The following is a 287,878-nucleotide window of genomic DNA, read 5'->3' on the forward strand; positions in this document are numbered from 1 at the left end:
CACCAGAGGTAGCCTATGGAGACTTCACGAACGCCGTGAACAGTTGAAGACGCGGCGGCGGTGGCTGACAGACACCGTCGCTTGGCACACGTGCGCTTGTCACGAGTGTCGCCGGATACCGGCGAAAATTGGCAGCAGCCCGAGACGGTTGTGATGCAACCTATGCCTTATGTATCACGTGATTTTTTTTTTAAAATATAAATAGTATAAACATTTCAACATCGCGCGTGAAGCCATCCTTTGACAAGCCGCTGAGCTTGCGAGAGTTCCTGGATCCCAGGAGTGGCCGATAGTGTTAAGGGGAACGCATGGCGTGTTGACGCGGGGAATGATGATGGCTCGATTCGTAACCCACGACCCGAAACGCCGCAAAATCCCACGAAATATAAAAAAAAATACACAAACACACGCGCGCACAGACCGTAACACGCAATCCATCCTGTTTGTACAGTCGCGTGCTGTGCGAAATTCTGTGTTTATAATGCGCGTGTTTATGTGTCCCCACAACAGTCTGTTCAAGACTATCCGGGCAATCTTTGTCTGTGTTTACGTGTCGACTCAGCTTGAAATGAGTAACCTGGTGCGTTGTGTAAACATCGCCACTGGGGAGGCAAAGGCGGTCGAGAGTGGTGCTGGCCACCCAACCCCTTGTGTGCCGTGCCCAGACCTCATAGGTGCTCGCTAACAGCACTTGCCCCAACAGTCGGTTAAAGGCTGTATGGGGGACATTTGTCTTTGTGCGTACGTGTGCTCGCTGAAAGGATGTCACGGGACAGACCCAGGTGCGATGGGTTGACTGACTGAGAAGACTGACCGATGCACCACATGTCCCGTGACCTGCCAGGGAGCCTTCCGACACTTCAGATGGCCTCAAGGTGCACCTAGCCTGGCACAAGCGCCGTGGTGACGAGTCCCCGCATGTACGCGTGACAAAGGGATGATGCAGCGGTTTAGCACTGCACTGCGAACCCGGCAACCCGAGTGTTCCTACCCGACCAAATAGAAAGTGGCTAATACATAAACCGATCCTCTTATAGGTTGAGTACCTGGTGCGGTGTGTAACCATCAGGCGATGGAGAGACAAAGGCGATCCGGGCGTGGTGCTTGGCCAACTCCGTCTTGCGCCGTGCCGGCTCACCAACAGCACTTGCCCCGGCAAACTGTGCAGGCTACACGGGGGAACTTTGTATACTGTACTGTGTTTTATGAAAGTAATATGGGTGGGATTGGTATGCGTGTGGGGCGTGGTAGTGTAGTGGCGAGCGCACGCCGCTACGAACCCGGTCGACCCGAGTTCGATTCCCGCTCACGGGCCACCCACCGGTGACAATTATCTGAATCGCTCCTAGGCCCTCCCCTAGGTAGACTCAGCCTCAAATGAGTATTTGGTATTGTGTGTAAAAAATCATCGCCGCTGGGGAGACAAAGGCGGCCGGGCGTGGTGCTGGACACCCACCTGATCGAGTGCTGTGCCGGCCTTCATAGGTGCTCGATAAAAGCACTTGCCCTAACAGTCTGTTAAGGCTACGCAGGGGATCTTTGTCTTTGTTGGCTTCAGGCCGTTGCGACAGAGAAGGCTTCGTTTAATTATTTAAATTAATAAGACGTAAAGATTAATTAATGTCACTGTACTCTGAGCCCCAAAGTGTCTGAACCTTACCCCTTACAATGACATTTTTTTTTAAATACACGGTCAGCAAAATGTATTCAAATTATGCTATCGACGGCGCATCAGGGGACAACGTACAGATTGTGATCTGTCTCGAAGAGCATTGAGAGAACGTCCCGCGGAAGTGGCTACCACAGAACTACCTCTTGAGATGCATTCGCGTGACTTTGCCACCTTCCCTGTTACAGTGAAACTCAACATGAATGATGTACTGTATGTGCTACGAAGATGGACCATTGCTCGAAACGTTGCCCATTATATTGATATATGTTTTTAAGGCAATACTATTTTAAGCGTGCTTGTGGCCGAAACGTCGTGAGAATTATTTTATTATGTTTTATTTTTATTATTTTATTATTTCCCTTCTACGTGACTTTACCGAAAGAACCAAGAAGACTGTTACAGAGAGTTTGTCGAATGATAATGAAACATCTGTACTCTATTTTTGTTTGCTGGAATATAGCCAAATTGATGTTGAGAAGTGAAATTGTGTTTTTGTGTGCAGTCATTGTTGACCGGGGTCAGACCATCAACTCACTGCACTTTTGAGAGTCCTGGATAATCGTAGGCGGCTGAAACTTGGATTTAACCCCAGCAGCTGACCTGCCACCTCGCATAATATTAACACTACACCGAGGTATTGTTAGTCGTTTTGGTACATTTTTACACAACCTTCAGTTGATGTCTGATAACAAAAAAAAGTTCAGTTTTTTTTTTATCAAAGAAACTATCTTCTCTGAGTCTTGGGTGTTTTGCTTCATGTCGGAGGCGAAACTGTAATACCCCCGAGAAAATCCACCGTGCTTACGAGAGAGGATAACACTTAAATATCCACGCAGATGGTTCCAATTAACTTACCGTACTGGACTGCCATCTGGCAATCTGGCAATGCCTATCGAGGCTGACAGTTTCACAAAACGTCCTGCGCGATCCACCGATCATCGCCCACATTGACAGCGGGTATTGGTTCAGCCCTGCTATCACTTGCCCACGCCACTGCTGACTGCCGGCAGGGCCTCTGCTAGAGGGAGGCTTCATTGCGAGGCCCATGGGCCCCTGGCAGCCCCCGGTGGCCTTAAGTGTGGCCCCTGGCGTGCGGTCCCCCACAATACACAGCTGTGAAAATACCCCCATCATCATCATCGTGCTGTCAATTACCCAATGGTTTCTAATGTGTGGCGGCCCTCACACTGATGATGTCTCATCCGCGAAAGTGCCCCACCCCACTCCTCTGAAAATTAGTGAAGAACACTGCTCTAGAGGCAATTTGGCCTACTCTTCCACGCTCGCTGCCCAGACGTCTTGGGAGAGGTTGGGAGTTCCCACACTTTACCCCATCACACGTGACCTACAGATCGACTCACTTGCGGTGAGCCCCATGTACACTTCTGTGTGGGGCAGACGCGGGGAAAGGGACGGGGAGGGTGGGGCGGGAGGGGTTGGGAATTCAAGAATCTTGCTCGATCGTTTAAACTGCCACACCGGGACATCGAATCGAACCGGTTGACCTTTTGCTATTGGGGAGTCCAGTGTGCTTCGCCATTACAGCGGAGCCTCAGCATCCCATTATCCAACCCCCTTTACCGCAAGCTCGAGTAAATGGCCTTAAACACAAACAGCTGCGTGCCACAAAATCGAGAGTGGGGCAGCAGCATTCCCGCAGCGACACGCACAGGAGGGGGGAGGACGGAGTGTTGCACGGATGTTGACGAGGGGAATTTGTGCAAAATATCCTCCGACACCCCCTGTATAAAACAAATAATGGAATATTCCACCGCTAAATGACAACATATGCGTGGACTCGTTCAAGCGGTTATCCTATTCCCACGCATTATAAGACGCTCTGGGAAGAAAGTTTTAAAACGCACCCCAAAGCGTTGTGCCCTGTGCCAATAATGTTATACAAATCTGATCTCACACACACAACACCGACTTAGAACACGCACCCACATCGATTAAAATACAGGGGGAGGTGGGGTAGGCTGCGTCACCAGCCGTGGAAATAATATTTACATGGTTACAGAATTCACTGTTGATGGAGGCTCGGATGTATGTATGTTGAACTTGTTTCGCACCGTAGGAGACCCTAAAGGAAACCGCAGCTGTGATTTAGGCCAATCAGTTTCAAGGACAATGTGAAGACCGTCTTTATTTGTTATCATCAAAGCAAATTTTTTTGCATATTTGTATCACATCATGATATGGGACACGCGACATCTTCGCGGCATCTTATGCTGTGTGCCCTGAACAAGGGCTATTGCCTGAAACGTCACGTTTTATTTATTTTAATTTTATGGCTACAGTGTTGTTATTGACAAACGAGTCAAGTTGTTGTTAATTGCCGTTGCAGCAGCGGCATTTCCACCACCAAATAACTAGTTTCATTCAGTGCAGTATCTTCATTTGAATCCAGTAATTCAAGGTGGATGTGCCAAGAGCCCTAGGGCGGTCAGGCTGAGATCCTGGGTTCCGAGCCAGGCAGTCGCCTGTAATCAAACTTCACTAGGTGAGAGGCTAAGAGACCAACATGATGGAGCTTAGTCTCATTTCATGTTTTTTTTTCGAGCGGTTAAGTTGCAGCGAGTCGATGATCTCACCAAAATCGCTGCACACAACCCCCCCCCCCGCCACAGAATTTCGTTTTCTGCAATTCAAGTTGGCTACATTGCAGCTCTGTGAATAAACAAAATCGGGGTTAGATTATGACACAGCAGACAATTACTCAGTGTCAGAGCGGGTGGGAAAGTGTTTCTCCGGTCTGTGTGTGTGGACCAGAGATATACTTTAATCCGTTTAAGGAATGCATCTCACAGATAGCTCTGTGATATCCCGTTCTGCGGGCCGCTCTCTGACACGACGGGTGACATCCACTGCTGTGTAAGACATATAACACGGATGCGTTGTCTCGCTACGTTGCGCCAATAACACAATCGGAGGGGGGGGGAAGTGATATCTATATGAAACAATTGGTGAAAAAACTAAAGTAAGATTATAATGAATTAATAATAACATATTACTGTTCAAAATTCCTCAGTGCAAATGCGCCGCCTGTTGCCCTCTGACTCTTTGGCAGCCTCTTCCGCGTCCCCCTGCCAACTCTTCTGTGCGGCGGTTTTCTTCTGAACATTTTTTTCCTCGTGCGTGTCCGTCTTCAATTCTCCTCTCCCTCTTGAGCCGCAATTCTCTCGCTCGTCCCCCTCTGAATGAGGGCCGGCGAAAAGTGGCCAGCGATGCCCCGTCTCCTCTTTGAAGCTCTTTTGCATTTGGTTTTATTGTGCTTTTGGGGGCCTTAGCGAACGTTTATGTTGGCACTGCGTGGACTTTTTAGGGTGGTAGTAGCGTAGGGGTTAGACTTCCAAACAAACTTCTTCTTGGTTCTTTCGGTAAAGTCACGTAGAAGGGAAATAATAAAATAATAAAAATGAAATATAATAAAATACAATTCTCACGACGTTTCGGCCACAACGCAAGCAGCCGTCCTCAGGTGAAGAACAGGTCTGTCGGAAAGACAGCGTCTGACTTTACCGAAAGAACCAAGAAGATGAATCTCTGCAGTCACGAAAGCTTTAAATCGAAATAACAAACACACTTTTTTGTTTTATTTTTACCAGGTAAGGTCTACTGAGTTATTTAGATATTTTTCAGAAGCAACCTGGTTATCACAAATGATAGATAAACGAAGTGTCTTATCGAGTGTAAAGTTACGGCAGACAAATGCTCTAAACGCATCTTGCTAAATGTGGATGGGAAAACCAGAGGACCCGGATAATAATCCACACGGCGACGGAGAGAACATGACGATCTGCACCGGTGATGAGCCTCCTCCTTGGTCGACTCAGCCTCAAATGAGTACCTGGTGCAGTGTGTAAAAACGTCGAAATTAGGGGGGAAGACAAAGGCGGCCGGGCGTGGTGCTGGCCACCCACCCCCTCGTGTGCCACAGTGCCGGCCTTCATATGTGCTCGCCAACAGCACTTGCCCCAGCAGTCTTGTTCAGGCTATACGTGGGGGATCTTTGTATGACTTTCAATTTTTTTTTTTCATAACGAGGTTTGGCGGATGCCCTGGATGCAAGTGCTCTTGTAATCCGATGAGCGAGGTGCAATGGAATGTGCGCCACATCAAAACCGACTATTTACTATTTACATACACGGCGTAGAGGGAGTGCTCTGGCCAGTAACATCTGGCTCCTTGAAGGTCCCTGAAGGTAATACACCGATACAACAGCGTGCTCATTTTAACAAATGCGATGTGTGGCTACAGCCCTTTGTCAATTTCACTGCTGGATGAAGTCCTTCCCGACGCGCTGTGTCTGCAATGGGGATTTTTTGACCATACTTCACCACGCTGGTTAGTGCGAGTTATTGAAGTTGGGGGGGGGGGGAGTGGGGCAAGGCTGTTAACAGGTAACACTCGCCGCTGCCGTTAGCCGTGCTCAGCAATCGAACTCTGTTTGCCGGACTGAGCTCGTAGCAGTGAGAAATATTGAAGCTTCGCTAACCGTCGCGCGGCTGAGCATGGTCAAGTATCCTTCACGACTCCTGCACGGGCTTGCGTTGGGGAGGCCATAATCCAGCGGCCGATTGGCGAAACGGTTCTCTACATGTGTAACGACTCCAGGAGCCCACTGCCTTTTGATGGTTCTTTATTGAAGAGACGTTCACTTGACAGTGAAGACCCCGATTCCAGCAGCAGCCCCGAGCCTCTCCTCTCGAACCCTTTTATCCCCAGCGTGGCCATCCCTTGACCCTTGACCCACCTCTCGAACCCTCTCGCTGGCTCTCGATCCTTAATTCGCACCTGTCCCCCTTCTGTCACTTGGCTACAGCCCCTATTCTCGATCCTTCTCGTAGACCTTAGATCGTTCCCCTGTCTGTCCCTTAACACGTCATTACCCCCTGTGGCCCCCTAGTCTCTTCCCATGCTAATTCCCCTGTCATTACCCACTGTGACCGCTAGTCCCCTGTACTGTCTTTACACATGTACACCCACACGTACATGTGTTGTACGTGACGGGTTCACGTGCCGCGTGCAAGTCACAGGAGACCGCTACATTCACCACAATAAGGAGATACTTTAAGAAGAAGAAAACACAGTTGCGGGTGAGAAGAGAAAAGGAAGCCCTACTTGCTACACTGCATCTTTCACAGCCATCGTGCGTCCACGCCGCTGCTGGTTACATCGTATACTAAACTAAAGCAGTTACTAAACCGTTTCATTTTTATTTACCAGGTAAGGCCCACTGAGCTATATAGCTCTTTTTAGAAAGTGATCAGGCCACGATTGCAAGTTCAACGAAGTGGCTTACCGTCACGTGGAAATCTATAGCAGCCGAATACCCTCGACGCACGTCGATTCTAACCACGTGGAGGGAAAAAACGGAGGATTCGCAGCAAAATCCACGCAACCACGGGGAGAGAGAGACCCCACAAGTTCCAAAATATACAGCAGGCGTCAGGGTCGGGATTGAAACCACGACTGTCCGCATGCCAGGCGAGGTAGTTAACATCTCCCAGCCACCCGCAGCGTTTACAAAACGGCCACGGGATGGACGTCGGCCGGACGTGGGACGCGTGGCCAGCGAGCGTTCCCGGCACAAATATGCGTGTTTGCAGCGAGCGCGTTCTTTGGTGAATGCGAGGCACATAGCAGTCGGGGGGGGGGGGGGGGGGCTCACAAGGGGCTTAGTGTTGAGCTCAGATAGAGAGGGGGAGAGGGAGCCAGCCGAATTGGCCCCGGCCACCGCCAATTCTCAGATACAGAGCACGTCCCGTAGTGATGCTGGTGGTGGCAGGAGAGATGGGGACACCCGCTGTGAATGCCACATTCACAGGAAGGGGGGGGGGTGTAAGAGGGCGGGGGGGGGGGGTCGTGCCGACCAGTGCGTGCGTTGATCTTCTACTGCGTGCGGACAGCGTTCGGGGGGAGGGGGGGGGGGAGAAATGAGGGCCTTTGTTTCTGGCCACAGAGGCACGCGGCATTTACAAAAAGAATGCCTCTTTGTGGCTTATGTAACCGCAATTTTTTTGTTTGTGATTCTTGTGGACGATGTCGTGCGAGCGGCTTGAAGACAGCGGTAATGTCGCTGACCCGGGCATTTTTGTTGTTGTTGTTGTCGCGCGCATTGTGACGGTGATGGCGATAGTAGTAGTAGTAATAATACATTGTGATGTCGATCGTTACCGTCAATTAACGTGATTGTCGCGGGCTGGTGCGTGACCGTAATTGCGCCGACAGAGGGGTTGGTGGGTCACGTTGATGTCGCGAGGTTTTCCAAGCCCAGCGAGGCAGGCACACAGGTGGGAGTTCGTGGGTTCGCTGAACCCCATCTGTGCGGACACTTTTGAGTGCTCCTCGTATGCCTGGTGGACCTGTTTTTATCCCCCCCTCCAATGTGTAACTACGAAGCTAAAACATCAAAAACAAACCTCTCATGAGCCCTCCTCTCACGGGTGTGGTCGGCTTGTTGACCGGAACGTTGTCCGACGTTTCGCAGCACGCGTTGCTGCATTGGACCTTCTCACTTGGAGCACAAACTGTCGGAGCAGAGCGCCGATAGACGCCGCACAACCTGCACACGCGCCGGATAGCGACGCAGCACAAGCGCCAAACCCCCACGCTGCAGATTCTTGGGTTTTTTCGGTAAAGTCACGTAGGTAAAAAAATTGAAATTAATAAAAGTAAAATAGAATAAAAAATATTTACTCATTTACTTGATACAGCAAGCGTGCTGTGATTTTAATTTTTTTTTAACTTTTATTAATTTTTTACCTACGTGACTTTACCGAAAAAACCCAAGAATATGAATCCTTGCAGTTATGAAAGCTTCAAATCTAGACCCACGCTGCAGCCCTGTGCTATCGTAGTAGTCGTAGTAATCCACTCGATGCGACATGCTCTGGAGAGAGAGCACTGAGACTCAGTGAGTTGTTTCGGATAAACACATTCCTCCTGTGGACGGAGCTGGTAGGAACGTTGGGTTGCTCGGTCAATGGCCAGGGTCAACGGCAGCGTGGTGTATTCCGCAAATATGCCCGACTGTGAGGGCGGGCACAAGCCGGCGTGAGTAGGTTAAACGTTGAGTTCTATAAGGGCACCACGGGGTGACCAGCCCCTCCCCACCCAGCCCCACCCTCCCACTCCCCACCCAGCCCCTCCCCACCTTCCCCTCCCCACCCAGCCCCTCCCTCCCCACCCAGCCCCACCCTCCCACTCCCCACCCAGCCCCTCCCCACCTTCCCCTCCCCACCCAGCCCCTCCCTCCCCACCCAGCCCCACCCTCCCACTCCCCACCCAGCCCCTCCCCACCTTCCCCTCCCCACCCAGCCCCTCCCTCCCCACCCAGCCCCACCCTCCCACTCCCCACCCAGCCCCTCCCCACCTTCCCCTCCCCACCCAGCCCCTCCCTCCCCACCCAGCCCCTCCGTGCACGATGGACGGACGGACACAATAATCCCCTGTGGGCTGGTGGAACCAGTGGTTTCCTACCAGTAATACATGCCATCAATTATACTATCGTCATGGAATAGGGCAACAAATGGCAGGCGTCCAAAGAAATACATTTAATAGACAGGAGTAAGATAAACATCCAGTAAAAATCCAAAATTGTATCCTTAGCAAAAGACATTTAGAAATCGTCACTAAAAAGCACATTAGTCATCATGCCACTATCCGTGTTTTAAAATACAAAAAACACACACGTGAACTCTTGTTATCGGCACTTTCACAAAAAATACAACTTTTTACAAACTTTAAAAATATCTGCTGTACTTCGTGTTGATTCTGAGTGATATATCAAACATATAAATCAATCTATCGTATATAGAGTAGTTCACGGAAGAAAAAAAAGTATTTAAAAAATCGCCCGGTTAAAGTAGTGATGGCGATGTTGGTAGCTCATGGGTCGAAAAACATTGTCCCAGTAAAGATGCAAATAACCGTATCGCTTAAAAATAATCCGGTCACATCGGAAAAAATATATAAAAATGTTGTATCATCAAGAGCAAGGCCCGTCCATAGGGGTGGGTGGTGGGGGCTCGGGGAAAACAACCGTGTGGGCCTCCCCGACGCCTTAAAACTAACCCAGAAGCATTACATCTGACGCGGGGCCCCCCAAAGTGCGGGGCCCGGGGCGGTCGCCCAAGATTCGCCGTGTACCCTCGGGACGGCTCTGATATTCAGGACCAGTGGTGTCCAACATTCGTGTACCCCGCAGTTTTTTCGCTGTAAATTTAACGCGTAGGCTTTCGCGAGCAATGTTATCCATAATAAAGGTTTTTTTGGGGGGGTTAGATCACGTGAAAAATATAAAAGTGTCGTAAACCCACCTCCACCCGACACAGCCAATTAGTAGGGTATGTCACGTGAACAAAACGTGCCAATTAGTTACTGCTTCAGCACACCTGGTGTGTTGAAGCAGTAAGTAATTGGCACATTTTTTTGACGTGACAAAACGTACTAATTGGCTGCGTCGGGTGGAGGTGGGTTTACGACACATTGATATATTCACGCTGAGCCCTCAACAACATTTTCAGAATTAAAACGACTCTAAATCATCGTTTGTGTAAAACAGTTTCACGGACCACTTCCCACGACCTTACGAACCGTACAGCATCGGCCCGCGGAGCACAGGTATTTGAACCACTGATCCCAGACCGAATGATCTCTGCTTGTCCGCCTGGATGAACTCAATATTACACACCGATACCAATACCTATATCCATCCGCAGACACTGATACAATAAAAAGAAATCCGCCCAACGCATTCATGTCACGTTACAACGTGCGGTATAGTCAAACAATTCTTTTTAGCAACCATTCACAAATACGAGAACTACGGCCTAAAGGGTTAACCGCTCACGACACGGGGACGACATCGATGCCGGCTACAAACGAGACACGGAGAAAGAACCACGCCAGGGGGGCACGACGAAAGGGCGCGGCCGCTTCGCTCACATCGTCAATGACAAAACATCAGCGGTGTCGTTACGTGGAGTTCATGCGCGCGAGCGTCAGGCGAATTCTTTGTCGGCGGTGGAGGGGGTGGGGAGGACTGAATGACCCTGAAAATCCCATCTTCCTGGCAAATGCGACGGGGGCACTTAGGAAACTGTTGTTTGACGAGGGAGCGGGTCGCCTCTTCCGTCGGAAAAGGCCGTCGATTGTTTAGTTCCCGGGCGAATGCTCAAATGTTCGAGAGCTGTCCCGGCCTAAGTGGAATGTTTATCGACGGCCGTCGGATGGTACGGAGGATGAACCCCTGCCTGTCAAATCGACCGGCGCTCGTGGCTGGGTGTCACCGGCGGTGATTGAGGTTTCTTGTGTGTTTGTTTTTCAACTTGAGCTACAGAGAAGACACTCCTCGGATGGCGTTTTTTTATCGGGTCGTTACCGCGTTATTCGTTCAGCGTGATGCCCGACGCGCCGCGACCTGGGACCTTCTGCGGGAACTCAAGCGAAGCTCCCAGCGCGTGGAGCGAAGCGTCGGACTATCGTGCCGAACGACACGTGTGTGTATGGAGAAGCATGTTTGTAGTTGCGTGTGCGTGTGAGGAGCAGCATGTGAGTGAGTGGGGAGCGGTAGTGTAGCGATGAGCACGCTGTGCTACGAACCCGGCCTCCCGAGTTCGATTCCAGCTCGTGGCCAACACCGGTGACGGTTATCTGAACTCGTCGTGGGCCTCCCCTAGGTCGACTCAGCCTCAAATGAGTAACCTGGGCGTGGTGTCGGCCACCCACCCCCTCGTATGCCGCGCTGGCCTTCATATGTGCTACTCGCTAACAGCAGTTGTCCCTCCAGTCTGTTAAGGCTATACGGGGGATCTTTGTCTTTGTATCAAGAAATTATTTTTGTTTAGCGCTCGCCAGTTCACCGCAAAGGGGATCGTGCTCATGAAACGCTATTAGCAAAACACAACGATGATGATAATAATGGCGACAATAGTAATCACTCGCAGCGTCCTCGCAAAACAAGTGAACCGTCTGAATTGAATGTATGTTGAACTTCTTTTGCGCCGTACGTTGCCAACCGTGCTATGACCCCCCCCTCCCCACGGCGGTGATCAGAGCTGCAAGTGAGAAATCGGGCAGCCCCCCTACTGACTCGTTGCGTACCCCGTGTGTTGGCTGTTTTCGATGGAGACTGATACATGGGTACGGTACGTATGGCTATTCCTGTCACTTGTATGTATGTTGAACGTCTTTTAATTGTACTTGGAACAGTTCAGGGGTAATCTACCCCAGGCCAACGCGCACTGCAGGATATGTATTTACCCTTAATGTTGATTTACGTTGGTGCGGTATTTAACGATTTCTCCTGCAACTTGGGTTGTCTTTACTTCGACTTTTCATATCCCTCATTGCTGCACGTTGTGTCATTGCTCACGAGTTCTCACCTGGTGGTGTTGGTGATCCAGGTCACTCTTGCAAACGGGACTCATCCTGGTCTCTTTGAGTTCTTAAACGGTTAATAAAAACACACACACTTGGGGTGACTTGGTTGGAACACGGTGTTCTCTTATCATCCGTACTGAGCCTGCGCTTGTTGTTGTTTGTAGCCAGAGATTTGCGCCGTAGAAATCCAATACTACAGGGAGGCGGGCCTCTCCAACCTCAGTCACTCAACGTTCTCAGCAACTCAACGTCGCGTAAGCCACGCGCAGTCGTGACTGGGCAACTCTGCGCCACGTGAACAGACTTTGTGTTCTTATTTCATAACCGTGTATTTCTCGGCTTGTCAATGGGGAGGGGGGTAGGGGGGTAGTGAGGGGTGGTTTTAATTCGTCAGCACTGCTTCGTCAGGGGTTGTATCGTTCAAATGTGCCGTACCAGGGCCAGCGTCGTGGCTTTTTAGCGTCTCATCGTTTTGACATTCCACCTGCCCAACCCGTGCTGTGCGTGCCACATTTTGTAGAGCCACGTGTAAGCAAAAAAAAAAAGTAAATACCCCGATCCGCTTGCCACAAAATATTCCACGAACACCCACCGCCGAAACCAGCGCCTTCTTGACCTGCCGTGACGACCAAATTAGCAAATCGAAATCGAAAAGCTGCAAAGTGCACAAAGAAGCACGGAAGACGTGCACGCCGAGGATTGCGCCGAAGAGCACAGACAGCAAGTGGAGCGTGAGGATTAGCGGAGAACCGCAAGATCAGAGACAGCGAATTGGCCGTTGTTTAAAGTGGCCTTTGGCCAGAGCCACTGCGAGTGCCAGTGGACGACGGCTGATGACGGAATGGCAGCCAAAAGGAGGGAAACGCGCCCCCAAGAGAACCACTGCGACGGCGAGCAGTGGGAGTTTGTGAGTTGAGGTCCTACTCGGGGTTGGAGGGGGTGGCGGGGGTTGCGAGGTGGATCGTGACCGTCGCACGATCGCGAGTTGACGTTCAATGGCGTGAGGAAGGAAGCATCTGATCTCAGCAGTCGATAGACCACGTGTGGTTGGTGGTGGTGTGGACCTGGTGTGGTTGGTGGTGGTGTGGACCTGGTGTGGTTGGTGGTGGTGTGGACCTGGTGTGGTTGGTGGTGGTGTGGACCTGGCGTGGTTGGTGGTGGTGACCTGGTGTGGTTGGTGGTGGTGTGGACCTGGTGTGGTTGTTGGTGGTGACCTGGCGTGGTTGGTGGTGGGGTCCTGGCGTGGTTGGTGGTGGTGGGGACCTGGTGTAGTTGGTGGTGGAGGTGACCTGGTGTGGTTGGTGGTGGTGTGGACCTGGTGTGGTTGGTGGTGGTGACCTGGCGTGGTTGGTGGTGGTGTGGACCTGGCGTGGTTGGTGGTGGTGGTGACCTGGTGTGGTTGGTGGTGGTGTGGACCTGGCGTGGTTGGTGGTGGTGTGGACCTGGCGTGGTTGGTGGTGGTGGTGACCTGGTGTGGTTGGTGGTGGTGTGGACCTGGTGTGGTTGGTGGTGGAGGTGACCTGGTGTGGTTGGTGGTGGTGTGGACCTGGTGTGGTTGGTGGTGGTGACCTGGCGTGGTTGGTGGTGGTGTGGACCTGGCGTGGTTGGTGGTGGAGGTGACCTGGTGTGGTTGGTGGTGGTGTGGACCTGGTGTGGTTGGTGGTGGTGACCTGGCGTGTTTGGTGGTGGTGTGGACCTGGCGTGGTTGGTGGTGTTGACCTGGTGTGGTTGGTGGTGGTGGTGACCTGGCGTGGTTGGTGGTGGAGGTGACCTGGTGTGGTTGGTGGTGGTGTGGACCTGGTGTGGTTGGTGGTTGTGTGGACCTGGCGTGGTTGGTGGTGGAGGTGACCTGGCGTGGTTGGTGGTGGTGTGGACCTGGTGTGGTTGGTGGTGGTGGTGACCTGGCGTGGTTGGTGGTGGAGGTGACCTGGTGTGGTTGGTGGTGGTGTGGACCTGGCGTGGTTGGTGGTGGTGACCTGGTGTGGTTGGTGGTGGTGACCTGGTGTGGTTGGTGGAGGTGACGTGGTGTGGTTGGTGGTGGTGACCTGGTGTGATTGGTGGTGGTGTGGACCTGGCGTGGTTGGTGGTGGTGACCTGGTGTGGTTGGTGGTGGTGGTGACCTGGCGTGGTTGTTGGTGGTGACCTGGCGTGGTTGGTGGTGGGGTCCTTGCGTGGTTGGTGGTGGGGTCCTGGCGTGGTTGGTGGTGGTGACCTGGCATGGTTGGTGGTGGTGGGGACCTGGCGTGGTTGGTGGTGGTGACCTGGCGTGGTTGGTGGTGGTGACCTGGTGTGGTTGGTGGTGGTGACCTGGCGTGGTTGGTGGTGGGGACCTGGCGTGGTTGGTGGTGGTGACCTGGTTTGGTTGGTGGTGGGGACCTGGCGTGGTTGGTGGTGGGGACCTGGTTTGGTTGGTGGTGGGGACCTGGCGTGGTTGGTGGTGGTGACCTGCTGTGTGTTCCGGAGGCTGTGAGATATGGCATTCGTGTTTGGCAGCCGTTTTTCTTTTTCTTTCAAACTTGCGCACAAATGCACGGATATTTATAACAAACGAATAATTGGCGGCGATTGCAAGTCGGAGGCTGCACGCTCAGTTAATTTAAATGGAAATTCAAGGCTGGAACCGTTTAATAAGTGGCAGCCGTGCGTCCGTCTTGATGAAAGGTGTAGTAATTACTTCATGACACTGTCATTCGCACATCGCGATTCATTTGTAAGCTTGACTCTTATCGTGGCATTGTTGGATTATATAAATCCAGCACTCTGCTGAATATGAATCATACGGTAGTGGGAGTGTTTTATTTTTAAGTGTAATCATTTTTGTTAAAGTACTGTATTGGCTTTTGGGAAACGTGAAAATTAAAAATGTGTGGACGCGCGCTGGGTCGGTGGTTGCATGGCAGGGTCGCGAGAGGGTGGTGGCAACCAAGGGGGGCATGCTTTTATCCAGCAGTGGGTCGTCCGTGGCTGATGATTGTTCGATGATGATACCGACTAACCCCTCGCCAAAGCGACTCTGCGAATCCAAAGGTTCCGATTCGATTCAAGATTCGATTATTTTACGCTTTCATCGCGGTGAATGTTCCGCCGCTCGTGGCCGCGGGGTTCGAAGCGTTCCGGTTACACGAGAAATGAGAAATGTCGAATCTCGCTCCCGTGATTCGATGCGTCTACCGTGGGCTCGACATCCGTTGTAGCCTTACGTCCCATCGGCGACGAAGGGGATTTAGTAAGAACATCGACGCATCGATGCCATGGTTACAAATGCAATGCTGCAGTTCAGCCGCAACCGTCATGAGCTCTGAATCCGTGAACTGTTTCGCCTTATTGTGCGAGCCCTCATTGTTAAGAGCCCCCCATTCCCCCCATTCCCCCCCCCCCCGTTTCACACGATTGTAGGGATCGACACGTGGAGCATTGACGGGGATTATCCCCTCAGGTTCGGCCAGAGCGGCCAACTTTCCCGGAATATTTCGAGCGAGAACTCAGGGGCCGTCCATAAATGACGTCACGTGATTTTGGACTATTTTTGATCCCCCCCCCCCCCCTCGTCACACGGCGTCACAAAAAGTCAGACCCCCCCTCAAATATGACGTCACAGAGCTCTGCCCCCCCCCCCCCAAAAACCATAAAACATGCTTCAAATCGCTTTAAACTATTGTCATTGTCGTGCGTATTTAATGCACTCTGATGTTGTAGGAGTGTTGTTATAACAATTAGTGTTGTTATAACAATTCTATATTTATTTAAATTTGCGCATTTTGATGTGACGTCACATTTCTCAACCCCCCCCCCCCCTCGTCACACATCGTCACAAATGTCTGACCCCCCTCCCCCCCTAGGTGCGTGACGTCATTTATGGACGGCCCCTTAAGCCGCCCGCCCCTGATTGTACCCCCTCGTGTTTCTGCCTCGACCCGACCTCAGTGGGCATCTCGTCCACATGGGGACACTCGACACAGCCATTCAGAGACCTCGTCCCGGTACGTGCGGCACCGCCGTGGGAGGGATGTTGACTACCTCGCCCGGTATGCGGGAGGTTCGTGGGTTCGATCCCGATGATTACGCCTGCTGCTGTATATTTGGAGTTTGTGTTGTCTCTCGCCCCGTGGTCGCGTGGAATTTGCTCCGGGTCCTCCGTTTTTTTTCCCCTGCACGTTTAGAATCAACATCACGGGGGATTAGAGTATCTGGCTGCTATAAATGTCCACGTGAGGAGCCACTTTGTGGAGCGATCATTTGTGAGAGCCCTGGTCGCTTCTGAAAAAGAGCTACAAAGCTCAGTTGGGGCCTTACTTAGCAAAACAAAAAAACGAGTTCAGTTTAGTTGAGACTCAATCTGAAATGAGCATCTGTCTCAACATCATGGAGAGAGGAGCGTGCACGGGTAATACTGGCCACACCACCATACGCCTTCGTATGGCGTTTGCCGAGAGCACTCGTGCCTAGCAGTTGCGCAACGGCTAAAGTGATACCGTTTTTTTTTCCAACAAAACAAAACAATGCGGTCCGTTGCAACACGGCCTCTCTCTGCATCCGTCCCACACCCACGGCACTGTGATGTGAGAAAGATGCAGCGTAGTTAGTTAGTCTGCGTGCGCGTCGCGGTAAAGTCGAGTGGAGTGGGGGTAAAGTGTGGGCGAATCCCACCACTTCCAAGACGTCTGGCCAGCGTGGAAGAGTAGGCCAAAGACCACTCCTCGAGGTGCTCTCTGGAGCTCCATCTAGTGGAGGTCCCGTGCACCAGCGGTGGGTGTGAGGAATTGCACGGTCGCCCCTTGAGCTGTATGGCACACGAGCACACAAGGGGCAGATGGGACGTCTTGGCAGCGGTCAGTCTGTCGGGGACTGGAATGAGAGAACGTGCCCCCCCCACCCACCTCGCTACCCCCCTTTAAATGGGAGTCACTCGTCCTCGGGGCGGATGCAGCGACGCTCGGAGTTCATCGCTAAGTGGTCGTTAATGCCACCGTATCCTGCCATCACTTCCTTCCTCCGTGCCAGATGCCACAGCAGCTACGCCATCACAAACTGCACCTTCCTTTTTTCTCTCTCTCTGGCGACTTGTTTTCTCTGCCTGTGTCCTCTCTTTAGATTGTTCACACTTAAATTCTAACTTAGCAATCTTTGAAATACGTAATCAACCAGGCTATGCGTTAATTGTGTATTGACCGACCCTCTGTGTTGTATTACATTACATTTCGATATTTTACTAGGTTATTTAATTTTAGTGTGTCCTTCTCCTGATTTTCAGGCTTGCTTGCCGTGCCATCGCATTCACAGCACCACGTCTGTTGACCACTCATTGATATGCTAATTTTTTCTCTAACCCTCCTCCCTCTCGCTGCCTCCGCCCCCCCCCTCTGTCTATTTAAGGCCACCACACAGAGACGATCACCCCTCTCTGTTACCTGTGTTGCTCTCGCTATGTATCTTGGTGATATCTGTCTGCTAATATGTCTGTCTATAGTTTTCTGGTTAGATTTTATGTCGCTATTTCATTATACCTGATGATGATTGCTTGTGTTGCAATCGAAACGTCGTATTCTATTATTTAATTTAATTTATTATTTTATCTTTAGACGTGACTTAACCGAAAGAAACAAATAATAATGCACCTTCAAGGTCGACTCGAGCAACAACTACAACAATCTCCCGCTTTATGGAGTTTTACAATGAGTGGTGTGAGTATGTGACTGTGCGTGTGACCACCACTACCGCCACCACCCCCAATAATTTTTAGTGCCACCCCCTTCACACTACCCTCTCCAACCCCCCCCCACACACACACCTTCTTTACTCTGTCCTAGAATCGCTGGTGTCTAGGCGGTGTGTTACGTGATCCAATTGCGCAGGCACTGCAGACAGGCTCAGTGGGCGTAGGAGCGTGGTTGGCATGGGCCCTGGTGCAAGGAATGAAATGTGGTCGACCCCCGTCGCGTACAATACCCCCCCCCCAATCCCTCCTCCCCCTCACCCCACCGATCTTCACAGCCCACCAACAAGGGTGCAGTTGCACGGCCTGCACACCCGACGATCTCCTGGGGGCGACTCAAGCGGTGGAGAAGGTGGTGAGCTCGCGCTGCACGGTGCTGAACGTGAACAGCTCCATCTCCCCGGCGGGCCGCTCGTTCTCGTTCTCGTCGCTCGCCGCCGTCACCACGCACGGGGAGAGCGCCACGACCGCGCCGCCGCCGCCGCCGGGCGGAGCCGGCGACGAGGGCATCTCGGCGGAACCCTCGCCGCCCCCCGTCTCCGGGCAGGGGCAGCAGCAGCAGCAGCAGGCGCGGGCCGCCCTCGCCAGCTCGCGGCAAAGGCCGAGCAGCAGCACGGGGCCCAGGCACGACTTGGAGAAGAGCAGGTACTGGGCGACGGTGTGCAGGACGTCGAGCGCCGGCGACTCGCCGCCGCCGACGCCGGCGTATTCCCACACCATGCTGCACACGATCTCGGGCACCAGGCAGCAGGCGTAGGCGGTGGCCAGGGCAACGACGGCGCAGTTCATCTGCCGCTCGAGGCGCAGCTGCTGCCGGGTGCTGCCGCGCGTCAGAGACGTGGCGGGGCCCGCTTCGCCCGGCGGAGGTTTGTTGTGAGCGGCGGCGCTGCGCGTGGGGGGGGGAGGGAAGGAAGAATCGAGTCACGAGGAATGGTGATTTTTGTTTGCGCGCGGTTAGTTTGTTGTCCTTCCCCCGCACCTCCCGATTGGCACGGTTGGCCACGTATGGTGCGAAAGAAGGTCAGCGTGCGTACATGCATGTCACAAGAAGTGCGTCACGAACTAATTGTTTTTTTTTATTTGACAAGGTAAGACCCACTGAGCTATTTCGCTCTTTTTCAGAAGCAAACTGGCTATCACCAATGATAGCTCAGCGAATCACGTGGAAATTTACAGCTGGCAAATACTCTAGTCATCGCTACTGGGGAGGCAAAGACGGCCGGGCATGGTTCTGGCCACCCACCCTCTCGTGTGCCACTGCACCACCAACACCACCCACATGCATAGGCTCGTCGTACAAGCAACTCCCAACACAGAGGGCCCATCTCAGATAGAACAAAAAAAACCCCTCCTAGCCCTTAAACTCCTTAAGAGCTTACTCAATAAGCTGCAATCCTCGCCAGCCGGCGCCCGTGATATTTGACACAGTTTGTCTTGTCCTGCGTAGCTTTCTTTGGCAGCCGATGGGCTCTCTTGTGGTCCTTGTTCAGGAGGCTCTGTAGAATGTTTGCCATCCCTCGCTCGGCTCGCTAGCGGCGGAAGAGACAACGCAGCCTTGATTAATTTTCCACTGGCTCGCTCGATCACCGCTTCTAACCGAGATTCGTAACCAAGGACTTTTTTTTCTTATTCTCTCAATCGATATGTTGATGGAATTCTATCTACTTGGGCCGGCTCGGAGGCATACACATTATTTGGCGTAAGGCACTACCACTAGATGGCAATTCTAAGTCTGTGTACCCTATATTCCTATAATCCTATGCGTGCATAGGTGTATAATATAATAATTTTAATTTATAAAGCGCCCTTAAACAATCGTTATCAGGGCGCTGAGAACGATTGTATACAATTTGCATAGAAATTAGATCCGAGGACTCAACATCGTTGGATATCAAATCTCGACATCAATTTGCAATCTGTTGCAATCCCCAAAAATTCCATACGAAAGAAGAAGACCGTTGTTGTCATTGTCATGAGGACAGAGGTGACTTCATATGTGCCGTGGACAAAATCAATAATGCTCGGAAAAAAGCGTTCCTGACTGTGTCGACTGTAATTAAGTAACTGGTCATTACACATTTGTCATTTCTGCCCAGGTACTGGGCGCCGCGGTGGCTAGGAGATGTTAACTACCTCGCCTGGTATACAGGAGGTCGTGGGTTCCATCCCAACCCTGACGCGTGCTGCTGTATATTTGGAGTCTGCGTGTCTCTCTCTCCCTGTGGTCGTGTGGATTTTTCTCCCGGGTCCTCCGGTTTTTACCTCCACATTTAGAAACGTGCGTTTAGAGTATCTGCCTGCTTTACATTTCCACGTGATAAGCCACTTCGTTGAGCTATTATTTGTGGCCAGGTCGCTTCTGAAAAACGGCTGTATAGCTCAGGTGGCCTTACCTGGTAAAATTATAAACATATATCGATTAGTTTACTGTACTAATAGGGGTTTTCCCCTTTTTTTGGCGTCATCTGCACCTTTTGGCGTCATCTGGTCGAACACCATATGAGACTAGGCTCCAAAGAAAACTGTCTCTGGTGTGGACCAATCAGTTTCAAGGACAATGCATAAATTATCAGAGTATTGTTTTTTGTTTGCATTTGACTGCAAGTATTGTGGTTAATGTAAGCATGATTCCTTGCAAAAGGTGTCAGTTTTGTTGCCAGAAAAAAAAGGGGAAAAAACCTATTAGTATATTTTGGTACTGGCAAAGGAGGTCCCATGATGTAGTTTACTGTACATTAAAACCAGATAATTAATTGCAGCCGGGTCTGTTTGGGTCGGGGACCCGCAAATGATTTCCCCTGTCCGGCAGCACGCCAAGTCCAGTTCACCTCTCGCTATGGCTGTGGATTTACCAATTTGGTGCCGTCCAGTCCAGGGCTATTAGCGACCCACAATATCCTCTGCATATTCTACTCCGTGTTGTTAAACTGACCCAGAATGTATTCGATGATAGCTGAAGCCCTCCCTCCCTGTATGTTTTACTCATCCCTTGAGAGCTGCGTCGATTCCGTGGCAGTTGTGCTCAGACTGTCAAGAAACCCATGAATATTGAGCACTTTGTGGACCGTACAGCATTCTCGCATCTATGATGAAGGGCGCCTTGTCAAATGGAAATCGAGTATAATTGTGGTCTAGTCATTGAGATGTTATTCCGCTGACGGGTATAACACACGCAGCAACGAGACGGTACGTGCCGCTCTTTACTGTTAACGCAATGGATGAGTGCGTACATTTTATTTTGACCCGTGATTTACATTTGTTGGATTTTAACTATCTACTCTATTTCAAATCTAAATAATGTTTTACCATGTCATTCTATTTCGGAATGTAATCGCGACGGTAACCTTCGCGGTTCGATTAATTTTCGCCATACAGGGGCGCCATCACATCGGTTTGAATGGTCGATTATTCCTTTTTCTTTGGAACATTGTGGAATTGTAGCGGCCTCTCGTGGCTGGTGATGGGGGGACGGGGGGGGGGTCACGACAACCCAATGGCGTAGTTGCTACATTATCGACTCGGGGGGTGCGGCAATCGGAAATGTTTTCAACAACGCCGTTTTCAACAACGCCGTTGTTGAAAACATTTCTCACAGTGATTGTCAAGGTGGCCCCAACTCGAAGCTTTGGCCACCAGTAGGGGCGAAGGCACCCCCTGGCTGCCCCACGCCAGGTACGCTACTGCGTGAACCCATAGCATAATTTAATTAACAGATCAATAATACCATTGGAACCTCCTTTGCCAGTAGCAAAATATGATAATTGTTTTTTTACCCTTTTATCTGGCCACAAAACTGACACCTTTTTTATTTACAAGGAGTCATGTTTGCATTGACCACAATACCTGCGGTCGGAATGCAAACAAAAAAACACAACTCTGACAATGTATGCACTGTCCTTGAAATTGATTGGTCCTCACCCGAGACAGCTTTTCTTAGAGCCTAGTCTCACATGGTGTTGGACCAGATGACGCCAAAAGGCACACAACTCAAAGACAATGCACCATCAGAGTATGAGAGCTCGGGGTAAGCATTTACACCATTGGAACCTCCTTTTCCAGTAGCAAAATATGATAATTGTTTTTTTACCCTTTAATCTGGCAACAAAACTGACACTTTTTTTACAAGGAGTCATGTTTGCATTGACCACAATACTGGGGTGGGTGATGTTAATCACTGTATGATGATGATGGTGGTGCTCTAGAAGGGTAAAGGGTGGGCCCTGTAAGTCCTCCCTTCCCATGGAATGTCCTTGCTGCCTTGGCCAGGTCTCAATCCAAAGAGAGATTTGTTTTTTTTACATTCAAAGGGCCTTTACCTGAAATCAACTCAGGCACTTGTTGTACAGAGTGGGGTCCATTGCCCGGTATTGACCGAAACGCATGCAACCCAAAATATTTGATATTCCAGGGCAAACTCTGTTTTCGTTCACAATTTAGGTCTGTGAAGGTTTATATCCGGAGTGTTTGAATGGCACTGAGTCTAAGCATTTGCTAACTTTGAAAAAGTAAATGCGGATATTTGTGTGAACATTTCTTTTGATTGCCCTCGGCTACGAACAGTTGTTGCTGGATATTTCGAAGAACGGTACCTAGAGTTGCGCCCTGAGAACTATTGTTTAAGGGTGCTTTATACATTTAAATTATTATTACTACTACAGTAAACAAAGAAACACCCTTTTGCCAATCCACCGTTGGCTAAAGGCCTCCCAACTCCAACCATACTTCCCCACGCTGGTCAGTGCGGGTTGGCATAAGACATAGATGCGGACGCACAGTACAATGATGGTGGACATTTTTCTGAACTGCTCTCTGCTGTGCAGGACTAAATTATGGAAGACTTAATTTGTTCGTAAATTATTATCGCGAGTGTGATGCTAAAGCCGAGAGAAGGCATGGCTAAGCCTACTAACTGGGCAAGGGGGGGGGGTGTCGTTGCTAGTTACTACATATACACGTTGTGCTCGATTCATTGGGCTCTTTCCACGCTTCTTAATTTCATTTACTCCATAACAACAGATGGGCCGCTGTTGATTTCGAAAAGCTGTTGTTGGCGGTCGACCCCACGGGGGCAATCGGAGCGACGGAGTCCGAGAGCGCTGTCATCCAGACGGATTGAAAGCTTCCCAGCTGTTGATCCCAGGGTCGGGGGCTGAGGCGTCGTTAAAATTCCCTGCCCTTAAATAATCGGAGCACACGGAAGTGCCGCGGAGATCGAGCGGGAATTCAGAGCGATCACGGTCATGAAGGAATCGCGATTACCTGCCCGAACGAGCATTGCGGTGTTGGTGATCGCCGCCTGTCGATAATCGATTTTGAGTAAAATGGTTGCTGCCATTCCACATTCCTATGGCGAGGAAGAGTCTATCCATAGTACAGTCACTGTTGACCTTGTCACGATGTATTTTGTCCACATAACCATCTCGTCTTATTTTGTCGCCAATGAGAAACAACGGTGAGTCCATGAATTGTTGTTGTATAAACCTGTTCATATGATTATACGAATATAGGCAATGTACAGTACAATAATGGAGGGTTTTCACGCATATGTGAGCTTTGTGCTCTAAGTGGTAGTGCCTTACGCCAATAATTTCTACTCCGAGCTAGCCTTAGCAGCATCCCTGGAAAAATATCCTGCGATAAATTAAGCCCCGTCGTGTAAGACTGAAATCTGTGTTCTGTGATTGTGCTATGAAGTACTGTAGAGCCATTGCCCGAAACGTCGTCCATTGTTTATCATTTTCCTTTGAAGGTCACACATTGTTATTGATTAAACGGTTGAGTCGTTGTTGTCTTCGCGCGCTGTGTTAAATAGTGCTCGAGTGATGTGTTTACATTTTTCTTTGCGTCTGTTAGAGTCGAGTGCACATCCATTTCAATTGCAGCCCTGTTCCCGTTAACAAAATAATAAACACACCCAACATGTTAAAAAAGGAAGAATTTTCCAGAGTTTAGTTGAAATAAGGTTAAACAAAAATTAGACACTCTGCTTGTTTCATGGCGTACGGATATTTCTGAAAGAATGCGGATTTTCTTTTTACCGCGTAAAAAGGCTGAGCACCATATGGTGTTTAGTGGAAACATGGGTCAGAATGTGAGTGTGTTGGTGCATCTGCCAGTCATCTCAGTCGGTCAACCCATGGGCACCTGGGGTCTGTCCCCTTGAACTCCTGCCAGCAGGCTTTCGACACTTCACATGGCCTCAAAGTGCACCTAGCCTGGCACAGTCGCCGTGGCGACGTCACCGCCGCTTAGTGGCGAACGGCGGTTGTTTTGTTGTTGTTGTTGTGGGTGTGTTGTGGGTGATTTCCACTCACGACCGATATAACGGCGACGAATATTTGAACCGGTCATTGGTCTCCCCTAGGTCGACTCAGTCTTAAAATGAGTACCCAGCAATGGGAAGACAAAGGCGACAGGGCACCGTGCCCACCTTAAGTGCTCGCCAACAGCACTTGCCCCAACAGTCTGTTAAAGGCTCTATGGGGGATCACTGCCTTTGTGCGTTGATGTGGATTCTGCGTGTCTTATCAGTGCGTGCAATTGTATACGTGTGTGTATGCGCGTGCGTGCATGCATGCATACGTGTGTCTTGCTGGCCTTAAGTGCTCGCCAACAGCACAGATCCGAGTGATTGCGCGCGTGGACGATTGAGCTCGGTGTGAATTCAAAGAAGCACACGGCGCACGCTCGGCATCTCTCTACAGAACATCACAACGCCATCAGCTGCTTCCAATCTCAACCCCGTCCCGAGACCCCCCCCCCACCCTTCCTCCAACCCCCTCCCCCCCAACACAAAAGCGAGCCCCTGGGGGAGATGGGGGAGGGAAAGGGGTCCTAAAAAACCGGAGAACATCATCCCAACCGAGAGCACCCCCCCCTCACCACCGTAAACCCGCGTGTGCGTCAAGCAACGAAAACCCGAGTTCAATACCCGGCTCCCTTCATCCTGCGCGCGGTCAGGACGGAGCAGGTGACGGTGAAGGCGATGGGCAGGCAGAAGTAGCAGCCGAAGAACCACCACGGGCGCGCGGCGCGGTACGTGGCCGAGAGCATGTACAGGAAGTCCGGCAGCTCGTGTGGCACTCGCATCTCGCAGCGGTCGTACGGCAGCGAGGAGCCGGTGGGAGCACCTCCGGCCACCGCCACCCCCTGCTGCTGGGTGTTCTGGTGGTCCTGGTAGTGGTGGTGGTGGTTGTTGTTGTTGTTGCTGTTCACGCCGTCCCTGCCCGCCAGGCCGTGGATGAGCAGCTCGGGTGTGGAGAGCACGAGGGCGCCCAGCCACACCACGGCGAGTTTGCCTCCACGCGAGATGCAGCCCTCCGTCTGCTCGTAGTGCAGGCGCACGTTGGTGGCGGCGTGGAAGCGGTCGAGGCAGAGGGCGGCGAGCGTGAACGTGGTGATGCCCAGGCTGGCCACCTGTTTGCGTGGGTATATGGGGTAGGTATGGGTGAGGGTGGGTGGGTGGAGGACGCTACTGGTCATTTGGGGGCACCTCCGATTATTACGGTTGGCTACGTACGGTGCAAAAAATAGGTTCAACATACATGCATACAAGAACGGAGGCGCAGACGCTCACAACAACGAGCGGAGCGCCGGGCGGATAAAATTAAGTAGGGGCGGAGTGGTACAGATGGTGCATCAGCCAGTCATCTCAGTCGATCAATCATCTTTGCATCTGTCTGTCCCGTGACCTGCCAGCAGCGAGCCTTCAACACTCCACGTGATCGCCTCAAAGTGCACCCGGCCTGGCACAGAGGGCCGTGGCGACATCACCGTCTCTGAGTGGCGAATGGCGAATATTGGTTGGTATTGTGGGTGCGTGGGGTGCGTGGAGTGCGGTTTGAGAGGATTGGCATGGCAGCTTTACGCACGTGGGAAGTGTTTACCCATCATCAGGCGCGTGTAGCGTCCAGTAACGGGCGTTATTTGATATTTGAAAGGAGGTTGTTTAGTTGGTGTACTCGCAACGACAAATGCGTGGTGGGTGGTCACGAGGATTTAAGGACGGGGGAATCCAATCTTAATCATTTGCAGTTTGCAGCTCTTTAACAATCCACTGCCCCCTCCCCCCACGCCCTGTCGGTCATGGGGGGAGGTGGGGGGGGGGTTATTTCACCATACTTCACCGCGCTGGTCAGTACGGTGTTGGTGAAGGGGTTGTCCAGGACCCGGTTCAGATTTAATTCACCACTGATTGTTAGCCCTGGCCGGTCTGTGTGTATATGTGTGTATATATCGACCCGGCTTTGATTCTCGCTCATGGCCAACACCAGTGACGATTATCCTGGGCCTCCCCTAGGTCGATTCAGCCTGAAATGAGTACCTGGTATGGTGTGTAAACATCGCCACTAGGGAGACAAAGGCGGCCGGGCGTGGTGCTGGCCACCCACCCCTTCCGTGTGCCGTGCCGTCCTTAATAGGTGCTCGCTAACAGTTTGTGAAGGCTATACGGGGTATCTTTGTCTTCTGTGTATATATGGGCAAGTCCTGTTAGTCTGTAATGAATTCCGGCTGTACTGTGGGATCTTCCTATGTGGGGAGGGAGGAATGCAATTCAAAGGTAACGGAATCACACGATCAATTGCAGGCAAATTAGACGCGGCCTTTAATGCGTGGGCAGCCACCGCTGTGTAAGACCACCCTGAAACCTCAAAAACATCCCGAATGATGCTCACGTTGAATATTGTGACGATTTCGGTTCCGCGACCCACGTTGTGATTCCGTTACCGTTGTAATCCTTTGATTCCTATCATTAATATTACGCTTGTTTACCCAGGAAAGCCTCGCCGAGTCTCATGCCCACTTTCCAGGAGGGCCCTGCCAAGCTTTTCGCAGCCGTGGGGCGATGGTCGCCATGTAGATTCCAATCGCGTCATTTGGGGTGTCATTTATTTTTGCTTCTCTCCAAAATTGGGCAAATCCGAACCCACGATCATGTGTGTGCGTGTACTTGTATTGTGCACGCACACACATGACACAGACATCACGCCATATAGCCTTTAACAGACTGTTGGTGGACAAGTGCTGTTAGCGAACAGCAATGAAGGCTGACGTGGAACACGAGGGCGTGGGTGGCCAGCAACCACGCCCGGACACAAACAAACAACAACAACAACCGCCGTTCGCCACTAAGTGGCGGTGACGGCGCTCGTGCCAGGCTATGTGCACGTTAAGGCCACGTGAAGTGTCGAACGCCCGCCGGCAGGATGTCACGGGACTGACTCAGATGCCATGGGTTGACTGACTGAGATGACTGGCCGATGCACAATCTGTGCCGCCTACTTTGCCAGCATAACACACACACACACGTGCAAGTAGTCCTATCTGTATATTGTATACACGCATGTTTATTGCGGGGAAGCCTTCATCCAGCAGTAGATTAACAAAGAGATGAATCATGTTTATGAATACTAATAAAGGTGCGGGTCGTCCATCGGGAATTGCGGGGCTTACGGATCAATAATTGTAATCGCTTTAAGTATAGCCGGCAACCCTGGATCCGGTTTCGGCTCCCTTGGTCTCATCAGCAGCGCATAGCCCTGGTATCACAGGCGTGGGCTGCGGCGCCTACAGCATTGATGCACCTACAGACCTCGTGTGTCCATCTGCGCGCGTGCGCGTGTCTCAGTTCCGTCAATCACATCGCTTGCTTGAATAATTTAGGTCGTAACACAATCGAGTAAAGATCCATTGTGACCGGAATGATCAAGGGACCTGTGTGGTGTTGACGATGAGCTATGCACAAACCACGTTTGACCTATGCCAACAAAACCAAAATTTCGCTGAGCGTGCGTGCTTGCCTCCACATTGAGGCACTGCACGGGATATTACCCAGTACCTACCTAACGCTGCACTTTGCCCGAACCCGCCTGTGCAGGCTCTAGGGGGGATCTTCGCTTTTTTTTGTCTTTCCGCACGAACAGTATTTAAGCACAATACAGTTTATGTGCACGACGAATTCTGCCCCGGTGTGATCGGTTAGCGCACTCGAATCAGCACGTTTGGCTTCGCGCAGTGCGAAAGAAGTTCAACACAATTCATATAATTACAACCCAGAGGTCGTCGGTTCGATTCAATCTCCCGGTGCGGTATTTTAAACAATGGGGGAAGTCTATGCAATCTCTCCGCGTCTGTCCACGCTATATAAATACACATACACACATGAATGGGTCCACCACAGTACTGTCGCTCGGTAGGTCACGTGTGATTGGGGTGAAGCGTGGGCAACTCCCACCTCTTCCACGCGTGGAAGAGTCAATGAGTAGAGCAAAAACATGAATCCCCCTTCGACAGCAGTGATGTGAGCGACCACATTGCAAGGCCTGCACCTTTACCCCCCTTTTTGTTGTCGCGCGTGCATTCGTGCACACGCGTTCAGGTGATTCGCGAGCCTCACCTCGAGGTACGGCACCAGCTTGCACGTGAAGTCGCCCAGCACCCAGCGCTTGGACAGCTCGTGAACGGCCGTGAGTGGCAGGCACACGAAGATCACCAGGAAATCCCAGAAGGCCATGTTGGCCAGCAGCGAGTTGGAGACGTTCTTCATGTAGCGGTTGTTGCACACCACGCAGATGACGGTGAGGTTGCTGGCGAGGCCCACGGCGAAGAGGAACAGCGAGAACGCGAGGATCGCGTAGGCGCCGTACGTCTCGCTCGTCACCGGCTTGAATGGATTCCTCGCCCGCGGGATTCTCTCCACGCGTCCGCTTGCGCTCTTCGCCTTCGGGGTGATGACCTTTGGCGAGTGGTCACTCGCTTCTGTGATGTTATCCGACGACGATGATGATGATGAAGAGGACGACTGTCCGGGTGATGAGAGGTCAACCTCGGTGTCCACCTCCGTCCCGTTATCAGCGAGCGCCGGACGTGGCGAGTGCGGGATTGAGGTTGCGTCCGTCTGCTCCGCTTGGGCGTTCACGTCTTCCGCCGCCGTTGCGGCTGCTGCTGCTGCTGATGGTGGTGGTGGTGACGGTGGTGCTGGTGGTGGTGTTGGTGAGCGAGCATTCTCGGCGTTGACCGTCTTCCCCGCCGCCTGTCGTTTGCGTCGAACCTCGAAAGCCCTCGCCGGGACAAACGGAGGCACGGCCGACGGCAGATTCCTGAACGTGCCACCACCACCACCTCCACCTCCTCCTCTTCTTCTTCCTCCATCCTCGTCAAAGGTGCTCGCCTCTTCCCCCCGTGTCGCTTCTCTTCCTCTAACAACACCACCGTCGTCGTCGTTGCCACCACCACCACCACCATGACCAACAACAACAACATCATCTTCATCAACGTCGCTGCCATAAAGAGCGCGGGCTTCGAGCAGCGACTCTTTGTGTGCTGGAGGCGGCGCGTCGTCTCCCAGCGCCGTCGGGAAAGCGACGAGCGCTCCTGCAGCAACCCCCAGCACGGCCCAGATCATCATCATCGTCGTGGTCGTCGTCGTAATCATCATCGCCGCCGCGGTGCGACCCTGCAAGCGCCAGGGTAAGGCGACTCGGAGCCCGCTCCGATCATCGCAGGAGATGTTGATGTCAACACGCCGCTGCTGCTGCTGCCGCTGCTGCCGCTACAGGCAGATGCTGTGGAGCGGTTATTTATTTACCGCGCGTCGTCTGTTTCAACGAAATAAAATAAGGCGTGATGTTGTTTTGTGAATATGTTCTCTCTTTTTTTGTTGGTTTCGTGCAGTCCTCCCCGCCCGGTCGTTCCGTGCAACGTTGGCGACGTGAGCGCGCTCACGGGAGTGCGCGTCGGAGAATCGTTGAGTCCGCGTCCTTTTGAAGAAGAGAGGCGTGCGCTTGCCTGCTCGATACCCCCCCCCCTATCCTCCCCTAGCCCCCCCCTAGCCTCCCCACCTCCCCCTACCCCTCGTCCTCCTTCTCTCCGCGTCTCCTCCTTTGCCTAGACAATTACAAAGATCCCCCGTGTAGCCTTCACAGGCTGTTGGTGCAAGTGCTGTTAGCGAGCAGCACCTTTGGAGGCCCGGACGGTACACGAAGGGGGGGGGGTGGCCAGAATCACGCCCGACCGCCTTTGTCTCCCCAGTAGCGATGTTTACTACACACCGCACCGGGTACGCGTTTGAGGCTGAGTCGACCGAGGGGAGGAGACCCTGGACCGGTTCGGATAATCGTCACCGTTGTTGGCCGTGAGCGGGAATCGAACCCGGGTGGTCGGGTTTCGTGGCGCAGTGCTCTGGCCGCTACGCCACCGCTCCCCGACGCGCACACAATGGCGAACCCAGTCCACGCACAGATGTCTCTACGCTTACTCCCCCATCAGGGCTTGCGGGAGATTGTGGTGGCGGTGGTGGTGATCGTGATGGTGGGGGTTGATGGAGGGCGTCAGGGGAGGAGGAGGAGAGGGTGTAAGGGGTGGTGGTGGGGGGGTAATGGGGAGGAAGGGAGGAGGATGAGGAGGAGGAGGGATGAGTGTGCTGGGGTAGGGTTGGGAGCAGGAGGAGGTGGATTGAATATGGGGGAAATGTTGTTGGGGGAGGGGGGGTAAGCGCATGTTGTTGGAAGCAGCCAATGAACACGCGATGGTGAAATCACGGTCGCTTGAGCCGTGCATGGTAGGATCTGCGTTTGGTGGTGATGGTCCTGCGCTTGAAGAGAGCTGACAGCCGACGTATTGCTCCGCCCGGGAAAGAGTCTGCCTGTCCGTCCGTGTGTTCATCCGACACCACCACCACACGGTAGCAGATCCTCAGACACCGATGCTAAACTCACCACCACGACGCAGAAGCAGCAGCAGCTCACCAGCCCACATGTCCAACGTTCACGCCCGCGTCTCGTTCCTCGCACATGGAGGCGACATGGCCACACATAAGGGGCCGTCCATAAATGACGTCACGCACCTGGGGGGGGGGGGGGTGTCAGACATTTGTGACGATGTGTGACGAGGGGGGGGGGGTGAGAAATGTGACGTCACATCAAAATGCTCAACCTTAAATAAATATAGACAACACGTTCTACTTAATTAAATAGACTTTTTAATAAATGTTTTCTCCTACAACATCAGAGTGCAGCGCCACATTAAATACGCACTACAATGACAATAGTTTAAAGCTATTTGAAGCATGTTTTATTTGGGGGGGGGGGGGGCAGAGCTTTGTGACGTCATATTTGAGGGGGGGGGCAAAAAACGTCCAAAATAGCGTGACGTCATTTATGGACGGCCCCTTATAGTATTCTTGTAAAGGTAAATTGAGTTTTCAGGTCCAAACGGCGTACAACCGTTTCAACATGGGCAAACATGTTTTGTCTATTTGTTTGTGTTTCTCCCTTGTGATGGGAGTTTGTAGGAGGGACGTTGAGATTCACAAGGGCACGGGGTGACCAATGAGGTCTGACTTGGTCTGTAATAAGGTGCTGAAGTGCGTGCACATGTGAGAGGTGTAATATCGCATCGAGGCTAAGATGTCCCATGCAACGCCGTAAAACTAAAAACGCATCGAAAGTTAACGGACCCCACTCTGTGTGTGTGTGTTGACAGCATGTGGTGGTGCAAGCTCACTTAATAAACTGGATTTCCAGCTTGCAGTCCTTTTTATTTTTGATAAAGTTCTAGATTGGCAAAGGGCTGCACATTGTACATCATTATCATTGTTGTATTTAATAATGTCAATAATTGCCAAAGCTTGTATCAATACATTGTTGTACATCGTGTAAGTAATGGGTTTTGGTGACGTATATATAAGTTCACCACAGTGTTAAATAAGGAAGAAAATGCATGCACACGAATGGATTTTGCAACGGTAAGTACAGGTTTTTGATTGGCCTTAACACATACGCACATACATCATATTTTACACCTACGTGACTTTACCGAAAGAACCAAAGAGTATGGATTCCTGCAGTTACGAAAGCTTCAAATCAAGATTCAAATCAAGATTGGCCTTAACACGTTGCATTGTTGAATGACGTCACATGGTGCATGGCGTGTGACGTCATTGCCTTGGCAGAAAAGGCTTAAGCCATTATCGCCGTGGGCTTTATTTTTTATCGCCATATTTTGGGTAACCCTTGACTCAATGTGCCCGGTTTTCTGCAGGGCAGAAACGCCACAATAGCAACGCGGCTTTTCGATAAAATGTTGTTTACATCGGATCTTCCTTACGAGAGTTACCGTGGCCGTAGAGACACGCAGACGGACCGACAGAGTTCATGCATTCACGATTTCAACCGCAATGGGAACAGGCGTCAATTATACACTGGCCAACACACTTTTTCTGGCATAAGGTATTCCAACGGTTTTAAGGTAATTTTGGGGTGCTGATTCCAAATCTGGCATCACTTTTTGACTATCACATCAGGTTTTTGAGATATAAAATATTACATAAAATGATATTATAAACACACTATCCTAAAAATACAGCACCATATTTTAACACTAAAGCAGTCACTGACTCGCAACAACTTGCAATCATAAGTGACAGAGTTAATTTCGGGGAAAATCAATGAAAATGGGGTATGCTGATAGCATAAAAATGAGATGTGATAGAGCAAATCTGAGATCAGATTTGGAATCAGCACCCTGAAATTAGTCTAAAACAGCTGCAAAAGTCCAGGCCAGAAATTTGTTTTTGTTGATCAGTGTTATTGAATCGAAACACATTCTCACAATCGCGAACAATTTTAATTTCGCCAAGAGAGGCGAATTCTCACGCGCCATTTGCAGAGTATACACAGCAAGGCTGCATACCAAACATATACAGAAGGCAAATTCATCTGCACCTTCCAAAGGCAAAGATGCCCCGGATAGCCCTTGACAAACTTTTGGGGCAAGTACTGTTAACGAGCACCGACGAAGGCCGTTACGGCGCACGAGGGATGAGGTGTACAAGCCCCACGTCCGGCCGCCTTTGTCTCCCCAGTGCTGATGTTTACACACCACACCAGGTACTCCTTTGAGGCTGCGTCGACATAGATGAGGCCCAGGACCGGTTTTATATATTCGTCACCGATGTTAGCCGCGAGCGGGAATCGAACTCGGTTCGCCTGGGTTCACAGCGCAGCGCGCTAACCGCTGCACCGCCGCTCCCCGCTCACTCACGCAATCCACTTCACACATCCACCCACACACAAAAGGCATTCTTCGCAGTGGCGGTGTCGCTTCTGTTGCTTCCCCGCGCAGTCAAGCAGAGAGCCACGAACACGCACACACGGAGACTCGAATCGTGTGCCCTGAACAAGATGTTGCGTAATTGCTCTATAAATAAAGCCACCCTCCCTAAACGTTACCCGCGCACAAGGACAAATCGATATCTACGGTGCAGCGCGCATTCGACTGTCGTGGCGAGTGCCGTGAGCGAGATGTTCGAGGGCGGTTGATGCTGACATAACCACGCCCGCACGCCCGCCCGCCTTTGTCTGCCCGTTGCTGACGGCTCACAACACCGAAACAGACACTCATTGTCACATATTCTTAGGTTTTTTCGGTAAAGTCACGTAAAATTAAAATTGATAAACGTTAAATAAAAATTTAATAAAAATCACGACGTTTCGGAGGCAACACAAGCTTCCGTCTTCAGGTGGAACCGTCACAGCACGACTGCTGTATCAAGTGATACAGCTACCTACGTGACTTCACCGAAAACACCTAAGAATATGAATCCTTGCAGTCACGAAAGCTTCAAATCTAGAACTCATTGTCATGTCGGTAAAGCCCAAGGAGGATCCACAGCCCAAGACCGTCAACTTAAGGTTGAGTGGACCTAAGTGAAGACCATAACAGGGTCAGATGCCACTTGCAGTGCGTCACGAACTCGGCCTGTGTTTGGAGCGCCACGGTGGCGAGATGTTAACTACCTCTCCTGGTATGCAGGAGGTCGTGGGTTCCATCCAGACCCTGACGCCTGCTGAGACATTTTAAGTTTGCGTGTCTCTCTCCCCGTGGTCGCGTGGATTTTTCTCCGGGTCCTCCGGTTTTCCACTCCACATTGGGGAACATGCGTTTAGATGACTTGGCTGATAAGCCACTTCGTTGAGCTATTACTTGTGACCAGGTCGCTTCTAGAAAAGGGATATTATAGCTCAGTAGGTAGGCCTTACCTGCTATAATAAAAAATAGTTTCGTTTAGGATTCCTGGTCATGCGCGACAATTTGAATCTACACCTTTCCTGGGTCTTGACAAGGTGGAGCCGGCCTCAAATGCGTTCATGGGCCCACTGTCAAAATGTTTTGACATTTGTTATCTCGTAATTCACATTTGCTGCCCTCACGGAGCCGACAAGTGCGCACGGAAGCGCGGAGAGAGATGGGCGCTTGGAATTACACCGAGAGACGGCGAGTGGAACACGCGGATTAGAGGACGCACCGCAGGTCGGAGGCATTGAACGTGAAGACAAAATTAACGGGTTTAGGCAGCAAACGCCGCTAGAAGAGACGTTGGCCACACGCTGCACGCACCTGATGATTGCTATACACGTCCTTACGTGACGTTTAGCAATCATCAGGCTAGTGCAGCGCGCAACGAACTAATTTGTATTTGGCCTCTCATTTGGCCTCTCTGTGTGCTGTGAAGAATAGCCATTACCTAAAACCCCTAAATGTCACATAGTATACACTATGCTATTTGTTCTAAGGCAGGGGTTGTTCACGAACATATTTAGTTTTTTTGTTGTAAGTTTTATGGGAACGGTGAGGAATGGCAAACACGAACGTGTGAGTTGGGAAAACTCAGCAGTTCCGAGTTGTTCCGAGTCTGGAGTCATGGAACCATCGGCAGTCATCTATCACGCGAACTCCGATCATCCTCGCAGCACCAGACTTTGGTTCGCCATCGAACAAAGACGGCCACCGCATCGCCAGATTTCAGATGCGCTTCTGCGGCCGTCTGGAACGCTCTTCCTTCCGATATTAGGAAGCCACTGGAGCTGTGCACTTTTAAATCATCCAGTTTGAAAACTCGTTTCTTTAGAACTCTTGTTTGTGTGTTAGTTTGTTGTCCTTCCCCCGCACTTCTGGTTCGCACGGTTGGCTACGTGCGATGCGAAACATGTTCATTCCAACCTTTGGTGAAGGCTGAGTTAGCGCATTGTCCTATCCAGGCTGGTCTGGCAATTACGGCACTTTCTTCTTGTTAACAACAATATAAATGAGTGGCACTAATGAGAGAGAACGAGCACTCTTAATGAAGTTACGCCAAGCCTCTTTAATTATTCTCTATGATGCCATTCAATAGCAGAAGTGACCTGGGAACTCTTCCCGCACCACCCTTCCCCCACGGCTCACATCCTAACCAGACTCGAGGGGGCTGATGGGTGGCCGGTGAGTCGGTGCCTTGTGAAAGCGGCCCTGTCCCAGCAAATTGCGGTAATGATGATGCCGATGATGATAACCATGTTGGTGATTATGAACTTATAATGATGCTCCTGTGTTGGTGTTCGCGGTTGTGCTGCTGTTCAGCTCTCAGATGTGTTTGCGTGGTTGTTACCGCGTGTTTACTCGGCACAGTATCCCACGTTTTGGCTCCACGTGCTGGCCAGACAGACGATTGATTATGATGATGAATTTCTGACGGTGCATTGGAATATTATTACATATGATAAATTGTTATAATGAAAAATTATGACAAGCATGAGTGTTTATTTAATAATGATGATCATTCTTTATTTGATTGATAAATTATGATTGATGGATGATAATGATGACGCATTATTGATGATAACGATGACTAATGACAGTTTATTGGATGATGACGAATGGTAATTGAATGAGCTGAATGATTGGTGATTCAATGATGATGACGACGATGATGATGATACATCGTTGACAATTTGTATGCAGTAACGGAGACAATCATTGATGATCGATTAACGATATTGGACGGATGATGAATTATCGATCGATGAATGATCACGTATCATTGATGTTTGGTGACGAATACTTTATTTCTCCGTGATTACGACTAACAACCACGCCACCGCTCATTATAATCACAATTATACTGTGAGTCACACACACACGCACAGCACACTCGCGATGGAGTAGTCGCACGACAAAGCCACGTAAATTGCTTGCCTATTTAAAATTCCGTTGAGCACATAATACACATATATATAATCGCTTTATGAGCGAATCACTGAGCTATTTATGGCCGCGAGAAGGAGAGGGGCGTGATAACACGAAGTCATGAGCCGGTTTCAATGGCACAGCTGCCATGCCCACGACACAAACGGACAAAACCAATTCCTGCTGCTCTCTTGTAAGTCACGAGGCACTGCAGATTCCCGTGGGCTCACACGACTGAGCACTCTATGTGCTAACATCGCCTTGTGACAGACCACCGACGTAAAACGTGTCCTGCTGCTGCTGCTGCTGCTGCCGCCCCTGAGTAAAATAGCACGGCTGCAATGTTTACTCTTGGTGTAGGTCGGTCGCGATGTGTGCCCAACATGCACGCAGCATGCAGGCAGCATTGTGGTGATACCACGCGATAGCAAATATTCATTTCTCACTCGATTATTATTATTTTTATTCCGGAATACTGCTTACTGCCAGGCTGCCTTGGTGTAGGGATGATTGGCGTAAGGCACGATCACGAGAATTGACGGTACATTTATTCATGACAATCTCATATTATTGTTCCGTATACTATATTCGTAAAATTATGTAAGGACCGCAAAAGTAAACATTAGGATAGAAATAAGGCGAGATCGACGTGGCGTGCAATACTCATTCGCGGTGCAGCGTTACGGATTATTCCGACTGAATTTAAGCATTGCATGGCGCGCAAGGCATGCAATGTCTGAGATCACAATCGTGCCTTTTGCTGCCTATAAATCACCTTTTTTGCATGCACAGTACTGAATAATTAGCATTATGACGATCGCTTCTGCGAGAGTAATTCTCGATCTCCCAGACGCCGTTCAGTATGTCCTCAGAGGAGACGCTGTTCCCGCCTCATTACGCACAGAATGAGATTCGGAGCTGTAACCAACCAACTTCACCCTCACCCACACCTTTATACCCCGCTCAGCCTCTCCAAGGCAATTTGTTCCCCTCGTTAGAGCGCGTTCGCCAAATACCGTGGCTCGCCCATCAGCCGCGGAAGTTCATTTTACACCGACACCAAATTAAATCTGCACACCACTCTCTGTGTCTGACAGGCATGTGTGGGTGTGTATAGTGTGTGTGCGTTGTATACGATGTGTGGGGAGCGGTAGTGTAGCGGTTAGCGCGCTGCGCTACGAACCTGGCGACCCGGGTTCGATTCCCGCTCACGGCCAACACCAGTGACGATTATCTGAACCGGTCCTGGGCCTCGCCTAGGTCGACTCAGCCTTAAATTAGTACCTGGTGCGGTGTGTTAACCATCGCCACGGGAGAGACAAAGGCGGCCGGGCGTGGTGCTGTCCACCCAACCCCCTCGTGTGCCGTGCAGTCCTTTTTAATAGGCGCAACACACATGCGATATCTGATGGCTATGAATAATCCACATCGTATTGTTATCTGTGTCGCGTGGGGAGGTGTCGGGTTGCAGGTGCCTTCGCGACCCCGCCCCCCGGTGAGGCCCCGTGGTTTTCGCTTTGTGTCAGCGCCCACGGCGCCCTCGATTAAAAGCCGCGACGTGGCGACGACATCGTCAGCTCAGGGCGGCAAACCGCTCAGGCGGCGCTGCTGCCCCCAGTATTTGATTTCGTCTCGCACCGCGAGGCTGACGCGTGACGCGGATCCTCTTGCGCGCGCTCGCGGTCTCGAACGTTCGACGCGGTTGTAGGGGGGAGCTGCGTTTCGAGTGGCTTTTTGTTCTCTTACTCCAAATTGTAAATGTTTGTGGATTTACCCTCCAACACACCGGTGGGCTGAGGTAGTAAGTAATTGGCGCGTGTTGTTTACGTGACAAACCTGACTGGCTGGGTTACGACACATGTATACTTAACCCAAAAACCTTTATCATTCATTATTTTACACTGTTGTTGAAAGCAAATCCCATGGTGGTTGTCAAAAGGGGCCCCAACTCGTAGCTTTGGCCACCAGGGGGGAGGGGGGGGGGTCGAGGCAAAGGCGGCCAGAGGCTCGGGAATTGGTGCCATGAACACGAGGATCTTCACCAACAACAGAAGGACCACCACCATCCACCCCAACCACCACCACTGTCAACTCAACCACCATCCAAACGGTTGAGGCAAGGTGCTGTTCGCGAGCACCTATGAGGGCACCACGCCCGGCCGCCTTTGTCCCCCGAGTGGCGATGTTTACTGCACATTGCACCGGGTACTCATTTGAGGCTGAGCCGTGAGCGGGACCACCACCTTGACCGCCGCACGCGATCGATGGACAGCGATGGGCGTTAAAGCTACAGAACGTGCGGACGTGGCCGGGACAGACCCCGGCGGTTTGAGAAAATCTCTCCCGGTACCTCTCACCCATCACCCATCCACCCACCCATCCATCCACCCACCACCCATCCACCCACCCACCCATCCATCCACCCACCCATCCATCCACCCACCACCCATCCACCCATCACCCATCCACCCACCACCCATGCATCCATCCACCCACCCATCCATCCACCCACCACCCATCCACCCACCACCCATCCACCCACCACCCATCCACCCACCACCCATCCACCCACCCATCCACCCACCCATCCATCCACTCATCCACCCATGCATCCATCCACCCACCCATCCACCCATGCACCCATCCATCCACCCATCCATCCATCCACCCACCACCCATCCACCCACCACCCATCCACCCATCCATCCACCCATCCACCCATCCACCCATGCACCCACCACCCATGCACCCACCACCCATCCACCCATCCATCCACCCATCCACCACCCACCACACATCACCCACCCATCCATCCACCCATCCACCCATGCACCCATCCACCCACCACCCATCCACCCACCCATCCACACACCACCCATCCACCCACCACCCATCCACCCACCCACCACCCATCACCCACCCACCCATCCACCCACCACCCACCCATCCACCCACCACCCATCACCCACCCACCCATCCACCCATCCATCCACCCATGCACCCACCACCCATCCACCCATCAACCCATCCACCCACCCACCACCCATCACCCACCCACCCATCCACCCACCACCCACCCATCCACCCACCACCCATCACCCACCCACCCATCCACCCACCCACCACCCATCACCCACCCACCCATCCACCCACCACCCATCCACCCACCCATGCACCCACCACCCATCCACCCACCACCCATCCACCCACCCACCACCCATCACCCACCCACCCATCCACCCACCACCCACCCATCCACCCACCACCCACCCATCCACCCACCCATCCACCCATCCATCCACCCATTCACCCTCCACCCATCCACCCATCAACCCATCCACCCATGCACCCGGAGCTGCGTGATGGCAGTCGACGGGGCCAAGTTCGGACCGAGCGATGAGGCCCCTCCCCCCACCCCCCACCACTCCTGTCACGGCGTTGTCGAGCGCCTCGTCAATGAGTGCACCCGGCACTATTGATTGAACTTAATAACCGGGGTTAGCTTCATTTATCATACGGGACACTGTTCTATGAAGGAGCCATTCATTAGACGGAGCGTCCACGCGTGAGCTGTATGAGTGGAGGGTCGCGCGTATAATAATAAGGCGCCGTGGACGGGGTTAATTGTCCGCGGACACAAAAGACAAAGATCCCCCGCATAGCCTTAACAGACTGAAGGGCAAGTGCTGTTAGCGAGCAGCTATGAATGCCGGCACGGCACACGAGGAGGTGGGTGGTCAACACCACGCCCGGCCGCCTTTGTCTCCCTAGCGGCGATGTTTACACATCGTACCAGGAACTCATTTGAGGCTGAGTCGACCTAGGGGCGGCCCAGCACCGGTTCAGATAATCGTCACCGGTGTTGGACGTGAGCGGGAATCGAACTCGGGTGGCCGGGGGTTCGTAGCGCAGCGCAGCTACCCGCTACATTACAGCTCCCCGCGGACACACACACACGCACACACGCACGCATACACACACGCACACACACGCGGTGATGGATCCGCAAGAACTTCAGCTGCGGCCCCCATGCATAATGCATAGGCGAGACGCAGCAGCAGCAGCACGCAGCGGCAGCAGCGCTTTCGCCTGTGTTCATCGAAACAAGCGGGTAGCCGACAGTAAGTGAACCTCCACCCATGTACGTTTAAACAAGCTGGCATGACAGTCGCTTAAGTGAACCTCCACTGATGTACGTTTAAACAAGCTGGCAAGACAGTCGCTTAAGTGAACCTCCACTGATGTACGTTTGAACAAGCTGGCAAGACAGTCGCTTAAGTGAACCTCCACTGATGTACGTTAAAACAAGCTGGCAAGACAGTCGCTTAAGTGAACCTCCACTGATGTACGTTTAAACAAGCTGGCAAGACAGTCGCTTAATTGAACCTCCACTGATGTACGTTTAAACAAGCTGGCATGACAGTCGCTTAAGTGAACCTCCACTGATGTACGTTTGAACAAGCTGGCAAGACAGTCGCTTAAGTGAACCTCCACTGATGTACGTTTAAACAAGCTGGCAAGACAGTCGCTTAAGTGAACCTCCACTGATGTACGTTTGAACAAGATGGCAAGACAGTCGGTTAACTGAGCCTCCATCCACGTAGAACAATCGCGTTGCTACTCAGCATATTTTTAAGAATAAAGAAAACACTTTTCAGTTCATTGCCGGATAAAGGCTTCGCGACGCTGTCGGTCATAGGAGTTGTTTGACCATACTTCACCGCGCTGGTCAGCACTTTATTTTGAATGGGATGGTGACGGAGATGGCAGACAGGGTTGAGATATAACATGGGTGACATTAGACAATGACCTTTATACGTAGCAGAGACATTTACATTTGCCCGAAATGCCTCCGATATATAATATTTTCCTTTTAGGGCAATATTATTCGCGGTGTTGAGTTTTCCCCCTTGCGCCAGTGGACCACGACCAACCCAGCAGCTTTACCCTCCTTCAGAGAGTTCGTCGCATGGCAGTCAAACACATTTTTTTATGAGCTGGAATACGGCCAAAATTGAGAGTTTCAGACGTGCAATTGTGTGCCTTTTTTGTGCAGTCATTGGTGACCATCATCAACTCACCACACTTGGGAAACGTTTTTTTTGCGTGCGTATCTTATCATACATAGACGGACATCACCACAGGCAGACAAGACGGTAATTCGCACAAAACATGTGCGGAGAATTTTCAAGGACGTCGCCTGTCCTCTTCGTTGACAATTGAACCAGACGAGTAGATTCGCAGTCAGTGCAGCCTCCGAGACATTGGGCCACGGGTTGGACTCCCGATTAAGGCGTTACGATTCACTCACGAGCGGACGCCGACGCGAATTAAACAATTGATCGTGTCGCCCGAAGCCTGGATCAACCAAGAACGATTACTACCGCATGCGGATTATTGCCTCGCAGAATCGTGCTGAGCGATGGTGACGGCTTGCAAAGGTGTCCAGTAGTGGATAGATCATGGCTGCTGATGTATGTTGAACTTCTTTCGCACCGTACGTAGCTATCCGTGCTAATCGGAGGTGCGGAGAAAGGACAACACACAAAACACAAAAACAGTTCTAAAATATTCTAGATTTGAAGCTTTCGTGACTGCAAGGATTCATATTCTTAGGTTTTTTCGGTAAAGTCACGTAGGTAAAAATGTTTAAATTAATAAAAGTAAAATAAAAAATAAAATAAAAATCACGACGTTTCGGAGGCAACACAAGCTTTCGTCTTCAGGTGGAACCGTCACAGCACGACTGCTGCATCAAGTAAGTATTTTACTTTTATTAATTTTTTTTTTACCTACGTGACTTTACTGAAAAAACCTAAGAATATAGTTCTAAAATAAATGAGTTTTCACTCCGGATTTAACAGGCCTTCGTCCAGTAGTGGATAGACCATGACTGCTGCTGCCGCTGCTGGTGATGATTGGTGGCTGTGAGCAGCCACGGCTGTGAGATTTAATCAGAAGCGGGGGTGGGACAATGGAACGAGCGGCAGCTCTCCGGTCTCCCCAGCGCGTCGCCTTACCGAGTGAAATATGTGCTCGTGTGCAGGAGCTCGCAGAACCAACATTGCCCCGAGAGGGGAGGGAGGGAGGGGAGCGGCGGCGAAAGAGAGGTAATGGAGGACGGGAGGGAATTGACAGAGGGTAGTGCTAATGAAGGGAGGGAGGGTGGGGAGGTGATGGAGTAGGGAGGGTGGTGATGCAGGTCGTGAAGGGATGGAGGTGATGGGAGGAGGGAGGTGATACAGGAGGGAAGTGATACAGGAGGTAAGATGGCGAGGGAGGTGATTCATAGAGGGACGTGTTGGAGAGAGGGAGGTGATTGAGAGAGGCAGATTACGGAGGAAGGTGATGCAGGGAGGTGATGGAGGAAGGTGATGCAGGGAGGTGATGGAGGGAGGTGATGGAGCGAGGGGGGTTATTGGGAGGTGGGATAAATGAGATTGCAATGCTTTTGTTCGGTTTTTTCGTCATCCAGTCTGCATATCGCATTCATTTATTTCGCGTGCAAAACATCAGCTCCACTATTTGCCTATATTATTATAGGGATGACTATGATATAATTTTATATATGAATCATTTACGTGCCTTTTATAATCCGCTGTGCTTGAGGAATCCTGTGTGGGAGTAACGCATGTTCTTATGCGTATTTAGAGTCATGATATTGATCTGAGATAAATAAGCGGGCTTGGGTAGGACCAGAGGTGGGACAAAGTCATTGTTATGCAAGTCCAAGTCGAGTCGCAAGTCATCAAATTCATGACTCGAGTCTGACTCGAGTCCAAGTCACATGACTCGAGTCCACATCTCATAGGTGGGACAAAGTCATTGTTATGCAAGTCCAAGTCGAGTCGCAAGTCATCAAATTCATGACTCGAGTCTGACTCGAGTCCAAGTCACATGACTCGAGTCCACATCTCATAGGTGGGACAAAGTCATTGTTATGCAAGTCCAAGTCGAGTCGCAAGTCATCAAATTCATGACTCGAGTCTGACTCGAGTCCAAGTCACATGACTCGAGTCCACATCTCATAGGTGGGACAAAGTCATTGTTATGCAAGTCCAAGTCGAGTCGCAAGTCATCAAATTCATGACTCGAGTCTGACTCGAGTCCAAGTCACATGACTCGAGTCCACATCTCATAGGTGGGACAAAGTCATTGTTATGCAAGTCCAAGTCGAGTCGCAAGTCATCAAATTCATGACTCGAGTCTGACTCGAGTCCAAGTCACATGACTCGAGTCCACATCTCATAGGTAGGACAAAGTCATTGTTATGCAAGTCCAAGTCGAGTCGCAAGTCATCAAATTCATGACTCGAGTCTGACTCGAGTCCAAGTCACATGACTCGAGTCCACACCTCTGGGTAGGACGCTTCACTTGTAAGGGGTGATGACCGCTGGTCGAGACTAACAATGGAATGGCAGACAAAGGGGAAGGCGAAAAATGAAATCTGCCGTAAAGATGCAGAAACGGCATCACACGGCGTCTGCAAGTGGACAGATCATGGCAGCTGATTAGACGTTGCTGCACTTGCGTTGCGTACATTTAGCAGCACCCCGGTGAATGGCCTTGATTTGTTCATCGCTGCACAGTTGTCTTTTATTGTATTGTAAATGTTGGCACAATGTATTGGGGATCGCGGTGATTCTCGGCAAGTTGCCTTTGGGACCCGTGTCTCCGTCGACCGGGCAGGCGCGTGTGGTCTCAGCCTTGCGACCCATTCTTCTTCTCCACGCGGCGGCCGAGTGAACAAACGGCATCCGTCAGTTGTGGACTGCCCGGCTCTGCCACAAGAGGCCCTTTCTTCGACGCGACACTGAATACAATCGACTTTAATTTTCATCCAGCCGTGATGTACTGGATGTATGCTGAACTTCTTTCGCACCGTACATAGCGTCACAAAAAGTCAGACCCCCCCCTCAAATATGACGTCACAAAGCTCTGCCCCCCCTCGAAAAAAAATAAAACATGCCTCAAATCGCTTTAAACTATTGTCATTGTAGTGCGTATTTAATGTGGCGCTGCACTCTGATGTTGTAGGAGAAAACATGTATTCAAAAGTCTATTTAATTAAGTAGAACGTGTTGTCTATATTTATTTAAAGTTGCGCATTTTGATGTGACGTCACATTTCTCAAACCCCCCCCTCCCTCGTCACAAATGTCTGACCCCCACCCCTCCTAGGTGCGTGACGTCATTTATGGACGGCCACCAAGGTCCGGCATCCAACCCACGACCTCCTGCGTAGCCGGCGAAGGAGTTAACATCTCGCCACCGCGGTGACCCTAACACAGAAGACGTCAACCCCATTTGTCAATAAACGGTGTGCTATGAAGAAGGACCATTGCCCGAAACGTCGACGTATTGAATATCTCTCCTGTTATCGCGGCAGTGTCTTCGACGAATGTGTCCAGTGGTGCGTTATTGTTAACGTCACAGCAGCAGCAGCATCACCACACAATACATTTAATATATTGTGCATGAAAAAAATACAACAATGAAACAAAAACGAAGGTCCCATATTGAAAACAATGTTATAAATTTTGATTTAAAGCTTTCCTGACTGCAGGGATTCATATCCTTGGTTCTTTCGGTCAAGTCACGTAGAAGGGAAATAATAAAATAATAATTAAAAAAATGTATATTTTAAATATACATTTTTTATTGTTTTATATTTGAAATATATTTTTTTATTGTTTTATATTTTTATTATTGTATTATTTCCCTTCTACGTGACTTTACCGAAAGAACCAAGAATATAATGTTATAATGTCCACCAGAAACATTGACGGCCTTCCACCAATCCCCTCGTGGTGGACGCAGCTGCCTCTGAAACGGCTAACACGTTACGTAACCACCAACGGAACATCAACATAACATAACGCATAATTATCATTTCATTAACATAGAATTAACATATTATATCATTCCCGTTCATTAGCATCATATCAACATTACCATTACATCACCATAACGCTGCGAACATTACGCGATAATGTAATCACATGCGTTCCACGTCATCACAATAACATTGCGCGATGATGTAATCACACGCGTTCTACGTCATGACGTTAACATTGCGCGATGACATCACGCAAACTAAACGCACGACTCACGTTGCGAGCAGCGCAGTAACAATTGCAGTGACGTCACTACCAAGGTAATGACGTCAACGTTACAAATGTATTAAACGCTGTGCCCTGAATAGGAATAAAAATACAAGAGGCGACGTTTCGGGCAATGACCTTTATTCAGAGCATCAGTTAAACTGGGTGGGAGCCCGAGTATGCGTTTGTTAGTAACTGAGTGCGGTGTAAAAGCAGAACAATTTGGTATAAGAAAATATTTTATAAATCCCAATCATAAAAAAGAATTGTATATAAAAAATAACGTTTACAAAAAAAACCACTCCAATGGCTATCGGTAAATTTTGGCTGGCTGCCTTTAGAACCGATTGACCCAAGGTTCAAATCTGACCACGCTAATTTTTGTTTTCCAGGCTCGCGCGGTGATTTCATCAAGAGCCCTGTGGAGCCTCGTGACGTCATCATGGCTCAGTGGCTTAGCACGGGGCACGTTGAGGCTGCGGGTCATGCAGTCGCGGGTTCAAAGCCAACTTGGTTTTATTTTTTTTATTTTTTGTATATATTTTTTTTACCGTTAAAAACACAAATGAAACGGTTATTTTTAAAATACGAATTTTATTCATTCATAAAAAATACATATCAAGGTATCAATGTAACAGCTGTTGATTTAAACACCAGGATGGCCTTAGCACCCAGAAAGCCGTTGTGGTGCAGTGGTTCGCACGAATGTCTCCCGAGTTTTGTCTACCCGGTTCAAATCCCGGCAATATATTTTTGGGTGTATTTGCAATTGTTTTATGACGTCATTACACAACTGTAAACATACGCGATGACGTCATTGCGTAATCTAAACCCGCGCGATGACGTCATCGCGTTCACATTACACAGCCACCTGAGCGCAGTGCAATCACTACACCACACGGAGCACCATGCATTTGTGCGAGAACACGGTGGCTCACGGAAATGCAACGCAACCTCCGAGGCGAAAGGTGCAAGGTTCGAATCCTGGTTAAGAGGTGAGTGGTGAAATATTCGATGTGGCAAGTGTCTATAATGTGGAAAGTGTAATATGATTTGAAACGTATTAACACGTGGAGAGTGTAATATGATGTGAAACGTACTTAACACGTGGAGATGGGAGCTAAGCTGTGGAATGTGGTGACTTGGCCCAGGTGTGGATGATGGTAACCATGTGTGATGTCTCTGTACGAAGTGCAGGTGGAGATGAAGATCCAGCTTGAGTGAGACCTCGACCAGCAGTGAAGGGGACCCAAATAGGGAGTGACCTGGAAGAAATTTATTATTTTTCAGCATTTCGCTAATAGAACTTTTTGGCCACTAGGGGGCGCTGTTCTACCACTAGGGGGCGCTGTTCTACCACTAGGGGGCGCTGTTCTATGGGAATACCCATTGCAAATGTACATTTTCTGCAAATAAACGCGTTTAAACCGGTTTTTAGACGTATTTATGCTTTTATGCAAAATTACGGTGAAATCTACTTCTGAAAGTGAACAAAAATGGTAAAACAGTAACATTTACCCACAGGGGCAGGCGTCGGATTGCTGAAATTGTGCATAACCACTGCTGTTTTCACACCAATTGATTGTTTTACAACAAAATACCACCAAAACATTAGATTTATGAAAAACATAACCGTACAATATCTCCAAACCAACAACAATAACCAGTGGTGAAGTATGGTCAAATAACCCCCATGATTTTTACAGATTTGCAAGGCACTCATCCAGCAGTGGATTGACAAAAGGGACTGTGGACATATGTACAAACAGCAATCATTAAAAGGGTTAAAAAGGAGCAAGACGTGGCCAAACGATCCAGTTGTGTAAATATGAAGAAAATAAATTACATGTGACTGATAACATTTTCTCCGGGTGCTTCGGTCTCCAATCCACACGTATAAACACCCATCAAAAACTGCCTGAAAACCACTTCAAATATAAGTCCAATGCAAGACACTCCTGAAAAAAGAGTGACTTTTCTGGATAAATCAGTGAACTGCACTCCAAAGACCCTTCCCCTACTCCAGTCCAGGTTTAATCTCTTCCCTCTCTTCCTCTGCCTGTGACACGCTCTATAAATCACCATCCTTTCCCGCTTCAATTTGTTTCCTCCTATCCCTGTGCCCCTGCACAAGTAACACCACAACAAGCCCCGCCATCCCTGTGCCCCGAACAAGTAACACCACAACAAGCCCTGCCACCCCTCTGCCCCGAACAAGTAACGCCACAACAAGCCCTGCCCATGTGTTCCCTCGCTTCCGTGGCAATGATTCGCCACCACGTGTCTGTTCGCCGCCCAAATATCCACAACACGCACATTAAGCACAGGGCGATGTGCTGCGGATTTCACTGCGAACGTCGCCTTTAAAGGGCGCCTTTCAAAATCTAAATAATCATTATTTATATTGTTATCATCATCTGTCTGACTTGAGAGTCCCCGCCCGTGTCGCCTGACTGTGGAAATAAATCAACCCTGGCTTTGGTCATCCGAGTCCGTCCACTGCTCCCCTCGTCTGGTTATAAATAAGTAATAAGAAAAGGTATTCCATAGATGTGCTCTGGTCTGACGCTGTTGAGACGAGACAATCAAGAAGTCTGTCGCTGGTGTAAGCCAATCAGTTTACAAGACGATGCCATCTATGACAATCGGAGCGTGTTCTTTGGGTCTTTCGGTAAAGTCACGTAGATAGGTTCAACGAAACAACAAAGAGAACAAAAAACTACGACGTTTCGATCGCAACACCAGCGGTCGTCATCCTGATTATCATTATCCTGATGACGACCGCTTGTGTTGCGATCGAAACGTCGTAGTTTTTTGTTATTTCATTGAACCTATCTACGTGGCTTTACCGAAAGACCTAAAGAATATGAATTCCTGCAGTCACGAAAGTTTTAAGTCAAGATTTCAGAACACGTTTGTTTGCACGTTTTGCCTCGAGTACGTGCCATTAATGCAGACTTGCTGCCTCGCAAGAGGTCTCTATTTGATGTTTGAACATCTTAACACCTGTTTTATTGCAAGAAAAGGCTAAACCTATTCTTGGTAAATAAATGATTCACTCGCGACGTGAACCAACCACTCCCCCTCTGTGTGCGGGGATTTCATTAGCGAGGCTGCTGCCGAGGAGACCGCTCGCGTCCCTGGGACATCAGCAGAGACAAATCCCGACAATCAGGAAATAGGCACTGGTGATGTGACGCTACCAGGCAACGTGAATCATCACGTACACAGCCGGAGGAACGCCATACGACCGTATCAACCCATCTCATCAGATCTCATGAGCTAAGCAGGATTTTTGAGCCTGCTTATTGCTTGGATGGACGACCACCATGTAGGTGACAGGTGTTATAGGCTGCTTGGACTGTGATGGGCAGCGAAGGGCGGTTTGGCAAAATCATTATACGTCTATGCTCCCCGCCTTCGCCAACCCGAACGGATCAGCGTGGTGAAGCATGGTTACGTACGGTGCGAAAGAAGTTCAACACACATAGCGGGGAGGCCCTTATCCAGTACTGGATAAGAACCACAATGTATGTGGATGTACGTTTGTCTGATGGTGCTTTTGCACGTATACTTATTAAATCCAGATTTTTGTGCCATTGTATTCTAGTGCGATTGTATTACGTTTTACTATACATAGGCCTTTCTCATACGTAAACATATACCCAGTAACACCTCCACTTGCAGTTCACTGGGCGTAAACTGGCATCACGTATAGCTTGAAACTCAATGAGCTTTCCAGCGGATACATAGAGCGCATCTTTTGGGCTGTGAGTAAAAGGGGTTAAAGTCTTTCCGAGTCCACACCGAGTTGAACACCTCCTACCCGACTCTCCCACTCAATCACACCCCGGCCGCAAAGCCGCCACTCACCGTGAATCCCACACAAGACAGCCGCAGGGAGGCGGAAACTCACGCCGAGACGGCTCCGGGTGCTCGGTCTGCAGGCTCCAGGTGCAGGGTCTCTAGAGTCCAAGTATACGGCCCAGGATACAGGTGCAGGGTCCAGCCAGGCTCCAGGTTCAGGGTCAAGGTTCAGGGTCCTGGCTCCAGGTTCAGGCTCCAGGTTCAGGGTCCTGGCTCCAGGTTCAGGGTTCAGGGTCCTGGCTCCAGGTTCAGGGTTCAGGGTCCTGGCTCTAGGTCCAGGGTCAAGGTTCAGGGTCCTGGCTCTAGGTCCAGGGTCAAGGTTCATGGTCCTGGCTCCAGGTTCAGAGTCAAGATTCAGGGTCCTGGCTCCAGGTTCAGGGTCAAGATTCAGGGTCCTGGCTCCAGGTTCAGGGTCAAGGTTCAGGGTCCTGGCTCCAGGTTCAGGGTCCTGGCTCCAGGTTCAGGCCCTGACTCCAGGTTCAGGGTTCAGGGTCCTGGCTCCAGGTTCAGGGTCCTGGCTCCAGGCTCCAGATGCAGGGTCTCCAGGCGTTGTATGCACGAAGCTATGCCACCTTTGCTTCTCCTATACAGTTCCATGCCGTCCCACACCGTTTGTTTTTCAATCTCCCTTCTCAGCGGCTGCGCTTTGCAGCGATAATTCTACAATCCACCTGCTCGCGTCACCTTCACCTGCACACGTCACCGATCACACCACAGCCCGGAGTCGAACACGGAGGAGTGTGCGGACACTCTGCGGTCCCGAGGCACTTCCCACAATCGCCGTAAAATCTCACCCAGAGTTTGAGCGCGTAAGAGTCGGATCCGTCCCGCGCGATGACGCCGGGACCCGTATCGAGATGGCTCACCTGGCCGGTCTTGCGGGTTCCCCAATCTGTGCACGACTGGGCCACACGGCTGTGTGTCCTACACACAAAAACACACCTGTGGACACGCAGACGCGTGCGTGTGTGTGGTGTGTGTCGGTGTCGGTGTGCGACAAAACCGGCGACCCACGTTCGATGCCCACTCACGAGCAGTAACAGTGGCGGATATTTGAACCGATCCCGGGCCTCTCCTAGGTCGTTTCGGCCTTAAATGAGTACATGGTGCATTGTGTACAAATCACCACTGGCGAGACAAAGGCGGCCGGGCGTGGTGTCGGTCACCCAGCCCCTCCGCGTGACGTGCTCGCAAAACAGCACTTGCCCCATTAGTGTTTTAAGTTACATTTGGGGGGGGGGTGCATGTCTTTTTGCGTGCACGTGGGTATTGCTTGTATATCTGCACATGTGCCGGATGAATGGGTCGCAATCCGTCTGGCGTTTTGGCTTTAGTCGCCACCCTCTCCTCTGCCGGGACGGAGGCGAATTACTTGGCCGACGGATGATTGCGATCGTGGTCATTTTGACGTCGGGAGCGCCAGGCTGAAAGCGAACTCCGTGGAACGACGCCGCGAGCTTGATATTAATGACTGGGGGTTACATTTGTTGAAGATCGATTAAGATTCACCTGGGGGGGGGGGGGGGGGTGGTGCACGGGCCCATCAGAGCTCCTTCCCCCTACCCCCGACCCTGCACACCCGCCGCCCTCATTGCGGCTGAATCCCATGACCCCACGTGTATAATGTATCGACTTTATTTGTTACTAATTGAATTAAATTATATTTGAACTGATTCTATGTGTTGGATTTCGAAGAGAATCGTTTTAAAACGGCAACAAAATGTACTGAACTATTGATTGAAGAACTGTGCCGCATTATTTTAGACTTTTAATTACATATATATTGCATATTGTTTGAAGGCAACTTGGTATTGGTGGCGGTGAGCCGCCACCACCAATTCGTCGTGGGATTGTGCCAATCCACATTCCTATGACGGGGGCCAGTGTACCCATGCGATTCATCTCTGTTGAGGTCCCACAGAGCAGCGTTGTTCGTCTTTGCCAACCGCGGAGAGATGATAGGCTGAGTCGACCTCAGCCAGCAAATGAGCGGACGACTGAAAATTCTCGATCATCCACTGCTTGGCTCGCGAGCAAACCACATTTGTGCACGGTTCAACTAAGGACGCACGTGACCTGACCGCCTCTCCCCGAATCAGCCCCGCCTACTTTTCATAGCCACGCCCACACAACCACTAGCACCGAGCACACGTGGAGCGACCTTAAAATCCTGGCTATTTTCTAACGTCAGCCTCACCTACTCCCCCGTTAGGTCAGTGGTTCTTAACCTTTACTGCAGCCTTGCACCCCTTTGGTTCTCAATCGTAAAAATAAAATGTATAATGTGAATAAATGCATAGGTTTGAAGAATAAATGCATAAATTCTAGATTTGAAGCTTTCGTGACTGCAAGGAATCATCTTCTTAGGTTTTTTCGGTAAAGTCACGTAGAAAGTAAAATAAAATAAAAACAAAAATCACGACGTTTCGGAGGCAACACAAGTCTCCGTCATCAGGTGGGACCGTCACAGCCAGATTAGCTGTATAAATGCATAGGTTTGAAGAAAAACAAAGTAGTTATATTTACGTTGACGTGATTAATGTGTTTCGATGATTTACCTTCGAACAAAAATCTTGCCATGTCTCGTACTCCCAGGAAGGGCATCTCGCACCCCAGGTTAAGAACCACAGCTTCAGGCCCTGTCTATGGGTCGGGTCTATGCGCCCTTTGTCCGCGAACCATGATGGCCAGAACATTTTAAAACCGGGGACAAAATCTTGAACTTTAACAAAAAAAAAACTACTTCAGCGAAGACACTGGGCTACGGAGTGGGCAGCCTTTCTGAAACCGCTGGGGCTGTCCCGGCGGAACCGGGAAGTTTTGGTGGCAGCTTTGTCGGTGGCACGTGCGAGCTGATGGGCTGACATGAGCCAGTGTCTGTGGGAGTGGGAATGTGGGATGGGGAAGGGAGGCAGTGCGGAGCTATGCAAGCACTTGCGCCTCGGACACCGCGGGTCGAACAATGGGAGGGAATTATTCACAGAGATGCCCCCGCACAACGGCCCTTTGTGCAGAGTTGCCATGGCCACATCTTGACGAACCCAGAAAGGGCAGCAGCTTCATGTATGCGCCATCCCCTTACTTCCACATTACACAGCTATTAGCACCCATCCACCCGCCACCAGCAGCATCCACCCACCCATCACCACCAGCAGCACCCATCCACTCACCTGCAGCAGCACCCATCCACCAGCAGCAACAGTACCCATCCACTCACCACCACCAGAAGCACCCATCCACTCACCTGCAGCAGCAGCCATCCACCAGCAGCAGGAGCACCCATCCACTCACCACCACCAGAAGCACCCATCCATCCATCACCATCAGCAGTACCCATCCACTTACCACCACCAGCAGAAGCACCCATCCACCCATCATCACCACCATCAGCAGCACCCATCCACCCACTACCACAAGCACCCATAAACCCATCATCACCACCAGCAGCACCCATCCACTCACCAGCAGCACACATTCACGCACGAGCAGCAGCAGCCATCCATCCACCAGCAGTACAATCAGTAGCCGAACGTCAAGTACCAGAACTACCACCTGCACCACCAAAGTAAACCACTGTATAATACGTAGGCTTTCGCGACCAATATCATCCATAAGAGTTTTTTTGGGGGGTTAGATCGGGTAAATATAAACGTGTCGTTAAACCCACCACCACCCGACACAGCCAATTAGGAAGGTTTGTCACGGAAACAGAACGTGCCAATTCGTTACGAGTACAGCACACCGGTGTGTTGGAGAGCAAATCCACTACATTTACAATCTGGATATTTAGCCAGTAGGCTGTCCGCCTGATGATGCTAGTTGTAATTACTGATGTTAATTTGCGCTCCTTTCAACTTTTCAGCAGCGGAACTACACGAACTACTGGACATCTGTGAATAAAGAGCTTTAAAGTTAATCGGATTCTTACAGTATAAATACAGATTCAGATTTTCTTCTGAAGCCCTCTCGGCGTGGTAAACGGACCTCGGCTTTGGCATGTAGCTCCCAAACATCGTGCCATCACACACAAGGATAGAAAATAGAACCAGGACCACATCTGTCGTTTCCTCCGAGTAATTTCAACGGTCATAAAATCAAACTGATGTAGTGTTATAGCGCCGGCTAGCGACCAGCAGCGGCAACGGTGGTGGACAGACAGTGTACACAAAGTGACACACTGAAGCGGTGTGCTTTCGCTAAGTTGTCCCCACCTGAAGAAGGATGCTTGTGTTGCGCCCGAAACGTCGTGATTTAATTTATTTAAATTTGTTTTACCTACGTGACTTTACCGAAAAAAACAAAGAGTATGAATCCTTGCAGTCACGAAAACTTCAAATCTAGAAGACAGTGCACACGCCGGTGAGCATGTGAGCGGGTGTGTCGGCAGGGCGGAGGAACTGGGACAAGGGTCATGGAGGGCCCCTCTCTGGAGGCCCCTGGAACCTGCTCGTGGGTTCGAGAAGGGAGGCGCGGCCAGGGCGGAGCCAGGCCGCGCTGGAAGTATAAAGTCACGTAGATAGAACAATAATAATAAAAAAATCACTATGTTTCGATCGCAACACAAGCAATTGTTTTCACGTGAAAAAAATGATATTTGCTTGTGTTGCGATCGAAACGTCGTGATTAAAAAAATATATATATTTTTCGATCTACGTGACTTTACAAAAAGACCCAAAGTGTAGGGCAGTAGGCGTCGGATAACGAGAGAGGAGGACGATGTCGTCAGCGATGGGAGTGTGTGGGGTGTTGAGGCGACGCAAACCCGGTAGCCGCGTTCATCATAAAGCGACGACGTATTTGCGAAACAACGTACAAATGGGGAGGAGGGAGGGAAGATGTAAATCGGGGTATTACTGGCCCGGTATTTCTTCGCTCGAACGACAACAGTCGCCCACCTTCACCAGCGTGGTGAAGTATGGCCAAACAACTCCCCCGCGTGCCGCGCAGCGCGGTGGGGCTCTCATGCAGCGAGTGAATTTCAATTGTTAGCATTCTGGATGGTGACCGTTCACCTCCTAGAGCAATGGACGCGCCTCGTTGGCTCGCAAACTCCTCTTACCTCCCACCCCCCTGGCCGTTGTCCGAATGGATTTGCCCGTGGGACTCGGCGATACGCGCACGCCACCTCGTGGTGGCAAAGCGAGGCTACGGGTTTATTTATGGGACTTGTTATCAAATGATACAAAAAAATTGCTTTTTTTTCCCATTACAGGAGGTGTTAAGATGTTCAAACAACAAAAAAGACACCTACTACGCAAAGCATCAAAAAGTCTGCATTAAACCACACGCGCGTGGAAAAGTATGCAACACAAACACGCTTCGATAAAAAGTGTCGGTTGGGTAAAAATGTGATATTGGAGCCACATTTGCACCTTCAAACGAAGTAAATAATGTAAGTAATCCAGTACAAGGTTAGATTACACCCGAGATGGATTACAGCAAACGGTGAAGAAACATTACACACCAACCTTCGATGAACAAACCAAGACGTTTTTGGCAAGCGGATGAATGCAGACGCGACAGTTTCATCTTAAGGACGCATTTTATACAAAAAAAAAGGCATAATCAGCGGTAGTTAATTCCACTGCTGGATGAAGTTATGGAAACAAATTGCCACCTGCCATGCTCCCACGATGCACAAATTCACAAGGCACCTGCAACATCGATCACATGGATCCATCATCTCACAGGAGAGCAATCCTCCCTCTCGGACGAATTCCATTCTTTTATTTTAAAGTGGGTGGATGATAGTTTTTTTAAACAACAATTCTAGGTACGTAATTTACATTAAAATGGTTTGGGAATTTCGATTGTTTGAGATTTGATTGAAAGAAAATGTTGCATCGGTTAGAAAAAGTACTTTCAAAAACAACATAAAAAAGACATTCCAATTGGTATTATTTTAAATCTAAAAGTCAAAGTAATTATGAACAGTTGCCAATAAACTGTGGTGAAAGTGACGTGAAAATGTAGTCCTAAAAGATGTGCAGAAACTAAAAGTTGCACTTCTAGTACTCGGAAAGAAAAAAAGGTTTGGTAAAATGATAGCTCATGAGGAAATATTTACTTTAATTTAAGATCAGAAATTTGGTAGTTGATAAAAAATCTAAAATCTTTATTTTACAAAATGGTACTAATTTTATCCGAACCCCCCCCCCCCCCCCCATTATTTATAACATGGGAGTATCATGAAAGAGTTGGAAAGTGAAAGTCTTATTTTTCATTGCAACTTTTTAAAAGATGCAAACTCATACCAAATGCCTGAAGGTGAAACAAATAATCAACTTTAATAATTTGGGGGCAGGTCAAAGAATGTAACGTGAAAATCGTAAAATCAACCAATGCAACTTAGTTACACAGCTCACGTCTGAATAAGAAAAAGCAATAGGCGAGTAAAATGTTTAAAACAAAAAACGCATGGGGTGAAGGGGTGGTGTAGTGGTTCGTGCACTGGGCTATTGACCTCACAATCGGTTCAAATCCTGGCCAAAGCCAAGGAGAGGCGAGAAATCTCTCTCGACCCGTCATCCTCATCCCGTCCCCACCGTGCACCGATTAGCATGGTGAAGTATAGCGAACAAACCCCCATGATTGATACTTGGATGGCATTTCTTCCCCACCTTCCCCAAAATCAGAGTTAAAAAAAAAAGTATTTCAAAACATGTGGGTGATGTAGAGACACCTGTAAATAAACGCCGGTGTATAAACGCATGGTGCCAATGCACGAGACAAAAACAGCGTCAGTTATAAATAGGCATATAAATTTTATTTGCAGAAGGTCATTACAAAAACATTAAATTGTACATCTCACAGCTCAAAATTGTATTTTCAGTCAATAGTATGACCCATGACATTAAGGAATATAGCCAGTTTGTTCGTCCGTTCCAAAAAAGCATTACAGTATACAACACAGATTGTGAAAAACCCATGAGCACCCCCCTAATCCGTCGTCCGTTTTTTTTGAAAATATCACAATGAGATTATCAATCTTGGACACCCGACTCTGTAACGAGCGAAGGTGGCGCATAACAAAATCGCACCAATTTTTGTACAGATTTACCGAATGGAAAATAATAGATCCCTCCCCTCCTCCCCCCCAAAAATTCCCATTGTTCTGCATTTGACAAAAAAAAAAGCATGCACTACGAAAAAAGTCAAAGTGTCAGCATTGAAAATTATTTAAGCATTTGCCGCTTGGATGTTCCACTTTACGTACAGTATCCGCAGAGTCCCAAATTTTTTAATATGTATGTACATGTTGTCATGGGTCGCTGCCACAATGATTTAAATAAGGCATAAACTTGCACAGAACTGATAATGCTAAAATAGTGCTTATAAGTAGGCAAAATTTAGTTTCTCTACAAATTCAAATGCAGCTATATGTACACATAAAAAGGTAGTTTCCTAAATTTTAATTTATATTACAAAACAGACAAGGTATATTCTATATACCCATGTATGGCTGAGTTAAGGGACCGTTGTTTTATTTTTTGAGTCCATGGCTGGTGTCTGCGCTGAGCCTAGCGGCGAGCGAGCACACGTCACCGAGCCCACGCGAGCGGCAGTTTCCAGATCCATGGATGGGATAGGCGCAGTACAACTCCTCCTATACATCCAGTGGTGTAAACTTTCCACTGTATAATCTCGCTTTTCAAAAAAAATAATCCGATAATAAATAATAATAAAAAATACAAGGAGAGAGGAAAAAAAGCATATCAAAGGATTCTTCATGGTTTGAATTCTAAAAATCATGACGTTAACCCTCTGTGCAAAAATACATTTAAAAATATTTTTTCTTTACACTGTTTGCGCAAACGTGTGCACTTAAATTATAAACATTTACATCATACGATGAAAGAAATGTATTCCTAATGTATTCAGCAAAAAATAAAATGTTTTAAACGAATACTTTGTTTTTTAGTTTTTTGTTTATTTAAGCAGTTGCACAGCATGCCTGCTCCATTTGTAATCCAGTCGAGAGGGCGGAGAAATGAAAAACCCAAGCAAAAAAAAGTGTCACCTTCTGATCCACGTTTTGCCAGACACAACTTTGTCGTTTATGGGTGGCGTTTGCAACTTGAATGGGGTAGGTAGCTGCCCTATTTTGACTGTGTCATGTTCTCTATCAGTGGCAATTGGCCAGCTCTGGGTTTTGGTTAGTCAATGGCATCTCTAGAAAAAGTGCACTTAAAAAAAATCACAGAAACAAAAATACATGAAGTTGATAACCACCATCAACACCTTGCATGTGTATAAATCATGGGCGTCACAGTTTTCAAAAGGTGCATAGGACTTCCAGGAGAACGGAGGTGCGTAGATGGTGGAATACCACCACATTGTGACCGGGCAAGTGGGTGGGACTAAAATGATTCGAGCTCAGGAGTGACAGATTAAACGGGCATCATCAACATCGGGAGTGTCTGGGTCCGGTGACTAAGGGCAGAGTAGAGTGCATGCGAATGAGAGAAGTTAATGGAGCGCAGTCAAAAAAAAACACCACTCACGGTAGTCTATTCTTGTAGTGATAAACAAAGTGTTGCTGCTGTTAAACCTGTGCAAATTTGGGACTGGACGGCGATGCTAACCAGCGATTTAAGAGGAATCCTATATGGCACTTAAAAATTAATCCATGGTCACCTGCTGCTCTACTCAAAATAAAAAAGTGCACCTGTGGCAGACGATTTTCCACCTCGGAGTAAGTGTTTAAACGGTGACTTGTGGAAGGTCATTTTCTTTTTTTTGGACACAATCCCAGGTGACGCTAAGGCTCGATTGATGAAAGCATAAACACTACAAAGTGATGTCACAGTTTGGCATTGGTGTTCTGGCAGATATGTACTTAGTGTTCTCTTGAAAAATGTAACAAAACCCCGAAGGAGTTTCTACCAAGTAGAAACTTAGAAAAAAGGGGTGTGTTGTTTTGTCCTGATTTTAAATTATTCTCCCTTCCCCCATAACAAAAAAAATCAAACACTAGGTCCAGCAGTAAGCAAAAGCAGTCCACGTTATTGTTCTTACTTGTGACAGAGCATCCTCAGCACCACAAGCGATTGCGTTCAGCTCAAGAGTGTCGCTCGGGATTACGGGAAAACAAGGTCTTGTGGGTCGGGACAGAGCTACAGTGAAAAAAAAAACACCCAACGCTCTGTATCATTCAGAGTTGCCAACACCACGTTGCCTCCACCACACACAAAAAAAAATCGGACACTGGGTCCGCCAACATCATTGCCTCCCACCCCCTATTGCAAACGCCAAACTGAAAACGTCAGGGTTTTGGAGTCGTCAAAATGTTTACTTATCAAAAAAGGGCTGTTCTAAAAAAGGTAGTTAATGTTTTTAGAAAGTTATAAATAATGGCATTGTTGTATTTCAGCGTGAGAAGGTATTTATTTCATTGTCTTTACAACTTGGGGACTTTGCTTAATTTGTAAATTTCAGCAACATTTAAAGTGGGAAAAATTTAATTACAAATGATTACACTGTGCAGTGCAGTTCATGTTTCTAACCCTGTACTTAAGTTTCGTTTGACAAACACAATTGCGTATAAATTAGGGTTTAAAATGGTCACTTGCCATTAAATTATTTAAATTCAAATTTAAGGGATGCAAAAATAATGCATCTATTGTAAAAAAAAAAACCTAATCTGTTGAGACACTAACAGTACTAACAGCCAGCACCATTAACGGCTATGATTTGTTCCACATTGAGACTTTAGAGGCAGCTGTGTTAGCAACCCTTTATGATTTCATTACTTATCCTCGCTTGACTTTACTGCATACGCATACCACCGACCGGTAGCGCAACCTCCTCCCCCTTGCACCATCTTCGTCGCAATCCTGCATCACGGCGTAACCGCACAGCGTCGCACGCGCCCGGCGACGCCATCAGTCCTTCGTGCCGTCACCAAACCAATCCCCTCCTCGAGGCCAGCCCATGACACCCTTACGGTTTTGGGTCGGACCGGTCTCACCAGAATCTGCATAGAGCGGATATTGACACATAACCAGTGGAACACTTCCTGAACTGTTGCTTTATTGTTCACGGACACTCCCCCCCCCCCCTCCGAGTCCTTCCTCTTACAGCAAAAGTGCTCGGGTGGGAGGCGTCTCACACGTTTGGTTTGTAGCCCCTGACGAGCCCGAGACCAGAGTCTCCCCCCCCGCTTGGATGCCCTGAAGGCGGCGAGTTGGCCGGTGGCACGGCCGGCCGAGGGGGCTAGCCGGCCGGGCTTTCTGGCACCGTCTCTCTCGTACCGTCCGATTTGAATCCAGGATGTTAGGGGGGGGGGGGGGGGGGGGGAGGGGGGTCGGCAGCAGCGCCTGTCTGGCACCGATGGGGTGGCGGGATGATGTGAAGGCGCCCCTCCGCCGCTCCCCCAGGCGAATGCCGCTGGCCTCCACGGTGACACGACCAACCGGCACACGGTACCCTTCACCGATGGACCTTGGCCTGATAAACAATGTCCAAAACGTAGGCGAGAGATTACCAACAATGGCAAGGTGGCATGACAAACGTCAACATGTGCCAGGTGACTGCCTTACAGAAGGCGTAATTTACCCCCTCCCCCACCCAAGATTGAATGCCATATCAAGCACACTTTAGCATATTGTATTTAAAAAACAAACATGCAAAGTTTGTTTGCCACTGTAGGAGAACCAAACGGCAACCACTGAAAAATGTTGCCACTCTGTAGATGTACCCCGGCAGTTAAAAATCATTCTATAAAGAGCATTATCAGTAGATCTTTTTTCAGAACAAGCCAATTAAAAGTCTATGAAACTGTGCACAAAACTGGCGTTTGTATTTTATCATCCCGATTGTGCCATCAGGATCGCGTCAGGAGACGTCATTGGTGTTTTGGAACTCTCGCGCAGCCCTGTGCATTAAGCGAGCAGCTCGTGGAAGCAGATATCACACAACTACTTTTAAAGGATGCCCTCAAGTGACCTTCACCAGCCACGCTAGGGGGCAGCACTTTTCCACATTGCTCTGCTACAACAAAAGCATACCATGGGCAAGTTAAACCAATAGTTTTAATGGTCAAAGCTGGAATTTGGGCAAATAAAGTTAAAACCAATTTTAAATTTAGTAGGTATTTCGTGCAGTCATTGGCGACTGGGCTGAGACGACTGCTACACTTCAGAATGTAAAAAAAAAATCATTCATTTCGACATCCAGATTCAAACACAGGCTCAGTGCTGCGATCTGTGCCAACGGACCTCTTTAAAAAAAGAGACCAGAAATAAAGAAAAAGACGCAATCCAAATATTCAACAGCCCGTATAGACAATTACTCGGGGTGCCCTCTGAAACATCAATGATTAAACAGGCTTTTAAGTTACAATTAAGTGGATATTTATGACATTCCAGTTATGCGATTGGAATGTCACTCCCACAAATTTCAGTGGGTTGAAATCAAAAGGTGCTGTAATTGGCCTGAAAGATGGTTTCAAAGTATCTTTCCTCTGAATTTGCATCCATTTCCCACTTGACGTGGGGGTTGTTTGACAATATGTCACCATGCTGGATATTGTGGTTTGGGGAAAGGGGGAGTAGTGGAATACAGGATGAGTTTAGATGTCATCTGCCGTGCAACCAATGACATCCGTGGTCAGGAATCACTCAGATCACCAGGTTCATAGTGCAGCGATTCACATCACTGCACCAATATTCCACCACATTTTCTTGGCGAGTAATACATATTAATTAGGTTTCGAGGCCACGGAACACACACACACATATCTGCCAGCACTATTTTGGAGGCCAATGCATGGCGTTCAGTTAACTTTTCTTTTATATAAAAATAAAATTGTATTGATTCATGAATACAATGTATCTTACGTTTGGATTAGAGATGTCTTTAGATTTACTCACCGATTAATATCGGTAACAAGCATCGATATCGCGTGTGTACGAAATGATTAGAGGTCGCATTGAAAATGGAAAACGGGATTACATCACCTCTCTAAAAGGAGGCTACTACATTTGACCACGACTGCCTCTCTCTACATACAAAATAAACCCAAACGTTGTTATGTGGACACCAACTAAAAAAAAAATCCACTTTCCATTGTGGGATGCCTTAAAATTCCCTTAAGTCTTGAGACCACTTTGCAAACCCAAATAAAGTATGCCTATGCATACCCATTTCCCCTCGCGCGTACATGTACAGTACAACCCCTGTCAATCCACTCTGGGTAATGGGAGCTAATTTGACTACCATGCTGGTCTGTGCGGGTAGGTAAAAGGGCAGAGGAGCATGTGTGGATGCAGAGACGTATAGTACAATGTATTGTGCTGCAGGGACCTCTGCTGGATACCACGTGGCAGAGCCCAGAGCCACCTACGACTGCCTGGCGAGTAAGATTGGTCACCGATGCACGTGCACTTATCCAGGCGCCAAGCCTCCTCGGCTTCCGATCGGGAGCATTGCAGGGGACGGGGTCATAGGTCGTGTGTTTGCACGCACGACTGCCGAAAGGTCAATTCACAACTCAAAACCTGTTCAACGTAAACTGCGAGTTAGTGCAGTCGGTGGCTTCCCAATAAAATTTAGGAGGCAGTGTGGAGTGGTGCTGATCGTTCTAAAGCTCAGAGGCAAAATGTGGAAATTCCACATTCATATTATGGGGGAAGTTTTCAAAAGCAAAAAAAAACTAATGACCTTTCACAAAGTGGCACTCGGATTTATCGACCCCAGGAAAGCATGGAAGGCTGAATCCACACACTAGGACAAACTTCCAGATGTTAGGTCGTGCTGACTAGGAGGTTTACAGCGATTCAACTTGGGTCACAAAATGGAGATAACTTGCCATAAATTTGATTAAAAAATGAAATATATTTTTGCCAGTGGCGAATGTAGCATGGCCTCTAGTGGCCGGAGGAGTCAAATGAACCAATTAAAAATCAACATACATGAATTGAAATAATCGGTCATTAGAGGCAGGAGTCAGACAAATCATGAGACTTGCTAATAAAATCGACCAATGGATTAATGATTTCACATGCCTAACCATTGAAAATTGGAGGTAGCAACAAGCATGCTTTGTCACATCAACCTTTGGAGGTGGCTCGAGTTGGGGGCGGCAGGGCACAAGTGAGAACCTGGGATCGATTCCCAAGTCGGGCGCCTTTGTATTGAGTTGGTGCATTCTCCCCCTGTTCTTTCACGAGTTTCCTCCAGTTTCCCCATATAATTAGGACAATGTAAATCTCAGGTTCAATCAAGATATTTTCTTTGAAAAAGCCACAACTTACTCACATAGCAATCATCACCCCCCCCCCCCCTACTGGCAAACTAATGCCCTCGCCGAGCTCGGTGTTAAGTCACCTCGTGCTACACAGAGACAGCTGCCAAATGGGATCTGCGCTCTGGGATGGTTTCATTACAATGACAGGATGATTAAAGTTCATTGATATATTGTATTCACAATAGCCTAGTTCATAAGATCATTTGAATCTTAAGCCAATTTGAACGCACGCTTAAAGTTAGTTTGAAGTGAAAACTCACAAAACAATCCATTGCTGCAGAATTTAGAAAACCAAAAATAACCTTTCCCGATGTTCACATCTCATTCGTTTCTCCGGACACCCGTGCTACCACCTCATCACAATCGCCGTGACATTTCTACCAGCAGTCACCGCAAATGACAAGCACAAGCGTCATCTCCAAGCCAAGCCGAGAGTAATGTCATCCTTGATCCTCTTCCCACCAAACTCCAACCGCATACTGCCGATTCAATCAAGTACTATACACTACCAGATTAGTCCAATGTCTCCATCTCGTCTTCTGGGTTACAGCTCCTCTGGTCTTCAAAACTAATGCCATCAATCGTTTAACCGTTCCGAGACATCTGCAAGTTGCAGGGTGGATCCCGTTCACTGCCGAATCTCGGAACACGCAAGCGGTTTCCGCGTAAATGTTATTTAGGAGAGGCATGACCATGCCATTTTTTAAAGGAAATTTTACTCACCGCAGAACTGTAGCGTCACGACCGCACTCTAGGATAGCGGTCGCCAAACTGTGCCACACACCCTCCAGTGTGGGAGGGACTACAGGTACGTCATGGGAATGGAATTTGAAGAAAAACTGATGACTTACAAGGACGTCATCGGAATGGGAAAGTTAATTCCACCCTAATTTTTAAAAAAAATCAACAAAACTGAAAATGCGTTCCAAAAAAGGCCAAAAAAATGGGTCATCATCTCCAAGTTTTACCCACACCTCTACCGCCATGGTCTACATGAACGAGCACAATCGGACTTGCACCGAGGTTACTCTAGACTGCTCTCCTACCTGTGGCCAATGACAAAGCATCTCTCTTACCTCCTATTTCTCCATGTCCTAACCTACCGGGCTGCGTTCGACTCCAATATTACCAACCTCAGTCCAATTGCATACCCATCTTAATGTGGTTTCATCCTCGGATCGACAATTTCTCCAGCTAAACATCACCAAAACGGAACCAAAGCCTTGGCAGAGTTGAGTGCAATCTTGGGAGTCGTCATTAATCCCCAAGTTCTCATTCAACTTTGCAGACATTTCCATATCTGCAACTGCTTCCACACCTGCCACTTTCTTGCCTCCTTCCATCGCAGACTCTCCATCTATGCCTTCTCTATCCCAGGGTCGACTTGACCAATTGCAACTTTCCTCTACGGCCTCCCCAAAAAAACCTAGAAATCCAAAACACTGCCGCAAAACTCCTTGCCCACATGACCACAATGCAGTTCGTCGGGAACTGGTGGCCTTTCATAATACTTAAGGCTGGTAGCTTTTTTACTTTTACACAGTGCACACATTTGCGAGTAAAAAAAACAACTGTTTTCTGGCCTGCACACATTTTTTCCTGTTGCAATTAGGTTTTCCCTTGTCACCTCACCAGGATTTCAATCCACAGCTGGAAAACGAGACCACAATCACCCAAATCCTCCATTCCCTCCCACAAGCTTTCAATGCAGTGTAGAGTCGACTAACGGATGACCTTCATAGTTTTCACAATCCACCACGTACGCGTCTCCTCCTACCGCTCTTCGCTCAACTCGCCCTCCCACACGTGCTTTCCACTGCAACCAAGGCTCTCACGCAACCCTCCGTCGATTAGTTCCTTTGACGCTACATACCTCCCCATATTCCCTCCCTGAAGTCATCCAATGCTGTCGACTCGCCTCTCCAAGTCAAGGTTCTTCCTTCCAATATTAGGAAGCCACCTGGGAGCTATACACTTTCAAATCTAAGGATTGAAAACTAATTGTTTAGAACTGGTGTGTGTGTTCAGTTTGTTGTCCTTACACCCCCACATCTACGACTAGAACGGTTGACTACGTACGGTGCGAAAGAAGTTCATACATACAAGAAATTGCATCTCCACAAAAAAACTCCCCATTGCAATGTTTCCTGCGATGCACATCACAATTGGGGTTAATTACCATTGGAATTGCATCAGTCATGACGAAATTGATTGCAATCGCAATGTAAATTAAATTTCAGCTAATAATGGCGAGTTGTAATTAGTTGACCAAGTGTGAAGCATGTCCCGCTATTTTCCACAGTCTTAGGTGGAGGAGCAGAGTCTAGGTTGGTTAATTTTGGTTTATTAGCACTCTTGAGAATCTCTTGAAAAAAATATATTAAACATGACTATATTCGTGTGCCGCACATAACAAAAAGGTCTAACAATAAAAGTTCAGCACCGTGCGCTTGTCTGTGTTGGATCACACCAAAGACTGACTGATGACACCTGCAACTGGGTGCCCCCGTTTGATGCCCGTGGCGTGGCTGACACAAATCGCACTGGAACCCACTTGCGGCTTGGCCATTCGCGCGTTCCAAATGGACAAAAAAAAAATTGGTACAATTTTTTTTTACACCGGATTCGATTATAGATTCCACGACTTCGAAAACCGATTTTTCGATCAACTACCCTAATTGAGTCGCAATATAAAACCAAGTTGTCAAGGGCCATGTCGCACTGCCTCGAAGCGCTACAACGGCACGCGGCGGCCAACGCGAGTGGCAGAAGAACGCACCTGCTGGACAATGCTATTGTTGGGCATCCCCGAGATTGACGGGCTCTTGCCGTGCACGCTGTTCAGGCTCGACGACTTGCAAGCCTTGCTCGGCTTGGGGCTGCTGGGCGCTTTCCGTTTCCTCCCTTCCGCAGGCTGCGCGGTGGTGGCGGTGGCCGGCGGAGGCGCAGGCGGTGGAGAGTGAGCCGTCGTCCTCCTGCGCTCTTCCACTCGCTGCTGCGGGGGTTGCCCGGTCCTTCTCCCGTCCTCCCCGTAGCAGCTCGGCGGGGGCTGGGACGAGCGCCGCCGGTTTTCCTCCGCCTGGTGGTGCGGTGTGGGCGGCGGCGGCCTGGCCACCCGCGAAGGCCGCCTCAGGTCCTCTGGCTGGTGGTGACTCGCGGCCGACAGCGCTGGCGGCGCCGTTGCTCCTGCCACGTCCGCGGAGGAGTCGATGCTGCTTACAACCACGCTCATCTGCCGAATCGAGTCTACCCCGGTCCTGCCCGCCGTCTCGGGCTTACCACCACCATTGCTGGTGCTGTGACCACCGCCTCCCTGGCCGGTGAAGGGCGGCGAGGCCGGGGAGAGGCTCGTCGAGCTGCCGCCCCCCGGCCCGACGGCCCCCGCACAGTGTTGTTGGCGCGGCGATTCGGCAGGCGAGCACGACGGCGACGAGTGTCGCGCTTTCTTCTCGGTCACGCCGCCGCCACCGCCGCCATCCTTGAGCTTTGCGGACTTCCCGAGCCGGTGCTTCGTCGGCCGGGACGTGGGGCCCGTCAGAGCGCCGCCGCCAGCCGCCGGGATGGAGTGCGGCGGCGCCAGCGCGTGGGCGGCGGGCGGCTTGAGGCCGGTGCCCAGCGCGGGGTCGAGGAACCCGAAGGTGGCGCCGTGCGCGCCGACGGGGAACGGCACGCCGGAAACTGACGGGGGTCCGCCGACGAACGTGGGCTCGGTGGGACTCAGGAAGGCCGGAGGTGGACTGAGCAGCATGGGCGCGTGGCCCGCGACAGACGGCAAGTACGTGGGGGGGAAAGAGAGCTGTGGGAAGCCCGCCGAGGGCAGCATGCAGCCCAGCGCCGGAGGAGGGGGGGACGAGACGGTGCATTCCGCCGCCGGAGGGATCTTCCTGGAAGGAGAAAGGAAGACATTAAGATGGGGAAGTGGCCATCTGGCTCAAGAGCTTAGAGCAGACAGACCATGACACAAATCCTAGGTACATTATCTACAAGTGCTTTAACTATTTGGTCTTATTACATAAAACACAAGGCAGCCATGCAAAGATAAACGAGCAAATCCACACGTCTAACTTGCCAATAAAAACTGGAGGTGTAAATATCAATCTTGATTTGAAGCTTTCGTGACTGCAGGAATCCATGCTCTTTGGTTCTTTCGGTAAAGTCACGTAGGTAGAAAAATAATAATAGATCACGACGTTGATTGCAACAAGCGACCGTCTTCAGGTGAAAGAATGAGACTCTTTTACCTGAAGACGGTCGCTTGGTTGTTGCGATCGACACTTCACGATCTATTATTTTTTTCTACCTACGGTGACTTTACGGAAAGAACCAAAGAGTGTATCAACGCGTGTAAATAAGAATTAATCAAGAGGAGGTGGCTTAAGTGGCTCAGAGGTCAGGGTGCTGAGCTGGCACTACAGGGGGAGCCTGGGTGCAATGCCAGGCTTCTGCCACCTGCAATTAAATTGGGTTCTCAAGTGTAGCAAGTTGACAGATCTCTGCCCCAGGGTCACCACTGACTGCACGAAAGAAAAGGCATAATTAAACAGGTTTCTGCACTTAAATTTGGCAAAATTTAAAAAGGTGCAGATTTATTAAAACAGATCTATTGACGCTCATGCGACAATGGGAAGGCGGACAGTGTGCCCTCTACTGTGTGAAGCATAAGCCTATTTAAAAAAGGAACGAGAGGTAGCTGCAAACCTCCACATTCGTGGGCTGCTCTCTCACAAAAAGGGGATCGGTCGCCACGCCAGGAGAGATCCGAATTAGATACTTCATCGAATGACATAACACCGATGGCACAATCGCAATAGATTTGGGGTAAAGCACATTTTTTTCAAATATGTTTTTTTTTTTAAACCAAAGTCAAACCTCACAACATGGGATATGATCAACGGTTCAAATTTCTTCCGTATTGTGAAACAGAAGCAATGAAGTTGCAGTTTAACCCGCGATGATGTGCAACAGAATGCAACCAAGATACATGCAAGCCAGCCGCACAGCCGAACGTCGGATTAATGAACAAGCATTAATTGTGCCAATTCTGCAACATAAACTTTAATTCGTTTTTTGAAAAGTAAAATGACTTCTTGGAAGAGTTTCATTGCCAATTTTGCCCCAAAACCACAGATCTGTAGTATAGTGCGATTGGGTAGGCATATTTCACCGCAGCCGATTTGAAGCGCCAGGGTTATGTGGTTTCCGAGAAAATATTTTAAGTGACCTCGTACAGATGATTACAATATGCGAAGAGCATAACAAGAGACCATTAGAAAGAGCACAAGGACACACGGTCCAGTAGCGTAGTTGGCATGGGTCCTCGCACAAGGAATGAAATGGGACCCCGTGTTCTACCACCGTCTCACTCTCCCCCCGGGTCCCCCGACTGCCGATGACGTGCAATGCCAGCGCGCATGGCCAGCGACGCAGGCCAAGGTGTCTCATGGGCAGTTTACACAACGCGCCTATCAAATCACAGCCACCCCGACTGCAGAACTGGACACTGCTGCTTCACAAGTCTAAAACAAACAAACAAAATCTGCTACCCTCCACAAACATCTGCATTGCCTATGCCCAAAAGCAAGTATTGCCAATGTCTCTAGCCAAACGCTAGTGCTTGTGTCCCCACCTACCTTCCGTTCCGTCTACCCACCGCACCTCTGTATTGCACAGCACCTGGGCCCCAATGCTGTCGAACCGCCTGTACATTAGATGGCCCATGCCATTGACACAGTTGTCCATTGTCCGATTGGGTGTGTGAATAAGTGCAAAACGGGACAGCAGTGAGAGAACTGACCGCCACAGCTGGGCGTTGAGGAGCCTCTCCGTCATGGAGGTGAGTGCACCTCTGCAACGATCCCACCTCCGGTCATACGCGTAAAACCTGCTGTCCAGCCTCCGGCTCCCGAACGTGCAGTACTGCGGCACAAGGAGAAATAATCCAGATGACGCGGCACTATGCGGACACGGAATCCAGCAGCTCCCAAGCGTGCAGTGCTGCCGCACAGAGCAATACAATATCATGAAATATGGATTTACATGGCGTACAAACGTGACCACATCTCATGAGAGTGCAAGGAAACGGTGGCCATATTTATTATTCGGAGAGAAGCAGACATTCATTGGAAAAAAAGGGAATGTCTTGAGCTTGGACTTGACCAGAAGCAGTTGGTTGACAGCACAGATACCTGGGAAGAATGGCGTTCCAGATTATGGAGGCAGCAGAGGAGATAGAGCGACCTCCCACTGAGCAAAGGGTTGACTGTGGGCTTCGACAAAAAGCCATCGTTGCTGGAGTGGACAATGCATGGAGGGGAATAGAGAGAGATGAGAAGTGAGAGCTATCAGGAATCATAAAGAAGAATAAAGCAAGATGAGAAGAGAGGTAGGAGAGTTCATACAGGAGGGGTAGAGATGAGGGAGCGGAGCGTCAGGCAGGGGCGAGTTCATGGAGGACCTTGAAGAGTGTGGCCATTAAAACGCGACCACAGTAACAAAACAGTGGTGTGTGTGTGTGTGTATGATGGGGGGGGGGGGGGGGTGGGGAGGGATTCAAGACTGCAACATTTGCGATGCACAGGCGTCTCCAACAATATTTACTGCCACAATCATAGGTGGCATGTGCTGGTGGGCCACGTGACGTCATGTCACGTCTCCAGACGTTACGACATTATGTGGGTGTTGTGAACCCGTAAACATCTGTGGATGTGACCGTGAATAAAACATGGCCCACGTGCTACCAATGAAAAGGTTTGCATTGCTTTCAACGCAAGCAACCGACTGGTAACACATGCTGGCTGCACAGAAAAAAATATATGTCAATGCGAGCGGTACTGCGGGTCACAACAACCGGATGGCCATATTGGACCGGTGCATGCGTGCGCGCTTAGTGGTTTCGCGCCGTTACCCCGTGCGGGCGAGGGTGGTTGCCCGAGTACTGGCAGTCCAGTTTCTCGGGCGGCTCCGCATTGGGCCCTTCCTCTTCTCCGTCGCTCCACACTCGGTTGCCGATGTCCACCGAGAACCCCGGTGGGCTTGGAGCCGGCTCCGGGGGGCCCGGGCAAGACGGGCTGTTCGAATGCCTGCGGGTGGGAAAAGGTTCAACCGAACGAAATCACGAGTCTGACCGAGTGGTTGCCCATTTTGCACCGTTGACTTTGTTGCAGCGTTTAGGTGGTGCAGAGTAGAGGTGATCACCCTTGTTAACAGTACAGATCACTTGAGTGTAAAGTTATCGCCCCCTATTGGCAAAACACACGCATCTATGAAGCACTGCATGGAAATCCTTGTGCCATAAAAAGAATGGCACCAATACCAAAATGTTGTAGTTGAGGATTCATCGCAAGGATAACACCGGTAATACAGTTGTCGGTGTGCCGCTTCCAGCTAAACTAAAACGGCCACAATTCTCCAGTTGGCCACGTGCAATACATAAGCAGTATTAGGCGAGGTCACGTGACACCAAAAGCATGATGGGAAAACCGATGGCAAGCACAACAGCGCCTTTTGCTGCAAAACAAAACCTTTTGGGCTTACTCTTAACAAGAAGGCTCACCATGACAAACGATTCAAGCGTATGGCAGCCGACGGTCATCAAGATTCCCAGTGGTCACTGCAGTGTGCATCAAGTTCGTGTTACAAGATTAATTCAAATGTGTCCATGTATGTGTGGGGGAAGGAGGTGCAATGGTTATAGCACATGGTTCACAAGCCAGAAAAGGCTGCAAGTTAAAATCCCAGGTGGTGACCGAATCAACCCATCACCCTGCAGGGGCTGACAAAAATAAAATAAACATTTAATATGTTTCCGTACTTCACATGTCATTACATCACCAAGTGCGTATAAAATGCTTATAAAAGACGACATGCGAATTAAGTTTCCACAAAATCTAACAAGTAGAAAAAACTATACCAATAAATACAACGTCACAATAAACATTCGGTAGATGCCCATTTAGTCATAATTCACACGAGTCACTGACCAGAGAATTTGAATACTTCCGAGTTCGTAAATGCACCGAATTATGGGTCAGGCGGACCCTTCTAGAACTTCAGCCCCATTATACCAAAAGTCCGCTCCAGTGTTGATGGTGGCACGAGGCACCTGCGATTGCTGATGTTGTTTGCCGGAAATTTTAATTTCAGGTCAGTTGGCCTAGCCGACAACGTGGAGTTTGTCAATTCTCAAACGTGCAGAAGAATCCGTTAATTATCTTGGTCTAGTCGACTAAAGCAGTCAACGGTTTTGTACACACTTGGTCATTACAATGGTGCATTATCAGGCCAGCCAATCAGTCAACTCGGTAAATCTTTTTATAGACACTATAGCCAATTATAGTATTACTAGTCTTTTACCAGGACGGGCGTATTTCAGTAAATCTGAAACTTGCAAGCAAAAAGCAGACCCTGACGTGATATTCATTGCATCAATTCGTGTGCAATTTGTAAGGCCGCGGTGACAGACTTGGTTCATTTAAAGGTTATAATCCCTTGTTCATCATGACGTCCTTTTTACTTATGTGTCTCAATAGCGTTACGGAGATCACGTGACGCGAGAGTTCTGCCTTTGTAGTGAGGGTTGTAAGTTGACGCCGAGGAAGGGGGAGGAGGCGCCTCGCCCCCCCATGTGGAGTGACGTCAGTCGCTAATTATTATTAATGGAGGGGGGGGTCCATTTGGAAGACGTCACCTTCATGATTATTAATGTGGGGGGCTGTTCGATGTGGAGTGACGTCACCGGCTCATGATTATTAATGAGGGGGGCTGGCCGACATGGCGTGACGTCATGCGAGGGACACAGGACATTCTTGGCTCATTATTGTAGTAAATGGTCGACCTTACTTCGTGCTCTTTAGATTCTAATAGTATTACCGAATTATTCTTAACGTGCGTCTTCATGGTCAGACTAGCGAACTTCGTCATAAATCAGGCAGGCTTAGACCTTGTGGGTAGCAGTAGTCAGTATCCTTGATGATTTTAATCCACCTCAGCCACCATTGACAAAAATAAAAAGATAACAAATATTTGTCAATAATTACATTCACAAAATTAACCCTGCTTGCAGTTTATTAAGAGCATGTGCAAGGATGTTTGGCTGCAAGGCAGACAAATGCGAAGGTCTATTAAATTGTGGAGCAGCTACTTATTTGGAATATCCAGTACTCAACATTCAACAGGTAACCAGCATAAATCTCAGAGCAAAGAAGTTTCATGCTTGAATTTTGCACCGATTGAAGGTGCGGGTATGTTTGGAAGCCCGAACAAATAACAATTTCGAGTCCAGACAAAAATAGCAAGGAGTTATCATTTATGTAATAAGTTTGGAGCAAGCAAGCAAGATAGTCTGGCAACATGATGTATACAAGTTAAACTAACAATATTACTAAGAGCCTAGAAAGGAATGCCAAAATTAAGTCAGATTCCAAGGTATTTGGATCCAAGGATGGCAGGAAAAATTGCCAGCAATGGTCCCAAGTATGAACATTAATACCTGACAACTACAGTAACAATCCCAAAAGATGTCAAGCATCGTTTTATTTCGCACAAGCCATCGAGATTTCAAATGTTAAATATCTCTGTGCAGACATTCACGTGATATTGGTCAAGAATGAGTTGGCACCAACAAGTAAATACAGAAAATGTGAATAGCGACAAATATTTGCATGTACAGGCCATTTGTCAATCCACTGCTGCAGGAGGGTCTCCCTCCAAGTCTTGCGGGTTATACTTGACCATACTTCAAGAGTGCAGGTTGGTGAAAGTGGGGGAGGGGGCAGAGTACAGAAGAATTGATTTTGCTGCAATGCCCTCTACACCATCTACCATCAGTTCTTTTTTTGCACGGTGGTTACTAATGCAAGTGCTATCCAGGCTCAAACCTGCTTGGCTCTGCAAGGTCTGACAAAATTGGGCACATTCCGATCTTTCACGTTGTCGTACTAAATAAACACCGAATTCGTGTAGAGCCAAGGACAAAGCTCTGGGTGGTACACCACAAAAATAACAATCTGTTGCATTCAGATGTTTTCCCCAATGCACAAATTGAGGTCAGCAAGATAATTTTTAAACCAAAAACCGTATTACTCAACTTGTAAGTTCAGCGTTTGCGATAGCGCACCGTAGCCTAGTGTCAAACACTGCCAACAAATCAAAGACGACTCCTGCAGTAATTTCTCCAACTCCCCCCCCACCCACCTCTTTCAAACCCATAAGAATGTCAATGGTGACCTTGAGCAGTGCCCGTGTCTGTGGAATGGGGCATTTTCTCAAAGCAGATTTATATATCAATGGGAGGTAAACCAAGTAGCAATTTGTGGACAGTATGCTCAATAAAGGACTGCGGGGGTCATGCAGACGTCGTCAAGGTGCGAACGAGAAGCCGGAAAAAAAAAAAAAGTGTGCCCGAACAGTTTAAGGGTCGGCATAGAATGAGCCTTGGGTCACTTCCCATCGCTCCCCACTTTGCATAACATCACCTGCACGGTCCATTTCTTTGCATCCGCTATCAAGACACTCATTTCATCGTCATTACATAATCTCGAATGGACCACTGCAACGCTCCTCCTGTTAACCTCCCAAAATGCCTCTTCCAAAGTCAAGGGGGACCCAAAACGATTCTGCCAGACGTCACCTACACCTAATAAAAAAGAAAACCATTCACTCCAATCCTCCGATGCCTTCAGTTGCTCTCAATCCATGCCCATGTCAACTGCAAGATCAATGTCAGTCCTCAAGATCCTCCACGGACTCGTATCCAACCTACTGCTCCAATGTCATCTAAATTCTACTCTCCAGCAACAAAGGTATCCTGTCAAAGTCCTCGGCTAACCTTCGCTCAAATGGCAGATGCATTCTCTGCTGCCTCCATCGTCTAGGATTTCTCTTTCTCCAGCCGTCTGTACTACAGACAGCAAAATAAAGGACTTGAACGAGGGGAGCTCCTGTGTGATCGAAGACCTTCCCAATTTTTGCTCTCTCAAAGAGTCTTTATCCACACCTTTTACCCTACAATCCTCTCAACATTCTTTGGCATGTCCGATATACGACTCCAATTGCTGGGAGTTCCTTCAGGAACCGAATTCCTCCCAGCACGTGGTCCTAACCTCAGACACGCCGATCGACAAGTGGTAGAACCCCAAGACAGAATTACAGCACAACCGTAAAAACCTACAGGAGTACTTACCCGAGGACCTAGACACGTGCACCCAGCATCGAAGCTGGTGGGGGGGGGGGGGGGCACCGCAAGCGTGGCTACCTGGTGATGGTGCTGGGCTTGGCGCGTGCGGGAGACAGGGTGGAGGCGGGCGTCTGCGCCGCCCTGTGGGGCGCGTGCTGGGCGGCGGAGTCCCGCAGCGCCTGCTGCAGCTCCTTCTCACGCTCGCGCTCCCGCGACTGCGCCCGGTGCTCGGCGAGCAGCGTGTCGAACTGCTTCCTCCTCCCCGGCACGGCCCGTCGCTGGCTCAGAGAGTGCGTCTACATCGCGACACACAAATCACGCATCGCCACGTCTACAAATGGCTTTTGCTCTTAAGTAGCAGTGGAAGAACATAAAGGCACCGCAACAGTTGATTCACCTTCGACAGATTTTAAAGGCGAGGAAGAATAAGGCACTTTACAGTAGGCTGGAGGACAGGAAGCCAAGAAGTCCGTGTCGAGCTGGCACATTTAGACCCTAGGTTCGATCCCAGGTTGTGAAGTTGATGGTCTAAGCCTGGTCAATAATGAGTGCCAAAATGCCAGCTCTGAGATCTAACCATTTGAATGTTACGGTCATGCGATGGATCAGGACTCTGTGGCAGGGTAGGTCGAAAATTCCTGCACCCGACTCTGTGGATTAGAAGTCACTTGGGAGATTTTAAAACAAGGTAGCTCCGTCATCCACTTGCTTGGGCTATTCTGGTAACATGAAGGGTCTGCAATGCTCTGCAAAAGTTCACAATATAACTTGGGTCTCATAACATGGATATCCGATAGCAGTCGGAGAAAAGACAAAAAAACTTAAAAGTAGGCATGTAAATCCATAATATAGATTGTAAATGTTGTCAAATTTGCTCTCAAACACACCGGTGTTGTACTAGTAACGCTATGGCATGTTCTGTTTACGTGACAAACCTTCCTAATTGGCGGTGTCGGGTGGTGGCGGGTTTAACGGACACATTTATACATTTACGCAATCAAACCCAAAAAAAAACTTGCATTATGGATGATATTGGTCGAAAGACGGCATGCTAAACTAGGCATGTATGAGAATTAAGTCCTAACAACAATGCACGAACAAAACATGGGTGGGTTTAACGATGCATTGATTCAGCGACTCTTGCAATACATACATTTAAACCGTTTGTAAAAAATTTTTTCAAACGGATTGATTTAACTTCACTTGTGTTTGTCGTGGTCAAATCGCGTAATCAAAAGTTAGTCTACTTCCTGTTGTCCAATCAAGTAAAAAATTTGCACATGTACCTCAGATGCGGAGACAATGCATGCCTGTATCAAAATCAATTAATTGCCTAATTTCAAGGAATTACAATTTTTGTATGGACGGCTTAGTCATATTTTTGTGTAGGTCAAAAACGCCGCGGTCCCTAAACTGTGGAATCGGTTCACGCAAAAACGCAGGCGCCGCGCGTCTCAGGCGCCATTGACAAACTTCTGAATCGAGAGTTAAACGAAGTTGTTAATAACACCGTTGTTTAAAAAAAACGTTTTTTAAGGAGTTTATTTATGCATTTATGTGGACTATATGGTAGTATTGGTACATCTAGGTTAACGGAGTAAATTTTCACAACATGAAAAACAATAAAGGAGACCATAAAACACGAGGCAATAACGGCTTCGAATTGCAACCATTGATCGAATTGGGTGGGGGGGGGTGACGTTAATATTGTTAATGGGTTCATGAGAAACATGCAGCCACAGGTTTCGCTATAATGGTGATAAAGTTTAAAAAGGAGTCACGATTGATGCAATTGCTGGGGGTGGGGGGGGGGTGCGGGAAAGAAAGGATTACATATCTGGAGTACAGTATATGGTAATAAATAAACACAAACAAGTGTTTACTAAAAAACACTATTGGACCAATGTTTTCCGGTGGTATTTAGCCGAAGCGGAAAACCCCCGACCCGGTGTTGCGTTCCAGTCTCATTTGGCAGCCGTGGCCATGTATAGTAAAACAGATAAGAAGCAAAACAAACCATAGGGAAGGAAGAACAGACATAAGGGAGGTAAGGGTTCGATAATAAAGCAATATTCCCAACTGCAGCATCAGAAGAAATTTATTTGAGGGTTGGAAAGTTCACGTTGTCGAACAACGGAAGCCGGCTGATGGTCATGCAGGGTCACATTACTTATTGTACGATTTTACATTACCCAATAAGAAAAACAATGAATAACGTTAAATAACAGGGGTGTAATCTTTGAATTGCTATTTAAAGATTTGTGGGGCTTACAATTAAAGGCATTCAATTGCCTAAGTGACTGTGGTTATTTATACAAATTAGTTGTAGTAAGGGTGGAGGGGGAACTTTGGCTCAGTGGTTAGTCTCCCAAATTAAGTACTAACCAAGCTCGCTTGGCTTCAGGAAATTTGACCAGGCGAGGTGCATTTATTGGCGATTTGGTCCGAGGCTTTTATAAACAGATTTAGGTTTAATGAGGTCCCAGATGTGTTGCGGCAACCCCTGTAAGAACATATGCTCCAATAACTGTTACGTTTCAGGCAGGTGTAATAGTTTTTGCATTTGATTGCGTAAAAATGGAGTCGTCTTGCTGCTCACGATCGGAGTCGAGCCTCCTTTATCCCAGTAATAAATAATAACACCCTTTTATTTTACCCAGGAATGCCTCACCGAGTCTCACGATCGATTCAGGAGGGTCCCTGCATGGACACGTTTGGCCCGTTCCATTAATGAGTGTTTGGCTTCATGCGCAAAAAACTGGAATATCAGGAGCAAATGCACCAAAACATGAGAGAATAACACTCAAAAGAGGATTAATTTAAGAATCTATTTGTTGTCCTACCACCTGACAGGATTTATAAATGGCGTCTAAAAATGCAACTGCATCTCAAGACGTTGACCAGAGCAACGAGCAGGGTCACAAAGAATTTTTTAAAGATAATACGAGGTGAAAATGTAGTTTGACGTGCAGATGCTTATGAAGCCAGTGGAAAGACTTGATGCGATGGTAATAGAATCCCTTTTGTAAGCGAGAGTGGGAAGTCAAGGCTGAAGTTCGTGAGCCAAGCTGTCCGAGTCACAGAGATGTGATGCGGCAGCAATAAATCCGAGAAGTAATAAAAGCCAGGAGAAAGGATTTCATAAACAATTTCACTATTTGGCCAACCATGACTAAACATCACCACCACCAAGTGGAGAAGAGACAAATAACAGGCAAAAATCGACTGGAACACCTGTTCTAAGATCAGCTACATAAATTATATTTTTGCAAAACCGTTAAGCTGGACGAGGAGCGGGTGGACGGGGGGGGACACACCTACGGCCCATGACACTTTCACACGGCCTTGCGTTCAAAGCTGGAGGTCGACAATCTACCAGTGAAAGCACCTTTTAGGTGCACTAAAAATCGGCTACGCGGAGGGGAATGTTTGACTTGGGATGCAGCCGCCTACCTTGCAGGTCAGGGAGCGTGTGCATTGCCTCTCCGACTGGGGATCCCACACGCCACAATGGCTGTTTGGATCAAAGTCCCGATCTGTTAAATAAACAAAAAATAAAACTCCTCAAAATGCAACTTAAGTATAGAGTCAAGCTATGCATTATATACAAAACAGAAACAAGCTTGCATAAATAGCAACTGTTTTACACATCTATTTTGTATTTTTGTTGTAACAATAAGTCAATGACAGCAATTATATCTATACCATATAAATATTTTAAAAATTCAACTTTTGACGTACAAAAGAGAAAAAATGAGCAAATGCACGGTCAGAATTCTTGAATAAAGCAGCAAAATAACTATATAAACAAAAAAAGTCTAGTTATTTAACAGTACTTTGCCCCACACCTGATTCAAGTACTAAATAAAAATCTAGACCATCCCATAATGTATTTTGACAAATTCCAAAAGTCAGCACCTAAAATAAAAAGGTGGCTAGGGGGGGGGGGGGGCCTCACCTTGCAGCCGCTTGTACGTGGAGATCTTCTTCGTTCCATTCGCCTTCTGGCTCGGCTCCAGGGCGCCGCTCTTGCTGCCGGAGGGCGGCTTGTGCTCTGGCGAGCGGGCCGCCGGCGTGGCCGACGTTGCCGTGGAACCGGGCGCGTGCGAGTGACCCTGGGCCGCCGGAATCCCGTCCGCTTTGTGTGCTGCCAGAGAGTTCGAAGACTCCTGAGCAGTGGTCAGCGAGGCAGAGCTCGGCCTGTGCGGGTGGCCCGGCGAGGGGGGCACGTGCCGGTCGTGCGGGGACGCCTGTTGCTGTCCCGCCGCGCAACTCGATGCGGCTTGCGCTTGCGAAGCAGCGGCGGAGGAGGAGGCAGAGCCCTTTGCTTGAGCCGGCTGCCGAGTGGAGGCCGACAGTCCCGGGACGGGCTTGCTGTGCTGCGGAGATGGATGAGGGAGTTTCTGTGGAGAGGAGTGGGTCGGCACTTGCGACTTGGGCAGCCCGGGTTTGTGCTGCGGCCGCTGCGGCGACGAATTGAGCAGTCCTGTTGATGCAGAGCCGGAGCCGCCGGACGACGACTTCGGCTGCGATGCAGCGTTCCCCGTGGGGGCGCCGGCACCGGAGTGGCCACTCGCCTTGTGCTGCGGGGACGACTGCGGCTGCTTCTGCTGCAAGCCTGTTGTCGTCGCTGCCGCCGCCGCACTGCTCTTATCACTCTTGTGCTGGGATTGCGACAAGCCCGAGCTGAAGCCAGCTTTGTGCTGCTGCTGCTGTTGCTGTTGTTGCTGCGGGGATGGGTGCAGGGGCCTCTGGGCTTTGTGCTGGGCCGACGATGTTGGGCCCTGCGAATTCGGCTTGTGCTGCGGGGAGCAGTGAGAGAGTTTCTGCGGCGACACCTGCGGGTGCGCGCCGTGCAACCTGTGCTGCCCCGACGACGACTGGCACGAGCGGTGAGGGGAAGAGTTGGCAAGGCCGGCCCTATGCTGCGGCGATGGGTGGGACAGGCCGGCGGAGAGCAGCCCGTGTCGCGAGCACGCGGAAGATAAGTGAGCTTTGGAGGTCGGTGAGGCGGGATTGTGTCCCGACGCCGTTGGCGACGGTGCCCTCTGCGGAGAGGTCGAGGGCGCCGACTTCCCACATGTGGACATGGACGAAGCGGTGAATATCAAGTTCGACAGGCCCAGGCCCTTCTCCGTCTTGGTGTGATTGGTCAGCCGCTCTTGACTGGATGCTTGCACGCTTGAAAAAACACAATCACAAAGTGGACATTTTTTCTACTGACAGCTGTACACAAAATCTTGTTTAATTTTAAATTAGCAAGTTCTTTTTGAACTGCCCACATCTATCATTTTTAATCCGAAAAAACACATTTGCATCAATGCATTTATTTAAATCACTTCGCACATGGCAAGACCAGCAAAAGCTGCCTTTTGCACGCAATTACGAGAGTGTGCGCTGCAAAATCAGAGTTCAGCGTGAATTTGAAGATGGGGAACACGACCAGCCTCAAGTGTGCTTACCATTTTCCGACCGTTCTTTCCTGTGAGGAGGACGTGTTGGCTGAAGACCTGTCTCCGGGTTTATCCCTGTGTGGTTTGGGATGCCGTACACTTCCATCCGCCCCCCTCTGACTGCTGCTACTGTTGCTTCCGCCGCCACTCGATTTGTGTTTCTTTGGCAGAGTCTGAAGGTGAGACTGTGCAGAGGGCGACGTGGAAGATCTCCTGGGTAGACCATGTCTCCTCTCTGCAAAACACCACATGCGGCAGTTGAGAAGATTGTTTCCAATTGACAAATATATTGCTGCTTTCTAGGGGTGGAGCAGTGGCACTTTGGTTAATGCACCGCACCAAGAACCTGGCAACCTGAATTTGATTTCTCAGGCATGGCCAACATCAGCTGCAAACAATATTTTAATAGGTCCTGGGACCTTCCCCTTTACCAAGCCGCAATTACCAGCATGGATGAAGTATGGTCAAACAACCTACCATGAGTGGCATGGGGAGACATTGAACTGATAAAGGGGTATTTTTTGTTTCACTTTACATAGTTTTGACCATTATGCCATTTAAAAACCTAACATTTTCACGACCGATCTTCTTTTGGGAGACTTTCAGGTTACAAAATTGAGATCTCGCCAAACTTATATAAAGGATGCGATAAGCAATACTGGAGCAAGACATACAATTTTGGTCTTTCAATATTAAGAAAACGACTACTCACCACGATCACTAAATAGTTTAAATTACCTTAAAACATGTAATACTTAAGGATTGGTCTTGCCCCCTATGAATAGGATTGTAAACAAAAACTGCTAAATTATTAAACTCCGCTTCCTGTAAATAAGGCAGAACTCAATCATCTCTCCATATACAAATAAAACAAATTATTCTGTAGTTCAGCCTGTTAACTTTTCACACTAATATTATCAAGTAGCATTGCCTAAGCAAGCAAATGCTGGACCAGTTTCACCCTTCAAGGTCTCATCAGCAGTCAGGCTTCATAAAAAATATATACTGCTCGATTACCAGATGTTACTGCAGGCCAGCAGTCAAGAAGCACGGGCTGTGGTGGTGTTCAAACAACCGACGATGCTACGTACCGCAGTGGGACTGGAAGGCTTGTGGTTTGATATTCTGCTTGCATTGATTGCACATCACCAAATAGAACTCGTCTTGCGCCGGGCAGCAACCAAATATATGCATATCTGCACGGACAGAAGCAACAATGGTTAAATCAGCACCGTCTCGCCTCACAGCAAGAGCAGCCATCGCACACACGCATAAAAGCACAAGGTATGGCTCGAGATGCTGCAAACATTTCTTGCAAAGCGTTAGGAAAAACCCCTTGCGAGATTCTTTGCTGTAACTTCACTCCATTACAAATTATTTCATATGGTCATCACCCATTGATGCATCTACTGCTGGATCAATACCTCTCCAAGCCATCATCATCTCACGATGCAAGAATCTACGAGAGAGTCTACAAAGTTGATTTCTTCACCTCAGCAGAGGTTGTCCTTTTGGGGAACGTTCCCTACTTTGGTTGGCACTACGTCGTTAGTCTTGACCATTATCTCTTCTGGCAACGTGTCCTGCCCAAGCCTCCTCAACTTTCCTGAACGGTCAATCATGATGCCATCATATCTGCGCATCGTAGAACAGGATCAAAAAATACAAAAGATGTTGGCGAGAGCAGGTTTGAAAGGCTTTGTAAAACTTTGCTTAATAATTAAAATAAACATTTCGCTGTGCCTACGGAAGAAAGTTAAGCGGTGTACCTCAGCTGCCAAAATATAAAGAAATATGGACATTGAAAAAGAAAATTGAACAGAAGCTTAGAAGTATGCTAAGCAGCAGAGGTGCATGTCTGGAGTTACTGGGTTCATCACCCTCTGGAAAACATTAAAAATGGATTGGCATTGCACAATGGAGCTTCATTAGGAGCAGTGATATAGTCAACGCTTCACATCAGCGGTGTCAGAAGTAGTCCATCTTTACAAGTTGAGCAATCAACAGGCGAGCGAGTCAGCACAGCAGTCTACTCTGAATTGGAGGCAGATAATGGGATAATGTATCTAGGGGAGAATGCATAATCGTCAATCCCAAATGCTGGGGGTAAAATTGACACATTTTAGCTACCCAAATAGGAATACAAAATGTTGTGGTCACATAGGACCTGCTTCTGGCCTCGGCGGACAAGATCAGCAGGACGGCAACCAACGCTTGACTTTGCATAAAAATGAAACGCACCAAAGCAGACAACTTGCAACACACACCATCAATATAATAACACAATGGTATAATAACAGATCCGCACCGTCTCTGTTGAGTCTCATCACTTCACGATTTTTCCCCGTATCCTTGACGCTGTCGCTCGACAGTAGCCCTGCAAGCAAGACGAATAGTGCACACACACACATACATTTCATGAATTACACATCTCGAATAGTCATGTTTGCATATGCACATTCTCATGCACCTAAAACTTTAATACTGGAGCACCCCTACCATTTGAACAATATCTGCCACAGAGGAGTGTTCAAATTATACACATACCGTTGTGAAATACATGCACCCAGAACGTGCAGCAGGTACCAACTGATGGGAGGCATGAGGCGAGACACATTTTTATATGAACACATGGTAGCAGACACAAAAAAACAGCGTTAGAGTTCATACACCAGGAGTGTTCATGCAAATGACAGGCCAAAGCACAAGGTACAGGAAGAAAGACATGCTAAAGTGTGTGTAGACCTCGCATATACACTGTACTTAATAACGTGAATACTATACAAAGGGCAGGCCCATAATGTCAAACATTTAAACATAATGTACACACACGTGCAAGATACACACACGGGCCAACATATTACACAATAATATCCATGTTAATGACCATCTAAACCCTGCATGGGACAATGACAGGGCCATGCAAAAATGTTCGTTAACACACACACACACTGTACACAAGAACATGCACATTAGTGATGGGCCATGCTTCCTTGGACAGTAAGAGAGATGGATAATGTTTAACATAGACACACAAACACATAGGCAACAAGACACAACATGGCAAGCAAAGCTGCGTGGGACAAGACGAGAGAGAGAGACACGCGAAAATGTTCTTAGAGCAAACAAATACAGTGCGCTGGACGCGAGAGCATGTAAAGGAATGATAGGCCAAGTTCATATGTTTAAAAACAGGAGACGTTAACAGCCACACGCAAATTACAAGCAGAGTTACAAGGAAGAGGAAGACTACATGTGCATTAGGACAAAGACACACAAACATGCACACCGATGGAACACGATGATGTACGCGGGATAGGAAAAGAAGAATGCATGGGGAGAGGAGGACATCACACACCACAACAGCTACATTTGGTAAAAAAATGGCAAGACACGTTACCATGAACGTAATCAATACCACACAGATGATACACACTGTACACAAGAACATGAACACTCAAGGATAGGCCCAAGTTGCAAAAAATAAAATGGGACCAGACAATAAACCCATAATTTTTTTTTACTAAAAAACACACTATGGAAAGATGCACACACACACACATATATACTGTATTTTTGTACTTGAATTGACAAGCAGAGCTTTGGGAGGGAGACATGTTTAAATGTGCATAGGACCGACAGCCCATCGCAAGTAACAATGTCCAAAATAACGACACACACACAAGATGACAACCAAAAGCTGCACGGGATAGGGGATGAGGACCGTAAGAAGGAAGACAGCGTCAAGATGCAGAGAACAGACAAGATTACACACACACAGTAGACACACACAGTACACGCGACACGCAAGGCGACATGGGGCAAGGAACAGATAGACATGGTACAAAATAAAATATGTAATAAGGCAGGACGGGCACACATGTTCAACAACACGCACACATCAGGAGGCGAGACACACAAAACAAGCATGCATGCATGGGAGCAGAGCAAAACGCTTCCATGTGCACAGGGACATGGTGGTGGTGTGGTTAGACAGACAGACATCCAAAACCCAGCTTTTTCAAAAACACCACCTCTCTCTTACATCGGGATGATGCCACCGATACCAACAGCGATGGTTGTGTATATAAAAAAAACCCACCACCACCCAACGTGTACCCATTAAGGAAGCGACGGGCACATGTACGACGAGAGAGACACACACACACGGGGGACACACGGGGGGTAGTGGACGGACACACACGGACACAGACAAACGCGCGCAAAAAAATAACAAGGAAATTACATAAACGTCGCATTCAGCAGCAGCAGCAGCGTTGAAGGGGCCCACGAAAAAAAACCAAACAACATTCGGAGGGGGCCCAGAGAAACATCCTCAAAAAGATGACGATGATGATGGTGGTGGTGATGGCGGTGATGGTGTGTTGATGGTTCGGTCGATGTTGTACGCTGCTGCTGCTGATGCTAGGAGGAGAGCCCGGCACGCAGCTGGTGCCGCTTTTCCTAGGCCGCGAATGGGGGAGGAGGAGGAGGCGGGCAGAGAGAGCTGCCGTGAAAGAAGCGGCGACGGGACCCACAAACATCATCGTCAACATCAACAACCACCACCACCACAACCAACAACGAAACCAAAACCACACTACCAACACCACCACCAAGCCCACCAACAACCACCGGCCGTCGCTCACTCTCGGTGGACGGAAGCTTGGCGGCATCGATCCAGCTCGACCAAGGCTGGCCCAAGAAGGCGTCCGGACTGGGCAGCCGATGTTCGGCTGCCGCCATGGCCGCGGTGTGAGTGGCGGGTAGGGGCAGGAGGGTTGTGAGGCAGAGCCTTGGTGGGGAGGAGCGGGCGGGCGGTGTGTGTGGTGGTGGGGGGGGGGTTGGGCCGACACCGAGACCGCCTCCTTCTCCTCCTCCTGCCTTCTTCTCTCCCTCCCGCCCGCCCGCCGCTGGCTGCTGCTGATGCTGCCGCCTCTGCCTCTTGCTGCCGAGGAAGGGGTTCAGGCTTCCGAGTGTGACGTCAATGCGTGACGCGGTGGGGGAATACACGCGTGGGGAGAGATGTCGTGTAGCAGCAGAGTTTTAGTGGCATTGTGGTGCTGTGGCATTGTGGTGATGGTGGTGATGGTGGTGTGATACACGTGATGGGAGAGATGTGTGGCAGCAGAATTCAGGTGGCATTGTGGTGTTGGTGGTGGTGTGGTGGGTGTAATTCACGTGATGGGAGAGATGTCGTGTGGCAGCAGAGTTCAGTGGCATTGTGGTGGTGATGTTGGTGATGATGCTGGGGCATTGTGATGGTGGAATACACGCGATGAGAGTCGTAGCAGAGAGAGAGAGACCGTGGTGATGCTAGTTGTTGGTGGTCCTGTCTGAGTGTGTCCTTAATGTTGTGATTAGGACGGCGTGCGTTTTAACATCGTAATGGCCATGGCAATATCAGCACGAAAGTATCTTATCAGTATTGTTAAAAGTAAAACAGTAGTGGTTAATTGACGATGGAACGTAACGTGTGGGTGGTAGTTGAGTTATGTTGTTAGGATTAGAACTACGTGTTATATCATCACTGTGATGCTTTTGATGATATTACAGCACTGTAAATAGTAAGCAGCAGAGGTGTGGACTCGAGTCATGTGACTTGGACTCGAGTCAGACTCGAGTCATGAATTTGATGACTTGCGACTCGACTTGGACTTGCATAACAATGACTTTGTCCCACCTCTGGTAAGCAGTAGGACTGTTAAAATCTTGACTTAAAACTTTCGTGACTGCAGGAATTCATATTCTTTGGGTCTTTCGGTAAAGTCACGTAGATTAGAACAATAAAATAATAAAAATTAGAATAAAGTGAATAAAAAAATCAAAAAAATATCACGTTTCGATTGCAACACAAGCAATCGTCACCAGGAGAAAAAGTAAAACTTCAGTGGTATAAATTGTAATGGCATGTAGTGTGTGTGGCAATTCAAGTTTTGTTGGTGGTTGTGGAGTTGAGATTAAGACTGCTTGTGTTACATTATAAATTAATGATGCCCACGATATTACACGACTTTAAAAAGTAATATTACTGTTAAAAGTGAGACCGTGGTGGTTTAATAGCAATGGAATGGAATGCGTACGTGTGTGTCTGTGCGTGTGAGACAGCACACGTGATGTTGGTGGTGGTGCTGTTGGGATTCGGAATGAGTGGTTGACATCATGAGTGCACGCTGCCCGTAAATGACATTGCAGCACTGTTAAAGTATTATTACAATAACATGTAAAAGTACAGTCATGGGATGCAATGTGTAGGTGGCACCACAAGTTACATTCGCGGTGGTGGTCTGTGTGGGAGGGTGATGTCCGGATGAGGAATGTATCCGTGAAATGATCAATATGGTGTTGGTGGTGAGTCGAGCAGAAGATGCGAGGATTGAATTTGAAGCGAACATATTTGATACCCGTGTAGTAAGAGTGGTGTTATATTGTACCAGACTGATGTTAAAACTTAACTAAGAACTTTTATTTCACCAGGTAAGGCCCACCCGAGGTATATTAGCTCTTTTTCAGAAGCTACCTGGCCACAAATGATAGCTCAACAGAAGTGGCTTATCGTGTGGAAATGCAGAGCAGCCAAATAGCCGAACGCATGTTTTTATACGGAGGGAAAAACCGGGAGAAAAATCCACGCAACCACGGCAAGAGAAACATGAAAACTCCAAATATACAGGCGTCAGGGTCGGGATCAAACCTACAACCTTCTGAATACCAGGCGAGGAAGTTAACATCTCACCACTATGGCACAAAGTTGTTGGGATTGGGAATGCGCATGTGACACGATGGGTTTAACATTAAAAAGTAAGATTCATTTACAATGTGTGGCAGCACAAAGTGGCATCGTAGTGGATGTCGCAAATAGGAATGTGCATGTATTGTGATATTTATAAAAATCACAGAACTGGAAAAGTAAGAACGGTGATACGAGAGTTACACAAGATGGATTTTAAGAGGAACATGTAATAGTCGTGTCGCAGTAAGAGTGGTGTGAGAGGTGTTGAGTTTGGTATGATGCTTAGATTCCAGTAAATTTACTGGAAAAGTGTCAATCAAAACCACTGTACATAACTCTTATCTGCAGCGATAAATGGGGTCATCCGCGATTTTTATACCAGTCCACCCCTTATCAGTGCCCTAGCTTATTACAGACCAATTCAGACCTTATTGGTCACCCCGTGCCCTTATAAATCTCAACGCTCATTCTAAAAAGTCCCATCACAAGGGAGAAACACAAACACATTTTTTTTGCCCGTATTGAAACAGTTGTATGCCATATGAGTAGACAGGTATGGATTTTACTCCTCTTAGCCGCAGAGTAAAATATGAAAACAATCATGGATGACCGCAGATAAGAGGATGAATTTTCCACGCAACTCGGCTTATCCACAAACCAACGTGGATAATTAGGGACTAATGACGCATAGTGGCATGCTGGGAAAGGGGCCAGTTCATTACCTGCAGATATGAGGACGCCTTTAGGGCCAGAATCCGCTAACCCACGACTTTCGTGGATCAGTAGAGTCGCATTTCCGTGGAGAGTTGATCTTTGAAGAGAAGCGAGTGCTTGCACGTTTCCGTGCCCCAATCTCCATGTGTATCTGTGCTTGCAGTATCCGCCTCTCCATGTGTATCAGTAAAAAAACACACGAATGGATAAAGTTATGCATTAATGGATGAACGTAATAAATAAATGCACGAATGGATGGATGCATGAATGAATGCACAAATGCATGAATTGAGGGAATGAATGGTAGCATGTGCGGAGTTGTTGAAATAAAGAATTGTGACACTATTTGGCAATGGTTTGTATGTTAACATTTTTGGAAAATACACTCACCACTGTGACGTAAGAAGATGTTTTCTAAAGACTAGGTTTGGAGGAGGAAAAACAAGGCATGAATATCAAATGCTCAACGTATTAACCACCTAAATTTCTCATTACTAGGTTGCAAACAAAAAATTAACTGCAGGGAATGTTTGGAAGCAAAGAAGGCTGCAAAGTAAGGCAAAATGTAAATATGGTACGAGCAAATTAAAAGTAATACAAAAAGTTCAAAACAAAGTCAATTGTTGGAAAGACACCTGGAAAAACAGGATGCACATCTTAGCTAATAATTATTGAATGGCAGGTAAGGATCTAAAAAAAAAAATTTGGTAGAAAGTTTTCAATCAGTGCATATTACCTGGTGTGATATACGAATCGGAAAGAAATGGATCTGGCACCTGCGATAAGCACGGTTGGCTACGTACGGTGCAAAAGAAGTCCAACATACAAAAGCTGAAAAGCATAGGGATATTTGTGGAATTTAAACTGACAAGCGAGACGGAGGAGGCGGGGACACGTGAATTAGAGAACACATGCAAATTAGAGATGGTATAACAATACAAATGAGTGTGCTGGGGAGATAATAACAGAAGGACAAGTCTGGTGATGGAATGACAGGTACCACCGTTGTGGAGGAGTGAGATTCGAGTTGTTAACGAAGTACCCTGGGGGGGGGGGGGGGTTATGATGCTGGGCGATCACCTAGAAGTGGAAAGAACATGGCCGATTACGATAATACAATAGCAAAGTATGTTCAACGAGTGTATACAGGTGATACGTGTGTAACAGCATCAGTTGACCTGTGGGTGTGTGCGCGCGAGCGAACGATGTTTGAATTAGGAGCGTGCGTAACACGATGGTGACGATGACCGATTGTGCTGACAGTCAAATCGCACTGGCGTATTGCGAGATTAATATATTTAACGAGAGGGGACAAATATTTAATGCATATGCAACAGCATCGGTGCCATTATGATGGTGTGTGTGTGTGAGAGAGGGTGGCACAATGTTTAGCGCACTGCGCCGACAGCCGCTCACGGCCAACACCGTCGACAAAGATCTGAACCGGTCCTGGGCCTCCCCCTAGGTCTACTCGGCTTCAAACGAGTATCTGGTTAAATGTGTAAACATTGCCACCTCGGAAGACAAATGCGGCTTGGGCGTGGTGCTGGCCACCCACCTCCTCGTGTGCCGTGTCGGCCTTCATTAGGTGCTCATTAACAGCACTTTCCCCAACAGTCTGTTAAGGCTATACGGGGGAACTTGGTCTTTAGAGCCTGCGTGAAGCTGGAAAGAAGGTGTGCGTGCGTGTTAGATTGAAAGTAGGATTTTTAGAATGACATTTTATTGTAATTACGGAGTAATTCTAACAATGCTGTGTTTTAAAAATGGGTCCCAAATTCACCAGGTGGCACCAACCAGCATGATCGGTAAAGCATGGTCAAATAACTCAGATGGACTGGGACGGCATGGGGAGATCATCCAGCAGTGGATTAACAAGATTACTGCAAATATCATTTTGTGTTTTAATGCAAGTAAAATAGTAATGGACATACTTAATTTGGAGCTTTCGTGACTGCAGGAATTACTCTTTGTTTCTTTCGGTAAAGTCACGTATAAAGAGAAAATAATAAATTAAATACTAGCATACGACGTTTCGATTGCAACACAAGCAATCATCATCAGGTATAAATGAAATAGAAACACAAATCTAGTATACTTAGAAATGTAATGCAATACAACAGAGAGTCGGATAACATACCAGTCAAAGCCCTACCTGGTTGATTACGTTCTTCATGAGAATGCTAAATTTGAGAGAGATGGACTGGTAGCGGTAATATTTAAGTTTATTCCCCCCCCCACCTCCCATTGGATGAATGCACTTGAAATATAAAACTTGTATTCTCATCCCATCTAAATGAAGCTGCAACTCAAGATGCCATCGTGTACGGACATCCGATGACACAAAGCAAACCAGTAGCAGTGTTAATATAAAATGTATTGTACTGCGATTCCTAAGGAGGGGGGGGGGGTACATTTAATACATGTGCAACACGAGTTGTGGTGGTGAGTATCATAAGGATAAGGAAAGCGTGAGGTCATTATGATGGCGATGATATTCATGTACATCTCCTACACATTATTACATTTCAGATTCAATCTCTAGACCCTCGTCTTCACTTTTTTTTTAAAGGGTATAAATTTGCACAGAAGAGGTGGGGGGGGGGACAAATCCGTAAGTTGTGGCGAATTTATGATACTGTACTATTCACGTTGAGGGGTGGCACAGTGGTGGGTGAGAGTGGTTTGTGCATTCTGCTACAAACCTGGTTTCCCCGAGAGCGATTCCTGGCCACGGCTAACATCCCCCCACAACCTCCCACACCTCACCCCCTTCACCAACCTGCACAGACCAGCATGGTGAAATATGGATCAACAACTGTTATTGAGCGGCACTGTTGGGGGGGGGGGGGGGGGGAGGGCTTCATCCAATAATAATGGAACGACAAAGGGCTGTGCATTATAATCCGTAAGGAAATCTGGATAAGAGGTATACATAGTTCTATGTAGAGTCAATTCTCGATATGCACGGATATGATGAATTTTTCCACCAGGTCGCTGCTCTTTGACACATTTGAGTGCGGATGAAAAAGGAGAAATTACAAATTTACACAGCATCTCCAAGGTCAATTCTGGGTCAATACAAGTCAGGTCAACGTTGGATAACAATAATTGAAGTGCGGATAATCGGAAGGTCAATGGATTAATTCAAGAGCATGCGTCATAGGTAATGTGTGACAGGTGGGCACATAAGGGGAGTTTGCTGTTATCGTAATACATTCTTATAATGATGGCATTTCAATGCATAAAATAAACATTCTGCAAGCACATGTCAGTACAATTTGGGGGAAAAAATCGGAGCTTGATCCTGGATAAATCGTTTGCAATAAAGATCTATTTACAGATGTTGCCACTAGATGGCAGAAAGCTCTCGTGGCCAGAAGTGCCCTTGCATAACTGTAAAGTGGAAGAGCAGCGATATATTTGTCAACTGAACGTGTGAAGACATGTGAAATGTATCCAAGCATTAAGTTGCAATAGTGACAACCGTACAAATTGTAGCAATCTTCATGAAATGGGTGTATTGGTCTTACTGTAGAAATAAAATTGGACGTCACAAAGGAACACGACCGATAAAAAAGGCACGGAAAATACAAATTAGTTTTCTTATAAAATGGCATTTTGTAATAAAAAAAAAAGTGGCACCCAATGATCATATACCAATTTAAACGTCAACTTGTCACGAATTAGAGCGAAATCTTCCTCTTCTTATTTCCCACACCTGCTGACAATTCCTCCTACCCCACCTTTAATCCAAAAATCGACCTCCGCACGCGACGTTGGCTGCAGTTTAAGCACCAAAAGGCCCCATTGTTCCAATTGCAAGCATTTCCCACCCACGATTCAGTCGTCACCGGATTGCAGTTGACCGCCACAAAGTTGGATTTAAATCCTCAAGGAGAACAGGAAATAGGTAAGGAGGGGGGAAAAAGCGAGTGGGTCTTTCTAATGTTCAGTTTTGCATGGGCGTCCAACATCTTTGATTGCATAGAGGTTTTTCGGTTTTAATTGCAACCAGCATCATCTACCAGTATATCAATTACCGGAGATACGTTGTCCTCGAATTGTAAATGCTGTGAGGTTACTCTCCAACTCACAACCGGTGTGTTGAACTAGTAACGAACTTGGCACGTTTTGTTTCCGTGGCAAACCTTATCAATTTGTCGGTGTCAGGTGGTGGCGGGTTTAACGACGCATTTATGTTTAGGCGATTCAACCCAGAAGCACCTATTGTGAAAAATATTGGTCGCGAACGCCTACGTCTTAAACCGATCTTTGATCACATTTATGCTCCACCTAGTGGAACAATCTAGGGGGACTTAAATCTAGATTTGAAGTTTTCGTGCCTGCAGGGATCCATACTCACGTAGGAATAAAATAAATTAAATCACGACGTTTCGGGCGCAACACAAGCGTCCGTCATCAGGTGGGACAACCACAGCAAGAAACCATCTTTTTTGCCCACTTCAGCAATTGTTTTTTGCCGTGGTTGTCCCTCCTGATGACGAACGCTTGTGTTGCGCCCGAAACGTCGCGATTTCATATTCTTAGGTTTTTTCGGTAAAGTCACGTAGGTGAAACATTAAAATTAATAAAAGTAAAATAAAATAAAAATCACGACGTTTCGGAGGCAACACAAGCTTCCGTCTTCAGGTGGAACCGTCACAGCCACGACAGCTGTATCAAGTGCTTGATACAGCTGTCGTGGCTGTAAGAATATGAATCCTTGCAGTCACGAAAGCTTCAAATCTAGAATTAGTCGCGATTTCATTTATTTTATTCCTACGGGACTTTACCGAAAGAACCAGAGACTAGGGGGGGCTTTTTTTCTACCTGGCTCAGATCGCCCAGGTCACTGCACACCTTTTAAATGGAGAAGTACACAGACGCAGGCCACACAGTTATTAATGAAAATAATAATTACCTTTTTTTTTACTTAGGTGAAACACCCTCATTGTTTCATGCGAGAGTGATACATTTATCGTGTAATGTCACCACATTAACGCGGTATTTCGGGAGCGACGTTCTCGCATCGATCATTTAACACGATACGCCACCCCCATCTGTGTGGCTTTCGGTGCCGCAGATGCCACTTGTGGGCGTTTGTTGCATGGATCCCTAAATCTGCTCAAATCGTGTTTGTGTTTTTTTTTATATCGTCATCCGAACGTGTCGCTTTTGTTTGCTCGCTTGCACACAGACTTCATGGAGATGCTCAGATTTAAAATTGCGATAACAAAAATTTAATATTGTTATTATTATATAACGATCATGATGACTATGTCAACTTACAACAGTAGTAATGTATCGTTTTCATGCTCTTTAAAAAAGAGGGGAATGCATTTAGACTTTAATTGCATGTATGTGTAGTATTTGGTTGGTGATGTCACGTTATAATACAATGCCATTATACCGTCAGTCAAGATGATAAACGGTGATAATGACAATACCTGTAATTTTCCTGGGAAAAGGCCACAGCCCGAAACATCACCTATTGCACATTTTTACTTTTTGGGGCAGTGTTGTTGATCAATGTGTTGAGTTTTATTGCCGTTGATACCTGCAGTTTGAATTAAAGTATATTAATGTTTGGACTGCGCTTGAGATTATTAAAATACTGATGATAAATATGGTGACACTTTAACACGTAGGCTTTCGCAAGAGCGCAGAAGGGTGGTCAACACATCTACGCAGACTTCTGCACAAATCGGGCCGTCGCCTGATGAAGCTAGTTGCAATAACTGGCGAAACGTCGTACTCCGTTTGTAAATTTTGTGGCATGGCTCCCCAACAAACCGGTGTCCTGTACTAGTGACGAATTGGCCACGTTCTGTTTACGTGACAAACCTTACTAGTTGGCCGTGTAGGGTGGTGGCGGGTTTTAACGACACATTTATATATTTACGCGATTTAACCCAAAAACTTCTTATGGATGGTGAAACTTGTAACGTATTATAATGAGCGTGGCAGTAGTTGCGTCGTGCTAGAGGATTTTTATTTTATTTTAAAACGTGATAATGACAACACCACCAGTTTTGATCATCGTTAAATTTTTGTAGCACTGCGAAATTTACAAATTATACGGACAGTAATGATAATTACTCTATGGTAAGACTGGCATTGTATCGTAACAAGAGTAGCAGGAAATATATGTGGTTATTTTGCAAGGCATGCATTTCATAACGTTATGATGATGTTTATGAACACGTCCGGTGTGATGTACATCAGTAGTAAATAAGAATATTACTTTGTGAGCTTGACAATGAGATACGTGGTATTAACATAGTAATACTGTATCGATGATTAAACGTTAACTTTAATAAGGATGGCATTGTATAAAACCTTTTACAGGTAGGAACAACAGGTTCCACAATGCTCACCATGTTTTATTTGTCTGTCGTGCATATGGGGAGGGGAGGGGAGGGGCTGGTCACCCCGTGGTGCCCCTATAAAACTCAACGTTTAACCTACACACTACACTTATACAGTTAGGCACAGGTTCCACACTGCCCACCAGGGATTATTTGTCTGTCTGTCTGTCGTGCACGAAAGCGCTGTCCAACCAAGTTCCTACCTGCCCACTCCGAAGGAACGTGTTTAAACAGTCGGCCTCAGCAGCAGACCATGCTTTCCCACCTGATGACGGATGCTTGTGTTGCGCCCGAAACGTCGAGATTTATTTTATACCTACGTGACTTTACCGAAAGAACCAAAGAATATGGATTCCTGCAGTCACGAAAGCTTCAAATCAAGATAGTAATACTGTATCGATGAAACTTTAACTTTAATAACGATGGCGGTAACAATGCGAGGTTGTAAAGTATAATTACAGAACAAAAGATGAAACGGTGAATAACACTTGTACGAGTGATATTGATGATATGTGCTTATATTGAATACATTTAAACACGACTTTAATGATAAGTGTAGTGCAATAATGATAGTAGCTTTGTAAGCCTGTAATGAATACAGATATCATATCATTAGTATTACTTTGCCGACGGTGGCACATGCTGTTTTAGGAGTGGGGAGTTCATGATGCCAGTGGTGAACTGTAATAAAGACATTTATATAACAAGATGACAATTGTCGTTTCATTTAAAGTTGCAGGAATAAAATGCGAGGTTATAATAAGGACACCTTAAAAAAAATCAGATAGTAAAAAAGACAATGTTAAATATACATTGCAGTTGTTTATCCATGCGTTCTTACATAGCTAACTGATAAAAGTGATGATGATTACACGTACATTACGAGTGGTAATACGGATCTTATTTTACAATACATCTCTCCACGGCATGGCTACTCCCTGCCGCTCTTATCTCATCTCACTTTACGTTCCTGCCCTGCGCTCTGCGTTCTAAATCTTTGCCCTCTCTTTAGGTTCCTCCTCCTCCTCCTGTCGTGCGCACAGGGTCTCACCTCTCTTCGCTGGAACACACCTCCCTTGCACGTTAAACAATCAATCACCCCCTCTCACGACCCTCCGCCGCTCCGCTCTTAAAACCCACTTATTCTCAATTGCCCGCTCTTCCTTTTCCCCTTGTTACTCTCCACCTCGCACAAACTCCTTCCCGGTCCCCATCTCCCCGTGGTCACCCATCAAGTCATTCGCCCACCTTCGTTTCTTCCACGCTTCGTCACCACCACATTTTACACACACACACACACAAATCCCATCCACTCATTCAGTTTCATCTCGCCAAACCCTCTTGTACCATACGTTAGTTCACTAGGCAGCGTCTTGGTTAAAGGCGCAATATTAATGTATGATAATATACCATCAATGTGTATACCTATGATGGTGATAACATTGTATAACAACCATTATCATGGTCACAGCAATTAAATAAAACATATATAATACGAAAAACGTGTGGCAATAGGGTACTTTAATAAACAAAATATTATCAAGAAATGTAAAACATGGTGAAGTATACGAACATAAGACAATTCTACTGTATGGTACACAAATTGAGAGTCCATACGTAAAAACCCATATCATTACCCCCATCAAATAACCGGGAGAACTATTTGCATATCATTATGGTGACGGCATGGTTTATTCATTATTATGGGCATGAATCGAAATGTAAATTGTGTTTCAGCAAAAGTCCCAACAGCGCTCGGTAACAACTGTATCATACCTCCATCGGGATGACTTCAAAAGACAATGAATGGGGCACTCCATCCACCCGCTTAAATACGTAAATGGTCCCACACTCGTTACGTAATATTATCACGTCTTTGTGTAAACACCGCGACAACGACATACGCTGCTGCTGCTGCTGTTGTAAGTCAAGATTGGTAAATGAATTGCCTCTAGGTTAATCAAGTGACTGCGCGTCTCTTGGGCATCATAGCCACCACTTTCAGACACTCCCCTTTACACATACACACATCCAACCTCACCCCTACTACACCCCCCACCCCTCGCTGATTCCGATTGCTCAACTGATTGTGGAGAGGCACCCCTTGTCTGTATTAGTGCAGGGCCATTGTTAAGTACATTGACACTTCATGACCGGCAATTAGACACACGCATTAAGCAACGCCTGCGTGTGTTGATGATGATAATGGCGATGACGCTGCTGCTGCTGCTGCCACTGTCCGCGTCCCGGTCTCCCACCGGACCGGTTTTTCTTGGGAGTCTGCGTAGACGGCCTGCACGCGCCTACTGCTGCAGAAATTCGTTTCTGGGTTGTTGGTGGCGATAGTGACGATGACGGTGATTGTGATGATTGAGCCACCGCCACCAAATTTCACCTGAAAAACCCGGTGGTGTCGCCTCATCAACCTGGAGTAGGGGATGGGACATCGAAAGACAAACAGCAGCAGCGATCTTGACCGTGTGAATCAATAGCGAACACTCGCATACCTGTCAACCCATATGGTTTACCCCGTATTCTTGTATAGGGAAATTGAGTTTTCAGGTCCATACGGCGTACAGCCGTTTCAATACGGGCAAAAAAACTTAGGTTTTTTTTGGTCTATTTGTGTTGTGTTTTTCTGTTGTGATTGGACGTTGTGGGATGAACGTTGAGATTTATAAGGGCACGGGATGACAAACAAGGTCTGAATTGGTCTGTAATAAGTTAGGCAGCACTGGTAAGGGGTTGACAGGTGTGCATTCGATAGGTTGTTTTTCTTATTGAAAACATCGATAATTATAGACTAAAGTCTGAACGGAAATATCAATGATGATGATGATGGTGGTGTCTTCATTGGTTCAATATTTAGGGACATGACCAATTCACATATTTAAAAGGGACGTTTTATTATTTAAAACAAATTTAACATATTGATAACATTTCGAAATAACTCGGTCGACGTTTGTTGTTGTCGGAGGTGTATGTGTGCACGTCTGTGTTCCATGCGACAGAGGGGAGCAATTCAAATGAAACATCGTGCGCTGGTTGTTGTACGTTTAGCAATCATCAGGCGCGTGAAAGGATGCTAATTAGTATATTTGGAAAGACACAGTGTCCAGTAAACATGCCAACGTTGGGTCAACGTTTAGCCCAACGTTGGCATGTTTTACTGGGGTGCTGGGTCACTGGGACTGATTGCGTAAGACCAAGAGTTTCACATCCACTTAAAAACAAACATTTCCTTTCTTCACCAACGTGTCTCAAGAGCAACACAATTTATATTTGAATTTTTATTTTTTAACAGATATGACCTTTGTGTGTTCCATGGCACGGACAGTTGGGAAATGGGGTTGGTGGATCACGGAGAGATGGAGCCGCCACCTTGCTCGAGGTAGCCAATGGTAGTGAAAAGGGATGCCCCTGTATGGGGGGGGGGGGGGCAGCATAGCAAGTAGGGTTCGGAGAAGTTTACATTTTCAAGTGGGGCTTGGTCAGGACGTGGTAAAAAGGACGCTCATCAAGCCTAACAACGGAGTGGCGACCAAGGGAGAGAAACAAGAATGAGGGTGCATTCACCCTGAAGATGCAGCAATGAAATCGGCTCCGGTGCAGGTAGTAGGTGGGTTGCTGCACAGTAGAGGGCACCAGGTGGTGCATCGGCCAGTCATCTCAGTCCGTCAACCCATGGCACCTGGGTCTGTTCTGTGACCTGCCAGTGGGCGTTCGAAACTTTAAGGTGGCCTTAAAGTGCACATAGCCTGGCACAAGCGCAGTGGCGACGTCACCACCACTTAGTGGCGAATGGCGGTTGTTGTATCACAGGGCTGTGAGGGATGGTGAATATTTGTGAAGGTCTTTATCCAGCAGGGGAAATAGCATGACAGAAGATGATAATTTGTGAGGACTTCGTTATCCTTACATATGTGCAATACCGTAATTCTAAAGGAGCTGTGTGGAGGCTTTCCTGAGTGCATTATAGTATTATTACAAAGTAAAAGTGCAGCCCTGCAAGTGCTTAATCTCGCCACTGCTTGCAAAAGGATCTCAACCACAGGGTATTGTGGCATCTTCTGCCACGTTGGCCAGACGTCTTGAAAGAGACAGCTGTAGCCACACTTTACACCACCAGACGCGCGCGACCTGCCGATTGGCTGTGATGAACCCATTGAGGCCGCTGGGTTGACAGAGGCCGGGGGATTTAATAAATGTGTCCATCGTTTAACTGCTGTGGTGAGATATCAAACCGGCGACTTCTGGATGACAAGTCCAGTGGGCTAAACCATTACACCACGGCAACATCTGAAATATTATTATTGAGGAATGGTAATTGTAAACGGGAACAATTAAATTACTGCAGTAAGAATGTGCAAGTGGGCTGCATATTGAGCGGCATTCGGCAATCAGTTATATTCGACCTTACTGATTGATTGGAGACAGACAAATTGGCCGCACATGTTTTTTTACTGATGTATTTTAAATATTAGATTTTAAATCCTATCCTAATCCACTGCGCCGTGTTTTGTCATCCGAAGTTGTTTGACCATATTTCACCACGATGGTCAGTGTGGGCGGTGGGGCCCAGGACCGGTTCGGATCTCACTCGAACTGATGTCAGCTTTGGCCAGGAATTGAACCCAGGGCACCAGGCTCAGAGCCCAGCACGCTAAACATTGAGCCATTGGTTCAAATCCTCATGTTTATTTTACCATGGCAAAATTAACAATTTTTCATGATTTATAAATCCATGGATATACAACTAGAATATTAAACGGTGGCTTATTTGGATGGGTATTATGGCCCATTTCGAACATATGGGTCAGAGAAGATGATGGCACAATTTGGATCCCCTGTTCAACTTTCCATGCATGATAAAACCATGAGATAAGTACAACATTACTTGCTATTCTTGTAATATAACTTCCAAAATAATATAGTGAAGTTAGGGAACTGCAATGTGTTGCCTCGGTGGACCGGCGGTGCAGTAAGTTAGCAGCCTGCACTTTGAACGTGGCAACCCGAGTTCAATTCCCAGCCACAGCGAATATCAATGGTAACATCTAAAATTGTCAATACACTCTGATGAATGATAAGGCGTGGGGAGGCCTTTATCCAGCAGTGAATTGACAACGGGCTGCATATTGTATATTTTTTTCCCCATTTAAATGTAGCTTTATTTATGGTAACATTTAGAATACCCCTTTAAGCCAGCTTTAAATAAGAGCTTCTCAAATTAAACAATTCATGCATAACTTGTAGCGCTTTGTCAGCCCACTACTGGGGTGAAGGCCTCCCCATGTCAAATTCTTTGGTGATGCTGACGTGCACTAGAATGGTGGAGGGTGAGCACTATGACCGGTTCACGAATCGCCCACCGCTGATGTTGGCTGTATGCTGGCAATCGAACACGGGTCACGGAGTCCATAGCATAGTCCAGTCTACGATCGCATAACCAAGATATTACAAGTGCGCCGTGTCTTGTGCATTGTTGTGTTTTATAAATGAAAGTGAGAAAGCAAAATAGGAGCGAATAACAAACATCAGTGAACAAGTGCTACGGAATACAATACATTTTGATATGCTTTTTTTATTGTTATAGACATGTATAATGCCACGATAATGATCACCCAGCAAATTATACACAACGCACAGTCCCACCAAAAATTGCACAAATTTTTGCACTTAAAAAAAATGCTTATTTCAGACATCTACTTTTATAGCAGCGAAATTCACAACTGTTCTTTTCTTACTCCAGAAGCGGTTACGGGAGGGGGCGTTTCTAAAAAATAAACTGAAAAACTATATCGGCAAACGGAAACAGGATTTACACAGACACGAAGAAAATCTAATCTACAATTACTCAGTGATAAGTTTGCATGGATTCTGTACAAAGAGCCACTACGTATGATTACACTGTAAAAATGTTTTGGTTCCTGGATAGTAAGTATTATTTCGTAATTGCTTACGCCTCAAAAATACAAAAAATGGCTATTATTCCCCACAAACTTTGCTTTTGTGAACAGGACAGTGAGATTTTGAAATGTGCCTATTTTCAATGAGAAAACGGGAGAATTTTGACTTAAAACTTTCATGACTGCAGGAATTAATATTCTTGGTTCTTTCGGTAAGAAATAACCAAGAATGTTGGATAATTTGTGTCTTTTCGTTCACGTAAAGTGAGAAAAAAACTACATATTAATCAAAATGAACATGTATTTATACTAAAGTAATACAAAAATTACTTCAAAAGATTTAGACACCAAGGCGCACTACCACAGGCGGGACTGGCCACAGTGGACCGAGTTTTCTGTGGGGAGGAACAGCGTCAAGTGGGAGCCACTGGTGGACCTCAGAAGGTGCTGATGCCACCACTGCACATCTAATTGGGCCTTATGAAACAATTTTATGTTAACGAAAAGACACACATTTGCCCGTTTTCTCGTTAAAAATAGGTAAATTTCTAAATATCACTGTCCTGGTCACAAAAGCAAAGTTTGTGCGGAACAATTTCCATTTTCTATACCTTTTGGGCATAAGCAATTACGAAATAACACTTACTACCCAGGAACAAAAATGGTGTTACATAGTGTTATCATCTCCACCGAGACAAGAGAGAGGTGCGGGAAGGATGCCAGGTGAATGTAGGTTGAATAGTAACAACTAGTGGCCTCCACGAAGCTTGCACAAGCCAACACTGGTCTTACGCGGGGATCTCGTGACTACTGATTTACGAAGCAAACGCACAGACACCAATTCGCAGCACATGGGCACGGCCGGGAGAATCAAGCTCAGAGGTTCAGCAAAACACACAGATACATACATGCACGCTCTTTGCGTCCGTCCCAGTAGTCGCTGTACAACGCACAGTTACGCAGGATCAATGCGAGGACTTCTATAGGCGACCGTGGGGTTCTCACACGATCAAGATCCAGCGGACACGGTTTTACACGCCACACAGGTAAAACGCATGTCGGCGATGGACCAACGATGCGATGCCTGCGCGTGGGAGCAATCGTAGGGTACCGCAAACTTCATTATTTGTTTTGTACATTTTGCACAGCGCAGTACGGACTTGACACCAAATGGTCACTCGAAGAAGACCCGCGACATTGGTTGGGTTGGTAGACACAGTTGGTTTAAACGATGTAACTACATTGCAGCGTTTTCCCAGGTGTCCTGCCCCGCTTTGGTCGAATCCTTTTAAAGCCACGATGCAGGCTGGACATTTTAGGGCAATTCTCGACAGCGATCGTCGCGAGAAATTGTTGCCACACCACTTGTATATATGATTATGAAAAAAATCAAGTTTTTTCCCACAAATATGGATAAATCAGGTTTCTGCACCCCCTAGTGGGCAACTGTAAAATCAACTTCCAATCAGACCACAGGCAGTTCACGTTACTCACCAAGACTGTGTGGCCCTGGAGACCAATCATCGCTCGTCAAACACACCATTCAACGAACTTTGTTTTGACTGTCTAGACAGAATTCCGTCACTCTACGCCATTGCCGTATACCAGGTTTGCCATAGTTGCTCAAAGAAAATTAATTGCTGGTGACAATTTCTGCAAACAACTGCCCTGAAATTTCACCATGACATATCGACCTCGCGATATCACCGCCGGAAACCTCGGCGCATATCTCCTCCGCACACAATGTCACATTCGGCTTAAACATCTCACACCCGTATAGCAGTTGGGCACAGCGATAATTATGTTCAGAGCGCATTTGGCAAAAGTGCGGCGCTTTACTTACAGCGCACTTTTATTATTTGGTTGTCATGGCTTGCACCTCTCATGCTCGGTGGCAAGGGTTGCAATATTATGCCCAAGCAGAAAGAACCAATGCCTCATGGTTGACGTATCATCTACACCGATGGCATCGCCGAATGAACAAATCCCCTTTCATTTGCGACAATGGTCGCTCATCACTTTTGCAGGCTTCCTTCGTAATACCGGTCGAATCAGGTATGAAATATTTAATGAATTGAACACACAAAAAAAATCACACATGAAAGTTAACACATCCTTTCAAAAGCTCGATTTTTTCTTCTTCATATGTGCGTCAGAGAATATAATTGACAGTCAACGGCTAAAAATAGTCAACGCAAAAGGCCAGATTTTTTTTCCCCGTGCAAAATTAATGGTGCTGAGATTCTTAAGTTACTGTAGTGGCGGTGTTTCGTTGCAACAACGGGCATTCTTGATTTAACACATCAAGGATAACGTGAAACAAATCAGTACAATTTAAATAAACTATGCTGGAAAACCCGAATAGGTCACGGCCTCTCCTGTCAGTCAGCCTCAAACATCTGGCTCTTACACAATAACATTTTTGCATTGGCTCGCAAAGCACTGACATGAATGCAACTCTCCCGGAAAAAGAGCAAACATATTAGAAAACAGAAAGACACAAGAAATTAGGTGGCATTACCATCATCCCTGAATCCTCACTGTCGGTCTATTATACCGGGGTTCCTCTTATACAATCAATCAGTGGTATACATGAATCAGGAACATTAACCTGTGACATGATGCCTCACCAAAATAACTTCATACATGTTTTACGTCATTGATAAAATGACAACAATTTCAATGGAAATGGCAGAAAAGAAAATGCAATCGCGTCTTAAAGACACTTTGCAAAATCAATTGAGAACACCGTGAGGGTAGAAGGGGGTTCTGTGACGGTTCGGGTGAGGGCAGGGAAACACGCAAGAGGAGGGAGACATCACAGTATAGGCCCGGACCAAGCAAACCTTGACCCAGCAACTTACACGTTTCACAGGTGTCACTTCCAGTTGTGCCACTCACACCGCTATCCGCTGACTCTGCACCGTGCGCCCAGAAGGTAAATATTATGATTCTGTCTATATTTAAATACACAAGTGCGAACGATCATTCAATCATAAGCACTGCGGGCGACGTTTGGGACGAGGCAGACCTTTGTACGGCACAGACTGAGAAGCCATCTGTTGGTTACAATTCATGGTGAAGGAGAGGCATCACAGAAACACTTCGGGGGGGGTGAGGGAGGTGGGAGACCACATCATACGATTCACTTTCAAGTTTTCAATATTTAACCACGACTAGACACAAACAATATGCAACCGCGGTGTGATAATGAAGCGCTCGCTGACGTCAACGTTTGCTCGCTGGGAGAGCAGCAGCAGCAGCAGTGCGGAGGATGAGAGCGAGCGCCCTGTGACCCGCTGGGCGAGTTGGCATACGCATCGTAATAAGGGTGCAACGATTCGCCTTCGTTAAGGGCAATTCGATGAATGCGACTCAACGATCGATCGCTTTCCCAGCGTTGTGACGAATTACGCGGCCACAATTGACGGCAAGGAATCACGCATCCAGACTTTTTTTAAATCTGATCCACTGCTGGATGAGGGCCTCCCCACGCCGTGCAGGTCGTGGGGGTTTATTTGAGCGTGCTTCGCCATACTAGGTCAGTGCGGATGGGTTGCAGGTGATGAGCACAGCACAGCAGACGTGGGCGCATAGAAGTACAGCCAATGCCCGCGATGTAATCACACAGCCTGCAGTAATCCGCTGCCGCGCAGGGTATATGACTCGGAAAGCACGTCATCCTTATTGAAGCATGTCATCCTTGAAAACGAATTCCTTCTGAATTGCTTCTTCTGTTTAGTTTGTTGTCCTTTCCTCGCACCTCCGTTTAACACGGTTGGCTACGTACGGTGCGAAAGAAGTTCAACATACATACACGTGATTCAATGCACATTAGCGAAGAGATTCAATATCAATCGCTGAATCGAGGCGTCACTGCACCTCTACAAGATATCAATGTGAGAACGAATGGATGTATAAAAGCTACATTGAGCATGAAAGTGTGACGTGAGATAATATATGCTAAATTGGGGGGTCATATTCTTAGGTTTTTTCGGTAAAGTCACGTAGGTAAAACATCAAAATTAATAAAAATAAATAAAATAAAACAAAAATCACGACGTTTCGGAGGCATTAATTTTGATGTTTTACCTACGTGACTTTACCGAAAAAACCTAAGAATATGAATCCTTGCAGTCACGAAAGCTTCAAATCTAGAATTAAATTGTGGGTGTCTATCCCAACTAAATACACTGCAGACATTCAAAATGCAAACACTACACCCGTCTGTGTGTGATGTCACACGGTACAGTATATATGTGTAACGTGAATATTTAATTTCAATTGCATTTGGCAAAGAACCACCGATTAATTGTATCCACTAAGGTCAACGTTTCACGTAGTATATGTGATCTCTGAACCAACATGTTATAGATATGTATCACTAAATACACTATTGTAATGTATATACTCTCATATAATTCGGCGTAAATTAAGACGCATTTTTTGTTGTTAAATTGATGTCTTATAGCTATTTAAAACACGTACGGTAGAAGCTACGAATGCACTGAATATGCAACGATCACCCCGAGACTCCCGAGCAAAATTGACACATGGGGGGGGGGCCGGTCAGCCCCCCCCCCGCCCCCCCCCCCCCATTGGTTCGCGGGGCCCTTTTTTGAGTGCGAGATCCGGGGCTTCATTTGCGCCATTTGCCTCCTCGCCGCCACCCGGCAGCCACGGGTGGCTCTGCTGAAGCGAGCAATGCGGCCTCTGAAATCTCACCACCGATCCGGCGAAAAAAGCACTGCAGCACTTGGGACTGTCACGCGACCCCAAAAAAACAAACAAAACAAACCAGGGACCAGAAAGCCAGCCGCAGAGGTAACACACGGGGAGGTGGGCCACTATCAGAATTAAAAATTAAAGGTTTGCCGAGCGGGGCGGGGGGGCATCTGTTGGTAGACACATCATGGTAAAAATCCACACTACGGTAATACGCCCACAGGTTTTCCGCTTTCTCCATGCAACAGCGGAGTCACGCCGAGTGTACACCACACGAGGTAAAAGACGCAACAACACGCGAAACAGCACGTCGTCATTAGCACAGCAATTCAAAATTACGACTTTCTAAATCCCTCCCCCCAATCCAACGGCTAAAAGTCGCCCTGAATGACACGGAAAGGTCGACTCGGCAATGGGGGGCCAGAGGGGGGGGGGGGAGCCCGCACGAGACTCGCGGTCATTCCGACGTTTCGCGAAAACCACGACAGGAGGATTCCTGATTTCGGCGAACGGGCGGGGAGGGGGTGGGGGGGACGCCGAACGCCTCGTGGGAGAGCGGACGAATTCGTCCGACGCGGAATCGCCGAACGGCAACGGTCAAAACGACAAGCGAGGAGAGAACGCCCTGCATAGAACGGAACGTCGCGCCGCGGGGGGCGGGGGGGGGTCAGGTTAGGGGTGGTGACCCGGCGGGGTCACGGCGGCGAAGTTAGGGAGCGACGTCGGTGAGCGACAATCGTGAAAAAAAGTCACCGTGGGGTTACATTCACGTATGCATAAGACGAAAACATTCAAGGCCGGGGGGAAATCTTACAATCTCCGGCAAACTTCGAAGACAGGATGAGCCCAGCAGTTCTGAACGCATGGGTCACGCTGCCCCCTGATTTCCAGGGAAGGGGGTGGGGCAGTGGGTGGTGTGCAGGCTGCGGCATGGATACCGTGCAGGAGAAATATTGAATGGTGCACGGTGAACGCTTTCACCACATTGCGGAGACAATGCAACACTCATACACAAATGCCTTATACTTACACAGAACTCACCGATACGCAACATGGACCCAAGTGCATCACCAACACGAAAACACACGAAAACACAACGCGAAACACATGCCTCACGCGAAAACACACCGACACGCAGCAGGAAACAAATGCCGTACTAACAACGGGTGGACTCTCTGTGTGCCTTTGCGACCAACCGTCGACTTTTCGCCCTCCGGGGCAAGCAAACGAGCTCGTGCAATCGCGGCGGAACGCGTCGATACCACTTCAGGTCACGCGCGTGCGCGGCAGCAATTCCTCTTCAACAAATTGGCCGCGAGTCCTTGCTACGTCATCGTCATCCGCTGGGCCAGATCAGAATTCGGCACCACAGGTGGTGGCAAACGTTTGGGGCGACCGATTTGTGTGAACGGCAAATGAACGTGAGACTACGTGATTACATCATCACTATCTATGGCGGGGGGAAAAAAAGTGTTCTGGCTGGCGTCCTGCCTGCCTGGATTCCTGTCTGCATGCATGGCGCACGTGGTGGTGAGGAGGGGGGGGGGGATGGAGATAGAGGAGGGAGGTCGAAACGGAGAGGAGCTGAAAGGAGAGGGGCAGGGGCATGGAGTGGAGAAGAAAGAGCAAAGAGGGAAAGCGGAAAGCAACCGGCAGTGGAAGGGATATTTAGGGAGAGGCAAGACAGGTTGAGGCGTGAAAGGAGCGTTGGCAAAATGAATAGCGAGGGTGAGAGGTGAGAGAAAGAGAGACGCACGTGGAAAGCGGTAGCGGGAGGGAAGTGGTTGAGAGGCAGTGGAGGGAGGAGAGGAATATGGAAGGAGAGGTAGAAGTCGGGACAGAAAATAGAGGAGAAAGAGAGAAACAGAGCAAGACATCGAGATGAATTGGGATATGCAGTGCAGAGGAGGCCAGAGAAAGCTGCATAAAGACAGGGCTCTGTATGCGTTTAAACGTTTTGGTGGTTGCCTGGGAGGAATGGAAGGACGGACAGTCATATCCAAAGTTCACGCGGTTTCTAGTTCTTATTAAATGCCACTTTTATGGTTGGGGGTTGGCTCATCATGCCTCCAATGTTGATAAAATCAGTACCACTTTGTGCGGAAGTCAACAGTGTCTTTTTTATGGATATACTTATCCCCACCACAGGAATGTGGATGTTCCATCACTTGAAATGGGAAATGAGCAACCGCCTCTTCTCATTTAAACAGGAACTCACTTTGGCTTTTGACTTGATTGGGTACATAAAGACGTTGGTATAAGTCAGTTGGTACCGACAAGTAAAATATTTGGAATGGGCCCGTGGACGAACTTGCCATTGTTAAATGAAGGATTCAGATAGCAGATGGACTTGTCTTTGACTTTGAAGGTGAATCTACTCGGCATGCGAAACCTGCCATCGAGATGCCCGCAGAGGGCAGCAGAGCACCGCAAAACAATACGCGCGAAACATTTAAGACGTCCAACAAAAATACATTTAGAACGCGAGCGGGGCCCGCAAACAGGTTTGGGGTTGCAACACGATTCGCGCACTTTTTTATTTTCACTCGGAAACATGTCATTTTCTCGGGCAGCGCTGCCGTCGGTGCGAATTACTCATTCCTCGTTAGCGGAGGTAAAAAATACGAGACATCACAAACACGCCGTTATTGCCAACATGCCAGGGTGCGTAGGGACCAAAGGGTGCAAGCAACACACACACACATCGTGCCAAACGTACACAATTACAGAACCGCGTCAGCTTGAACATCGAGCACAAACACAATTACAGGGTGTCGGATTTTCAACTCAAACGTCACTCTCGAAAAAAACGCTACCGTTTCATACAAGCGTGTAAATATGCGTGTATTTTATTTAGCTATGCTCGCTCTCTCTATATATTTTTTACGTGACTACATTTAGCCAAGCAGAGGGGCCTTGACTCGTAGCGGTCAGCAGCAACGACGTTGAACGGGGGGGGGGGGGAGGGGGGGATATCTACGACAATCTTTTAGCATATTCGTTATGGTAATATTTTTTTTAAAACAGCGTGAAAGCAAAAGCCTCCCCTCCCAACCGGTAAGCGATGCCCCCACCGCCGCCTGCCGAGTCGCCGCCGCAGATGCACGCGGTGGCGGACTTTCTTGGGTGCTCGCTGCATGGCTTGTTGGAAGAAGTGATTGGCGGTTGCGGCGGTTGCGTCGGAGGCAGCGATCAGTCAGAAAAGAGGCTGACGAAGGACTTGCGAAGGTTCCGGATGGTCTCTGCCTTGGCCTGGTCTTCCGTTCCGGGCGCCGAGCCGCGCGACAGGGAGGGCTCGGGGATGTTAAACGTGTTTGTCAGTGACTGAGATTTGCTGCCAAAAGGTTTTGGGTGGGGGGAGGGGAGGGGTGGGGAGGAGGAGGTGGGTGAGATAAAATATATATAAAAAAAACACGAGGTACGGTGGAGTTGAGAGGGTGTAAGTTGTAGATTATTTTTTGAAATTTAGATTTTTTTCGAGTAATGGTAATACAACGGTTGCACATTTTTTTTTTGGTAAACGAGATTTCTCTGAAATGCTGTTTAATTCATGAGCACCGGTTCATTACCTTGTTGAGTAATATTTCCAGCTAAAACTTTCTAAAAGTGAGTGAAGGAAAAACAAGACATTTAAGGGAAAAGAAGAGAAATCAACAAACACACGTGCACAACATCCACTGCAATCGGCACATGCATTACGGAAGCTAAGACGGTATCCAGTAAACAACGTGGCAATTGATTTGACAAGCAAACAAAACCACAGCACGATAACAAATGCAGAATACAAGCCATTCTTCCCCCCATAATCGCGCATCTCAAAACACAACAACAGCATAAGTTCATTGCATCGTTCAAAATTCTGAACCCCTTGATAAAGGCCACACTTCGCTGCTCTGGCAGGAATGATCTGTATGACTTGGGGCAGTTGGTTCTCAACCTTTCTTGGCTACTGAACCACCCCTTGTTCAATTTTGTTTCAACTAAGCACCCCCCTCGCCTGACCCCAACATGTTTCTGAGAAACGAATGTATGAATAATGAACCTAAATATATATTTTTACCAACTGTCCATTTCGTGAGGTGTATTCGGACTAGCAAGTAACTGCAAGCGGATAAAAAAATACAATTCAACGGACCCTCTGCATGCGTGAGGGAATTTGTTTGGGCTCGCTGGTAAATCTTGGAAACTACATTGTTTACGATCAATGAGTTTATACATGTCTTTTATATCGTTCTATGTTACCATATAGATTTAAATGTTATCGTAGTTATTTTATATTGGCAGATTCAAACATGATTATTCACCAATGACTCGCATACACGATTTAATTTCACATTTATAAATCACCTCACGTAAACCCTGGGACATTTCCAGGCAGCCCCAGGGGTCTGCGGACTTCCAGTTGAGAACCACTGAGAATTTAAGTGCAATGAGCCATCAACGTTAAGAGGCAAAGTACTAATCCAGGTGCCCAGAGTTGTTGGGCCGGGTTCTCATGTATTGTGAGATTGTGCTCACAGCCTGGCCATCGATCGAAAAACCCCCATCATGTTTGCCCTGGCAGATAACTTGGCCCCAGTCTAGCTCAGAGAGGAAGCACGATACACACTATCAGGTGATGGACACGAGGCAAAACGCTGAATTTAGAGAATGAAGGATCGACGTGACCTCAGAAGTAGTTCTGTGGTGTCATTGTCTGGGGTCGTTTTGTTGTACCGCAACATTACACTTACACAGTGGCTCTCCGTATTAATCTCTCGCTAAGTTCTCCCCAATCAAATCGTGATCTCGACTCACTAGAAACACACAAAGCCATTAAAAGCCCTATCAAACAAATACATACATCGTAAAATCTTAGCCAAGGGCAGTCCGGCACGATGTAACGGTCTCTTAGTGAGGGTCAGCCCTGATGCGTTGGCTTTCTTTAAAGGGGAGGCGGCATTCAAAAGCTCAGTCGTGGGGGGGTGAGGCGGGGGGGGGGGGTCCATCACGGTCAACGTCAAACGAAGTTAACAAATGTTGACTGTGAATCGAATTGAGTAGCGAACGACACGGCCTGCTTTCGCCACAGGAAAGGCTGCGGGCATGCCACCGCTGCGTCGCCACTGGTGTTCAATTATTGCACCAAGATATGTTTCACTTTACCAAAGGAATGAAGCAGGGGGGCTGAGCCTTTAGCAGAGTGAGGGTCGGGGGTGGGGGGGAGGTAGGGGGGTGGGGGGGGTGGGGGGGAGGTGGGGTCCCCCACACCCTCCAGCCCCCCCCCCCCAAACAACACTATCGGTCCACTCAGGGCACTGTAATCGCATCGGACGAATCTGTGCATCGCCGCGTACACAACACCAATGGCACGGCACGGCGGCGCTCACTCGCACGGGGGCGGCATGCGACACACACACAGAGAGACACAGCGCGGGCGCGAGAGAGAGAGAAGCGGCGGCAAACGACGATGGGCGTCGAGCGCTAAGCAGGGCGCGCTCACTTGAGGTGCGGATGCGGCGGCGCCGCGGGCTGCTGACTCGACTGCCTCTGCGGCGGCGCCGGCTGCCCCTGCCTCGCCGGCTGGCCCTGCTGCCCCGACGGGGCCTGCGACGTTCCGCTCGACCGCGGCGGCTGCTGCGTTTGGGGCCCCACCATCCCCCCTCCTCCGCCGCTGCCGCCGGGCCGAGGACCCCCACCGCCTCCGTGCTGGAGGGGGGTCACCCCGGGACGCGGCGGCTGGTTGGGTTGCCCGCCCCCCGCCGGGGTCGGCCCCCCCTGGGAGGACTGGCCAGGAGGGCCCATCCTCTGCTGCTGCTGCTGCTGCACCAGCGGAGGGGCCCCGGGTCGCTGAGGTTGGGCCCCGGCGCCCTGCTGAGGGCCGCCTCCTGTGGTGACACAAATACGCGGGGGGGCGGGGGGGGCAGTGCACGCAGCGATCGTTTTGGTGAGAACGTGTCGAGGGAGAGGCGGCGGCGGTGGCGATGTACGGTCGGCATGTGAACTAAAAAAAAGATGCCACAATTTTTCTTGAACCAAGTGAGGCACGCTGAGTTTTGTAGCTCTTGTTCAGAAGCGACCTGGTTCTCACAAATTTTTGCTCAACGAGGACACCAATAGGTCAGTGGCAGTGGCGGCTCCTGCAAAATCTCTCAGGGGGGGCAAATGTCTGGATGATTGATAAGGATAAGGTCCACCCATGCAATGGATAAATTAACAGCTTAAGCATGTAAAGGCAACTTCACTTCTTTAATATTAATGAAAAATAAAGTGACTCTTACAATACATCTTGTTTGTTTCTATACTCACTATTAATACAATCCACTCAAGTTTCTTTTATTAAAGATTCCACTAGGTGGCGACAAATTATGTTGTTGGATGAAACGTGCTTACGTATGATGACGTAAGCACGTATGATGACGTAAGCACGTTAGTGCGAGCCCTCCCGGAAGCCATAGAGAATGCATTGCAGCGCCCCCCGTTCGAAAAAAAACATCTTTGAATGTAAGTCTATGGGACCACTCGGGGCGATTCTCAGCCGGAGTGAAATCGCCCAAAAAGAGGCGGTACTCCACAGAACGTAGCATGACGCTGATTGGACTATATCCAGAGGCACAGTGACGGCTAGCCTATGCTAGCCGTCACTGTGGTTGAATGACGTTGGCGGTGCGTCGCCCAATCGCCCTAATGAAGAAACCGCCCCTGGTCAGTGGGCTTTACTTGGTAACATAAAAAATGTCAAAAAAATGTGTGATTTGCTTCCCTTTCCTATACTTTGAACTCCTATCGTGTTTTTTTAGTTTGTTGTTAAAACTTTCTGACCCGCCCCTACTGGACATCTGTGAAAAAGAGCTTTATAGTTCATCGGATTCCTCCGGTATGAATAAAGATTCTGATTCTGACAGCCTGCATTGCCGTCTGATGACTCTCGACACATCAGCATAAGCGTTTGAATTGGCTTTTGTTTCAACATGTCCTGGCCACCCCACCCCTGCCCCCCACCCCACCCCTTCACCAACACGCACTGATCAGAGTGGTGAAGTATGGTCAAACAAACCGAAGCAGCCTTTGTCCATAAATCGATTGTCGACGAACAGAGAGCTGCCAAAGGCGAGCCTCATTCGGGTACACGTATCGTGTTACTCGTCGATAGATAAATGCACTTATAGGGGTTAACCACATGGTGGCATGCTCGGACTGGCTTTGGACAACATTTGCCCTCAATTGCAGGGCGTGAGGGCGGGAGAGGAGGGCGGCAGGGTGGGGGGGCAGTGGTAATATGTGTGCATCACATCAAGAAGGGGCGTGAATTCGATTCGTGAATCGGGAGCCTTGCCTGTAGCAGAGTTTACACGTTTTCTCCCTGTTCCGCACGGGATTTTCTGGCTTTCCTCCCATAGCTAAACGAAAGTCCCCATAACAATGTGACTGCAGTTGGCCAACCATCCCAATGCTGAACAGAAACATTACCCGCAAATTACTCCATTGGGATCACTACGCGGTAGGTAGCAACGTAGCCGCCCCACCCCGGCTGCGAAGACTTTGGCAGGATCCTCCTGAAAATGTCTTGAGACTCGGTGTGGCTTTTGACGGGTAAAGAGGCGTAAAAAAATAAAAATGTAAAAAAGATGTAGCGTGAACTCCGCCGTGCGCGGATCTTTGCCGCTTGCGTTCCCCCCGGGGGCCAATTGCAGCAGCGGATGTCCCGAGTGACTTTGTGGCTCTAATTTACACGTGCAGCGTGCTATTGACGCACGGCAGAGTGTCGGCGAGCCGAGGCGGAAACAACTAAATTAATCCCCAGGGTAAGCTGTTGGCGAGAGAGGGCTCACATCCTCTTAGCTCAAGAGATAACCACTGGAAGCTTCAGTCCATCTAGGCCAGGTGAGAACGTTTGACAGCCAAGGCGTGATGACAGTGGCCTCACGCAGAATTTAAATATGTATACGTCTCTCTCTATTTGTTAATTTTCACCAATGCTTTTGGCATCACGTCAAGAAAATAACGATCCTTTCGGAACTCCTGCACGGAATAGCAAGCCATCTTGTTAGACAAAGGCCCACTGAAGCCGATGTTGCAGAGCGACCTCTGAGATTCCTTCAGGTGACCTCTGGCCCATGCAGTAGAGGGCAGCACTTAAATAACTCTCTTGTCTTACTTCCCATTGAATATGTATTTTGGTACTTATTCAGGTAATATCAGTGCGGTTGTAAATAATTGTTAGGGGAAAGTGGGTGTCAATATTTGTTTCATAGTCTACAAAGGCCAGGCACAATGGTAATTTAACTTCATATGTCTTTTCCAGAACCTGACTAAGAGTATGAATGCGGTTGAAGAGATGGAGCAATGCAATCAAATTCGCGTGTGGGTGCTATAGGTTATTAATTACACCGTAGGATCGTGCAAAATGGTGACGGCTTGGCGAGGTTTTCATCCATCATTGGATTGATCATGAACGATGATGATTGTGATTAATGTGAGCACGCGGGGACAAGGAGCTGAGAAGGGGAGTGGGGGATGAGTGCTGGGGTGGAAAGCAGCGGTGTGGCCTTGGTTGGCATAGGCCCTGGGGCATAAGGAACGAAGCAGGTTGATTTCTCCACAAATCTGGCTTTCGCCTGATGAAGCTGGTTGTAATTCCTGGCGAAACGTCGTACTCAGATTGTAAATGTTGTGGCTTGGCTCTCCAACACACCAGTGTGCTATACTAGTGACGAATTGGCACGTTCTGTTTACGTGACAAACCTGACCAAAAAGATCTCCAAAATTCTAAACAAACATAAGATCCAAGTCCGATTCAGTACAGTGCATAAAATCCGTGATCTGATTCCATCTGTGAAGGATGTCGTTCCTGACTTACAGTATCCTGGAGTCTACAAATTGAGTTGCATTTGTGGTGATTGCTACATTGGAGAAACGAAACGTCATGTTGCTGATCGTGTCCGCGAGCACAAGTCAGATCTGAAACACGGCAGAACTGATTCTTCGGCCGTTGCTGATCATTGCTACAACTCGGTGGGCTCTCATGAAATTGTCTTTTCCGAGACCAAGGTTCTCTGCAAACCTCCTGGCTACCATCAAAGGTTTGTACACGAAGCCATACAAATATACAAACACAGACATAATTTCAACCGTGATGATGGGTACAAACTTAGTAATCATTGGAAAGATGTTATTAACCACGCAAAAAAGACTTAATTACACTTTTTTGGACCATCTTATCTGACAGGCACTATTTTACTTTACTTTACCGAGTGTTAACATCCCCAGTGTTTAACAGTAATCTCTTCATTGTTCAGCCAGCATTGGTATAAACATGGGCATTTTCGTTCTTTTCTATCATGTGTATCAGGCCTCCCCCTCCCCCCTCTCTGTCCAATGCGTTGGCGTGTGCAGCAGTTTGTCGCTTGCGCACAATCGCTTCCACGCCGTCGCCCACCCTTTTGGCCCCGCCCCCCTCCCTCCCGATACGTTCCATTCATTGGCTACCACATTCTGATGAGCTCCCCCCCCCCTCTCCTCCCCCCTCAACTCGCTTTTAAGGGATTACATCTTGAATCATTGCCTCAGTTGATGCAGCTAATCTGGCTGTGACGGTCCCACCTGATGACGGAGACTTGTGTTGCCTCCGAAACGTCGTGATGTTTATTTTATTTTATTTTTATTAATTTTGATGTTTTACCTACGTGACTTTACCGAAAAAACCTAAGAATATGAAACCTTACTAGTTGGCTGTGTCGGGTGGTGGCGGGTTTAACGACACATTTATATATTTACGCGATCTAACCCAAAAAACCTCTCTTATGGATGATATTGGTCGCGAAAGCCTACTACGTGTTAAACCGAATTAAGGATATTGAGGTGACTCCAGAAGTAGTTATGTGGTGTTACAGCACGGCCGGGGGGGGGAGTAGAATTGCACCACCTGTGCACTTGATAGCTACGCCACTGAAAGCAAACCATTTGGCTATCCATCGAACAAAGAAGGTCAGTGGTTCGTGCACATTCGGATGCGCTTTTGCGGCCGTCTGGAATGCTCTTCCGATATTAGGAGCCCCTGGAGCTGTGCACCTTTAAATCATTTAAGATTGAAATCTCATTAGTTTACAGCTGCGTTTTGTGTTTAGTTTGTTGTCCTTCCCCCGCACCTCCGATTAGCAGGGCTGGCTACGTACGGTGCGAAAGAAGTTTAGCGTACATACAGAAGGACAGATGGAGAAGGGTTGGGGGGAGGTGGCCGGAGGCCTCACCTTGAGGTGGTGGACGGGCCTGGGCGCCAGCCGCCTGCCCCGGCTGGGGACTTGGTGTCGGGCTGCTCCGCTGCTGCCCTGGGGACGGCTGCCCTCCCCTCTGCTGCCCAGGCTTGAGTTGAGGGTGGCAGAGGAAAAAATAACGACACGTTGCAGTCTCGCGCTCAAAGACTCCACACAGTGATGGAATCAGCTCGTGTGCAGGCGCTTAGTTGCTTGGCGAGGCCGTGGGAGATGGAAAAGCCTTGGGGAGGCCTTCATTCAGCAGTGGATGGATTAGGGCTGCTGCTGCTGCTATATTTTTGATGCGGCCGTAAGAAACATTCAGCCGTAAGCTGGTTTACAAGAATGATTCACGGATGACGATGATGAGTCAAACAGACAGGAATGTGGAATTCCCACCACTGGCTCATGGAGGTGCAATTATTGGTTACCCCACCCCGTTACTGGCAATTTGATGATTTATCGTAATTAAAGTTCACGATTAAATTGAATGCATTTTTTTTTACATTGTGATGAAAGTCGCAGGCCACTAAGTGGCTGCAGGGGTCACGTGACCCCATTACATACAACATGTACAAATTAAAAGATATTGATGGATATACGCGTGATTTCAAAACTGTACAATGAGCTCTAGAATCGATCGCTATTCTCCAACTGGGTCAAGACCATTGACAAACATGAGCACTGCTTCGTGAGCACTTGAGCAGTGAATCAATTACATGTTTTACAGTTTAACTACCTCGTACATCAAACAGAATATATAAAATTCGCAAAATGTTAATGTATTGATTATTTAAAAGGTTGATTCTTGTTTTGCCAGTTCCCCGGCTATTTTATGAGGGAGATCCGTTGTGTGTGACCACAGAGTTGGAATTGGTGACTTGGATGAGACAATCAACTTACCGGCCTTGAGAACCCGGTTTAAATCACGGGCGGCTGAAACCTGGATTTGAACCTCGGCTTCTTAGCGGTGTCACCTCGGCAATCTGACCTCTGTACCCAGCCAACCACCGCTCAATACGATGCTCCGTTGTGCAATCATCGGTTACCGGGCTGACACCCCCAACTCACGATGTTAGAGGGCCTGGGTTAATCAACCCTGACGCCTGCATATTTGGAGTTTCCATGCGTCTCTCTCTCCCCGTGGTCGCGTGGGGTTTTCTCCGGGGTCCTCCGTTTTTTGCCCCTCCACGTTTAGAAACGTGCATTTAGGTTATTTAAATTGTTTTGCTGCTATAAATTTCTTCTTGATTGGCCACTTTGTTGAGCTCTCATTTGTGAGCCAGGTCGCTTCTAAAAAAGAAGCGGACATTCTTTGGGTCTTTCGGTAAAGTCACGTAGATAGGTTCAAAGAAAACAACAAAAAGCTACGACGTTTCGATCGCAACACAAGTGGTCGTCATCAGACCAGGTGGCTTGTGGGGGAAGAGGTGACCGCTCGTGTTTTTTGTAAGTTTCTTTGAACCTATCTACGTGACTTTACCCAAAGACCCAAAGAATCTGAATTCCTGCAGTCACAAAAGCTTTAAGTCAAGACTTAAGAAGCTCAGTGGACCTTACCTGGTAAGATAAAAAATAGTTGAGTTTTATTTGTATATATTTTTTAAATGATTTGTTTACCTTTACTACACTTTGCGCTCCTATCGTGTTTTTGTAACGTTCTGACCCACCCCTACTGGACATCTATGGAAAAAGAGCTTGATACTCGATGGTTCTTCCGGTAAAGTCTCACCTGATGACGATTGCTTGTGTTGCGATCGAAACATCGTGATCTATTAATTTTCTACCTACGTGACTTTACCGAAAGAACCAAAGAGTATGGATTCCTGCAGTCACAAAAGCTTCAAATCAAGAGCTTTATAGCTCATCCGATTCCTCCTGCATAAATACATATTCTGATTCTTGCCGATACCTGGATTTGTACCCCGGATCTCGGCAGTGCCACTAAGCCTCATCGTGTCTCCCGTGTGCCCCCCGTGCCCCCCCTCTCCCGACGAACCTGTGGGGACGGCGCAGGTGTGCGCGGCAGAACTTGGTTCATGCGTGCGACCACCAGATCCACGATGAGCGCGCGATCCTCGTCCTGATGCTCCCCGAGCAACGGCATGGAGGAGTCCATTATCTTGTCACCCACGTGGGGGGGGGGGGGGATAAGGGACAGGTGTCAACGATGCGTGCGGAGCAGCGGCATGGAAGAGTCCATTATCTTGTCACCCACGTAGTGGGAGGGGGGGGGGGGTACCATCACAGTCATCGGTGCAGGAGGCGCCGGCTGCCAGATGGAGCGGGGGAATTCAGAGGGCTCGTCGTTGGATGATACAATAATTGCATAGGTTAATTCATGATAATTATCAATATTAATTATACAGAGCTCAAATTCATGTGCGTTTATGGTATGCACCACCCAGCCTCATACAAAATGAGTCAGCTGTACTTATATATATATTTATAATGTGGTACGCTTCACAAGATATTTCTTCTCTGATTTACAAGTATCATCACTTCGTTTGTTTAGAGATGCAAGTTGATTTTTTGTACTTACTTCATATTTATCATGTTGCTGCTGCGTCTAATCCCAAATGGGTAAGTTACAGGTAATGTTTCAGCGTTTGGGACGTTTGGCCAATACCAGTGGACGTTGTATAGGTTTTTATTTTAGCTATGGGATGAAATCGGAGAACTCGGAAAAAACCCCATGCAGGATAAGGGCGCCACGGTGGCGAGATGTTAGCTACCTCGCCTGGTATGCAGGAGGTCGTGGGTTTGATCCGATCTCTGACGCCTGCTGCTGTATATTTGGAGTTTGGATGTCTCTCTCCCCGTGGTCGGGTGGTGGATATTTCTCTGGGTCCTCCGATTTTTCCTTCCACATTTATAAACGTGCGTTTAGAGTATTAGGATGCAATACATTTGCACATGATAAGCCACTTCGTTGAGCTATCATTTCTGGCCAGATCGCTTATTGAAAAAGAGCGCTAGAGCTCAATGGGCCTTACCTGGTAAAATAACAAGTATAACCCGTAAAAACAAAGTTTTTCACTATAAATCCTTTATATGCGTGGCGGCTAGAGTCCTCTCGTCCTCTGGCTTGAGATGGCTGCCACCTATGGGTCAGATGATTGCATGGCAGCATTAAGCAATTGGTAATTAAATATAATATTTTTGTCCTAAAAAGTGTAAAACTTTGGAAAAAAATTTTCACGAACATTAATTGTCACGCACAACGAGTCTGTGAGGAAAATGTCAGCTCGATTGGATCACGGGAAGTGGGTTAAAAAACGACCGAAAGATTTGCACGGTCCTAAGCAAGCAAGCAAGTGAACTTAATATAAAGGATTTAAAAATAGTTTATAGCGGGGAGTATACAAACGCCACTCGCACTCACACGCTGCAGCACAGGGGAAGAAGCACACAAACTCCACACAGAAAGGCGCCCAGGTCGGGAATCGAACCGAGCCCGTCTTGCTATAAGGCACAAATGTTACCACTGTACTCCCCGTGCCGCCCCACTTAGACACTAATTTCAAGCTGTGATCGGTAGGAATTAAAATCGTGGTTGTGAGTCGACTCAGCCCTCCTGTCACCTCTCCCCACGGTTTGTCAAATGAGCACGACATTGTGAGAAGCCAACAGTGGTTGTCCTATGAAAAACCAGGACCCCGGCATAGGAAAGTGGAATTTCCACCACTGGCTCAGGGCTGTAAATGGGCCACGTGTGATTGTAAATCTACTTGTGAGTAAACATGAATTAACACTGCCTTGTAACAGCATGGCAGTGTTAATCACCCGTGTGGACATTTTTTGTTTACACGCGCGCCTGTGAACGACTGCCAATGGAGTTGTTATAACACTCTTTGATTTTTCACTTTGATTTTTTTTTTACAAAAAACACTTGCATCTCCTTTCCAATATCACGTTTGGTGTGTGTGAGAAAAAAAAACTCGACGGTAACTTGTTTGAATGCAAAGACGTGCCCTTTTAAAATATTATTTTTACAAAGTACAAATGGGCCCTACGATGACATCACCCTGAATTAGCCTGACTTCTTTGGATCTTGGATGCGAAGCAGCGCTTGAGCCTGGTTAATGCTTTGATAGGAGACTGCCTGGGAATGCCACGGGTGCTGCTGTAGCGTTAGGCTGTGACGGGGGACAGGAGATGACGATACAGCGGTGGACTGAATCTATGCGTGCGGACGCCAGAGGTCGCAAACGGGTTTTGATTTCTTACCCGTACCCGGCCGCACCAGGGTCGCAAACGGGTACCCGTACCCGGCCAGGTACAGGTAGCCGGGTATCGGGTAGGGTACGGGTATCGGGTAACCCGGTTGCGACCTCTGGCGGACGCGTGGTGGGTTTTTCCTGCAGGGTCCTCCAGTTGCCTCCCTCATCAAACTAAATACCCATGAAACTTAATTTGGAGCTTTCGTGACTGCAGGAATTACTCTTTGGTTCTTTCGGTAAAGTCACGTATAAAGAGAAAATAATGAATTAAATAATAGCATACAACGTTTCGATTGCATGCCAATTTCTCTACCCCCCCACCTCTCTCTCTGTCCCCCTCTCTATTTAAGGCCTCGACACAGAGGTGTGGTTTCTCTGTGTGCCTATGTGTGTGTCTCTCTCTATGTGTCTCTGTGTTATCTCTCTCTGCTTATATGCCTACATGTCTCCGGTTCTGTGTTTGATCTCTCTCTCAAATTTAGCAATCTCTGGAAGAACGTAATCAACCAGGTGGGGTGTGGACTGTTATGTTAGCCGACTCTCTGTGCTGTATTGCATTATATTTCTAAGTATACTAGGTTTGTTTTCTCTTTCATTTATACCTGATGATGACTGCTTGTGTTGTAATCGAAACGTCGCATGCTATTATTTAATTTATTAATTTCTCTTTATACGTGACTTTACCGAAAGAGCCAAAGAGTAAATACCCATTAATTGGGACCCGTCTGAATTTAGGTCGTGAGATTCGGTTTCGGCTTTCCATGGGGAAATAAATGGCACCACAGTATTATTATTATTGTTTCCTTTTCTTTTGACAGAATCATATGGATGGAAGTCAGAAGCTAAGCAGAATTTTGAGCCTGGATAGTGCGTGGTTGGGCGACCACCTTCCATAAAACTGGTTGCTGTAGGCTGCTGTAGGGCTATGTTGTTGGCAGCACAGAGCAGTGCAGCGAAATCCATTGTTGTATTGCACTATCCTCCCCTGTCTATGTTATCTGTATTAACCAACCCGCACTCATTTCCATGGTATAAAATGGTTAAATAATAATAATAAAAATACCCACGGCAAACTCTCATCCAGCAGTGGAACGACGAAGGTGGTGTGTACAATGTACATTATTATTATTACGTGCTGAACTCTCATTTGATTCGGAGGAAGTGACGCAACGGGTTTAACCGCTTTTCGAGCGACGCAATGACAGTGATGGAGGGGAGGGGAAGGGTAGCGGATGTACGTTGAACTTCTTTCACACCGTACGTAACCAACCATGCAAATCAGTGGTGCGGGGGAAGGACGAACAAACTAAACAGAACAACGAGCAGTTTAAAACAAAACAAAAAAGAGAGTTAAAAAAATAAAAATGAGAATAATGGGAGAGGTCGACACCTCGATGATGTAGTCACGACCGTCCTTGCCGTGCACCGCCTTCACGCCGCAGACATCGAGGCCGCCGAACAGCTCAGCGCAAGTGTCGATCCACATTCGGTACCTGGATGGGGGTGGGGGGTGCAGATGTGGATCCAAGGGACAGTGATTGGGGCCGGTCAGCGATGCCAAAGCAGAGCAAGGGAAAATATCCCCTCTCTCTCTGTGTGTCACCAGGAGGTGAAATACAGGGGCGTTGAAACGCGCACAAACGTTGCCTCTTTTGGCAGGGACCCATTTGGGAACGGTGGATTTTACCATCTTTTGCTGACACTGTTGTGACGAGGGTTGCCACCTCTGAGATACAACAACAACAACAACAAAAAAACGGGAACATATCATGGGCAGAAGAAGATCTCACAATGTCGGAAGAGGGGAGCACGTGCATTTAAACGTGTTGTGTTGCGTGGTGTATTGTTACGTAACTGACAACAAACCGGGATTCTTAATGCCCTGGGTAGACTCGCAGATCTCCCAAGACATAGGGGAGGATTCGGGAAAAATCAGGACAGGTGGGAACCCGAGATGTGACCATCATCTCCTTTGGGGCTTAATATCTCACTGAATATTCTTGGTTATTTCGGTAAAGTCACGTAGAAGGGAAATAATAAAAATAATAAAAATAAAACATTTATTTTTATTTTATTGTTTTATTTTATTTTTATTTTATTATTTCCCTTATACGTAACTTTACCGAAAGAACCAAGAATATTAATCCTTGCAGTCACAAAAGCTTTAAATCGAAATTATCACTGAATATTTTCCAGGGTACTGGATGACTGGAGTCGTATTCACGTCACTAGTCGTAGCCATCCTGGTGTTCAGGATGCATAAATATTTTTCATTGAGTTGCCGGCCCAGACAAACTCGGCTGAAAATAAGCCATGGAAACCTTCCATTCTCTGGCCTGCAGCCTCCAAAAAAATTCTCCTCTATTCCAAGTCCTCATCTGTATGCATCCACCCCCTTTATAGCACAGCATCTTGAGATGGGGTGGCTTTTAGATTGTTTTGTAAATCCAGGTTGCATTATACAAGCGGCTTATTTTGGAAAACAGGTCGCCGAAGCAATTATTTTCGGTGCTACAAAATTCACATTTATTCCCGCTTGGCAACGCACGACCAAAACTGGTTTCAGTGGCACAAGCAACCCGGGGGGAGGGGGGGGGAGATGGCGGTGGGGGGTGGGAGAAGAAAAAGGAGATCTGAGGTCTTCAGCTCATACGATAAATCAATTTTAAAATTATCCGTGTCCAAGGGAGAGATTATCATTAATCTAATCTGGGATGGTAATCCATAACCGAAACGAAGCTTACATTCGGAAAGCATTTTTGTTGAGCACTCCTTCAGCCCCCCACCCTCCACCCGATTGTCCTCCCACCTCCCCACCGGCTACCCCTCACCCCCACACCCCCACACCCCCACACCCCCACACCCCAATGTTATTTATCCGTTCGCCTTGTAAATTAGTGATGCCTCCCACGGTCACAGCGCAATAAATACAGGAACAGCTGCCACCGTTTTAAGCATCAAATTCTCATCTGGTGTTCATCTTTTTTTTTAACGAAAGTATCAATTGTGTACAGTATACACATATACAACAATATCACTCAAAGCTCATTTTCATGCGATTAAAGAATACGCTTCGTGGAGGTCGCCGTGTGGTTTAGAGGTCATGGAGCTGTGCTGGTACCACTGAGATCCTGGGTTCAAATCCAGGCAGCCATCGGGGATTGAACCAATTTCTCAAGAGCCGTGGGTTGATGGTCTCGGCCTGGGCACCTGATGATTGTCAAATAAATGCCGCATTAAATTTTGTTTCCGCACTTGACTTTTGTCTGTGTCGTTGGAGGGTAGGAAAGTGTGCCCTCTAGAGTTTGGGGGTGGGGGTGAAAGGTCACTTGAAGGGGTCTCAGAAGTAGTTCTGTGATATCTGCTTCCGTGGGCTTCTTCTCCAACACAGAGGGGTTCCCTGCTCTTTGAGAGTTTATAATGTTTTTTTTTTTTATTTGGGCTCATAATATGACGCCGCTAGCACAAGTGGGATAAAAAAAAGCTAATTTTGAGCTGTACAATTTCCTCTCCTGGCTTCATTAAAACAAGCGTTAATCTTTAAGCGACCGATCCTTAGAATGTGACCTCGTGTGGCCGAGGGGGTGTAGGATATTTTTTAATTAGAAGGTCCCCCCCACCCCTTTTCAATGCCACTTTGTGACCACTCACCTGTCTGTCATTGCAATTTGTTCCAGCATGGCAGAGCCCGTGTTCGCCTTCCAGTTTCCTGATATGGAGGTTCTCCTGGGGGACAGATAGACGATTACATTGATGACGATTGATGACGCTGAGCGATAGGCTGCTGCCAATCAATGTTGGCCTAACCCTGATCCAACGGTTCCAACAACATTCTCAACGGTGACATTGCAATGGGCATGCGGGGCCCACGGGTCGCAGGTTCCCCACCCCTCGTGTGTACGGATACGCGAGCCTTTGGATTGCCCTCACATGTAGGCCTTGTAGTTGGCGCCGATCTTCTGGATGCGGATGTCGTATTTGGAGTCGACGTACGGCTCCACGGTGGCGTACGTCTTGGTGAGCGCCACGACGCTCGCCACGTCCTGGAAGTCGTAGTGGTTGTCCACCTTCACCTTGAGCGCGTGCCGAGTGACAGGAGGAGGGGGGAGGAGGACGAGGAGGAGAAATGTGAGAAGGAGGAGCTGTAATGTGATACCAGTTGACTCGTAAGCCACGCTGTGGCCGACGGTCAGACCGGCGGGCATAGCGTGGGTGGCACAAACCCCGAGTTGCCAAATAATTAATTGAGGCCCTCAATCCCCAATGCGCCACGGGCAAACGCAGAAATCGGTGGAGTGTAATTAGTAATCCTCCAGTTATAATCCATTCTGCGTTCGTCTGTAAAACGCTGAGATAAAATGACGTTTGCCACCCCTCGGATTTGCATCACGAGTGGCTGCTTTGAATGCCCACCTGAAGGGCAGGACTTGTCTTAATGGTTGTTATGCATGCAGAGGAGAAGTGCTGCTTAGTGTCACCCCTCAAACCACTCGCTTACATAACACGTCGCTTCATTGTCACTCTCAAAGCAACTTCCCCACAAGTGGATCTGTAACTCTGCAGCATGCGACAGGCACTTGGAGCCGGTTGGGATTTGGGTTTTTCCAGATTTTTCAGCATTTTATTCACTGCGTTAATTCTGTCAGTTTAGCAAGATTTCTACCCTGCCCCTCCGATTTTTTCTGAAGAGTGCTCTGGATTTTCAAGATTTCTGGATTTTGGATTTCTGGATTTTAAGATTTCTGGATTTTCAAGATTTTACAAGATTTCTCCACCCTCCGATTTTTGCTTAAAAAAGCTCTGGATTTTATCTGATATCTCTCCATATTTCTATAGATTTTGTACAATCTTTCTCTAAACATCTCTGGATTTTTCCGATTTCACTATTGTTCAACTCAGACATGAATGACTATGATTTAAAAAATACGTGTCCATTCTCACATATTTAAGCTATTGCGACATGAAACACGGTAGTCCTGAAATATAATGAACGTTGAAATGAATTCTCAGCCTCTGTTTTTAGCTCAAATCCTTTCTCAGGTCATGACAATTTAATTAGCTGTCATATTCCCTGATTTTACGATTTAAAAGTAATTGAGGAATCAGTTATTATTATTATTTCATGATTAAATCTGGGGCACCTCTTTCAATGACTTAAACTGACCAGGTGTAAAATATAACACTCTCCAGCAGTGTGCGCCTGCGGTCATCCAGAACAGAGGCCGTACAACGTATAACGACGACGCAATTCCCGATCCACAAACACGGAGGAGACATCAACGGCGATGCACTCCGCTGCCCCTGACGCGGTTATCTTGCTCGACCACCTGAATGTGAAGGTGTAGTTGTTACTCTGTATCAGCCATACGGAAGAAGACCAGCGTGGTGAAGTATGGTAAAAATATAAAACCCACATGACCGGACACGAGGCAGGGAGGCCTCAGTGGAGCAGTGGTTTGGCAAAGGGGCTGAATATTAGGCGAGCTTCAGTGCCCACGTTTAATTTCAATTATCAGTCCCTTGTAAAACTGTGACGAGCCTTACTGCATCATGCTGCATCAAGTCATGCCCCCCCCACTTTCCCGTGTCATCACCACTCATGGCTCATCACGTCTAACCTCGATGCGTCACAAGCAGATGCAAGGAAGAAGGCCACGACCCCTACACAATGTCCCAATCAGCCTTGAGTTTTCTAAACCACGCCGTGCACGCGGTCGACGCCTTCCTTACTTACCGCGTCACATCCTTAACCCGCAACTCAGCTGTGATTTCAAAACCGAGGCAGAGGTGGCGTGCGTCACACTGCAGTGGCACCGCGGCGAGTTGGCAAGACAAACCGTGCTGCCTCGCAACCTTTGCGAACACATCGCCACGAATGTGTTGTCACCCGTGTTACCGTGTCGCGGTTGGATGTGTGAGTCTGTGTATGACAAGGATGTAAATGCCACGACACCTTTTGGGACTTTATGGGGCAATCTGCATTTCCCCAAAAATTGTCATGGGCAGTGCTTTTGACTGTGAGCAGCGATGGCAAACTGAGAAGGCGATGGCATACAGTGACGGAGTTCTATCTAGCCAATGGAATCAGAGTTTGTTGGAAAGTGTTTGATGAGCAATGTTTGATGTAATGAGCCACACAACCTTAGACCGTCATGAGACCTCTGTCAGTGATTTGATTGGTTATTTCCATCCCAGTTGTCCACACGGAGGAGTAGTAATAGGATTTATCCAGTTGGGCAACTGATTTATTTCTCTCTCTCAATATTCCTGAATATTGTGGTTCCTTGGGATAATCATTCCTACCAACATTAACCGTACCATTTTCCATTGTAAAATAGTGTATAGAAAAATGATCATCTAGATCATTTGTTCCTCGGCGTAAAATCGTCATGTTCCATATCCTAGAAAAACAAGTTTACCCACTTAAACTTTTCGTGACAAAGTAACCTTTTTGTGCGCGTAAGTCTAAAATAAAATGGAATAATAATTACGTAGATGGGAACAAATCTTCCCTGGTGGGAGCAAACATTGGCTAGAGAAAAAATATATATTTGGGGGCAACCAATATTTGTTTGGACCGCCGCGGAGTTAAACTATTTTTATTATTTCATCACGTAAAGCCGACTGAGCTATATCGTTCTTTTTCAGAAGCGACCTGGCCATAAATGATAGCTCAACAAAGTGGCTTATCATGTGGAAATGAATAGCAGCCAAATACTCTAAACGCATGATGTTGATTCAAAATGTGGAGGGAAAAACCGGAGGACCCGGAGAAAAATCCACGCGAGCACGGGGAGAGAAACACGCAAACTACAAATATACAGCAGGCGTCAAGGATCGGGATTGAACCCACGACCTCCTGTAGACCAGGCGTGGCAGTTAACATCTCCTAGCCACCGTGGGGCCTAAACAGAGCCGGCCCAGCCACTAAGCGACCCTTGCAATTGCAAAGGGCCCCGTGGCCAGCAGAGGGCCCCCTAGAGTCACTGCTAGCTAGTGGGTGAAAAAAATCATACATCAAAGGGGCCTCCAACCAAATTTTGCATAGGGCCCCCAAAGGTCTAGGGCCGGTTCTGGGCCTAAAGGTGTCGTAGGCGTCCTGGTGTTGGAGAGCGTGCCGCAACCGCGTGGTCACACCCACCTTGCCCACGCCGGCGTGCGCGTGCCCGATCTTCACCACGACCGGAAATGTCGGCGTCGTCAACTGAGTGAGAAAACAGCCGCAAGCAAAACATCACGTGGAGCGACCGTTAGTGTCACAGGCGGAGCAAAAGTGCAGCGATCGAAAAGGCCCGGCATCCTCGTCAGTGCTTAGAGCAGGCGTCCTGAACTGTGGGAAACTTCGAGGGCTTTCTTGCCCACGTTTCGCTATCGTAGTGTGGATATAAAAATTCACTCGACCGCTTGCTGTCAATTCGACGCGCAACATTGTCCTCGGCCACCCCATGATCTGAGTGCGCTGTTCCCCGGGTCGGGTTGCATGCCGAGCGAGCATTTGCTTCACTCAAGCTTTCCCCCGCGAGTTCAGCTACAAGCTTAATAATAAATGAATGAACCACATTGAATGCACGTGTCACACGAATGTATGTGTCGCAGGTATGCATTGGTCACAAAAATAGGCCTAAAATGTATATTCATACTTGATTTGAAGCTTTCGTGACTGCAGGAATTACTCTTTGGATCTTTCGGTAAAGTTACGTAGAAATAAAATAAAATAAATAATGTATATTCATCATGGGACCTTCTTTGCCAGTACCAAAATATGAGAATAGGTTTTCCACTTTTTTCTGGCAACAACACATGTGGAGATGTTTAAACACCAAACTGAAACCTTTTACAAGGAATTATGTCTGCATTAACAACAATACTTGTGGTCTAACACCGTTTTTAGACTAGGCTCAAAAGAAAGTTGTCTCTGGCGGGGGGGGGGGGGGGCTTGTGAATGCATTCATCATTGCAAGGATGTTGATAATTATAAGATTATCCTCTATTTCACTACCCAGTGCGGTCCATTGGCATCTTGAGCCTGGACATAAATAAAAAAGTTTGAAGACACGAACTATAATCGGTTCGGGACAAATAAAATACCTACCTATCCTCCTGGTTGTGAGTGCTAAACCCTCATATATATTGAGAAAATACATCATAGGCTGGACATAAACTCAATAATGCCCACATAAATTGGATGCTGAACAGTTAATTAAATTCAACTGCCTACAAACGGCTGCTTTGTGCTTCGACGCAATCGATGACAGCGGATTGCCTCGCAGTGATGTCCGAAAGTAAATTTCATTGCCGTCTTGTTTGACAGGCCCCTGAACCACGTCTGGTTTCTTTTATCTCGTTGTTGTCGCGCTCTGCTTTTTTCCCCTCTCCCGAACGATTGCACAATCTGCGCATACGTCACGAGACGTAGATCCATTCAGAACTCCCTCGCAGCAGTGCGCACATCCGTGCTGGAGAATGTCCCGAGGAAGTGGATATCACAGAGCCACCTCTGGGACCCCGTTTTACGCAGTACGGGGGCCGCGGCTAACCTTCCCGACACGCTCGGGGCGTTTCCGTCGCAGTGGTTCGACCATGGCTGCTCACGATGAGACAGGGTCCAGAACATCATCGCCGGACTAGCCGGACGTGCGCCACCGTCACTCCGATCACACGGAAGCTGCCGCTTCGGATCAAATTCACGCGGGGGGGGGGGGGGACGTCACATCGTGGAAAATTCCTGCGGGTGCGCAACGCCGAGCGTCCAGGCCCTTGACCCCACGACCCCGGCTTTGTCCCTTACCCCCTTTGCTCAATCGCTTTAAGCACTGCTGACGCAAAAGGGGGTCCCTCCCTCCACCCCTACCCTCCATCCCCCCTCCACCCCTCGCTTTCATAACTTTCGAAAACTTGAAGTGCGCCGTGCCGCCGCCACCACCACTCCTCCCCTCCCACCCTTCCGGGCTGTTTGTTTTTTTGTGGTTTGCATCGTCACCGTCGCTCCGAGGGGTTAATTCCCGCGGCACGCGAACACAAAACAACATTTTGCTGGGGAGGAAAAAAAAACAAACCGCTGGCTGGGCATGGCCGCGTACGGAGGGAACGTGAACCCGTCACGAGCACGCGCGCGCTGCACGGGCGAGTGTGCGCGCTGCACGTGCGAGTGTGCGCGCGCTGCACGGGCGAGTGTGCGCGCGCTGCACGGGCGAGTGTGCGCGCGCTGCACGGGCGAGTGTGCGCGCGCTGCACGGGCGAGTGTGCGCGCGCTGCACGGGCGAGTGTGCGCGCGCTGCACGGGCGAGTGTGCGCGCGCTGCACGGGCGAGTGTGCGCGCGCTGCACGGGCGAGTGTGCGCGCGCTGCACGGGCGAGTGTGCGCGCGCTGCACGGGCGAGTGTGCGCGCGCGGCCCGCCCCAAAACAAACAAAAAAACGACCGCAACAACAACTTTTATTCGGCTGTTCGCAATCTGGTTAGAAAAACAAGTCCGTATGGGTGAAGTAGCTCGAGGTGTCTGAGCGGGTGAGAATTCGACGGAGTGGTCAAGGAGAGTCTCATTTGCAAGAGTGCCCTCGGTGGGGGTCACCAACATCATGAAAGCAGAATAAAAAAATAAAAAAAAATTGGAAATCGGGGAAAAAAGAACCGCATGGCAGGAGATGAAAAAAAACTGCACGAACATTCATTGATGTGAAATAAAATAAATGTTCTGTAACGAAAGTTGATGAGGGCAGTGAGATCTGCAACGTCTTGCTCACATCACTGCTGGCAGAAGGGCTTCTAGGGGGCCTCTAGGGGGCCTCGAGGGAGCCCCTCCAGAGGGTTTATTTTCCCGAATCTTCCACGCTGGCTTGGCGTCTTGGAAGAGGGGCGAGGAGTCCCCCCCACCCTTTGCCCCATCGCATACAACCTGCCGGTCGACTCACTGCAGTGTCCCTATTTATACTTCAGCGTGGATAAGAGGCGGGAGGATTAGAGCAACCTGCTCATTCATGATCTGACATTTCATTAATTCCATTTCTTACCCTCTTTTGTTTACGGAGACAGCTTTAAGCCCGGCTTTGTCAGAAAATGAAACAAGCTTGCTTCGCTGCGTTGCCAGCGAGTGCTGACGTGATACGATTGCCAACAGAAGGGCTTTCCACTTGAACATTGATGCGATGCGGTGGCGAGATGTTAACTCCCTCGCCTGGCATGGGATCTACCCTTCTGTGGGCAGTTCTCTGATGTGGAGAATTTGCACTGCTCTGAATGAGCGAAAGAGTTCTTAAATGGACACTTTGTCTCGTGACGTATTGGCGGCTAGAACAATGTTAATAAAATCGTGAAAAACCATAGAAAATAAATAACACGCCTAATGCATTATTCTTGTTTTCTGATCACTCTTAATTAGTGGCTCCTCAATGTTACGGGCGGTTCAACTCTTTGAAGGCAGAGTTTGCAAGTGGATTAAAGATGCTCCAAGCTGCGGTTTGACGTCAACACCTGGTAAACATCCAAAGTCGGGCCAACGTTGGAATGCGGTTGAAACCGTTGACTCAACGTCGGGCCGACGTTCGACGTTGACCGGGCAGCACCGACTTCCTGTGTGTACAACTGGTGATGAGAATTCAATGAGCTCGCAAATCGTACTATATCTATATTTTGTTATTGTAAGTGTCTCCGTGAACTTGCCAAGAAACTCGCTTGCGAAAGGCCCGTGTGCAGGAGCTACCACATCCTGTTGGTGCCGCCCTCGCACGCTTCGTCACGAATGCCTTAACAACGCGTTCACTTATTGATTAATAACTGCGAGAACAAAACGAAATGAGGTCCTTATTTCACTTTGTTTGACCGCAGGGTTCAACCACCGTGCCGCCCACGCAGAATCATTCCGAGAATTTGCGTACGCGATCCTTCTCGGGTCAAAGGTCACGGGGCGATCGCCACCCTCCCGATTGATGTGATTGACGTGATTGACGTGATTGATGTGATGATTGATGTGACTGATGTGGCTGCAATTCTGGGTCATGAAGGATTGCGATGAGGTTGAGAGGCCTTCATCCAGCAGTGGATTGGCAATGGGTGATGATGACAGAAAGGTTAAAGTGCAGCCCTACAATTTCTTGCTAACTTTACGGCTGGTGGACGGGACTCCACGAGAGGGAGCTCTAGGTAGCCCCTCTTGAGGGTGTTTGGCCACCTTATCTATGTGAGTCAGACATTTGGGAAGAGTTGAGAGTACCCACACTTTATCCAACCACACATGACCTGCCGATGGATTAACTGTGGCCTACCCATTTCTACTGTGGCGCACCAATTTCAGTTTTTACTGGACATCTGTGAAAGAGAGATTCAGAGATCATCAGATTCCTCGAGTCTCAAAGAAGAGGCTGATTTGGATTCTACTGCTCGGTGGACAGAGGCAGGGGGATCGAAGGAACACGCTTCATTCTTTCAACTGCCACGGCGGGAGGTCGAACCGGTGACCTGTGGGTCGCACGTGCAGTGTGCTGACCGCAACACCACGGCAGCATACCCCAGCGACGTAGATGCGGCTGCATGTTTTTTGGGAGGAAAGAAAAAAAATCCTCTCGATCCGCGCTATAACCTCAGAATAATCATTTGCATTATACGGCACTTAAATGCCTCTGCAACTCAAAACCACTTTACATCATGTCTCATCTGAACCATTAGAAGGGGACCCCCCCACCCCCCCCAGTGGCGGCTGTCCCTGTGCAGCACGCGTTGAACGCAGCGCCGGCCTACAAGTGGGCATTGATCTGCGGGTAGGGGGCAATGATTGCCGACACGTGTAATTCCCAATTGGGCAATTTTCCGGTGTAATTTTTCTAAATTTGGCAAAACGTGGACCACAACACTGGCGGGCCATGACCCACTCTTTCTCGAATGGCGTCGTGGGATATTTAACGGCAACTGTGAAGCAGACGGAACTTATTATTATTACTACTATTAACGCACCCGCAGTATTAACCAGGGTGGCCTGCCGGAGTCGAACCACGAGCCTCTGCGGCAAACGCACATCCTGCCGGGGCCGGGCCACCATCCCGGCAAAATAAGCTCACCGCTGCACGTACGGCGCACGGAAATGCAATGTAAGAGCTACGCGGAATTAATCAAATGCAAGTGTTGATCGAACGAACCTGTGAACCTTGACCCTGGTATTTTCACTGCTAAGGCATAACGATGCATTATGGCACGTACCGAAATGAGCAAGGGACCTATAAATAATCTGTAGGTGGGGCGAGGTCAGCTCCGATAATTACAGCCTATTATATGAGTAAACTACCATTTTTACATCGTAAGGCCCTCTGAGCTTTATAGCTCTTTTTTCAGAATTGACCAGGCCACATTGGCTTGTCATGTAGACAATTATAGAGACCAAATACTTTAAACGCATGTTTCTAAATGTGGAGGGAAAAACCGGAGGACCCAGAGAAAAATCCACATGAACACAGGGAGAACATGCAAATCCCCAATATACAGGCGTCAGGGTCGGGATTGAACCCACGACCTCCTGCATACCAGGCCAGGTCGTTAAATTATCTCAACCGTAGCATAAGCACGAGCCTATGAACAAATCAGCCACAGTGCTCCCGATCTCGTCAATATCTCGGAGGCTAGGTAGGTTTGAGCCTGTCGAGGACTTGAATGGGTGATCAATGACCACCACGGGCGAGACACAGGTGTAGTAGGCATTGCAGAAAGTAGAGGGCAGTGCACCACAATCCCATTGTTGTTCTGCACTCCCATGCCCCCCCACCTCCCTGTACCTTCACCAGTTCGTGGTGAGGTATGGTTAAATATCCCTCAGGGCCCACAATGCGTAGCAGGGAAGCTCTCCCCCAGCAGTTCATTGACAAAATAAAAATGGCTGCACAGGTACACGTTAGCGAGCTGAAAGTAAAGAAGGGATGAAGACCGGTGGTCAGGACTAATGACTGATCGGCAGCTACAGGAGGGAACCGGCATGAGAGGGCATCCACTGTGGCAATGGAGCGATAAAATGAGCTTGTGTGCAGGGAGCTCGGTAGATTGTCACGTCACGAGACTGTGAGATGATGGCAGCTTGACGAGGCCTTGTGGAGGCCTTCGCTCAATGGTCGATGGGGATCAGACGCTGGGGGAGATGGTGATGACATGGGGGAGGACTTCATTCAGCAGTAGGTAGATGAGGGCTGATGAAGGTGCTAATGTCAAGAGCTAAAACATTGGTGAACACACAAAAAGAGAGAATGGTGGCAAACACTCGCAATCATTTGAAGTCCAGCACATCATGAGCATGAGACACGAACCATGCATGCATGAGCACTGTGGTTAGTGTTTTAGCCATTAACCTATCTGTACGGTGCTTTAGTGTTGACTCCTACTGTGTCTGAGTTTTGCCAGATACACTTGGATGTCCACCCCCACGTAAAAAAGACCGATTTTGACATCACTCGCCGCTGATGCTAGCCATGGCCAGAAATTAAGCTCATAGTTTTGCCGGGTGTCATAGCGCAGTGCACCAACAACTGCGCCAAAGCTCCCCAAGTGACAGAATATCTTCAGACTCATCGTGACATCGTTGCATGCGAATAAAGTACCTTGGTTTTGATTTGGCGAATGGTGTACTGCCATTGCGTTCATTATACATTGAAATTAAGCAATACAGGGCTGGCTTAGACGTTTCAATTCTTGTTCACAGTTACCAAAACTGCTTCCATTTCGCAAGACACCCACACGCGAGTATTGGCAGGCAACATCGCGTTGGGTCTGAAGAAAATCACCCATGTAAACTTAATAAATTAACTAATAAGGCAATTACGTGCAGGAAACTGGTAAATAATATTCTCACGCGACGAGCATACTTATACGGACAGGTCACGAATATAATTTCTGGGAAATAACGGTGTTCGGACGACCGAGTGCTGCATCACTCGCTTATCGCATTCCGTCACGACTCACTGCCACTTCCTCGTTCTGTGGCTTAGGACACTCATGAAGGGCGTGGCGCAACGAAAAAAAACCCAAACAACAACATTCCCCTCCGATATAAATGCCAGCGAGGCAGCCTTCAAACAGCCACTGGCAGCAGCGTCGCTCGTGTGACAATCAGAAAGAGCCTCCAGGAGACCGACGACATTCCAGCTGACGAGACACGACAATGCTGCCTTCGCGAAATTCAGTCGTGCTGCCCTTGGCTGTCGCGACAGTGGCGTTGTCTGGGTGGCTGTGCGCGCTGTCCCAGGCTTGCTCCTGCGCCGGGGATCCACACCCACAGCAAGCCTTCTGCGGCTCAGATGTTGGTAAGAGTCTTCACTTTGTAAAAAAAAAAAATTTGGTCGAAAAAATCCATCGTCCGCCAATGCTGAGTTTATTATTAGTATTATTCTTCTTGACGCGTCGGTTTTTGTGGTGGCTTCTAGATTTGAAGCTTTCGTGACTGCAAGGATTCATATTCTTAGGTTTTTTCGGTAAAGTCACGTAGGTAAAAAATTAAAATTCGTCGTGATTTTTATTTCACTTTTATTAAATAAAATTTTTACCTACGTGACTTTTGTGGTGGCTCTCCGGCCCACGTTTTGGTAGTACCGAGTCGTTAGGATTGATTGGCCCCGATGTTTCTCTCCGCGCGCTGGGAGCTTCTTCAGTAACGGAACAACGGAGCAGCCTCGTGTTCACCTTCAACCATACAAGAGCACGAGCTGCACCGTCGTTCTGTTACTGAACAAGCTCCCACCCCCTTGCAGAAGGGCACGCGCAGTACGGCGCCGAAAACGCATCGGAGAGGTTCCTCCCGTCCCTGGCGATGGTTTTGCACCAATTTTGGGAATGTCGTAGAGTAACGAGGCACTGCCACTCGTGACAAGAGACCAATTACTGCGAGCGGGCCCCGTACAGCCTGCTGATTGCGTTGGCTGATTGCTCTCCTCCGTGCGGCAGATTGTTTTAGAATTTCCCGGGGCGGCTCCTTGACTCGCCGCTAACACAAAATAGCTCGCGACTTCTAAATCACTCTCCCATTCTGCTGTGCGTGGCGTAGTAAAAATAAATAAATATTAAAATGAAATAGAAATAGTCTAATAAAAGTGTTTCACTCACGCGCTGAATTGTTGTGAATTTCTTTGCAGCCATGAAGGTGCAACTGCTTGAAAGGACGACGGAAATGATGGCAGTCAGCCACGGCGACAATGAGAGCTCCATGGCGCAGCTGACCCGGTACAAAGTGAACGTCATCAAGGTACGTCGGCTGCGCGCGGCGATCACCGACATGTATATATATACACAAACACGACGCGAGATTCGCGACGTGGGAGCGATGAGGTCGCGTCGTTTCGTCAGAGGGCCCGCTTGTCGCAAGCGATCACAATACTTGAGCCGCGCGGCGCACGCGCGCCAATTCGAATTTCCCCGACCGCGGTTGCAACATTCGCGTGACAGACAACACGGGGAAACGCAAAAAAAAGGTGCGGCGAATCGGGAAAACAACCGGCGGAGCCGGTGACATCAGGAGCTTCACGCTCACGTATCATTGAATTGTTTTGTTTGCTTTGCCGCAGACGTTCAAAGGCCAAGAGGAGCTGACGCGAACGGGCTACATCTACTCGCCCGCCGGAGAGCCAAGCTGTGCTCTCGACATCCAGCCGCACAAACGCCACTACATTTTGACAGGTGAGGCTAGTAGGAATACCCGTCCCCCCTCTCCCCCCCCGGGTTGACAGCAGCGCGAGACTTTACTCGCCGTGAGTATGGCCAGAGCAGTGAGCAAAACCCGTGAAATGCGCCCACGGTCTCAGCACGGCAGATCTCGGGAGCCCGAGGCAAAAGCTCGAGCCGGAAAGCGCTTGTTTGGGATGAGTGACCACCGTGCATGCCAGGGTTTCCGTAGGTGGCCTGCGCTATGCGGTCGGCAGCATCGAGCAGTGCAGCAAAATGCATTGCTGCACTGGGCCTCTAGATCTTGAGACTCGAGGAGACCAGGTCTCAGGATTTTGAGATTTTAGCTTCAAGAGATTGAGTTTCAGGATCTTGAGTCTTCAGGAGGCCAAGTTTCAATTTCTTAAGACTGTGTTGAGATGTGTCACAAAAAGAGCTGTACGTGTACACGTAAAGCCGACAGTGTATTCAGGCACACCGCTAACTGCTTGGCTATTCATCATTGGCTCCCGTTCCCCACCATCGCTGCTGGCAGGACGCATCTGGTCCGGGATGATCTACGTGACCCTGTGCAACTTCATCCGCCCCTGGAACACGCTCTCCAACGGCCAAAAATCCGGCTTCTCCGACATCTACAGCTCCGGCTGCACGTGCCAGGTGAGGCGTCCTCTACGAGCTAATGGCAGGTGTCGTCAGGCTTATTTATATATATTCCACTGATGCCTACGACAAATTATTTGGTGATGCCGCACCTCCGATTAGCCCGGTTGGCTACGTACGGTGCGAAAGCAGTTCAACGTACACACATTTATAATCTCCTATGAGCTCACCCATTATCCACCCTCATTGGCCTTTTGGGCCACACGCCCCTTGTGCTTTCCAGCGTTCACCTCTCCATCCCCCCATTCATCGTGGTACGTTGCCATGCCAACTCTCGCCGGTTGCCATCTAGGCCTGCCAACTTCTGTGTCCGCCTCTCCTATCTTCTGTCTCCCCTGCTGTCCTCAACTACTCCTGCTGCCCTTGGGCTGGTTGTGTGGAAAGCCCATCATGCAGACAAAAGGCTAGCGGATGGCAGATGACCAGGCCGAGACCAAATGTACAGACTTTGGTAATATGCACGGTGTCTGGTGCATGTTGAACTTGTTTCGCACCGTACATGAGACTTAAGATGCTATAGTAAAAGCTACAATCATCATCATGATCGTCATCAGCCCTGATCTATCCGCTGCACGGTGGATGGCCTCCGCCAAGCCACTGCCATCTCTCAACAATCCATCAAGCTCCTACACGTGAGCTGATTTCATGGCTCCGTCTTTGCGGCGGGCATCCTCTCGTTCACGTGTTCCTCCTTTGGCCGCCACTACATCATTAGCCTCGACCATCGTCCCTTCCAGCGACGCGTTTCACCACCAAGACGCCTCTCTCTTCCGCACGTGCGACCAGATTTCCACATGCAACCAAAAGCCGTGCGAGCCCACGGAGGCGCGCGAGTGCGCCTGGACCGACTCGTCCACCTACCAGGGTGCCCGGCGCTGGGGGCCTCAGGCCAAGTCCCAGGCCTGCCTGCCAGCGCCGGAGGGTGACGGCTGCCTGTGGAGCAAGATCAACGGCAGCGGCTCCGCCGAGCCACTCAACAAGCCCGTGCCACAGCAGCGGCTGCAGTAGTAATGCGGTGGTGGGGGGTGGGGGGTGGGGGCTTGCACGGTGACCGCGCATCTCACCTCGTGCGGTCGCCTGCTGCTAAACGCTTGCGACGGTTCCGAGGAGAGCGAGTGAGGAGAGTGGGTGGGGGAGGCCTCTGACTGCGGGAAGCTGCGCCGCCCCCGCCCATCGGAATCGCCATCGCCAGCTGCTGCCATAGTCTCTCGCGGGCGATCGCTATGTTTCCTTTCCGTTCTGTGCCGTCGCGGATCAGAGGCAGCGGACTCGCAGCGCGAGCCGACAGCATCTACTGTTCCAAGGCAGGCAGTCTCCCATCAAAGTACTAACCAGACTCAACTGTGCTTGGCTTCCGAGATTTGGCCACATCGAGTGCATGCTGGGCGATTTGATTTCAAGTCGAGAGATTTAAGGTTTTCACCAATTGTGTCTCGATCGTGCTGTCGCCGTCATGTCTTCAGATAAATAATCCACTCGGGGTGTCTCGCAAAGCAGTGCATTGCCCCACTGCTCGAGAGTGGCCCGCGGCAGTTGATGTCACAAAGCTACAACTGAGATCTCTTCAAATGTCCTCTGGTCCTCTCAGTAAAGGAACGGCACAGCCAGCTGAGCAACTCCACTGCCGGTGCCACTCGCCGGGCACTGACCCCACGACCTATCTCGGGTTGGCACCTGTCCTGGTTTTTCCAGGATCATCCTCTTGTCAAAAACGTAACAACAATGTTGAGGCAGCTATCTTGGGAAATGTATAAGTGTTTCCGGGAGATTTCTTTTTTTTTTATATCAGTCGGGTGTTAACACATCACTCAAAACGATGCATGCAAATGCAGCTCTCCCCGCTTCTGCTGTTGTGAAATATTTTTCTTTCCATTATATGGCCCGGTGTTTTGTACATCAGAGGTGGCAAGCGTAGCCGCGGCGATTACTCTGACGGGACGGGATTGGATGCTCCGCTGTGGCCGCCGCGATGACAACTGCACAGGGCACACGAGCGCACAGTGTGCACGTACACGCGACTCTGTGCTGGCTGTTTGGACTTGTGTGGGCGAGCGTTCAAGTCATGCGTCACCCTTCGCCAAATATGTCCTCCCTAGGGCGGCAGGCAAAGATGGCCATTTATTTTGCAACGTCGGGTTACAGCACAGCTTTTGTAAGAAACAAAAACCGAACCTAACCTAGTTCAAGCCTGCCGCCCTGCATTGATGTTTTCATCGCAGAACCCAAATAATTGTGGGTAAGACACAGAGGGCAAACAAGAAGTATTGGTTCCTCACCTGGGGTCAACAGTAATCATCGCCTCGGTAGCAGCCAGTGTTGCTATCGAGACTCAGCCAGCGCGCGTGATCCCCGGGATTTAAAGTGGAAAGAAAAACAACGATTTCTCTGAGCTTTTCGCATAAATGTCACGCTTTCATAAAAATAGGCATTTTTTTTTCTGGGGAGAGACAGCTTGCCAGTCGAGAGTATAAATATCCCCCCCCCCCTCCACTCTGCCACGCGGCGAGGTGTTACGTGGAAAGCCCAAGTCGTCAGCTATGATTGTGTGCGAGTGTGTCGCCCCCGGTGACAGGCATAACCCAACGATCGACAAAGAATAGTTAATACGTCCGTCTATTTCACTGGAATGTTTGTCACACCTGAGAAACTTGGCCGAGATCAATTTTTCGTTCGCGAAATCAGTGGCCAAAAAAAAGATGAATCGACGATGGCCCATAGACTTAAGCACGGCCGACTGTGACGAGACAAATTTACGTACATTATTGTTATTGGAGACAGCAGTGCATTTAGGGGGACCAAATATGGTTATTGGGATATATATGTCGAGATAAAAGTTCACCGATTGGCTGACTTGAAAATATTGGGGGGTTGGGGAAGCATGTACCACGCATACCAATGTTTAATAACTAAGAGTCAGCGATATTTTTAACATATTTGGTCAACGAAACTCAACTATTTTATTTGACCAGATGAAGCCCGCTGAGCTATTAACTCTTCTTCAGAAACGACCTGGCCACACTTGAGAGCCATCCAAGCGGCTTGTATCGTCATCCTGATTGAGGATTTATAGTAGTAGCTCAATAATCCTCGCGTGTGTCGATTCTAAATATGGTTAGCGGCAAAGCTGGAGGACCCGTAGTACAATCCAAGCGACCACCACGGGGCAGAATGGACACGCAGACTCCAAATACACAACGGCAGGCATCGTCAGGGTCCGACATCAAACCCGCGACCTCCGGCGTACCAGGCTTGGGAGATGACATCTGGTCACTGCGGTGGCGCCAGACTAACAGAACGACTGAACACAATGCGCAGACTTGAGAATTGGCAGAAATCCCACACGTTTTTTTGATCGACTAATCTGAGACAATGATAAAATATAGATGTTAAGAAAACGATGCTTTTAAAACAACGAACGTTGCGTGGGAGCTCAGCGCTGGTGCCTCTGACAAGTTGTCTGCCAGCTAGAGACGGCGATGCTCAGGTTGTGCACAGCGAGAGAGAGAGAGATACCTCGTGCACCGAGCTGACGTGGTGCCAAACGAACAGTTTTCAAGGACGGAGGGGGGCGGTAAGGCGACGTGATGGATTCAATCTCTTGTGGACGTCTTTCTGTCTTTTAAAATAACAAATAAAATGTACACGAGCATCTTTCATGGTGTGATGACTGTTTGGTTTACCGCTGCTCTGTTGCACTCATCTTGTAAGCGTCAATTTAAATTGAACAATCTTGAAGGCAAACACATTGCGACTACACTACATATAGTAACATAAACTAAACGATCCTTATTTGACCGGATCATCCGGTGCCGCTGCAACGGCAGTGGTGAACAAGCACAATAAACAACAACAACAAAATTAACGGTGACGTTTCAGACAAATACCCCTGTCCTATAAAGAAGGGCCTTAATACGTTGCCAATGATATATTTATATCTATGGGACCATTAATTGCCAGTATCAAAAATGATTAAAAGCAATAATATTTTTACCCTTTCTGGCAACAAAACAGGTGTTAAGATGTTCAAACGCCAAATAGCTACCTTTTGCAACGCATCAAGTCCGCATTTATTTACATTTACTTTATATTATCTTTATGTATTTGAAACAACGGTGGAAGTTTATTTAAACCCCCTCCAACCACCTCTGCTAGTCCACCCAGCAGGGTAAGCGGGGCACACCACCACATTTTGCAAAATGTGGCTACTGCCACATCTACCGAGACATCTGCCCAGCGCGGGAGAGTGGCCCTTCTCAGAGCTCCCTCGAAGCGGAGGTCCTTCTGCCGGCGGCGAGCAAGACATTTCAGGGCCGCACCTTGACCCTGCTGTGCCGATGCAACACTTATCGGCTAACGTGAGCGAACAAAACAGTTCCATGCAAGGCACACAAATAAAAAAAACCACACACGATGGGGAAAGGAAACAATTGTTGACTCGCGTCGTCGATTCGCCGAACCGCTGGGAGAAGGCGAATCGCTGCGCTCCGAGTCGATGGATGAGCCTTTTTGAGAAGGCAGACCCGGGCTAACGTAGTTAAAGCGGAGATGTTTGTCTTATTTCCCCGTGTTCCTCGCTCGAGGCCTTTATACATTCGAATGTGTGCGAGTGTTATCGAGCCAGTGCTATGCCTTCTTGGGCGACGAAGTTTAAAATTGCTCTCAGGGAGCACGAAAACAAAAACACATCTTCTTTCACGCTCTTTCTTTCGAGAGGCCTCACACGCGAGCAGAATGCCGATGCGGACGTCACTGCCACGTTCGACAAACTTCACTCCCGTGTCTGATGTTTTCTTGTTCATGTTTTTGTTTTTTTTTGTTTGTTGCGGTTGCACCCGATTCAAGAGCCGAATGGCTCACAGGGCTATACCTAATAAATGAAACTTGAAACTTGCCTATTACTTCACCCCATTCGCGTTTTCACTTTTCAAAAGTATCATGTATCTGCACGTCAAAAAAACGCACATATGGATATTACAAAAAACACTCCCAACAGCCTCCCGCCCCCTACCAGTATTTTAGAGGTTGTGAAAGAATTCTTACTTGCCGCTGTGCTTTGGATATGACAGTGGGGTGGAGCGGTGGTGCAGCGGTTATCAAGCCACGCCACGAACCCTGCAATCTGAGTGAGGTTACCCGGACGCGGCTACCATCGGTGGCGAGTGATATCCCCTCGGGTAACCCGGGCCCCTGCCTTCGCTAACGCAGACTCGTCAGCGCGGACAAGCGTCAACAAACTTTCACGCCTCCGATTAGCACGGTTGGCTACGTAGGGTGCGAAAGAAGTTCAACAAGCATACGTACGAACAGCCCCCATGACTGAAATGGCAAGGTGAGGCCTTATTCTTTGGTTCTTTCGGTAAAGTCACGTATAAAGATAAAATAATAAATTAAATTAAATACTAGCATTTTTTTTATTTTATCTTTATACGTGACTTTACCGAAAGAACCAAAGAATAATTCCCGCAGTCACGAAAGCTCCAAATTAAGTTTGAAGGTGAGGCCTTTATCCAGCAGCGGGTGGACTCTTAAAAGCAGCCTACAGTGGAGGTCGGCAACATCGAACCACGGAGCGCACAGTAACGCCACTGCCTGCTTCCGATATTCTCCGGCAGTGTGTGATGGAGCGTTCAGGCACCTCGCTTGTGGTTTGCCTTGCCCCAGTTCGTTAGGGACCTTCTGTCCGTCCAGGTTTTTAAGGCTCATCTGAAAACACGTTCATTTTCTCTTGTATATCCCTCTGTGTAGGGGTTGTTTTCCTCTTAGTTTTAATGTAAAGGTTTTTTTTACTGAAATTGTGTTGTAAAGCGCTGTGAGTCCTTGTTGTCAATGGCGCTATATATACAACTGACTTAAAGCTTTCGTGACTGCAGGAATAAAACAAATTTTGGGGTCTTTCGGTGAAGTCACATAGGTAGGTTAAAAAAATCTGAAAATGAACCAATCTATGTGACTTTACCGAAAGACCCCAAAAAATATGTGCAAAACTGAGTTTTGCTCACTTACTTCCCCATGAGGCTACTGGCTCCTCACTCATCAACCGCGACACCAGCGTACAATCGGTGCCGATCAACTCCCCCGCCTGCGGAGTGGCGGACACCACAAGTTCGTCATCTTTGGCCTTCACGGCAGGAGGCGACACTCACCATCTCACGGTGGTTGGGGAAGTACGTCTGCTCGATGAGGGGGAACTTCTCTGCACCGAGGCTCTTCTGGATACGAATCAGCTGGGAGAACTGCAATGAAAACGAGGGAGACAGAAAAAACGACGCGCGCCCTGTAAATGCTTCCCATCGTGTGTTGTTATAATAATAATAGTTAAATTTATAACGCGCGCAAATTTGTAGACGTAGTGGCCGCAACTCAGAGGCGCGGAGCCAAGCTCAGAGTCGCTCGAAAGCGTGATTGTAGAGGTGAGTTTTTAAGTCTCTCTTGAAGGAGGCGATTGAGGTGATGCTGCGAATGTGCAGAGGGATATCGTTCCAGACTGTTGGGGCTGCCACCGAGAAGCGGCACATAGACACGATGACCATCCTGGATCTTGGTATCAAGAGGAGGTCGTGAGTCGCGCTGCGACGTCTGCAGGATGCAGGGCGCGGGTTCCCGCTCGACCGCCGAATCTCGGAACGCAGCGAGCGGCTCAGCGTTAATTTTATTTGGAGAGTCGCAGCGCGATGTAGGGCACGGGATTCGGCATCTGTCGGAAATCTTTGCGATCAGTGAGAGATCCCTGGAGGGTCGGCGGGCGGCCGGTCACATGCAGGCGTGCGCGGCCAGCTCACCACCCAGGGCTTGCTGCAGAAGTTGTAGACGGAGTGCAGGGAGTTGAGGGTGGGCACGCCACCGTACTGGAGGCCGATGACGATGCTGCGGTAGTCTTGGCTGCCCGCCATGCTGTAGGCCGGCTGACGGACGAGCACAAAGTCTGGCTTCAGCGACCTGGACGCGCAAACACGACCACAGACGCGTTCGACCCGAATGCGTTTCAGTTCTCAATTCCCGTGTTTTCGCGTGTACATTTTGTAAGGATTTAATATATAATGGGGTGTTATTCATGAGTTTGTATACAATATTGCTTTTTGTATTGAATAGGGGCCCATAGTTTCGATGGGTGAGCTCTTGCCAAAAAACATCTGCAGAATGTGTTTAACGAACCTGCCTGCTGGTGAGACCCAGATGGTTCAAACCGGTCCAAAATTTGCTCAGGCAAATTTTTCTGGATAGTATTGTTCTGGAAAGCCAATAGGCTGACTCAATAAAAAAATATTTTTTTACATGCAGGTGGAGAGACAAAACAGAGATATGCATAAATATTATTTTACCCATAATCCCTCACGGCAACGCATCATGAGATTGTTTGATATAATGCTCAACACCGGTGGTGAACTTTCGTCCACCCTTCCCCGTACACACAGTGTGTGAAAGTGTGTGCAGAATGCACGATGGACGAACGCAGATTCTATTGGTACTCATTCCATTTCGCGTTGTTACATTTGCTGAACGTTTTTTAACGATCTGGCTGTGTCGTGCTCCCCCCCACCCCCTCCTTGAGATTTTGTAAGTCGCCCCTCTTTAAACCAGGTCATGCTACAGGGCTGGTCACGTGAGGAGAACCAGGCCATAAAGACGGTATAAAAAATGTACCATATACGAGGGGTGTGATCGAATAATAATTCAAATTTATAATGCGCATTCCATCCTAGGTTATTTGATAAATACTGACACCTAAACTCGTGATAAATGCGTCGACTTGTGTGTCTGTTTAAGAATCGAAGGTTCTCGAATCGTGAATGTCGCTCGTAATGGGTCCACATGACCAGTCCAGCCACAATATAACCTAAAAAATAAATATATAAATATATATATACATACAAGAATGATAATTATAATAATGTTGAATCGACCCTAATTAGTGACCATTAATCTAATATGAGGGGGAGAAATCATTGCAACCCTACAATTCACTCCACTGCAGATAACGAATGCCGATTATAGACATCATATTGAAATTAAGAAAATGAAGTGGGCTTGGATAGGATATGTTGCTAGAAAGGGATGATGACCGATGGTCAAAACTAACAACGTGGAGATGGAGTGTTGTGGTCAGCTCGTGTGCAGGAGCCAGGTCAGAGGTCGGCAAACCAAAATAACAAGAATATTCATTTTGATAATTGTTTTTTTACCCTTCTATCTGACAACAAAACTGACTCCTTGTAAAAAAGGTGTCAGTTTTGTTGCCAGATAGAAGGGTAAAAACACCAATTATCATATTTTTTACTGGCAAATGAGGTTCCAATGGTGTAAATGCTTACCCCGAGCTCTCATACTCTGATGGTGCTTTGTCTTTGAGTTGTGCGCCTTTTGGCGTCATCTGGTCCAACCCATGTGAGACTAGGCTCTAAGGAAAGCTGTCTCGGGTGTGGACCAATCAACTTCAAGGACAGTGCACATTATCAGAGTTGTGTTTTTTGTTTGCATTATGACTGCAGGTATTGTGGTCTATGCAAACATGACTCCTTGTAAAAAAAGGTGTCAGTTTTGTTGCCAGATAGAAGGGTAAAAAACCAAGTATCATATTTTTTTACTGGCAAATGAGGTTCCAATGGTGTAAAAGATTAATTTTGTTAGAATTCGGCAAAAAAAAAAACTTCTCAATATTTCAAGAGCTGCAATGCACCACGTGGTGAACACGAGGCGGCGACTCTTAATAGACAACGTGACAAAGCAAGACAAAGACAAAGATACCCCGTATAGCCTTAACAGGCTGAGGACCGGCTGCCTTTGTCTCCCTAGTGGCGATGTATACACACACCGCACCAGGCACTTATTTGAGGCTGAGTCGACCTAGGAACGGTTCAGATATAATCGTCACCGGTGTTGTCCGTGAGCGGGAATCGAACTCGGGTCGCCGGGTTCGTAGCGCAGCGCCCTTACCATTAACACTTCCACTACCACTCCCCACATCACGAAGCAGTCACTTGAAGAGCCGCACGCGGCCTTGGAGCCGCAGGTTGTCGACCCCTGGTCTAGGTGGATTGCTACATCGCAAGATCTGCAACAATAGCATTGGTTTGGGTGGGGGGGGGGTCTTCATCCAGCAGTGGATAAATCAAGGCTTCTGATGAGTGTGTCTATGCTTGACCTCAGTCGCAAAATGGGACTCTCAGGGTGAGCAATTAAAATTGGTGACCATTGAAAGCAAGGCGCTGGGTAGTGGGGTAGTGCACTCCGAGCCTCTCTTCGCCCGGTCCTCATGACGAGAGCCACCTCATTTACCAATTAGTCTGCTCAGTCCTCGCAGCTTCGTGACCTGGGCAGCCACACCGTGATCGCTCACCCCTAAGGCTGTGGAGCCTGTGTGAATCACTTTCAATCCGAGACAAAGAGAGGCAGCGTGTGGTGGTGGCGGTGGTGCCGCCGGCGGTGTTGTTGGAAATTGAGAAATATTAAAACCCGAGGTGTTCTGGATTGCGGGTCACATGCACTAATCTTTAGACCGCAGTGGCGAGCAGAAGAAGTTGTGCAACAGTGTCATAAAAAGTGAAGTGGAATATGATATGACGGAGAGTTGCAAGAGAACTGTTGTGCAAGTCGTTTGCTGGTAACACGCAAAATTGAAGGCAACTTCCCCATTTACGAAAATACAAAACCCCCTTAATGTAAACAAAAGGCCCGTTTTAAACATCAAAGATCCTCGACGAGGCCACGATGTGCCAGATGTTTAAAGACAATTTAATTTGTGGGTTAGTTAGTTTTTTGGTTGTCAAATGTGTTTCAGAACCAGAAATTTATTTTGCAGGTGAAGCCCATCGAGCGAAACCGCTCGTTCCCAAGGGCAGCTTGGCCAGCTGATAACAACAGACAACAGCAGCAACAGCAGCAGTAGCAGCAGAAAAGATAACCTGATTTACGTAACGTTCATGGCACTGAACTACCCGGCAGCATTTAACAGAAAGGCCTGACTCTGATGAGGCACATGGGCCATTCGTCAATTAGCACGGTTGGCTACGTACGGTGCGAAAGAAGAAGTTCTACATACGCACATAACACTGCCGCCTTACGGAATGCAAAATATATAACGGGCGACGTTTCGGGCAATGGCCCCATCTTCATGACGTGCGAATGGGTTGATAAAAGGGTTGCGCGTGTGGCTGTGAAAGTCTGCCCTCCGCTGCCCCGCTCTTACCTCACGACCTTGGTGCCGCTGCGGTAGAGCTGCATGTCTACGGTGCAGCCCCCGTCCACATAGGCCGCCAGGTTCAACTCGGAGAACTCGGCCTGGTCGCACGGGAGACGGAACACACACAAAGACAACGATCCTCCACCCCTCCCCTCCTCTCCGTGTCGCCTTAACAAACTGCTGGGGCAAGTGCTGTTAGCGAGCAGCACCCACGAAGGCCGGCACGGGCACACGAGGGGGTGGGAGGCCAGCACCTTGCCTGGCCGCCTTTGTCTGTCTCCTGAGTGGCGATGTTGACGCATCGCACATGATACTCATTTGAGGCTGAGTCGTCCTAGGGGAGGCCCCGGACCGGTTCAGGTAATCGTCACTGGTGTTGGCCGTGAGCGGGAATCACACTCGTGTTGTCGGGTTCATAGCGCAGCGGGTGGCCGGACCGGGGTTCAAACGCACGTGGAGGGATTCCTTTTCCTTATCGCGGGATGAACGGGATTTTTAAACAGTGTGCCGTGAGATATCTTTTAAAAACTGAAACTTCGCAACTGACGCCTGTGATAGGATGTAAGGCAGTGGGGGGGGGGGGGTTGAGAACCTTTGGTTTAATGAGGGCCAAATGGGACTTTGCAGATTTTTTTAGCGGCCTGCTCATTATTATGAACACGCACTTCAACCGCGTCCGCCACTGCGAGAGTGCCCAACGGTGGCAGAAGAGACTGAGCGCGATTAAATTAGAAACACAGCGCCGCCGCTGCCAGGTCAAATAATATTACCCCTCCAGTACCCGGTCAGCGGAGTCGAGATGTGACAAGCACATCTCGTTTGTGGGTCATTTCTAAGCGATTGCCATGACATCGCCGATTGGAAATTAAATGTGCAGCCTGCGAATTTACCAACAACCCCGGGATTAAAACACGAAGCGTTGGGAAAGGGGAAGTAACCAGGGCCGGTTCAAGACATACACCCGCCACTGATGTGACCCGTGACCCGGATTTTCAGCTCAAACAGGGCCGGGGGAATTGCGCCGTTCGTCCCCCTTCGCGAACGCCGCGCGCCTCGCGTCTTCGCACGGGGCGAAAGAAAAAATGTGTTTGCGTCAATTTCTTCGGGCTCATTTCCACCAGAGGAGTGCCCGCTCGCTTTGGTCTCCATCAGCGGTAGGTCCCTTGACCGCACAGCGCCATCGTCTCATTGTCTGGGCACCCCCCCCCCCCTCCATGAGTTTGACGCTCGCAAATAATACCGCAGGGCGACACGCTCGTCCACTTCACGCCGAGCGCGAGTGAGCGATCGCTTGACGCTATTCCCCACCTTCCGGCGGCGTTTGCTGGAGTGGCAGAGTGTTTGCCTCGCCCGAGAGCCGAATGTCAAAGCGGTATCTAGCGCGAGCAGCTGGCGCCACCGCCTTGCGATGGTCTTGCAAGGGCGGGGGACAAAGTTTGGTGCATCCGGGGCGGCAGTGCAGAGCCGCAGGGCTGTTTTAGATGATTTCAGGTTGAGCACGGCGTCCATTTTTGGAGGCTTACAATGTCCCCATTATATATATATTTTTTGGAATATGAGTTTGATGCCCGGTCATGGATCGCATCAGTGACGAGTGACGTTCCGTATCGGTCCACTGTCACGTCTCTCAAACCCAACGTCGTGTGCTCTTGAAGATGTTCCCACTGCTCCATATGACATCGGCATCGTCGATGATTCCTGTGACACCCTCCCTTCAACCTTCCTGAACTGACCGGCGTGGTGAAGTATGGTTTGATGTGTGGCGTGCGGGAGGCCTTCATCTTGTGGTGGATTAACAAATGGCTGAACGTAGCGAATTATGATTAGGAGTATTTCGCGGCCATACATTCGCCGATCGGGAATGTTCTGTTTAATAAAGGTGCACAGCTATCTTTGGATACTTTGAAACAAATCAAAATGCACATCAAATTCCACGACCTGCCAAGGTCACCCGGGTCAACTGCAAAGCGCGTTTGCTAAGCGGGTGACGGAATAAGCTTTGAATTCATTATCGAGACGCGTACGAGGAATGTAAAGAAAACAATATATTAACAGCATCCTCATAAGCAGCTGACATTCAGGCAGCGGCAGCAGCACACGGACCACAGAAATTGTTTTATTGTAAAGGGCGTCCGCTAGAGTGGAAGTAGTCTTCCACGCTCTCGCCAGAAGGTGAGGGTAACGCACACGTTACCCCACCCGCACGCGAGCTGCTGTACGGCGAGCTACGGTGTTCCCGTGTACCCTGCTGTAGCCGCAGTTGTTTTAGCTGCCGCGCCAGGAGATCGAATGGAATCGCCGGCCTCTGGATCGCAAGGCGAGGACGACGACCTTGACACCGCTGCAGTGGCAGCGTCTCGCCTCGAATTAAATGGCGTCAGATATGTCCTGAACGTGAGTGGCCGAGCAAACCCCAGATTTATGGTTGCAATGTTGAGGTTTTATCAATTTTTTTGGACGCAAAAAAAGGTTTCCATTGATTTGTGTTTCCTCCGCCAGCGTTTTGCAGCGGCAAGAGGCGCCGCTGCTGCTGCTGTTGCTGCATCCGACAGCGGAACGATGCACACGGCTGTAGGGGTACAGTGTGCATGTCATTTGCGGCGGATGCATCGGCGCTAATGGCGGTGCGATGGAGCGTGCACAATAAGATCCGACGCGGGCTTCGGAGGCAAATAAAAACAAAAATAAGGAACTCGTGCACTAGGTCAGTGGAGGCCGGCCGAGCGTAATTGGACGCTTGCTTGTGAAATAACGAAATTGCTTCCACGTTAGGGGTCTGGTGGTTTTTTTAAATGGTGTTTTTTTTAAGTGAAACCACCACAGTATGAGGTGGCTGGCTGGCCGGGTGGCCTAGAGGTCAGAGCGCTGAGCTGGGGTCACTGAGAATCCGGACTATAAATATAATCTGGGTTTTAGCCTAACTGTTTTTCTGCCAGTGAGCGGGTTCTCAGTGAGATGATGGTCACAGGCAGGTCACCATTGACTGCAAAATAAATGTCATCACGTTAAGTTTGGCCAGCGAATTTGATTTCAGCTCTGATATTTAAACATTTCAGTAAGACGAGCCTGTCTATATAGCAGGGTGTGCGAGAAAGTGTAGCGGTCCCACAGTGTGTGGAGAAGGGGGTGGTTACTTGCAGAGATCTCTAAAGGAGTTCTGAAAAAGCTACTTCCGTTAGATAATTATCTGACATGTGGGACGATGCACTTCTCTGCGACAATTATGAGTTTGCATTCATTCGTCTCACGGCATGATGGTGATAATAGAAAAAAACGGCATAAACATTTGGGAGAGAAAACCCCCCCCCAAAAAAATTATAACCAAATATCTCCACGGCAGATGAGAATGGAATGCATGTGCGGGAGAAAATCCTGCAGCATCTGCCACTCACCTGTTCTACCTTCACGTCGTACTCCCCGAGAACCTTTTTGCCCCGGAAGAACTTGGCCCTGCAGAACAACAAGAACACACCGCTCGTCCATCACTTCACCCAGAGCAATCCCCTTTCCACAGCCCAGGGGGTCAGACTTTATCTTGACCTTTGAATGGTTTGGAACCATCCATTAGCTCCATCTGTCCACGTGTCTGTAACAGGGTGGAGCACGCAAACGTGATCCAGCATGAATCAAACCTTAGAGTAAAGTTGCGTTGCTGTTACGGACTTACTTTGAGAGAAAATTGGTCAAATGTAATAAATTGTTGCCCAAAACCCGGAAAAATCGCACTATAAAAAAATATCACGAAAAGGTGCCACAAAAAGATGTTGAAGCATCTTCTCAGCCTCTCCTGCCCTTGCCACTAGGTCACGTGCACGTGACGTAACTTCGTCGCGGTGCTTGCAATGTCATTATCCCTCTTCGTTTTATCTTCGTGTGTTTATGTCACTGTTAAACTAAAATATATCGTCTTCTTGGTTCTTTCGGTGAAGTCACGTAGAATGGAAATAATAAAATAATAAAAATAAAACATAATAAAATAATTCTCACGACGTTTCGGCCACAACGCAAGCAGCCGTCATCAGGTGGAGAGCAGGTCTGTCGAGGAGACAGAGTCTGAAATTTCAGACTCTGTTCAGACATTTAGACTCTGTCTCCTCGACATACCTGCTGTCCACCTGAGGACGACTGCTTGCGTTGTGGCCGAAACGTCGTGAGAATTATTTTATTATGTTTTATTTTTATTATTTTATTATTTCCATTCTACGTGACTTTACCGAAATAACCAAGAAGATGAATCCCTGCAGTCACGAAAGCTTTAAATCGAAATAAAATATATCGCTTACTTGCGACCGTTAGATACATCGTGTGTCAGCTGTGCAATATTCATTGAGTACGAAGTACTCGCTCTCTGCAATATTCACGTTTTAGTTTTGTCGCTGCTGCCGTAGCTCGTAGCATCACTACGCATCTCTCTTGCACAACAACCGGGCAGCTGGCAAATCGTAACCATCCGTGTGACGAATACAATACACTTAATTGAATACTGCCGGGGACAAAAGCACGTTGCAAAGCGTTTGCTAGAAAATTCCAGCAAACGCACGACTTTTCTTCCTCAGTGTTTTCCCCCATCAATCAATCAACCTTCATTCGACGCGCCAATATCGCCCCTTCTATAAAAGCAGGTATCAGGGCACATCACACCAGCTCACCCAGACCCCGTGGGAGCCTGCCAGCGATGGAACGGCATCGTTTCGCGACAGGCCGAGCGCGCGTTTTAATCTCCGTGACGGAGCCAAACGGAAGGTGAATCAAGCGACGGCGATTGAGTTTCTGAACAACTGCTCGTCCCGAGCTATAAGTGCTCTGATACCTGCGTTGTCTTTGTACTGCTTGCCTTCAGGCGTTCTCTGATCTAACACTGGTGAGACTAGGCCATGAAAAAAGGTTGTCTCTGGTGTGTTTCCACGATAATGCAGACATTGATTGTTATCGGAGAGTGTTTGTTCGCATGTTTTGCCACAAGTACCGTGTGTGGTTAATGTCGTAACGTGATGCCTTGCCAAAAATGTATCCGTTTGGTGTGTGAACATCTCAACACCTCTTGTTTTATTTGCCATAAAGGGTAAAAACCTATTCATATTATGTGAGTCTTTTGTTATTTCTTTGAACCTATCTACGTGACTTCACCGAAAGACCCAATACATATATAAATTCCTGCAGCGACGAAAGCTTTAAGTCAAGATTAAAAAAAAAACCTATTCTTATTTCTTCATCATTTTGGATACTGCAAAAAAAAGTCCCATTAATAATTCAGTTTCTGTTTGCACCCCCCCCCTCTCTCTCGCTCGTGCGTTAAGCGACTCGGCGTGCCGTCGCCGCACGCCTGCCACGTGTGCGCACGAGACGCGTGACCCGCGTAACGCAGCAGCGAGTTGCGCAACCCGCTCGGCATCCTCAGAGGCTGCGGAAATGGCGCCAGGCGCGCATGAGTCACGGGCAACAGCGGCGGCGGTGGTGGGTCCGTGTAAGTAAGTAAATAAATAAACAATGCGTACAATCTGAGCCCCCCCCTCCTCCTCCCCAGGCCACATGGGAGGGTCCTGCTGTCGAACCGGACTGCCCAATCGTCGCTCGGGGTGGGGGAGCACGCGTGGCATGAGATGGGGGGGGGCTGCCCAGGTCGGAGGGACTGATAACGCAGCGGCAAGGAATCAAATGCCCGCAAGCATCGGCATCTGTCCACCCAAATGCGTAAACAGGGTGGGGAAGGTTTCGCATACGGCCGGCCTGTTCGGGGCCCACCCCGGCGTTTCGGCCAATTTTAAACCGCCGTCGTCATCGGCGCCCTGGTGACGAGATGTTAACTACCTCGCCAGGTATACATGGAAGCCGTGGGTTCGATTCCGACCCTGACGCCTCAATATTTTCAGACTGCTTGTTCTCCCCGTGCTCGCATGGATTCTTCTCCGAGTCCTCCGGTGTCTCCCTCCACGTTTAGAAAATGCATTGAGATCATTTTGCCGCTAAACATTTCCACGTGATAAGCCACTTCGTTGAGCTGTCATTTGTGGCCAGATCGCTTCTAAAAATATATCTATATAGCTCAATGGGCCTTTCCTAGAAAAATACGAAAACATTTGTTTCGTTTTAGTTTAGTTTCAAGGTTTTCGACCAGCTTGCCCGTTAAATGATCCTGGCGGTACCCCGGGGTACCAAATGATACAAAATGGCCAAGGCAATTAAATACTTTATTTCTGGGACACTTTTTTTTTCCAGGGGTGTACTTCACTCCGCGACTGGGGTACCAATCAATCCGACATCAGTGCTACTCCGCGATGTCGAAACACAGCGAGGACGATTGCGCTGAAACCCTGAAGGCTCGTACGCACCGTAGCGGTGCATCGTGTACATCTCGTCGAAATGAGTCGATTGCTGCATCGCCGACCATTAACAGACAAAAATGACTGCATCACGGACATGATGCGAGAGCCGGGGTACTATGGTACCCCGGGGTACCGCCATAAGGTTCATTTTAGGCGGTGGTCAATTTGCGCTGCACCGTTTGCATCATGAAAGAGATGTGAAAATAGGGTACGGCAGTTTTTTGAGTCACCACTGCATGATGTTGCTTTGTTATATATATCTGTGCTGATGAAATACACGCAATTAAAGCCACCGCTAACGATAGACAGCCCCTGCTGTTGCTCAACCTCAGTGTGGTAATTTGAAACATGCACTGTGCATCAGAAGAGAGGCACGCTTGTAATGTAATGTACATTTCCATTTACGAAACGAAATATCTGCGCTAAAACATCTCTAAATGCGCAGTGCCGTCTCATCGTGCCGTGGACATTAAATGCATTTATCGGTCTGGTTTGAAGTCGTTGAATTCAAGGTGGTTGTTTGTCCTCGAGTTGGTTTCGACATCGCGTTGACCCACGTGACTGGGCCCGCGATCTGAAAATCTCAGCCCGAGCTCGTTAAACGGCAAGATTAAGATAAACCCAACTTAATTTTTTTACCAGGTAAGTCCCACTGAGCTCTGTAGCTCTTTTTCAGAAGCGACCCGGCCACAAACGATAGCTCAACAAAGTTGGCTTACCACGTGGACATTTATAGCAGCCGAATACTCTAAACGCACGTGGATTCTAAATGTGAAGGGAAACACCGGAGGAGCCAGAGAAAAATCCACGTGACCACGAGGAGCACACGCAAACTCCAAATGACACAGGCGTCAGGGTCTGGATCGAACCCACGACCTCTCGCCACCACCCCAAGCAACATCACCCGAGTGTGGTCATGGCGGGTCATTGGTGACAGGCGTGCATCGCTCCGGCAATGAGCGGGGAGCTGTCATCTTACATACACAGACAGACAGGCCCGAAGCTAAAAGCTGCGCTGCTTTAGCATGGCCAGGGTGAGCCACTCCACCCCTCACTAGACGTCCTTGATCAGGGTCATAATGAGCAGCGTACCCCGCGGTTATCGCCGGACTTTACGCGGTAGAATGGTAATCATCGGGATATTTTTCCAGGGCCTAAAACTCCAGAGGGGCCGATGGAAAAAAATATATATATATTTTTAAAAATTAATTTTAATGTGAGCAATGTAATTAATACTACCTTCGTTAATTTATGTTTTATTAGGCTGTTTTCATGTCACCCAACAACAACGTTCTCCAAATGACAAACATTAACCTTGCCGAGTTGGAGCGAGGGAGGGGGTGTCTGTTATGTCCTGGTGTCCCGGGGGGCGGTGATACGAAAATCCGACTCTGCCAGAGGTGTAGTACGGCAATTGCCAAATTAAAATACAACTGCAACAAACAAAACAATGCACCCCTACAATAAATAAATGGAACGTTCCGCATCTCTGCCGCAGGGCGTACATGTGCAGCCATTGATTATGGAGCGTTTCAGAAATTTCTGGGACATTTTTTCTTATAGTTTTTTCTTCTTCTTTTCTCCAAACCTCTCAGCTCCTCCGCCCTTCCTCCACCACCCACCCACCCACCCTTCATCCGGGCCTCTTAAGCCACGCTCCCCTGCGTTCAGATCACCAGGCCGCTCACGTGCGTCAGCGACAACGACACGGCAATCGCCCGCGCCCGCATTAATCCGTGATAAGCGCAGCGGGGTCTGTGGTAATTAAGCTAACGCTGCGATACGGCACCCCTCGCATTTTTCAGCGGAAGAGTAGCGTGTGATGCTGCCACGTGGACAGGCCTCCCGATCACGGATTGGCGCTCGAGGGATTCGGAGGGTGGGCCCCGGCACCATCATCGTAGAAATCTTCCTTAAAAAAAAGAACCTGAAGCAGATGATTAGTGCTGGATGCAGACAAATGTGACAATTACCTGCGTGTATCGATAGTTTCATGTGCCATTCTGTGTTATCTTGGCGTGGCCTTGGGCCGTCTTGTTGTTTTTGCTGCCTTGCCCAATCTTGATAAATCTGACTTCTAGAATAGATCATTTATTTATTATTCATATTTAGTGACTCGTTGCCACTGCCTCTATTTTGCACTCCTCCGTCATTTCTTGTATTGCTTGCCGTTGTAACTTGCTGACCCGCCCATCCTGGACGTCTGTGAAAAAGGGCTTCACCGCTCATTAGATTCCTCCACCTGCAGTCTAAATCAAGATTCCGATTCTGAAACTTCTCTCCGGCCCTCCTTGGCGGTGAATCGCTGTGATAGAGGTCCCCCCGACCCCACCCACAACGCCTCTCCTGCCTTCCCCTTCAATCGAGGGGAGCTGGACCCTGCTCCCGATCGTTTCTCATGCACACAGTGGTCCCACGGCCTGCGAGTGCACCCACACAACTCTTAGGTCCACATCGGTACGTTGACGTGTGTGCCCAGCCCGTCGGTCAATCCACCGCTGGATGAGGGCCTCCTCCCGTGACGATTCATCAAATCGCGAGGTTGATTAATGTTCCTGGAGGATAACCAACGTGCATTCATAGGGTAGGTTTAGTTTCACCCGTAAAGTGTATCATCATCATCAGTGTCAGCCTTGATCCATCCACAGCTGGATGAAGGCCTCCCCAAGACGCCGCCATCCCTCAGAGGAGGGGAATATGTCTCGAGAAGCGGGAAACGTTTACAAGGAGGGTCCTGCATGATGATGTTTTTTTGTTCGTTTACCAATTCTATTGACACTATGGGAACCTCATTTGCCAGTAAAAATATAATAATTGGTTCTTTACCCTTCTATCTGGCAACAAAACTGACACCTTTTTACAAGGAGTCATGTTTGCATAGACCACAATACCTGCAGTCATAATACAAACAAAAGAACATAACTCTGATAATGTGCACTGTCCTTAAAGTTGATTGATCCACACCCGAGACAGCTTTCCTTAGAGCCTAGTCTCATATGGGTTGGACCAGATGACGCCAAAAGGCGCACAACTCAAAGACAATGCACCATCAGAGTATGAGAGCTCGGGGCAAGCATCTACACTATGGGAACCTCATTTGCCAGTAAAAATATAATAATTGGTTCTTTACCCTTCTATCTGGCAACAAAACTGAGTTGTGCGCCTTTTGGCGTCATCTGGTCCAACCCATATGAGACTAGGCTCTAAGGAAAGCTGTCTCGGGTGTGGATCAATCAACTTTAAGGACAGTGCACATTATCAGAGTTATGTTCTTTTGTTTGTATTATGACTGCAGGTATTGTGGTCTATGCAAACATGACTCCTTGTAAAAAGGTGTCAGTTTTGTTGCCAGATAGAAGGGTAAAGAACCAATTATTAATTCTATTGACGTTAAGCCTCTGCAATGAAGGCAGAGTACACATATACAACTCACTTGCACGTGGACGTAACACCCAAAAGCTCCAGACGCATAGATTCGGCCCACAAGGCATACCCAATGAAGTCCATAATAGAGGGTTTTGTTGGGGTTAGATCGCGTAAATATGAATGTGTCGTTAAACCCGCCACCACCCGACACAGCCAATTAGTACGGTTTGTCACGTAAACAGAACATGCCAATTCGTTCCCCGTACAGCACAATGGCGTGTTGGTGGTGTGTTGGAGGGTCAATATGCTGGTGGAATGAGCCCATTACTGTACTGCCATCTCCTGGCCGTCTCACGGTTTACATCCCCTCCCCCACCTACAACACCTGGGATGCACCAATGGTCACCCCCCAATCCCAAAGCAGAACCGTACAAGTCCAGCCCAAAGGAATGCATGTGCACTGACTAGCACGTCGCGCAGATCCTGGACTCAGCATGCGGGACGCTCATCCGTCCAAGCTCCCGAGATCCACGCACGCTGCAGGCGAGACTCAAGGTGATTTTGTCACAGCCCTGCACTCCAATTCCCACGAGCACGTGGCAATAGCGAGCATTCTCCACGCACGGTTAACACATCGGTCGGTGGGAATTCACCACCGGGGCGTTATTCTTGTCAAACGAAATTGGCACATTCATCGGGCTGCATTGCGCATATGCTGGTGAATCCAAGGTGATCTATTCATCGTAAACGCGTGCGGTTTATTCTCCCACGTTTCTAAGAGCAATGTTTGCGCAATAGGTGTGTTTCCATACGCTTCTACGTGAAGGTTGTGTCACTCATTAAGGTCACGAGGGTGTTTTTTTCTAGGGGGGTGGGGGGCGTCAAAGCTAGGGGCGTTCACGTCACGGGCCCCCTGTCAGACTCTTTGAATCCGCGATCCCACGCTGAACATTGCCCACCACACAACGTGGCTCGGGCGTGCAGATCAATTCGGTGGCCTTCAGTGTCACTCTCGCAAGGGGGCCCTCATTAGCCCCCCCCCCCACCGGCATTGACAGCAGCAAACCTCTGCAAATGTCGAAAGGCCTTTTTCGGGTGGTAAACAAAGCGATCATCGCCAAAATGTGTATGGACTACAATTGTCAGGTGCTGTGTGGTGATGCGTAGTGGGATACAGAGCAAACTCCCCGAGGACACACAGACACACACACAAGTTATTCTTTTTTAGTCCATCACTCAAACTTAATGTAATGATCGTCCCAGCTGCATAGCCAAGCCAGGGTCCATCGAGATAATGAGGGTCCAACGCCACAATGAGGGGGTCTAAACGCCACAATGAGGGGGGTCCAACGAAACACAAAAAAGAGTATCCTTTCGAAGGGTGCGCCGATACTGTGATCATCGTAGGATGTGAACATGCCCCGTTTGCCTGTTTGTTTATGAAGGGCAAACAGTGATTAGATCTGTCGGGGAAAGCGCGCAGCCACAACACATGACTCACACTCGCTAATGTGCGCAATCTCCACATCAGCCCGCGGCATTAATACTATTAATATATATTAAATATGATTCGTAAAAAAAAGTTACAAACAGCAGACGCAGACTAAACAGATTTCCTTCCCGTGGGGTGCAGATCGTTTGCTAATTAATTGAGTTAGAATTTAAGTGCATAGTCATCCTTTGCGAAATACAAAGTCATCTACTCTACAGCCCCGTGAATTGTTTAATCATTGTATTTATTGTCGCCTGTTACCCAATTCTGTTCTAATTTGTTTTTGACGTCATGTCGTGAGAGATCTCATCTCTCCAGAGCTCGTGCAGAGCGGTGCATTACCTATCATGGGGCCTTTTTTGCCACTCTCAAAGTATGAAAAATGAGAATAGGTTTTACCCTTTCTGGAAAAAAAAACAGGTGTTAAGATGTTCAAACACCATAGAGATATATTCTGCAAGGAATTAAGTCTGCATAAACCACACCTACTTGTGGTGAACATGCAAACAAAACATGCTCTGGTAATATATGTCATTGCCTTTGAAACGGATCGGCCTACACCAGAGACAGCCTTCTTTATGGCTTAGTCTCACCGGTGTCAGGCCACAGAACGCCAAAAGGCGAACAGCACGAAGACAATTGACGTATCAGATCATTTATAGCTCGGAGTGAGCAGCTACATCCTGGGGCCTTTTTTTTGGCAGTATCAGAGTATGAAAACTAATAATAGTTCTTCTTGGTTCTTTCGGTAAAGTCACGTAGAAGGGAAGTAATGAAATAATAAAAATAAAACATAATAAAACAATTCTCACGACGTTTCGGCCACAACGCAAGCAGCCTGAGGACGGCTGCTTGCGTTGTGGCCGAAACGTCGTGAGAATTGTTTTATTATGTTTTATTTTTATTATTTTATTACTTCCCTTCTACGTGACTTTAGCGAAAGAACCAAGAAGATGAATCCCTGCAGTCACGAAAGCTTTAAATCGAAATAAAACTAATAATAGGTTTTACCACCCGGTGTTTTATTGCCTATTTAAAATGTTCATTCAGGTGTATGGCCTCATGGCAGAGAATGGCTTATGGAGGGAAATATCCCGTGACTCCTTCTGACAACCGCGTAAGTGACCTTTTAAAAAGAAAATTGAGACTCCACTTTTCCACCAACTCTGCTGCGAGACAAACGTTCGATTCATGACAGGCAAATACATGAAAATAGTTTTGGTTTAATCCTGAGAGCTGGATTTTTTAAACTGAAGTTTTAATGTCAAGAAATGTGTAAGAGTGTGTTATTTTAACTTTCACAGTGATACCATATGAAGCTGTTTGGATGAATTTCGTCTGCTTCTTGCACCCTTGCATCCATATCCCACAGGGCTCCCGAGTAAGGCAGAGGTTTATGGTTATCTCGACGGTTTTATATGAAGAACATTAAGTCAATATTAAAAACAGTAAACATGAAACCATCTTTGAGAGGTCCGAATAGGAATTGCCTCATTTCGTGACATCCCTCCGACAGTGCAGTTGAAATAGGAAACCACAACCCCCATAAACCAAAAGATATGATTATTGGGCGCCGCGGTGGCGAGATGTTAACTTCTTCGCCTGGTATACAGGAGGTCGTGGGTTCGATCCCGACCCTGACGCCTGCTGTATAATTGGAGTCTGCGTGTCTCTCTCCCCGTAGCTGTGTGGATTTTACTCCGGGTCCACCGGTTTTCCCCTCCACATTTAGAATCAACGTACTTTCGGAGTAATTTGGCTGCTATCAATGTCCACGTGATGATGATAAACCACTTTGTCGATCCACCAAGTGTGGCCAGGTCGCGATTACACACTCAGCGGGTGCGGGGTGGAGCGGTGGCGCAGCGGTTAAAGCGCTGCGCTGTGAGCCCGGCCACGGACAACGACCGTCAGTGGCGATTGATATCGACTCCTACGCCACCTTCACCAAGCCGCACGTGACCAGCGTGGTGAAGCATAGCCAAACAACCTACGTGGTCAACCTGTAGGCCTGTCGCCTCCGAGGTACAATAAACTGAGACGGATCATTCGAACAACAAAAACAAACGCAATACATTCGTCCGTAACATTCCGCCCATAAATGTAACAGAATACAGAATAGGCGACATTTTTGGGCAAAATCCCTGCTGTAATTACGCACCGTAACATAGCTTTCGACCACGTCGACCTCATGCGCGCGCACGAGTGCGTGGTTTAAGGTCTACGCGTGCCTCACGCCCTATCCTATCTTTCCACAGAGCACATTTGTATCGGTGAATGACACTGATGAAGTGCATGCGCATGTGCGCGTGCGCGTGCACTGCCGGGGGATGGGGGGGGGGTAAGAAATTCGGGAGAGAACAAAATCCACTTCACGGGTCGCGAGGCCGGAAAGGTCAAGTCCGCGGGATGACTGAGGACGTGCCGGGTACCTGTTCAGGTCGAGTAATATCCTCGGTCTGGGATCACAGCCACCCCCCCCTGCACGTGGTCGAGCTCAATTCTCCCCCGCCCCACCTCCCACCGCGACTTTGGAAACAGTGAATTACAACAGCATCGATCGTCCCGTTGGTGACGTGGTCACCGCATGTGGTTGCAGCGGCCAGCGGATCGAACAACAACAAGGGGAGAGCTGCCGCTGCTGCGTTTTGCCACGAGGAGTATTGAAACAAAGAAAAGACGGATTTTTGTGTTTAGTTTTTTGCTGTCCTTCCACCGCACCTCTGATTATCACGGTTGGCTGCACACGGTGCGAAAGAAGTTCAACGTACATGCATACAAGCGCACACCTCGTCACCGTTGTCATTGTATACACGCGCGATAAGGGGCCATCATCACCACCACGGTCATCATCATCATCAGCAGCCACGGTCAAATCCACTGCTGGATGGAAGGCCTCCTTTGCAAGTCGTTTCCATCTTTCGCGATCCTGCGATGAAAGAATCCATTGAGCACATGCCCAAGAACCGCACCGTACGTCTCGTTTGTCCTGTCCATCTCATCTGCCCCGTCTCTACCATCTCTCTCGGTCTTTCCTGTTTTGTCTTGCTCACTCGGTCCGACAATTTGCCTAAATTTAACACGATTCACAAGCAACCAATTGCTAATGCATGAAATGTATTGCCTTTGTAAATGCGCCACCTGGAATTCGCCTTATCTATATCAGATCTCGACAAACCAAAGAGGATTGAGCCTGAACAGTGAGTGCTTGGCTGGGCGTCCACCATACAACCTATTAATCGGTACATACCATTGTCCCTGTGCCACAGTGCAGTGCCGCGAGTGAGAGCTTGACTTACCTTGCTAAGCCCAAGGGATTGAAACACTTCTCAGCCTAAGCCTTCTCTCACTCACTCGGCCGACTTGGCAATGATGTCTCAGTACTCGGTCCAGGATGGCCCAAATTGGCCCAAAAAACACTCGGACCTCCATGTGCAGCTCACGGGCACCATCTCTAATGACTTGGATACGATCTGATGCAGCCCACTGCTTGTGTGGGGTAGAGGTGGGGGGCAGTGAACTTCCTAGGATCTGGGTGGTAGCGGTGGTGGTAGTATTTGGATCCTCAATAAGGTGCTTATTCGGGATGTTTGGATATTCAGTTGGAGGATCCTTGTGAAAGACAGGAGATCTCTGGGTTTGATCTTCAACGAAGTTCATGGTTCACCCTAAACCGCATCCGCACAAACCATGGCAGATGCGGATACCCGATGCACAAATGGAATATTAAAAACACTCCAGTGTGTCACTGTCGTCATCCAAGACGTACTATACGACGTGTATCGACGCAACGCTCGATCCACAAATACGAATCACGCGTCACGGCGACACGCTCCGCTGCTCCTGACGTGGTTATCTGGCTTGACCACCCGAATGTGAAATTGTAAGATTATTGCTCTGCATCAACATCAGCCATATGACAGAAGAAGAAAAAGGGTGGACCACGAGGAAGAGAAGCGAGAGAGCGAGCGAGAGCGAGGGAGAGCAGGGAGGGACTCACCAGTCGGTCTGCTGATCGTCGATCACGAGCAGCACCTTGGACTTGCGCCCCGCACTGCCGGAGACGCTGCCGGCCGTCTGCTCCACCAGCCCCGCCGCTGCCGCCGTCGTCTGCCGCACGGCGTTGGACAGGGAGCTTAGGAATCCGCTGGCGCCACTCGTGATGCCCCCACCCGCCTTCGCCTCGCCGCCTGCACGCGGGCAGCCCATCACGGACACGCGCACGTGGTCCATGTACATGCACAACGAATACGACAAAAGGTCGCGCGCATTACACGCAACATGCTTGCCGCAAATGAACCACAATATTTTGCTGATTTCGTCAAGGATAACAAACCATAACGCGAACTCGCAGCGGCTATTGGCTGGCCGTCGAACAAAGATGGTCACTGCATCGCGCAGCACTTTGAGATGAGCCTCTGCGGCCGTCTGGAATGCTCTTTTTTCCAATATTAGGAAGCCACTGGAGCAATGCACTTTAAAATCTAGATTGACAACTCATTTCTATAGAACTGCTTTCTCTGTTTGGTTTGTTGTCCTTCCCCCGCACCTCCGATTAGCGCCAGTGCCGGATTATCCCAGTAGCAAAAGTAGCTTATGCTACGGGCCCCGCACTTTCAAGAGCCCAGAGCTAAATGCTTTAAAGCTATCAATTCCGGTTCAGTGATTCTGCACTTGCTCTATTACTGTATACTGCCTTCAACTTTTATGAACGACTGGGTGTTTAATGTTTGTCGTATTATCTAGCTGTAGAGCAAAATGAAAAATACAATTACTTTACTATGCAAGTAAAAAAATTGTGTGTTTAAATATTTACGTGAGTTTTTTTTATGTAGGGCCCCTTCATAACATATGCTACAGGCCCCGCACTAGCTTCATCCGGCACTGATTAGCGTGGTGGGCTACATACAGTCATGGGACGTGCCGCCACAAAAACATTGCCACAGCCGCCATCGTGACAATTTCAATTCCAGCACTCAAGTGCCGCTGTTGGCTCCGTCTCTGCAATCTCCTCCGACCCTCAATTTTTCTTTCATTGAAATACAGACGTGTGCCTTGCGTCCGGCAATCACAGGATGCCATACTAGTTGGTTGAGCGAGATGAAGTAAATAAATCGATAAAATAGTGTTCAGCCCCTTGTCAATCCACTGCTGGATGAAGGCCTTCAAGCGTTGTGTTTGTTGATCATCACTGGGCTGCAATGAGCTGGTCCACGCGGAGGGGAGCCCAGGATAAGTTCCTACATCACTCGCCTTAAATTAGATGCCTGAGTGGGGTTGAGAAGGTCACGGTCAATAAACTAGAAACGTTTAACGAGGAATGCCTGGACCGGGAGGACTCGACACAAGCCTCTGAGTTGAATCACTAAAGGTCGATAATTACCTCCAGACAATGAACAGTAATTCAAGCAAAACAGTAGTCGAGCGAGTCAAGAGTCAAAGGAGTTTCCCTCCCCCTCCTGCCCTCCCATTGTCAACGCGCTGTCAAACGATAAAAGCGGACAAGACATAAAAGTGGACACTTCGAAGTGGACGTGCCTTTGTCCACATATGGGACTAGGACGTCAAAGGGAGCGTGTCTAAGATGGTTTGGATCGCTAAGTGCAATCCACAACATCGATCTGCACCCAAAATATGGATTCTGCGCCATCAAATCGGAGCCGCCATCTTGAAAATGTCCGTATATATTTCAACTTAAAACTCGCCGTTAACGGAGCTAAATTAAGGGTTTTCAATGACATGATTAGTGTCAGTCTGTTCTAACACTAGACGAGACTACTATGTTGATTCGCTACGTCAAAAAAGTGTGTTTATGCCTTTAAACAAGAGTTTTTACAACGTCCGATTTCATAATTTACATATTTAAAATTCCACGGGCAAATCACCCCCTTGCAATGGAACAAATTTCCCCTCCACATTCAGCGAGCAGCACCTCCCTCTCTCGTTTCTGCTCCTCACTCGGGACGCCACCTCTTCTCCCTGGCCCATCCTTCCCTCCATCTCTAGGTACCCCAGTAATTTTAGATGGTGGAAGGATTATCCATAATTCTGGCTGTCTCCTGATGAGGCTGGTTGTAATAACCGGCGAAACATTGTAATCAAATTTAAAATGTGGGTTTACTTTCCAACACACCGGTGTGCTGAAGTAGTAACTAATTGTCATGTTTTCTTTACGTAATAAACATTACTAATTGGCTGTTTCGAGTGGTGGCCCGTTTAATGACATTTATATTTACGCGATATAATAATAATAATTAAAAATATGTTCTGTAAATGACATCACCTCGGGAGAAGCCGTTCCATTCGCTTTCACCCCCCTCTTATTGGCATAAAAAATATCTTTGCTGTGCTTGCACAAAGATAAGGAAAAAAAAATCCCATGCCAGCATCAGTTAATCTGGATGACATCAGACATGAAATAATGTCCATCTGCGTGCGAAACCAGATTTGGGGACGCGGGGCAACTTAAACTCCTTCAAAGCAATAAAACCTTTGCTGAAATCAGATTCGTTCGTGGAACTTTCTGCTCGCTTGCTGTGGTGTGCCGGGGAAAAGTGTTGTCTCTGGCAGAGCGGGCTCGGGACAATCTCCCTCTACACTATTAAATGCTCTATGGCGTGCGTAGCAGCTTGTACAGCCGCTCATTTAGTGGCCTGGGATGGGAATTCGTGCATGGCTGTGCATGTAATTGTCCCGGCTGAGTTAACACCTCTGCAAAGAAGACTACCCCCCTCCCTTGAGCCGAGAAGATCTTGACGCATTGCTGCAGAAGTCGAGTCGCTCAACAGTGGGACGTTACGGGGGACACGGAGCGTGTCGATCACTCCACTTTGCACCAGAATATTATTCATCGCGATGATGCCAAGGGGCTCAGCGAGCGGCGGAAAGGCAACCTCCTCGAGGCAGCCTGCAGTGAACATGGTGACTCGAGTCCGACTGGGCTGACTTCAGGTTTCCAGTCGGCCGACTTACTGCTGCTGATCATCCTGCGCTGCAGCCCATGGCGCCATTAAGATTGGTCTGGCAAGAGCAATGGAGAAATCGAGACTTTGCTTGCTGAGAAGGAAGCTTTAGGGAGCCGCTCCACTGGCCAGATGTCTTGGGAGAGGTGGGAGAACATCCACATCTTTGAATTGGTAATACTCAGTAATGTGTTAGAGCAAGTCTCATTTACATTTAACAACGTGCACATTAAATTCAAATTTCCTGCGGGAGGCATGGAACGCATACAGCGCAGCAAGGTCACAAAACCTAGAGAGTCCGGTCAAAAAAAAAAACTGAGAAAGTTGACAACGTTATTTTTTACTTATTCCTGATCCCTGTCCCAAAGGTATTTTGAGTGAGGAGTGGCACAATCTGTTATATGCCCCGCTCCCACCAGTCTGTCTTGGGGGTGAATAGCCCCGCCCCCTCGCCATAGCCCCTCCTTGCCCCCCCTCCACCTCCACCGCATCCACCGCCAACGGCAGTTGGCGACAATGAGCGTGGGGCTCTGCGCTTCGAGCGTGCGGCCTTCCCGTGAGAGAAACCGCACCTAGAGCCGTGACAAGTGTTGGCAGCCCAGCGCTCAGCGGGGGGCCCTCCTCCATTTACTGATGCCCATTATTGGCGTTTTGGAAGATAGATGCCGCCGATGTTGAGGTCTAAAATTTCAGGGCGAGTGGTCAAAACAATAAAAAAAACAACGTGGTGCCAAAAAAATGCCAGCGGGGGGGGGGGGCTGCAGGCGCGGAGATAAGAGGCTGCTGGCAACCGAGATGATTACAGCGACGAGTCGCCCATCTGTCAGTGAGAAAGAAAAAAACTACTCTGTAATCTTTTGTTTTGTTGTTATTATTATTGTGGTAAGGTGAAAGCATCATACCTCTATATAATTGGTTGACGAACTTAGCGCTGTGTGTGTGTGTAAGATGCTGTGGGCATGCTGGCTGTCTCGCGTGTGGGTGATTTTTTTTTTAAATCTATGGGACCTTTTTGCCAGTATCCAAACTGATGAAACATAAGAATAGGTTTAACCCTTTCTGGAAATACAACAGGAGGTGTTAAGATGTTCACATAACAAATAGATACCTGGTTTGCAAGGCATTACGTCTGCATTAACCACACGTACTTGTGGCGAATTCCACGTTTGAATTTTGAGAAAACGCAAACGAGCAGCATAAAATGTGCCACAATGGGACAAAGAGACAATTTTTTGGGCCCTAATCAAATTTTGACAACAAGGCAAAGGCTGAGATCGGCACGAGCTGTGTCAGTTAATTGGCACCGATATATAAAACTCCGATTAGCACGGTTGGCTCCGGCGTACGGTGCGAAATAATTTCAACATACAAACAAAACTCGTGGCTAGCTCACTGGTTTTCAAAGGGAACGGCGCTGATTATGTAGGGCATGTTGCCTGCCGTGAAAGTTCTTTCACCACAATAATTCCACAAATACTTCCTCGGATTTTTCTTTCATCTCGTCCCAATAAAGCCTCACGCCCATGCTTTTGAAATGTGACTTGCATCGTGCACCAGGGCATTATCAACGGTAGTCTGCGAGCAGCGTCTTTCTTTGCCCCCTCCCCACCCACCGCCACCACCTGCCACATTTACTCTGGACAAATCGATAGCCGACTGCGATCGATATATATCCGGCACCGTCGTGGGCGTCGGATCTCATCTCACCTCCGGACGACTGGGACAGGCGGCGCTGCTCTCCTGGCTGCGGCGTGGCGGGCGACTGCGCTGCGGGCGACACGGACGCCGCTGGGGGCGCCGCGCCTGAAGTGGCAGCGGCAGATCCAGCAGGGCCCACTCCGGCCCCGGTGGTGCCACCGCCGCCGCTACCGCCACCGCCGCCGCTGCCGCCACCGCCACCTGGCTGTGCCGGGCCCCCCGATGGTGACACGGAGGGAGGCGGGGCCTGTGCCGGGTCTGGCCTCTGCAGGTCCATCATGTAGCCGTTGGGCAGGTTGGCCATGAAATTGCTGTCGGATAGACGTCTTCTCAGGAAATTCATGGTTAAGCCTCTTTATTGCCTCCCGCGCTCTTCAAAGGAACTCGGATGTGTTTAGTCGGAGGGTGGCGAGAGGAAAAAAATAAGGATATAGAAACGAAATGATTTCTTCCAAGTTTATTTGCAAAGGGACCGGCGCCGAATATTTAGGGCACGTCAACGCTCGTCAAAGTTATTTCATCAGAATAATTCTACAAACTTTCCTCGGATTTTTGTTATGTCAATAAAGCGTTTTTTGTTAAAAATCCAATATTTATTTATTTATCGCATAGCGTCGCTCTTACATTCCAGCATTAAATTATAATAATTTGGACTTGCAGCGACTGTGAACGTCTTGCATATTTAAAGAACGGGGTGATTGTATGTCTGCGGCGGGGGGAGGGGGTTGTTGTTTTTGAGAGCGGTCTTCGCAGTCTCTTTGTCCGAAATATCTAATTGTTGCCTTTCGGGACGGGGATAATTAGCGGGAGAGACAAGGACAATTAGCGGGAGACGAAGATGTGTTGGTTGTGGGAATTATGGTCAGAGACGAGGGGAGCTCACGCTGCCGATCGCTGTCACGGACCCTGCGCACAAAAACACGGATGGGGGGGGGGAGGACATGCACTGAAAAAATTGGACAGCAGAGAAAAAACGCAATTGCAAATAATCTATTTAAAAATATTAATATCAACATTTGTGCGCCTGTGAGATTCGTTCGTCACAGTGTAATGTTGCGCGCGCCGTTCTATTGCTAACCGTTACGATGATGAAGCACTTCAATCGGTGATTTGATTTGCAGGTAATCACACTCGGTCACAGCAAGACAATTTATAATTACAATACAATTGTTAACGTTAAAATCTCCCTTCAATTTTCCGAGTCGGTTAAATCATCTTACTAGGTTAAAGTGCCTTCACTGATAATTGAATCAAATTATTTGGTTATATCGCATTGGCAGTGGTGTACAATCCCATAGAAAAGGAAAAAGTACGTGGCCTGAATTTTTTTTTTCTTATAATAGGTGATGTTTTCGGGCACATAAATAGAGAGGTCAGAGAGGTAGCGTTAAAATGATGTTGTCTTGAACTCTGACTTAAATGTGCGCTGAAATTAGTTGCCGTATTTTGTGAGCGCTACGCTAGCCAGTAAAAGGTTGGCTGGTTTTCTGGCCGCGTGCCACATGGGACACGGTACCTGCTCAAAGGACGGGGAAACATTCGGGCGGAAAAAAAGCGTTCCCGATGTTTCGCGACGCATGGTGATTTAATTAAATTGCAATAGAATTCCACTTCCGCGGATTTAAACTTTTTTTTCTTTCAGTAACAATAAAAGCTTTTCCCACTAGGCCCGAGTCTCGCAGCGCCACCTAACCCCATCATTGCAAGGCAGACTGGCAGCGACGTTAGGGGGGCCCTGAGCAGAAATTTATTTGGGAGGCCTCCTTTGATATTTAAAAACAATGATATCCCTAGTCAGATGGCAGAAGAGATTTAGACAAGATAGCGATGTAGTGGAGTGAAGCAAATTTACTTTATTATGTTTTATTTTTATTATTTTATTATTTCCATTCTACGTGACTTTACCGAAAGAACCAAGAATATGAATCCCTGCAGTCACGAAAGCTTTAAATCGAAATTTAAACATAAATATAAAATTTAGTGAGATTAAAGAGATATGTAAATTATATAGAAATGAGACAGATTAATTGGCATCGTGCATTCGTGAGATTGTTATGTTGATTAGGATTGAGCTGATATTCGATTCCACCCTGATTTTTTCTCACGAATTTGGGGCCTCTTGAGCTACTTAGGGAAACCTAATCATTTGCTTGATTTTCTTTCGCCGATCGCTACTACTGTGGAGATACCGTCTTTCAGCCGCGGTGGCAAAATGGTTCCTGCTGAATTGACGGTCAGAATAACAGCTCTCCGCGGCCCAGACAGGCAAACCGATTAGCAAACACTTATATAGGGGCTTTACAACAATGCAATCAATAGCAGCCACTCTCTTTAATATCAAAGTTGAGAAGCTTTAGGCTCAGGATTTATTTTGTCAACATCAAAGCCACCACCGGCACCATGTGGATAGGATAAACTCGAGTGAACATTTATTTTTAACTCAATTTCAACAATAAAAAGAATACGTGCAGGGACAAATATATGACGGCGATATATTATCCGCTTATTTATTTTGTTACTTATTGATCTCCACAATGACTTTCATGATAATTTCGTGTTATATATTCGGGCCCGTGTCTTAAAGAGCTAATAACATCTGGCATCTCACAGGCACTGATTCAAGCAAGTCTGAACTTTGCCACTGACGAGACACGGTGCGTCAAAGCCGGTCCAGAGTTTGCTTGTGTAGTAACTGACTTGGAGACGTAACTTCTTGGAGGCAATTCTTTAATTAAATACCGAGCATACTGTTACATACTCTCTGCTGTCACACAACGCTCTGTCTCTCGTTTCAACGCAACTCTACACTGGTTGCTAGCCTACAACACAACGATAACCGTCTGACGCTGACAGCGCTGAACTAAGAGCCAACTACGTTGACCTTAGGGACCGTCCATAAATGATATTACGCGATTTTGGACGATTTTTGACCCCCCCCCCCCTTCGTCACACGACGTCACAAAAAGTCAGACCCCCCCCCCCTCAAATATGACGTCACAAAAAAATAAAACATTCTCCAAATCGCTTTAAACTATTGTCATTGTAGTGCGTATTTAATGTGGCGCTGCACTCTGATGTTGTAGGAGAAAACATTTATTAAAACGTATATTTCATTAAGTAGAACGTGTTGTCTATATTTATTTAAAGTTGCGCAATTTAATATGACGTCACATTTCTCAACCCCTGCTCGTCACACATCGTTACAAATGTCTGACCCCGCCCCCCCCCCAGGTGCGTGACGTCATTTATGGACGGTCATTAGAAATAAAGATTCTACTTACACAAAATGGACGTCTCGAAGGAGCTTCTTTACACTTGTGTAGTGGCATAGACTAAGTAATGTAGCAGCATAGCGTTGGCTGCTGGCGGGGAAGGGGATCTGCAGCTTACAGCAGCCCTGACGTCAGCAGGTCACGTGATACACCAGAGGTGATATCTGGGGAAAATGTTACAGAAGGGGCATGTGGGGGAAGCCCGAGAACCCACTGGTAGGTTCTAGCAAGGGGGCGTGGCCCGGGGCGGAGCCAAGCCACGCTGGGAGCATAAAAGGGGGCCCTGAGTGAGAGCTCGGGGCTGTCGTTTGGAGTGCAATCCTCGTCGTGCATGTTGAAGATCGTCGCCATCGTCGCTGTCGTCCTCACTCGATATTGCGCTGCTAGATAGTCGTTGGCTGTCTCGGTTCAGCACCGTCGGTGTTGGACGGCACGTGTTGTGTATAGGATAGCAAAGCACGTAGAGTTGTGTACAAGCGGGCGACAGAAGAGTGTCTACCAGCGTAGGGTGTGTGTTGTGCAAAGGGTGCTCCGTTGAATAGAAGAAGTGCCTCAAAGTCTTAGCGTCTCCGAGTAAGTCACTACACTTGTGTTGAACCAATGCAACTAAAATTATGCACGGAAAAGTAATACAAAAAAAATAATGTGAATGATGATATATATATGAGGACGATATATTTTCAACTTGTTTTTTTAATGATATTTTGTCCACAGTGTAATTTTTGGTTTCATTGTCGGTATAATGTGATAAACGAGAGATATGGGCGTGGAAATTTTTGCAGGGCAGTCCGAACTCACGTGTCCGGGGACGGCTGCGCAATTTGATTAATGCGTGAAATTTAAATGACGAAGACCTTCTCGGCAAACGGTAAATGTAAAGGTGGAGCCCTGCAATTGCTTGCTTCAAGGCAATGCTGACGAAACCTACGTTGCAGAGAGCTGTAGACAGCCCCGTGAGAGGGTACTTCGTCTAAATCAGGGGTCGGCAACCTACGGCTCCGGAGCCGCATGCGGCTCTTTACGGGCTGCTTCTTGACGATATGTACGTATGTACATAGATGCATTGCGGCTCTTGAAATACTGAATTTTGTACCGAATTGGAAAGAAATGGCTCTTCTTGTTATTTTGGTTGCCGACCCCTGGTATAAATCGTCCACATCGGCCAGACATCTTGGACGATGTGGTAGTACTCACACTGTACCCCTCCACACTGAATCTTACATCACTGAAAATAGGAACGCGCTTCAGGTTTACAGAGGAAGAGCACCTGTTATTCCTGCAAATGGAGCTACCTTACACAATGCTGCACTCAATCACAAACTATGAATCCTTGGGTGATCATTTGCACTTCAGACAGCTTCGGCTGGTGTTTGCTCGTTAGCGGCCAACACCTCTGATAGGCTTGGCAATCTCAACTTGCCACACGCATGCCCCAAATGCATATCAATTAGATGATGCGCTGTGTGTGAATCCAGCAATGGACTTGCCGTCCTTAAATGAGAAACAAGACAACAACAAAACTAAATACGTCGCAGTAGCTGAGAAATACTTTTTTTTTGTGTGTGACAAAATCAACGTTTTTCCCTTCAGATGAGATGCAGCATGTGAGCTCGATGGACATTGGAAACTGAGTGGCTTTCAGTCCGACACACAAGCCATGTGGCACGCTTGCTCCGATCCAGCAGTGGACACTCGCATTTCTCTTTTGACCAAGGCCCTCGTACAAAAACAATCTACGTTCCCCTCCCCATTATGAATACCACATGAGCATCCCTGAATACAAGACGTAGCAGCAACATGCCGGTGTGCAACACTTTCGTCGGTCCACTGTGGGGATGAGGGTATCCTCGATACCGTGTGCGTCGTGGGGTTTCGTTGAGCATCCTTCACCAGGCCGGTCAGCGTGGATTGGGGAAGGCGGAGAGCCTAGATGCAGGAGCGTACGACTGCTCAGAAGTAGCTCTGTGAAATCTGCTTCCGCAGGCCATTCTCTACCATGCAGCGTTGCACTGATCTATGAGGGTTTAATACTGACAGCACAATTTGAATGAAAATTAGCAAATAACTACAAATGTACGTTTTTTTTTATTATAGATAAAAAAAACTATTACATTTTGTTAATTCTCTTTCTGCATCCGAGTGCTGTGTTGCTGAGAACATGGCTATGCAAATAACATAATAATGAAAGGATTTTTTTGTACTTAAAATACCTAATCACATTTCAATCATCGGCTAATTATTCCGAACTAACAATGGGCAAAAAGCCAATGCCCAAGACCTTGCACGAACAATTCCTGCAATTTGCCCGAGACAGCGAGGGCCTCGCATTGTACGAATTGTACCGACGTCAGCATATTTTGGCGACCGCTGAGCGAAGCGACAATTCATTAGCGGCTCTTTGTCAAACCGCCGCTGGATGAAGGCTGCTCAAATAGTTTTTTTTGCCAAATTATAAAAGATTATCCGCTAAATTACTCAATTTGGGAGAAAAAAAACCACACACACACATGTCGCAATCGTCTCGCTCACTGCGAGAGCTTAAGACTGGATACTCCAGAAACAAAATATTCTTGGGACTCAGTGAGGCTTCCCTGGATAAACAAAAGTAATCATCCCTACTACTTGTAATGATTATAATTTCAACTTATAACGCTGGCTAGTCAGTGCGAGTTGGCGAGGAGCTGCCCAGGATCAGTTCGAATTTCACTCACCACTGACGTTCGCCGTGGCCAGGAATTGAACTCGGTCACCGGGTTCAACCCTCAGTGGAGTGCCGCTAACCGTCGCATCGCCACCCCTGTCCTCCTTGGACACTCCTACCTCACCCTTCGTCATAATAATGGCTGTTTAATCCATTGAGGCACTTCTAATCATTGCTGGATTAGCGCGTGACAGGCGAGGAGAGATACATGTGAACTCGACACCTGAACGCAAGGCCAGTTATATTAACAATAGCAAGGCTCCATTGGAACCTCATTTGCCAGTAAAAAATATGATAATTGGTTTTTTACCCTTTAATCTGGCAACAAAACTGACACCTTTTTTACGAGGAGTCATGTTTGCATAGACCACAATACCTGCAGTCATAATGCAAGCAAAAAACATAACTATGATAATGTATGCACTGTCCTTGAAGTTGATTGGTCCACACCCGAGACAGCTTTCCTTAGAGCCTAGTCTCACATGGGTTGGACTAGATGACGCCAAAAGGGTTTATGCAAACATGACTCCTCGTAAAAAAGGTGTCAGTTTTGTTGCCAGATAGAAGGGTAAAAAAACAATTATCAATAGCAACGCTGTCACGACGACGCGGTGAATGGTCGTGGCAGTGGCGCTACCGCTCTCTCGGGCGTCTGCGCTCGGGAGATGAACCCCGTCGCGTTTGACGCGTCAGCCTCCTCGCCCCTGAGTCTCGGTCATCTGGGTTCGAGCGCATGAAGCGCTGTGAATCGGATGGTGGCGGCGGCAGCTTATAAGAACAAGATCGCATTGCGACGTCGAATTGTGGGGCGTTAACATCGAACCGTGACACCGATAATGTTTTTGTTTGCTATGGAGGGAGCTCGAACGTGAATGATCCAACAACTGGGTTGAAATGTCGCCCACTATGGGAAGCAACTGTCGTTATCAGCAGCCATGTTCATCATCTCTCTATCGTCATCATCATCATCATCGCATGTCAATCATCATCATCTCAATCATCGTCATCCTAAGTATTCGCATCATCCCAGTCATGGTCATGATCATTATAATATTTAAACATCAATTAACATCTGTCAATCACCATCATCCATCGCCATTATATTATTCCAGCGTGAATTAAATTGATCACACTGTGAGTACTGTTGTGTATGTATTAATGTTGAACTTCTTTCGCACCGTACGAAGCCAACAGTGCTGATCGGAGGTTTTGTAAGAGTTCAACAATCCTGGTCATCTAGACAGACTCATCCACGCTATATGAGTGTGGATTTCATCATGGCTACAACGACTCTTTCGAAATCAATAGAGATGCTCAAATTCAGTCGATGTTTGATGTCGCTGAGAAGTAGAGTGGGGCATGAGTGGTGCATGAACGCCGCTGATGTGCGCCATGGCTCACATCAGCGGCGAGCAACATCTGAACTGGATCTGGGCTCCCCATCCACCAAATCGCACTTACCAGCGTGGAGAAGTATGGTCAGACACCTCGAGAGACCCACGTGTCATTCCATACAGCAGTGAATTGACGAACATCTGAAACTTATTGTTAATTTAATTATGTTGCCGATATATTTGTTCAATCTTGTCGCTACAATGTAAACGAGACAACCCATGATTAATCCTCGGCAGGGCATCATAAACCTTCATAAGCCAAGATCTATCCACTTCTGCATGAATGCCTCTGGAAACCGTCACTATCCTTCATGATATTCCGATGTCACAATCCGTTTAGCACCTGCACAGGGGCCGATATCATAGCTCCAAACCCACAGCGGATGTCATCTCGCGCATGTTCCATCCTTGGGCTGCCAATCCGTCATTAGTCTCGACACCGGGCCATCGTGCCATCTAGAAACGTGCCCTTCGCCAGCGCCACTTACGCTTCTTAACAGTAAATAATTTGTGAATATTCTCTCATCCACGTGTCTCTCTTGCCGTCTCAGCGTGCCATCTCTCCACGCTTCATTGCACAGAGCACCACATAAATATTGGGAAGGGGTGGGTGGGGGGGGTGCAGGCTTGGGGGGTGGGGGGTAATGGGGGCCAAAGACAAAGATCCCCCGTATAGCCTTGACAGACTGTTGGGGTAAGTGCTGTTAGCGAGCAGCACTTATGAAGGCCGACACGGCACACGAGGGGGTAGGTGGCCAACACCACGCCCGGTCGCCTTTGTCTCTCCAGTGACGATGTTTACTACATACCGCACCAGGTACTTGTTTGAGGCCGAGTCGACCTAGGGGAGGCCCAGGACCGGTTCAGATCATCGTCACCAGCGATCGCCGCGAGCGGGTAATCGAACTCGGGTTGCCGGGGTTCGTAGCGCCGCACGCTACCTGCTACACTAACGTGGGGGAGTGGAGGGGTGGGGGGGCACCCTGTCTCTGGGTGGCATGGTGGTGGGGTTAGGGTCTGTTATCAACTCGTTAACTCTCGTGCGGTTCCCTAACGTGATTTACTTACCACGGGGAAGTCACCCTCGGCGCCTTGTCGGGTGACGTTATGTCACGCGCAGGGGAGCTGGTGGCCCTGGCCTGCACGGCCACAATGACATCGCACCCGTCGGTGTCGGTGGTGGTGGTGGGGGTAGTGGTGGTGGTGGTGGGGGTAGTGGTGGTGGTGGTGGGGGTAGTGGTGGTGGTGGCGACCGCGAGGCACACGCGAGGCAAGCAAAAGCATCAGGGCCCAAGAGGCTCAAGGAGGCAGCACTGACGACTGCCAGCCCCCCGATCACCCATTTAAATGACTTAAACGGGACAATTGGTTTTATATTCGTGATGTAAACACAGCACCACAATCAACCGTATTTTTGCATCATCTCGCTCAGTTGAAAGGTCTAATTCTGCTTGACGCTATGTAAGCGTGTATTAATCATCGTCATCATTATCATCAGCAGCCGTGAGTCCCTCCACTGCTGGATTAAGGCCTTCCACAAGACGCCGCCACCAATCCCCCATGTGTTTGCGCCGCAACCATCCATCTCGCTCCCCAAGCACGTCAACTCGTCTCATCGCTGTCCGATAAGAACGGTTGGCTACGTACGGTGCGAAAGAAGTTCAACATACATACAGCACATAACATCGCTGTCATCATCATTGGCTGCTACTTCATCATCATTATCCATGGCCCTCGTTCACTGTCCCTTCATGATAAATCCTGCCCAAGCCCGCTCAGTTTTGTACGGATGTGGAACTTCTTTAGCACCGTACGTAGCCAGCCGTGCTAATTGGAGGTGCCAGAGATGTAATTTTGTTGATATGATTTCTCGACGCTGTTCGTTCTCTGATCCGTGCGTTTTTCCGCCTCTCACGAACTCCAAACATAAACCTCTCAGTTCTTCTCTCCACGCGTTTCAGTTCCTGTTCGGTTTTATTCGCCGATGCCCCCTTTTTTTAAATTGAGGAATGCTTGGGGCATAATTGCGCGATTGAAGTGTTTCATTTCTTTGTGAAGATTTAGTGAACATGTCCTCCAAATGTATTCGAGCTACGTTTCACCTTTTCTTCCCTGCCATCAGCGTTCGTGATTTCGGACATATCATATCATATAAAAATTATAATCAATAGTGTCGCTGTGAAAAAAATAACACACGATATGCCTCCTTCATATATCCATCCCTCCAGGTGTTTCGACCCAACCCATTGGTCCCTCGCCCTTCAGGGCAGTGCGTAAATTCGGCAGTATTGGTTCCTCGCAAGAAAATTGTGGCTCGGTTTCATCACACGGTATCTAGCAAGCAGACTGAAGCCTGCTTCGGTCAATGCCGGTGAACTGCCAGGCATAACAGTGACGATTATATGAGCCGGTCCTGGGCCTCCGCTAGGTCGACTCAGTCTCAATTGAGTACCTGGTGCGATGTGTAAATATCGCCACTAGGGATACAAAGGCGGCTGGGCGTGGTGTTGGTGACGCACCTGCCTCGAGTGTCGTGCCGGCCTTCATAGGTACTCGCTAACAGCACTTGCCCCAACAGTTTGTTAAGGCTATATGGGGGTCTTTGTCTTTGTTATAGGCAAGTACCGTCTCTTTAAGATATAGGTTCATAGTTCGACACACAATTATATAACGTATTCTTAGGTTTTTTCGGTAAAGTCACGTAGGTAAAACATCAAAATTAATGAAAATAAAATAAAACAAAAATTTTGATGTTTTACCTACGTGACTTTACCGAAAAAAACCTAAGAATATGATTCATTGCAGTCACGAAAGCTTCAAATCTAGAATTATATAACGCATAACACGACGTAGTAAGTAGCGTCGTTGCGGAGAAAAAAAGAAAAACGATAATATAAATTTGATCACAATGTCTCATTCACAGATCAAGGGCACATCAGATGAAAGTTGACAAGTGAAATGCATTAGAGAATTACTTGGCTGGCCGAGTGAGTGCACGCTTTCTATATTTATTTCCGAGCAAGCCTGCCTGCCGGTCGACCTGTAATTCTGGCTGATTTACCCACCGTCATATGAGAAATTACTCTCGCAATACTCTGAACGTGGGAAACGCCATTACACGACGCCCGAAGCCGAAGTGGATTTTCAGGGTTTTCCAAATAGGGGGCCCCCGCTGCCGGATCAATCACAACGGAGCCAGGTAGCGTGGGCGCGAGTCCAGAAATCGATTCGGCAAATCAGACCTCACGTGGAATTCATAAAACCCCCCGACTGCAAGATCTATTTGAAGAAAAAAAATATCTCGATCAGAGCCCCATTCTGCCAATAAGCTGTGATGAAGACTTCGCCGGTGAAAAATTGACTCTCGCCGGAGCTCTCTTTCCCGTAAATCGAATAGCGGCCGCGGCACCGCCACGTTCGCTTTCAATTCTCGTTTGTCGTATCGAGCCTAAAGATTACGCGCGCGACCTCGGCGTATTATCTAATAGGTACTGTGCCCAGGGCTTAGGGAAACTAAAGGGCCTACAAAAGAATTTACCACGTTTTTGTTTTTGTTTGTATGTATGTATGATTTTAAAAAATGTAACAAAGATATCTTCTTGAATGAATATATTTATATAGCATGAATGAATATATGTATCTGCTTATCCGCGGCACCACAGCGCACTGCCATCGAATTCGGCCACAAACTAAATAATGAACGTGCCAGCAGTCACGACATCTGTTCAGCGGCTGGACGAAGTACGCCTGAGAAACAAGCGGAGTGACAGCCGCGGTGGTAGTGACATGCGACAGCGGCAGTACCAACTGGAGGAAAGTTATCACCGAAGGCCGACGAAACAGAAGTGCCGAGGGCTCACAAGGACCTCAATGGAGCCGTGCGCGCTACCGGTGACCTTCAACACGGACGAGGTCACGCGGCGACGTTCGAGCCGCAACGAACCCAGCGCGTCGACGGCTCTGCCACGTGGCGAAAATTCAAGCCCTGCGATCACTCGTTTCTTTTGGAAGCTGCATTTCTGTGTCGAGTTTGTTGTCCTTCGCCCGAGCTTTGCAATTGGCACGCGTGGCTACGTACGGTGTGAAAGGAGTTCAGCGTATATGCATCGTGAGCCACAGACTCAGACCCACAAACTCACGTTGACACCCACACTCACATAGAGACTCAGCTTCACACACACCCACAGACTTATCGAGACTCATAGACTCATACAGAGGCTTACTCACACATAGAGACCAAGAGACTCGCATAGGTTGAAAACGCATTTCTATAGAACTGCTCTTTTATGTTTAGTGTGTTGTCATGCTCTTTGGTTATTTCGGTAAAGTCACGTAGAAAAAAAATAATAATAATATATCACGACGTTTCGATCGCAACACAAGCGGTCGTCCTCAGGCAGAAAAAAAATAATCCAGCAGTTCCACTGCTGGATTATGGATTACTGCAGTCACGAAAGCTTCAAATCAACATAGTTTGCTGTCCTTCCCCCGCATCTCCGATTAGCACGGGTGGCTACATACGGCGCGAAAGAAGTTCAACATCCATACATTTGAATCCGTAAATTACAACAGATTTGACTTGCGCGAATGGAGGTCCCCAAAGTGTCAAGGTACAACAAGCCCTCTCCATTCACGGGGCTCCCAGAGGTACGTGGCAGCAGCGAACATTGATGACTGGTCGGTTACTATTATGGATGTTTGGTTACTGATGAGTCCTCACGAGGATGAAACCGATGGTGGTTCTGTCTTTGTTTCGCCGCGGCCTGTTTGTTGGGGATGAGCCGTGATTTCTCAACTCTTTGGAGTCGGCACACAAGCAGTTCTTTTGAGGGGGTGGTCTGGATAAGGCGGATGAATATTGTGCATGCATTGAAGTGCACGACCTTCACGTGTCGTCAAGCCTGCGGTGCAAGCTCATAAGGTCGACGTCACTGCCCTGCATTTGCCCGTCAAGGGAAGGGCGCAGACTTGAGGGCGTGGAGGTGCGTCCGTGCGCACCGGATTGCCACAAGGCAGTGTGTGCCGGGGCTCGCTCTGCGGTGCAAATGATGCGTGGGTGCGTGTATGCCTTAGTGTGTGGGTGCGTGGGCGGGTGCGTGTGTGGGTGCGTGGGTGGGTGCGTCGGTGGGCGGGTGCATGCGTGGGTGCATGCGTGGGTCATGCATGCGTGAGTGCGTGCGTGCGTGGGTGGGCGTGGGTGGGCGTGGGTAGATGGATGGGTAGGCGTGGGTGCGTGCGTGGGTGGGTGCATGCATGCGTGAGTGCGTGCGTGGGTGGGTGGACGTGGGTAGGTGGGTGGGTGCGTGGGTGTGTGCGTGCTGGGAATCACTGCGCGTGTGCTTGGCCACGTGAAACTCCTAACACATGTGTACCTCGTTGCATTTCGTCTCTTCGACGTCGTGGAGGAAGGAAGGCGAGACACAATACAACGTCCGCATTTTCAGATTCAACGTTTTTGCGCAACCGCGCGGGCGGGCACGCGGGCGGTGTCATCAGCCCTCTGGGACGGCAGTGGAGGATGAACAATAATGATGATGATGCCACTCTGCTCTAGAGGAAGAACGATGACAAATGCGGCGACACGCGAACGCTCATGCTGGCGATACGCGGAGGCGATGTGCGAGTTGACATGTCGCCACTCGCCGCGTGCCAACGACGGCACTGCCCCCGTGTCCTGCCCGCAAGCAAAACTGCTCCCGCATCCGACGCGCCACCATCGCCACAACTCCCGCGTGCGAAATTTCCTTGCCCCCGTCTGCCGGGGGGCGACCCCTCGTTCGTGCAATCATCACCGCTCGCCCTGACTACTGCAACACAATTCTCTATTGCCAGTGGTGGGTCTTTTAATTGTTCCTCCTGTTCCTCTTTTTCTTCTTAACCTGGGGTGCACGCTGCACCCCCTGGGGGTGCGAGCGATGCCCTTTGAGGGAGGGGAGATTGCGAGACACGGCCAGATTTTTATTTTAGCAGCTAAATAATCGAAGAGACAACTTGAGCACGGGAACGTACGCACAACTTGCTTCGCAGTAAAGGTTAAGAACCACAGCTCTATGGCGTCGCAAAGAACAACGTCTGGGTGTGTTTCGTTTGTTCTCCTTCCCGCGCACCTCCGATTAGCGCGGTTGGCTACGTACGGTGCGAAAGAGGTTCAACGCACGGACATACTTGTGTAGGCATGGCCAACGCAGTTGTTGTATCACAGACATCGCTTAAAACTCCAATTGATGCAGAATGTTGCTGTCAGACTCTCTCGCCCGCACCCCATGAATGAGACCGAAGCATGGCAGTCCTGCAAGATCCCACGCACCATCATGTATGCACGGGTTTTGAACTGCTATGCAGCGTACGTAGCCAACCCTGCTAATCATAGGTGCAGGATGGACAGGAATAGAGATGAGTATACAAACGGATAGACAAATAAATGGATGGAAACAAAGATGAATGGGTGGTGGAACAAACAGGTGGCTAGATGAGATTATCGATGAATGGTTGAACGGTGAATGGGTGTATGGACAAGTCAATAACTGGATGGGACAGATGAACAAATTGGGTGGGTTGGAGGTGAGTGAGGCAGGAGAATGAATCAGGAGGTGTGCACCTCGCTTCATAGCTGTAGACCAGGACTCCGACAGTGCCTCACTTCCTCCCTGTTACTCTTACCACACTCCACGTTCCACAATGGCCTTCTGGCAGAACTCACAATCAACCTCAACTCAATGGGAGGTCGCTCCTTCTTTGCTGGTGGCCGCGTCTGAAATTCCTCGCCTCCCTGACATCCGTGCTGCCGAACTCCCTGACCCCGGGTGCAAAGCAACGTTCGAGACCTTCTACGACTCCTCTGCTTTTATTTTATCATTTTATTTTTTATTAATTTTCATTTCATTTTTTTACCTACGTGACTTTACCGAAAGAACTAAGAGTATGACTCCTCTGCTGCCTGTGATTCGCTGCCCTCAGCCCGTCTGGAAGACTTTTTGAATCGTAAAATGAGATAAGTGGACTCCGTTTTCATCCAAATGAAAATGGACGCGCAAGTTCCGCTTTTTTTTTCTTTCTTTTCCCACGGAGCGCTCATCAGTGGCAAAATGAAATAAAGCAGAAAACAATTTCCATTTCCACTCTCGGTGGAGTTCCGGAAACCGCGCAAGTGCGACATTTTGATTGCCGCTATTTTATTTTAAGAGTCTGCTCCACGCGCTTCGTTGACAGGCAGAATGCCCGCGATGAGCACACTCACACACAAAGACAAAGACCCCCCGTATAGCCTTAACATATTGTAGAGGCAAGTGCTGTTAGCGAGCACCTATGAAGGCCAGCACGGCACACGAAGGGGAAGGGTGGCCAACACCACGCCTTCTTAGGTTTGTTTTCTTTTTTCGGTAAAGTCACGTAGAAAGTAAAATAAAATAAAAACAAAATTCACGACGTTTCGGAGGCAACACAAGTCTCCGTCATCAGGTGGGACCGTCACAGCCAGATTAGCTGACAAAGGCGGCCTGGCCGCCTTTGTCTCCCCAGTGACGATGTTTACACATCGCACGAGGTACTCATTTGAGGCTGAGTCGAGCTAGGGGAGGCCCGGGACCGGTTCAGATAATCGTCACTGGTGTTGGCCGTGAGCGGGAATTGAACTCGGGTTGCCAGGTTCATAGCGCAGCGCGCTAACCGCTACACTACCGCTCCCCAACACGCGCACACACACACGCACACACACGCATTCGCACACGCGCACACACGCACACACACGCACACACACACGCGCTCACACACACGGACGCACACACACACGCACACACAGCCGTGCTGTTATCGGGAAATAATTGAGCCCTACGTTTAGAAGTGTTCATGAGCACCCCGAGCATTTTGCTTTCATTCATATCCAAGGCATTCTATAAACGGCTGTTTCTATGCAACGCTTCTCACTCTCTCTGTCTCACTCCAGTTAATTTAAGTTAAACGCACTGAGAAGAACATCGTGAGAGCTATTTCCTCCTCGGATTAATTAGTTTGCGGTCCGAACGTGTTTTCTTCAAGTAAACATATCCCGCGAGCGTCTGTAGCAATCCCTTGACATTGGGGCCATTAAAACAAAACAAACAAAAAGTCGCGATGAATCGTCAACAAATCATTCGACGCAATCGAAGGCATCCGTTCGAGTTTGGGCAACGACGCCTGCCGAGTCGACTACGGCCGTCCGATCCGCTGGCATTCATCACTCAAAGGGGGCGGGGATCGTGTCCCGAGCGTCATCAGGAGGACACCCGGCCGAGTAAAACCACAGCATCGACGCCCGCGTGCGGAATGTGTGACACGTGTCGCCCGATCGGCTGACGAGTCGGTTGCGTGGGTTTTGTAAGTCGCAGGACTTGGATTCAAATGCAGCAATTTTTTTAATTATTATGGTGGGAACACGGCCCGTTCTGTGGCGTGTTTACTGCCTCTTGGAGACGTTCACGGTTGGAATCCCGCGGCCACCCTGGTTAATGCTGCTGCTGCACGAACCATAACATACGCGTCTCCTGCCTCACAGCGGACGTCAAAGATCCCGTGACGTCGTTCGAAAAAGAAGCGTAGGCCGTGTGTGTCTCGGCGTCAAGGTCACAACGTACCGAATTAGACACCGAATTAATGAATCGGGTAAAGCCCGCATATGTAGCGGCATTACCGCCCACCATGAAACTACAGCAGACTGCGCTAATCAGCGAAACATTGCACCTTCGCGACAGCCTCTCGCGACAAGAAAGACGCAGGTACCCAAATGTGCACCCGATTTGTTTTGTGTCCGGCCTCCGCATTTTCCACCTCTTTCACTGAACCTTTTCTATTCCATCGTTGCGCACGATGGCAGTATGTCGAGCTCTGCTGCTCGCCACGAGAGGGCTTCAGGAGAGAGCTTGTGCAGCGTTGTTATTCCTCCTCCGCTCAAGGAGTGCGAGGCTCCACTGGTTTCCTGCATGGTCCATTGTTTGGGATTGCATGGCCACAATCGCACTGCTGTGGGTTTGCTGTCGGACATTGCCTATCCACGGGGGAGACGCGCGCATCGGGCCGTGCTGTTGATGTTCTTCTGATGCCGTTGATGGCTACGCCGGCGTCGTCGAGCGGGGGAAATGTCCAAGCCAAAGTGGCGTGCGACGTTTGTATCTCGAATGAGGTGTTTATTGTTGACGTCCGCGTTGTTTTTAGTCTGTTGTCCTTCACCCCCCCCCGCCCGCCCCCCGCATCTCCGATTAGCTCGGTCGGCTACGTACGGTGCGAAAGAAGCTCAACGTATGCCCGACGCACTCCGACTTCTTCAGCATCTGAGCGAGATTGACGGCGATGCCAGAGAAGAGGGGGCATCGCGCGACTTGAGTTGGATGCGGAGATGCGCATTGTCGAGGTGGCGGCCGACTTGTGGGTTTCGTTGTCGTTGGCGAGGCAATGGTCTCGTCGTGCCGACGAGGTATGACGCGGTTTGAGAGCTCTGGCTCTCGGCGCTTGCAGGCGGCATCTTGAGAGAGGGTGCAAACGTTCGAAAAGGTCGTCTCTGTCATAGGGTGGTGCACTGGAAGCTTTAATACTTTCAATCGGGATAAAATAATAGACTATAATCATCGGGGGAGGGTGGGGTGGGCAGGCACTATCTCAAAAGAAACCCATAATATTAGAAAAAATAAATCGAAATAGCCCAAAAATTCGAAATAAATCCAAATTCGCACTGTTATTGCACCTCTCTTGGAAGCTGAAGTGGTGACAGATGATAACAATTGATGAGGCTGACACATCATCATTTTCTCAGCCCCATGTGATGAGCGCTGCACCTCCGATGTGATCCCTCACACTGGGACTTGATCTTCGTCAGAATGAGCACCATTAGCTTCGCGTCACGTTTCCGTTTGACCTTTCGCAATGAATTGACCACAAGGAATACCAATCTGAGATACGTAGTATGCAGCTGGCGGTATTGATGCATGCGATCTACCACGTGTGATAGCGTGCATCACTACTGCCGACTGCCTACTACATATTTCAGATTGCGATTCTTTATGATACTGAGCACAGCAGATATATTTAATTAGATATTTTTTTACAACCTGTGAATCTGTATCAGCATGGTGTGGTTCGTAACACTCGCCGTTAAACGGTAGATAATTGCTTTATTCAGTGTTCAACTCTCTTACGTTTGAAGGTGCTGGCTGCTGTTATTATAATTTAAATTTGCAATGTCTTCGTTGTAAGTATCCTCCTGTTCGCCACACACGATGGGCACCCTTATGAAGTGCGCCATCCCCTGTCTACTCAGCATCGGGAATGTTGTTCACCACACTTGGTCAATCGGCTCGTCGCAGCAGGTGGCAGGGTCACGTGCGAGTCCTCCCTTCTCTTCCAAGACTGTCTGGCCAGCGTGGAAGAGTAGGCCAAATACCCTCTAGGGGGTGGGGAGGAGGGGGCTCTCCGCAACTCCCTCTAGTAGTGGAGGCCCTTTCGCCAGTAGTGACGTGAGCAAGCAATTGCAGCGCTGCTTCTTTGCCGTTATTTTTTTTATTATCACCAAGCAGAAGATGAGTCCCAGGGTATTCATTACTGAAGGAGAGGGCGTTTGGAGGCGCGACACATTCTGATGCCAAAGATGAAATAGAATTTGGAGGGCGGGTGATTTATGCAGTGTGTGGCTGCGGTGGAGATGGCACTTTTTACTCTCCCCGCTCATCCGAGTGGTCTACTCCAATCAGCTGGCATCTGCCAGCTCCAATCAAAGCGAAGTACACGCCACCATCAATCTTCACGCACATGCCAGCAGAGAGATTCTAGATTTGAAGCTTTCGTGACTGCAATGATTCATATTCTCAGGTTTTTTCCGGTAAAGTCACGTAGGTAAAAACATTAAAATTAATGAAAGTAAAATAAAACAAAACCAAAATAAAATTCACGACGTTTCGGAGGCAACACAAGTCTCCGTCATCAGGTGGGACCGTCACAGCCGAATTAGCTGCATGTGTTGCCTCCGAAACGTCGTGAATTTTATTTTTGTTTTGTTTTATTTTACTTTCATTAATTTTAATGTTTTTACCTACGTGACTTTACCGAAAAAACCTGAGAATACCAGCAGAGAGACTTCACACAGCGGAGACCCACCTTGCACATCAGAAATTCAAAGAGAGAGGGATTTGAGCTTTGCTTCTCTTACGGATGGGAAATAAATGTCCTGACGCTGCCTGTATACCCATGTGAAAACGCATTTCGTCTTCATCCTCTTTGCCGTTCTGAGTCCGCAAGGCAAACAATCAGACGCGGACCTCTGTAGAGGTTTTGGATTTTTCCCATTTAGATGCAAAGAGCGCTTTGCAACAGCAGTAAAATGTGGCACGCGTTCAGAATCAAATGAAGGGACAGGAGTTTTACAATAAAATATAGCATTGGAACCTCATTTGCCAGTAAAAAATATGATAATTGGTTGTTTACCCTTTTATCTGGCAACAAAACTGACACCTTTCTTTTATAAGGAGTCATGTTTGCATAGACCACAATACCTGCAGTCATAATGCAAACAAAAAACACAACTCTGATAATGTATGCACTGTCCTTGAAGTTGGTCCACACCCGAGACAGCTTTCTTTAGAGCCTCGTCTCGCATGGTGTTGTTGTTTGTTTGCATTATGACTGCAGGTATTGTGGTCCATGCAAACATGACTCCTTGTAGAAAAAGGTGTCAGTTTTGTTGCCAGTTAAAAGGGTAAAAAAACAATTATCAATAAAATATAGAACAATAATGTTCGTTATTTATCTATACTAAACATATGAACCAGTCTGGGGTACTCACCCCCCTGCCTCCACCTAACCTGCACTGACCAGCGTGGTGAAGTATGGTCAAACATCTCACCCTGACCGACATGGCTTGTGGGGAGGCCTTCATCCAGTGATGACCTGACAAAATGGCTGAAACCCATCATAATTTTGCTTATTCTCTATCCACGAACGCCTCACTGAGTCTCCACTATTTTGTTCCGGGAGGACCACTGCATTGGGATGTTTGGCCAATTACAGTAATGAGCAGGGGGAGAGTGGAAGGAACGCCAAGATAACCCGGAGAATAATTAGAGCTGGAGGGATCTATTTATTCATCGATTGGTATTGATTGTCAAACTCACGAAGCGTGCATTGAATCACGTTCGTAACGAATCGATTGTTTTCCGATATTTTCCCGTGCAAGTTGTACATTACTGGGTTCATGTAACTCCTCCATCCATTCAGGGTGCCTACCATTCATCTTCGTGGGGAATTTTTTTTTTCCATAATTTAATCTTAACTCTGAATCTTGATAATCCTTGATATTTGCAATGGGATCGGACGGAACCCCTCCTACGCCTAGAAGAAACTCACATATGCAAGGAAATTACATTCAACGATCCACATAGATAGGTTCAGCCATCCCCTGGCCCCACCTCGCAAGCCAGCAAGTTAATACAATTTCAGACAAAATCTCCACGCGATCCACCGACCGCTGGCATGGAGATGTGTCAATGCGCCCGCAGTATTAACCAGGGCGGCCGTGGGGCTCAAACCTTCGAACCTCCGCGAACGCCCTCCAGCTGGGCCACGCCTCGGTTCCTGCCCAGCAGGGCGAGGTGAGTCTTCACTGCGGGGGGTCTGTGTCGTTACATCAGCTCGTGTCTTGCACATCATCATCATCATCATTGTCGTCGTCAACATTCATTTCCGCGTTAGGAAGCCACTGGAGCTATGCACTTTTAAAATCTAGATTGAACTATCATTTCTTTAGAACTGTGTTTAGTGTTGTTGTCACCGCCACTTAGTGGCGAATGACGGTTGTTGTTGTTGTCTCTCCCCCCGCACCTCCGATTAGCGCGGTTGGCCACGTACGGGGACGTTCAACATACATGCATGCACCACAGACCATCACGTGATTACCGGAATGCCCAGCTGCGGATAGCAAAGACAACTTTGCTTCGATGACGACGGGAGCGCAAATTTTCTGCTCCGCCAACGCCATTACGTGAGCCCCGGGGGCTTTCATTGGCACCACGAGCGGGGCGGCAGAGAACGAGGGCGGGGGGGGCAGGTGTCACCATTGTGAGGCCGTCACGCACCGACAACATAATCTGCATTAATTGCCGAGTCCAGAAATAATCCCCCTTGCTTTTACAACGGGGTGACATTCTTCGCACGGCCGAGGCGACGCGCGGCCGAGTTGCTACACCTGCGATCCCATCTCAGGTTCGGCATTTCTCGTCACCCCGTTCAACCCCATCGATCTGCACAACCCACGGCGACGCTTCGCTCGTGAACGCCGCCGGAAACGCGGCGCTCCGCGTTAACCCGCGGATTTTTTTCCCCCCGAGTGGACCGACCCACCCTCGGGTGTGCTCGCACTCACCAAGTCGGTCCGGTTTGCACAAATAAGCGGGAGAAAACCGGCGCACGTGGAGAAAACCAACGCAATGTGACGGGCAACAAACACTATCCCCGTACAGATGGAAAGAGATGGCGATGAGTCCACTTGCTTTACTTCATCCTCCTGGCGAGCCAGCGAATGGCACATCGACGGCCACGGGAAGGGAGTTGTGGTGATCCGCCAACCCTCGCCTCGATAGTGCTGGATAACAGGCCACGTGCGTAGCCACCACCACGTGGCTTCTACAAGTGCATCCAAAGCGGTTGATTGCTGCGTTCCCTTATGAACATCAATGTCAACAATTTATTTTTTTAAAAAGGTCAACTCATACAGAACCTTTCCAATTTGCCTAACAATTAAAAAGTGTACTTCATAAAGCAAACGCTGACTGTAATTACAGGTAAAACAATAACACGGTCTTTATTGTTTTTCACAGCATATCGTTGTTGAATCATTTATTTAGGGGTTAATATTAAATTTGCACGTTTTTTTTTTATTCCTGAAATCCTTACTCTTTGGTTCTTTCGGTAAAGTCACGTAGGTATAAAATTAAATTATTTAACAATTGTTTCTTGCTGTGGTTGTCCCACCTGATGACGGACGCTTGTGTTGCGCCCGAAGCGTCGTGATTTAATTTATTTTATTTTATACCTACGTGACTTTACCGAAAGAACCAAAGAGTATGGATCCCTGCAGTCACGAAAACTTCAAATCAATATTAGATCCTGAATGACAAGCGGGACGATCGCTCGTGCAATCGTCAAAAGCGGCTTTTGCCAGCGCCATCGCAAGCGAAGTGGAAACGCAATAAACTTGACTTGAAACGTGAGCGCACAAGTGCCACACTGCCCTGTCAGCAGCCGGGCTCTCCATCGCGCCCTCGCGAAGTGATCCGCGTGAATTATCAATGATGCCGCTCTCCTACGGCAGGGGAGGGCTCCAGACACACCATTGCTGAAGTGACCAAACATCATCATCATCATCATCGGATAATTGTTTTTTTACCCATTTTTCTGGCAACAAAACTGACACCTTTTTTTACAAGGAGTCATGTTTGCATTGAAAAACAATACCTGCGGTCGGAATGCAAAAAGAAACACAACTCTGATAATGTATGCACTGTCCTTGAAATTGATTGGTTAGGTGTGGATAATTGGTAAAAAAAACCCAATTATCATATTTTGCCACTGGCAAATGAGGTTCCAATGGTCATCATCGTCCTCCTCTTCATCATCAGCCGCGGTAAAACTCCTCACTGCCTACTGGATAAAGTTGCCCCCCCACACTCAACTGCATTGCGTCAGTCATTGGGGTTGTTTGATCATACTTCACCATGCGTATCAGATTGGGGTGTTCAAACTAGGGAAGGAGTGAAAGTACGAGGAGTATTTTTTGATATCACCGCTGATGAATTGAACTCACGGGTTCATGGCGCAGTAAGATAATCGCTGCGACACAGCTCCCTCGAAATATTTATCACAGATAAACATTGAATTGGCTTTGTTTTCATATTTACAACTCAAATATATATTTTTAGTAATGTGTGCCTGTTGCCGTCTTTGTCTTAAATGTGTAATTCCCCTTCACTTTGGACGACCCAATGCCAGAAACGTAAACGACGCATTTAAAGAGTACCCTAAGAAGAGAATCGACCCTGTATTTAGTTCCTTATTTATTTACTTATCTTAACTTATCCTGTCTGGCCCACAGACACACGCGCGTGTGTCAGCCAAGCAGAGTGCTCGTTAACGGAATATTAAATTATCAGCAGAAGGCCAGGCTTGGCTCAGGTAGGCAGGGCTCAGTCGGTGAGCACATTCATTGAAGTCACCCAGCCCTGCATGAAAACGCACACGTGGGCAGTTCTACGATTTAGGAATTGTCAGCCAAAACATATCAAAATCATCCCAAGAAAACACACAAGACACACACACACACAGACGTGGAGGTCATTATCTGGCAAAGTGATTTGCTGCTCGAATGAGCTCCTGAGACGTTGCTCATTTCCTCTTCATGTGCCGAGCCAGTGGTGGAAATCCCACAATCCTATGGCGGGGGCCAGTCTCTCCATATGTCAAGCACTCTTGACTTCCCCACATATGGTTACTCATTTGATTGACCCTGAAGGGATGATGGGCTGAGTTAAGCAGCAACCGGGATTTGAACGCGCAAACCTGGCTCTACCACTTGAGCCATCCTGCCGATACATAATTTGATCTCATCCCAAAATACCATATGGGGTGTCACTTTGACGGTAATGATCTACACTTTCAGAAAACGTGGCGAACGTATGAAATAGGTACATGGTTTGTCGTGCACACGACAGCGAATGCGCAATCACAATTCCAGCGCAGATGATAAAAAATTACAGTAATTCCGAGTACGCCGTGGACATTCTCCGAGCATCTGTCGCTTCCCAAGAAGGCTGGACAAGCTACAGTCTCAACCAGTGGACCAGATTCTGCCCAAGTAAAAAAAACCAAGAAAAATCCACTTCGTGATCACGCAACTAACGTCTGAAACCATGGGACGTGCCCGCACCGTCGTTCCTTCCCCCACAAGACGACTACGCCTTGCTGAGCACGGGAACAACAACCCCCCCCACCCCCCCCCCCCCTAATTATTTGATACAAGTGCCCGCGCACAAAAGGATGGTTCCGCCTTTCAAACATCCTTCATTTTTTTATATATCAAAGCCGCACACGGCACGTCCGGCTTGGAAATCCGTCCACGTACACCGCTGTCGGGGCTCACACAGAGAGCCTCGTGCACGCACCACGGGTGGATGCGCACAGGATCCCCGCGCGACAAGCAGCGGCAAGGTAGCTGTGGGGGGTGGGGGGGGAGGAAGGGGGGGGGGGCGGACGGGTTCGAGGGGGAACCGCAAAAGAAAGCCGGCAGCGAGGGCTGCATGCAGATGCTCCGGCTCCCGCCTACCACAAAGGGCCCCCCCGCGATCAATATCCGCGGTAAGTGATTTGTTTAGTCCGGCCGGTTACACGCGAAATGCGGCAGGGCAAGAGGGCTCGGGTGGGGGGTAGTTGGGGGGGGGGGGTTGTTGGTGGGGGGGGGGGGCAGAGCGGTGGCGCAGTGGATTAGCGCACTGCGCTATGAACCACGGCGACCCCAAGGTTCGATTCCCCGATAACAGTCAGCATCAGCCGAGGCGCACCCCGCACCACCCCGCCACACGGGGCTGACCTGCGTGGTTTGCGGCACGGCGGTCAAACGGCGACTGCGACTGAGCTGGGCAGCGCAGACACGGGAACGCGGCGCGTACGACGACGATGTGAACACAACCGCGGATTTGTTGTTGTTTGTTCGTTTTTGTTTGTCGCTGCACCGCCCTCTCCTGCCCACCCAATCACACCCACCCACACACACACGCAGCCATCCAATTTAGCAGTGGATTGAGAAGAGGGCCGTAAGAGCGTCGTCGTGGGGGGGCAGGGGGGGGGCTGTCGCCCTCTGAACGTTCAAGGACGGAGGCACGTGCTCGGACGCCCTTTGGCGCCGCTTTTAAAGACACCGTTACGCTAACGAGCGGTGACACGAAAGTCGATGCTCCTTTACAGACTAATACTTGTCGGCTCCTGCCCCCTCTCGACCCTCCAAGGTCCGCCTCGTTGTGATTACCAATCTTGTGGTGCTTTTTTTGCCCTCCTGGCTTCTCTTCGTGGGTGGTGGGGTGGGGTAGCCGTGGTGGAGTGGGGTTGTTGTACCACCACGTGCGCTGTTGCAACGCTCGGCAGGACGTCCGGCGGTTCACTCCGAACGAAAAGCGGCAAAATAAAAAAACAAAAACGACGCAGCGGAGAGCTGCCACGGCACCACGACTCGGTTCATAGCCATGGCACGCGCTGCGCGGATCCGACGGCTGGTAATTGCGGAGTGCCGTAGCCGTGTGATGGGGGGGGGGGGGTGCGTTTATGAAGACCGGAGTTGAGAATGTCTCGCTATCGAGGGATTTTAAAATTCTTGTTTTGAGTGAACTTGTCGTGCGATGGGGGGGGGGGGTTAATCATGGAGCAGTCGGTGCTCGACCGTCAGTTCGCGACCTCTTGCTGGACGCGCCAACAAGGGCATCGGTTCGTCGCTCGACACCGACCCGCGCGCTCGCGGCGCGTGCGGGTCGCGTTGTGTACGCGAAAGGAACAAAAATCGACCACGTACAACTCATGCCAATTCTACACAAGGGCGAGGGGGGGGGGTACATTCAGTAGACGAATGTAACGGACAATAGTATTATTATCGACGCGAGGCAGAATAAAACAAGAAGTTACGTAAACGAGACCGTACAAATGACGACGTTTAACACTTAGCAGGCTTTTGCGACTAATATTAGTCATAATAAACGTTGTTGGGTGAGATCGCGTGAGTATGAATGTGTCGTAATCCTCCACCACCTGACACAGCCAATTAGTAAGGGATTTGTCACGTAAACAAAACGCCAATTAGTAAATCCACAGCATTTACAATTTGAGTAGTACGTTTCGCTGGTAATTACATCCAGTATCATTGGACGATTTGCCAGATAAGTGAAGCAATCCACCTGCTTCCAGTCTTATATAGAGCTTTGACCCTATTGCACCGACGACGCCCAACAACAGCACACTGCAACACAAAACACATTTTTTTTTTTACAAACTCTTACTTGGGTATAACATCTACACTCATTTCAATAACCAATCACGCTTGATCGACTTCCCAGGTCTGGGTCTGGTAGAGTCCTCTCCCGCATAACCTCCGCTATTTGATTTGTGGGCGCCAGCAACGGCCTATTGGATGGTAGAGGCATCTGTCTTTGTCGTCTGCAGTAACAAATCAAGGCCGTCACGGCATGACGGAGCCCCCCATTCTCCTGGCACTTGAAGTGGTCATCTTCATGAGCAGCGAGGGTAAGGCGAAGTGAAAGGGCGCCACGGTGGCTAGGAGATGTTAACTACCTCGCCTGGTATGCAGGAGGTCTTGGATTTGATCCCGACCCTGATGGGTGTTGTATATATTGGGAGTTTGCGCGTTATGCGTCGATTTCTCTCTGGAGCCTCCGGTCTTTCCCTCCACATTTAGAAACATGCATTTAGAGTATTCGGCTGCTATATATTTTCACGCGATAAGCCACTTCGTTCAGCTATCATTTGTGGGCAGGTCGCTTCTGAACAAAGAGCTACATAGCTCAGTATGCCTTACCTGGTAAAATAAATAGCTTAAAGTTTAGTTTAGAATAGAAACATCGCCTCCTTTCGCGATCGTAACAAGCAGAAAGCCACCGGCAGTTTGAATTTATTGCATTGTGTCCGCAAAGTGTGCTAGAATTGTAATGCTTGTACTGGTTGCCTCGGATTTCCTCGCTCCTCTGCCGCCACTCATTTAACACTCGCTCGACCCCGAGGGGGAGTGACCCGTCGTCGTTCGGCGAGGAGGTCAACTGAAAGTTGCTTTGAAAAATGCGCGATGAGTGGGCGAGGTTCTTGCGAGAGGGTTGGGCGGCCCCCGCCTTGGCTGCCGGCGTCACGGAAATGTTCGTTTTCATTCACCGCGCACCTGTAATAACGCCGGTCGCCGCGGTTACAACCATGGGCAGGTGACTACTGGGACAAGAGAGAGAGAGAGAGAGTCACATGGCAAGGCGTAATGACGCACGGTGTACCGACCGAACGCTGATGCGACACGTGCACCTGCACGGGGGTAGACGCCGAGGACTTAGCGATGGGATTACAACCACCTGACATTAGAAGGCCAAAGCCGCTCTTCCATGTGCTCAGGTCCAGATTACGTTTGATGGGGGCCAGGGGCTTGTTGTAGTTTGGGGGGGGGGGCTCATTGTATATTCAATAGAGGAGCCCCTCCCGTCACATGGTTGAAGCTTAATTCACTCGATTATTTTCTGTCAGTGTTAACCATGCTGGCTGAGACCGGGACCCGGTTTAAGTTTGCTATAAATATGTGGTGGGGGGAGGGGGGGGGCTCTCTCTTTACTCAGCTCCTTAATTTTGTTTACCCGACCCCCCAAGCACGATGCGAAACAACTCTGTCGTCATTCAACTCGGTTACTGCGGATCGGATTTTTAAATGCTACGTGCGCATTGTAGAGCTGAGTCTCAGGTTAAACACGAACAGAAGTAGTTGCATTTTAATGTTGGAACGACGCAGTGATGCCATGGCATTAAAATGACCGAATTACCTACAGGAGTTATCAAAGAGCTCCAGAATTGCGTTTTCATAATTAAACAGCGCAATGTATTTACTGTACATTTGGGACATCAAAATCCAAGGCCATGTTGCTCTAGCCCCGAAAGCCCTGTGGTAATTTGGCCCTGCATATTCTTACAACCTTGAATGCCTACATTTGTAATTATAATGATAACAATGGCACCCTTTGTTTATTCAGGAAAGCCTCACTAAGTCTTTAAGCTCTTTATCTTCAGGAGGATCCTGCACTGGGATGTTCCATTATTGTAGCGTTGAGCTTCGTGCGTTTGTTGTATGAGAGTCACCCACATACAGTATTCCACAATAAAATAAACTAAATTCGGTTCAGCACCAAATTAAATTTGATGGTTTTTGTGATGTGCAGCCATTGGTGGCCAGGCCAAGACCATAAACTCACGATGGCCGCACCTCCGATTATCACGGTTGGCTACGTACAGTGCGAAAGAAGTTCAACATACATACACCACACTTGAGAAAACCCGGTTCGATCTCAAGCAGCTGTCTGGACTCAACAGTAGCGGCGCCGCGTTCTGACTTCTGAGCCACCACCCTAACGCCTCAATCGTTAATTATTTTAAAAACAACAAAATACAAGCAGTGCTCATGACCATATCGCAACGATTCCATCACGGATGGTTGTCCGCAAAAAGTCAGCGATTCCCCAGCAATACCCACTCGCACGAACGCAAGCACACAAACACGCCATCGCAACGGCGGCGTCGTCATCATCATCGGGGGTTGTCAAGCCTTGGGCCTGTCCAGGGGGGAGTGCTCTCCAGACGGCCGTCATCCACGAACCGTGTTTCAGCCCTTAATTAAATCACCGGTGGACAGGGTCAGTGCTTTGGCAACTCTCGTTCTCGCCCGTGACTCTCTCTCTCTCTCCGTATCTCTGTCTCGACGCCACGTCTCGACTTCCCAGCATCCACAGGCTGCACATCACCCGGGGTGAATTCATCTCGGTTTCACCGAAGAGTTGATACGCCGCCCTAAAACATTTGTTGCGCACACATGCCCGCAACATTGTGAACAACAAGGATTTAATGAAGCAACGGAGACGCGTCAGCGCATCAACGTGATGGAAGTTCGTGCCCAGATCGGGCACGGGTAGTTGGACATCTTTGACAAATTTGAGCTCGTACCATTTTATTCCAGGCGAGCAACCAACAGCGAGTTTCGCCTTGTTTCATATTGAATTCATCGTCACACTCCACGGGGATGATGATGATGATGAGGGGGCTCATTATTTGAACGTGTCTAGCACGAGACTTAAAAGCGATGTAGGATTTTTGCCTGACCCCGCTCCGTGTGAAATCAACGAATTACTGTGTCATCATTTTTGGGCACCCACGTTCTTCATAAATGTTTTATTTTCATTTAATTTAATTTTCCCAGCAATACGCATACAATATTCGTGACAAATTTCAGCTTTCGAGCCCGGATAGAACACTCATAATTTGCATCGATCTGTGTGTTCTTCCGAATGTCTAAATATATTATAAAAAAAATATTACGACCGACACAATTCACTTCAATTTAATTCGTAAACACGGCGGAAATGCCATGAACGATACATCTTCACACAAATCAATGATTAAATCGGACGGGATATTGTTGGCATACCACATGAGCAGAGGATGCGCTTTTGAAATGTAACTGCGACATCAACATTCAATTCGCACACACACACACACATTTACAAAAACCTAGGGATACAAAAATAAAGCTCCCTATCCATTTCCTTATTTGCTTTGGGCTATTCTGAGTCCACTATGAAGATGAAAGCGAGTCAGAAGAAACGCTGTCATATTTTCTGCTTCTTTCATCTCAGATTTTTTTTTTGCTGTTACTATGATTAAAGAAAGGATGCTGCCACATTGGTGGTTACCAGCACACTGGACTTGCAATCTAGAGGTCGCCATTGCGGGCCTCTGTCCACCCCGCAATGCGAATGGGTTACATCACAGTTCGTCCACGGTGAAGTCGCGTGCGGTCGGGATAAAGTGTGGGCACTCCCAACTCTTCCAAGGTGACTGGCCAGCATGGAAGAGAATATCAAAATACCTCATCTTCCATCCATGCACATATGCATACACAATACACATAATACTGGTAGGAACCTCCTGGTTACACCAGCCCACAGGGGATTATTGTGTCCGTCCGTCGTGCAGGGAGGGGCTGGGTGGGGAGGGAGGGGCTGGGTGGGGAGGGTGGGGAGGGGCTTGGTGGGGAGGGTGGGGCTGGGTGGGGAGGAGAGGGTGGGGGTGGTGGGGAGGGGCTGGGTGGGGAAGGTGGGGAGGGGCTGGGTGGGGGTCTGGGTGGGGAGGGTGGGGCTGGGTGGGGGGTGGGAGGGGTGGGGCTAGGTGGGGAGGGGCTGGTCACCCCGTGGTGCCCTTATAAAACTCAACGTTTAACCTACTCACGCCGGCTTGTGCCCGCCCTCACAGTCGGGCATATTTGCGGAATACACCACGCCGCCGTTGACCCTGGCCATTAACCGAGCAACCCAACGTTCCTACCAGCTCCCTCCGCAGGAATGTGTATAATGCACACACAAAGTGAATCATATATATGTGTTTATTATAGTGCTGTTAGCGAGCACATATGAAGGTGAACACAACGCACCTGTGACTAGCAAGTTTGGTCAGGACCACGCATGACAATCCTTGTCTTCCCAATGCCGAAGTCAGCACACTGCACCGGGTACAGTGCTCGTTTATGACCGAGTTGACCTTGGGGAGGCCCAAGACCCACATACACAAAACAAACATTCCCATATAGCATTGGGGAAATGCTATTAGCGAGCACCTATGAAGGCCAAAATGGAGAGTCGCTGACAGGAGGTCATGGGTCAGGCCCCAGGTGTCATGAGTTGACTTACTGAGATGACTGGATGATGCAACACCTTGGCTCCCAACGGTGCCAACTGGCTGTGTTTTATCTACTTGGAACTCTGCTTGCTGTTGTAAATGTCACTCCTCCCCCCTCCACTGTTGTTGGAGGGGTGACCACTTCCAAATTTCTAGTCGCGTCCTTCACGACACCGCTGAGTACCATTCAGCAGGAAGTCCACTCAGCTCCACATCCTCCTGCACTGCATCAACCCATCTCTTCTGGACCCAGTACTGCACTGAGTTAGTCCCCTCTATCAGGCCGAACAGAAGCTGCTTGGGCAATGCGGTGGCTGGGCATGCGGGCTACATGACTTAACCAACACAGCGTCACCTGCCAGAGGAGCTCACCGATGGGAAAGTGTCCAGATGTTTAAAGAAGCTGTGACCTCGCATAATGCGGCCCGATTAAGCCGAGGATAGATCAGTAGGCAGGCCAACCTGCATGTTTCAAATCGGCGCAGATGTTCCTTTAAAGGGCTCCAGATTTTGCAAGCATGGAGAATACCGGGCATTAACTGTGGCCCAGAAGACTCGAGAGCTTTCCATGGAGCGACAGACCAGGTAGCTTCCACACCGCGTTACGCAGTCGATGATGAGGTAATGCCACTCAGCTGATTCAGAGTGAGACACCCGCTGTCAAATCGGAACTGGTCATGAGCACAGTGGCCAGGTATAGGAACTCCTCCATTCGCACCACTGCAGCTCCATCACTCGTGGGTAGTTGAGGATGGAGTGTTTGATGACACAAAATATCCCAGGCCATGCACGCGTGCACTATGTATAACTAATAAAGGTGGTGTGTGCTGATAATTTAGGTGAATGACACTAATGTCTTTACTGATATACTTATCGACAGTTTTACTCTCGTGTCAACTGTGGGACAAAATAAGCAAAACTGAAAATATTCGAAAGTCAAAATTATCATGTTGTTCCAGAGTACAGCTTTCGCTCTAATTCGCCTCCAGAATTGTAGATTGGCGTTCGTAATTGCGATGCAGAGAGCGATATAAATAGAAATATCCAGGGTGCTTCAAAAAATGTTAAAACTTATATGGGACCATCGTTATTAAAGGAAAGAGAACGGATAATACACTTGAATTGGAGCTTTTGTGACTGCAGGAATTATTATTTGGTTCTTTCGGTAAAGTCACGTAGAAAAATAAATTATTACATTTATAAAAAAAAAATTCTTTCTACGTGAGTTTTCCAAAAGAACCAAAGGATAATACACTGTGTAACATGATAACATATTAATGTTAATAGCTTCAAAAAGTCGAAGAGTCTCCACTTGTTCGCCATCATTGTCAACACGTGCCAGGAATCTTCTCCAGGTGATCTCCAGAGGCCGGAGGCACATTTCCTCGTGGTATTGTTGCAAATTCTCCGAAATGTTAACGTTTTTTTTGAAGCACCCTGAATATTGCTGGTCCCGAAATTAATAGTTTCCCTGCTGGCAGAAAAAAAAAATTAAGCGATGCCCTTGGAGAATTTTCAAGATTGGCTCAGAGATGACGGATTCTGTAGGCGCAGGTGAGTGCAGGGTCCTCTCAAAACGAATCCGATTTTTCAGCGAGGCCAACAGAGGATAACGTCGCAAATTGCGCGAGATGGACAAGCGGCAGGATGGCTTCTCGGGAATTCTACGATCAGAATAGCCAAGAAATTCTGGAAATTTCTATTTTTCTCGGGCTCAATTATCACTGTATCACAGCGGAAAGTGGAAACATCGTCAATTTGAATGATACATTGGGTCACGTGTTGGGGGAGAAAGGTCGCGCGACACCATCCACGTGCCTATCGGAGGAATTCTGGCGGCAGTGTGGGTAAAGGTGCAGCCCTGCAATTGCTTGCTCACAGTACTACTGGCAGAAGGGCTTCCCCTGGAGGAGACCCTCGAGAGCCCCTCCAATCTAGAGGGTATTCGTGAGTGCCCTGACAATCTACAGGGTATTTTTGAGAGCCCCGACAATCAAGAGGGTATTTTTATCTTCCCTTGCACATGGCTGGCCAGACGCTTGGCTAAAGGTGGGATCTCTCCACACTGTGGCCCACCCCACACCGGACCCAGCTTCCAATTATTTCGTCTGACGGCGGAAAAAATACAACGTCTGTTCTTGTTGGGTGAAATGGACGGTCAGATGTATCGCCGCAGACGGACACTGCTCATCTCTCATACACGCCCTGCAAAAGAACGAATGCGCAATAATATGCAAGCGCGGGTGCGTGGATGTACGCACGCACGCTGTGTAGGCTGCATACAAAAACTGAAGATTTGCTGTCTTGATATTTTGCAGCAGTAAATGAATTACGCACTCGGTATAAGAAAATTGATAGCAACAAAAATGCATCAACGTTGCGGCCAAGCCGATAAAGCATCCGGCAATATACAAATTTGTCAAACATTACATCACGCAATGCTTATTCGCATGTGCAAGCAAATCTGGCAGGGCATTTAAGCACTCAGCGTTATATTTCACAACATGTAAATCCCGAACGTGGATACGAACCCGATACATGAGCTGCCACCTTCAAGTGCCGCAGGCAACGATCGAATTCATTATCTCTGCTTCACGCTGCCCAGTTCAAGTTTGGACTTGAGGCAAATTGCACCTATCCCCGGCTTGATTACACGGAAGATTGTCCATCGTATTCACGTGATGGACAACTTTTGAACGAAAGCCTTCCCCACACACCGCGTCGATCGTGGGTGTTTGTTCGGCCACGCTTCGACGGGCTAGTCGTTGGTGCCGATAGGCGAAAAGGATCGGGAGCCCCAGGTCCGGTTTGAATGTCACTTTGCCACTGATGTTAACTGTGCCCAACGGGCCCATAGCCACAGTGTGGACACCATTGTGTCACCGCTCTGCCCCATATGTTACAACCACATTTGCGAATGTGTAACTTTGATCCTTTGCCCCTGTATCATCGATAGTTTTATTTCAATGCGCCATTCTATTGAGGGACCGCGTGTTGTCTTGGTGTGGTCTGGGACTGCCGCTGTTGTTGTTTTGCTGCCTTGACCAAGCGTGCATTAAGTGTCGTGAAATTTGTACTTGCATTCTTTTTTTATTTTTAGTGACTTGCTCACCTGTTTCTCTATTTTGCACTCCAAACGTGTTTTTTTTGTATCGTTTGTTGCTGTAACTCGCTGACGCTGTGCCCCTACTGGGCATCCGCGAAAAAATAGAGCTTCATAGCCCATCGGATTCCTCCTCCTGCCGTCGAAATAAAGATCCTGAGTCTGAATTCACGCGGTGAATTTGTACGGTTCCTCAAGACAAGTTGGGGGAGAGGGGCTGGGGGGGGGCTATGCTAGCATTTTATTTTTACCAGTGAGACTTCTCATGCATAGCAAGCAGACGATGAGTCTTCATCGATGAGACATTTTCCCACTGACGTCATCGTTTGCAATTGGCACTGAACTTATCAAGTTGGAAAAAAACGGTGGACAATCATCATCATCATCATCATCCATAAGGGTTTATTTTTGGTCGGGGGGTGGTTAGATCGCATAAATATAAATGTGTCGTTAAACCCGCCACCATCCGACACAATCCAATTATAAGGTTTGTCACGTGAACAAAACCTGCCAATTCGTTGCCAGTTCAGCACTAACCGGTGTGTTGGAGAGTAAACCCACAACATTTACACTTCAAGTTCCGCGACGTTTCGCCGGTAATAGTAACCGGCCTCATCAGGCGGCAGCCAGAATTGTGGAGAATTCCTTGTTTCGGTCGTGAATAGAGGGGGTTAAATGTGATGTCGTCACCAGCCGTGATCAATCCACTGCGAATTTAATGACCTCCCCATGACGTCACCATCTCTCGTGGTCTCGCGACCCAAGCATACATCTCGCTCCCATTTCCGCATTTAATGTTCTTTTTTAATGGATCTAAGAACCATTATTATACCGGATCGTTTACTGTCGCAAATTTTGTTTCTGTTTCAACACGAAAAAAAAACACTCGCTAATGAAGTTAAACTGCAAGTTAAGCCGATCAGGGATCGTTGTAACCAGCTTCTTTCGCGATTACCCATCGCATTAGAACATTTTCTGTTCCCATCTTTGGCAGCCTCAGAAAAAAAAAACCCACACACAACCCCACTGCGTCTCTCCCTCCCGTCTACTCCATAATCGTAGCTCCCGACAAAAATAAAAAACAATCTCCCCACTTTTACAACGCCCGGGCAACCACCACGCAACGGTTGGGGGAGGGAGTGGCGAGTGAGGGGGGGGGCGATATAATCCGGTGGCAAATCCGATGGGTACAAAAGCGAGAGGGCCCATGAGGTCTCAGCGAAACACAAAGCGCCGCTCGAAACAACAAACTGGAGGCGCGGGGCCATGTGGCACCGCACAGCCCTTTGTGCCACCATCACCACCACCACCGCAGCTTGTTTCAGAGGTTCACGGTGCGAATCCGACACGCCACCACCCCCTCGGTTATGGCTGCACGTGTCTTAGCACTGAGCAGTTCACCTGGGGAGTGTGCCGGTATGGGGTGCGTCTGATTGAATCGCGCAAATCGCGTGATCAATTGAACGTTAATTTCGACAGCATTTGCCTCGCCACAGCCCCACCACCCCACGCGTTTGTGGCGTCAGCAGCTCGTATCGGATTGCAACTTGGCAGCGGGGCGAAGGAGCCATTGTTCACTTAAAGGCGGATACAACAGGGCCCAATGGTTGCGCGTTCGTCGCTTGTTGCAGAGGTTTCACGGTTCGATTCCAGCGGGCCGCCCCGATTAATGCTGCGAGTGTATTCGCCGTTCGCCCGCTTTACGGTGGACGTTAAAAATCCCGTGACGTCTTTCGCAAAGAGAGAGGCCATCGTGCGCTGCCGTCGTGGTCCCAATTTGAAAAAGTATCCCGCAATTTGGGCCATACGGTACGTTTTATTACGGTTAATGCACCCGCAGTCATAACCAGGGCGGCCTACTGGATTTGAACTGCCAATGTTTCCCCAGCAAGTGGCGAATGTGATAACGCTCGGCTATCGTCCCTGGTCGCCACATGTCATGCCCAAGCCCCAATGCGTTTTTTTTTAAACAGACAACAAGGGGTCTCACACACGCTCGTGCTATGATCAATTCATGTGATCTCTCTGTCTGTCTGTCAGTGTAATTGCGAGCAATGCCTGACCGAGACGCTACAGAGACATTCAAATCCAGCTGTTCAAAGGCAGCGGTCTGGTGGACTAACGAGAAGGCGTTTCGTAACCACGGCTCATGTGAGAATCATGAAAACGAAAAGCTGCGTTTGAAGATAATGTATATCTACGAGCATAAATGGACAAGCGTTTCGTGGCAGGCATCATGAAAAATGTGCGCCTGTATTGATCTAAATTAAAATCTTTTGTCGTTTAAAAAACTTGAAACATATATACATTAGCGAGGTATTTAAGAGGCCATTACTACCCAGCTGCAGTCATTATTGGCACAACCGCCAATGGAATCAATATGCATATAAAAGCGGAACGAGAGGAAGCGGGGCGCATACTGACAATGCCACTTTAACGAAGGAGTGATCGTAATTAATTCGCAGCAGCCTATTATTTCCGTAAGACATTCAATAGGGGATGGCTTTTTGTGTGCATCCTTAATTTGTATTTGCAACCCTTAATCAATATGTATTTATTATTATTAACATCGTCACCATCATCATCATCATTACCATCGCCATCACAAGCCCCTTCACTTTTGTTTGCTCACTCGCTCACTCACTCGCTCACTCCCTCCTTTCACTCCCTCCCTCAATTGCTCGCTCCCTCCTTCACTCCCTCACTCGCTCGCTCCCTCGCTCGCTCCCTCACTCGCCCGCTCCCTCACTCATTCACTCGCTCACTCGCTCGCCCGCTCCCTCGCTCACTCGCTCGCCCGCTCACTCACTCGCTCACTTCCTCCTTCACTTCCTCACTCGCTCACCCGTTCACTCGCTCGCTCACTCCCTCACCCGCTCACTCCCTAACTCGCTCGCTCACTCCCTCACTCCCTCACCCGCTCACTCGCTCACTACCTCCTTCACTCCCTCCCTCCCTCACTTGCTCGCTCCCTCCCTCCCTCACACCCTCACCCGCTCACTCCCTCGTGCGCTCGTGCGCCCGCTCGCGACGGGAACCCGAGACGTGCATTCTTCACGTCGCGGTGCTGAGCCCAGGTGGGGTTTCGTCGAACGCGGGGGGGGGGGGGCGGGAGCGATTTTCAATGTCTCGCTTTGCCTCGAGAAACCTACGCCAGAGCGAGCATGGCGGGCACAGAGTTATCGTGCACGTGTCAAAAATAAAAAAAAACTATTTTTCACACATGCCCTTTGTCAACTGACTACTGTTCGCCCCATAGTGACAGGGCCTGTAAGGGGCTGAGTGGTATGACTCAGTGGGCTTTATTTTGACTTAAAACTTTCGTGACTGCAGGTTTTATATTCTTTGGTTATTTCGGTAAAGTCACGTAGATAGAAAAATAATAATTCGACCGCTTGTGTTGCGGACAAAACGTTGTGGTTTTTATTTGTATTATTCTTTTTTATATCTACACGACTTTACCGAAATAACCAAAGAATATAAAAACTGTTTGATTTTATTTTTATAAAAAAAATATTTTAAGTTATTTGTTTATCTGTCCTATACGTTGCACCCCTTTGGTGTTTGTGTATTGTTTGTTGTTCTAACGTTCTGACCCACCCCGACTGAACATCTGTGAAATAAAGAACTTTATAGCTCATCGGATTCCTCCACTACATAACAACAATATTCTGATTCTGATTCCGATTCTGAGCGGTTTGTCCAACGGAACCAATGACTCTCTGGTACCTTACACAAAGCCGTCATCATCCAGTCCTCGCTGAAGGCCTATACCCATGCTTCTTTGCCACTTCTCCCACATTCTCACGGGACGGCACTCCATGGAGGTCTCGCAATCGAGCGGATCTCGTCACGCCATCTCTAGGGCGGACGACCTCTCTGGCGTGGCCTCGACCACCCGCGAGAACCCCCCACCCCCACCCTTGTAGCGACGTCTCTAACGACTGCACTTATGAGTCGACGCGATGTCTCTGCAACGCACGTTTGATCTCCCATCCACGTGATCTCTCTCTTCCTCTCTCTCTCTCTCAGCGGAGTTGCAGGCACGCACCACTCCAAAGCTTCTTTGCACATTTTTTCGGATTAAGTTACATTTCCCTTGGACAATGTCCGTGTCTCCGATCCATGTCTTCGTTCAAATGCGCGCACCATTTATACAGCGGTGCATGGTTTTATTTATTTATCATCTCTCCCCCACGTCTGTCCACCCAGCAGCTTAAACGGGTTACGCCACGGTTTGCCGATCGGCTTGCTTTGTACTTGCTCCGCACCTCCGATGCGCACGGTTGGCTACGTACGTACGGTGCGAAAGAAGTTCAACGTACGTACATGCATACGTGCGTAACGTGTGAGCGCTCCCACCGCGTCCGAGACGTCTGGCCGGCGTTGAAGAGTAGGCCAAATTATCCCTAAGAAGGGCTCCGCAGCGGAGGGCCCTTCCCGTGACAACATTGGTGCGAACAGGCAAGCGTGGGGCTTGCACCGTCGCCTGGCAGATGGATGCCCCCACGCTCCCTGCGATGAAATCCACTCGATACGGCGTCTGGAGCTGCGGTGGAAATTTGACGCTAACGTTGCAAATCCAAGTGGTGTTTTGGTTTGATTTAGATATGTCGTGCCCACTGCACGTCGTGATTTAACGTTACATTTGTCCCCACGTATTATTGCCAATTTAAATGTTAATAACGTTTAAAAAAAAAACTTTCTGTAAGGAAGATATATATAATTTAGGAAATGCGCAAAGTGACGTATCACGAATTATACAGCTTGTCAAATGGGTTATTACATTTTGGTATGTTTCATTAAGGAGTTTGTAAGATAATAATTCTGTCGCGCGGTGTATTCGGGCAGTGGTTTGGGTTGGATGCGCATCGCGTGGTGGCTAGTCCAGAGGTGGGACAAAGTCATTGTTATGCAAGTCCAAGTCGAGTCGCAAGTCATCAAATTCATGACTCGAGTCTGACTCGAGTCCAAGTCACATGACTCGAGTCCACATCTCAGAGGTGGGACAAAGTCATTGTTATGCAAGTCCAAGTCGAGTCGCAAGTCATCAAATTCATGACTCGAGTCTGACTCGAGTCCAAGTCACATGACTCGAGTCCACATCTCATAGGTGGGACAAAGTCATTGTTATGCAAGTCCAAGTCGAGTCGCAAGTCATCAAATTCATGACTCGAGTCTGACTCGAGTCCAAGTCACATGACTCGAGTCCACACCTCATAGGTGGGACAAAGTCATTGTTATGCAAGTCCAAGTCGAGTCGCAAGTCATCAAATTCATGACTCGAGTCTGACTCGAGTCCAAGTCACATGACTCGAGTCCACATCTCATAGGTGGGACAAAGTCATTGTTATGCAAGTCCAAGTCGAGTCGCAAGTCATCAAATTCATGACTCGAGTCTGACTCGAGTCCAAGTCACATGACTCGAGTCCACATCTCATAGGTGGGACAAAGTCATTGTTATGCAAGTCCAAGTCGAGTCGCAAGTCATCAAATTCATGACTCGAGTCTGACTCGAGTCCAAGTCACATGACTCGAGTCCACATCTCAGAGGTGGGACAAAGTCATTGTTATGCAAGTCCAAGTCGAGTCGCAAGTCATCAAATTCATGACTCGAGTCTGACTCGAGTCCAAGTCACATGACTCGAGTCCACATCTCAGAGGTGGGACAAAGTCATTGTTATGCAAGTCCAAGTCGAGTCGCAAGTCATCAAATTCATGACTCGAGTCTGACTCGAGTCCAAGTCACATGACTCGAGTCCACACCTCTGGTGGCTACAATGTGGCTGCTGATTTCGAATAGCAGACCTGGTCATTTTACCCCCGAGAAACCCTCACCGAGTCTCAAGGCACTTCTTTCAGGAGGGCCCTGAAATGGGATGCTCGGGCAATCTCAATCGTGAGCGTTTGTCACGTGGGGGCTCCCAGAGAAAACCCCATGCCTTTGAGGAGGATGACAACATTCAAAACTCCGCACAGATGGATTTAAATGCCCATAATTCCATCTTCTGCCACCTCACACCCCAAGCCTACAACACACCTCAGTATTTAAAGGCCTCCGTAATAACAATAATAACAATAATTCACTGCTGCACTGCCAACTCCTAGCCACCGAATGTTTCCAAGCCTATAACACCTGATATCCCCAGGCTCCCAGCCAAGTGATAGCCAGGCTCAAACCTGCTCAGCCTCTGCGATCTGACGAGACTCATTCTTGACAACGTTTGCAGAGCATCCACCCACGCACGCGTGTTGGTTCTCCATCCGTTACGAATTCCCAAGGGCTCTAATGAAAAGCAATACTCTGTGCGTATCTTGGGCAGTAGCCGTGTGTTGTGTGTCAGAGAAATCACCCAGCGGATGTCTAAAAACATCCGATCTATAACGGACTATACCACCGCACGTCGCGTCAACAGCATGTTTTATTTGCAATTAATCGATGGGTGTGTTAATTCTTCCTTGTCATGGAACGGTTTGTGTAAATTTGTCCTCAATGGTTGATTAATTTTCAAATGTTGTTCCATTCATTTATTGATTTTCAGTAAAATGCACTGCAATGAATACATAGGTTACAGTCGTTTAAAACATAATTATTCACAGCTCTTTGTGAATGTATGTAGGACTTCTTTCGCACCGTACGTAGCCAACCGTGCTAATTCGGGGATGCTGAATGAAGGCATCCCCATGCTGTGTCAGTTATGGGGTTTGCTTTACCATGCCTTTGCTATCGTTGTTTGACCATACTTCACCATGCTGGTTTGCACAGGTTGGACAAAGGAAGGTTGGGGTGTGCCCGGGACTGGTTCAGATATCACTCGCTACCGATGTTAGCCGTGGTCAGGAATCAAACTCGGGTCGCCGAGTTCACAGAGCGGCAAGTGAGTCACTGCGCCACCGCTGCACCCAAAGCGATCGCGGCTGTTATCAACACAAGGACGGCTGAATCAGAATCCTACTCGTTTTTACAACCCACAGTATCACACCCCTAAATACTACTAATAATACAAAAATGCCAAATCCTGATATAACTGGCAAACAGAGTCTACGCGGTGCCCCCCGAGCATGACAAATTCGATTTTCAACTGTGCACCATTCATCCGCCACGCTGAGCCATCTCAACACAAACATTGCACAATGAGGCGTTCTTCACGTCGGTCCAAGCGATATCCCAGTGTGGCATTCGTGTTGAAAGTTCTTGTTTTTTTGTTGAGTGAGATCGCGTAAATTATAAACGTGTCGTAAACCCACCTTCACCCGACAACAGCCAGTAGTGGGTAAGGTTTCTCGCGTCGTGAAGGAAACGTGCACATTGTTTTGTTTGACTACTTCAGCACCACACCGGTTGTACGTTGGAGAGCAAACGCACACGGTATTGCCATTTGTGCTGGTGGTTACACGAACCAGCATCATCAGGCGATTGTACAACAATGGTAAATTCTGGCAATCGGGAGTTACGTGGATTTACGACCCATTTGCATTTAAGCGATATAAATGTAAATGGGTGTTAAATTCCCCAGTGTGGTGTTCGTGAGACTAAACACCCTGAGCCCGGCCTGCGTTCAGCCGACACAGAGCTGCACCATGGCACGCGTTCATTAATTTCACTGCCAATTTTGATTCCCTCTTGCCCATGCAGGGGTTGCACCCAGGGTGTGATCTTGGGTGGATGTTGTCCTGCTGTCACGGTCAGCGGCCACACCGGACTTGCCCCAGTTCAGAGGTCGCCGGTGTGAGTCGACCTCCCGGCGCGGCATGCAATATCAAATAAGAGGCAAATTATCGTTTTAATTCGCCCTCAAGACAATGACAGGAATCAGCATTCCGAACCGTTCCGGCTGAAAATGAAGCGCTGCTTAAACGTAATTTAATTTTAGTTTGGGGCTCTGGTGGGCGGTGGGGGTTTGTGGAAAAATAAATTACTGGTGCAGCACACTGGCTGTTCTCAATGCACCCGACGTGCAGCGTACCGGCTGCTTAGTGCACTGGCTGTACGGCGCAGGGCGGTGTCGGATTCGCCGCTTCGCGACCGCACGCGCATGGTCGCGTCTCCATGAGCGCAAGCGGTGATCAGATGACATACTCCCGTCTAGACTCGAGAGCGTGGCGACAGCGGGGGACCGCGATGCTCGGTGCCAGAGCCATGCCAGCCTGGCCGTGATTGTGCTTGTGCGTGCATGTGCGTGCGTGTGCATGTGCGTGCGTGTGCATGTGCGTGCATGGGCGACGATTATCTGAACCGGTCCCGGGCCTCCGCTAGGTCGACTTACCCTTAAATGAGTCCCTGGTGTGGTGTGTAAATACATCAGCACTGGGGAGACAAAGGTGTGATGTTGGCCACCCACCCCTCCATATGCCGTGCCGGCCTTCATAGCTGCTACTCGCTAATAGCCACTGCCCCAACAGTCTGCATGGGTACGTTGGGGATCTTTGTCGGTCGTGTGTAAATATATTGCATTGCATTGTTATTTTCATCATCAGTCATGCACCATGCTTGATGAAGATGTCCATTTCTCTATCATTTGCATTATTATATAGCATCTGCCATAGTCAGAGGAGAATACACATGCACTCATAGACTTGCATAGAGGTTTCAGAGATGCATCGACTCCCATGTACGTATTTATATTAACTTATTTTGCACCGTACATAGCCAACCGTGCTAATCGATACCCAACGATTTCCAAAAGATCCATTTAGAACCCATAGACACACAGAGAGATCCGTAGACTTACATAGACCTCCGTAAAATCCCAAAGATACCCATAGACTCACAAAATAGATCCATCGATTCACATAGAACCAATAAACTCACACATATACTCTTAGATTCATATAGAGACCCTTAAAAAATCTACATTCCACTCCATATTTGTCGTGGACACTCCCTCGGCCACGTTCTCTCCTTTGGCTGCACCGCAGCGTCGCGCACTCTACAGCCACACGCTACCCCCGTCAACCTCGAGAAGGTCGCACTCATTACACGCGCAGTGCTTGCCACAAATGAACCACAGCTCACCTTGCTGATCTCGTCAAATCTGCATAAACCATCACGCAAACTCCGACCATCCTTGCAGTAGCGGCCTTTTGGCTAACCTCGAACAAAGACGGTCGCTGCATCGCGCGCTTTCAGATGCGCTTCCGCGGCCGTCTGGAACGCTCTTCCTTCAATCCAATATTAGGAAGCCACTGGAGGTATTCACTCGTAAATCATCATCTAGATTTACGAACTAATTTCTTTAAAACTGATTGATGTGCTTAGTTCATTCTCTTCCCCCCCCCGCACCTCCGATTAGTACGGTTGGCTACGTACGTGCATGCGTACGTGCAACAAATGCAATACAACGCGCTCCATATTTGTCGTGGACACTCCCTCGGCCACGTTTCTCTCCTCGGGGCTGCCGCTCCGTCGCTCGCCTCGAACAGCTACGCAGGGCACACCCGCAGGGTCGCGCCGTCCACAGCCACACTCGCTACCCCCTCACCCCCTCCCACCGTCAATGTGCGTCGATGCATTTTACCGCGAGAGCACCGCTCTCCGTTCTCGCAGCGAGCGCTGCAGCACGCGTTTAGCTCCACCTGGCCCTTTTAGTGGGGGGGGGGGGGAAATAATAATAATAATATAAATAATAATGAATAAATAAAAATTGACAGCAATAGCAACTGGCGGAAAAGCGAAGCACACACAACCGTTATTTGAAATGTCATTCATAGGCTCGGTGCCGGTGCAGCAGTTGCATTTTTTTTGAGAGACCACCGAGGAATATGGTAATGGTGATAAACAAAATATCGCGGTAGAATTCCTCATTCACGTGTAAAAGAAAATTGAAGCGGCGGCGGTAGGGGTGGTAGGGGTGGTGGTGGTGGAGACGTGATTCATCAGCGCACTGCGTTACCATTTAGGACACGCGCCCTCTCGCAGCTGCATGGAAGCAAATGTAAGCAGCGTTTAACCGCCTTACACAACTATTCCTCTGACCACGTAAGCACCAAGGAGCAGAGGACCTAATTTATGTTGCTTCCGAATGGCACCTCCGATTGGCGCGGTTGGCTACGTACGGTGCGAAAGAAGTTCGACATACACAAAGACAAAGATCCCCCGTATAGCCTGCAACAAGCTGTAGGGGCAGGGGCTGTTAGCGAGCACCTATGAAGGCCGGCACGGCACACGAGGGGGTGGGTGGCCAACACCACGCCCGGCCGCCTTTGTCTCTCCAGTGGTGATGTTTACACACGGTGCCGAGTACTCAATTGTGGCGACCTATGGGAGGCCCAGGACCGGTTAAAATAATCGTCACTGATGTTTGCCGCGAGCGGGAATCGAACTCGGGTCACCAGATTCGGAGTGTGGCGCGCTAACCGCTACACTGCGCTAACCGCTGCACCACCGCTCCCCACACACACACGCGCGCGTGCGCGCACAGTCCCCGCAGATCCCACAAAGCGGACGCAGCGCGCGCGATGCCCCTCTCTCATGCTGCGAGAGCTGAAACCTTTTTCGCAGCCCTCGCTGTTCATAAAAAAAAAATCTACACGTACAAAATCTGCGCAAAAATGCACGAGACGTTTCGTTTTCAAAGATGTGTGCGGTGTTTTTTTTTTTGGTGTTTTCTTCGAGAAAATGAAGAAAAAAAGATGTATGCGGCACTGTTATGTAACACGTTATTACAATTATTGCTGTGATAGGCCAGGAAATTCGACGAGTGGACAGGCAAGCTGCACAACACAAAGAGACGATAACAATTCATTGCCCAGGTAAACACGCCATGTGATTTGGAAAAGGAAATTATTTTTGTGAACAAAAACCCGAACCCACTGTGGCCAAAGACCGTGCACTCACTTTTGAAACGAGAAACGCAGCTCAGCGATGTACGTAATACGTACACACGCACGCACATACACACGTGGTTGTCTTTATTTCTTCCAGAAAGAGAGAGAAGCTAAATGTTTGATGTAAAATACAAATAAATATCAATTGACTTTGCATTGCACGCAAAATACAAGGCACGCTTCTGGAAGCTTCGTTGTATCGTTCTAACGGTAAATATAATGCATTTACAATTCATTTTAAAGTAAAACAGTGGATTGAACGTGGTTGTGGCTGCTGATGATAGTGATCATAATCGATTGCCCACGGCTGCTGCTGCTGATGATGAATTGATCATGGCTGATGATGATGATAGTTTCGCAGCAAACGGAGCATTCATTATTAGAAATATCAGAAAATCACTGACATGCTCAAATTGGATGTACACACCGTGGCGCACAACTTGAATACTGAACAAGGGCATTGAATGCTGGAAGTGAGAGCTGGGAGAAATTACATCGAGGCGTGGTTGTTGTTGGTGGTGGTGGTTGGTGGTGGTGGTTGTTGTTGGTGGTGGTGGTTGGTGGTGGTGGTGGTGGTGGTTGGTGGTGGTGGTGGTTGGTGATGGTGGTTGGTGGTGGTGGTGGTGGAGACAACACTAATTTGTTATTCGTGGGGTGCTCTGAACAATCAAATGGAACCCCAGTTGTGAGCTCTTATTAAAAGGTCATCATAGTCAAACGCATTATAATCATATTCTTAGGTTTTTTCGGTAAAGTCATGTAGGTAAAAAAAAAAAAATTTATAAAGTAAAATAAAAAAAATAAAAAAATATTATTAAAAAAACATTATAATCATTGCCCCCCCCCCAACCATCAGCAAATGTGTCTTACAGAAGTATTTTCTGTAATGAGCTGGCTAAGGGATATGATTGCTTTCCGAATGCAATGCGTTCCTTTTGAACGCACTCAGCGTAATGTTTTGCCAGTGGTTCCTGCTTAAATTTTGAACAACTATCGTGGGGGATGGGGGGGGGTAAGAATCGCATACTAATAACGCTCGCACGAGACGCACACGGCAAGAAGGGGAGTGGGGGAGACAGAGCCAGGGGGTGTCGAACTCATTTAAAATGATCTCCGCTACAAATGGTGTTAATGACAATCAAGGAAGAGGAATGCAAAATGTTAAGTAAATTTAACTCGGAGATTGACATACATTGCCCCCCCCCCCAACGCAAGGACACGCCCATTCGATTACGTGGCGCAAAGTGAACGTCTGAATTATGTATGCCTACTTGTATGGCACAAACTAAATAAATAAACCAAAATGGGGGAATGCAGACAAAAAAAATCAATAAACACATCACGCGCCCCCTCGCCCCCTACGCCCAATTTCGCCGGATCTCGATCGCTGAAGAAGGAGGGTTGCATCCTGGCTGCAGTGGCGAGCGCTTTAGATGGAGCGCATATCCAGGTGTTGTAGGCGCGGGACCTGGGGCTGCAAGCGGCCCAGGAGAGGGCAGTGTGGCAAAGGTCTCAGTCCAGGTGTAGTTTGGGTCGGCTCTGCCTTGTGAATTTGCGTCTGTCTGGCGCCGGGATTTGAGTGCTATCCCCTGCAATACGCGTGGATTGTTTTTCTCTCTCCGCGGTTACTTCGGGTTTCTTTCCACGCGAAGCCAAAACTCTCATTCATGGAATTGGCCAAATATTCCAACGAAGCAGGGACCGTCATGAACATGAATTCGTCTTTAAGGCGATGTTGTTTTTCTTCTTTTTTTCTCCCCCCCCCCCCGTAGTGGCATTCTGCGTGACAAAATTCGTTCGAGTAAATTGGGACTGTGTTCGTCCGTGCAATGCAGGCCATCCGACCTTCATCGGTCGAAACAACTCACGGAAAATTCTGCCGTTTAAAGGACGTTTCTATTTTAAACCCCTGGCAAGGTGCAGTGGGCTAATTTAATTAAAGCGTCCACCGCTCGTGAGCAGGCAACAGCGTAAAAAAAACACGCGCACAATGAGGTGGAGGATGAGAATGGGATGCGGACATTGGTCCTGTCACGAGTTCATAATTCACATCGGACAGCCCTCTGCGCATCAGCGGTTTTATTTACAAGCGCTCAACGTGATGAAAAGAAAAGAGGTGGGGGAGTGGAGGGGGGGGGGGGCGTGGAGGAGTGGGGGAGGGGAACCTACACCGACCACCACCACCCTGCCAATGCCTGATAAGGCAATTGCTTTGTGCTGCTCAGTGACTACAATTGCGCATGGCTGTCGAACAAACAAGCGCACCAAATAGGAAGGCTCTAATGCCTTCATCCGACCACCACCACGAAAGGGCGCAAGATTCCTCCCTCCCTCCCGATCTCTTTCTTAAGGAGACGCAACATCTCGCACGATCTAAAAATTAGTACAATTGTTTCGTATAGCGAGCTAGAATCTGCAACATTGTACGTGTGTGTGTCTATCGAGGTGATGCAAATACACTAAACATGCGGCGGTGATGTTGCTACGACGGCGGTGGTGCACCAGCACAATTAACAACAACAACAAAAAACCATAACAAATGTGTGCTCTGAAAAAGGTGCCAGAGAATGTGTGCTATGAGGAAGGGTCATTGCCCCAAAACATCGCTTTGAATTGTGTGTACCGATAACACTACGACACGAAACAAGGGGCGATGGGCGCTACGCCATCAACCACTAATCCAACGTAGTCAGCAATCACTTTGCGGAGTAATCCCTGCAGAGAGTAATCCCCACCATCTCGGCGCACGTGATGGTGATGAAGAAGGTGATGCTGATCGTGATGATGGTGATGGCGATGATGATGGTGCCGGTGGTATTCTGCTTGCGAACAATGGCGAGTGCTTTAACATTCGAGCAAGCGCTGTCCAGGGCCGGGGGTGCTGAAGAGCGCTGAGCTAACCGCGATCAAACAAAAGGCAAAGATGCTCCGTGCAGCCTTAACGGACTGTTGGGGCAAGTGCTATTAGCGAGCACCTATGAATGCTGGCACGGCATACGAGGGGGTCGGTGGCCAGCACCACGCCCGGCCCTATTTGTCTCCCTAGTGGCGATTTTTTAACACTGCACCACACACACCCACATACAAAGACACACACACACCTATAGACACACAGACACAGACACCACACTGTCACAAACCACACGTACCGATACGGACGTGCATTCCAGCCTTTTGCATATGATAACATAGAAAAAAAGGCGAAGGAGGGCGGTGTAAAACCGTGCACGCACACATACATGTATACAATCATACATGTTTGCCTATACATATGTACACAAACAATGCATGTATTCATGTGTATATCTATGCATGTGTGCGTATGCTCATATGTATGTATATGCATACGAGTATCACACATACATGTCCACACATGTATACATATGTGTATCTATACATACACGTTTATCTATACATGTATGTGTGTATGCATGCACACACGTCCCTGCGCGAATGTTGGCTCCTGCGTTGAACGAGTGCTGCTCATTGCGCGCGCGTCTCGGAGGCACGATGGAATCATCATAACCACCATCATCATCATCACCACCATCACCATCATCATCACCACCACCGTCATCACCACTATCATCATCACCACCACCACCATCATCAATCATCATCACCACCACCACCGTCACCACCACCACCACCATCATCATCACCCTCGGACGCGTCTCGCCCCACTCTTACCCGACCAATTCGCTCCGGCGGCGCTCGTCCGGTTGCGCACTGCGAGTACCCAGACTCGAGGAGGACGAGGAGGAGGAGGCAAGAAGTATGACCACCACGGCTCGTTCTTTGCTGCCCTCGTCGCACCACCACTACGATCACCACCGCAGCAGCAGCAGCAGCAGCAGCGTACCCGGAGCAACGTTTGCGACTCTCCGATGCCGGACCGGAGCTGTGTGGTCAACCCACGGAGCGAATTTTATATTTTTGGGGGCTCCCCGAGAGAGAGGGAGCGTGCGCCAGCGAGGGAGAGAGGCGAGCGAGAGAGAGAGAGTGGCGGACAGGGAAGAGGAGGAGGAGAGAGAGAGGAAGAGAGCAGGGCGTGTTTTGCGGACGATTTTCCCCTCCCTGCATGGGCGATCTGGCGCCGGTCGCGCGCATGCGCCCTCGTTCTGCGCCAGATGTTAATAGGGGGAGGGGGGGTAAGGAATGGACGTAGCGTATGCACCGCGATGGTGTTTGCATCGTTATGTCGGGAACTAGGTAATATATCTCTCTCATCTGTGCATGGGTAGGCTATTGGAATGAGTGCAATGCACACGCGCGCGTACAGACACGTACATCAGGACATCATCATCGTCATGGACATCATTATCATCATCGTAGGTGCTATGAAGCACAAACACAGCACTGCTATGATTTCAGTGGCTGGGTGCATGGCTGACTGTAACATCATCGTGCTCCTAGATGTTTTATACATCTCATTGCCGCAGCGCCAGAGGAATGTGTTTCTGTTTCTCTTGTTGCAAATTGTTCCAACGTCACGAATTTTTATTTCGCGCAAAAGCCTCGGTACAACCGTTGGCTGTCACGTGATAATTTACGTTACATCCTTTACGATTGTTTTAACCTAACCTATTACAGCTGTAAACATTTATTTTTATTTTTGCAGGTCAGGCCAACTGACTTGCACAGCTCTTTTCCAGAAGCGACCAGGCCACAAATGATAGCTCAACGAAGTGGCTTGTCACGTGGAAATGTATAGCAGCCACATAATCTAAAACCATGTTTCTAAATGTGGAGGGAAACACCGGAGAACCCGGAAAAAAAACCTCGCCAACACGGAGAGAGAGAGAGAGACATGCAAACTCCAAATATGCAGCAGTAGTCAGGGTCGGAATCAAACGTACGATCTCCTGTATACCAGGTGAGATAGTCAACATCTCGCCACCGCGGTGACCCATCTAGTATGCGTTCAGTATTCTTTTTTTCTTGCGATCGAAACGTCGTAGTTTTTTTGTTATTTTTTTGTTATTTTCTTTGAACCTATCTACGTGACTTCACCGAAAGACCCAAATAATATGAATTGCTGCAGTCCCGAAAGCTTTAAGTCAAGATATGAGTTCAGTATTTTCATTGAAATATGCGGCGAAGTCATTGCAGTTATCATGCTGCATTGCAGTTCGCAGGGGATGGAGAGAGAGAGAGATCGGCTTGTATTTAGAAGGCAGTGAATTCAAAAACATATCCCGGTCGTTGCGGATCTTCGCGGCCCCATCATCACTCCGGCATCGATTAAATCAGTAGCACGTTGTGAGCTATCAGCTGTTTCATGGTCAGGGCTCGCTGCTGGCATAGCAATGTGAACCTTATACTCTGAGGTTTTTTCGGTAAAGTCACGTAGGTAAAAAATAAAAAATAAAATTAAAATTAATAAAAGTAAAATAGAAATAGAATAAAAATCACGACGTTTCGGAGGCAACACAAGCTTCCGTCTTCAGGTGGAACCGTCACAGCACGCTTGCCGTACTTGATACAGCTGTACTTCATACAGCAAGCGTGCTGTGACGGTTCCACCTGAAGACGGAAGCATGTGTTGCCTCCGAAACGTCGTAATTTGTATTTTACTTTTATTAATTTTAATTTATTTTTTAATTTTTTACCTACGTGACTTTACCGAAAAAAATCTCAGAGTATGAATCCTTGCAGTCACGAATGCTTCTAATCTAGAATGTGAACCTTTCCACCACTGGTTCAGGGCTGCCAATGGAGCAGGGAGACGCTGACAGGACTCGTTCACGCAAATGTACAAATCTCTTCGTCAAGCCACCGCTGGATGAGGGCCTCGCCACGCCGTGCGGGCCATGGGAGTTATTTGACCATGCCTCACCAGGCTGGACAAGTGCGGGTTTTGTGGAGTTGGACAGCATGGACGTGGCAGTATCACGATGAGTGTTGCTGCACTACCGTCGACGTAGCCCAGCTCAAGCCTATAACACCTGTTTATTTTATATCTTGGTCACTCATTCTGGCATTGTCACTTCAGAACCTGCTCAGCTTCTGACATTGGATAAGCTTGGTGGAATGTCGGTGATGTGGCCATGTATGTTGGTGTTAGTGACTCGCAAACAACAAATACACGTGTTTTCTTTTTTTCTCACAGCCAATGTGATCCAAGCATGTTATATTAATACTGTTCCGCCCACTAGGCGTACACACTGACTTGCGAAAATCCAGTTCATCCATTAGCACATTTCATTACTTAAATACCACTGCGATCAATGGACAGTAATTATTTTATTGTTTAGTGAATTCGCCACTATCTATATAGTAATGAAACAATATATTAGGTCATTTAAATGTGCAGTTTTTTTTTACATCTAAATTTTTTAGCAGTTTGCACCATGAAACTGGGAGATCAAGGTGTTGGCACGTGGTTAGCGTTTTCGGAAAAAAATCCAAGAATTGCCATAATGAGATTTATCTTTTTTGCAGGAGTGACATTTCATTTATCTTACCCAGTCGGGTGATATGAGAAGCTGATTACCGCCAGCTGCCTCATGTGCATAACAACCTTAGGGAGCCACGAAAGGGCTCACCCGATTCTATGCAGAGTGCAACACGCGGGGGCAAACTGATGGAATAATGACCGTGTTGGTGAAACCGCATTGTTGACATGCTAACTCAATGATCGCCGCTGATAATGACGTTAAGTCCAATTTGCATCAAACATAAACTGGCACGAGATGCCGTCACTGTGTAACGGTTATCACGTTGGGCTTGCGGTCCAGGACGCCGGCTCGATTCGATCTTCCTGCGCGGTTGTTGAGAAAACGGTTGCAAGTTTATTAAATCCATACTCTTTGGTTCTTTCGGTAAAGTCACGTAGTTAGAAATAAAATGAAATCAGCCTCTAAAGGCAAACTGTTCATATGAACAGTTTGCCTTTAGAGGCTGACTCCTTTGCCTGATGACGACCGCTTGTGTTGCGATCGAAACGTCGTGATTTGTTTTATTTTATTTCTAACCACGTGACTTTACCGAAAGAACCACAGAGTATGGATTCCTGCATTCACGAAAGCCTCAAATCAAGATGTATTAGATCTCTCCGCCTCTGTCCACACAAGCAGTGTAAGTGGGTTCACAGCAGATTGCTGATCAGCAGGTCGCCATCTGGATATACTGCCCTCTCTAGGGGGAACTGTAGGCTCTAGAGAGCTCGGGCAATGAAAAGCTGTACTATGTAGAGGTGTAAGATAGATGACAGAATGTATGCGTCTGTGATCACAAGAGCTGACAATAATCCAAGTTGTGATAATTGTTTTTTACCCTTTTATCTGGCAACAAAACTGACACCTTTTTTTACAAGGAGTCGTGTTTGCATTGACCACAATACCTACGGTCGGAATGCAAATTAAAAACACAACTTTGATAATGTATGCACTGTCCTTGAAATTGATTGGTCCACACTCGAGACAGCTTTTCTTAGAGCCTAGTCTTACGTGGTGTTGATTATCACTGAAGGCCTACGATACAGAAGTGCCTAGGGCCTACAAGAACCTCAATCCGGCCCGGCTCCAGGGATGGAAATATGCCTCCAAAAAAGTTAGGCCAACTGTCAGAGCACTGGCAATGTTCTCGAGGGTTGTGCTCTGAGCTGCAAGGGCTATCTCATCTGCGTATATGAACTCTGCGAGTTGATGTACATGGAAGGTCACTTGTGTAGATATTAAATAGTGATGAGCGAGTGCCGACACTTGAGCGAGACCAGTGCTCATGCTCCTCTTGCGGCTGTGTTACAGGAATGACGTGTAACTCATGAAAATGATTTACTCTTGAGCTCACGCCTCGAGGAGGAGATACGCTTCTGTCAGCGGTGATGCAAGAAAGCAATTTGCAGGCCTGCACTTTTACCTTTGTTTTTTTGTTTTTAAATAACTGTCAACCATTAAGTACAAAATATGATAATAAAATCACTCTACAAAAAATCTGACTAGGTAAAAAGAAAAACCCTTGGGTTTAAAAAAAAGAAATGCTCGAGGTAAATGGGAAATGAAGAATGGTTAATGTAATGGCAGCTTGCCAAAACCATCTTACGAGCATCCAGCTCTCATGAGCAGCGGGGATTGAACTACTGGCCGTGCTCCAGGCGGAGAAAGGGAAATGACCGGCTCCTTTGACTACAATTGGTGGCTTCCAGACCTCCTGCAGTGCCCTGCTGCTTTGCCATTAGCAAGACGAGATGCAAACCGAATTGGACACATTAGCAGTTGTTGTTCGCTCCACAGTCTTTTTTTTGTGACGTCGTACATATGCACGACAATAGTTTATACCACCAAAAAGACATCTCCACATCATCATTGGGGATACCAAAACAATCCATCAACAGAATTGGATACAGTGCGGTACTGTGTTTCTCAAAGTTTTGTGTTATGGATTTGATGAAAATTGGGAGCTGACTTGTATGGTACGCTCAGCGGTCAGAGGACTTCTGAGATCCTGGGTTTGAAATCCAGGCAGCCAGCCATGCTTAAACCATACCTTCAAGTCTAGCAAGCTGATGATGGTCTTCACAATTGCTGGCAATCGTAGCTCTAAGAATAAAATAAAAACAATTAAAGTGTATCATATGGAGAACATCTTTATTGGAAAGCCGGTAGGAAAGTGTCGATACGAGGGAATTCAAGGGATGGCAAGCAGCTCTGGGTTGATCTCAGCACAATCACCAAGGATTGCAGCAAACATTGACATTACATTTGTTTTCCACTAAATTGAGAACAATTCCAGCCCGAGGAATTCAACATTTTGGGTTGACTGATGTGTGGATCGCAGGTCAATTGAAGGGATCTCAAAAGAAGTTATGTGCTATCTCCTTCTGTGGGCCATTCTGGAAGAGTTTCAAACGGACATTGTGTCTAATGACCTGACATCAATAGCTCATGGTCCACCCTAAATCGCATCCACTATACAAACCACAGCAGACGCGGATGCCTGATGCAGAAATAAAAAGTGAAAAACTCTCCAGTGTGCGACTGTGATCATCCAGAACAGACCGTACAACGTATAACGACACAATTCCCAATCCACGAATATGAAGGAGACATCAACAGCGATGCACTCTGCCGCTCCTGATGCGGTTGTCTGGCTTGACCACCTCGATGTGAAATTGTCGCTGTTTGCTCTGAATCTACATCAGCCGTACGAAAAAAAAAGCGAAATTAGTCTCAAATTGCGGAAACGGTATAGGTGGATATATCTATTGAGTTATTGACTAAGATTTATATTTGAGCTCATGATACATGTACTGAATAGCATGTGTTAGAATCAATGTTCATCTATCTATATATGTTGCATGAATGGGTTCACGTTACTGCTGCAGCCACGACAGGTGTTACCATTCACAAATTTACCCCCTAAAGACTTACAGTAGATTCATTGATAATAATAATGTATGGTTTTACATATTGTCGTTTAGTGCAAATTGTATCTCACACTCGCTGAAGAATAACATGCAAGCTATAATTGCAGCCAGCCGGCATGCTGGTGCTACCAACATTTTCCCTAGCTCTGCAGTCCTATATATATAAATATGTTTCCAGCCAATTAATGAGTGTTTATACGTGTGTTTATTATTGAATATGGGAGGACAATTCATGCGTTGGCGCTGTTGCTACAAACCAATGAACGAATGCATTGTCAATCGAAACAGAGATCCACGTCTTGAATTTTTTATGCCAATTATCGTCTTCCACATTCCACGTGGCACCATTGTACGCACGTAAGACAGCGTGACAGATGATTCATAATTCATCGTGGGTTTTTTTTGTCTTACGCAAAACTTATCCTGGGCCATACCCACACGCATGCATTGCCTACAACGTACCTCCGCATATAAACATGCACGAGTGCTTATTAGAAAAAGTTACACCAATAAAAAAACGCGTTCGCTCCTTACAAGACGGGGGCCTTACTCACCACGATTAGACTTACGCAATTACCATTTATATTAGCTTCGGGTCAGTTGTGCTGATTGCGCAGTATTTTCCCCGACCGCGCAGGAGAAAACGTGCGAGATACACGTTAATACGTTGCACCCAGAGCATTTGCTAAATTGAACAAACCAGCAAACTGGTTGCTTGATTAATCGTCTAAATGTAAAGGCAAAGGTGGAGCGCTGTAATTGCTTGCTCATTCAGACTCCTGCTGCAAGTGCCTCTAACACAGAGGGTATTTTTTGGACTTACTTCGATGCTGGCTAGCCGCCTTGGAAGACCCCACGCCGTACCCCCACCACACGTGACCTGCCCATCGATTAACGGCGGTGTTCCTGCTGAAGCGGTGAGCTCTGGATGTAAAGTGCAGTGCGGTAACCATTATTAGCACGGTAGCGTCAATTTCGCATTTCAAATTTCGTGGAAATTAATTGTTTCTGGATTAAAAATGAAATCCAATTTGTCAAGAAATAGATTTTCAATTTCGATTTTGTTATGAAGGTAACCTTGTCACCAATGGCGTGAACCAAAGGATGAATTATCACAGGAGCCCAGGGAACGTGGGGATTTTTTTCCCAAACCCTGGATTGACTTGAAGCCTCCGCGGGTATCAACGGCAGGGCACTGGGGTTGAAAATGGCACTGGTATTGTTGACACAGGATCAGCGCATACACACCCAGATGGTAGCTTCCATTAGATGTCACCCCTTTTGCGCCAGTTGCAGTGGTATATTCCTCTCCTTATGAGTTAATACATCACGATGCCTTCTCGAACCAAATAAGACTGCGATTTTAAACATACAATTAGATGTACTGTCATGTGTAACACGGTATGGCTGTGTGCATATTGAAGGTGTACGTCAAACGTGGGTTCATCGATTTTCCTTTTATGTTTTTACCGGCGGAGTGAAAATCTGACCTACCGCATGAGACACAATGCAGCACCGCTCTCGGCCCAAGCCATCGTAATAATGGGATCATGGTCCGCTTTTGAGTTTTGTCATAGTACAAGAGAACTCCTCATCCTCGGCGCTGTCGAGTCAGCGAAAGCTCCTGTTACGTGCGGCGCGAATTATTCCTCTTCTCCACGATTTTACCCATAATGCATCATGAAGCGGCTTCTTAATACTCGCGGGTTTCACCGCGAATAAGAGGAAACGCACCGGAAACTATAATCTTGTAGTAATAGGTTTTTACTTTTTCAACTGGTACAAAAACTGACACCTTTATACAAGGCATCATGTTTGCAATAACCACAACACAAGCAGTCAAAATGCAAACAAAAAGAAACAACTCTGATGATGATAATGATATGCACTGTCCTTGAAGTTGATTGGTCCACACCCGAGACAACTTTTCTTAGAGCCTAGTCTCCATTGGTGTTGGACCAGATGACGCCAAAAGGCGTACCGGCTTTTTTGTACCAGTTGAAAGGGTAAAAACCTATTACCATATTTTGCCACTGGTAAAGAAGATGTCTCAGAGTGTAAACTATCATTTTATTACGTGCGGCAAGTATTTTTATCCTGCGGATATGAGGATTATAATCGAGGATACCTCGTTTCGCGACATTGCTCCCCCGCCCCATAGCAGAGACGAGTCTTTGTCCCCGTGCTTGTGGATTGCTTTGGGAGCACACACACACCACCTTTTGTTTACGTTATTCTTCACGAGAATCGATTGCAAGGCCAATCTCAGAATTAAACAATGCAATGTGGGTTTAATATAGCATCTAAATGTGGCTGCACTTCAAGATGTTGCAAATACATGCTAGGAATGTTTACTTTATAGAGAGAAAGAAGCAATCAATCAGGCAGATTAGGAGAAGAGGGAGATTGTGAGCCTTGTCTTGAGCACGCACAGGAAGTTGACATCACAGACGGCTGGGGGAAAGGCGGTTCCAGGATCCAGGAGCAACAGAGGGTGGATGCATCATTAACCTTCTCAATGTTGTCCTAAGATTTGTCTGCTAAATTGTACAGCTGTTCAAGTTCGGTGCAACGCCATGTTTCGTTCTTATCGTTGCAAATCTTTAGCTCTTTTCCTGAAAAAAATAGCTCGTCATATGTTTGTAACATGAGGTGTGTGTTAAAAGAAATGTGCGTAAAATCAGGGTGCTCGTAAAACCCAACGAGCCAAGTTCTAACTGTAATATTTTTACAAGTGAGAATATTGAAATTTTATCGTACACCATTCCACCGTGGGTTAGTAAATGCAGCATACTTTTGTGAAAAGATATACACAATTCATAATGAAGGTTTTTGGGTTAGATCGCGTAAGTATAAGTATAAATGTGTCGAAACCCTCCACGATCAGATACGGCCAATAAGTAAGGGATTTTTCACGTAAATAAAACGCCAAATGGTTTACTACTTCAGCCCACCGGTGTGTTGGAGAGTGAATCCACAACATTTACAATCCGAGTAACGGCAAATCGCCCGATGATGCTGGATGTAATTACCAGCGAAACGTCGGACTCAGATTTTAAATGTTGTGTTTACTCTCCAACACACCGGTGGGCTGAAGTCGTAACTATTTGGCGTTTTGTTTACGTGACTAATCCCTCACTGTTTGTGTCGGTTGGTGGAGTGTTATGACGCGTTTATACTTACGCGATCTAACCCAAACACCTTCATTATGAATAATATTGGTCGCAAAAGCCTACGACGTGTTAAACTGATGTACACAATTCGCCTGTACCCTTAGTTCTATGCGTAGACGATATTTTGGAAGGTCCGTCGAATGTTTTTATTCTGGTTGTGCCACGTGTCGTTCGGCACGATGTCCAATGTTTTTTTCCCCACGCGAGGCACCTGAAAAAGCTCCCGGCACGTGTAGCGAAACGTCAGACGGCATGCTCAGCAACGCACGGTGCAGCCCGATTAACATGCTTGAGAGTTACACACCTCCGATTAAACACGGTTGGCTACGTACGTTGCGAAAGAGATTCGAAATACACACACACACATACGCAGCACAACCGTGAAAATGTGCGCGGGAGTAATCTTTTGGAAATTCAAAACAACCCATGCTTGGTTTAGATCTGGCATCACATCAAATATTTACAATGAAGGAAAACGCGAGAAAGCAATCATGGACATCGCGATCATCTGCCCGACGTTGTTTTAATGCAAATTCAAATGAGAGGTGACCGAGTGAACAGTCTTCACAGAGCACTCGGCCACGACTGCCAAGGTTTTTGGTTTGAATCCAGGTTTCAGCCAACCCACGATTAAACCGGGTTCTCAGGGTGGGCGAGTTCATTGTATGTGTCACCAATGAATGCACACCCAAAGCATAGTAACCTTCACTTTTGACTACATTTTAGTAATATAAAAGCTCCGTCAAATGAAACAATACTGGGTTGACAGGACTGCCACTCCTCTGCAGCAGCGTGTGTGTGTGGGCAAGTGCAGCGCCCCCCAGCGGAGAGAAGAGGGCACTAGAAGGGATCTCAGAACTAGTTCTGCAGTATCACCTTCACGGGCCGTTTTCTCACGGGATCCGAGAGAGATTCCAAGTGGATACGGCGCCTCGTGTCATCACAGTGACAGCCCAGTTGGAAGACAATTATCGAGGGATAAAGGACAATAAATGGGTGGCTGCTGTGTCCAGATGTCCATTTCACAGCCTGAGAGGTCAACTTGGCCCCAAATAACCCCAGGCAACAACTGGGCACAGGTTGGACCAGGGGTCGCCAACCTGCGGCTCTTTAAGGCCCGCTTTGTGTGGTGTTACTTGAGGACCACCGTCATATATATTCACATGCATTGCGGCTCTTGAAATATTGAGGTTTTTTTTAAAAACTAAAATTCGAAAATTTTTTATTTTATTGTTATTTTGGTTGCTGACCGCTGGGTTAGACCATCCAAAACATCACCAAAGGATTGCATATGGGCAGCATGTGACAGGGCAATTCCTTTTTTCCAATTCATTCCAGTTACGCTGTAGGCATCGTATCACGAAATGAAAAAGTCCATTAGGTTATATGCAGCACAATTTTCCCCTGTGTGCCAGAACACGGTCCGTGGAAGTGATTTTTTTTTTCATAGGACTTCTGAAAAGTCCTTTGGGTGGCTTCCTCCACACAATGAGGCGCCTCCTTTGCGCCCACACCCTGCGGATGTGTAAGAGGTCGTCATGATCCAACACCGGTCACACCGATTACCAGGAGAATGAATGTGACAATTCAATATCGGAATATTTTGAATTCTATACGCATCCTTGACAGCCATATCATTTTACAATACAGTAACTAGTTATATGCCAAATTAAAAAAAAACTGGTCATCAAATTTTTTTTATTTTTAACAAACCCCCATGGTGTAAAAATGAAGTCTCCAACTCTCATCCACTTTCTACTTAACTCCATTTATGTTCTTTGAAGAAGGGCCAATGGCTCGAAACGTCACCTATGATGTATATGTTTTTAATATTAAGGCTACACAACACAGTGTCATTGACAAATGAATTGAGTTGTGTTCCTTACTGGGCATAGCACTCGGCATGGCTCCGAGCAGCAAATGGTGCTCAACTTCTGGCCGGCATATCTAGGCCCTAACTGCATTCCGTGATTTAATCACAGACGGTGACTCATGCATATTTCATCACGATCATTAAAAGAGAGGGAAAACTGTAGTGTGCAAAAATGTACTACTACATCCTGCCCACTAATTTCCGTTTTACCCATAAAGGAAACTGGGAATATTTCAGTCAGACCGTGGCTTTAAAGGCATCACCTTCAAGGCGATTTACGCTTCAACGCTGGTTATGCTTTTAAATAAACCAGACCACCGCTTTACGACGGCGCAACATGAAATGCCTTCATGTATAATTTCAACGCGCCGTGAATTATCGTTGCGGCTCGGGTTTGCTCGCATTGGTGCAACTACATAATGGGGTGAGCTTGCCGAAAACACGGCGGAAGCAACGGCAATCGGTTTCAACAGTCAAGTTGAGTTGTACTCAGGGATAATTAATTCCTTAATGGTGTGTAAATCCTCGCGCGAGTACGGCGGGACTGCCAAGTTGTTTTTTTTTCTCCCCTCGCACGCATCTGCTCGGCACAATAAACTCGGCGAGCGACCGAGGAGTGGATTGCGTTTAATACGCCCGCGGCCAAGACCGGCCTGTAGCGCGTCGTCGGTGTACGGTGTGAAAGAAGTTCAACGTGCGCGCAGCACGCTGGAGAGACAGGAAGAAGGAAACGTGGATCAGATATCGTACGCAAGTTAGAGAGACATCATATTGGCTGTTGATGAAAGGCAGCGGGGCTTGGGCAGACAAATCATGGCCTGAAGGAAGGAGATGGCCGGTGGTCGATTTCAATGATGGAGTGACATCCAATGGAGTGAACAAAAATGACAAAGATCCCTCCTATAGCCTCAACAGACTGTTGGGTCAAGTGCTATTAGCGCACACCTATGAAGGCCAGCACGGCACACGAGGGGGTGTGTGTGGCCAGCACCATACCCAGCCGCCTTTGTCTCCCTAGTGTTTTTTTACACACCGCTCCAGGTACTCATTTGAGGCTGGGTCGACCTAGGGGAGGCCCAGGACCGGTAGAGATAATCGTCACCGGTGTTGCCAATGAGTGGGGAATCGAACTGGGGTCGTTGGGTTCGTAGTGCAGACCGCTCACCGCTACCCACTACGGCTCCCCAAAAGGCGTGAACAACACACTCTGAATGTACCTCCACTGTGGAGACGGAGCTATGAAATCAATTCATCCGCAAGTGCTCGGTTGACTGCTGCATTGCAAAACCATGAACGATAGAAACGTCTCGGTTGGAGGCCTTCATCTTCCAGTGAATGGTACATGACTGATGATGATAATGATGATTTAGCAAGGCCTCTCAGGAAGAGGTTAACGTTACCGTTGGAGCACTGTGATTGCATTCGCGCGAATGTGCCACTGCATCAATGCTGCAACTATTACAGGTCAGACGATTGAGTTGTTTTCCCACGCTGAAGAAATATGTTGATGTTTTGGCTATCTCATTATATCATCTCATATATTTACACTGCGTGCCATACATTGGAAGCCAAGCAATGTTTCAGCGTCGACAGTGCTTGGATTGAATTAATAGGTTGTAATAAGTGTTCAGTGCAGTGCAGTGCAGCAACAAATCTGTTGCTGTACTCTACTTCTATGCTGCCACCTGAACCAGCATGGCGATGTATGGTCCTGTAACAACAATGATCCATGCAGATGTGGCGTTGAGGCCCTCATCCTGCAGCAGACGGACAGATTTTCCGTGCACGTGTGTGTACTTCTGTACACGAGGGCTGAGGAATTTTCAAGGGTTCTGTAAAAAATATTTTTACCGTCCACTAGCATGTACAAAGCCCCAGCAGCAATCGTTTTACAGCAGACCACGTGTGGAATTCGCCATGGCCCCAGAGCTCGATGTACATCGATTACCTCAATTCCTCGTTGTGTCCTGCTGATCGTACCCATTGTCATGCCCATTTCCTGCCGGTTTCAACAGTCAGGTTGCGCTGCCTCCTCTCTCCTGTGAAATGTCATCTTTGGCGCCGCGTGAAGTGGGTAGCCGTGGATTCGTGGAAGCATGTGGGCACTGCGCGGTTGGCATCGGCCCTTGGTGTAAAGGAGTTAAATGAACCCCCACCCACCTCAGCCTCTACCCCAACCGTTTAATTCTCCCATGCTGCTTTGTAGCCCCGCGCCTTGGCCTCCACTTCTTCCAGACCATAGACCTTGGAGATATTAATATTAAAACTATAAAAAAAAAAATCATTTTTATTTTAACCAGGTAAGGCCCACCGAGCTGTATAGCTAGTTTTTTCAGAAGCGACCTGGCCCCAAAATGATAGCTCAACGAAGTGGCTTATCACGTGGAAAATTATCGCAGCCGAATACTTGTAGAGGCATGTTTCTAAAAGTGGAGGGAAAAACATGAGGACCTGGAGAAAAACCCATGCGACCAGTGGGATAGCATGCAAACTCCAAATATACAGGCGTCAGGGTCGGGATCGAACCCACGACCTCCTTCATACCAGGCAAGGTAGTTAACATTTCGTGCAGTTGTACCGCCGGCACCCTCAACAGATTTGTCAGCGTGTGCGTGATTGGGTAACCGCAAGCCCTTCCAGCTAAACCATCGGGTCGTCAATAATTCAACCCTATCGGCGATTCGATGGATTGTTGCGATTTGTGGCCACAATCCGATTACTTAAAACATCTATTATTTCCCTCCCTTTTTTCAACCGCCTCGCTTGAATTATTTATCCTTTGTCGGTGTCATTTGCTCAGTTTTCTTTGCTCCTCCATAAGCTGGCATGTAACAATCGAGCATCGTTTCCATCTAATTTTTATCATTTGAAAATACAGATTTTTCAGCCAGTTCAGGCAAGTGATTTAGGGCTGTATCGTCAGCCATAATAAGAATAAATGCTCACCGATGGATATCTATACGTGCTGGCCACTGCACACCCTGGGCTCAATTGAATGTTTGCGCGGTGCCGCGGGTTTGTTAGATTAGCGTCTGGTTCTTTTCACCGTATCTTAGCCTCCACAAGGGGGCGACCTAATCAGTCCACATTTATTCTCTCGCTGAAGAACTCTGTGGGATTCTCAACATCCTGCACCCCCCCCCCTGGGTTTGCACGTCCACGTTGGAGAAATGATACGCAGCATTGGAAATGTAAAGCACGCGTCTCTTTTCGCTCGTCGATTGCATCTTCATCTTATCGGAGGCACTTGCCACAATCCACTGTTGGATGAAGCTCTCCCTCAGGCCCAGTAGTTCGTGGGGGGGGGGGGTAAGGACTGTTCGACCATACTTTCCCACGCTGCTCGCTGCGAGTTGGTGAACAGAGGCACACCCGGGGCCGGTTGAGATATCACGCGCCGCCGGTGTTGGTCATGGCTGGGAATCACAATCGACTCGACAGGTTTTCAGAGTGCAGTGCGCCAACTGCTGCGCCACCACTCCACGTATCGTAAATTTCCTTCTTGAAAATATGTCATTGAGAGCGGTCTGTGCATGTTTAACGACTGGAGTGGCGGTACAGTGATTAGCACACTGCGACATGTATTTTGAAAGCATTCCTCTGTCTCGTACGTCTATACTCTGTGTGTATATAAGCGCATGCTTACTCCCGCGATGCACATCACAGGTGTGTCCGGCGTCCCGAGAAGCACGTTTGCATTGAATCGCACTCTAAACCCCGATCGTGTGGGCTCGCCAAACAAACCCTCGCGACCAACAACACAGCCCATGGAGGTCATCGTCCATCCGCTGTGGCCTGAATGTCTGTCAATTATGATTTTTTTTAAAAATCTTTTATATTAAGTTCGCTTGCTTGCAAATCTTTCGGTCGTTTTTTAACCCGCTTCCCGTGATCCAATCGAGCTGACATTTTGCACACAGACTCGTTGTGCGTGACAATGAATTTTCGTGAAAATTTTTTCCAGAATTTTACACTGTTTAGGGAAAAATAAATTAAATATTTATTTACCAATTGGTTAATGCTGGCACACAATCATCTGACCCATAGGTGGCAGCCATCTCAAGCCAGAGGACGAGAGGACTCTAGCCGCCCCGATGCCACGCATATAAAGGATTTATAGTGAAAAACTTTGTTTTTACGGGTTAATTTTTTTTACTATTGCCATTAAACATATTTTTAGTATTTGTCCATCAATTTGCCAAATTTTATAGACCAAATTCAAGAAGAATAAAAAAACCCTCACGAATCCCAGTTAAAGATGCCTTCAGAATTTACACTACGTTATGCGACGAGGTGCTGTCACTACACTATATCGTGGGATATTTTTTTTTGCCAGTATTAAAATATGAAAAATAAGAATAGGTTGTATCATTTCTGGCAATAAACGCAGGTGTTAATATGTTCCCGTTCGCCTTTTGGCGTGTTCTGGTCTGACACTGGTGAGACTAGGCCTTATGGCTCTCTCTGGAGTAGTCCTATCAGTGTAAAAGACAATGCCATCTATTATCAGAACATATTTTGTTTGCATGTTCACCACAAGTACTGAGTGTGGTTAATGCAGACTTGATTCCTTGCAAAAGGTTTCTATTTAGTGTTTGAATATCGTAACACCACCTGTTTAATTGCCAGAAAGGGTAAAACATATTCTTAATTTCCATACTTTAACATCTGCAGCCCAACATTGGGTCGTAATAAATCTACACAAAGATTCAAATTCTAACCTCATCCGTCTCTTCCCCCTCTCTCTGCCCTTTTGTTCCCAACCCAGCCGTGAAATGCATTAAACAAACAATTCACGAACCACATTCGTGAAAGAGCAAGAGGGGTGACAAGGAGCAGGCCAGCGATAAAGCTAAAGCCGCCCATTTGTTTCAAGTACGAAGGGCTTTTCTTTGCCTTGCGAAATGGCAGTGTTTGTGTGGCATTCTCCCTGTTTATTCCCAGGGCTCGGATGCATGGCCGAATGCACACGACTTCGACTGCGCAATGCAGCCACATCACAATTATCACTGGTAATGGTGGGAGGAGGGAGAGGCAGGCCGGATAAAACAAATATATATGCAAAATACATGTAAATCGGAGTTAAACAGCATATGTATTGCCTACATACGCAGCATTGGGGTGCTGCGGTGGTGAGATGTTAACTACCTCGCCTGGTATACAGGATTGCGTGGGTTCGATCCCGACCCTGACGCCTGCTTTATATTTGGAGTCTGCGTGTCTCTCTCGCCGTAGTGGCGTGGACATTTCTCCGGGTCCTCCCGTTTTTCCCCTCCACACATTTAGAAACGTGCGTTTGGAGTATTTGGCTGCTATACATTCCCACGCGATAAGCCACTTCGTTGAGCTATCATTTGTGGCCAGGTCGCTTCTGAAAAATATGCCAATGGCTCAGTGTAGAACGTGTTGTTTCACGCCATTGTTCCATGGTGGGGTAAAGCGTGGGTCACTCCCAACTCTCCCAAGACCTCCTGCCAGTGTGGAAGAGTAGGCCAAAAGTGTCCTCATTGGAGGTGCTCTCCTGAGCTTCGTCTCTGCGGAGGCCCTTTCCGCCAGCAGCGGAGCGAGCGAGCGAGCAAATTGCACGACCGCTCCTTTTGTCTTTACCTCCTTGATTAAAATAATTGATCACCGAGGGACGGATGAGAAGCCGCTAAAAATAGAACGAGCGCGTAATACTGTAGGTGGGAATGTGCACACGCAACGCTGTGCCCCAATGTATATCTTCTCCAGCGTAATTAGCCGGCGAACAGTATGATCCGCCCAAGCGATAATCGATAGTCACCTCTGGAACGATGCGAGCAGTTTAATTGACCCGCACCTGGCGGCAAGGGGATGGGGGGGATGACCCTGCCACAGTGCTCGCCGTCCACGTGGCACTGGGGCCCAGGCGGAATATTTATCTCGTGGGGTTACTGGCCGAGATGGTGACTCTGACGTTGTGTCGACATCTTCATAACACCAATGAAAGTGAATTGTGTGCAACAACAACAAAAACACTTTATGCAGCTGTGTGGCTTACTTTCCAGGCTAGGCTCTGCGTGTTGAGTGGTTTCCCATCGTCTTGTGCCACACGCTGCTGCAGGCATCTTCAGGAATTCAAGAGGCATTTACGCAATTAAATGACCTTGTTTATAACTCTGTTATCGCAATCCACTTTCATTTATCCACATGCACCTACTGACATCCAAAAATATTGTCCACCGCCCGTGGTCTGTACAGATTTCTGCTGTGGCTTTGTGCGGACTAATGTACGATGTGGGTGAACTGGTAAACCCAGTTTGAGCTCCTCAACAGCAACGACTGAGTGATGAGATTGTTTTAAAACCCTGTACTGCTACTGTAATTACAGAATCCCAGAGATGAAAGCCACACATTAACCGGCATCTGTGTGTAACCCGTATGCACGGTGATAGCCAAAACAGAGAAGTACATTCGTAAGAGTGTAATTCATAAACAAGCACCTGCCTGTAAGGTCGGTGCCAGATTTCAGATGAGGGTGGTGCCGAGTAGCCCAAAAGGGAATTTTTCATCGCTGCGCTCCTGTTCATGCTGGCTGAGTTATTTTTTTTTGTTTGGCAAGGAATCTTTATGCAAATAATTTAAGACCATTTTACGAATTAACCAAGGGATTTTTTGTTTTGTTTGCTTCCTAAGCCAACTTTGTTGCTAACGTGCCCTTCATACACATATATATATACAGTATATATGTAAATTCTTCCCTGGTTAAATACAAACCAGTGAAAACACAGTGGCGCATCTGCACTGGTAAATGTTGCATCGCCTCCCTTGTTCAGCCAGATTTAACCATCAGGGGCGAATCAAAGGTTTTCTCAACTCCAGTTCACGCGGCCCACCATGGCACATTCTATCCATTATTATCAATTGGTATTTGTTCAAGTGCTTATTCAATATTCACATCGTGCGAAACACATAATTTGTTGATAAACGAGCCCCGTGTGATGTACAGAGCTCTGGTTCAGATGTAGATAGTTCACAGTAGGGGGCACAGGTGGTGCATCAGCCAGTCATCTCGGTCATCTCGGTCAGTCGACCCGTGGCACCTGCTGGGTCTGCCCCGTGACCTCCTGCCAGCGGGCGTTCGACACTTCACGTGGCCTCAGGGTGCACATGGCCTGGCACAAGCGTCGTGGTGACGTCACCGCCACTTAGTGGCGAATGGCGGTTGTTGTTGTTGTTGTGTGTTTCTGTGTGTGTGTCTGTGTGTGTGTAAGTATGTGTGTGTCCTCAGGGGGAGCGGTAGTGTAGCGGTTAGTGCTACGCTGCGCTATGAACCCGGCTACACGGGTTCGATTCCCGCTCACGGCCAACACCCAGTGACGATTATCTGAACCGGTCCTGGGCCTCTCCTAATTCCACTCAGCCTCAAATGAGTACCTGGTGCGGTGTGTAAACATCGCCACTGGGGAGACAAAGGCGGTCGGGCGTGGTGATGGCTACCCACCCCCTCGTGTACCGTTCCGGCCTTTATAGGTGCTCGCTAACAGCACTTGCCCTTGCAGTCTGTTAAGGCTATACTGGGGGGGGGGGGTCTTTGTCTTTGTGTGTGCTGATAACGGGCAAAACCGGTGATGAATATCTGAACTAGTCCTGCCCTACGTCGACTCAGCCATAAATAAGTATCTGATGCAACGTGTGAACATCGCCACGAGGGAGACAAAGGCGACCGGGCGTAGTGATGGCCACCCACCACCTCGTGTGCCGTGTCAGCCTTAAAAGGTGCTCGCTAACTGCACTTGCCCCAACAGTCTCTTGAGGGCTATACGGGGGATCTGCGTCTTTGTTCTGTCATATGGGATGTACAGGGTGGTCCAGATTTCTTGTGACCGCCCCATTTTATTCTCTAAAACTTACTATATATTTTTTTAAAAGTTTACTTTTATTTAAAACACAATGAATTGGGAGTTACAAGACATCTGGACCGCCCTGTAGGAGCAGGGCTCTGCACATCTACGTCGAGCGAGCACTGATCGACATTCACGGGGGGGGGGGGCACAGGGGGAGGGGTAAATGAAGTCGACATTAATGTTCCGATTGATAATAAAGGTTTATGGGTTAGATCGCGTTATCTATAAATGTGTCGTAACCCTCCACCACCCGACACGGCCAAACAGTACAAAATGTGTCGCCTCAAATCACCGCACCTTATTGAATGAAATGATGACGTCACTCTGCTGCTGCTCTATTTAAGACCGGGAGCAGGTGGAGGGCTTCACCATTCTGGCAAATCGCCCGATGAAGATGGATGTAATTACCAGCGAAACGTCGTACTACTGAAACATTTCAAATGATGTTGATTCGCTCTTCAACACACCGGTGGGCAAAAGAAGTGAATGATTTTGTCCTTTGTAAAACGTGACACATTTTTTTACTGTTTGGCCGTGTCGGGTGGTGGAGGGTTACGACACATTTATAAGTAACGCGATCTAACCCAAAAAGCCTTTATTACGAATAATATTGGTCGCGAAAGCCTACGTGTTAAACTGATTAATGTCCCGATGTGATCATGTGCGTTGCGTTCATTCAATTAAGACAGACCTGCTGGCGGCACTCTGCAGGCGATTTCTCAGTTTGTTTTGCATTTCGCGTCGCCCTTTGTCAATCGACTTCTGGATGGATGCCTCCGCACCACACCGTGTCGGTCATGGGGGATTAGACGCGAGGAACGCGTGGAATTCCAGCGAGACACATCGGAGGCGTAGAGGTGGATGTATTTAATGTTTAAACGTTTTGTACAGGGAGAAGAGAAGAGAGAGAGAGAGAGAAAAAAAGTGCAAACTTTCAAAGGGCATCGTCGAAATAAAACGGGGGGGGGGAGGGGGGGAAACAACACGGATAAAGTTTCGTTCACAAGTCCGTACCTGCACCGAGCAACGCAACGCGCAAGACGATAGCTCTGCTCGTGATGAAAAACGCGACGAGATAAGAACTCGCGGAATGATCGGCTCATTCAATTGCCTCGGGCAGAGAAGAGGAAGAGACGAACGAAAAAAACCGTGACAGGCTTTGCCTTGAAATCCACTACACACTACCGCAGTGTCACAACGAATAATACAAAAAAAACCCTGCAATCCTGTCCCGGTGTAGTTTTTCTTCTTCTAATGTCTTGTTACTTTGCATATGCGACGTTTCTGTGCCTCGTAAGGCGAGAAGGGGCCCCCACCGTGGCGAGACGAGTCGCCGAGTGCGCACGAGGTCGACTGCGCATTGCAGCCACATCACGATCATCCAGGTTCATCGCGGGAGCAGGGAGAGGCAGGCCGGATTAAACAAAAAATAACTAAATATGAAAATCACGTGTAAATCGGAGTGTAACAGCATATTTACTCTTGATTTGAAGCTTTCGTGACTGCAGTAATCCATACTCTTTGGTTCGTTCGGTAATCATCAGGTGGGAAAGCGTGGTCTGCTGCTGAGGCAGACTGTTTTAAAAACATGCTTTCCCACCTGATGGTGGACGCTTGTGTTGCGCCCGAAACGTCGTGATTTCTTTAATTTTATACCAACGTGACTTTACCGAAAGAACCAGAGAGTAAGCATATTTACTGCTTACCTATACAGAATGAGGCGCCGCGATTGGTGAGATGTTAACTACCTCACCTGGTGTACAGGATTGCGTGGGTTCGATCCCGACCCTGACACCTGCTGTTTATTTGGAGTTTGCGTGTCTCTCTCGCCGTAGAGGCGTGGACTTTTCTCCGGGTCCTCCGGTTTTTCTCTCCACGTTTAGAATTGTGCGTCTGGAGCATTTACCTGCTTTACATTCCCACGTGATGAAGCACTTCGACGAGCTATCATTTGCGGCCATTTCGCTTCTGACAAAGAGACCTACATAGTTAAGTGGGCCGTACCTGGTGAACTAAAAGTAGGTTTAAAGTAGTCTCCGGAGGAGGTGCAGAGAAATTATATCAAGCGCCTGCCGTTTGTCGCAAAATCCCTTGGGAAGGTAAGGGAGCGAGGCGCGGCGAGTGACTGTCAGCGCGTCTGGAGGAGGCTCGCTTGGAACATCCCTGCTGGCACAGAGAGAGAGAGAGGGTGGGGGGGGCAGCGGTGGTCGTTAGAAGTTTGCACAGGTCGCGGTGATCGAACTCACCAGCCCTGGCACATTCACGGTGCTCGGCTTGCCCAGCTCGTCGTTTTTTTTAAAACCTTTATATTAAGTTCACTTGCTTGCTTGCGCGCTTACGGCCGTGCAAATCTTTCGGTCGTTTTTTAACCCACTTCCCGTGATCCAATCGAGCTGACATTTTGCACACAGACTCGTTGTGCGTGACCATTTTTTTTCGTGAAATTTTTTTTCCAAAATTTTCCACTTTTTAGGAATTTTTTTTTCATATTTAATTTAAAATACCAATGTGATAAAAATGAAACTCTTACTCAAGAAAAACAGAAATGAATAATAAAATAAAACCGATGCCACGCATATAAAGAATTTTAGTGAAAAACTTTGTTTTTACGGGTTAATTTTTTTTAAACCCGTTTACCACGTGCCGATTTTCAAAGCTGATTCATCACACCTCGGGTTGTCGCCTGTACTGGATTTCCCAGGATCATCCTGTAGGTGAGGCACTATTGTCCTCAAAAGTCCAGGTTTTTGTTAGTTGCCAAATAATAACAACAACAACAACAAAGCACCACTCAAGGTAAGAACATTCAGAGGCAGTCCTCCCCTCTCCCGGTCTTGTGAGGTCTTCATTTTCTTCCCTAAAGAGTTTTAAACTTGGCGGAACTTACACTCAAATCAGTAGGGCTGGCGAGTATGTAGCATGCATGCTATGATGACTTAACAACAAAACATAGCGCCAGCTATTACTGCTGCCTGGTCAGTTCAGGTGCACGGCTGTGCGAGTGAGGGGAAATAACGCGATAATTATTTTAGCGTTTCCCTGCCATGTGGGATTAATAATACTCTTACCCATAAAGCCCTTTGTTAATTTACTATTGGATGAATGTCTCCCCAATCCGTGCTGATCATGGGGGTTTGTTTGACCATACTTCGCCACGCTAGTTCGTGCGCGTCGTTGATAGGAGACACATGGGGAATGGTTCGGATATCACTCGCCGCCACCACTGGCACGCAGGCGTTCGTGGTTGCGGCTGTTGCAGCCCCTTAGACGTGTTTTATGACTTGCACCGAAAAACACATTCAGCTGCTGAATAAGCCACCAGCGCGCGGAGCGAAACGTCGGACCTCGTGCCAAACAATACGACCCGAAAGCATGCCAGAGCGTGACCCGATGTGAGCCCTTGGCCAGGAATCCAAGCAGGGTCACGTGGGTTCACAGCGAGTCACGTGGGTTCAGAAAGGGTCACGCAAGTTCACATCGCAGCACGCTAATCAGTGCGCCACTGCTCTTCCTGTGACGTGAACCCAGTTCCCATGTAGGGAGTGTTCGCAAGTGGCAGGAAAGGTGTGGCAAGAGAGGTGCGATATTTGGCACGTGAGTCATTGTCATACTTCATCGTGCTGATGGAACATAATGCGCCTAATGGGGTGCTGGTGAGTATTAATGTAATATATCTCCATTGAGTGGCAGTGATGTGGGGGCCAGGAGGTGAGTTTGAGTAATGATACGTGGTTACCAACAAATGATGATTAAAGAGCTTAGCTCAGCCGCAAAGGCACGGGATCATCTCGGCTTACAACCCTTACACGTACATTGTTGTACTCCACAAAGCATTGTTGGCGATTTGTCTGGCTGCAGGAATATATCGACCAAACATAAGTGCTATTGCTGATCTTGTGCATCGCTCCTTCTGATTGCGCGCTCATTTCTAAGCAAATTCCAGCGATGTCCTTCCGTTCGAAGAGGTGAAAACACCCACGGTTATTTACGGTCACCCGTCTCAAGAGGTACATTTTTAATTCTTCAAATTGCAGCGGTGGAAATTTAATTAATAAGGGATGCGTGAATGGCGATTGATGTATGTGATGCAATTCGATAATTAGAAAATAATGCAGAGCCCTTTGTCAATCTGCTGCTGGATGAAACCCACCCAATGAAACGTCGGTCAGGGTGGCGATGTGACCATAATTCACCAGCATGTTACTCCATTCGTACAAGTGGTGGGGTTTCCCTCCACACGCCGATGCGCCAGTCAAACGATTTAGCCAAACATCCTCGTGTCGAACCCTCCTGAAGAGTAACATTGAGGCCCAGTGAGGCTTTTCCCAGAGATGTTTTTGTTTTGCTATGAAATGCATCGATGTCTAACTTTGCCAAAGGAACGTGTCCACGTGGGTATGAATACTGTCACGACAAAAAAACAAACACCGGTTACGGGCATTTTCATTTTAAACACTGACAACAGGTAGCTGCTAATTTCATTTAAGTGCGTATCGCAAATGCCAAACACCCCATTAATGAAATTGGCATGTAGGACCCTGCTGAAAATGAATCTGAGGCTCGGTGAGGCTTTCATGGATAAATGTATTAAATTAGTATTAATTGTTATAGTGCAACGTCACATATCCGGCAATTACATTTCTGCCCTGACCAATTAAAAGCCCATAACTGTCATTCTCTATAGACGTTCACATATCCGGCCTTTTCATATATCCACCTCGACCCCCAATGCCCAGCGAGTCGGATATGTGACGTTGAACTGTAACACAACAATATCTTTTTTCTGTTGTGCGTGAACATTTCGCATCGGGGATAGCGCATTCAGTGCGCTGAAGGGGAGAGGAGGGGGGGGGCAAACCGGGGGGGGGTCATTGAGAGCGAGTGACGGAACAAGCGACAGATTGTTCCTGCACGTGCCTCGCTTTCGCTAACTCCCCCCCCCCCCCCCCCCCCGGGCTTCTCTCACCGGTTTTGCGCGCGACGCGCTTGTGAACGCAGAGCCGTCGCGTCCGCGAGCACGTGAAGAGGCCGTAGCAGCCCTGGCAGTCGGAGGGGCTCGTGCACGTCCTGGACTCCATCCCCGGACAGGCCCACTGCGCTCGCTCGCACGCCGACAGAACGGCACCGTTACGCGGAGGGGCGACACGCTGGCACCACGCGACACGGAGGCTCGACACGCGAAGGCGCGCCCCCCGGAACACGTGTCAAGCGGTAAAGTCACGTAGAAGGGAAGTAATAAAATAATAAAAATAAAACATAATATTTTATAATGTTTTTATTTTTATTATTAATAAAAATAAAACATAACATTTTATTACGTTTTATTTTTATTATTTTTTATTATTTTATTACTTCCATTCTACGTGACTTTACCGAAAGAACCAAGAAGATGAATCCCTGCAGTCACGAAAGCTTTAAATCGAAATGTGTCAAGCGCTTCGTCAAATCGCAATGCAAAGGTAAAGGGGCAGCTCTGCAATTGCTTGTTCAAGGTCGCGACTCGTGCAGCGAGGGAACTAGTCTATTCTCTTACAGGGTAATTGGCCTACTCTTCCACGTTGGTCAGATGTCTTTGGAAGAGGTGGGAGCCACCCAGGTGTTACCCAATGGCATGCGGCCTGCCGATCGACTGTGTTAACGCGCAACTTTATTGAGGGACTGTGTGTCGTTGTCTTGCTGTGGTCTGGGACTGTTGTTGTTGTTGTTGTTTTGCTGCTTTGTCCAAGTTTGCATTTATTGTTGAAATATAATCAGGAATTGATCTACTTTTGCAATTTGTACTTGGGTCGCATCCTTTTTAAATATTACGCATTTATTTTTCGTGATGTTTCTCTTTCCCATACTTTTCACTCCGATCGTTTGTTGCGTCGTTTGTCTGTCGTAACTTTCTGACCCACCCCAAACTGGACATCTGCGACAAAGAGCTCCATAGCTCATCGGATTTATCCAGGATGAATAAAGATTATCGTTCTGCGTTGTAACCATTCCTACTGCTGGCTGGACAGACAAGATGGGGGGGGGGGAGATTTTTAGGAACGTGCCAGGAGGTTGAACCCTGCGAGTGTTGCTAACAATGACGCCACGGTAGCTAGCATCCCTGCAATACGGCGAGCTAGAACGATGCAGGATGTTATCTCGACGGAAGCGTGCGCCGATGCGCTGTATGTGGCTCTTCAGCTTAGATTTTTTTTTAAGAGGCCACTAATACAAATGTCTGCAGACAAAAATGCGAGTGCAATATGTATGTAAGGAGCAGAGATGCAACACATATATATTCGTTGTTCATTATATTTGTACAGTGGATTGAACCGTGGGCTGTAAATAATGCATGTCCATTTCACCCCCGGTGCCTGTCGTTATGCGCGGACATTATTTCCAGACCTATGTCAACTGACTACTGGGTGAAGGCCCCTCTCTCTCTACCACGTGTTATTCACTCAGGGGTTGTTTGACCATACTTCACCATGCTGGTGAGTGTACGTTGGTGAAGGGGGAACTTGGTACTGGTTTAGATATCTCTCAGTGCCCGATATTTGCCGTGGCTGGGAATCGAACACAGTTCACCGGGTTCATACCACAGTGCGCTAACCACTGTGCCACCACTCCGCCCCTCCCTTACTACTGGCCATTCATTTAAAGTTAATTCCCATTCTTAGATAAATGAACACCCTGTTGCCTGTATCCTGAGCATACATGTGGCATCATCTCACCTACGTAGGCCGGCTGACTCAGCCCATCATCCCCCCTGGGGTTGTGAAAAATAAGGACCACATTGTGGGGAGGTTAGCAGTGGTTGTCATATGGATAGACTTTCCCTCCTCCAAAGGAATGAGGAGCTTCCTCCCCTGGCTCAGGGCTATAGATGGGAGATGAGTACCACCTGAGTGCCCATCTGAGCAGGAATTTGATTTAAATCGATTGTAAGGCTCTTGGAATCATTGACCAGTTGACAGGATTTAGACTTGTTAATTTCAACGACTAAATTTAAATGGTCGCAAGATAAATACGTCATTCACATGTGTCTGGTTCCATATGCGAATAATTGTTTTTATTAATATGTAACATATGTTAAGGGTGTTTCATAATATTTGAATAACCTACATTTTCTCTTGTATTAGACAGCCCATTCATGGGTTAATCGAGACCCTTAATAATTCACATTTGAAAGTGTTCACTGCATGTTCTCCCCACAAGATGGGCCACGCAAAGAAACTCAATAATTCACTGAAAGTTCCCACTCTGAAGGAAACACAAAGTTTTTTTTCTTGGACACCCATCGCTCGTAATCGCGTACTAATACAATGACAATTTCAGACACTTTCACGCACGAGTTTCGCCCGCAAAAACCGTGATCACCGGCAATGCACGAAAATTTCGATCTCCAGAATTCGCATTAGGACCACAATGAGGGACCCCCGCTCACTGGGTTTCCATGAATAAGGATGAGACGTAATATATTCGAATAAAAAAAAATTACCCGTGTTTATCTTTTTATTAGGTTGCATAACTCGCCGACTTTAAAACAATGGTTTCTCTTCACTGCCCACTACCAGTATCGTGTACTGTGATTCCGTGTCCTTTTGTGCAGTAGCCTCCTGATACTAACCACAACTCGACGGAGAGTGTCACGTGCAAGTAATTTTACCTCAAAATCTCATCACTCAGTCCTTAATAAATCATTTGACAATAGATAAAGAATGTATAAGCTTTCACCCTGTACACAAATCAAACATGTTTTTTTATGAAGGACGTATAATTTGCATTCATCCCATTACCCATCCCATTTATTTAAAATAACTTTAATTAATCAATCGGAAGCACGTTGAGCGCTACTTCTCCCCACTGTCGCAATTGGAACCCCACGGAAATTTGTCCGCCCAGTCTTTGCTCGGCGACACATTCACAGTCAAGGTGAGTGGGGGGGTGGGGGCATCACGCGCGGGAGGTACTCACCGTGTCCATGTTGAAGCGGCCGTGAATCTTGTGTCGGTTGGGCCCTCGGCCACCGCCTGTCCTCTCGCCGGCGGCCGCGACGGCGTCGGCCTCCGCCGCCGGTTGCCCGGCCGCGTCGTTGGACCTATCCGCGGCGGAGGATCTGGGACGCGCCGGCCGCGTGCCGTGGGATGCCGGTCGGGGCCGAGGCGACCTCGGCGGCGAGCAGTCGTCCTGCGGCCACGCGGCGCAAACTGCGGCGCACACGGCCGCCCAGATCACGACGCCCCGAGCGAGAGAAGGACTCATCTCGCAAGCGGTTGAAAACCTGCGACAACGACAACAACAACGACGACAACGGATTCATTTCACAGATGTCCCGGACCCCCGGATTGACGTCTTGACGGAGCATAGCTCGAGACGCGCCGACCTTGGCGGATTTTAAGCGTTGTTGGTGATGAGGACGTCGGCGCATTTTTTTCGCCGAAGAAACAAACAGAGGCCAACGTGTGAAACATTGGCCAACGTGCGAATTGGGCACCCTGAACGGTTCACATCCACTCGGACCATTTCAACGAAATGTTTTCGCTTGCAGTCAGACGCGTGGGTTAGGTACCTCTCGTTGAGGAAGAGGCGAGAGGACGTGGACGTTGACACCAAGAAACCTGAATTCAAATTTTTGCTCCAAGCCAGCTTTGGATTCCTATTTATATTGTCCTAGGAATGCTGTGTCATTGACATAAGCCGAAGTGATTGGTCCCAGGGAAAAAATTCAGGCGTTTTGTTTACAGATGCCGGCGGGAGTGATGGTCTGTGCAGGTGCGAGCTTGATTCGGTTTCAAAAAAACTCAACACATTCGTCAATAACAGTGTGGCTTCAAAAGGGGGGAAATATGTAAAATAGCTGACGTTTCGGCCAATGACCCTTCCTCATGGCACATATATGATAGCACAAAGAAGGGTCATTGCCCAGAGCGTTACCTATTATATGTTTGTCCTTTAAAGGCCACAGTGGCAATTGTCAAATGTGCTCAGGTTTTATTGCCGTTATTTGTGCTCGGGCACCACCGCCAACGCAGCATCGCCAGATGATTTTCTTGATGAGGACTCTGGCGATAACCAAGCCCCGAGTTTCTGATGGCACCAAGCACAACCGTGGCATTTCGAAGGCTGCTTGTGAAACACAAACCGCGTCGTATTTTGGATACAAATTGCTATCTAAAAAAATCTGTAAAATTTCGTACGGAGGCATATTTAATTAATTGGAACATGTTTTTTATATATAGATATAAATGCAATCTGATGCATTAAAAGATATCGGAAATAGATTTTTTTTTTACATATAAGCGTATTAAATTCATCCCATTGCACAAATTAATTTTTTTAAATGACTCCGGCGATTGCATTACAGTAAATTAACTTACAGCCCTTTGTCGATTCGTTGCCAAACGACAGCCTCACGTGCCCTATCGGTCAAGGTGACTTGTTTGACCATACTTCACCGTCCGTGTTACTAAGGGAGGGCGAAGAAGGAGGTGGTTGTATTTCCGAAGTGGAGTCTCTGTTGACTTCCCACAATGTGGTCCTTACTTTACCAACCCGCAGTGAGACGAAGAAGGGCTGAGTCGACCGCCGATGGGGACTGTAACTTGGAACCTTCTATGCTCCCCTGTACTACCGAGATGCTTGTGATATCGTGGTCATAACATTTGTGCCAACACAGAGACTGAGAAAAAGAAAAGCGAAGGACTCCAAGAGGCTCAGGTGCCTCCATTTCATGGGGAAATTGTGGATGTACCATATAGCAACTCGAATTGAAAACGAATTCACATAAAAAACAACACAATTACCATCGACACGTGAATCAATCTCTCTTGTCGGCAACTCTCTTCTCTCGTCTCACTACGTCTGTCTTGTGTCTCTGCACATCTCTTATCTCGCTGCTTCTCCGTCTCCTCTGTCAGGTATATTCTCTCCATCCGTCTCATTACCACCTCAATCGTTCTGTCCACGTTCTACTCATTTCTACCTCTATATTTCTACATCTTACCTTCTGTCAGCTCACGAGGAGATTAAACATCGATTGGGGGGTCGGGGGAGATGGCCCAAAAATAAATTTCTGCATTAGGCATCCCTCCCCCCACCACCTGGCAAAATGGGCCAGCATCACCACCAAATCACCACCAATGCCAACACGTGGCTTTGGAGACCATGCGACTCTGCGTCAAGCAAACTGCGGCGCAGGGCACAGCGACCTCCTCCGGGCGCCGTGTGTGGCAAACAGCTGTCCCAAGCACCGGCAGACTAATCCGACTTTCACGTCGCGTGTGTTACACATTCCAAGCGTCGTGGCGGGTTACCGGTCACATCAACACCACCCCCTCCTACCCACCCACCCACCCCCCACGCAAGCGGGGCAGCGGAGCACAGAAGCTTCCGGGGACTTGAAGGTGGTGCGCGGGGAGAGACCCACACACAACAACAACAACAATCGCCATTCGCCACTAAGTGGCGGTGACGTCACCACGACACTTGTGCCAGGCCATGTGCACCTTGAGGCCACGTGAAGTGTCGAACGCCCGCTGGCAGGAGGTCACGGGGCAGACCCAGGTGCCACGGGTCGACTGACCGAGATGACCGAGATGACTGGCTGATGCACCACCTGTGCCCCCTACTGTGCCAACTTGCTGTGCATTAGCCACCCGGCGCTCCGCTCGTTGTTGTGAGCGTCGCTCCTCCGCCCTCCGTTGTTGTTGGAGGGCGACTGCCTCCAACTGCCCAGTAGCGTCCTTCACGAGCCTCCTCCACAGAGGCCGATCTTGACACCGCTGGTACCAGTCATCGGCAAGTCCACTCAGCTCCACGTCCTCCTGTACCACATCACTCCATCTCTTCTCTAGCCCGTGCCGCGCCCGTTTAGCCCCCTCGATCCGGCCGAACACACGCGCACACACACAAAGGGGATGGGAACGTAAGACGGATACACAGCTGTGTGTTTTTTTGCGGGCAATGGGAAAGAATTAGCAAGAAAAGACAACGCTCGCCTCGGCTGCAATACTCGTTCGCATTCCACGCGGCCCATTGCAGGTGTTTGCCGAGGAGCAGGGTGCATCCTCTCGGCAAATAATACCATAATAATTCATAATAATACCAAGTAATACCATTTGTTGTAAGCGGACGGATTTTGACGGGTACAGCTCTCGGGAGTGAAATTCAAAGCGCACGGAGACACTTGTTTTTAATTGAGTGTGCCCGTGTTTGAAACCATTGCATCGCGCGTTCGTTCGCGAGACAAGTGCTCTTGACTTTTGACCCACCCAGGAATCAAATGATTAGCGAGAAAAATGGCTCGGTTTTTTTCCATTCTTTTTTTTTTTAAAGCTGATCTGCACTGAATGCGTAACCTCAATGAAAGCAAACATTGTATGGACACACATTGCTGCATTTTATGACCCAATATATTTATCCCTACAACAATGTCATCGATCGCGCCATTATAACGGCATGAGTACGATGAAAATGTCATCCAGTTTGGTCATGCAACTTTTGATAGCCACTTATATATACAAAAAAAAGACGGGGCAAAAATTCCCCTGTTCGCCATATCACGGCTCACGGGGCAGGGGGTAACCAGCACCAGACCGCTTCGTCATCCCAGTGGCGGTATTGACACTACTCTTAGGTTTTTTCGGTAAAGTCACGTAAGTAAAAAAATAAAATGAATAATAAATAATAGAAATAATAAAAAATAATTCATTTTATTTTTTACCTACGTGACTTTACCGACAAAACCTAAGAGTATGAATCCTTGCAGTCACGAAAGCTTCAAACCAAGGTATTGACACTGGTGCACTCGGTACTCATTTAAGGCTGAGTCCACCGAACGAAGACGAAAGACTGGCTCAGATCATCCTCACCGGTGTTGGCCGTGAGCGGGACTCAAACTCCGTTCGCCAGGTTTGCAGCGTAGCGCGCTAACCGCTGCGCCACCGCTCCCCGTGTTATGCACAGAGCACACACGACACTGCAGGACACTTTGTCAATCCCCTGATGGATGAATGCCTCCCACACCGTGTCGAGAGGTTGTTTGATCACACTTTACCGTGCTCCTCATTGCAGGCGTGGGTCGGAGCGGGGAGCGCATTATAAGTACGGCACAACAATGGCCCCTGCTGCCCACCACGTGACCCTACAGCCTATAACACCTGGGTGTGCGTGGCGGGCGCCAATTTAAAGCGCTATCAAGTCTCAACCCTGCGCAGCTAGCTTTAGAGATCCGGCGAGATCGGGCTCATTCCTCGTGATGTGGTATAACGATGACACAAATAAACATCTTTCAAGAAATCAATGGTAGTTGGTGATGCTCAGATAGATGTTGTGATTCAACCATTCGTCAGTATATGATGAGCTCGCGGTCCCAACTAACCAATTGACCGGCTTTTGTCTGTTGTCCAAGTAAGGCCATTTCATGTAATAAAAACCCCTGCATTTTGGAAAATATATAAAAATAATAAATATATATATGTTTTGGTGTGTTGGCGATCCTTCAATTACAGTTGGTTCTCGAGTTATGATGGATAAACATATTTCAAGATATGGATTGAAATAGTATGGCAATTCAATTCACAGAATTCAGCTATCATATTGTTCCATCACAAAGTGATTGCCTCATATAATACAATACAGCATATAATATACTCCAATGTCTATTTTAACAGTGAAAATCACAATGCTGGTCAGTGTAGAATCTGCAAAATGGTCAATACCCTGTAACACTATGCCATATATCTTACATGAACACATGTCAGAGCCTCAAGATTCGCGTTCATATTTCCTTAAAATAGATCCTGGTACCCACTTACTGATAGGACCCACTCACACATGGGACCCTCATTTAGAGTTGAGCCCCACTGAAAACGTGGCAACTACTCACACACGGGACCCACTTAAGCCAGTTCCACCCCCTCTTCCCTGGCCCACCTGTCCCCAGACCCTACAGGGCTGGCTGTGGATGTGGTCAGTGGGCAGGGAGGGCGATCGAGAGGGAACGCGCTTGTGTGGGTGAAGGGAGCGGTGGTACGGCGGTTAACGCACTGCGCTACAAACCCGGCGACCCGAGTTCCATTCCCACTCACGGCCAACATCAGTGACCAATATCTGAGCCAGGTTCTGGGCCTCCCCTAGGCCGACTCAGCCTCAAATGAGTACCTGGTGTGGTGTGAACATCGCCACTGGGGAGACAAAGGCGGTCGGGCGTGGTGCTGGCCACCAACCCCCTCGTGTGACGTTACGGCCTTCATAGGTGCTCGCTAACAGCACTTGCCCCTACAGGCTATACGGGGGGGGGAATCTTTGTTTTTGTGAAGGGAGCGAGAGGGGGGGAGCCCGGGGAGGTTGTAGAGATGCGGCGGCTCCTCCTCATGTTCAGTTTGCGTTGCCCCCCCCCCCGCCCCCCGCACCTCCTATGAGCACGGTTGGCTACGTACGGTGCGAAAGAAGTTCAACATACATACACACGTACATACACACGTACGTGTTCGGCTGCGCACCTGTAGGCGCGCTATCGCCGCGTGGGATCTGCAGGCTCCCAGGCGGCGAGAACCCCTTTCTCGGGTGTCCCTCCTTGCACGTGTCCCCTTTGTTCGGGGCATTCCGGGCGACGCCTTCCACCCGAAAACACCACCTGCAGAGTGGTCGCTAACAAAGAGGAACAAAACAATAATAATGAGAACGACGACGATAGCGCGGAGAAAGAAACTGGCACGCGCGCTCATCGGAGTGCCCGAAACTCATTGCAGGAAAAATTATATTTGGGATTTTTAAAATATATATTAAAAGAGGAAGAAAACTACATATTTTTTATTTTAATTTCATTCTGAACTTGTATTAATACTTTGAATAAATTAGTATTTCCCCCCCACCCAACCACAATAGTATGGCAGTCTGAAACTAGAACCTCAGTCACCACTCGCAAGTCTGATTTCATCATCCGCGATGACAGCAAGAGCGGCGTAGATGTTACCCGAGTTAGGAATCAACCGGGTAAGGGCAGGATGCCTTGTTCATTTCACCAGATTTTACGTTCTGTGATTAACAAAAAACAATCCTCGTTGTATGGAAGACAAAATTACAAGAAAGGCATTGGGACAGTTGGTGTTTTTAAGAAGGCAATTTATGATACGTGGACTGGTGGCACACCGGTTGTGGCTCTACGCTACGATCCCTGCCAGCTGCGTGCGATTCTCAGCCAAGGCTGACATCAGGCGCACCTGATATCCGAAGCGGTCCCGAGTGTGCCCCCTTCACCCACCCGCACTGACCAGCGTGGTGAAGTATGGTCAAATTACCCCCACGACCCGACATAGCATAGGCAAGCCATTCATCCGGCAGTGGATTGATAACAGGGCTGTAGTACATGCATAAGTAGTGTACAAGTTCTCATACCTAGCTGCTCAAACGCTCACAGGCCATGCAAAATATACCAAAAATAAAATGACACTGCGTTAGCCGTTGTGCACAAGTACGAACAACAACAACAACTCAAAGCATTGGTCAGTAAAACACTGCCCCGAATGTGGAACGAATATAAAACAGCTGACGTTTCAGGCAATAGCCCTTCCGCAGAGTGATTGCGGCGCGGCGCTGGGAATTAAAATAAACGGAACGTTTCGCGGACAGCCTCTGGGTGGGTGGGGAGCGTGTGTGGAGATTGTTTATCCAAAGAAATCGCGTGGCATCGGTTTTATTTTATTATTCATTTCTGTTTTTCTTGAGTAAGAGTTTCATTTTATCACATTGGTATTTTAAATTAAATATGACATTTTTTTTTTCCTAAAAAGTGGACAATTTTGGAACATTTTTTTTACGAAAATAAATTGTCACGCACAACGAGTCTGTGTGCAAAATGTCAGCTCGATTGGATCACGGGAAGTGGGTTAAAAAACGACCGAAATATTTGCACGGTCGTAAGCGCGCAAGCAAGCAAGTGAACTTAATATAAAGGATTTAAAAAGCCTCCCGACTCTGTGCGAACGAGCGAACCGAACATCAGCAAAGCTCTGCTGCGTGTGAACCTGCGTCTCTCTGCCGGGGAGGGAGCGGGGGGGGTGCCTTTTCATCTCGATTCTGCTTTTCATATTTTGCTGGCCACCGAGCGCGTTTTGTTTGCATAGTTCGCACTTCGCGATGCGAGGACATCCGCAGCTGCACCCTCCTAGCAGGACCGCGGCGCCACCTGTGCCCTTCTCTGTGGACGTTGAAGCCAGCTCAAGATCATCCTCCACCTCCTCCGGCACCTTCTCCTCCATCGCCGCCAGCCTCGTCGTGTCAACACGCGGCTCTCTCTTCGACATCTAAACATCCTCGACAAAAGTGCATTCCGAATAGCGATAAATTAAAGACGGCGAGGAGGGTCGCTGACACGTGCTTCCCGGGCAGCGTAGGTAAGAAGAGCAGTGGCAGCAGCAGCATCAGCAACATCGCTCTGTAAATTGCGTACAACGTTATGGGTCTACGTGCGTATATGTGGGGAGTGGTGACGCATTGGTTAGCGCGCTGCGCTACGAACCCGGCGAACCGTGTTCGATTCCCTTTCCCGGCCAACATCGGGGACGAGTGTCTGAACCGGTTCTGGGTCTCACCTAGGTTGACTCAGCCTTCATTCAAATGTTGCGAGGCAAAGGTGGCCAGGTGCGGTGCTGGCCACCCACCCACTTGATGGGTTGCACTTGCCCCAAGTCTATTAAAGGCTATGCGGGGAATCTTTGTCTTTGTTATATATACGTGGGAGAGAGAAGCCCTTCAGGTGGGACAAGCCTTCTTCATTACAGTACTTTCTGTCAGTGTTAACCATGCTGAGACCAGGGTCGGATTACGTTTGGTGGGGTGTCCACGGCTGTTCGAGATATGAGAAGCCCTCCCTCGATTCAGCTCCTTCCTTCCTTCGGCCCATGCCCTAAGAGCAAACAACTGCATCGGCTATTTCAGTCCTGGCTTTTCAATGCGACATACGAATCGTAAAGCTGAATCGACGGTTAAGATGAATAAAACTCTGAGAATGTCTCGATTTAAAGCTTTCATGACTGCAGGGATTCATCTTCTTGGTTCTTTCGGTAAAGTCACGTAGAAGGGAAATAATAAAATAATAAAAATAAAACATAAGACCAGAGCTGTCTCCCCGACAGACCTGGTCTTCCCGACAGACCTGGTCTTCACCTGAGAACGGCTGCTTGCGTTGTGGCCGAAACGTCGTGGGAATTATTTTATTATGTTTTATTTTTATTATTTTATTCCTTCCCTTCTATCTGAGAATTGTCGCCACGTAACTGGTGGTTATACACAGAGAGTGATGTCATAGGCTTTCATCACCCAATTATCAACAGATGATCTGTCGGATTTATCAGTGTTGCAGGCACATCCTTGCAACTCCCTAGGATCCAGATGGCTGTCACCAGGAGCCCTTTTCGAACTCATTCAAGACGGCGGGGGATGGATTGTTACATCGCAGGAGCGTGAGAGATGGTGACTGAAAGGGGGGGGGGGTCTTCCTCCTACAGTGGATAGACAAAGGGTTGCAGATAAACAACAATTACAAATCACACGCATTGATCGGTCATGAATAATGCCTGCGCACATGCTCCTCTACGCTGTGGGAGGCGATTAGATAGGTCATTGACGTCCCTTTAAATAGTCCACAATGACCTGTCCCCGAAGCACAATTATATTGTCTATAGAAACTGCTGTGAACAGACGAGGGAATGAACGGAATGTGTGAAATTCCCAGAGCCGCTGTGCTGCTAGGTGACCAGCAGATGGCGGTAGAACGAGCGGGATCGTGAACCCGTCTGTACGGACCTAAGAGCGTGATGATCGAGTTTGCTTCGGATATTCGGCAATTCCTCCGAAAACAATGAATTACGAAATGTGAGATTGGCCAAACATCCCATTGTGGGACCCTCCCGATTATTTTATTATTTTATTATCAAGCCCCGATGAAGCTTTCATGATAAATAACGCAGTCGAATACGACGACGTAGATAATGTATATTAAATGCACCACAATGTAATATTTACTACACAATGTATATTACATGCATTCGAATCCGTTACGTAGCATACAATGTGCAGGTTATTTTAAACGTGACGGTGTTGAGCAGTGCGCACATCTTTCTGAGCGTGCAACCCCCCGCTCCTGAATCCGCTTCAAACAAACACCGCTTTGCAGATGTCACCGCCGAGCTGACGGCAGAGACAACTGTCGTGTTTACATGTCAACTCTCCGCCGTGATCCCACCGGACACCAAGCCCAGGCACCGGGGGGGGGGGGGGGTCCCTGGATAAAGTGGAAAGGCACCGGACCTCAACCCCAATCCCCCACACACCCCCTCCTGAAAGGTGACCACGGGACAGAAAACAGCAGGTGGCCCCTGGGATGCGGTCTCAGCGTGTGAGGAGACACGCTGCCTCACTCTCACAACTTTTTGACCGTCTCTTCAATTACACGAAACTGTGTTACGTTTTGTTGAACTTCTTTCGCACGTAGCCGACGGCGCTAATCGGAGGTACAGCGGGATGCTTTCTGTGTTCAGTTTGTTGTCCTTCTCCCCGATTAGCACGGTTCAACATCATACATACATCATACATGCATCATACATACACCATACATACATCATACATACATACATCATACTTACATACATCATACATGCATAATACATGCATCATACATGCATCATACATGCATCATACATACATCATACATGCATCATACATACATCATACATGCAGGATGCTGCTGTGGTGTAATGGTCAGCAGACTGGATTCGCAATCCGCGGGTCACTGGTTCTCTTCCGATCTCCTGACGCGGCAGTTGTGTCTGCTGCTGCTTCTTCTTCCCACTTCATCTTTCGCCTGTGAACTCGCCAGTATAAGCGGGTATACCAGTTGGGCGATCGGAAGACCCTGTGATGGGGGCAAAGTGTGGGTAGTCACATCTCTGCAAACGGATATCGTCAAAGAGTGCAGTGTGATGAAGGATGGACACATAATCCCCACGGCCCGCAGAACGTGAAGAGGGCCTCATCCAGCAGTAGATTGACAAAAAAGCACTCTATAGTACTGTACATGTGTAAGACAAGTTTTTTTTTGTATTTCCATGTCTGGCTGTCCGCCTGATCATGCTAGTTGTAATTACTGGCGAAACGTCGTACTCAGATTGTAAATATTGTGGATTTGCTCTCCAAAACACCGGTGTGCTGTACTAGTGTAGTGACGCATATTGAGTCACTACGGCGTTTAGCGCCAGCTACTGTAAGAATAGTGCAACTGTGCGTGTTAGAGCCTCTCTCTGGCACCTGAGTGTGCATGGCATGGAAGGGGGCCCTAGAGGGCATGCTTCTGGTGAATGTCAGAGAGAGGGCAGTTGAGGACGTGGCAGTCTGAGTGAAGCCGAGAGGGCACGTGACCAGGACAGGATAATGAGAGGGACACGTGGTGTATAGCCCAGAACCTTCTAGTAAGATCTAGAAGGGGGCGTGACCGAGGGCGGAGCCAGGCCACGCTCAGGGGCATAAAAGGGAGGTCCCGAGAGCCGATCGAGGCTGTCTTCTGGAATCAATCCGTCGGTGCTACGTCTCTTCGGTCCTCGGTCTTCGGTCTTTATGCTCGGCATCGTGGGTCAGGCAGTGTGTTACTGACTGACCCGGTTATGTAGTTACCCCGTTGTGGTCTAGTTAACCAGTGTACGTTTATGTAGATACCTTATTGGGGTGTGAGAATAAACGTGTTGCCTCCAAGTTCGAGTGTGTGCCTGCGTGAAACCCACTACACGATTAAGAATTGGCACGTTCTGTTTACGTGACAAACCTTACTAAGTGGCTGTGGTGGCGGATTTAACGACACATTTATAATTACGAGATCTCACCCAAAAAACACTTGTACTATGGATGATCTTGGCCGGGAAAGCCTACGAGTTGAACTGTACATGTAATTACATATACTGTATCCTGACAATCCCCTTCCTGTCCCTTCAGCGGGTCCTACAGACTTGTCAGGAGGAATCTCACGTGAGGTTTTAGGGCAGTTAATATTGTTTAAAATGTGTTTATTTTACTAGGTATTTGCAGTGCCGGATTATCCCAGTAGCAAAAGTAGCTACATATGCTAGGGGCCCCACACTTTCAAGGGCTCAGCCCTTTCAAGCTATCTTCCGGTTCAGTGATTCTGCACTTGCTCTATTATTATAGTACTATACTGCCTTAAACATTTTTTTTGAACGACTGGGTGTTTAATGTTAGCGATTTGTCGTATTATCTGGTTGTATAGCAAATAAATAAAAATACAATTTGTTTACTATTCAAATTAAAGTGTTGTGTTTGAATATTTACGTGTTTTTTTTTTATTTAGGGCCCCTTTATAATATATGCTACAGGCCCCGCACTAGCTTAATCCGGCACTGGGTATTTGGTAGGGGGAGGGGGTACTGAAACGCACGGATCCTGGAGAAATTTAACGAGTGCGAGAGGAGAACGCTCAAAACTCAGCAGTAAACCAATTTGCTGTACTGCCACCTACCGGCACAGCACCTTGCATGTAGAACTTCCTTAACACCGTACGTAGCCAACCGCTCTAATCTCGATGCACAGCAGGTAATCAACCTGGCGATGCATGTCGGACTTGCTTGCCTGATCCACCCACCCTCCGGCCGCGTATACGGAGAAGCGCGTGTTGTCCCTCCACTGCTTGATGTGAGGGCCTTCCAGACGCCTCGCGTTATATTTTGACCATACTTCACCACGTTGGTCCAGTGAAGGTTGAGGGAGGAGGGGAGTTCAGGACAATGGAGATGATGCTGCATTGCACCCCTCTACCAGCATCTATTTATAGCCACATCAATGAGCTACCTACTGTGCAGAGTTTGCATTATTAATGATCCGTTAATGCCCGCGATGTACGCGTTCATCTATTTGCGGCCCCCTTTTTCAATCCGTTGCTGGAGGAAGGCCTCTTTCCCGCAAGCACTTGACCTGCGAGGCGAAGTATGGTCAAAGAACCACCCACGACCCGCCTCGGGGTGGAGTGGCGTTCATCCAGCAGTAGATTGACAAAGGTAGTTAACTCAACAAACGTAATCCTACTGTAGGTATCTTCTAACCGTTACGACTTCACAATGTATCATAGCTTTTAACGCATGTTGCCAGCAATTACCGCCACGCCGTCGAAAGCACCAATGGATAAAATCAAATGTATTTGGAACAAATATTATTTCGTAAATGTGACCAGGAAAATATTAAAAACGAAAATGAACAAAACAATCGTCATCACACGAGAAAATAAGATGAAACAAACGATAATCATCATATCACCATATTTTGCGCAAATAACGATACCATTCGCGTGGACCTAATATTGTGCGTTATATCGTAGTATCTCATTATTGTGGCAAAGCAACGACCAATGCTTTTGTGAACGAATGTTTGCCGTTTCAGTTTGTACCACCAGGTGTCACCGCAGCCTCGGATTTGAAAATATTAGAAAATTCATCGGAACATTTTTACTTCTGTAAACATGTATGATTTGCACCATTGGAACCTCATTTGCCAGTAAAAATATGATAATTGTTTTTTTACCCTTCTATCTGGCAACAAAACTGACACCTTTTTTACAGGGAGTCATGTTTACATAGACCACAATACCTGCAGTCATAATGCAAACAAAAAACACAACTCTGATAATGTGCACTGTCCTTGAAGTTTATTGTCTCGGGTGTGGACCAATCAACTTCAAGGACAGTGCACATTATCAGAGTTGTGTTTTTTATTTGCATTATGACTGTAGGTATTGTGGTCTATGTAAACATGACTACTTGTAAAAAAGGTGTCAGTTTTGTTGCCAGATAGAAGGGTAAAAAATTAACCCGTAAAAACTAAGTTTTTCACTATAAATCCTTTATATGTGTGGCGGCTAGAGTCCTCTCGTCCTCTGGCTTGAGATGGCTGCCACCTATGGGTCAGATGATTGTTTGGCAGCATTAAGCAATTGGTAATTAAATATAATAATTTTTTTCCCTAAAAAGTGTAAAATTTTGCAACATTTTTTTCACGAAAATTAATTGTCACGCACAACGAGTCTGTGTGGAAAATGTCAGCTCGATTGGATCACGGGAAGTGGGTTAAAAAACGACCGAAAGATTTGCACGGTCGGAAGCGCGCAAGCAAACAAGCGAACTTAATATAAAGGATTTTAAAAACCAATTATCAATTAACATGTATGATGTTCACAATATGGGATTTTTTGGGGTTAGATCGCGTGAATTTAAATGTGTCGCTAAACCCGTCACCACCCGACATAGCCAATCAGTAAGGTGTGTCACATAAACAGAACATACCAATTCGTAAGCCCAAACATTTCCTCAGAATGTCTATTGGTTAGCTAACTCTGAATGGATTTAGACCGTCTGGGTCCCATCAGTAGAGGCAGGCTCGCTAGATGCTGCTGGATTTACACCAAGCCTCACTGCTTACCAGACTCAGAAGGTGGGTCGAAGCCACTTCAGAATTTACTTGCCAAAACAAATACTGCTGGCTAACAGTTATTTAAGAGTATGAATATAAATATTCGAAGACTCATATGCTGATGGACTAAAACGTGTTATTTTCGTGCAGAGAAGAACGACAACCTTAGAACTTAACGGCATCGCTATGTCGGATGGTTTTACGACACGAAAAAAGGTCAGATCAGCCACATGGCCTCACCCCATATGCATATGATGAATCAGAGCACGCATGCAGAACACATCAACTGTTGAGAATGGGCAAATTTGCACTCTGGAAAAGTGGAGGACAATCTGTAATAAGCGTAAGTAACCGAAGTAAGAGTACCACGATGGAGCATAGTGCACGTATCGTCAGGTGACCATTACACAAGAGGGGTTGCTGACAGCAACGACCGCTAAACCGGTAACCGTTTTCACAACAGATTTCCGCTTCCAAAGGTCAAACAACGGCGACCGTTTTCAGCGGAATGACCGGCACGAAGGCGTCTATCGGCACGTGCTAAACCCTCAAACGGCACAGCGCCCTAAACCACGTCGTGCTACCCCCTCCCCCCACTTTATAAGTTAAGACAAAGGCACAAAGATCCCCCGCTGAGTTCAAGCAGTTTAAACGGCGTCCACAGCCCCGTAAGCTTCGCTAGAGGGAGCTCTTAAGGGCTAAGTTTGGTCCAATCTTCAACGTTGATCTGACGTCTTGGAAGAGGTGGGAGTATGGGGCCGTCCATAAATGACGTCACGCACCTAGGGGGGTGGGGGGGTCAGACATTTGTGACGATGTGTGACGCGGAGGGAGGGGGGTTTGAGAAATGTAACGTCACATCAAAATGCGAAACTTTAAATAAATATAGACAACACGTTCTACTTAATTAAATATACTTTTTAATAAATGTTTTCTCCTACAACATCAGAGTGCAGCTCCACATTAAATACGCACTACAATGACAATAGTTTAAAGCGATTTGAAGCATGTTTTGTTTTTTTTGGGGGGGGGGGCAGAGCTTTGTGACGTCATATTTGAGGGGGGGGGGGGTCTGACTTTTTGTGACGCCCTGTGACGAGGAAGAGGGGGGGGTCAAAAATCGTCCAAAATCGCGTGACGTCATTTATGGACGGCCCCCTACCCACATTTTTACCAATTCACGAACTACGGCGCACTCATTGCAACTGTTGGGTGGAACAGAGGCGGCGGAGAGGGAGGGAGGGAGGGGGATGATTTAAGAAACATGCCTCATTGATTCAGCTGCCGTGCCAGCAGTTGGATCAAACCTGGGTCACAATGGCAGCATGAGGCCCGCGTGTGTGTGTGTGGACTCTCTCCGTTGCAACCACTTATGGCAAGCTCCCTTCGTTTCTCAATTTTAAAGGCTGAAACCGCTACGTTCATTGCCGGACATTCTTGTACGTGCAGCAAACCGGTAACCGTTTTTCTCTCTCTCACCATGACGTCGTGGTTACCGGTAATACAAACTAATCGATGTTAACAATTCTAGATTTGAAGTTTTCGTGACTGGAAGGATTCACACTGTTTGTTTTTTTCGGTAAAGTCACGTAGGTAAAATGAGTTGTTTTCGTTTATTTTATTTTTTACCTACGTGACTTTACCGAAAAAAACACAGAGTACGATGATAAAAACCCAAATGTATTTTATCTGGTTAAATAAATACATTAAAGGAAAGTAATACTAATATTGTGGTCGAGTCTTACCGCAATGCAGCCATTTGTCAACACCAATCTACTACAATCATTACCGTAAAGTGCTTCACATGTATTCCATATAGTTGTAGATTCTCTGCAATTAACATGAACAATGAGGTTGGTTATAATTCACCGCTCACTGTTACCTCGCAACGTTTTCGTCTGACGCCAATAGACCCTGTGGATATCACGAACATTATTATCGAGTTATGGATTGTTATACCATTATGTGACTGCGTAGATGATAAGCCGCGGGGGGGAGGGGGGAGTGCCGGGTGTAACAATGGGGGTGCCTATGATTCACCACACACACTAACTTGTTGCGCAATGCTGAACGACGTCTTTGGCCCCACGGTGCGACCACGTTGAAGGGAACTGCTAAATTGCTCTTCTCGAGAACACTTAGCAAGTTGAACCTGGGACATCCTTGGGGCGGGAAGGTCGAATTTGAACAGCGCAAGTAAACATCACACGCGTGTCCTCCCCACCTTGCACAGTGACACACCGGGCCGTTAGGTAATCACAACACAATGAAGACAGCACATTTAGATGTACATAGTGGCTACGAACCACGCTCGACACGCCGCGTAGATAAAAGAATGTGTTTATTTAGAGAGAGGCAGTTAGTCGTAGGCAGAAGGAAGGAACTCATCACTATCGAGCCAGGACCTGAACAGAGACGGGGATTTTACAGCATTGACGGCTGGGGGAAGTTGTTCCAGACCAGGGGGTCATCAACCAATATCACAAGAAGAGACGCATTTTGCGAATAACGTCACCAAGCAGCCTTTGAAGAGACGCATGCGGCTCTGGATTCGCAGGCTGCCAACCTCTGCTCCAGACCATGGGCGCAGCATTGGAGAATGAGTGATGTGTGGAATATGTACTCATCGTTCAAGTCCATTTGACAACTTTACAGCGTTTGTGCATTTAGCCCTGTCCGTTTGTCTACGTGTCCCACTATCCTTCTGTCTGTGTCGCCCAATAGAAAGCTGGCGAGATATTAATGAGAGAGAGAGAGAAAAAACGATCACCCAATTGATCAAAGAGTCCATACTCTTTGGTTTTTTCGGTAAAGTCACGTAGGTAAAAAAATAAGGACGCTTGTGTTGCGACCGAAACGTCGTGATTTAATTGAGTTGATTTCATTTATTTTATTTTTTACCTACGTGACTTTACCGAAGAAAACAAAGAGTATGAATCCTTGCAGTCACGAAAGCTTCAAATCTAGAATTGATCAAAGAGTCACACACAAAAAAACTTGGCGAGAATAAGACCAGAGCTAAAAGGTTCGCCCTGCAGGTCGAGGCGATGACCTCATTACGTGTGACATCTTGCGAATTCCCACGTGGTGAGAAGACAGTACAGTCTATCACGGTCGTGCTTCTCGGGGGGTAACAGCATCGCTAATTATCATAATTATTACACACACACCAAGTACAAGTACGTGCTGAAAGCTTTCTATGCACAGAATCCATGGACATGCATTCGTTTTCTCTCTTGCCTGCTTGTTTTATCCATCCCATTATCCATTGCATTTGTTGGGTAAGCAGTGCAAAGGAAACATAGCCACTGTATATGACTTTGTGACATCCCAAAGTCCACGAACAGGGACCTCAAACTAGCTTGGACTTGTTGTAGTGGTGGGTGTGTCAAGGGAGTTAACACAGGCAGCCTTTTTTTAACACCTCTAGAACTCCATCACCTTCCAAATGTTGCACTTATATCATCGTCATTAATCATCAGTCATCATTCTTAAACAAAATCGGCCTGAATGCGCTCGAATCTGCAGGATCTCGGAAGCTACGCAGGTTTGAGCCTGGGTAAAACTTGGACAAGACCCTGGCTGGGAATCCCACGTATTGTCGGCTTGGACTGCCAGGTGGCCAGTGGATGGAAGTACGGCAGAGAATTATTGAACGTCTCTGTGCGCACTTTGAGTGCGATCCTCCTGTAAATGTAGATTTTCTCCAAATACTCCCATTTCTCCCCCACACGCAAAACACTCATTACTGGAAGTGGACAAATATCCTATTGCAGGGCCTTTGTGAAAAATATTTTTAAGCCTCGAGAATTCCTGAACGAATGCCAATACGAGTGTTACTAATCATGCATCACAGCACTTAAGATCGCAAAGCTGCCCAGCCAATCACAGATGTTTTTATTTATTATGTCATTATTAATGAGTGAAACTACCTAATGGGTAATGTATTATGGATAATGTATTATTACTTTTTTACAAGTGGGCATCATCTATCAGAGTACTGGCATCCCGATACAAACGTCAAACAAATGATTACAGTTTTACTTTTAATTGATGCAATTAAAATTAAACGGTCATGTTGTGACGTTGGCAAACGTAACAGTTTAAATTTTTTTTATCGATGTTTATATTCTGTTATCAGGTGGACTTTTTCTCGTGTGCCCTACTAAAGCGAGTTCCCCATTTGAGGATGTACACGAAGATCTATCTGTCATTCCACTGCTGGATGTGGGGTCTACCCCGTGAGATAACATGACCACCACCACCACGCTGATGATCAGTGCGGAGTTGTGGAAGGTGGCACTCTCATAATAGATTAATTTTGTACTTCTTTCCCACCGTACGTAACCAACCGCGCACATCGGAGGTGTGGTGGAAGGGCACCAAACCAAACGTAACAAGTATAACTCGTAAAAACAAAGTTTTTCACTATAAATCCTTTATATGCGTGGTGGCTAGAGTCCTCTCGTCCTCTTGCTTGAGATGGCTGCCACCTATGGGTCAGATGATTGCATTGCACCATTAAGCAATTGGCAATTAAATATAATATTTTTGTCCTAAAAAGTGTAAAATTTTTGAAAAAAATTTTCACGAACATTAATTGTCACGCACAACGAGTCTGTGTGGAAAATGTCAGCTCGATTGGATCACGGGAAGTGGGTTAAAAAACGACCGAAAGATTTGCACGGTCCTAAGCAAGCAAGCGAACTTAACATAAAGGATTTAAAAAAGCAGTTCTACATGGAGGTGGGAGCACAGAAGAACAGGACAACCGTGGCTGTTGGAGCTCTGCAATGCACCAGCCATGTTTTCCCGCAGCCAACCGTGGCACGCAATCTGCCATGAAATGTCCGTGCCTTATTTCCATACAGAAGTTGACATCCGTCATGAAATAAAAAGCGTACACCGTTGTTAAGAAAACAGGGACGAATGACTGATTGGAAAGATAGCAACTACTGAAGACTTATTCAAATACAAACCTGACCAACGAGATGGGACACTCGAGAAAAAAATGTTCCTTTGAACTTTGGTGAAATGGCTTCAAAACGTGGTATGCATAAGATACATTAAGTGGTTTTAGTTTTATTTTAATAAGCCCAGTGACTTAGACGAACTATTTGGTGGTGATTCTGCGTCAGCAGTGGTGCACACTGCACAATTAACAACAAAAATCAACAGAACTGTCAATAATACCTTGTCCTTAAAAGGGAAATATATATCATAGGTGACGTTTCGGTCAATAGCCCTTCTTCTACGTGCTATGTAGGGTGAAGGGTTATTGCTGAAACTTCGACTGTTATATATTTTACTTCAGGTCTAAGTCCGTCGTGTTATTGACGAACGTGTTGCGTTTTCTGAGTAACTTACACGAGGGTTCCCAAAGCCTAAATCGTACTTCTTTAGCTCCACCTGCTGGCTCCGTGTGTCGCGACCAGCGAGTTGCTAATACAGCACACACACACATCGTGCTCGTTGCAACTGCCTGTGATTGCAGCAATCTGTCACGTGCAGCTTACGTTTTAAAACCTCATTCATGGTCGTGGACCTTATCTGCACAACCTAATTCTGATCAAGTCTCCCGTAAATGGCGTGACTTGTGTGTTGGGCCACGCCTACCGTTAATCCCTCCCCTCCTTGCCCCGCCCCCTGTGAAAACAGACACTGTCCCATATTCGTAGGTTTTTTCGGTAAAGTCACGATTTTTGTTTTTATTTTATTTTATTTTCATTAATTTTGATGTTTTACCTACGTGACTTTACCGAAAAAACCTAAGAATATGATTCCTTGCAGTCACGAAAGCTTCAAATCTAGACACTGTCCCGTGTCGCCTCTTCCTCGCTCATCTCATCTTTCCCCGTGTTTCAGTTCATTTTCCATCCCTCTCCTCTTGTTTCTCATTCTTTCTCCTCCTTCTCCCCTTTGACGATCCGTCTCCCCCCCCCACCCCCCCACACTTTATAGCATTGACTCTACTCACCTTCCCGCTGGTGTCGTCACGGGTCCAACGTTGCCAGTATTGTACGATATATTATCGTGGTATTGCTACGAAGTGGCAACCATAAGCTACCGCACATCTACCTCGCTCCTGCGCACGGACCGATGTCATCGGCTCGCGTCGCAATCGCGCAGCGTGACCTTGTTGATGAGAGTTTTTAGTTTTAATTTATTAGGTATATCCCTGTGAGCCATGCGGCTCTTGATTCGGGTGCAACCGCAACAAACAAAAAAGACGAAATGTCGAAACCAGTCAGGAGTTTGCTGGTGCTGAATCGATTCTGCCCAAATGTCACGCACCCCCACGCAGAAGGCTGCGATGTGTGATTAATACTATTATATTTTTTTTACGTGGAGAGACAGTACTATATGAAGGGAAATGTCTGATTATATATTCCATTTAAAGTGGAGGGGGGGGGGACATGAAACAACTTGGCGGGGCGTGGGGGACTGTTTACCATCTTGGCGACCTTGTTCGAACTTTAGTTTAAGACTTTATGAGGGTAGTAACAGGGGCTGCTGTAGGGGGCTGTTAATGTGGCCCGTGAGCTTCACCGATTGACCCACGACTGCAGGTCACGGCACGTAATTTTGTGCATCATCCCAGCTCGCACTGCCAGACTTTACGATCACCCCCCCCCCCCCATCGCCTTTCTACCCCCCCCCCCCCTCCAAAAAAAGTATCTTACAACCTAATTGTTCAATGCAAGTAACATACGAACACTTCTATTTACAAAAGAATAATTTAAAAAAACTCCAACTCAACACATTCCTCAATAGTACCGTGGCCTTAAAGGTAAAATAAAATGTATAATAGGCGACGTTTCAGGCAATGTCCCTTCACAGCACATTTTTTTTAAAATAGTGCCGTTTGTTGCTGGCCGCTTGTTGTTTTTGTGGCTTATGCCACTGCAGTGCTCAGAAACCACGATATATTTAAACAACAACAAACAACAACCGCCATTCGCTACTAAGTGGCGGTGACGTCACCACGACGCTTGTGCCAGGCCATGTGCACCTTGAGGCCACGTGAAGTGTCGAACGCCCGCTGGCAGGAGGTCACGGGACAGACCCAGGTGCCACAGGTCGACTGACCGAGATGACCGAGATGACTGGCTGATGCACCACCTGTGCCCCCTACTGTGCAAACTTGCTGTGCATTAGCCACCCGGCGCTCCGCTCGTTGTTGTGAGCGTCGCTCCTCCGCCCTCCGTTGTTGGAGGGCGACTGCCTCCAACTGCCCAGTAGCGTCCTTCACGAGCCCCCTCCACAGAGGCCGATCTTGACACCGCTGGTGCCAGTCATCAGCAAGTCCACTCAGCTCCACACACACACACGCTGTGCGCTGTGCGTCCACAGCCGAAACCCCACGCAGACAGCGAGGCTGATGTCACGCTCCGGTCCGCACTCGCATCATTATCATAATATATTCAGAGCGAGTGCTGCAGGGAATTTGCCAAAGTTCTTTGCATTTTTCGTCTCGTGTTTGAGCCGAGCCGCGCTGCATGCAGCAGAAGGTGGTGGGGGGGGGAGATTGTGTGCGTGGCTGTAACCGAGTACTGCATGACAGTCACACGCGCGCACACGCACGCGACTCGCTTGCGCTGTTTGCTTTAAAACCCACACAAAACCAACTCGAACCAAACAGCCTCCAAGTCGCGTAACCACATCGATTCTACCAGTCAAACTGTAACAATCGTGGAACGACTGACGAGTCGACGTTTGCCCGAATGCCGGTGGCCGCCGCCTAACTTGTTGTAAGTCGCGATCAGACTTCGCGACTCGCGGTGGCATGTCGTCGTCACCTGTGACAAGACGCGTTGCTGCACAGGTAAGTCGCGCGCAACACGTGGTGGGGTGGGTGGGTGGGGGGGTGAGCTGAGAGTTTGCGTTAATTGTTTTATATGTACATGTCGCGCCAAGCATTGAAATCGGTAAAGTTGTCCTTCGTGGGGTCGTCGGTTGTGGTTGACAGCTGTTGTGTCGTCCTTGAAGAAGGCTCTGTGCGTATTGCGTTCGTTACATCCTCATCGTCGTTGTCGGTGGCAGGCGTTCTGCTTTCTCTACGGAGCCAAATTGTTGTTTACAAGTATACATGCCGCGTATATATATACACTGTATATAGATCCGTGCAGCAACGCTTTCTTTGCTGATGCACTTGACCGCAGTCGTAATAATATTGATGATAGACCGTGTAAAGCATGACATGAGAGGGGGAGCGGTGGCGCAGCGGTGAGCGCACCGCGTTCAGTAGCCGGCAACTTGAGTTCGATTCCAGGCCACGGCGAACGTCAGTGGCGGTCCAGGATATCTGATTTGGGGCCCGCGAACCCCACACCCCACCCCCGTTTTCAACAACTCGTCCTGATGTGGTGAAGTATGGTCGACCAACAACCCCCAGGACGTGACCTTCAACAGCAGCAGTGGATTTCAATGTAGCCTCATGCGGGTGTTCATCCAGGATATATCCACTGCTGGATGAAGGCTTCTCCAAGACTTTACCTTCTCTCACAATCCGACCTGGTAAAGCTGGCACGTGGACTGATGTCGTCCACCGCTCCATCTCCCCGTTGAGAGGTTCTCATCCAGCGGTGGATCGAACAGAAGGGGGCCAGTGGATTATAATGAGGATAACGTAAAGTGACGTAGTGCCACGAACAAAAAAAGTTAATTGCTGCCTGCAGTTATCTTATCAGGTGCACTGTCCGATTATAGACTATAACTCATGTAGAACATGCTAAACATATAAGTCAACGTGTGTATGGCATATACTGTAGACTTTTGAATATCCGTGCTAATGATGGGAAGAACGGATTATTCAAAATCGCGGTTAATCCAAAAAATTACATTAAACTCCGCCCCATGGTTGTAAAGGTATTGCAACTACTGTACTGTAGAGACGATCACGTAGATTTCGGATTCACGGGACAACATTTGTTCGGTTTAAGCACCGTGTGATTTGTATGAAACATTTCCAAGAATAACAATGTCTAACCAGTTTTAGATTCTTAATTTGAGCTTAAGGGAAACTCCACGAGTGATACATTCATATTAAAATCTCAGGGTGCGTGGTTAATCCGCAAATCGGATAAACCGCACACCGATAATTATAGAGTGGACTGTACTGTAAGTTCTGACTCCACACAACGTTTGACTCCACAAACTTAAAACCCCAAGAGACGTATCCCTAGGCGAAGTCTTTAAGTCAATGGCTTATTAAAAACACGTCACTCAAAAAGCAACTGCTGAAAACAAAAGTCACGACTTAAAAAGTGCAGAAGACACCATGGCACGTTGGAAATGGTGTTAGCTTGCAACGTGTCTTTTTCACACACCGAAGATTACAAACGAAAGTTTGCCAAATTAATACCGGCCAGATTAATAGCAAGTCAAAACGTCTGATGTGTCCTGTATTGTGCTATTAATGTTTTTTTTTGCATCCTAGCTAATACTTGACATCTTAATACACATGTACACTTGTACCTTATTTCAATCTGAATCGTATTCTACATTTCCCTAAAGAAACTTTGTTTTAATCAGCGTGTAACATTACCTGCTGTGACACGCGTTAGAAATATGGACAACATGGTGCAAAAGCTGAAAATATTGCAAGAGAAAGCGTTGCGATTTTTAAGGATGCTTGCATTGACATTGAAAGAGGCACACGTGGATTCGAGAGTTGTGAAAAATAGAGACATCGTCTTGACCTCAGGTCGGCAAGGGTGATTCTTGGACAGAACACACTTCAACACCATCCATTATGCACCCCCCGTAAGGGAAACCCAATTGGGGAAGCCTCCATCCAGCAGTGGATAAGTCGAGGGGCGCGAACGATAATAGAGTTTTTTTTTGGGTGTTAGATCGCGTAAATATAAACGTGTCGTTAAAGGCGCCACCACCCGACACAGCCAAAGTATGGTTTGTCACGTAAATAAAACATGCCAGTACGTTACTAAATCAGCACACGGGTGACATGTTGGAGAGTAGACACACAACATAACCAATTCGAGCACGAAGTTTTGCCGCTAATTATAACCAGCTTCATTAGGCGACAGCCAGAGTTGTGGACAAATCCTCCTGTTTCCGTCTTCAGTAGAGTGTCTCTAGTGGCTGGAGGGATTCACATGAAGCCTTGACATGCAATAAATATGAATTGAAAAACGCAATTTGATTGTTAAACACGTGGTCTGAGATGCGCGTCGACCAACGTTAATCAACGTTAATCACGATGCATTGAGTCAAAGAGCCCAACGCTGCATCAGCTTGTATTCTGTGTTACATGCTGTCAGGAGTATCTGCATCAGCATACGTAAATACAGCATGCCCTCTTTCCTAATTCAACGTGCCAGGTGATATAAACAGCATATACCAGATGTATTGCATACGTGATTGCGGTTCCCCTGTTCCTCCATAGACCTCGAATTCCCACTCCAAATGTGTTTGTAAAATTCACCCATTCTACAGCCCTCAGCTGTGCAAAGAACTTGAGATTGCAAAAGTGAAAATATTGGAAAATTTTATTTATTTATTTCAACCATGTTGAGAATGCAGTGGTGTTGATGTTTCAATGGAGTTGAAATTACAACGGTGTTGAGATCGCAGTCATGTTCAGATCACAATCACGCTGAGATTACAAAGGTGTTGATGTTGCAGTCATGTGGAGACTGGGATGGCAGTGGTTTTGGGATTTCAGTGGTGGTGAGATGGCATTCCTCTCTTCGGAAATATTGCTGAAATTGCACTTCGTTATTTAGACTCTCAGTGTGTGCTGTGTGTGTGGGGGGGACCTGGTCTTCACCTGAGGACGGCTGCTTGCGTTGTGGCCGAAACGTCGTGAGAATTATTTTATTATGTTTTATTTTATTATTTTATTGTTTCCATTCTACGTGACTTTACCGAAAGAACCAAGAAGATGAATGTGCTGGTTAGCACGCTGCGCTGCACTACGAACCCCGCGAACCGAGTACGATTCCTGCTAACGGCCAACACCAGTGTGAACCAGTCCCAGGCCTCCCCTAGGTCAACTCAGCCTCAAATGGGTATCTGGTGTGGTGTATAAACGTCGTCACGAGGGAGACAAAGGCGGCCGGACGTGGTGCTGACCACCCACGCCTTCGTGTGTAGTGCCGGCCTTCATAGGTGCTCGCTAACGGCACTTGAACCAACAGTGTGGCCAGGCTACACGTGGGATCTTTGTTGAGTTAACGTGTCAACGTGTGTTGTGCGTGTTTGGAACCTACGGCATGGACATTTGCAGTGAAGACAATGGAGTCTCCGCTGGATGTGCTGTCACGGGCTGCCTCCCTCGTCAACTCCAGAGCGAGTAAGTAAACATTCAACCAATAATTATTGAACTGCCTTGACAATCCCACTTGCCGCCGTGGGCGGTCGTGAGTGTTATGTGTCCATAACTTCAATACGCTGCTCAAATGGGAGTGAGTGAAGACTGGATCCACGACTGATTCAGATGGCATTCGCCACCGACGTTATCAGTTGGAGATAACGTAACTGGGGTTGTTGGGTTCGTACCGCAGTGGGCTAACCCTGGTGCCACCGCTCCGCGCCAATTAAAGATTACTCTGGGTCAATTAAACACACTCGCTCACTGTGCCACTTCAATGAAATGCCCTTTGTTCAACCAGGTGCGACAGCTTTTGAAATGCAATGTCCTCTTACACAAGGGGTGTCTTCTGTAACCATGGTAACTTTGGTGAAAAGAATATTCGGCCAATTACAGTCTTACACAAGTAATAGTCAGGAATGTTTAATAAATGTTCAATAAAAGAATACGGCCGTGGTGTAATTATTTGCACACTGGACTTGCAATCCAGAGGTCACTGATTCTCCTGGCATGGCAGTTGAAAAAATGGTGCAAGTTTCTCACATCCCCTGTGCCTTTGTCCACCCGGCAGCGGTGCATGGGTGCCCCACATTCACTCGATTAGCAGGTCATGTGCTAATTGGGGACATGCGATTTCTCCAAGACATCTGGCCAGTGTGGAAGAGTAGGCCAAACTACCCTTATGAGAGGCTCTCTAGAGCTTCCTGTCGTGCCAGGCAGTGGCATGAACAAACAATTGCAGGGCTGTACCTTTCAATTTACTTTGTGTTAAGTCGTATTGTCTCATTGCGGTGCTCACTGAGTCTTTTGTTGTTGAACATTTCACATCCATGTGGCGGTAGCCAATCTCTCAGCAGCAAAGATGATCACCGTTAAGTTGTTAAAATAAAAACTATATTTTTCTTCTTATAGTATCGGGTGTTTGACGAGCATGAAAGTGCAGGCCAAAAACAGTCTTTAAGAGGAGGGCTTGCGAGAACATCTTCGAGTGGAGGCCCTTCCATTAGCATGGGCCAAGCAATTGCAGGACTGCACATTTAAACAAAAAATGGTTGCATAGACATAGTGGGACATTTTAACCAAAAGGCAGTGGCTCAGTTGCTAAAGCGAGTAAGCTTATAATGATGAGATTATGAGTGCCAGCGGTACAGTGTTTAGATCTACACTCTTTTGATCTGATTAATGTGGTGTAAATTGGGACTGCTATCCAACTCTTGACTGATACTATTCATATTTCCACGGATCGAATCAGTTTCAGTCGATCCAATTTATTTCTGTAATTGGATTGTCATGATTGATAACATTGCCAATTATTTTGCGCGCCGAGCCTCACTCACCCCACATTGACTGTTAAGTGAAGGATGTGGGTTTGAGTGGGACACATCTCTAGAATTGATGATGGCCGGTGGTCTAGACTGAAAATGCAATTGCTCCCAGCAGGAGAGAATGCACCCAAGAGGGAGACATCCATGGAGAAATAAGATCAGGAGCTAGATGGATCGTTGCATGATAAGATCATGGTGGAATTGCGAAGACTTGAAGCAGTCCTTCCACGTGCCTACATGCAAATAAAATTATGACTCCTGCAGCTATTATTTAAAATTCTATATGATCAGATACATACAAAAGTAAATCAGGATGGGATCTGACGTTGATCGGGTCATATTCTTATCCAATCAGCTCGATTCACCGAACCTCTGGCGATTTTTTGCTGCAAACATTTGGTGGATCAGACTCTGAATTCAACAGAAGGCCCTTCCGTGTTGTTTGAGGTCAAATCCCAGCCGCAGCTGAACGAGCAACATCTTTGACAACCATCACCTGGTGGCTGCCCTATGAACATTATGGTCCCTGCCATAGAAATATGGATATTTTTGTTTTACACCAGAAGCAAGACCTACCAGACGGACATGAGCACCGCCTGATGTCATCTTTAGCGTGGGGCCACTTTTACTTTGAAGCAGTGGAAGTGAACAGAGAGAGTTTGTGGCTGCAAAAGTTTTTTTAAATGAAAGTATTTGTGACGCCTGCATGTGTGTGTGTGTGCGTGGGAGCCACTGTGTAGTGTAGTAGGTAGCGCGCCGCGCTTCGAACACGGCAGCTCGAGTTCGATTGCCGCTCACAGCCAACACCGGTGACGATAATCTGAACCGGTTCTGGGCTTCCCTTAGGTCGACTCAGCCTGAAATTAGTAGCTGGTGCGGTGGGTAAACATCACCACTCGGGAGACAAAGGCGGTCAGACGTGGTGTTAGCCACCCACCCCCTCGCGTGCCGTGCCGACCTTCATAGGTGCTCGCTAACAGCACTTGCCCCAACAGTCTCTTAAGGCTATACGGGGGGTCTTTGTCTTTTGTATTTGTCTTTTGGGAGCCACTGTAGCACACCTTGGAGACACACGATACTGCAGACAGCCACGCATGTGCGATGCGGAGCAGTGGAGCTGTCAAAACAAATAAAATCCACACGCAACTCGCTTGCCTAATGCCGCCAGTCAGCTACCACCGTCGAAACCTGGAGACCAGTTCCATACATTCCGGCGTCGTTCTCGTGAGCCTGTAGCAGAGAAGGCCGTTCCACCTTTAAGCGAGCAATTATCGTACCCGCCACACCAGCGAACGATCGTGAAAAAAACAGTGGTGACTTAATCCTGCTCGAATCAACGATTACTGTATTGGGGCTGGGTGGATTATGTGCATTGCCTAACCGTGTCAATCATGCTTTTGTGTTGGCTTAGGCTGTGCAAAGAGGGTGTCGTTTTAACACGCTTGTGTTCATCCTTCTCAAGTAAGTATTAACAATTGCATTAACTACAGTGCCGACTCTTCGTCCGGTACTCGAGCTAATGCAATTGTTAATAATGATCACGACAACGAATGTACCTCGTGTGGCCCATCCTTCGACAGTCCACTGCTGGATGAGGGCCTCTCCATGCCCTGTCGTTCGCGGAGGTTATTTGACCACACTCCGTTCAGTGCGGGTTGGTGACGTTGACACGTTGGGAGCACAGAAGTACCGTACAACAATGGATGTCGCCACACTGCACACTGCTGCCCACCATGTAGCCCCGCAGCAGCCGAAAACCAACCACCTGTCGTACATGGACGTGGCCCATCCGAGCACTATCCAGGCTCACCTCTGCATGAACCCTTTGATCGGCCGCATTCCGAGTGATTTGGTCAAAGGAAATAATTACATCTTCTTGGTTCTTTCGGTAAAGTCATGTAGAATGGGAAAAAAATTATAAAATAATTCTCACGACGTTTCGGCCACAACGCAAGCAGCCGTCCTCAGGTGGAGAGCAGACCGAAACGTCGTGAGAATTATTTTATTATGTTTTATTTTTATTACTTTATTATTTCCATTCTACGTGACTTTACCGAAAGAACCAAGAAGATGAATCCCTGCAGTCACGAAAGCTTTAAATCGAGAAATAATTACAGAACGTAGCTCCAGTGTTAATACTAGTTGACAATCTTGTGTCAAACTACTGCTGGATGAAGCCCTCCTCACACTGTCTATATTTATTATTATTTTTTTTTACCATAATTCACCATTCAGGTCAGTGCATATTCGAGGATTCCCAGGAATTGTTCAGATAATCCTTCTCCCCCCCCCACCCATGATCGCTGTGGCTGGGAAATGCACTCGGTTCACCCTCGAATTCATAGTGCAGTGTGCTAACCGCAGCACCGCATCTCCTGCTCTGTATTTCAGGAGAGAAATGTATAAAATCTGAGGAAGCTTTGCCTTTGAACTTTTTTTTGCCCTGCAAGAGCCACCTGCTGACACTTTGAGATTACTGTCGCCCATTATTATCGACGTCTGCACGCAAAGCACTTCTCAACAAAGAACGTGTCGTGTTCTCTCTCAAAAAAAAGAGAGTGCAATAACTTGGCCGGAATGCCCAAGCATCGGTGCATTGCTGTCAATATTACTTTCATTTGCCTGCTGTCCAACGTGTGCAGAATATATATAGTTACATAAAATAAAGTTTATAAGAAGTTTAAATAAGGCGATTATTGTAGAAACGTGGAATTTTGTGAAAAGAAAGGACCTCGCCAGCCACCATTGCCCCTGGCTTTTCCCACCTCTCCAATTTTTGCTGCCACAAACGAAATCCTGGGTGACAGGTTTTTACAACACAGTGGCCTCCCGTCAGCTGTCAAATTACAGTACTCGTAATATTGTTGGCACCGTTCCGAATGCCATGCAAGGTCCACAAGCAACGGCTTGGGTCGAATGTAATTGGGCCAATGCATTTGTCTCCACAAAGACTTTGGTCCAACCCAGGATGGGGTTGCCACTTGTCCAGTTTTTTTCCCAGGATCGTCCTCCTATTGAAGTAGTTTTCCTGATACGTTACAAGTCTCGTTTTTTTTTCAGTGGTAAAATAATGATTCGCCACTAAAGACGAGGCATTTACATAGAGTTCTTCTGTTGTTTTGAGGTATTCTTATTGCCCTAATATGTCCCACTTTTTTCGTACCCCAGAGGTTGCATTCCTAACCATGGACTCGTCATGGCCAGCAGGTGATGAAGGATTGTAGCTGTGTTATTGTGGGCCCTCTTTGGTGAGCTGCCAATAAACCCGGTGATGAAAAATGTGGTGCCCCAGTACATAACAATCTTGGCTCGGTGCCAACATCTCTTCCCATCCCCCATCACCGTTATCAAGGAGAGCAACTTTGCCCAGGCCTAAGATTGTAGCCAAACTCAGCTTCTGAATTATTGTTTTTTTATTCAACGTTTTTATTCTGGATAAGACCAGAACGAATAAAAAAAAGTAGAAATGGAATAGGTGTCCGATATATTTAATCGCGAAATTACACCGCGATGCACCTGAACCCTCCACAGAGTCGGTTTGATATTTTCTCACCAACCTTTCCCTTAAATAACAAAAAGAAAACATTATTTTACGCATTGTTGGACCCTCCTGAGCTTGGGGCCCCAGTACAGTTAGTTGTACCTCCCTTTTCACCCCCTGGCTGGCTGGCACCACACCAAGGTAGTCCTGGCACGGTGGGTAATCCAGGCCTAGCGTGAAGCAGAAAATCAATGGCAGTCTCGGAGGTTTATTTTTTTCCAAAGACTTATTTGACTTCTCAGCGTGACAAACAAAATAGCGGCAATGCAGTGGGGCCAATACGCCAACACGGCTCTCTGGAATTTGGCTCCTTTTGACTCGAAATGCTGTCCCTCTTACGCACACTGTTTGGAGAGCACACACATGCCCCGTAACAAAGCCACGGGGTTTGATTTTCATTTAAAGTGCAATCGGTCTTTCCACTTGACGACAACCCACATTGTGGCTATACAGTGAGTGGTTAGGTGTGCTGCGGAGGGATCGGGGAAAAAACACCGAGCACACGAATGCTTGCCGCAGCAGTCACGCCGAGCAGCGGTTAGCGCTTTTCCATCTGAATTCAGAAGTAACCTACGTTCAACCTCTTTTCGCACCGTACGTAGCCAACCGTGCTCATTGGAGGTGCGGGGAAGGACAAAAAAACTAAACACAAAAACTCACTTCTAGAGAAATGCGTTTTCAAGCCAGAGATGATTTAAAAGTGCACACAGCTCCGGTGGCTTCCTAATATCTGAAGGATCGATCGAGTTTAGATACGCTTATAAAGAGCGTCATCGGGTGCGGAATAAACTTTTTGTTGATCCGCGGGACTGTGTCAAGTTCACCCGCACAGCCGCGGTGGCTGATCGTCTCGTGGTCATCACCATCAGCCAGCCGCTCGTGCACCAGGTGCCAATCCACGTGGTCCGTGGGAAGTCCTGGTGCGGTTTGCGATCGCCCCGCTACCGCCGAAAGTGCTGTTAGCGAGCACCTATCAAGGCCGGCACAGCACGCGAGGGGGTGGGTGGCCAACACCACGTCCGACCGCCTTTGTCTCCCCAGTGGTGATGTTTACACACCGCACCAGCTACTAATTTAAGTCACGTAGGTAAAAAATAAAATAAAATTAATAAAAGTAATAATAGAAATAAAAGTATTTTATATTTTATAAAATTATTTTATTTTATTTCTATTATTAAAAAATAAAATAAAATTAATAAAAGTAATACTAGAAATACAATTATTTTATATTTTATAAAATTATTTTATTTTATTTCTATTATTACTTTTATTAATTTTAATTTTCTTTTTTACCTACGTGACTTTTCCGAAAAAACCTAAGAGTATGAATCCTTGCAGTCACGAAAGCTTCAAATCTAGAAATACTAATTCAAGGTTTAGTCGACCTAAGGGAAGCCCAGAACCGGTTGAGACCGGTGTTGGCTGTGAGCGGCAATCAAACGAGGTTTGGCCAGAGGAGCCTTTGGTTAGGATCTGCGCTGCCCACATTGGTTGCTGCCACGTTTCCTCTGGAGTGATGTTCGATTCCAAAATATCTATTTTCATTAGACAGTACCAATCCGTACTGCCGCGCGTGTTGAGGCGTGACTGGCATGGCGTGTGGGAGGCCTCACTCCACCAATGGAATGAGAATGGCTGGAATAAAAATGTATAATTTGTATTATTATATAGCAACCCACGCTGACCAACACAGTATGGTTAAGTATGGATCTTCAAACAACCCCCATGACAGACATAGCGTGGGGAGGATTTCATCCAGCAATAGATTGACTAAGGGCTTCACACCATGAGCATATTCTCCAGATGATACGATGCTCTGGAAAGTAAGAAGCACCCGGGGTCAATCAAGTTTCCTCCGATTCACACGGTTGGCTACGTACGGTGCGAAAGAAGTTCAACATACATCAAAGTTATGAAAATAATCTAGCCGTGCACGCACACATACCGGATTATAGGACACACCTCCAACTCTTGCTTTAAAATTACAGGGGAGGGGGGGAGGAAATTGCGATCGTAATCCTGAGACTTCCTGTATTGCGATGACGGAATTAAGTCGCGTACATGTACCATATTACTCATGTGCTACTCATGTGGCCCATGCAAGTTTACCTATTATATCAAGTGCTTTTGAACACAAAGAATGGACGTAAGTCCCAGGGCGTGCTGTGTGTGTAGTTATTGTCTCGCGTGCCAATATCCACAACTTTACAGTGCATTCCGCCGATGAGCAATTGCGTTAGGGCTGGGCCAATTGGAACTGTAAGAAGGCGTTCTGTTAAGTGCTCATTGCGGTGATGTAATGATGACATTGTTTTTTGATCTGTGACCCGCGGTGAAGGGTACTGTAACGTATTACTGGGACCAGGTATGGGGTAAGGAAGGATAGCATTGATTGACTTGCTGTTTGGATAAGAATTTTCTTGACTTCTTAATTTCAAATTCATCCAACATGCTGCGAGATTTTGCTTGTAAACGGTGAAGTGATATTTTAGTAATGGTCCTTAATTTACCCAGGGAAAAAGGCTAATTGAGTCTCAAGAATCCTTTGCACGAGGGTTCTGGAATCAGTTGTTTGGCCAATTCCATTATTTGAGTGTTTAGTTTAGCGATGAGGAATCGAGAGTACCCGGGAAAAAGCCACACAAGCGAGGGGTATAAGGGGCCGTCCATAAATGACGTCACGCACCTAGGGGGGTGGGGGTCAGACATTTGTGACGATGTGTGACGATAGGGGGGGGGGGGTTGAGAAATAATGACGTCACATCAAAATGCGCAACTTTAAATAAATATAGACAACACGTTCTACTTAATCAAATATACTTTTTCATAAATGTTTTCTCCTACAACATCAGAGTGTAGCGCCACATTAAATACGCACTACAATGACAATAGTTTAAAGCAATTTGAAGCATGTTTTTTTTGGGGGGCCGAGAGCTTTGTGACGTCATATTTGAGGGGGGGGTCTGACTTTTTGTGACGCCGTGTGACGAAGGGGGGGGGGGTCAAAAATCGTCCAAAATCGCGTGACGTCATTTATGGACGGCCCCTAACACGCTGATAGCCCCAAGTCTAACAACACCTGGTGAGGTGTTCCCAAGCACATCATCTCTTAGCCAAGCATCAACGAAGCGCATCTCTTAGCCAAGCATCAACGAAGCGCATCTGTGCCGTGTTCGGTGGTTAAACTGAACCAGAGCACCACCGTACAGTATTGCAATGTATTGCTGCACATATCGTAAAAGCGGGGTGTGTGCCAAGTTTGAGACAGACAAAAAAAACCCGCCCCTGTAAAAGCTTAAAACGCAACACATGTACGCGACTGCATGCTGATTTATATTAGGTACAGTATGGTGAATATGGGGTGGTGTTTGTTAACGCACTGTGCTATTAGCCTGGGAAAAAAAGCTGAGTATTGATTCCTGGCAATGGCGAACGTCAGTGGCAAAAGTTACGTCTGAACCGGTCCTGGAGCGTTCTTCCACGAACCCAGACTTACCGGGGTGGTGAAGTATAGTCAAATAACCCACCCCCTCCCCCCAATCTAAAGGGATGCCGGAAACCATCACCCACAAGTGCATTGGCAACGGGCCGTAACTTAATATTAGTTTAACAGCAATAATAAGTGTAACAAAGAAATGTGTGTTCCTGGGTAGTAAGTGTTATTTTCTAATCGCTTATGCCTCAAAAGTACAGAAAATTGCCATTATTCCCCACAAACTTTGCTTTTGTTACCAGTACAGTAATTTTTTGAAATGTACCTATTTTCAATGAGTAAACGTGTGCATTTGTGTCATTCCTTCACGTAAAGTCCTGGTGACAAAAGCAAAGTTTGTGGGGGGGGGGGGGACAATAGCCATTTTCTATACTTTTGAGGCATACGCAATTAGAAAATGACACTTACTACCCAGAAACAAAAATCGTGTTACATATGATAATTAATGAGTACATTTGTGCCATTTTTTTGGCAGCAACACGCCGGGACAAATCCGCCGTGGGAAAACTCCCGAGTGTGTATTTTTTCACAGCTCTTCATGAAGCGTACAGGGGAGGGGAGGAGGGGAGGAGGGGCGCGTGTGTGTCGGTGCGTCGTCGCCAAATGCGCTCCGCTGTGTTTGAGAGAAGATCGACCTTTAGGCGCGCTAACGTTTCCCGAGCGCGGGCGTTGTTTTATGACCAAACATTCGACGAGACTGTTCGTTTTTTTTTACATTTTCTGGCCGTCACGTCGCCGCCCCCTCCCCGCCCGCGTGTGCGGTGCGTGCTCTCACGGCCCACTGGGAGCGGCGCGCGGTGGCTTTGTTCAAGTCATGCGTGTGGGAGGCACCTTTTGCGTGTGGGATCTTGAATCAGAATATTTGTTTTTCATTGGAGGAATCCGATGAGCTATGAAGCTCGCTTTTTCACAGATGTCAACTTGGAGCGGGTACGAACGTTACAACAACAAAAAAATACAAAAACACGATCAGGGACCTCCTCTACTTACGAACTAGTAGTAGGTTTTTACCCTTTTAAACTGGTACAAAACTGACACCTTTATTCAAGGCATCATGTTTGCAATAACCACAACACAAGTAGTCAAAAAAGCAAACAAAAAGAAGCAACTCTGATAATGATAATAATATGCTTCTTTTTGTTTGCTTTTTTGACTACTTGTGTTGTGGTTATTGCAAACATGATGCCTTGAATAAAGGTGTCAATTTTGTACCAGTTTAAAAGGGTAAAAACATACTACTATATTTTGCCACTGGTAAAAGAGATCTCATAGTGTACTTACGAAATAGTTAGGTTCCAGAGGTCTGTTCGTAAGTCGATTTGTTCCAACTGTACTGTTGATTCCAAACACGTTGTACGGCATGTACACCAAACACTGGGGGTGGCTTTAAAAGCTGTATAATCTCATGTAGATATCGATGCCACTGGTTCTTCACGTTCTGCAGATGTAGATGCCACTGGTTCTTCACGTTCTGCAAATGTAGATGCCACTGGTTCTTCACGTTCTGCAGATGTGGATGCCACTAACCTATTTTTCAGAAGCAACCTGGCCACGGTGGAATGGTTAGCACACTGGACGTGTCGTTTTGCTCATGTTTTCTCCATGTGCTGGCATTGCTGTGAATTGTTTTTATCTGGTTTGCTTTTTGAAATTTTGGTGACCCACCAGTCGCTCTTGCAAAGGAGACTTTACCTGGGCTCTGAGTTCTCACCTGGTTTAAACAGAAAAAAAATCTTGACTTGACTCCAACTGGCAATGCATAGCTTGATAGTTTGAATCAATCTCCTGGCATGGCTGTTGAAACAATGGGAAAAAAAATATTCCTTCTAAAATCCTCCTGTGTTTTGGTAAGGTAAAGGTAAGCGTACTCGCACTGGCTGGCAATCGTTGAAGAGTAGGCCAAATACACTGCAGAGGGCCTCCCTTGAGCGCCTTCCAAGTGGAAGCAATTGCAGGGCTGCGCCTTCACCGTTTTACCACCAGCTCATGAAGTGCTCGCTTCCATACGTACGTTGAACTTCTTTCGCACCGTACGCAGCTAACAGTGCTAGTCGGAGGTCCATGAGATCGGGACGTGCGGGATCGAGAAGAATGACGAGAATGATCTCAAGGGGGATGATGTTTACACGAGCCCCAACTCACTGCCCCTGTTATGAATGTTTGTGTTTGCTGCCATGGGTTGCAGTCATGCATGACAAAGCATAACAATATGGATTCATTTAGTGCCTGATTGTGACCAAATCTCATGACGCCGTACAGAAACAGAGGGCATATTTACTTTCGCGAGAGGCGTAGGGAAAAAAAGGTCTCTGTTTGCATGGACGTCAATAGTGGCAGACGAGTTGATGGCATTGGCGGCTGGGGGAAGGGAGATACATCCAATGGGGACAGCAGAAGAGAATGAGCGACCTCCCACTGAGCAAAGGTGGACTGGGGGCTTTGACAGAAAGCATTGGTAGCAGGAGTGGAGGATACGTGGAGATTAGAGTGAGATAATAGGGGAGAGGTAGGAGAGTGCGTGGAGGTGAGTAGAGTGAGATCAGGGGAGAGGGGTAGGAGAGTGAGATGAGAGGGGAGATAGGTAGGGGGGGGTGAAGATGCGGTCGAGTGATATGAGGGGAGAAAGCTAGATCGTATTTTGAAGACTGGATAGGAAACCCAGTGGAGGAATTGGAGCCAGTTAAGAAGTTGAGACTAATGATGACTGAGAGTTGCTTGCTGCGGTACATGTCTCCATAAAAAAAAATACCGAGACTGCTTTTCCACACCTTGTTGCTGTGCAATGGGACTGATGCAAGTTTAAAGCAGAGTAATGGCGAGATATTACTTTACCGTACAGTAATTGGCAATAGGTGAATGCATCATGCAGATTCTCAGGATTGGTCTCCAAGTGACCGTGTATAAATAGACCCCAATGATAAATGCAGCTGAAGTGGAAAGAATGGGTCACGTATACTGAAAGGGCCTTGTTGTATCGGCCACTGGGAATTAGCGAGTAAACGGTACGCACAGCCCCGCCAGTGCAGCCGTCATGCCACCTAAATTATAGCCAATTGTGAGCCAACGCCTTGTTTAGTTCTCATTAACGAGAGGCCCAGCAATCGCAGATTGACGGTGATGTCATATGGAAATGGCTCTGGGAATGCCCAGACACCACAAGCTTAAAGGTTTTGTTTGACGTGCTGACGACTTCTATCCATAGAGCGAGGAGGCTGACACTTGAAATAAATAAACCGAAAAAAGATAAAGGCGCGGCCCTGCAATTACCTGCTCATTCCCCTGTTGCAGCAGGGCCTTCACTAGAGGGAGCTCTAGATAGCCGCTCTAGAGGCGATTTTGCCTACTGGCCAGACGTGAGGTGGAAGCATCCACACGTTACCCCACCACACACAACCTTGCCTGATGTACACCATTTATAATAATACTGCTGCGTGGACAGAGGTGGTGGTGTGGCAGGGGTGGTGGTGGACCGAGCGCGGGCGAGGAAAGAGATTTAAGAAATATGACTCCATTGTCTCTCTCCTGCCGTGCCCGGGGAAGATCGAACCGAATCGGTGAGCACTCGATCGCAAATCCAGAGCTGCGATGACCATCACACCACACACTGTGTGTGTCCCACAAGCTCAACAACCGCAAAGCACCGTGCGGCGTGGACATGCGCACGCGGCAGTGGCTGGCTGGTGGCTGGTGTTGGTCGCGTTATTAATCACCGTGTAGAATGAAGGAGCAGTTGGGGGGGGGTGGGTGGCGATGCCCGCTGCTCTACGAGCTCACAGTTAGTGTTGCTACGCCATCCGTAAGCTTCCCAAAGCCCCGTCTAACGAGCCATTAAGACTCAGGAGTAGAATGCCAGTGGCGCACACACTCAATTAAGGATCTTATTTACGGACCCCACCTAACGCAACGTCGCCACTTCCAGCCGGCGGCGACGGCGCGACACGCGGGGACGAGAATTCTGGGCCAGCGTTCAAATGATGTGGTGACAAGAGACGTTTAATTCGCAATGCCCCCCCCCCCCCACGAGTTGCTATGGGAGCCTGGACACATTCCCAAAGGTTTGTGATGTGCGACTCGTCCCACCCACCACGCCACCACTTTACTTTGTCATCCAACCAACCGCCCCAGTCTGTGTTTGTTGTTGTTGCTGTCGCCGTTAATCGCACGTGACCTTTGCTTCATTGCAGAGAGGCACAGTCGCTATCAACAATTTACACAGGTGCCAGTGAGCACGACACGCCAACGCACACGCAAGATTGCTTCGATTCCTCCTGCACCACGGGAGGTTTCAATGTCATCTACACTGCATGCAGCATTTGCTACGTGGCAGACTTTTCATCGACTGCCTGTATTCGGGACCTCCAATTAGCACGGTTGGATACGTACGGCGAGAAAGAAGTTCAACATATATTCGTGGCTGTTACAGCTTCGAAATAAAATGTACGGCCCTCTTGTTAAGCCAGTCGCTCGATGAATGGGGTTTCTCCATGACCCGCCAGTTATTGGGGGTTCATTTCAACATATTTCACCTTGCTGCTCAGTGTGTATTGGTGAAGAGAGGGCAGAATCGACACATGAGCATAGAAGTACAGTACAACAATGGGCGTTTTCCGAAACGGCTGATCAAAGTACGTATTTAAAAAAAATTAATGTGCAATTTACAGCCGCTCGTCAAATCCACTGCTGGATTAAACACCTCCCCATGCCACGTCGATGTGTGATGATATTTCAACGCGGCTGTCGATTGGGCCAATTACAAAGGGCGGTGGCCCACGACCGCTTTAGATATCGCCTCTGATGTTGGCCCTGGTGGGAAGCTTAATTCAAGTGGCCGGGTTCATAGTGCAGTGCACTAACCATTGCGCCACTGGTTCCATCCCACGCACTGTTTTACTGCGCAGCAAAATTGGGAACACGTGCATGCGAAAGCACTTAATGTGAACCACGTGGACAACAGTCTCGTAGAGTTAGTGTCACTCGAGAGAAAGATGTAGGTTTGTGACCATTGTAATAGATTTACGCTGTGCTGTGGAGTAGATAGAGGACAAATATGTAATAGGCGACGTTTCAGGCAGTGGCCCTTCGACATAGAAGACAGATAGACCAGAGAGATTACGGGCATGATAGTTGGAGACTGCACTAAACACCATGGGGCGCTGATAGAACTTTAGCCTCATAGCTATCTCTCCAGCGGAGTGTTTCTCAACTCCAGTCCGCGTGACCCCCGCCCCCCGCCCTCCACGGTCCAGCTTTCCGTGGTTACCAACCATCAGGTGCGTGTAGTGTGTGCAGAGGCTTACGTTTCACGTGAACATACAAGTTGGTGATCACGAAAAGGGTGACGGTGGAGGGGCGGGGAGAGTTGAGCCGCACTGGGCCAGAAGGCCTTTCTTATTTTGGATCGCTGTCTAGATTTCCATTACACATAGCTCAGGTTGTTTAATAGCCATGTTTATAAAAAAGAAATGTCCCTGCTTTTGTTCCATGCAGCCTCTGTAAACCCTCGCTCCGCCATGTAACATGCGTGCTACCGCAACGGCTGTTACGGCCGGGTCGCCATTGACAAAGCAGCTTCTCAGTTGATTGAGTGGACCTTACACCGAAATAAACGGACCGCTTTACCGACTGACTTTCTCCGGTGGGGCTTTCACACAAGCCAGGGTAGAGCAAACTCAGTAATGTATACTAAAGCGAACGTATTATCTGTTAAATGAAGCTGATAAAATTCAATAAAAAAATGACGATAGCATAGCAATGGGTATTAGGGACCGTGGGAAACTCACGCAGTAATGGACTGATGAGGGCATGCTGATGTCAAAGGTCACTTGTGGAAGATGCCTTTGACAAGACGAATCGCCTACGAGCAGATCACCTTAAATGCACCCATGGTCACAAGATCTCGGACGCTAAGTGGGGCTTGACCTTGGTTAGTACTTGGATGGGTGACCAGGTGTTGAACGCAATGCTGCAATGAGGTGGCCAGGATATGGCAATAAAGCCATGGCTTATTGGGTCTGTGTAGAGCTTCGTTCACCCCTCCTATATGGGGGTGCACCTATTGGGGTTCTCTGTTTTCTTTTCACATGAAGCCAAACACTCATTATATCATTGGTCAAACATACCAAGTGAAGTAAATGAGTCTCAATAAGGATTTCCTTAGTTGATAATTATTCTCATACAATATGCTGTCAGTCAATCCCTTCAGGGGGAAAATGTATTGAAAAAGCCGAATCAATGTTCCGGAAATATAGGGAAATTACGCATTTTGTCTATATTTTGAATAATTTATTTCAGGAATTAAAGAGACATTTTAGATGCAACTCCCAACCAACAATGGAGTAAACGGCGGTCCGATTATCTTTTGTCCGTTATCTCGACGGTTTTTCCCCACCCCCACGGCCCGCAACAGATCCACCCGTGTACCATATAAAAAGCTGCGCCCGTATCGCTCACACGCTGTTATCTTTTCTTTCGCTGTAGAGTCATCTGGGGGGGAAATCCCCCACCCCCTCCTCATGCGATAATTACGTACACGTGATTTACTGCACGCCACACACACACCCTTCACATCATCCTGTGGATTGTTCTCAGCCGGAACGGACTTTGGATAGAGGGTACGGATATTGTAACCAATTCATCGGACCACACGCCGTTAGTCAACCCATTGGGGGCAGTATGCGCATCTTATGGTTGGGCCGATTGAAGAAGGATTGAAGCTCTTCAGGGTGAAATGGTGGCAACAGTGATTGGCTCACTTCATGAAACCGGAGACCTGAGTTCGATTTCTACGCGTGACTTACATTAATTTTAAATTATTTCTGAAATGGCACCACCACCGCCACCGTTTCACCAACCCAAATTGACCGGCGTTATGAAGTATGCTCAAAGAGCCCCCCAAGAGCAACACGATGCGGAGAGGCATTCACCGCACAGTGGATTGTGAGCAATTGCGGTGCTCAGTGGCACCTCCCCTCGTATTTGTGGATTTTCTCCAGACTCGCCGGCCTCCTCCCACAAGCCCCAACACTCGTCAATGGTGTTGGCCAAACGTGCCGATGTCACGGCATCCTCAGGAAAAAGAAAATTCAATGTAGTGAGGCTTTCATGGGTAAATGATTGGTATCGCGGTATTATTTAACAGTATTATTAACACTAATGCATACTTAAATTTCGATTTAAAGCTTTCGTGACTGCAGGGATTCATATTCTTGGTTATTTCGGTAAAGTCACGTAGAAGGGAAATAAAATAATAAAAATAAAACATAATAAAATAATTCTCACGACGTTTCGGCCACAACGCAAGCTCGAGGAGGCTGCTTACGTTGTGGCCGAAACGTCGTGAGAATTTATTTTATTATGTTTTATTTTTATTATTTTATTATTTCCCTTCTACGTGACTTTACCGAAAGAACCAAGAATAATAACATACTTAGTTTTTTTATATTTTAATGTCAATATATAATATGTTTATTGAATATTAACACTACTCCATAAGCTGATATGATGGGCAGAAAATTTGGGTTGCTCCCAAGAAGGGACATTGCCATGCAAATTCCACTGCAAAAGTGATTGAAAGCACTTTGGTGCCTCCACTGCTGGATGAAGACCTCCTCATGTCGTGCCGGTCATTGGTATTGTTTGACCATACTTCACCAAGCTGGTCAGCTTCACCAAAGCAGGTGTGGGAGGTCAGGACCGGTTCAGATATCGCTCGCCATTGATGGGCGTCAACGGTAATGACCATGCCAATACTGCGTAATTGTTCAGTTACGAAGACTGCCATCGTAATTAGTACAGCTCTGACAATTAGCCTCCCATGCTCAGTAGCGAACCTGTGAGGTTTACTGGTACAGTAAATTGACATTTGTGTAAACAGCGCTTCGGCCAGCAGTTGCCGAGAGCTTCAAATGAAACGGGAACAAAAACATGAACGAGCGTGGCCATTGGCGGTGCAATCTTGCGGGCACAATTTTTCTCGAGTAGCTCCTTTCGCATTCGCGAGGTTCGCCGCCTGCAATTGTTGAGTTGACCCAGTTCATGAAGTTTTGCGCACGAAGCCATGGCTCGTTGCTGGGTGTGCGTCGGATCAAAGAAGCGATGCTGTCAGTAAGTAATGTGGCAGTGGACTTGTGTGGGGCGGGTTAGTCGTAGGGGTGTGTGTGTGTGGGAAGAGTTGGAAAGGACAGTGCATACATTATCAGAGTTATGTTTTTATTTTGCATTATGACTGCAGGTATTGTGGACTATGCAAACATGACTCCTCGTAAAAAAGTTGTCAGTTTTGTTGCCAGATAAAAGGGTAAAAAACCAATTATCAAGAGTTGGAAACTTGGGGGACATGAGTGTGCGTGGAGCGGTGGTGCAGCGGTTAGCGCTACGAACCCGGTGACCCGAGTTCTATTCCCGCTCACGGACAACATCAGTGACGAGTATCTGAAACCGATCTTCCCCTAGGTCGACTCAGCCTAAAATGAGTACCCGGTGCGATGCGTAATACATCGCTACTGGGGGGAGACAAAGGCGGTCGGCCTTCATAGGCGCTGCTACTCGCCAACAGCACTTTGTGCCCTAACAGTCTGTCGCTTGCTTACACGGGTGGGGGGGGTGGTCTTTTTTGGTGTCTTTTGGAGTTGGAGAGACTCGGAGGTGGAAGTGATGCGAGGGGCATTGTGAGCGCGCGCGTGAGATTTAGAATGCACCTTCATGATGTGGCTCGCTAACATCACTTTGTGCCCCAAACAGTCTCTCAAGGCTATCCGGGATCTTTAGTCTTTGAGTGCACAAGGCACACGGGCAGGTATCATGTCGGGGCTGGTGTACGTATGGGGAGGTTGGGGGGGGTGTTCATGTGCTGCGGGTTGCCAGGCCACTCATTGCCGTACTGTACGTACATCCTGTTCCACTCGGGGGCTTGCCGAGGAAAGGGGTGACATCATTCGACCCAGCCCCTCTTGTTGGCTCATTGGAGCAAGACATGAGAAATGCGGGGTTTAAATTGGTTAAAGCTGTGTAGGGGTTGTGGTTTTTTTAAAAGCCTCCCGTGCGTTAGAACTCATCAGCGATCTTGTGAGCGGCATGGTAGTCGTGGAGTTTTGCGTAATAATAACTAAGTCGAGTGTCTGTGTTCGACATTGACACGTAAATCCGTCTAAAAAAAAATCCGCTTGCCTTCAACATCCCTTGCGCATTATCTTCAACGTATCGCGTGGCACGCACACGCGCGCGTTAACAATGTTACGTCGGGTTACCGTATGCAAGGTTTTCAAAATACTTTAACCCATGCCCAATGTGGGATGTTTCTGATCAGCTCTTGCTGAAATGTGTTGTTAACCCCACGGCGGATTTGCTTCTTTAATTCCGGCCTAATTCCCCGGAGTGTTAATCATCACACTTTGAACCGCACCTGCGATCATAGATGCGGCCGTTGCTAACGTGGCTATGGGGTCAAAAGTCGCACGTGTGCACCGTGTGTGGAACTTCTCTCGCACCGTACATAGCCAACCGCGCTCGTCAGAAGTGCTGACACAGCACTTGCCTGCAATCGTTTATTTGACGATGCTCCTGCTGCATTGACAATGGTGCATGAGCACCAATTAAAACAAAACATGTAAACATTCATCAAGAACACCCCGACCTTAAGAAAACATCAAGTACGTGAAGTTTCGAGCGATGGCCCTTCGTGGCAACATACACTGGGGATAGGGGTTGGTCATGTACTAACATACTAATTAGCAGCGCCTTTGTCACGCCACTGTTATATGTAGGCCTTCCCCACACCGCATTGTCGTAGGGGTTGTTTGACCTGAGTTAACCACACGTGACCATTGCAGGTTGGTTGATATCACCCACCCATATTTGTGCCCATGACAATATATTCGCCACTGATGTAGCCATGGCTCGAGAATTGGAATCCAGGTGGCTGGGTTCATAGTAAAGGTTGCCGCCTGACCGGGTTTGACCCCAATACAGTTGTGTGGGAATTTGCATCAGTGTTCAGGTGTTCCCCCCCCACCCCTCCACATTTATAAACATGCGTTAAGGATCAGGGGTCGGTAACCAAAATAACAAGAAGAGCATTTTTTTTCAAATTCGGTAAAAAAAACAACTCAATATTTCACGAGCCGCAATGCGTGTGCACACGAGACGGTGATTGCCCTCAATAGGTAACGCAGCAGGATGCTGGCCACTTAAAGAGCCGCTTGCCGACCCCTGATTTAGAGTTTTTGGCTGCTATGAATTCCCACACAAACCACTTGGTTGAGCTATCATTTGCGGCGAGGTCACTTCTGAAAAAGAAGCTAACAGCTAAGTGGGCTTTACCTGGTAAAATAAACATAGATTTTTTGGGGGGGGGGGTGATTTTCTTGCCTGTCCTATACTTTGCACTCCCATCGTTTGTTCATGTTGTTTGTTCTCGTAACATTCTGACCCACCCCTACTGGACATCTGTGAAAAAGAGCTTAATAGCTCATCGGATTCCTCCACTATAGACAAAGATTCCGATTCTGTATTGAGATCTGGTCCTGGTATTGTGCTGAACTTTATGACATTAGACTGCAAAGTTTTACTGGTAGGAACCTCCTGGTTCCACCAACCCACAGGGGATTATTGTGTCTGTCCGTCCGTCGTGGATCCAAAAATGGGAGGGATGGGGCTGGGTGGAGAGGGTGGGGAGGGGCTGGGTGGGGAGGGTGGGGAGGGGCTGGGTGGGGGTTGGGAGGGGTGGGGCTGGGTGGGGAAGGGCTGGCCACCCCGTGGTGCCCTTATAAAACTCAACGTTTAACCTACTCACGCCGGCTTGTGCCCGCCCTCACAGTCGGGCATATTTGCGGAATACACCACGCCGCCGTTGACCCTGGCCATTGACCAAGCAACCCAACGTTCCTACCAGCTTCCTCCGCAGGAATGTGTTGATACAGCTAGGCTGAGTACAATAGATGAGTTTGGTCTGTGGAAAAGATGGCAAACCATAATACGATTGCTCCAGTAGCAGGGTACAAGGCAATGCAATGCATTTAACATTATACCCTGATGTTTGAATAATATCACGGTATGATTGTCAGCGATGTTTTACGGAGCTATAGAAGTTATCATTATTATTATCATGGCAAAAATAATGGCTCACATGACCTGAAGAGGAGATGACTACATTTCAATGCTTAATCTTGAGTGGTGTGTTAATACATAACTGACATATGAATGGGACTTTTAATGTCCTGATAAGGGCTTTCAGATTTCCAAGGGGAGGCTGCCCTAAAAAGAAGATACTTCTGGGAAAAGAACGACCAGTGGCTACCGCAGATCCACGATGTAATGTTGCTGCTAAGATTCAAAATACACTGTGCAACTTCGGTCGTGTGTGTATACGGGAGTTGCGTTCTGTATGGGTTGAATACAAAGTGTTTATTCAGAACAACAACTCAGCAGGTTGTGACAAATATAAATTAAAGTGTGTGCATAAGTTGGCCTGTTCTAAATGCTTTACTGAGTTTGTTATTATTGTTGGAAACACGCGGTGACGTAAAAACACATTAACGAACATAAACAAATGACCGTATGGTAATTTGTATGGCGGGAGCATATAATATATGCCTTGTATAATTACCATATTATATCTTTTGATATATTGCTTTGCTGCATTTGGAAATATTTTACAGAAGGTGCTGTTGCACGTGCCTTCATTAGGAGCTTGACGATGCATTGCTTGAAATGTGTTGTTAAACTCGCAGTGTGTGCATCGACTCATGTGTGAGGAAATAAATTATTTTCAAGTTCTGCATGGTGTATGAAATTAGCGCCAGTGGACCATGCAGCCACAAGAGACACTATATTCACAGTTGATTAAAAAAACGGATTAAAAAAAGTAATCGGTGACCTACCGAGTACATAAGTAAACATTATTTAGTGGTACTGCTTTGGCAGTGGTGCACAAGCACACATCATAACTCAACACTTTCGTCAAGAACACTGTGGCCTTAAAAATCAAAATATAATGGCCCTTATTCACAGCACATGCAGAAGGGCATTGCCCAAAACGTCGTCTAATTGATGTGTTATTTTCTTTTAAGGCCGCATATGTAGTAATCTGCAACCTTTAGATTACAAATGCATATCTTAATGACATTGGTCATTCCTAAACTCTAATCCAACTCGGGTTGCTGCTGAGGTACCGTACAAAAAATAATTTCAGGTCATATCGTATAAAGTAGAACATCTCATTATACCATAAAAGCAGAGAACTTCATGTAAACGTATTGCTTTTATTGGTGTGTACCGTACAGTATTGTTGTGATATGGATAAAAGCCGGGACTTTTAATCTCCCCGGGAAGACTTGCACATTTCCCAGCACAGAAGATGACGATGTTGGGAAAACCAGAATACGTGGCAGTGCTACTCATAACCTTTAGATTTTAAATGTTTTTTTTAAACTTTGGTCATTACAAAACAGAGGTCGAAAACGGGTTTTGATTCCTTACCCGTACCCGGCCGCACCAGAGTCGCAAATGGGAACCCGTACCCGTACCCGGCCGGGTACGGGTACCCGTTCCCTACCCGTACCCGTACCCTACCCGAAATGAGTGACAAACAGTTACTCACCAGTGACTCACGGCCTACCCGTACCCGTACCCGGCCGCACCAGGGTCGCAAACGGCTACCCGTACCCGTACCCGGCCGGGTACGGGTAGCCAGGTATTGGGTAGGGTAGGGGTACCCGGTTGCGACCTCTGTTACAATACAAAACTAACCAACAACTCAAAATCAAGTGGGCCACTGGTAGATTACCAACTCGAGAGAATGCCGCGTGTGCGAACTTAGTGGGGAGTCACACCTGATGGCCTGGTTCACCCCGTGAGCCCAAGTGGCCCTCTTGCGTTGGTCTTGGATCATCAAATCTCTCCACAAGCCTCTCCGCCTCCGCTATGAAACCCCATAAATCCACGACGGCAATCTGACGACCTCAGTGCGGCAGCACCGCCGCCGGTGAGAAGGGCTATCTTATACTGGTGTTGTAAGGTTCTAGATTTGAAGCTTTCGTGACTGCAAGGATTCATACTCTTAGTTCTTTCGGTAAAGTCACGTAGGTAAATTTTTTTAATTAAATTAATAAAAATAAAATAATAAAATCACGACGTTTCGGAGGCAACACAAGTCTCCGTCATCAGGTGACGGTCCCACCTGATGACGGAGACTTGTGTTGCCTCCGAAACGTCGTGATTTTATTATTTTATTTTTATTAATTTAATTTCATTTTTTTACCTACGTGACTTTACCGAAAGAACTAAGAGTATAAGCGTTGTAAGGCCGTGCTCATTACACACAAAGCGCTTGCCACAAGTGAACCACGATACCTTGCTGATCCTCGTCAAGGAGCATAAACCATCATCACGCGAACTCCGGTCACCCTCGCAGAATTGGCTTTTGGCTGGCCATCGAACAAAGACGGTCACTGCGTCGTGCGCTTTCAGATGCGCTTCTGCGGCCGTCTGGAACGCTCTTCCTTCCAATATTAGGAAGCCACCGGAGCTATGCACTTTAAAATCGAGATGGAAAGCAATGTTTTGTTAAAGCTGCTTTGTGTATTCAGTTTGTTGTCCTTTCCCCGCACGCCTGATTAAATAGCATGGTTGGCTACGTACGGTGCAAACGAAGTTCAACATATATACGTATGTAAAATTAAGAATAACCCAGTGTGTGACTTGCAGTAACCAATCTCAAACCACGGACCATGTAGTAAAGCCACTGCCCGCTTCGATCACTCCCCAGCAGCATCGCAGATATTCACCATGAGGCTGCTCCTGAAGCTGCCCATTGGCTCAATCACCAACCTGAACATGAACGTAGAAACGTGAATTCGCTACCACACGAAAGGCAGAAATCTGGATATTTTTGCGTTCAAGTCAGTCAAGTAGATTTGTCAAATGTCAGGTGAAACTTCTTATGTTTTCCCAAGCACGTGCGTGCTTTCATATCGTCTCTTACCGATAGGGGTCACAGGAAGAACAAAAACACGTGGTGTGCTTGTATTTTTTTGTTCCACAAGGTGGCTGCATCGTACAGTTTTGATGCGGGTCTGAGAAGTCACCCTAATTCCCTACGTGGGCTCCCAGCTCTGGTGTTGCGCACATCAAAGGCATTGTCAAGGTTAGGGGAATGAATTCGGTGGCGGGTGTTGAAAGGCAATTGTGCGCCTCTATTAATAAAGGAGGCCTGTTGAATGAGAAAGCACACCACTCACCCCTGAACTCATTATGGCAATTTGTGTCAAATCGTAAGTGTGGGCACATATGTAAAAGATATACTCTACATAATACATATATACATTCTAATTCGTATAGAAATAATGTTGGATGAAAAAACTACAGCTATGTTTATCGTGATATTTTATACCGTCTTATTTAATACGGCGCAGCATTTTGTTACGCGTAAGTATTTAAAAAATACAATCTAAAAAAAAATACGTTTACCGATAAGGCTGACTTTTAGCATCCTTGGTCCAAGTATAACGGGCGCTCTTACAAATTGCCGCATCGACGGTGCAGGTGCAATGCTGTGGATTATTGAAACGCTAAAAGGTCACCCAAACACCAATGACCAAGAGTTCAAAGTAGAACGGTAGGCGTGAGCTTTGTAGTTGGAAATGAGGAGGCGGATTCATTTTGAATGCAAACACAACTTGGGAGATTCTGCCCTGCCTTTAATAAACGGTTTATTCACAGGGAAACATGGGCAAATGTTTAATGCCTTTCAGATGTGTTTGCAAGTCCTTTGAACATGGCAAGTGTTGTACCACGCTCGACACAAAGCGCTCGTTGTTTTTTTTCGAAACTGACGGAACTTTTGTTTTCTCTGTAGAAAATGAACTATATTGTTTGCAGATGCTCCAATTACGGCCTTGCGTTTCAGCTTCTAATGACTCGGTACACATTTGAAAGTAATTTTGTGTCATTGCGAGTTTATTGAGAAGCGAGTTTTTGTTTATTTAGGAAATTGTTTTGTGCTCCAGAGGAAAGGAAAAAAACTGTAAAAATAATTTTACCTCGTTATGATTTCACGAATTGTATCATATATCGCTGGTTGTGGGACTGGTTCGAAGTGGTTTATATATAGCCTATTCCTAATGAACTAATAGGTGCGTGTTTAGCTGGAGGGTTTCTGCTTGGTTTTCTCTGACATGATGGCAAAAAAGATCGATGGGAATTTTTTTTTCATATCATCGTTCTAATGATGACCTTTATGCACACTATATTTGAACAAAGCGTTAACCAAATTCTTACTAACTTGGCAACTCTTGCCGCTGCACAAACAGAGGCATATTGCCACCTTAATAGGAGTAAAATGTCCTTGGGCTCATGCGCACACCGTTTTGCGAGCACATCACACCTCCTCTCTTGTTTTTGCATTGGCTGCCAGTCAAGCAAAAGAGGATCCTGCTGCTGCTGCTGGCCTGCAAGTCTCGCGATGGGTTAGCCACAGAATATACGCAGCAACTGATCCATTTTTAGACTCCAACGATCTCCCTGAGATCTTCGAATCGCCTTCTTCTCAGCACTCCGAGGCCAAGGCTCCGTTCCTGGGGTGATCCGGCTTTTGCCAGTGCAGCTCCCAGACTATGGAATGTTTTGCCTTTGCTAATAACAGTCAGAATCCATTAATATATTTAAGTCTGTCGTGATAACTCGGTTTCTATAAATTGGTCTTTACTCCCTGCCTAGTTCTGGCCGTTTACCCTGTAGGTTATGTTTATTTCCTGCCTTCCACACACGGTGACGCATTGGGATCTACGGATGAAATGCACTTGTAAACAAATGTCAATAATAATTATTGTTATTAAATCGCTAGAAGAGACGACGGTCGACGGCACGGGTGACGGATTTGAAGCCAAAGGAGAGAAGCGGGAACAAGTTTTACGTCTGCCGCCAGGAGATGGAGCCGAGATTCGTTCATGCGCCGGAGTGAGCTCTGGACCGTGAGGGATGATGACGGAGTGGGCAGGCCTTCATCCAGCAGTGGGTAGGCAAGGGCCGATGATGATGGCACGGCATAGAGTTGTTTCAGCTTTATTTTGTTTAACCACGTGGGAGACTCAAGAAACCAGGATGAAGTCTCAAGTGCAAGAGTAGCTACTTGGGCCACCAAAATAACAAAAGCATAATAACAAAAAGTAAAAAAAAAGTCTAAGCAATGAAGCAAATAGAAACCAGAAGAAGCACAATATGCCAGGGGAGGAACTCCAAATAACAGCAAATGACCAATGGCCTCGCCAAGTAGTGCCCGTGCACACCTGCAACAGAACAGTGCGAGGTAATCCTGGTTGCGTAATGCGAGAGAAGACGCCGCAGCGGCGTGGCAGCGCAGTGGGCAATTGCACATTCCTCTCGCTCGGGCGCATTTGGAATAACGCGTTTGGAATACCAGGAATTGCCGGCGTACTTGGAAGGCCAGAGTTTGCGGGGTAGGGTTAGTTGGTTTTGGTGGGTGGTGGTGTTGGTGAGCGGGTCTACAAGGGGGGTAGGGGAGGTGTTTGTCATTCAGCCTAACCCCCTTGCCATTTTCTCCACTCCTCCGACTCTCACTCCCCACCCCGCCCCGCAGTTTCCCAAACCTCGTTTTTTTCGAGCAAGGCTCTCTCCCTTTCTGGCCATCCAAGCATTCATTAGCTTGCTCTTAAAGAAGACCTGTTTGTATGTCTGCAGAGAGGGATGACATCATGGTTTTGTTTTAGCTTTGTGTTAAGTGTCTCTTGTTCATCATTTTTAGATCAACGGGGGGTGGGGGGGGTAAGTGGTTGTCTACTGCATTCTCTAGCGTGGAACTCGAGTTTTCGTGCAGCCTATCGGAGCCTGCCCCGTCC

The 287,878-nt window shown here is 47.9% G+C and overlaps 5 protein-coding genes and 1 long non-coding RNA gene across 10 annotated transcripts; 1 reads left to right on the forward strand and 5 right to left on the reverse strand.

Annotated features, from left to right (window-relative positions):
- Window positions 1–10,079: 10,079 nt before the first annotated feature.
- LOC144934901 (uncharacterized) lies at window positions 10,080–15,268 on the reverse strand. The gene is made up of 3 exons (XM_078861170.1): window positions 15,233–15,268; window positions 13,833–13,884; window positions 10,080–13,708 (listed from the first exon to the last, which is right to left on the reverse strand). The coding sequence occupies exons 1-3, from the start codon at window positions 15,266–15,268 to the stop codon at window positions 12,819–12,821; spliced, it is 978 nt and encodes a 325-aa protein (XP_078717296.1). The 3' UTR covers window positions 10,080–12,818.
- Window positions 15,269–18,040: 2,772 nt separating this feature from the next.
- GPR37 (G protein-coupled receptor 37) lies at window positions 18,041–29,584 on the reverse strand. Its single transcript, XM_078861008.1, has 3 exons — window positions 28,171–29,584; window positions 24,706–25,190; window positions 18,041–18,660 (listed from the first exon to the last, which is right to left on the reverse strand). Exons 1-3 carry the CDS (start codon window positions 29,209–29,211, stop codon window positions 18,111–18,113), a joined length of 2,076 nt encoding a protein of 691 aa, XP_078717134.1. The 5' UTR covers window positions 29,212–29,584; the 3' UTR covers window positions 18,041–18,110.
- A 26,260-nt stretch (window positions 29,585–55,844) lies between these two features.
- On the reverse strand, window positions 55,845–83,418 carry LOC144934820 (uncharacterized). Of its 2 annotated transcripts, XM_078861010.1 has the most exons (11): window positions 83,272–83,418; window positions 80,931–80,999; window positions 79,714–79,818; window positions 78,632–78,857; window positions 77,128–78,350; window positions 76,623–76,705; window positions 73,248–73,465; window positions 68,901–69,075; window positions 67,791–67,912; window positions 64,776–65,880; window positions 55,845–59,196 (listed from the first exon to the last, which is right to left on the reverse strand). In XM_078861010.1, the coding sequence occupies exons 1-11, from the start codon at window positions 83,366–83,368 to the stop codon at window positions 59,179–59,181; spliced, it is 3,441 nt and encodes a 1,146-aa protein (XP_078717136.1). In that variant the 5' UTR covers window positions 83,369–83,418; the 3' UTR covers window positions 55,845–59,178. The 2 variants fall into 2 exon arrangements, with proteins under 2 accessions (XP_078717136.1, XP_078717135.1); XM_078861009.1 differs by lacking the exon at window positions 55,845–59,196 and having other exon boundaries at window positions 64,220–65,880.
- Window positions 83,419–98,008: 14,590 nt separating this feature from the next.
- LOC144934823 (synapsin-2-like) lies at window positions 98,009–211,677 on the reverse strand. Of its 4 annotated transcripts, none has more exons than XM_078861017.1 (16): window positions 211,297–211,677; window positions 163,840–164,736; window positions 159,171–159,360; window positions 147,382–147,439; window positions 143,996–144,087; window positions 140,592–140,748; window positions 139,956–140,045; window positions 124,671–124,733; window positions 121,460–121,602; window positions 121,181–121,255; window positions 118,920–119,022; window positions 115,306–115,428; window positions 113,304–113,415; window positions 108,557–108,941; window positions 106,644–106,674; window positions 106,327–106,408 (listed from the first exon to the last, which is right to left on the reverse strand). In XM_078861017.1, exons 2-15 carry the CDS (start codon window positions 164,171–164,173, stop codon window positions 106,665–106,667), a joined length of 1,935 nt encoding a protein of 644 aa, XP_078717143.1. In that variant the 5' UTR covers window positions 164,174–164,736; window positions 211,297–211,677; the 3' UTR covers window positions 106,327–106,408; window positions 106,644–106,664. The 4 variants fall into 4 exon arrangements, with proteins under 4 accessions (XP_078717142.1, XP_078717145.1, XP_078717143.1 ...); XM_078861018.1 differs by having other exon boundaries at window positions 106,382–106,398; XM_078861016.1 differs by lacking the exon at window positions 106,644–106,674 and having other exon boundaries at window positions 98,009–106,408; window positions 211,297–211,676.
- Window positions 131,556–137,466, forward strand: LOC144934821 (metalloproteinase inhibitor 3-like). The gene is made up of 5 exons (XM_078861011.1): window positions 131,556–131,801; window positions 132,627–132,736; window positions 133,056–133,167; window positions 133,688–133,809; window positions 134,599–137,466. The coding sequence occupies exons 1-5, from the start codon at window positions 131,660–131,662 to the stop codon at window positions 134,818–134,820; spliced, it is 708 nt and encodes a 235-aa protein (XP_078717137.1). The 5' UTR covers window positions 131,556–131,659; the 3' UTR covers window positions 134,821–137,466.
- Window positions 211,678–232,027: 20,350 nt separating the features above from the next.
- On the reverse strand, window positions 232,028–237,908 carry LOC144934701 (uncharacterized). The gene is made up of 3 exons (XR_013637191.1): window positions 237,844–237,908; window positions 234,857–234,983; window positions 232,028–232,053 (listed from the first exon to the last, which is right to left on the reverse strand). It is a non-coding gene; the product is annotated as an uncharacterized LOC144934701 (long non-coding RNA).
- Window positions 237,909–287,878: the final 49,970 nt, after the last annotated feature.

This window comes from Lampetra fluviatilis, chromosome 11 (assembly GCF_964198595.1).
Source record: "Lampetra fluviatilis chromosome 11, kcLamFluv1.1, whole genome shotgun sequence".
NCBI lineage: Eukaryota > Metazoa > Chordata > Hyperoartia > Petromyzontiformes > Petromyzontidae > Lampetra > Lampetra fluviatilis.

Bases quoted from the DNA above. Each gene is read 5' to 3' on its own strand.
- LOC144934901 (XM_078861170.1), bottom strand. From the start codon at position 15,268: ATGGGACGTAAGGCTACAACGGATGTCGAGCCCACG. The intron at 13,885-15,232 runs GTAGACGCATCG...CAACCACGCCAG, and splicing joins CAACGGATGTCGAGCCCACG to GTCCACACAACCACCAACCA. The intron at 13,709-13,832 runs GTCACCTCCACC...CAACCACACCAG, and splicing joins ACCACCACCAACCACACCAG to GTCCACACCACCACCAACCA.
- GPR37 (XM_078861008.1), bottom strand. From the start codon at position 29,211: ATGATGATTACGACGACGACCACGACGATGATGATGATCTGGGCCGTG. The intron at 25,191-28,170 runs GTGAGGCTCGCG...CCACGCAAACAG, and splicing joins AGCTGGTGCCGTACCTCGAG to GTGGCCAGCCTGGGCATCAC. The intron at 18,661-24,705 runs GTATTGAACTCG...CCCCACGCGCAG, and splicing joins CGCAGGATGAAGGGAGCCGG to CGCCGCCGCTCACAACAAAC.
- LOC144934820 (XM_078861009.1), bottom strand. From the start codon at position 83,368: ATGGCGGCAGCCGAACATCGGCTGCCCAGTCCGGACGCCTTCTTGGGC. The intron at 79,819-80,930 runs GTGCGGATCTGT...CTGTCCGTGCAG, and splicing joins GATGAGACTCAACAGAGACG to ATATGCATATATTTGGTTGC. The intron at 65,881-67,790 runs GTCAGTTCTCTC...TTCTCCTTCCAG, and splicing joins CTCAACGCCCAGCTGTGGCG to GAAGATCCCTCCGGCGGCGG.
- LOC144934821 (XM_078861011.1), top strand. From the start codon at position 131,660: ATGCTGCCTTCGCGAAATTCAGTCGTGCTGCCCTTGGCTGTCGCGACA. The intron at 132,737-133,055 runs GTACGTCGGCTG...GCTTTGCCGCAG, and splicing joins ACAAAGTGAACGTCATCAAG to ACGTTCAAAGGCCAAGAGGA. The intron at 133,168-133,687 runs GTGAGGCTAGTA...CGCTGCTGGCAG, and splicing joins ACGCCACTACATTTTGACAG to GACGCATCTGGTCCGGGATG.
- LOC144934823 (XM_078861016.1), bottom strand. From the start codon at position 164,173: ATGAATTTCCTGAGAAGACGTCTATCCGACAGCAATTTCATGGCCAAC. The intron at 144,088-147,381 runs GTGAGTGGCAGA...CCGTGCGACCAG, and splicing joins ACGACGTGAAGGTAGAACAG to GCCGAGTTCTCCGAGTTGAA. The intron at 119,023-121,180 runs GTGAGTGGTCAC...ACCCCCATCCAG, and splicing joins CAAATTGCAATGACAGACAG to GTACCGAATGTGGATCGACA.